At 40.8% G+C, this 288,358-nt stretch overlaps 8 protein-coding genes across 19 annotated transcripts; 4 read left to right on the top strand and 4 right to left on the bottom strand.

Moving 5' to 3' along the window:
* Nucleotides 1–304: 304 nt before the first annotated feature.
* Nucleotides 305–28,614, top strand: Pgls (6-phosphogluconolactonase). 2 transcript variants are annotated; one of them, XM_070100741.1, is made up of 6 exons: nucleotides 305–518; nucleotides 4,555–4,755; nucleotides 11,814–11,939; nucleotides 12,949–13,106; nucleotides 26,660–26,698; nucleotides 27,307–28,614. In XM_070100741.1, the coding sequence occupies exons 1-6, from the start codon at nucleotides 380–382 to the stop codon at nucleotides 27,406–27,408; spliced, it is 765 nt and encodes a 254-aa protein (XP_069956842.1). In that variant the 5' UTR covers nucleotides 305–379; the 3' UTR covers nucleotides 27,409–28,614. The 2 variants fall into 2 exon arrangements, with proteins under 2 accessions (XP_069956842.1, XP_053649237.2); XM_053793262.2 differs by lacking the exon at nucleotides 26,660–26,698 and having other exon boundaries at nucleotides 306–518.
* A 3,659-nt stretch (nucleotides 28,615–32,273) lies between these two features.
* On the bottom strand, nucleotides 32,274–42,630 carry LOC128700204 (DNA-directed primase/polymerase protein). 4 transcript variants are annotated; one of them, XM_070100742.1, is made up of 5 exons: nucleotides 42,461–42,630; nucleotides 41,930–42,085; nucleotides 41,759–41,797; nucleotides 41,703–41,726; nucleotides 32,274–37,477 (listed from the first exon to the last, which is right to left on the bottom strand). In XM_070100742.1, exon 5 carries the CDS (start codon nucleotides 37,402–37,404, stop codon nucleotides 35,668–35,670), a length of 1,737 nt encoding a protein of 578 aa, XP_069956843.1. In that variant the 5' UTR covers nucleotides 37,405–37,477; nucleotides 41,703–41,726; nucleotides 41,759–41,797; nucleotides 41,930–42,085; nucleotides 42,461–42,630; the 3' UTR covers nucleotides 32,274–35,667. The 4 variants fall into 4 exon arrangements, with proteins under 4 accessions (XP_069956843.1, XP_053649234.2, XP_053649235.2 ...); XM_053793259.2 differs by having other exon boundaries at nucleotides 41,703–41,797; XM_053793260.2 differs by lacking the exon at nucleotides 41,930–42,085 and having other exon boundaries at nucleotides 41,703–41,797.
* A 245-nt stretch (nucleotides 42,631–42,875) lies between these two features.
* On the top strand, nucleotides 42,876–45,509 carry LOC128700203 (filaggrin-2-like). The gene has a single exon (XM_053793258.2). It carries the CDS (start codon nucleotides 42,973–42,975, stop codon nucleotides 43,834–43,836), a length of 864 nt encoding a protein of 287 aa, XP_053649233.2. The 5' UTR covers nucleotides 42,876–42,972; the 3' UTR covers nucleotides 43,837–45,509.
* An 18,665-nt stretch (nucleotides 45,510–64,174) lies between these two features.
* On the top strand, nucleotides 64,175–163,134 carry LOC128700201 (sodium/hydrogen exchanger 9B2). Of its 6 annotated transcripts, none has more exons than XM_070100750.1 (17): nucleotides 64,178–64,242; nucleotides 94,546–94,643; nucleotides 95,322–95,517; nucleotides 98,036–98,161; nucleotides 99,187–99,339; nucleotides 100,970–101,089; nucleotides 101,563–101,780; nucleotides 116,988–117,253; nucleotides 119,650–119,832; nucleotides 120,809–120,984; nucleotides 124,406–124,584; nucleotides 129,496–129,579; nucleotides 143,200–143,283; nucleotides 143,890–144,054; nucleotides 145,910–145,987; nucleotides 146,265–151,748; nucleotides 158,369–163,134. In XM_070100750.1, the coding sequence occupies exons 3-16, from the start codon at nucleotides 95,385–95,387 to the stop codon at nucleotides 146,400–146,402; spliced, it is 2,103 nt and encodes a 700-aa protein (XP_069956851.1). In that variant the 5' UTR covers nucleotides 64,178–64,242; nucleotides 94,546–94,643; nucleotides 95,322–95,384; the 3' UTR covers nucleotides 146,403–151,748; nucleotides 158,369–163,134. The 6 variants fall into 6 exon arrangements, with proteins under 6 accessions (XP_069956850.1, XP_069956851.1, XP_069956848.1 ...); XM_070100751.1 differs by lacking the exon at nucleotides 64,178–64,242 and adding an exon at nucleotides 92,245–92,404; XM_070100749.1 differs by lacking the exon at nucleotides 94,546–94,643 and having other exon boundaries at nucleotides 64,175–64,242.
* Nucleotides 163,135–167,258: 4,124 nt separating this feature from the next.
* LOC128700200 (uncharacterized) lies at nucleotides 167,259–180,226 on the bottom strand. Of its 2 annotated transcripts, none has more exons than XM_053793251.2 (2): nucleotides 180,074–180,226; nucleotides 167,259–170,716 (listed from the first exon to the last, which is right to left on the bottom strand). In XM_053793251.2, the coding sequence occupies exon 2, from the start codon at nucleotides 170,695–170,697 to the stop codon at nucleotides 170,020–170,022; it is 678 nt and encodes a 225-aa protein (XP_053649226.2). In that variant the 5' UTR covers nucleotides 170,698–170,716; nucleotides 180,074–180,226; the 3' UTR covers nucleotides 167,259–170,019. The 2 variants fall into 2 exon arrangements, with proteins under 2 accessions (XP_053649226.2, XP_069956854.1); XM_070100753.1 differs by lacking the exon at nucleotides 180,074–180,226 and adding an exon at nucleotides 175,590–175,666.
* Nucleotides 180,227–183,788: 3,562 nt separating this feature from the next.
* LOC128700199 (sialin-like) lies at nucleotides 183,789–209,017 on the bottom strand. The gene is made up of 12 exons (XM_070100743.1): nucleotides 208,908–209,017; nucleotides 207,513–207,583; nucleotides 206,294–206,481; nucleotides 204,051–204,135; nucleotides 191,727–191,875; nucleotides 190,674–190,761; nucleotides 189,900–190,117; nucleotides 189,412–189,561; nucleotides 187,823–187,955; nucleotides 186,741–186,982; nucleotides 185,212–185,362; nucleotides 183,789–184,182 (listed from the first exon to the last, which is right to left on the bottom strand). Exons 2-11 carry the CDS (start codon nucleotides 207,538–207,540, stop codon nucleotides 185,222–185,224), a joined length of 1,422 nt encoding a protein of 473 aa, XP_069956844.1. The 5' UTR covers nucleotides 207,541–207,583; nucleotides 208,908–209,017; the 3' UTR covers nucleotides 183,789–184,182; nucleotides 185,212–185,221.
* Nucleotides 209,018–238,658: 29,641 nt separating this feature from the next.
* Nucleotides 238,659–263,594, bottom strand: LOC128700198 (tubulin beta-1 chain). The gene is made up of 4 exons (XM_053793250.2): nucleotides 263,435–263,594; nucleotides 241,934–242,168; nucleotides 240,938–241,182; nucleotides 238,659–240,119 (listed from the first exon to the last, which is right to left on the bottom strand). The coding sequence occupies exons 1-4, from the start codon at nucleotides 263,489–263,491 to the stop codon at nucleotides 239,301–239,303; spliced, it is 1,356 nt and encodes a 451-aa protein (XP_053649225.1). The 5' UTR covers nucleotides 263,492–263,594; the 3' UTR covers nucleotides 238,659–239,300.
* A 16,772-nt stretch (nucleotides 263,595–280,366) lies between these two features.
* Nucleotides 280,367–286,307, top strand: LOC128700197 (uncharacterized). Of its 2 annotated transcripts, none has more exons than XM_053793248.1 (2): nucleotides 280,367–280,494; nucleotides 283,787–286,307. In XM_053793248.1, the coding sequence occupies exons 1-2, from the start codon at nucleotides 280,371–280,373 to the stop codon at nucleotides 284,551–284,553; spliced, it is 891 nt and encodes a 296-aa protein (XP_053649223.1). In that variant the 5' UTR covers nucleotides 280,367–280,370; the 3' UTR covers nucleotides 284,554–286,307. The 2 variants fall into 2 exon arrangements, with proteins under 2 accessions (XP_053649223.1, XP_053649224.1); XM_053793249.2 differs by lacking the exon at nucleotides 280,367–280,494 and adding an exon at nucleotides 280,537–280,724.
* The last annotated feature ends 2,051 nt before the right edge of the window (nucleotides 286,308–288,358 follow it).

Below are 288,358 nucleotides of genomic sequence, written 5' to 3' on the forward strand. Positions count from 1 at the left end.
CGGCTTTGGACAGCATCTTCTCCTTAAGCCTTAGCGCTCCCCCATGATTATAATAATAATAATAATTCTCCTTAAGACACCTGCTGTCCCTGTTCACCTAGCAGTAAATAGGTACCTGGGTGTTAGGCAACTGGTGTGAGTCGCATCCTGGGGACAAAATTAACCTAATGCACCCGAAGTGTCCTTGCATAGCAGGGGGCTTTCTATATAGTACGGCATTGATGTCAGTTATGGTCTGTATAAGTTATACCATGCAATTGTAGAAATAAAGATTTATTATTATTATTATTACTATTAGTGTTACACGGTGTAAACTGTCAGTAGCCCTTACAAACCCAACAACAAGACGGAGAAGAAAAAAAGTTTCACTTGAACAACAATGTCACCTCCTGTGTCCAAGATCGTTCGAAAAGTTGTTGAAAACGAGGAGGAAGTGATTAGAGAGCTGGGTGCTTTAATTGAAAAACTTTCCAATGAATATATTAATGAGAGAGGAAGATTCAACATTGGGTTATCTGGTGAGCTCAATTTGTTATCAGTACAATTACCGCTCCAGGGAGGTTCCTTGATGCTGATGAGGGGCTCTTGATCTAGGGAATTGGAACTGTGCTCCAATATTTTCTGAATTAAGCCTGAATGCCTTCCATACCCCACGTTCCCCCCACAGGCGCTGTATAATCCCTACGGGTTTAGCGCTCCCGATAATAATATATATACGATAAAATTATTTTGTTTCAAGAAACTAATGAACACCTCCTCAAACAGCTCCTGCCTCAGCCACCACAAGAAGTGTAAGGTTCTCTTGACACTCCGAGAACCCCAGTAGAAATAAGTTACTTTGACCTTTTTTTATGGTTATTCTACTGTATATCCCTCGTGGGTTTAGCGCTTAGTTTTGAATGCAATAATAATGATAATTGGGTTATCCTGGGTAATTTACACATTACTTGGTATGATAATTGTACTTATGTAATTGTGTATCTGTACCTAAATTAACTTATAACATCTTTCCATAGATTTTCTATTTCATACAAAGCATACAAGTGGATTTCATTTTTGACCTCTCCTTCAAAACTCTGTTCTCTCTAGGGAGGTGCCTCACTGCAGGTGAGGAAGCTCTTGATCCAAGGAACTGGACTTAGCCTTCCCTTCCATGAATCCAACGTGAATGGCTCCCAGGTGTTGTATGACCCCAATGGGTTTAGCGCTTTCCTGTGATTTAAACGAAAATTCTGAACCCTGACATATTTACTGCACGCAACTTTCTGACACTCCTACTATAATGAGAATTTTCCTTGAATTTTTTGTTTATGATCTTTGATTGGCAAAGCACATTATGTGAATAAATATATAGTATACTGACTGCTTGTTGTTTAGTCCAAGGTACATACGCATGAATTCCGAGTTCTCCTTAAAATAATTTTATGCTTAAAATATCCTAAAATAACAATTTAATAATTTGCACAATATCTGATTCTGCCATGCTATAGATAGCATTTTTAATATAATATAACTCAGTTCTGACATAGGAATAAACTAAATATTTACTGATTTTTATATAAAATGAAGTTACATACATCAGCTGTAATTTGCTTCTTTTGCCCTTACTGGATCATTACGACAAGGTCCTAAATGCACTAGAAGACAAAAAGAATGCAGATGTAATATATACAGACTTTGCAAAAGCCTTCGACAAGTGTGACCATGGCGTAATAGCGCACAAAATGCGCGCTAAAGGAATAACAGGAAAAGTCGGTCGATGGATCTATAATTTCCTCACTAACAGAACACAGAGAGTAGTCGTCAACAGAGTAAAGTCCGAGGCAGCTACGGTGAAAAGCTCTGTTCCACAAGGCACAGTACTAGCTCCCATCTTGTTCCTCATCCTCATATCCGACATAGACAAGGATGTCAGCCACAGCACCGTGGAAATTAAATCTTCATCAGAGTACAAAACAAATTCTGGCCACAAAATAGAGCGAAACACCAACGTCAAAGACCTGGGAGTGATTATGTCGGAGGATCTCAACTTCAAGGACCATAACATTGTATCAATCGCATCTGCTAGAAAAATGACAGGATGGATAATGAGAACCTTCAAAACTAGGGAGGCCAAGCCCATGATGACACTCTTCAGGTCACTTGTTCTATCTAGGCTGGAATATTGCTGCACTCTAACAGCACCTTTCAAGGCAGGTGAAATTGCCGACCTAGAAAATGTACAGAGAACTTTCACGGCGCGCATAACGGAGATAAAACACCTCAATTACTGGGAGCGCTTGAGGTTTCTAAACCTGTATTCCCTGGAACGCAGGAGGGAGAGATACATGATTATATACACCTGGAAAATCCTAGAGGGACTAGTACCGAACTTACACACGAAAATCACTCACTACGAAAGCAAAAGACTTGGCAGACGATGCACCATCCCCCCAATGAAAAGCAGGGGTGTCACTAGCACGTTAAGAGACCATGCAATAAGTGTCAGGGGCCCGAGACTGTTCAACTGCCTCCCAGCACACATAAGGGGGATTACCAACAGACCCCTGGCAGTCTTCAAGCTGGCACTGGACAAGCACCTAAAGTCAGTTCCTGATCAGCCGGGCTGTGGCTCGTACGTTGGTTTGTGTGCAGCCAGCAGCAACAGCCTGGTTGATCAGGCGCTGATCCACCAGGAGGCCTGGTCACAGACCGGGCCGCGGGGGCGTTGACCCCCGAAACTCTCTCCAGGTAAACTCCAGGTTAGGTACACACTTAGTATAATACTTCTTTTTTTACCTTCAAGGGGAATGGGAAGAGAGGGTTTGCCTTGATGAAGGCAAAGGGCTCTAGGCCTAGCATTCCTCTTCCTAGAATTAAACCTGATTGCCCCCACCCTTCTAATTCCTCAAGTGCTCTGTGATTGTTACAGGTTTAGCTCTTCCTTGTGAATGTAATGCTACCTCTTTACCCTCTATTTGGGTTTAACACTTTCCATTAATGTAATAATAACATTAACCCTTTCAGGGTTTTCGTCGTACTAGTACGTCTTACGCGTAGGGGTTTTTGACGTACTAGTACTCATAAATTCTAGCGGCCTCAAATCTAGTGGGAGAAAGCTGGTAGGCCTTCATATGAAAGAATGGGTCTATGTGGTCAGTGTGCACAGTCTAAAAAAATTCCTGAAGCACACAGTGCATAATGAGAAAAAAAAAAACTTTTACCATTTTTTTTTAATAAATCAGCGACTTTGCAGTGTATTTTCGTATGGTATTTATTGTTGTATTCTAGTTTTCTTGGTCTCATTTTATAGAATGGAAGACATATTACAGAAATTGAGATGATTTTGACTGGTTTTACAAAGAAAGGTGCCTTGAAATTGAGCTCAAAGTAGCAGAAATGTTCGATTTTTACCAAACTTCAAAAGTAAACAAATCGTGCCAAGCGTGCAATACACGTCAACTGGTGAGTCTAATATTCTTTCACAAGTGCACCAATAATATTTATACCATTTTTTACACTAATGCAGTAGTCTGCATAACAGTAAATCTTATATTTTTTGTGAAAATAAAAATTCAAAGTGGAAAGCAAAAGAATATAAGAGGGGCCTTGAGACATGACTAATGACTAGAGGAAATGTCATTTTAGTGCCAGGAATGTCTTTCTTGTTTATTCTGGACCCTATTCGGAAATTGGCATCTTTTGAAATTTGTGTGAAATTGGCAAAATTGCTAAATTCTGACCACTGTACTGGATAGTTGAATTTCATAAATGAGTGGTTTCTTGCACCCATTCGATAGAAAAAATGGAGTTCTAGCGAAATATTCATGTTTTTTGTCGACTAGTACAGTGAAATTGGCCGAAAATGGGGCTCAAAGTAGGCAAAATCGCCGATGCGTAAACATCGCCGAGACCGCTAACTTTGCGAGAGCATAATTCCGTAAGTTTTCTATCAAATTTCAAACTTTTGGTGTCTTTATGATCGGGAAAAGATTCTCTATCTTTTCATAAGGGAAAATAATTTTTTTTTTTTAAATTTGGCCGACCCTGAGAACGAGTTTCGGAGAGGGCCTGTCGACCCTCAAAGGGTTAACTAGGGTGCCTAGACATCAGTATACTGTTGGCTTTCTGATCTCAGTAATCAGAGCTAATTTTCTCTCTCTCTCACAACAAAGCTAACAATGCTCCTCCCCATCCTGTCATCATGTAAGTTGACTGATTTGAAGCCTTGCATATCAAGAGGCTTTCTGTAAAGTAATAATATAATATGTTAATCACCTTATTTGTGTGATATACCATATGCTACTTTATAGATACAAAGTGAATTTGAGTATGTGGTTAGTGAAATATATGTCCTACACTTTATGCAATCACCATTTTCCATGAAATTTCACCAATTGTGGCATTTTATATAGAAAAAATGTGGAATAAAGATTGTGGCATATGGCTTTATTTTACAGAATTGCAAATTTTGACATTGAGTGAATTGTGGACTATGGTTTGAGAATGATGAACTAGTGTACTGCCACATCTCACATTGACTAAAATCATTTACAATAATATGCAATATTTCAGGAGGGTCCATGATAAAATTTGTTTGCAGTGGCCTGCCTTCTATCAAGACCACCTGGGAAAAATGGTCACTTTTCTTCTGTGACGAGCGGCATGTGTCCTTCACAGATGACGACTCTACGTATAGACTTTACCGTGAAGGACTGGTTGGCAACACTCCCTTAACAGAGGAACAGTTTGTGATTATTAACCCTGACTTAGATGGTAATGGAGTATTTTATATTTAAAAAATAAATGTTTTTCTATGTAGTTTGAGACTTATTCACAGTATGTGTGTGATCTGTATACTAATGCAATATGTGGGTGTAATCACTATATGCTGTACTAGTACAGTATGTAGGTGTGTCATCTCCATAGATACTAGTACAGTATGTGGGTGTCATCTCCACAGATACTAGTACAGTATGTGGGTGTCTTAAATCCTAACATTAATTTACAAAAGCCAGTCAGATCATCAATTGACCATGGACTGCCCATGATATAATGGATTAGTTATAATGATAATGTTGAAGCAGTAGTAGTTTTAACTGTAAAATTAAACTGTTGCCACCAGTTCAACTAAATATCTGAATACAGTCTTTGAATACATCATGGAAATTGCTTACCCACTTTTTCAAGCCAGCAGTGTGGACAGAGAACAGGGAAAGAATCTTTTGCCATACTATCCTTATCTCAACTACTTAGACAGAATTAGAGGTAGCAAGACTGTAGATATTTCTTCTTGATAGTCTTGATATAGACCATAAGGTCTATATCAAGACTATATTTGTTTTTTCATATACAGTGGAACCCCGCCTAACGTTGGCATCACATAATGTTAAATCCGCCTAGCGATACATTTTATCGCTAAAATTTTGCCTCGCCTAGCGCTAAAAACTCACTCAACGCGATTCATCCGAGACGCGTCCATGTGCGGCCTGAGCCAGCCTCACTTGTTCCGCCGGTGGCATTGTTTACAAGCCAGCCTCCGTGGTAACATCCAAGCATACAATCGGAACATTTCGTATTATTACAGCGTTTTTAGTGATTTCACCTGCAAAATAAGTGACCATGGGCCCCAAGAAAGCTTCTAGTGCCAACCCTACAGGAATAAGGGTGAGAATTACTATGGATATGAAGAAAGAGATCATTGCTAAGTATGAAAGTGGAGTGCGTGTCTCCGAGCTGGCCAGGTTGTATAGTAAACCCCAATCAACCATCGCTACTATTGTGTCCAAGAAAACGGCAATCGAGGAAGCTGTTCTTGCCAAAGGTGCAACTTTGTTTTCGAAACAGAGATTGCAAGTGATAGAAGATGTTGAGAGACTGTTATTGGTGTGGATAAACGAAAAACAGATAGCAGGAGATAGCATCTCTCAAGCAATCATAAGTGAAAAGGCTAGGAAGTTGCATGAGGATTTAATTAGAAAAATGCCTGCAACTAGTGATGATGTGAGTGAATTTAAGGCCAGCAAAGGTTGGTTTGAGAGATTTAAGAAGCATAGTGGCATACATAGTGTGATAAGGCATGGTGAGGCTGCCAGTTCGGACCACAAAGCAGCTGAAAAATATGTGCAGGAATTCAAGGAGTACATAGACAGTGAAGGACTAAAACCTGAACAAGTGTTTAATTGTGACGAAACAGGCCTGTTTTGGAAGAAAATGCCAAGCAGGACCTACATTACTCAGGAGGAAAAGGCACTCCCAGGACATAAGCCTATGAAAGACAGGCTTACTCTGTTAATGTGTGCCACTGCTAGTGGTGATTGCAAAGTGAAGCCTTTATTGGTGTATCACTCTGAAACTCCCAGAGCGTTCAGGCAAAAGAATATCCTCAAGGCTAATTTGTGTGTGCTGTGGAGGGCAAACAGTAAGGCATGGGTCACTAGGGACTTTTTCTATGACTGGTTACACCATGCATTTGCCCCCACTGTGAAAAATTACCTAATTGAAAATAAATTAGACCTTAAGTGCCTCCTGGTGTTAGACAATGCCCCTGGTCATCCTACAGACTTGGCAGAGCGACTTTGTGGGGACATGAGCTTCATTAAGGTCAAGTTTTTGCCTCCTAATACCACTCCTCTCCTGCAGCCCATGGACCAGCAGGTCATTGCAAACTTCAAAAAACTGTACACAAAAACTCTGTTTGAAAGGTGCTTTGTAGTGACCTCAGAAACTCAATTGACTCTAAGAGCAGCTAAAAGAGGTCAATATATTTGAAATGCGTAGGGAGACACTGGTCAGAGAAATAGCAAGCATCGAACTTAAGCTAAAAGAATCCTTTAGGAGTCAGGAATCGCAGGAGGGAGAGATACATGATTATATACACCTGGAAAATTCTAGAGGGACTAGTACCGAACTTGCACATGAAAATCACTCACTACGAAAGCAAAAGACTTGGCAGACGATGCACCATCCCCCCAATGAAAAGCAGGGGTGTCACTAGCACGTTAAAGAGACCATACAATAAGTGTCAGGGGCCCGAGACTGTTCAACTGCCTCCCAGCACACATAAGGGGGATTACCAACAGACCCCTGGCAGTCTTCAAGCTGGCACTGGGCAAGCACCTAAAGTCAGTTCCTGATCAGCCAGGCTGTGGCTCGTACGTTGGTTTGCATGCAGCCAGCAGCAACAGCCTGGTTGATCAGGCTCTGATCCACCAGGAGGCCTGGTCACAGACCGGGACGCGGGGGCGTTGACCCCCGGAACTCTCTCCAGGTAAACTCCAGGTAAGAGAGTTTTGGAGAGATCACTTTAATATCCTCAATTGTGTAAACCTTATAGGTAAGGCTTGGGAGGGAGTGACTAAGAGGACCTTGAACTCTGCTTGGAAGAAACTGTGGCCAGAATGTGTAGACAAAAGGGATTTTGAAGGATTTGAGGCTAACCCTGAGAGGCGTATGCCAGTTGAGGAATCAATTGTGGCATTGGGGAAAGTCCTTGGGGTTGGAGGTTAGTGGGGTGGATGTGGAAGAGTTGGTGGAGGAGGACAATGAAGAACTAACCACTGATGAGCTGCTAGATCATCTTCAACAGCAAGAGGCCACACCTGAGGAAACTGCTTCGAAGGAGGGGAGTGAGAAATTGAAGAAGTTGCCTACTTCAAAGATTAAGGAAATCTGTGCAAAGTGGCTTGAAGTACAAACCTTTATGGATGAAAATCACCCTCAGACAGCTGTTGCAAGCCGTGTTGGCAACCTGTACACTGACAATGTTGTGAACCACTTTAGGAAAGTCATAAAGGAACGAGAGGTACAGACCTCTATGGACAGATATGTTGTGCGACAGAAGTCCAGTGACCCTGAAGCTGGTCCTAGTGGCATTAAAAGAAGAAGGGAAGTAACCCCAGAAAAGGACTTGACACCTCAAGTCCTAATGGAAGGGGATTCCCCTTCTAAACACTAAGACCAACACTCTCCCCTCCTCCCATCCCATCAATCATCACCAGATCTTCAATAAAGGTAAGTGTCATGTAACTGTGCATGTCTTCAGTTTGTGTGTATTAAAATTAATATTTCATGTGGTTAAAATTTTTTTTTTTCATACTTTTGGGTGTCTTGCACGGATTAATTTGATTTCCATTATTTCTTATGGGGAAAACTAATTCGCCTAACGATAATTTCGCCTAACATTCTCTCAGGAACGGATTAATAGCGTTATGCGAGGGTCCACTGTACCTGTATTCCCATGTTTGCTCTTATGTTTTTAATTATTTATAAGTTACTTGGATTTAGTTATTGTACACTGGTAGGTCTTGATATATATAATGTATGGAGAGCTGTCAAGTTTTTCTGGTACGAAAGTACAGTGGACCCCCGGTTAACGATTTTAATCCGTGCAAGAGGGATAATTGTTATGCGAAATAATCGTTATGTGAATGAATTTTCCCCATAAGAAATAATGGAAATAAAATTAATCCGTGCAAGACGCCCAAAAGTATGAAAAAAATTTTTTTTTACCACATGAAATGTTAATTTTAATACACACAAACTGAAAAAGGCATGCACAATTACATGACACTTACTTTTATTGAAGATCTGGTGATGATTGATGGGATGGGAGGAGGGGAGAGCATTATCTTCTTACTGTTTAGAAGGGGAATCCCCTTCCATTAGGACTTGAGGTAGTAAGTCCTTTTCTGGGGTTACTTCCCTTCTTTTTTTAATGCCACTAGGGCCAGCTTCAGAGTCACTGGACTTCTTTCGCACAAGATATCTGTCCATAGTGGCCTGTACCTCTCGTTCCTTTATGACTTGCCTAAAGTGTTTCACAACATTGTCAGTGTAATAATCACCAGCACGGCTTGCAATAGCTGTGTGAGGGTGATTTTCATCCATGAAGGTTTGCACTTCAAGCCACTTTGCACAGATTTCCTTTATCTTTGTAGTAGGCAACTTCTTCAATTTCTCTCTCCCCTCCTCTGAACCAGTTTCCCCAGGTCTGGCCTCTTGCTCTTGAAGTTGATCTATCAGCTCATCAGTGGTTAGTTCTTCATTGTCCTCCTCCACCAACTCTTCCACATCCTCCCCACTAACCTCCAACCCCAAGGACTTTCCCAATGCCACAATGGATTCCTCAACTGGCACAGGATTCTCAGGGTTAGCCTCAAACCCTTCAAAATCCCTTTTGTCTACACATTCTGGCCACAGTTTCTTCCAAGCAGAGTTCAAGGTCCTCTTAGTCACTTCCTCCCAAGCCTTACCTATAAGGTTTACACAATTGAGGATATTAAAGTGATCTCTCCAAAACTCTCTTAGAGTCAGTTGAGTTTCTGAGGTCATTACAAAGCACCTTTCAAACAGAGCTTTTGTGTACAGTTTCTTGAAGTTGGAAATAACCTGCTGGTCCATGGGCTGCAGGAGAGGAGTGGTATTAGGAGGCAAAAACTTCACCTTAATGAAGCTCATGTCCCCATAAAGTCGCTCTGCCACGTCTGTAGGATGACCAGGGGCATTGTCTAACACCAGGAGGCACTTAAGTTCTAATTTCTTTTCAGTTAGGTAATTTTTCACATTGGGGGCAAATGCATGGTGTAACCAGTTATAGAAAAATTCCCTAGTGACCCATGCCTTACTGTTTGCCCTCCACAGCACACACAAATTATCCTTGAGGACATTCTTTTGCCTGAACGCTCTGGGAGTTTCAGAGTGATACACTAATAAAGGCTTCACTTTGCAATCACCAGTAGCATTGGCACACATCAACAAAGTAAGCCTGTCTTTCATAGGCTTATGTCCTGGGAGTGCCTTTTCCTCCTGAGTAATGTAGGTCCTGCTTGGCATTTTCTTCCAGAACAGGCCTGTTTCATCACAATTAAACACTTGTTCAGGTTTCAGTCCTTCAGTTTCTATGTACTCCTTGAATTCCTGCACATATTTTTCAGCCGCTTTGTGGTCCGAACTGGCAGCCTCACCATGCCTTATCACACTATGGATGCCACTACGCTTCTTAAATCTCTCAAACCAACCTTTGCTGGCCTTAAATTCACTCACATCATCACTAGTTGCAGGCATTTTTTTAATTAAATCCTCATGCAACTTCCTAGCCTTTTCACATATGATCGCTTGAGAGATGCTATCTCCTGCTAGCTGTTTTTCATTTATCCACACCAATAAGAGTCTCTCAACATCTTCCATCACTTGCGATCTTTGTTTCGAAAACACAGTTGAACCTTTGGCAAGAACAGCTTCCTTGATTGTCTTTCTGGTGCCCACAATAGTAGCGATGGTTGATTGGGGTTTCTTGTACAGCTTGACTAGGTCGGCTATATGCACTCCACTTTCATACTTATCAATTATCTCTTTCTTCATTTCTATAGTAATTCTTACCCTTTGAGGTGTAGGGTTGGCACTAGAAGCTTTCTTGGGGCCCATGGTCACTTATTTTCCAGAAACAGCACCGAAAATACTGTAATAATACGAAATATTCCGAGTGTATGCTTGGATGTTACCGCGGAGGCTGGCTGGTAAACAATGGGACGGGCGGCACATGTGAGGCTGGCTGAGGGCACATTGGACGCGTCTCGGACGAAAATCGGTGAGCGGGTTTTTAATCGGTATGCGCGGCAAAAATTTTGCGATAAAAGTACAGTGGACCCCCGGTTAACGATTTTAATCCGTGCAAGAGGGATAATTGTTATGCGAAATAATCGTTATGCGAATGAATTTTCCCCATAAGAAATAATGGAAATAAAATTAATCCGTGCAAGACGCCCAAAAGTATGAAAAAATTTTTTTTTTACCACATGAAATGTTAATTTTAATACACACAAACTGAAAAAGGCATGCACAATTACATGACACTTACTTTTATTGAAGATCTGGTGATGATTGATGGGATGGGAGGAGGGGAGAGCATTATCTTCTTACTGTTTAGAAGGGGAATCCCCTTCCATTACGACTTGAGGTAGCAAGTCCTTTTCCGGGGTTACTTCCCTTCTTCTTTTAATGCCACTAGGACCAGCTTGAGAGTCACTGGACCTCTGTCGCACAACAAATCTGTCCATAGAGCTCTGTACCTCCCGTTCCTTTACGATTTGTCTAAAATGGGCCACAACATTGTCATTGAAATAGTCACCAGCACGGCTTGCAACAGCTGTGTCAGGGTGATTTTCATCTATAAAGGTTTGCAGTTCAACCCACTGTGCACACATTTCCTTAATCTTTGAAGTAGGCACAATGGATTCCACAACTGGCATAGGCTTCTCAGGGTTAGCCCCAAACCCTTCAAAATCTTTCTTAATTTCCATACTAATTCTCACCCTTTTTACCACAGGGTTGGCACTAGAAGCTTTCTTGGGGCCCATGGTCACTTATTTTCCAGAAACAGCACCGAAAACACTGTAATAATACGAAATATTCCGAGTGTATGCTTGGATGTTACCGCGGAGGCTGGCTGGTAAACAATGGGACGGGCGGCACATGTGAGGGCACATTGGACGCGTCTCGGACGAAAATCGGTGAGCGGGTTTTTAATCGGTATGCGCGGCAAAAATTTTGCGATAAAAGTAAGCGGTATGCGGAAAAATCGCTATGTGATGCCATCGTTATGCGGGGGTCCACTGTAATCGGTATGCGGAAAAATTGCTATGTGATGCCATCGTTATGCGGGGGTCCACTGTATACAGTATATGTATTGACGAAAAGATAAAGGTGGAAAATTTGCTTTATTGTGATATTTTGCTGTACACAGCTTTATCAGAAAGCTCTACACAGAATAAAACAGTGTACAGTGTTGTATAGTGAATGCTGTTAAGAATTTCAGAAACGTGTATTTATTGCAGTGGCAGCTGCAGCTAAAGACTATGAGGAAAAGTTACGAGGCAGCTTCCCAGATTCTGAATGGCCATCATTTGACCTTCTGTTGCTTGGCATGGGACCAGATGGACATACTGCATCACTTTTCCCAGGTAAAACTTTCAAGGGAGTTTTCCTTGATATTAGTGAAGGTCTCCTGTTCGAAGGAATTGGAAATATCCTCCCCTTTGTGGGATCAAAACAGATTACTCCCCATTTCTAAGGTAGTGTTTAATCCCTACAGGTTTAGAGCTTTGTTATGATTGTTGTAATTATGATATTCTTTATTAAAGTAGAATGTGTATGGATAATGTTACTAAGCAACATTAAAATCTGCTTACCTTTTACTGCATTAAATGCTCTGTGACATTCATGATATTCCTTTCCTTTCTAAACACACATTAGCTACATATATGCCTACACTCCCATTGAAAGGGTCCCAGTCCCTGGACCCATTATGTTCATGTGTATTTTTTTTTTTTTTTAACTGTTGCCAGTAGGATGGGTATGGAGTGGACAGTGAAAAATGTGTGTGTAGAGGGTTGTGGAGGGTGAAAAGGGTTTAGGAGATTATGCAAAGACCATGATTGGAGATCAAATGACACATTGCATCTGGTAGCTTCACATTGAGGGCATATGTTTATGGCAGTGAGCCCCTCAAGGAAGGTTCCTTGATGTTGGTGAGGGGCTCTTGATTTATGGAATTGGATCTGTGCTCCAGTTCCCCGAATTAAGCCTGAATGCCTTCCACATCCCCCCCCCAGGCGCTGTATAATCCTCCGGGTTTAGCGCTTCCCCCTTGATTATAATAATAATAATATGGCAGTGAGCATGCTTCTGTTGGTAGATATAGGTTTCTTTGGTTGATCTACCACCTTTTTAGATCTTGTTTATCCACATATACTGCTGTTTACCCTCATGTATGCCCTCAATTCGTGGTGAACGGTTAATTCCGATAATTTGTAGAGCTTATACACGTGCTTTTGCTAGTGTATATTGTAAATTTAAGCCATATTAATATTATTTGTCATTGATATGCCTAAGGCTACAGAGGTACAATATGGTATTACAAAATATTGAGAAATTAGATTTACATTATTTATTTTTGCTTGTGTTTTATAGGTCATGAGCTGCTTGAAGAGAAGAGCATCTGGATAGCTGCAATCAGTGACTCCCCAAAGCCCCCTCCATGTCGTGTGACTATGACTTTCCCTGTGATAAATAATGCCAAGTGTTGTGTATTTGCAATGGCTGGACAAGGAAAGGCTGATATGGTGAAGGTGGGAATTATGTATCCTTTCTAATTTGTGCAAAAATAAAATACACATGAATACTTGAGACATTTATTGGATATGCTTTACCACTGGTAATTTTCTTCCATTATAGTACAGACAGCTAAAAACATGGTATATATTGTACACAGAGGTCAAGTGCAACCCAGAAAGACAGGTACAGTATTGGTTAAGTCACTATTTAAGAGACAAGTGGGAAAGGCCATATGCTGCATGAGCAAGAAGGGCTGGATTTTATAAGGACATGCCAGGGGTAAACGAAAATGGGGAGCCTTTAATTGAGCTATGTGTAGAAAGAGGTTTGGTAATAATACATATTTTTTGAAGAAGAGGATAAATAAATATACAAGGTATGATATAGCACGTAATGAAAGTAGTTTGTTAGATTATGTATTGGTGGATAAAAGGTTGATGGGTAGGCTCCAGGATGTACATGTTTATAGAGGGGCAACTGATCTATCGGATCATTATTTAGTTGTAGCTACAGTTAAAGTAAGAGGTAGATGGGAAAAGAGGAAGGTGGCAACAACAAGCAAGAGGGAGGTGAAAGTGTATAAACTAAGGGAGGAGGAAGTTAGGGTGAGATATAAGCAACTATTGGCAGAAAGTTGGGCTGGTGCAAGTATGAGTAGGGAGGGGGTTGAAGAGGGTTGGAATAGTTTTAAAAATGCAATATTAGAATGTGGGGCAGAAGTTTGTGGTTATAGGAGGGTGGGTGCAGGAGGAAAGAGGAGTAATTGGTGGAATGATGAAGTAAAGGGTGTGATAAAAGAGAAAAAGTTAACTTTGAGAGGTTTTTACAAAGCAGAAGTGTTATAAGAAGAGTAGAGTATATGAAGAGTAAAAGAAAGGGGAAAAGAGTGGTGAGAGAGTGCAAAAGGAGAGCAGATGATAGAGTGGGAGAGGCACTGTCAAGAAATTTTAATGAAAATAAGAAAAAATTTTGGGGTGAGTTAAAGAAGTTAAGAAAGCCTAGAGAACAAATGGATTTGTCAGTTAAACACAGAGTAGGGGAGTTAGTAGATGGGGAGATGGAGGTTTTGGGTAGATGGCGAGAATATTTTGAGGAACTTTTAAATGTCGACGAAGAAAGGGAAGCGCTAATTTCATGCACAGACCAGGGAGGTATACCATCTTTTAGGAGTGAAGAAGAACAGGATGTGAGTGTGGGGGAGGTGCGTGAGGCATTATGTAGAATGAAAGGGGGTAAAGCATCTGGAACTGATGGGATCATGACAGAAATGTTAAAATCCGGGGGTTGGGGATATAGTGTTGGAGTGGTTGGTATTTTTGTTTAATAAATGTATGAAAGAGGGGAAGGTACCTAGGGATTGGCAGAGAGCATGTATAGTCCCTTTATATAAAGGGAAGGAGGACAAAAAGAGATTGTAAAAATTATAGAGGAATAAGTTTACTGAGTATACCAGGAAAAGTCTACAGTAGGGTTATAATTGAAAGAATTAGAGGTAAGACAGAATGTAGGATTGCGGATGAGCAAGGAGGTTTCAGAGTGGGTAGGGGATGTGTAGATCAAGTGTTTACATTGAAGCATATATGTGAACAGTATTTAGATAAAGGTAGGGAAGTTTTTATTGCATTTATGGATTTAGAAAAGGCATATGATAGTGGATAGGGGAGCAATGTGGCAGATGTTGCAAGTATATGGAATAGGTGGCAAGTTACTAAATGCTGTAAAGAGTTTTTATGAGGATAGTGAGGCTCAGGTTAGGATGTGTAGAAGAGAGGGAGACTACTTCCCAGTAAAAGTAGGTCTTAGACAGGGATGTGTAATGTCACCATGGTTGTTTAATATATTTATAGATGGGGTTGTAAAAGAAGTAAATGCTAGGGTGTTCAGGAGAGGGGTGGAATTAAATTATGGGGAATTAAATACAAAATGGGAATTGACAGTTGCTTTTTGCTGATGATACTGTGCTTATGGGAGATTCTAAAGAAAAATTTCAAAGGTTAGTGGATGAGTTTGGGAATGTGTGTAAAGGTAGAAAGTTGAAAGTGAACATAGAAAAGAGTAAGGTGATGAGGGTATCAAATGATTTAGATAAAGAAAAATTGGATATCAAATTGGGGAGGAGGAGTATGGAAGAAGTGAATGTTTTCAGATACTTGGGAGTCGATGTGTCGGCGGATGGATTTATGAACGATGAGGTTAATCATAGAATTGATGAGGGAAAAAAGGTGAGTGGTGCGTTGAGGTATATGTGGAGACAAAAAACGTTATCTGTGGAGGCAAAGAAGGGAATGTATGAAAGTATAGTAATACCAACACTCTTATGTGGGTGTGAAGCTTGTGTTGTGAATGCAGCAGCGAGGCGGTGGTTGGAGGCATTGGAGATGTCCTGTCTAAGGGCAATGTGCGGTGTAAATATTATGCAGAAAATTCGGAGTATGGAAATTAGGAGGTGTGGAGTTACTGAAAGTATTAAGAAGGCTGAAGAGGGGTTGTTGAGGTGGTTTGGTCATTTAGAGAGAATGGATCAAAGTAGAATGACATGGAGAGTGTATAAATCTGTAGGGGAAGGAAGGCGGGGTAGGGGTTGTCCTCGAAAAGGTTGGAAGGAAGGGGTAAGGGAGGTTTAGTGGGTGAGGGGCTTGGACTTACAGCAGGTGTGCATAAGCGTGTTCGATAGGAGTGAATGGAGACGAATGGCATTTGGGACCTGACAATCTGTTGGAGTGTGAGCAGGGTAATATTTAGTGAAGGGATTCAGGGAAACCGGTTATTTTTATATAGCTGGACTTGAGTCCTGGAAATGGAGGTACAATGCCTGTACTCTAAAGGAGGGGTTTCGGGATATTAGCAGTTTGGAGGGATATGTTGTGTATCTTTATACGTATATGCTTCTGAACTGTTGTGTTCTGAGCACCTCTACAAAAACAGTGATTATGTGTGAGTGAGGTGAAAGTGTTAAATGATGATGAAAGTATTTTCTTTATGGGGATTTTCTTTCTTTTTGGGTCACCCTGCCTTGGTGAAAGACGGCCAACTTGTTAAAAAAAAAAAAATGCCTAGCATGGGCCAGTAGGCCATTATGTCACCTGATGACAGTGTTATGGTTGAGTAGGATCATTTTTATTAGAATTTTGAAGATGCTAAAGCTCCCTGAGTTTTTTTTTTGTTTGAGTGTTTGAAGTCAAAATCATTGAGGCTTCCAGGCACTGACATGTAAATAAATTACTCTCTTAATTTTCCAGTGCCCACTAGAAAACTGTTTATAATAGTGGGAAAGGGAGCAAGGGGCTAGTAACCCCTTCTCTTTTATAAATTACTGAATTTAAACAAAAACTTTTGTTTTTCTCTTTGAATCACCCTGCCTTGGTGGGATAAGACTAGTTCATTGGGTAAAAAAAATAGTGGGAAGGAGTGCTAATACAGTAAGCAGGTTTAGTAAGAGACAGGTGGAGTTCCATGCCAGCCTCCTAATCTTGTCACTAGCCAACCATATCCCTTCATCCCATTTCCTTTCCTGCCACCATCCAGTAATAGATATGGATAACTGCCAACAAACAGAAGATAAATAATAAATCTACATTACTTTAAAAAGCTATACCAAACAAATGTGTTTGGAAGTGAATAGGGTCTACCTAGCATGGGCCAATGGGTTTGCTGCAGTACACCTCTATGCTTATGTAATTGTTGGGTGTAAGTAGGACTTGCCAAGCATGGGCTATTAGATCTACTGCACTACTCCTTTCTTATTTACTGGTAATGATTGGGTTCACTTATTATTATAATCAAAAAGAAGCGTTGAACCCACAAGTCATACAGCGACTGGGTTCAAGCACGACTTGCCTAGCATGACCAGTAGTGCTACTGTAGTGTTCATCTATTTTGTGCATTTATGCATTAATTCCTTCTCATTTGTTTTTGACAAATTGCCTGTCTGGTATACTCATAAATTTTTCATACAATACATAATGTGGATAATTTTCTCCTATTTTTTAATTTTAGATTTTATTCTTCTTAGCTTTTTTTTTTTTTAACCAAAATTACTTTCTTTTATTTTAAATGACCATTTGGTGAAAGTGGGGTAAACCCATATCTTTTGGTGAACATTAGTCAAGAAATGTGAAATTTGCATCTCAGAATGAATCTTTATGAATTTACTTTATTCTCCATCAGCAACGAACACATTTGTCACATAAAATGAGGGACCCTTGGTACTTTGTTTTTAGCTCTTTGCCACCAGTGTCAAAACATCTTCATTAACCCTTAAATGGTCCAAACGTATATATACGTTTTTTCAACATTTGAAAGTATGTAAAAAAATGTAGATCTTCTTTCTTGTTTTACATTTGAAAATGTGTAAAAAAACTTTTATCTACATTTTTTTTTGTTATATTTGAAAATATGTAAAAAAAAAAGTAGATCTACTTTTGGAGCACTTCGGATTTGAACGTCGATCTGTTTGAACCGTTTAAGGGTTAAATAGCTTGGCTGTGCATGTGTCTTACTCCTAATATGTCAGCATATGCATCCTTGCACATGTACACTTTCTAATTTAAGATGCCTAGTCTCTGACTGGGCACCTATGATGGTGATTCCAGAACCATTAACAGATCCATTATAATCTCTCACAGATGTAGTATTAAGAGTGTACACTGTAGAGTAATGGAGGATTTAATAGGAAAATGTGCATCCTAAACATTTCTCCATGCTATGTTCGGGTTTCTACTACTGGGTATTGTTCAGCAACGTTTACTTGTAGTTTCCCCAGTTTTTTTTTTAGTTTTTTCTTGTAAATAATAAGTACCTAACAGTCAGCAGTATCTTAAAAGAAAAAATTTAAATGATTCTGCTCTTCATTTGTGTATCACAAAAATGAAACCCAGCTATATGCAGGTTCCATGAACTGTCATGAGAATAGCAATTTGTCTGTTGACTTTCTATAACAGTACGACCTCTTCAAGGGGGGCTCCTTGGCGTGGTGAAGAGGCTCTTGGTCTGAGGAATTAGACCTGTCAGTCTCCTTCCTCAGACCGAACCTAATTACCCCCCAATCCCCCATTCCCTATCCCATCCTCCCCTTTTCCTTTCCTCCTCCTCATCCCCACCCCTCCCTTTTGCCCTTCATTTTTGGCCTTTGGGAATTTTTTTTTTCTTTCCCACAGGCACGCTAGTTCCTAAGTAGGGGAAAGGGTACCGGGGTCCATCCTATCCGTTGAGGTTCTTGGCGGTGGCGTAGTTTGCCGTGGAATCTGGATTGCCTGGGGATTTCCCAATCCCTCTCCGGTATCCCTGAGGGTGGCTTTGGGTGTGTCTCGGGCGACGGGTGTATCTCTGGAAGCCACATTTCGGATTCCGGGGGTGGTGGCCGAAGGAGGTATGCTTTGTGGCGGATTTCTGGCCGCCCTCTCTTTTGTCCACCGAGGTAGCTCGGCAGATGTGAGGTTGCTATCCCGGATTGCCGGTTTACTGGCATGATGGGTAGGGTATGGCACGGGTTCCATACTGCATCTCCGCTACTTGCAGTGCTGAGGTCCTCTTGGGCGCGGAGGGAGATTTCTGGCCCTTTCATTCCTCCTAGGAACTATCCCTCCCCCGGTCCCCCCTTTTTTTATTCTTTTTTTTTTATTTTTATTTTCTTTTCTTCTTTCTTTTTTTTTCTTAAAAATAAAAAGAAAGAAGTAACCTAATCATGGCAGCCCTAGTCCATGAACCTGCTACCCCCGGGCCCCTTCTTGATACCGCACCCCGTTCTGACCCCGCCTCGTCTTTGGACCACTCTTCGGACACTCCTCATGCCTCTGTACCTCTTGCCGGTGCTGTTTCCTCACCCGCTTCAGGTACTGAGGCCTCGACTGACTCCTTCGATTTATCTGACCTTCGCTCTCCTCTGACTATGCTTCCGGCCTCTCCCTCTACGGTGCGGCAATTTTCGAATCGCCGGCCCGTTCCACGTCGGACCACCTCTGGTCCCACGCCTAAACGCCAACGACAATTACCTGCTGATGATACTTCTCCACCTTCTTGTTCTTCTCAGAAAAGATCGACACGTCCTTCACTACCTTTCCACGCTCAGTTTCAGACTGCACAATGGACTAAATTCTTCACTTTACGACCGACTTCCTCTACTGCCTATCTTTCTGACCACAGTATTGGCAAGGCACTCCTACGCCATGTTGGTAAAGATATTTCTTTTCATGCTCTTAAGAGCGGTACGCGCATCATCACCGTACAGAATGCTACCAGGCTCATGAGCTTTCTCGTCTTTCCCATATCGATACTGTTCCTGTCACTATTGAAAAACATCATTCCCTCAATTCTTGTAGTGGTACCGTCATTCTGCCCTATACCATAGTTCAACAAAATTTCCAGACATGTGGCACTGACATTCTTGAACAGCTGGAACTCCAAGATCTCCTAATCCTCAAGGTTGACACTTATGTTCTTCCCGCCCACGGGAGGAGACGATACCCTAGCAATGTGGCTCGTTTAACTTTTGACAGCCGTGAACTCCCATCCTCAGTTTATGTAGCAGGACATCGGTTACAAGTTCGAAAGGTGATCCCTACACCGCAACAGTGTAGAAATTGCTGGCGATTTGGCCATCCAGCGAAATACAGTGGACCCCCGCATAGCGACTTTAATCCGTGCAAGAGGGCTCATTGTTATGCGAAATGATAGGTATGCGAATGAATTTTCCCCATAAGAAATAATGGAAATCAAATTAATCCGTGCAAGACACCCAAAAGTATGAAAAAAAAAATTTTACCACATGAAATATACATTTTCCTACACACAAAGAGAAGGATACATGCACAATAGTAGAGTAGTACATGCACAATATATATTGTGCATGTACTACTCTACTAAATGAAGAATAAATGACACTTACCTTTATTGAAGATGCAGCAATGACTGATGAGACACTGTGTCCTGGGAGTGCCTTTTCCTCCTGAGTACTGTAGGTCCTGTTTGGCATTTTCTTCCAGAACAGGCCTTATCACACTGTGTATGCCACTACGATTCTTAAATCTCTCAAACCAACCTTTGCTGGCTTTAAATTCACCAATATGAGCACTAGTTCCAGGCATTTTTCCCTGTTCACCTGGGTGCTAGTCGACTGGTGTGGGTTGCATCCTGGGAGACAAGATTAAGGACTCCAATGGAAATAAGTTAGACAGTCTTCGATGACACTGACTTTTTTGGGTTATCCTGGGTGGCAAATCCTCTGGGGTTAATTGTTTCTTGGTATTCTCAATAAGCCACACCAACAACGGTGCTACAGCAGCAGCAGCAGCACCTGACAGTGCTACAGCAGCAGCAGCAGCTGACAGTGCTACAGCAGCAGCAGACGATGCTACAGCAGCAGCAGACGATGCTACAGCAGCAGCTGACGGTGGTACAGCAGCAGCAGCAGCAGACGATGCTACAGCAGCAGCAGACGGTACTACAGCAGCAGCAGCAGCTGATGGTGGTACAGCAGCAGCAGCAGCTGACAGTGCTACAGCAGCAGACGGTACTACAGCAGCAGCTGACGGTGGTACAGCAGCAGCAGCAGCTGACAGTGCAGCAGCAGCAGCAGCAGCTGACGGTGGTACAGCAGCAGCAGCAGCTGACAGTGCAGCAGCAGCAGCAGCAGCTGACGGTGGTACAGCAGCAGCAGCAGCTGTACCACCAATAGTAGCGATGGTTGATTGGGGTTTATTATACAACCTGGCCAGCTCGGAGACACGCACTCCACTTTCATACTTATCAATGATCTTTTTCTTCATCTCTATAGTAATTCTCACCCTTATTGCTGTAGGGTTGGCACTAGAAGCTTTCTTGGGGCCCATGGTCACTTATTTTGCAGATAAAATCACCAAAAACACTGTAATAATACGAAATGTTCCGATTGTATGCTTGGATGTTACCGCGGAGGCTGGCTGGTAAACAATGCCACCGGTGGCACATGTGAGGCTGGCTAAGGGCGCACATTGGACGCGTCTCGGACGAAGAGCGGTGAGCGGGTTTTTGAGCGGTATGCGAGGCAAAAGTTTTGCGATAAAAGCGAGCGGTATGCGGATTGAACGTTATGTGATGCCGACGGTATGCGGGGGTCCACTGTATTGCAGATTTATCACCGAATGCCCAGTCTGTGGTGCCGATGACCATTCTAATATGTCTTGCAATCGACCTCCCTCTTGCCTTAATTGTCATGAGGCTCACCCTTCGTACTCTCACCGTTGTCAAGTCTACTTAAACGAGCGGGAAATCCGTTACCTCAAAGAGGCGGAAGGTCTCCCTTATGCCATGGCAGTTTCTCATCTCCGCCTCCAAGGGAGACTACCTCGTGTTTCTTATTCCCATGTTTCAAAACGTCCCCCCACTTCTGGGATCCCATCTTCTGCAACCACCTCTATGGTTACCTCTCCCATAGTCACTCCTGTATCTAATTATTTTGCTGTCCTAGGCTCAGACGTCCCTACTTCAACGCCTCAGTCTGATCTCGCTTCTTCGTGTTCTCCCTCACAAGCCTCAGTAGCGATGAGATCTCATATGACACCTCCTCCTAATCGTCCCTCTACTTCTCAAAAGTCAAAAAAAGGTCCGTTAACACCTCCTACCCATCTTCCACCTCCTCATTTTACCTTCCCTGTCTCTGTACCTGGTTCTTCCCCTCTCACTGGCTCTGTTACAAGTGTAGAGGTTCACCCTCCTCCTCATACTGTACCTTCCTCCCCTGTTCCCTCCCAAGTTTCTTCCTCTTCTGCCACCTCCCAGGTTTCTGCCTCTTCTGTCCCCTTCCACGCTTCTCCAGTTCCCTCCACCCTTTCGCCCCCATCCCTACCTTGGTACAGCCCATTACAGTTCCAATCTTTCCTCATCCTCCCCCTACCATTTCCAGTATTGTCTCCCATACGACGTCTCTGAATTCAGAAACACTTGAAGCAATCTCTGAATATATTGCAGAGACCAAACCATCAATGGACACTGATCCACCCTCCGTTCCTTCTCTCTCCTCTGCTCCATCTGCGCAACTCCTTTCTTCACAGCGCACCATTCCTTCGCTGCTTGAACGTTTTCCACTGCCTCCGCATGTGGACTTTTCTAACCCCTCTAGTCCATAGGAACCCTTACCTGCGGATTTCAGGTATCTTTATCATTGCCAATCATGGCCTATTTACAGTGGAATATACGCGGCCTCAGGGGTAATTGGGGTGAGCTTCAGATGTTACTCTCCCAGTTTTTCCCTGTTGGTGTTTGCTTACAGGAACCAAAATTACACTCTGCTGTTATCTCTCCCATCTCAGGCTATAATTTATTGTATTCTTCAGATCCTTTTCCTGATGGGACCTTTAATGAAAGTGCCCTTCTTCTACGCACTGATATTCTGTACCATCAGCTATTTGAAGATTGAGACACTTATGCAGCATATGGGAATCTTTATTCAGGAAACGTTTCGCCACACAGTGGCTTCATCAGTCCAATACAAAGAGGAAGGCGTAAGGAGAGGAGGAGAATGAGGTAATCAGTCCCTCAGCCTGGAGTCGATGTGTTCAGTCCATCAAGATTGATGGACTGAACACATCGACTCCAGGCTGAGGGACTGATTACCTCATTCTCCTCCTCTCCTTACGCCTTCCTCTTTGTATTGGACTGATGAAGCCACTGTGTGGCGAAACGTTTCCTGAATAAAGATTCCCATATGCTGCATAAGTGTCTCAATCTTCAACTTGTCGGTTTTTCAAACCATTCATCACATCAGCTATTTGTTCGTACTTCGCTGCATTACACAGCAGCCCGCATCCACTTGCATAGGTGGTATACGCTCTGTTCTTTATATCTCTCTCCTTCTCGGGCATTATCTATTCCAGATATTGCCTTTCTTGTTACGTCATTACCGCCACCAATTCTGTTACTTTGCGATTTTAATGCCCACCATTTCCTCTGGGGGGGTCTTACTGTGATTCCCGTGGCATTCAGTTAGAGGCTTTTCTTGCCACCCACCCCCTCCATGTTTTAAATACAGGTACTCACACCCATTTTGATCCTCGGACTCACAATCTCTCTTGCATCGATATCTCAGTCTGCTCTTCCTCCGCCGCATTAGACTTCACTTGGTCTGTTCTCCCGGACTTACATGACAGCGATCATTTCCCAATCATTCTTACTTCCCCTCCATATTCACCACCTCTTCGCATCCCATGCTGGCAATTTGATCAGGCAAATTGGAACCTTTACTCACACCTAACTGTTTTTAGAGAGGTTCCTTCTTCGTCCTCCATCGATGAGCTTTTACACCTCTTCTCGTCCTCTGTTTTAACCGCAGCTTCTAATTGTATACCCCAAACTTCGGGCAGGCATTCTCAGAAATGTGTGCCTTGGTGGTCTCCTGCTTGTGCTCGTGCAGTACGTTTGAAACGCGCTGCATGGGGCAGGTACCGGTACAATAGAACCACAGAGAGACTTCTTGATTTTAAGCAGAAGCGTGCGATCGCTCGCTGTGTCATCCGTGACGCTAAACGCACTTGCTGGCGAGATTATGTCTCCACCATCACCTCTGCTTCCTCTATGAGTGCAGTCTGGAAAAAAGTACGAAAACTGAGTGGTAAATATTCTCCTGACCCGGCTCCTGTTCTGCGGGTGGCCGGTGTTTATATAGCAAACCCACTAGATGTTGCCAATGAAATTGGCAATCATCTGGTCCGTATTTCTCAGGGACTCCATCTATGCCCCTCATTTCTTTCCTCAAAGTCTGCCAGAGAGTTAGCACCCTTGGACTTTTCTTCTCTCAGAGAAGAACAGTATAATGTGCCTTTTACACTTCAAGAACTGGAGGCAACACTCTCAGCTTGCCGATCATTGGCAGCTAGGCCCGACGACATTCGTATTCATATGCTACAGCATTTACATCAGTCAGCCCTTGCAGTCCTATTACGCCTTTACAATCTTATTTGGTCACAAGGAGTTGTTCCACAGCTGTGGAAATCCGCCATTGTTCTCCCTTTCCGCAAACCAGGCACTACGGGACATGAAGCCTCCCACTATCGTCCCATTGCACTTACCAGTGCAGTTTGCAATGTGATGGAACGCCTAGTAAATAGACGTTTAGTGTGGTATTTAGAGACACATAACAGTCTCTCCACTCGTCAATATGGCTTTCGTAAGGGACGTTCTACCATAGACCCCTTACTACGCTTGGATACGTATGTTCGTAATGCCTTTGCGAATAACCACTCAGTTATTGCCATATTTTTTGACCTTGAGAAGGCATATGACACAACTTGGAGGTATAATATTTTAGCCCAAGCCCACTCCTTACGCCTTCGAGGCAATCTACCATCCTTCCTTAAGAACTTTTTAACCGACAGGCATTTCCGTGTTCGGGTTAATAATGTGCTCTCCCCGGACTTTATCCAAACTGAAGGTGTCCCCCAGGGATGTGTTCTGAGCACAACACTTTTTCTCCTTGCTATTAATGATTTGGCCTCTAGTCTTCCATCAAATATTTGGTCATCACTCTATGTTGATGACTTCGCTATTTCCTGTGCAGGCGCTGACTGTCACCTCATTACAGTTTCTCTCCAGCATGCACTCAACCGTGTTTCCAATTGGGCCACCACACATGGGTTTAAATTTTCCAGCACTAAAACCCACCAAATTACTTTCACTAGACGCTCTGTCGTCTCTGATCATCCTTTGTACCTCTATGGCTCCCGTATCCCTGAACGTGATACAGTCAAGTTTCTGGGCCTCCTCTTTGACTGTAGGTTATCCTGGAAACCTCACATTACCTCTCTGAAGGCAACCTGTCACAGCCGGCTGAACCTTCTTAAAACCCTTCCTCATCTTTCATGGGGAGCTGATCGTCGAACCCTCCTTCGCCTACATTCCACCCTCATTTTATCGAAACTTGATTATGGTGACCAGATCTATTCAGCGGCATCTCCTGCTACTCTCTCTAGCCTTAACCCCATTCATCACCAAGGATTACGTTTATGCCTTGGTGCTTTTCGCTCTTCCCGTCAAGAGCCTCTATGCAGAAGCGAACGTTCCCTCCTTATCCGATCGCCGTGATGTCCATTGCCTTCGCTACTATGTACGCTCTCATGATCTCCGCAATCCTTCCATTTATAGAATGGTCACTGATATTAGTAGACATTCTTTATTTGTTCACCGCCCCTGTTTACTCCGTCCCTTCTCTCTTCGCCTTCATTCGCTCTTGTCTTCTCTTCAATTACCACCTTTCTATGTACATGTAGCATCTCACTTTTCCCTACCCCCTGGGAAGTTCCAGCTGTTCGAGTCTGTTCTTTCTCTCTCCCTTGCTCGAAAGCCCAACTGTCTACGGTTGCTTCCCGCTCTCTTTTTCTTGACCACTTTCACTCTCATTCTCATGCCATTGCTGTGTACACAGATGGCTCTAAGTCTTCTGACGGCGTAGGATTCGCAGCAGTGTTTCCGGACAGCGTCGTACGAGGGCATTTACTATCTTCGGCTAGTATTTTTACTGCTGAATTGTATGCCATCCTTACAGTACTTATCCATATTGCATCTATGCCTGTGTCATCATTTGTGGTTGTCTCAGACTCCCTTAGTGCTTTACAGAAATTTGATACACCTCACCCCATAGTCCTCCGTATCCAACTTTGGCTATGCCGCATCTTTACCAAACGTAAAGATATTGTTTTTTGTTGGGCCCCTGGTCATGTTGACGTACAGGGCAATGAACAGGCAGATACTGCTGCGCGGTCAGCAGTACATGACCTACCAGTTTCATATAGAGGTATTCCATTTACGGACTATTTTGTTGCAATATCTTCCCACCTTCACACTCGTTGGCAACAACGTTGGTCTGCTATGCTCAGCAACAAACTTCAATCTATTAAACCGAGTATAGGTTACTGGCCGTCTTCTTATCACCAGTGTCGAGGTTGGGAGACTACTTTCTCCCGTCTTCGCATTGGCCATACTCATCTTACTCATGGATATCTCATGGAGAGGTGCCCTGCTCCTCTCTCTGAGAATTGCCAAGCTCCATTATCAGTCAGCCACATTCTGTTGGACTGCCCACTTTATCAACGAGCACGCAGAATTTACCTCCATTGTCGTCTTCGCTCCGCTGCTCTCTTTACCTTCCCTTCTCGCTGATGGACCCACCTTTCATCCAGACTCTCGCATTGATTTTTTGACAACAACTGACTTACTTGACAAATTCTGATACCTTCAGCCCTTTCTACTTCAATCTCTTGCTACCCTCTACCCCCGTACTATCCCCTGCCCCCACGGTTTTCTGTAACCTACTGATCATCCCTCCTCCCTTCTGCCATCCAATACCCTCGCTTCCTTCCCTACCATGCAGCGCTGTATAGCCCTTGTGGCTTAGCGCTTCTTTTTGATTATAATAATAATAACAGTACGAGATTCATTAACCACTTTTACACAAAGTTTGACATCTTTACCTTGATCCAGGGAACTGGCCCCAATCTGTCCTTGGATCAGATGTGAATACCTCCCATTCCCAAGGTATATGACCCCTACAGGTTTAGTGTTTCCCAATGATTAAAAATAAATCTAATATTTTTTCCTCAAGGGCCAGCAGGCTGGCAGCAGCAACAGTCTGGTTGACCAGGTAAGAACTAGCCACGTTTGGCCTAGTGCTGTGCTGCAGTAGGAAAACTCTCAAAACCCATCAAAGGGGAGGGGGTTTTGATCCAAGAAACTAGACTCTCTCTCTCTTGAATCAAATCTCAGTACTTCCCATTCCCCAGAAGCTACATGACCCCTATGGTTTAGCACTTTCTTGATTGAAATAAACTCACTGTACAGGATCACAGCCTCATTTGGTTATCTGTTTTTGCTTGAATAAAACCTCACCATGGAGAATTACACTAAATGGTGCTGGGAACTTTTACTGTCTAAGAGTCGATACTAGAGGGAGAGCAAGTATACCTATACATAGAAGATAAGCAAGATATCAGACAGGGTATGAATGATTGAGGAATCTGTTTTGTGTTAGACTCTCAAGAGACAGGTTACTAATTTTATCTTACAGAAAGTTTTTTTTAAACATGAAAAGTATATTATATATACTCCTTCATAATTATTATAATCAAATAAAGTGCTAAACTGACAAGGGTCATGTACCTACTACTCCATGAATATGGCCTGAGCAATAACCAGTAGTGTAGGTGGAAAATTTAATTTCCATGGTACTAATTCGTATATTTTTCTCCCCAGCGCATCCTTGGAGATGGTGAAGCTTTGCCTTCTGGTATGGTAAAGCCTGTCAGAGGAGAACTTATCTGGATATTAGATAAAGCAGCAGCATCAAAGCTTTAACTGTGTACAAATTATTTGTAATGAGCAGAGAGGAGACCAATAAAAATCAGTCTTACAAGACATATTGTCTCTAGTATTATATAAATTGTATCCGAATTTACCAGTAAATAATTTATGGGAAAGGTCCATTTGGCTAATAAATGAATATTGACTTATCTAAAGAAAATAATAATTGTGATTGCCAGATTTTACTATACATACTTTATTAACTGACTTAGAGTAGGAAAATATGTACTTGTCTGTGTTTTGGTGACAGTCATAGTATTATAGTATAGTATGACAGTATAGTATAGTTAAGCTTAAAGCAGAATGGTTGCAATTGCATACAAGGTTAAGCATATGGGACCAAGGTTTTGCATCAAAGAAATAACGCCTGCCATTCTGTATTGGGTTTCACTATGCTGTAATGCAGTAGGCACATCTCATGACTGGTTATAAATATATGATCTGACAAAATTAAATGCAGTACAGTAGATAATACAATGTAATAAAATCAAGCACTAAACTCAAAAGGGCCATACAGTGCTGCAATGTGCAAAGGTGATGAAGTGAAGGGCAGAAGTGCATGAAAGCAAGGGTTAGTAGGGGTAGGGGAGGGAGCAAGAAGAAAACCAAAATCACATTTAGTGCAATAAATTAGTTTCAAGTCAGAGTGAGTGCATCAAAGGCAGAACTTTCTGCAAGTTCATTTAGATATGGTGTTTCAAGTCCAGTAGAATGTCATAATTTGGGAGATTGGGAATCTTTTTGGTGTCTAGTATTAAGAGTTTCTAGATTTAATAATGCGAGTCTTGGGGTGCTTGGTAATGTTAAGAGCTTCTATATTTAAGTCATGGTGATGGTGAAAATGTTGAGCTCATATCTATTGCAACTCATTACTAGCAAGCTACAGGCTGAAGCAGTAATCTAAATGTTTCACATTGATGTGAAAATAAGTGATAGACAACCACTTTTTAACAAAGACAAAAAACCAATATGTTATTTCACGTGGACTCTTCAACTAGAAGAGGTCATATCACATGTCCTCTTCCAGCTGATAAAAACCATGTGATATATCACAATAAAACCAACTCTTTAGCCTTGTTAAATAGTGACTCACAATTATCTTTTACTTCAGTACTTAGAGATAAATGTGCCTTATTGTGTTCTTTCACTAAGCAATCACTTATGTATAACGTCAGATACGTGAAATAAAACGTATAAATATTATGATTATTATTGCAGACTAACTTAAAATAAAGGTTCATCATCCATTAGCTATTTTTTTTTTAGGGGGAAAGCACTAAACCCTTGGAGGCTTTGTAGCACCTGGAGAATGAGAGGCATTTAGGTTCAGTCCAAGGAAGGGGAGGATGTCCAATAGCCCTCACCAGCATCACAGAGCCTCCCTCTATGGGTTGAGTTCAGAATAGAAGCATGATGCCAAGAAACATGTCAGGAGTGGATAAATAGGTAGGAGTGTAAGAACTCTGCATAAGTGGAGTGAAAAAGGACAAAGGACATACAGTACAGTGGAACCCCGAATAGCGGCCGTAATCCACTCCAGAAGGTCAGCCTAAAGTCGAGCAATATTTCCCATAAGAATTAATGTAAATACAATTAATCCGTTCCAGACATCCAAAAATATTAACAAAAAATACATTTTTTAAAGATTAATTATAGTTTTACATACACAAAACAATGAGAACCAAGTAAAAAAATAAATGAACATTTAAATCACTATTACATACCTTTACTGAAGATTCTTGTTGGCTTATGGAAGACAGGGAGGAGGAGAGAGGGAGGACTAATTATTATTTGAAAGGGGAATCCCCCTCCATAAGGACTTCAGGTATCAAAAGCCCTCTCTGGGGCTACTTTCCTCCCTGGCTGCTACACTCCCTGCCTTCTATCCACACTCCTTGTTTCCCTGCTACACTCCCTGCCTGCTACACTCCCTGCCTCCCTTCCACACTCCCTGTTTCCCTGCTACCCCTTTTGCCACATCAGCTTCCTTGATTTGTTCTTTCTTTGCCAGGATAGAAGTGATTGTTGATTTGAATTTCTCATACATCCTGGCAAGTTCTAGCACTCGAACACCACTCACATATTTTTCAATAACTTCTTTCTTAAATTCTATCGTGTTTCTCACTTTCTTTACCAAAGTGCTGGCACTCTGAACTTTGGTGGCTTATTTCACAGTCACACTTAATAAACAAGCACAAAAACCAATGGATTTTAAGGAAATGTTTGGATGAATGGACGAAGTATATGCTCATTCACCAAGAGACACAGGCTCACCTACGCAGTGGCGTCCTGGCGGGAGGTGGGCTGATGTTTATAATACAGCTGATTTATGAGGCATTGGACGAAATACGGAGCAAAATTTCGGCCAAAAATCCAACCTAAATACGAATCGGCCGATAAACGCAGCGGCCGATATTCGGGGTTCCACTGTGCAGGGATCATTTACAGCACACAGAGCTCATAAAGCATTTAAATTACTGGGAACGCCTTAAATTCTTGAACATGTACTCACTGGAGTGGACGAGAGATACATGATAATATATACCTGGAAAGTACTCGAGGGCCTGGTCTCAAATCTGCACACTACCATAGCAATATACTGGAGTGAGAGATGTGGGAGGAAGCACAAAATAAACCTAGTGAGGAGCAGGGGTGCGGTGGGCACAATAAGGGAACACTGTATCAATATTCGTCGCCCTAGACTATTCAACATCTTACCAGAAGATATCAGAAGCACGGCTGGAACAAGTGTAGCAGTCTTCAAGAGAAAACTGGAGAAGTATCTTAACCAGGTGCAAGATCAACCAGGCTGTGATGAATATGTAAGGCAGCAGGCCAACAGCAGCAACAGCCTGGTTGACCAGGCAAGCATAGCCCATGGGTGGGCTCCACGAGTAGTGAGACTTGAAACTCGTCAAAGGTAAAGGTACATATCCCCTGCCCATCCACTAAATTGCATGGCTATCTGATCCTATCATGCATTCAATAAAATGGACCGACTCCACTTAAGTGCAAGTTTGTATGGTCCAAGGTTCATCCTGGACCTGTCCACTCTGATCCTTAGCAATGGGGCCTGCCAGTGACCGTCCACATCAGTGTGTTATTGTCAACATTATTATTATTATTATAATCATAACTAAGCGCTAAACTTACAAGGGTCATACAGTTTGTCAACAAGCACACACACATCATTTCATCTCCAATTTACTTACACAGTGGACCCCCGGTATTCGATGGCATCGGTATTCGATAAATCCGGTATTCGATGCATTATATCGCAAAAAATTTGCCTCGGTATTCGATTGAAAACCCGGTATTCGATACGATTCGTACGAGACGTGTCCACGTGTGGCCTGAACTGCCCCATGTGTGCCAGTGTTTACAAGCCAGCCAGTGTGTGCGCATCTAATGATACATTCGGTACATTCCATATTATCCATATTATCACTGTGTTTGGTGCTTCTTTCTGCAAAATAAGTCACCATGGGCCCCAAAAAAGCTTCTAGTGCCAACCCTTCGAGAAAAAAGCGAAATAATCGTTATGTGAATGAATTTTCCCCATAAGAAATAATGGAAATAAAATTAATTCGTGCGCTAATGACTTACGAAATGAAGAAAGAGATAATTGCAAAGTACGAAAGTGGAGTGCGTGTGTCGGAGCTGGTCAGGTTGTATAATAAACCCCAATCAACCATCTCTACTATAGTGACCAGGAAAATGGCAATCAAGGAAGCTGTTTTTGCAAAAGGTGCAACTGTGATTACGAAACAGCGACCGCAAGTGTTAGAAAATGTTGAGAGACTGTTATTGGTGTGGATAAATGTATGTGAAAAACAGATAGCAGGAGATAGCAAAGTACTCTCAAGCTATCTACTTTGACCAGGAAAATGCAAAAGGCTGTTTTTAGTGCAGATTGCATGACGATTGGTGTGGATTGGTAAAGAAATTGCCTGCTAGGCACATAGTAAAGAAATTGCCTGCAACTAGTGGTGATGTGAGTGAATTTAAGGCCAGCAAAGGTTGGTTTGAAAGATTTAAGAATCGTAGTGGCATACATAGTGTGATTAGGCAGGGTGAGGCTGCCAGTTATGTTGTGCAACAGAAGTCCAGTGACTCTCAAGCTGGTCCTAGTGGCATTAAAAGAAGAAGGGAAGTAACCCCGGAAAAGGACTTGCTACCTCAAGTCCTAATGGAAGGGGATTCCCCTTCTAAACACTAACACCTCTCCCCTCCTCCCATCCCATCAATCATCACCAGATCTTCATTAAAGGTAAGTGTCAATTATTTTATTGTTATTGTAATTATTCTATTGCATTAAACTTAATATCTCATGTAGTAAAATTTTTTTTTTCATACTTTTGAGTGTCTTGCATGGATTAATTTGATTTCCATTATTTCTTATGAGGAAAATTGATTCAGTTTTCGATATTTTCGGTATTCGATGAGCTCTCAGGAACAGATTAATATCGAATACCGGGGGTCCACTGTATTTACTGTGTAGTGTTATTAACAATGGTTTCTAAAGCAAGTGATGGTGCCAAGAAGAAGCATGTAACCTTAACTGTTAAGCAGAAACCTGAATCAATAAGGAAGCTGGAGGCTGGTGTTTCAGTGGTCTGCATGTGTAAGAAGTATGGTGTAGCAAAACAAAATCAGAAAAGGGTAAGAAAAATTACTGTTCTGTACTCTATCGTATTGTACTGTGCTGTACTTTTAACCCATTTTCTTTTCAGGTAATACTGTATTGTATACTCTAGTTTATTCATGGTATGTCTGGCAGTCCATCAATACAGCAGACTTAAGTATGTTTTACTGGGCATTTGTTTATGTCCAGTAGTTAAGTGAGTAAGCAAACTACATTAGTTAATTGAATCATTCATTATCTCATCCATACAATTGTCTATGTACAGAAAAATGCACAATACATGTATTTTGCATGTGGCATCATGCTTGTTCATAAAACAATTTATATTGTACATTTAAAAGGTCTTATACTATTTTAATTAAAAATTACCCATTTGAAAATGAAAACTATCTTTCAATGATAAACCTCTCCAATTTCACCCATTAAATAGTTTTTTATAAATACTTACATGTGGCTTATTTCAAAACTACAATTAAGACCAGTTTAATGAAATACCTCTCCAGAAAAATATAAACACTTTTTTTCATTTATATGAAAATATACAGTTGCAACTTGTAAGCACAAAATGCCATTCATAATACAGTACAGTATATGAATAATAAAGCAAAGGGCTAAATGCAAACCAAAATGCAAGTGCAGAAAAAAATTCCAAAGAATGCCTCGTAAAAGAAACGATATGTTCACAGCTTGAGTTACAAGCAGCAATGGTAATATGTTTTAGAAAGCAGGTACACATATTTTAGGAACTGTGAATATACTTGGAGAAATGAGTAAGGGAGGGAGTAAGGTGAGGGAGTAAATAGAAATGAAAAAGGAATTCAAATAAAATAATGTGCATTTGGCAATCTAGATGTATGGCATGTATGCACTTTGTTCCTCATTCCCCCTCCTTACGTATTTACAAATTATTATTACAATCAAAACTAAGCACTAGACCCACAATGGATATACAGCACTGCAGGGCAGGATGTGACAGACATGTAATATGCTATATAAGAGACCAGTGAGGGTTAAGAGTATGCAAGAGGCAGGGTAGGTAAGGGTAATGAGGAGTACTACAGGGAAAGTATAATCACAGTTGGTATAATAAAGCCCACATTTCCAAAAAATCAACAAGCAGACAAAATCTGGCCAGCACTTAAGTTTTTGCCCTGCTATTATAGTATCATAAACTGGTATTCTTCTGAAAAACCAATCTTTACAATTCCTAACATATTGATCTAGAATATAATATAATATAATATATATTAGTCACCCTGCCTCGGTGGGAGACGGCCGACTTGTTGAAAAAAAAAAAATAGGAAGTGTATGGAATAGGTAGTAAGTTACTAAATGCTGTAAAGAGTTTTTATGAAGGTGAGAGTGAGATTACTTCCCAGTAAAAGTAGATCTTAGACAGGGATGTGTAATGTCACCATGGTTGTTTAATATATTTATAATGGGGTTGTAAAAGAAGTACGTAAATTCTAGGGTGTTGGGGAAAGGGTGGAATTAAATTATGGGGATCAAATATATAATGGGAGTTGACACAGTTACAACTTTTTTGCTGATGATACTGTGCTTATGGGAGATTCTAAAGAAAAGTTGCAAAGGTTAGTGGATGAGTTTGGGAGGGTGTGTAAAGGTAGAAAGTTGAAAGTGAACATAGATAAAAGGTGATGAGGGTATCAAACAAGTTAGATAAAGAAAAACTGGATATCACATTAGAGAGAGGGAGTATGGAAGAGTAAATGTTTTCACATATTTGGGAGTTGACTTGTCAGTGGATGGGTTTATGAAGGATGAGGTTAACCATAGAACTGATGAAGGAAAAAAGGTGAGTGGCACATTGAGGTATCAGTGGAAACAAAATATGTTATCCATGGAGGCAAAGAAGGGAATGTACAAAAGCATAGTGCTACCAACACTCTTATATGGGTGTGAAGCTTGGGTTGTAAATGCTGCAGCAAAGAGGTGGCTGGAGGCAGTGATGTCCTGTCTAGGGGCAATGTGTGGTGTAAATATTATGCAGAGAATTTGGAGTATGGAAATTAGGAGGTGTGGAGTTACTAAAAGTATTAAGAGGGCTGAAGAGGGGTTGTTGAGGTGGTTTGGTCATTTAGAGAGAATGGATCGAAGTAGAATGACTTGGAGAGCATATAAATCTGGAGGGGAAGGAAGGTGGGGTAGGGGTCGTCCTCGAAAAGGCTGGAGGGAGGGGGTGAAGGAGGTTTTGTGGGCGAGGGGCCTGAACTTCCAGCAAGCATGCATGAGCATGTTAGATAGAAGTGAATGGAGACGAATGGTTTTTGGGACCTGACAACCTGTTGGAGTGTTAGCAGGGTAATATATTGTGAAGGGATTCAGGGAAACTGGTTAGCCAGACTTGAGCCCTGGAAATGGGAAGTACAATGCCTGCACTTTAAAGGAGGGGGTTGGGATATTGGCAGTTTGGAGGGACTTCTCAACTGTTGTATGAGTACCTCTGCGAAGACTGTGGTTATGTATGAGTGAGGTGAAAGTGTTGAATGATGAAAGTATGTTCTTTCTTTTTGGGTCACCCTGCCTCGGTAAGAGACGGCCGAAGTGTTAAAAAAAAAATCAGGAAGCTTACCTTTGTGATGTGATACTCCTAGAAAATTATAGTAACATGTTACAGCAAACATTCAGTTTAACAAATTTCAGATACAGGACAAAATCTGCTGGATCAACTGATTTGGAAGAATTGGACCAAGTCTATTGGTTACAGAATTGTCCATTACACCTGGAAAATACCTGGAGGGTGTTTCAGGGGTAAACGCCCCCGTGGCTTAGTCTATGGCCAGGCCTCGTAGTGGATAAGGACCTGATCACTGAGGCTGTTACTGCTGGTCACACACAATCCAATGTACGAACCACAGCCCAGTTCATTAGGTACTGACTTTAGGTGTCTGTCCCGCTCCCTCTTGAAGACAGCTAGGGGTCTATTGTTAATCCTCCTTATGTATGTTAAGACAATCTCTACTGAATCCGCCACAATCACCATTATCTGCTCCTCCCTACTAATCATTAAATCGAGGGTTTACAGGATTGTCTTTATTGAGTTAACAATTTACTTTAAAAATTTCCTATACCAAATCCGCTGTTAACCTGTGAAGCAAAGAGTTTTGACATTCAAAAGTAACTCATGCACTGTACTGCATTACACAGATACTATAAAAGACCTGTACTTAAAAATTGCATCTCTAATAAAATAATACAGTAACAAATTCAAGAAAATGGCAAAATTCATTAATAAATTTATGTAGAAAATAACATCTTAATACTTTGGACATGCTTCATGTCTAACATGCAGATGTGTAATTATAGATCTACTTATTGCACTATTCTTAAGGAAGGGTTTAGAACTTAGTTTGGAGGGACATCTGAACTGTCATATCTACATACCTCTGGCAAGGCAATGATAGTGTGAATGATGGGGAAAGTGTTTCTTTTTTGGGTCACCCTGCCTCAGTGGGAGACAGCCAGTGTGTTAAAAACAAAAATAACAATAGTATTGTTAAGGAAGTCTCCATCCCCCACTTTTCTGCTTATTTTCAATTACACTTCATAATCATTTTTCAAACATATTCCTCTACAGGGGGTACTATTTAGGAAAATTCTTCATCCCAGTCAATCTCACATAAGCTGGGGTCCTCCACCTCGGGTATACTGGCATGGTTTTGAGACGACTGAATGTCTGGTATAAACCTCTGTGATAACTTGTCAAAATAGGAATTGTCAGGTTTTGAAATCTGAGAAAGTTTATTCCATGGATTACTTTTTTGTGAAAGGTTACTTTTTGAACTTTCTTGAGATTCTTTAATACTAGATAAACTAGATATCTGGTCAATCTTATCCCACATTTCATAAGCTTCTGCAGCACTCACAAGCAGTTCATCTGAGATATCCTCCATCTCTGCTTGATGTGTGGTTGTCAGTAGCAATCTGTCACACTCACTGCTATTGTCATCCACACACTCAACCCATTTCATTATTTCATCATCTGTCATAGATTGCCAGAAAACTGTACTTTCAGGTAATGACCATAAACGAGATCTAAACCCCTTGCAGTCTGGGTCGTGACACTTTTGATAATATGTAGCATTCTTTAGGTTTACAACATACATAACTCTGTTACTTTTATGCTCACGTCCAATGTTATAACAAAACCTGTTTTGAGCTATTTCATAAACCAACACTTCACCTTGAGAAAAGTAATACCAACACCGGATGTAGCCTGGAGCTACAACCCCCTGAATGTAGCTGTCAATTTCTGGGTATGGTGAGCTACTGAAGCCTTCAATTTCAGAGTCACATTGCTCTCTACTGCAATGGGTATTTACTCCTGATCTCGTCACTTTGTGTTCATGTTCCCCAAAGCTCAAAACTTCACAGTTATTATCCACTAAGGTAACAAGAGAATCTAGAAACAGCTGCTCATTCTCTAGAGCTTCAGCAGCATATTTAGGTACATATTCATTTTCTTGGGCAATCACTAAAGGAGAATTCTTTCCAAGCTTTGTAGATTTATATATTCTAAAATTTCTGTTTTTAGTATAGACACCTTCATCACAAAAAAGAATTTTATTATTCTTAGCATCTAAAACAAAAAGGTTTCTAACATCATCAACCTTAACATGAGGTATGTCCATCATGTTGCCTTCTTTATCCCAGTCTCTGATTTTATTACATATCATCACAACAAAATTACCAACGTGAATATTATTAGTAAAAGCAACACCTGGAAGATTAAAAATCAAATGACGACTAAATTTGTGAATGGAAGTGCTACTTAAATCTAAAACGTTTTTTCTGCTGCACTCAATGTTAAACTCTTTACATAGAAAATAGCAAATAATATTAATAAAAGTATTAGTCATGGAAATTCCATTACTATCAGGATTGATAGCAACCAAAAACTCAAGATCAAAATAAAGCTTACATACACAAAGTTCTCGTATAACTTCATATGTGCACCTTTGATTTGGATGCCGTGCACAGAGTTGAACCCACATCAAAGACGGATGAGTGACAACATAATTCCTTTTACCACTTTCACCAACTGCATCACCTTCAAAGGAGAACACCATAAGCCCTTCACCTTGCACTTGTGCAAACCTAATTGCTTCTGCCTGGCGAGGAAATATTTTCCAGGTGGTTGGTGGGCCAAGAATTCCAGGGTAATATTCACAGGGCAAAGGCCTCTGTTCCATATGCTTAGTAGCTTTTGCCACATGAAAAATCTGATTCCGAATTTTGCTGTTATATGTTGGTTGTGCTTTGCCATAGAAGCCAGCAATGCTGAATGTGGTGGCTACAGCTTCCTCTCTTGTGCTAGTCTTCATTCCTCAGAGGGTTCTAAAAATAATCTCTGATGTACAAGTACTCTTCTAGCACAGTAACTATTTCCATTATTACCTGTAAGAAAGATTAAATGTTTACAACTAGAAAATGTCTTTAAGAGCTCTGATTTCACAAGACGTATCCCTACAATGAAATTTACACATCATTTCTAAATACAGTGGACCCCCGCTTTATGATCAGCTCCCAATGTGACCAATTATGTAAGTGTATTTATGTAAGTGCGTTTGTACGTGTATGTTTGGGGGTCTGAAATGGACTAATCAATTCACAATATTCCTCATGGGAACAAATTCGTTCAGTAATGGCACCTGAACATACTTCTGGAATGAAATAATATCATAAGCCGGGGATCCACTGTACTGTATTCTGATTATCAGAAAAAAAATTACCTTGGTATACATAATATTGAATGGGTACTAATACTAACTCAGCAACATGACATAAGCTTGCTAAATTTATCTAACAAAAATGAGGAAAGGCCAATGGAGGGGGTAAAGGAGGTTTTGTGGGCAAGGGGCTTGGACTTCCAGCAAGCGTGTGTGAGCGTGTTAGATAGGAGTGAATGGAGACGAATGGTACTTGGGACCTGACGATCTGTTGGAGTGTGAGCAGGGTAATATTTAGTGAAGGGATTCAGGGAAACCGGTTATTTTCATATAGTCAGACTTGAGTCCTGGAAATGGGAAGTACAATGCCTGCACTTTAAAGGAGGGGTTTGGGATATTGGCAGTTTGGAGGGATATGTTGTGTATCTTTATATGTGTATGCTTCTAAACTGTTGTATTCTGAGCACCTCTGCAAAAACAGTGATAATGTGCGAGTGTGGTGAAAGTGTTGAATGATGATGAAAGTATTTTCTTTTTGGGGATTTTCTTTCTTTTTTGGGTCACCCTGCCTCGGTGGGAGACGGCCGACTTGTTGAAAAAAAAAAAAAAATATATATATATATATATATATATATATATATATATATATATATATATATATATACAAATATATATATATATATATATATAAAAAAATATATATATATATATATATATATATATATATATATATATATATATATATATAAACATATATATATATATATATAAAAACATATATATATATATATATAAACATATATATATATATATATATATATATATATATATATACATACATCTAGGTAGTAGGCTGGTAGACAGCAACCACCCAGGGAGGTACTACCGTCCTGCCAAGTGAGTGTAAAACGGAAGCCAGTAATTGTTTTACATGATGATAGGATTGCTGGTGTCCTTTTTTTCTATCTCATAAACAGGCAAGATTTCAGGTACGTCTTGCTCCTTCTACTTACACTTAGGTCACACTACACATACATGTACAAGCACATATACACGCCCCTCTGGGTTTTCTTTTATTTTCTTTCTAGTTCTTGTTCTTGTTTATTTCCTCTTACCTCCATGGGGAAGTGGAACAGAATTCTTCCTCCGTAAGCCAGGAGTGTTGTAAGAGGCGACTAAAATGCCGGGAGCAAGGGGCTAGTAACCTCTTCTCCTGTATATATTACTAAATGTAAAAGGAGAAACTTTCGTTTTTCCTTTTGGGCCACCCTGCCTCGGTGGGATACGGCCGGTGTATTGAAAGAAAGATATATATATACATCTAGGTAGTAGGCTGGTAGACAGCAACCACCCAGGAAGGTACTACCGTCCTGCCAAGTGAGTGTAAAACGAAAGCCTGTAATTGTTTTACACAATGGTCCAATTTTCTGTCTCATGAACATGCAAGGTTTCGGGTACGTCTTGCTACTTCTACTTACACTTGGGTCACACTACACATACATGTACAAGCATATATATACATACATACCCCTCTGGGTTTTCTTCTATTTTCTTTCTAGTTCTTGTTCTTGTTTATTTCCTCTTATCTCCATGGGGAAGTGGAACAGAATTCTTCCTCCGTAAGCCATGCGTGTTGTAAGAGGCGACTAAAATGCCGGGAGCAAGGGGCTAGTAACCCCTTCTCCTGTATATATTACTAAATGTAAAAGGAGAAACTTTCGTTTTTCCTTTTGGGCCACCCTGCCTCGGTGGGATATGGCTGGGAATTAATCTATCAAGTTTCACCTGAGAAGGAGGGCAACTCATCAAGGCCCTCTCCCTTGAAAATGACACACATGTATGTAATATATTTATAACATTGTAAGATTATGTATTTAACCTGAATAAGGCTATTTTATTCTGCTGCCTTAAGTTCGCCTGGCAATAAATCGGTACAGTACATATAATAATACAGTATCTAGGAGATGGTGGTAACTTTTAAGTTTTATTTAGGAAATCTACAGTATCATAAATTTGTACAATAGTTCTGAGTATGCATATACATATACATGTACATGTACAGTAGGCTCCCTGTATCCACAGGGACCTGCCAAGGATGTTGAAATCATGAATAGTAGCAAACCCTATATATAAGTCCTATACATACCTATTACAAAGTTTAATTGAGAAATTATGCACAAGTGAATAATTATCACTTCTTTACTGATGGGAAGCACTTCACAGCTTCTCTTAGGCTTTGAAGAACTGCCAGCTTCTCTACTTTTGTGCTTTGGGGCCATTATTATGCAAAATTAAGATGTAATTTTGGGCCACAGTAAACCATGGATAACTGAAACTGTGGATATCAAATCAGTGGATACAGAGGTTCTACTATATATGAAAGCATGTCAATTTAACCTATGGGGGGACCCCAATGAAAATACCCTATTCAACAGTACTCCATTTTAAAGAAACTATTTGGATTAGTTTAGTAATCCAGGATAATAAAAGAAAAATAAGCAGTGACTTATTTCCAGTGGAGATTTTTTTTATGTGCTCCCAAGATGTGACCCACAACAACTGAATAACTCAAAGGAATCTATTTACTGCTATAGTAGATAACAACAGGTAACAGGTGGTCAGTCCCTCACCCCTGGTGTGTATTCAGCTCCACAGCTTTGATCAGTGTGAAGAAGATATGGAGCTGAATACACATCAAGGCTGAGGGACCACCTCATACCTACATCACTACTACTGTTGTTTCCTCTGTACCTCGAATGAAGCCTAATGAACAGGCAAAACGTCGCATCAGTAGATACCTAACTGTTGCATACCCGTCTTACTCACCAAAGGCTAAACTTGTTAAGGGTCATAGGGGATGTGGGGAACAGGAGGAAATCTGGTTTCGTCCAAAGATGAGAAGGATGGCTTCAATTGTTTAACACGATTACTGGTAATGCTGCTGCAGAGCGGGGTTCAATGATACGTCTTCGGAGGCTTCTTACTTTATTTGTAATGTCGTAGTGGGTACACAGGCTTGTGTGTTGTGCCCATGGCCCAGGAGGGCCATCCTACGAGAGGAGAGCTAGTAAGGCCTTCTGTCTTGCTGCTTGGCCGCTGAGTGAGTGAGTGTGGGCCCAGCATCCCACAGACTTGGGCAGGCCCAGAGGGCAGCACTTCAGTGGTGCGAAATATGGACTAAGCTGGCAGACAGCATAGGCTGTCTGTGCAGACAGTACAGGCTATCTACACAATTCCTAGGACAAAAAGCACTTCACCAGCTCCCAGCAAATTTCCCCTTGAATGGTGAGGAATGGGAATTACGTAGAGAGGGGTGGGTGTCTTAATACCCTGGATCAACTGCCTTTCATCAGCATCAAGGGTTTATTTGGAATAAAATATCTAACAAAAAATGGAGTGCACAGTCAGCTTGTAAAATCCAAGCTTCACTTGGCTATCGATAGCAACTTTCAATTCTCTAAATACAGTATACATGTACTACGCACAAACTATTAGTATTACATTTATGGGGAAGTGCGAAGCCCACAGGGACCATGTAGTGTCTGGGAAAAATGTAGGCAATCAGGTTAAGTAAATTTATTTAGGTACAATTACACCCGAGTACAGTTACATAGATTTTGGGTAATTGCAGCTATCTTAAATAGTAACATATGTATAAATTACCCGAGACAACCCAAAACGAGTCAAAGATCTTATTTTCACTGAGGTCCTTGTAATATAATAATAATAATATTATTATTATTATTATTTATTTCTAAAAGTACATGTAGAAGGTATACGGGTTTACTGTATCTAACAATTAGGCTGCTATACGTAAGGTATTACAAGACCCCTAATAAAAATAAGTCATTTTTTTGGGGGGGAGGGGGGTTATCCTGGATAATTTACTCATTTGTTAATTTGTATGGCAATTGTAATCATCCAAAACTGTGTAAAATTATACCTAAACTTACTTATATTGATTATCCTGCAATGCTCTGTACGTTGCCCTTGTTCACCTAGCAGCACGCTGGTACCTGGGTGTTAGGCAACTACTGTGGGTCTCAGTCTGGAAAAAGAGGAAATAAGTCACTTTGTCTGAATTTTTGGGTTATTCTAGGTAATTACACATGTTACTATGCATGACCTTAATAGAAATAAACCAGACAGCTGCCTTACTGGGTTATCCTAATAAAATCACCTTCATAAGCCCCTAATCGGCATCAGGGCAGCTCACTTGAGAGGCCTGGGTTCCTAGCACACTCAGCTCACACACTGAGGTCAGTGGTTCAATCCCCGGTACAGATGGAAACATTTGGGCGTTTCCTTATGACATCTGCTGTCCCTCTTGAAGCACCTATCAATAATTTTATAATTATAATCATGACACCTATCAGTACAATAGTTACCTGGGTGTTAGTCGACTGGTGTGGGTCGCATCCTGGGGGAAAAATTGTCACTGATGTCAGCTATGGTCCCTATAAGATGTATTATGTATTTGTAGAAATAAATATTAGTAGTAGTAGTAGTATTATTACTTTTATAACAGTACATTATTATTATAAAAAAGAAGCGCTAAACCACAAGGGCTATACAGCTATAACAGTACAGCTGTGTCCCAAGTACAAAGTTGCTGCTGGTCAAGGATCCAGATGGAAATAAATCACTTTTTTTGGGGTTATCCTAGGTAATTTTCACTATGTATGATAATTGTACGTATGTGTACCTGTACCTAAATAATACTATAGTGGAGGTGCAGGAGGCGTGATGTGTGATACAGACGAGATTCTTCACACCAGACAGTGTCAGCCATAACCAAAAATTCCGCCAAAGCATCTTGCTGGCTCTATATACTTGGTACAGACATTGATATCTTATTATTACAAACTTCAATATGCTGTTCATTTATAGATCCATCTTTGACATTAGCTTATTTAAAATATAAATGTTTTATATTTATTTTTATATGGTATGTGGCGTTCGCAATGGATGTTCTCACGTAGTTAATATTATTAAGCTAATCATTGCAGGTATTATGTAGAAATTAATTTGTATAAAATGAAGATTATTATGATTTGATCAATTAAGAAAAGTGTGTCAATTTTAAGGGAAACACATATATTTAATTTATTATTTTTCTCATTGTCAAACGCTACCTCGTAAACAGACGCATGTCCATGTTGGTGCGTTGCCAAAATTTTAAAAACTTTGGGTTGCAAGGCTATATATCTTGCAAAGTGAGCCATGAGCCGTATTCCCAACCCGTTTGGCAGTGGTGAAGGTCAACAACAACACAGTGGTGGGTACAGCAGCAGTCCTGGGCATCAGAGCTCTGGGAGCACAGCTACCCCAGGCTTCCTCATCATGACCAGGCCACCCTCGGGTTCTAATAGATACGGTGGCCGGGGGTACAAGACCCAAGTTTCACCCTCACATCCAGGCCCCAGCGAGCAGAAGAACAGTTTCATACCCTTCTCGTCAAGTGGCGGTGGTAATAGCAGTCAAGAAAGTACCAAGAGTAGTAGTGGTGGACGTGGGAGGTATAATCGTGGAGGTGGAGGAAGACATTTTTCCACTCCAGGAAGTCCTAGGTTTGCGTATCCATACCAACAGTCTCCAGGAAGAATAAATAACTACGGGCAAAATCAGGATTTCCCAAACACTCCCAGATGTAGACCAAATCAAGGTGGGAGGAGGTTTAGTGATATGCAAGATAGATCATTTGGCGATCAGAAGAAGTTTAACTCCAATGATAATTCAAGACGAGGAAGAGATAGAGGTCCACTAAGTGATGTTCCGATTGATAAGTTTATCTCTCATAATATGGTGAAAGATCCTTGGGCTGATTTTGATGATGAAGTAGAGGATAATGTGGATAGTGTGCCAGTACACCCACAAGAAAATCCAGTTATTGTAACTTTAGACGACTCAGAAATAATAATCGACTCTGATGCCAGTGTTATTATTGAGAATTCCTACGAGGAAGGAATAAGTGGTACAGAGGGTGACAGTTCACCCGTGCATGACACAGGAAGTGACTCGCCATATGTTGCTACACCTTCTACCTCAGAGAAAGATACAGGAAGTGATTCCACTAGTGATGCATAGTGGTTTTCAAATAGAGAATAATAATGTCTGTCCTGTGGTTAGACTGTATTGCAAGGTGTTAGAATGTTGTTTCCTTGAATGTCTGCCATGGTGAAATTGATTTGACTTTATTTATTAAATTAAATAACAGTATATTGTGAGAAATTATTTTGAAACAAAACTTGTATATAAATTCTATTTGTAGCTATTGGTGTAGCTAGCTGTTAACTTAGCTAGTTAATAGTTGTTATAAATCCACACCTGCAAAAAAATCTAAAAAGTTAAACATCAGTAGGCAGAGAACTCTAACAAAACACAACATGTGATTATTAATTTAATTTGAACAAGGACAGGGTTTAATTTATAGTTATTTGAGAAAATTTATAATAGTTATTTTTTATGGTCAAGGAAACTGATTGCTTCTAGGGCTCCTACTAGCCTCCTCAAAATATTTAAGTACAAAAATATGAACAGAATGTACAAATTTATCAATCAGTTAATAAAATCTAGATTTCTATACCATTTTGCAGATTTCTAGTTAAAAAAGATTCTTTGCTTTTAATGGACATGCTGTATTAAGTTATACTGCAATACACAGTGTTCACATTGTCATACACTTATATGAATTATTTTATTACATCTCTGGCATTTATGTCTTATGGAACTCGTAAACATTAGTACTGAAAACTCCTTTATTTGTACCTGCTATTTGATGAATGTTGCTTATACATTTTTGCTAATTTATCGTGCGATAGTGTTGAGATTATGACTAGACTGCAATGAGATATTTTGAATAAAATATGACATTAGTAATTATGAAAATTTAATATAATGTTCTACCACCCATGGTATTTATTACGTTATGAAAAATAGTGCTTTTAATTTATTATTTTCACTGTTGGTATATTAAGCATAATGCTATACTATACTGTATAATGGTATTCTATATCTTTCTCTTTATTGTTTAATTCTGCATTAACTATTTATTGTTTTACACTGATTTTACCTCTTTATTGTTTTCCTTAAAGGAATTAGCTTAAGTTCATTCTGTATGCATACAAGTAGGTATTTAATACTCTAAAAATAATGATGGTACAGTAGCTGCAACTTAAATTCATAGCCTTCAGAATGTGTATAGTTAATTTCACTTAAATTTATATTGAGATTTTGCTAAGAAAGAATGAATTTTATTTTTTTTTATATTGAACATATAATTTATTACTGGCTGTAGAAAATATCCATCACATAGTTTTAAACCTGAGTGAGCATGTGATTTTGACAAACAATATGCACACTGAGCAAGAGACTTGTGTATGTTTCAAATGGCATCTACATAAAAAGTCATAATTGGAAAAAATATTAAGAATAAAATATTTCATGATATTTTATAAATATATAGCATAAATACAATATATATGTATAGCGTATAATAATAGTACAGTATTCAATATTGTACAGAATATCAAAATGTTCATTCACTCTATAGCCAGAATTAGTTTTTGAAGCTACATATTCGCATCAATTTTGTCGTAGACCTGTGCAGCCTAAAACGATTAATCAGTTTTAACCTCCAGGAGAGGTAAATACTCGTCATAGTTTTTAAATATTTTGACAAATTTGAATAGTTTTATAAATACTGTACTTTACTGCTTGTCTAAGACATGTTTTTAATTATTAAATGTAAAATTTAAACATTCATAATTTTAATTTTGCTAATCCTTAGTAATTTGCAAAAAGTTAGTGTTGCTGGTGAAAGGTCCCTGATACAAAGAACTGCAGTCACCCTCCCCTTCCTTGGACCAAACCTGATTATCTCCCATTTCCCAACTGCTATAATACATACAACTCTTACAGGTTTGTAGTTGATAAAGACAAAGAAGCAGTAAGTGGAAACTAAGCGGCCTGCACAGCAGCTTTGTAATAGTTTCCAGTTACTGCTTGTGTGTCTTTATCAGATATGATTTGTTGGTATTCCCATGCCATTTATTACTGTCCTACAGGTTTAAGGCTTACCATGATTCTACTGTACAGTATAATACCATACAGGAGGGCTCCGCTTTACCATGCTTCACTTTAAGGCATTTCACAAATACACCAGTTTTCAATTATAACCATTCTTCATTTATTCAGACTTCCTACAATATATTCACCACCATACCATACCACTGATGTGTTCTGAGAGTCTTTCCACTCCCAGAGCTCGGCCATAGGCTAGGCTCGTCTGGTGCTAGCTTTTTCAACCAGGCTGTTGCTGCTATTGGCCATCTGCCCCACATATCCATCACAGCCTGATTGATCTGGCACCTAATGAAGATACTTGTCCAGTTTCCTCTTGAAGGCTTCTACACTTGTTCCAGCCATGTTTCTGACATCTTCTGGTAAGATGTTGAATAGTCTGGGGCCCTGGATATTGATACAGTGTTCTATTATTATCCCCACTGCACCCCTGCTCCTCACTGGGTTTATTTTGCACTTCCTTCCATATCTCTCACTCCAGTATGTTGTTATGGCAGTGTGCAGATTTGGGACCCGGTCCTCGAGTACTTTCCAGGTATATATTATCATGTATCTATCTCTTCTCCACTCCAATGAGTACATGTTCAAGACTTGAAGGCATTCCTAGTAATTTAGGTGCTTTACTGCCTCAGTGTGAGCCGTAAACAATCCCTGTATTTCTCCTGCTTTGAACGGGGCCATCAGCACTGAGCAATATTCTAAATGAGGGAACACTAGCGATTTGAAGAGTGTCACCATGGGCATTATTTTCCTTGTTTTGAAAGTTCTCAATACCCACCCCGTCATCTTCCTGGCTGTCGTGATCTTTGTCTTGTTATGGTCTTTAAAAGAAAAGTCAGCTGGCATGATTATTCCTAGGTCTTTTACGTGTTTCTTTCATTCTATTTGGTGACCCACTTGAGTTTTGTATACAGTATAGTGTTCCTTTTGAGTTCTTCATTTTTTCCATTCCCTATGAGGATAGACTAAGGGCCCTGAATCTGCACTCTCTAGAAAGACGTAGAATTTGGGGGGATATGATTGAGGTGTATAAATGGAAGACAGGAATAAATAAAGGGGATGTAAATAGTGTGCTGAAAATATCTAGCCTAGACAGGACTCGCAGCAATGGTTTTAAGTTGGAAAAATTCAGATTCAGGAAGGATATAGGAAAGTACTGGTTTGGTAATAGAGTTGTGGATGAGTGGAACAAACTCCCGAGTACAGTTATAGAGGCCAGAACGTTGTGTAGCTTTAAAAATAGGTTGGATAAATACATGAGTGGATGTGGGTGGGTGTGAGTTGGGCCTGATAGCTTGTGCTACCAGGTCGGTTGCCGTGTTCCTCCCTTAAGTCAATGTGACCTGACCTGACTAGGTTGGGTGCATTGGCTTAAGCCGGTAGGAGACTTGGACCTGCCTCGCATGGGCCAGTAGGCCTTCTGCAGTGTTCCTTCGTTCTTATGTTCTTATCACCATTTAACGTCATGCTGTTCTCCACTGCCCACTGGAAAACCCTGCTTATGTCTTCCTGTAATTTTTCAGTGTCCTCTACCATAGTGACTTTCATGCTTATTTTAATGTCATCTGTAAATGATGATACAATTTTTAGCTAGTGCTCTACTACCTCCCTTATGCCAAGGAGCTATGTCTGCACTCTTTAAGGCCTCCAGTATTTCACCTAGATCTAAGCATTCAAAAAATATTTTAAAGTAAGTAATGTATGTATGCACTGTATATGCATTTTTTTGGCATAGCTCTATTGCTCACTTTATGTATGATATTGTAAACATGTTAATCAGGCTTTGGTATGCATATGATTAAGTTAGAATACAACAAATTGTTTTCTGTCAATTTATGATTGGAATTCTAACCATCATCCTACTACTGTCTGGTTTGTGTAGTTGCACTTTCAAGCTTATGATTCGAACACGTGCGATATACAGAGATACCACATGGAGAAATGACTGGCACCGTTCTGAGGACTGCCAGGTTGCACCGTCAGTTCCCCAGGTTGTCCTGTATGCAGGGATGCAGGATTCACTTCCAATATCTACACTGCCCTAATACACACACTAGCTGACCTTGCTGAAAATCCCACCTTTGACACAATTTTTAATGGAAACTTAACATATTACTCCAACTATGATATCAGTTTTACATCCACGCTAATCCCCAACCTCCATTAACTCCTACCCATTGCACACCCTTACCCTTCACACTCCAACCCTTCACACACTGCTACCCTTTGCACACTTCTGTCCTCATACACTACACACAGCACTGTATGACTCATGCAGGTCTAGTGCATAGAATGAATATGTTATCTATTCTCATAAGTAAAATACTGTAGGTAAAATTCCTCTCAAGGTGAGCAGTTCTTGACCAAGGAATTAGGTATATCCTCCCCTTCCTTGAACTGACCCTGAAACTCTCTTAATTTTTCAGCTTGATAGTACAATTTCTTAGTGGTCCAGAAGAGTAAATATGATGTTTCACAATTTTAATAATGAAATTAACAAATTAGAGGCTACAGATTGCACTAAAAATAAATCTAAGATACACTTAACAACAGGAAATTTGAAGTTGACCAATCAAGGTATTCTCCACCTATCATACTGGATACAATGATTCCAAGTATTATTAAAAATTGTAGTATACGTATTAGCAAAGTTGCACTTACATTAAATAAACTTACAGGGGTATCATAAAGATACACTGTGGTAACATTACATTGGATGGTTTTACAATTTGGTTACAATTTTAGGAAAATATATTACATTTCTAAGGAATGCCCAGTGTTATGCAAAGCATTTTGGGCAAACTTATTCTGGACCTTAAAAATTAATTACTGTACTAGCATATATAATTAACCTTTGTGACAAATTAGGATGGATATTTTCATACATACTGTAAAAGCTAGGGAATTGCTTAAAAATAACTACGTAATTGTATAGTATGACCAAGAATTATAATAATTAGGTGTATTGTACCAGTCATGGTATTGTGCCTTTTTGTTCTTTAGGCGTAAGGTTAGTCTGAAGATGAATTACAGTGCTGAATGACCCTTGTGGGTTTAGCACTTAGTTTTGATTATAATAAATACATAATAGGAAGGAATATGACATGATGGTTTCTTGAAGCATCAGTAATTTATTTGCAAAAGCAGTTTAAAGGAGAGGTGGTAGAAGATTGAAGAAATAATGAGTAGCTTATAACTGCAAGTTGGCAGCTAGACACACAGGTGAATTACTTTAGATTAAGGAGGTAATTTTGACAATGTTCTTTAAGGAGTAGACAGATAGAGGAGTTTAAGAAACTGACAAGGAGTTCCTGGTCAGGTTAAGTCAAACACATGGGATGTCAGAAAGGCACTTGTTTCTTGTACTGTGGAAATGTTTTCCTTTACAACATTTGATGAAAAGTTTTAGGTCAGGGTTTGAATTTGTGTTCAGTGTCTTGTATACATGGTATGCACAACAGAAGGTATTAATGATTTGTATATCGAGTAAATTTCAACCTAGGACCTGATTGATTATTCTGATAGCAGATTTTACTTATGACAGGATGAGGTGATTAGCCATTGTAAATCCCCATGCAAATGTACTATAGGGGAAGTAAGGATTATTATTTTATCAAAAAAGAAGCGCTAAACTACAAGGGTTATACAGCATGGTGAAGTAAGGATACTGATGCTTTGAAGCCAGTCAGCTGAGACATTCATTGTTGTTGAATGGAAATCAATATTACAATTTGATTAATAAAATCGACAAATTTGAACTTATGGGACCAAAAAACAAAATTGAGAACCTTTCATAAAGGAAAAAACACAAACCGTAATGGAATGAGTTTTATATAACATGAACTACAGGGCACCCGCACATTCCAATAATTACATGAACTGTTTCCCCATGACAGTAAACCAGCAATGACAATTTGAAGCCAATCGGACGAGTTTGAGTTCACAAACATCCTAGTATTTCAGCGAGTCTCTTACATTGGTTCAAATGTGGTGCAGAGTGGAGGTGGATATATACGGGTAATGAAAAGGTTAGATTCTGTAACTGGGGTATTTCCAGTATTTCTTCACACAAAGCAAATAAAAATAAAACATTCGCCTCAACTCGGGGATAAAAAAAAAAAACTGAACATTGTACAAGGCAACACAGGATATGCACTGAGGTGTATGTCAGCGTATATACAATGAGTATACTTTAATGACAATTTTAAGGATTGAAGTATTATTGACTGGTGGTGTGCAACGAAAGTACAACCTTAACTAGATGTGTGCAAGTCGCTGAGCGATCTGAGAGGTATCCCCTATATGCCATATCTCCACCCCTCTGTACCTGAACCCACAGAAGACGTCTATTAGAGCTGGACCCCAAATCTTCAAGAGGCAAAGGACCCCAAGGATATAACTCACCACCTTAAGAGGTCGTTAGCTGAAGAACACCCGTTCGATTATTATTATAAAAAAGAAGCGCTAAACCACAAGGGCTATACAGCAACACCTGTTCGAGATCCAGGAGCTTTAACTCAACATTCAAGAAATCTAGTAGTTGTGCCTTAACACCCTCAAAAGGTCCAGAGCTGTAGCTCAACATCTTTAAAAGGCCCAAAATCTGGAACCTAACCGAACCACAAGAAAATTTTGCGACATTAAACATTACTTCAAGAGTCCCTAAAGGGTCCCAAGAGTTGTAGCTCAACACCCTCGAGAGGCTAAGAAGCCAGGTAAAGACAGAGGCAATAATAGTCGTAATGGGAGGTTACCCGCTCTACATCTTCAGTGCTGTATGACCCCTGTGGGCTTAGCTCTTAATTATGATTATAATAATAATGTGGGGGTACAAGATAAAAAAAAATCTTGAACGGCTAAAGATATTTGCGTAAAAAAAAATTATGTAGCCTTGAGGCCCAATAACGTTCTGTTTAGTTTTTCATTTTTTTAATTAAACAACGAAAATGAAAAGTTATTAACGTATTTTTATTTTACGTATTGTCACAGGCGAAGAAAATAATCAGAAAAACTTAATATTGGTTGTACATGATTAATACATAAACATTTGGAAAACTTGTATATATCCCTTTGACTGTCGCGGCCGTATATATACGTTTTACGAGGTGCCGTGTTTGACGTATATATACTCATAAATTCTAGCGGCTTCAAATCAAGCAGGAGAAAGCTGGTAGGCCCACATGTGAGAGAATGGGTCTGTGTGGTCAGTGTGCACCATATAAAAAAAATCCTGGAGCACGCAGTGCATAATGAGAAAAAAAAAACTCCGACCGTTTTTTTTAATTAAAATGCCGACTTTGTGGTCTATTTTCGTATAGTATTTATGGTTGTATTCTCGTTTTCTTGGTCTCATTTGATAGAATGGAAAACATATTACAGAAATAGTGGTGTTTTTGATTGATTTTACTATAAAAAGAACCTAGAAATGGAGCTCAAAGTAGGGGAAATGTTTGATTTTTGCCAATGTTCAAAAGTAAACAAATGATGCCATTTTCCAATAAATGTCCAACTAGCCATTCTAATATGCAGTCATGAATGGGTTGATGTTATTTATACAATTATTACAGCATTGCAGTAGTCTGCATAATAGTAAGTCTAATATTTTTTGTTTGAATAAAAATTCAAAATAGAAAGCAAGAGTAATATCAGAGAGGCCTGGAGACGTGACTGATGAACAAAGAAAACGTTATTTTAGAGCCTGGAATGTCTGCATTGTTCATTCTGGACCTTATTTTGAAATTGTCATATTTTTTAGTTTTCGTGAAATTGGCCAAATTGCAAATTTCTGACCACATTATTCCCCTTTTTGAGTTTTCGTGAAATCTTGCTCCAGTTCCCCGAATTAAGCCTGAATGCCTTCCACATCCCCCCCCCAGGCGCTGTATAATCCTCCGGGTTTAGCGCTTCCCCCTTGATTATTATAATTATATTATGACCACATTATTAGGTAGTTGAAATCAGTAAATGGGCAGTTTCTTGTACTCAATCGATAGAAAAAATGAAGTTCTAAAGAAATAGCTATGAGTTTGGGCGACTGGAACAATGGAATTAGCCGAAAATAGGGCTCAAAGTGGGCGAAATCGCCGATTTGTAAACAGCGCCGAGGTCGCTAACTTCGCGAGAGCATAATTCCGTCAGTTTTCCATCAAATTTCGTTTTTTTTGGTGTCATTACAATCGGGAAAAGATTCTCTATCATTTCATAAGAAAAAATAATTTTTTTTTTTAAATTTTGCGACACCAGGAGACGCCTCAGGATTGGGGGTTGCGACAGTCAAAGGGTTAAATACTGAAGTGTTTTCTGATATATGGAACAAAAATACTCATATGAAAGCAAAAATTAATATACAACCTTAAATTTGACATTCTTTTCATATTAGTGTCCACAGGTTAGTCATAAGGCTACAAATATACAAACACTGCACGATGCAGCAGGTTGTAACATGATGTACTGTAGCGCTGAGATAAATGTGAAAATAAATTAAACCAAATTTTTAATTCTGGATACTTATGTCCGCATCTTCCCATGAAAACTGGGGGGAACCAGGAAAAAGTTCGTAAAAAAATGTTATAGCATTTTAGTAATTTTGTTAAAAAGAAATGCTTGCATTAATAGGAAAGACATATTACCTGGAGAGAGTTCCGGGGGTCAACGCCCCCGCGGCCCGGTCTGTGACTGCTTTAATAATAATAATAATAATGAATCATTCAAATAATTATAAGTTCGTATCTTAAGGTATTTACGAGTTATGAAATTCGCCCAGTAACAATCCCATCCAACTATTATTATAAAATGGTTATAAAAGACCATAATTTTTAAAGGGGTGGACCGGTAAGCCAGCGGAAGCCCTCGGTCAGATGACTAAAAGCTCCAAAGGCGGGTCATCATCTGTCTAAGACCCACGTCAGGAAAACATTTGTTCTGTCTTCTGACGAACCTTACCTAACCTAACCTAATCCCATCCTTAATTTAAATAAGATACTCCAACTCTTAAGAAGTCAGGACCCATTTGAATTTATCACACTGAAGCTTCAAGTAAGATACAAAAACACACCAGAGGAGCACTACATATAGGTATCGCTTTTCGGGGCATATATAATAATATATAATATAATGTAACATAATTAATATAATTTAATCGTACAGAATATATACACCGAGAGGTTTATTAGTCTCTACGTATATATATGCTGAGAGTTGGCTTTAATCCCTGGGGTTTTAAATATTCTTCGATGGTGGTGTAAACTTTACGCCATTGAGTAAGAATGCTTAAATCTCTAGGATCATTAAGACAGCACATAATCTTTACTCTGTAACGATTATGTGCGGCTTTAATGACCCTAGTACAATGAATAGGCTTTAAACCCCGTTAACAAAGAATACAAATTAATAAGAATAACAACAATAATAATAAGGAAGTGGAAGGACATATTTGTACAGGGAGGGGGGGCAATTTCAGCAGGGGAAGGAGAGGGAAGTCGTAGTTTCAGCAGGGGGAGCGAAGGGAAATTGTAGTTTCAGGAGGGGGAGGGGAGGGAAGTCGTTTTTTCAGCAGGGGAGGGGATGGAGACTTTTTTTCAGCGGGGAAAAGTCTATAGCCAATGGAAAAAAATAAAACTGGTTTGTGTTACTGGATCTGAAGTTTTATTATTTGTATTTTTTTGTCTGTTTGGTATAAAAAAATATCAAAAGAAACCGAAACAAAAGGAAAATAATTTAAATAAACAAAAACTCAAGTATATTTAAATCATTAAGACGGTAAATAATTCTCTAATTTGAGCCAAACTTCACCGGTGCTCCCATCAACATACAGAAGTTTGTCTTCATACTGAATGCGCAGCCCTTCCTTGCTTTTTGTTCCACCCTCTGAACTTAGCCCCTCAGGGGCTGTAGGAAGACAAGCTTTGGCCAATTCCTTTCTCTCTAAGTGCTTGTGTATCTTGTCCAGTTCCTGCTTTCTGAGCTCGAGCAACATCGTGACTTCCTCAAGCTTAGGCAACTTGGCTTTGACGTCGAGCTCGGAGCTCTCATGCTTAAGCTTGTCGTTATCAGCCACCTGTATCAGTTCATCAGCAATCTTCTCCAGCTGGCTGTGCTGCCACTTCAGCTGGCTGACCCCAATGGAAATAAGTCACTCTGTCTGACTTTCTTGGGTTATCCGAGTTCTCTACACATATGCTGCTATGTATGCTAATTCTATGTAACTGTATTTGTGTATACCTGAATAAACTTACTTACATCTTCAGGTTCTCCCTCTGCAGCACCATCTTCCTGCTCTCTAGATCACACTCCCGCTCGTACAGGGACGACTGTCTTGTACTCTCAACACTGAGAGCTTCTCTTAGTAAGGCCTTAGCGGCTGTGAGCTCAGCTTCTAAGCCTTTTCGTTCTTTGCCGTTAACAATAAGCCTGGCAGTAGCTTTTTCCACGGCGTCCATCGCGTCCCATACCTGGATGTTTTCCCGCGGGTGGTCACAGCGGGCACTGGCATCAGCCTTGTCCTGCTCCTTTGAGCCCTTCGTCGTCTCGCACACCTCAGTATTCATTACTGACAAATAGATAAATGAAAATTATAACTAAAATTGTTAGCAAATAAAACTTCAGCATTTGCATGTGTTCCATATGCAGAGGCGTGAATAATCAAGGCAATAATAAGATATTGTATTTATAGAATGTGCTCAATGTGTTCACCATTATTAATGAAACACGAATGTGAGACTTGTAGAGCACCCACCTCCCCGTGGTTCAGATATCAAAACTTTGGGCCCTAGTGCCTGGATCCATTATATAAGTACCTCTGTAATCTTTTGACTACCGCCCACAGGATGGGCATGGGATGCATAATTAAGACATTAAACTAACTAAACTCCCCGTGGTGAGTCCTTGGTATCTTGCAAGACTACACTACCAGTTACACAAAATATCTGAGAGCTGCTCACACTGTACATATTGTCTGTGGACTATATAGAGACATGCCAGGGGCAAAATTAGAATCCCATTCTACAGGCACTGTATGATCCCTGAGGATTTAGCGCTTTCCCTGAAAAAAGTATGCAAACGATACATCCAGACAAGTGCACAGTGAATGGCATTAATGAAAAAAATAATGCTTATTTTACCCTATGGTTCCAGATTTATATATTCTCCTGGCTGCGTGCTATATGACCTGTGGTTTAGCATGCGACTTTTTTTTTATAATATCAACAATAATAATCCCGGCTGCTAGTGTTTCTTATTATGGATGGTATACAATACTGACAAGTTAATTAGCTGACTGAGGCTCAAGTCTCCACCACATGTGCCTTTCGATGTTTATGAACAAATGTTTCCATTAAACTTACCTTTCTACAACAGAAAAGTAAAAAATATAAAATACCTTCATTCTTTTATAAAACTGCCAAGCTGGTTCTAACACATTTGAGTAACAATCAGAAAGTGTTTTATGGTAGGATATGCTAGCATTTTCAAGTCATCACACGGAAACTAAGCTAAAAAAATCCAATAACCATTAAGGTATACTAATGAACCTCGTCCATTTTATAAGCTTAAAACCTAATACATTAACCCAGGTACTAAAATAGCCTGCTACAATGAGCAGCTTACTCAGGAAGTGTATAGTGTGGAATATAGTCGCTCCAAAATTTAATTTAAAATCTACAGCATGTCGTTTAGGTTTGTACATTATGCAGTGTAGAGCAGAGTCTATAACAGGTAGTCAAGATGCAACATTCACCTTCAGGATGCCTTAAGTGTTACACAGGGCCTAGGAAATGGAAGGCAATCAAGTTATGATTCTGAAAGTGGGGAAAGTAAACTTAAATTTCCTTGGATAAAGAGTCCCACACCAACATCAAGGTACCGCGAGATGCCAGAGAATCCACACACACGGCAGTGAAGTCTGAACAGGCAGCAACCCAGCCTCGGAAATTTAATGTGATTTTTTACATACGGTTAGCAGCAAATTTCTCAATTTACTTTGTTTTGCTTACCGTCTCCTTTCAATAAAAATGAATTAATTGTAACATACCATAACGCTAATAAATGATAAAAAAGATAAAATCGTTAAAAAGTCTGCTGCGAGAACATAAAACAGGGCCCCCAAGACACTAGACAAGCCGTGGCGCCTCAACACTTTATGCAGATGGTGTACGTGAGTGATCATCCTCTCAAGGTAAGTGTTCCTTGATGCTTGTGTGAGGGGCTCTTGATCAAATTGTCTTCCCCTTGAAACGAACCTGACTGACTCCCAATTCCCCAAGGAGCTGTATGACGCCTACGAATCTAGATCTCCCTAAACATAACGATAATAATCACATCCCCACCAGGCTCTTAAAATTCACCATCTCGCTCACACAACCCTCCACCACGCCCATAAGATAGATAAGATTTTTGGGATTTTTAACCCGGAGGATTACCACCCAGGATAACCCATCCGATTACAGCCACACCCCACACTCACGCCACCATAACTACACCCACAATAAACGATACTACATTGTATCAAACACTCACTTGGCTATGTATATTAAGAAACTCGTGCAAGAGTAAAGTTTAAAGCCACTTTAAGTTATTATTGCTGAACAAAAGGCAGCTATGTTATCCTTATCGAGCACCAGTTTCTGACGACGCTCAGGAGAAAGGAGCCTTGTGGATGGCATCACACCAAACCTCCTATCTACCTTTTCCACTTCTGCCTTTCCCCTTCTTTCCTTCTTCACTATCCCCTCCTTTCATCCTCTTCTTACCATTTTCCCGCCTAACTTCACCTACCCAATACTACAAGGTCAGTAATTCACAAATAACCCGCACTTATAAGAGTAATTATGACGACGATTGTAACCTGACGATGACTCAGGACAGACGGAAACGTCATCATAAAGTTCCTTCTAAGTCCTGGTTATTGCGAATTGTTCCAGCCAGGCTACTGTTAGATATTTTATTCTTTAAGTTTGTAATCCTGGATTATAATCCTAAAATAAAAGTCATTTACAATACATTCAAACTAAGAAACTATATTTTTTTCACAAATAGTAAAATTATTTTTGAGTTACTACCGACCACTGAACACGGTGGCATTAATGAACACTGCCCCCACTGCAATAAAAAAAAAGGCCTACAATTGTCATCCTTAAATGCCAACAAAACCTTGAACTACGAACACCAGGTGGCCGATCACGTTCTCTAGCTCAGTAGACTCGGTAACAACAACAATATAATAATAATAATAATAATAATAATAATAATAATAATAATAATAATAATAATAATAATAATAATAATAATAATAATAATAATAATAATAATAATTTATAGACCACCAGCAGATTTTTAAACAGGAAGGACAGCTAGTGGTAAAACTTTCAACTCGCAACAGGAAGAGCCCGGATTTAATCTTGGGAGGAGTAAGATGAATAAGTATTGTAATACCTTCTACCTAGCAGTAAATGTATGTCTAGAAGTTAGCTGTTTTGAAGAGCCTAGGGACGCAAATGAAAATAAGATACAATGGATTCCTTGGGTTTTCCTGGGTTATTAACGCTTCAGAGTTTTTAACCCGCCGGGGATAATTCCAGGTAGCGTCACTGAGGCAAGAAGTTCGGTGTAGCTTGAAATATTGGTCGGACGGGTACATTGGTAGGCGTGGGTGGTAATGATTTAGACCTGTCTATAGCATGAGCCAGAAGGCCTGCCGCTGTGTTCCTTCTGTATTCTTGTTTAAGACAAATGCGTAACTGTTTGGTATGTGGTACCGACAGGTTGTAGGAAAACAAATTTCAAACATTGGGATTGGAATGTTTAGATTTTGTGACTGAAGTTTCCCCAAATGTGGCATGACCAAGGTCCCAGGACTGAAATGTTTCCAATAAATTGTCCTAGTTTTGCAATTTGTGTTTAGTATTTTTTTTCGACGAGACATTTCTTTTGTTCAACAGGCTTCTTCAATCGAAATACAGAGGAGACAATAATAGTGAACATATCTCTGTATGTCGACTGAAGAAACTTGCTGAGCAGGCGAGACGTAATGATAATCAAGAAATCAAAATGTGTGTTACTCATCTACTTTCTACTTGTCCGTATTATACCGACAATATGATGAGAGGACATCAGCTTCACGGTGAATAAGCCACAATAGCAAATGACATCCAAAGGTAAACATGAAATTTGTTGTTAAAAAGAAATGGCTGACAATTATGTGGGAAAACTGTTTATAAACAGTTGGAATTACGACTGTTGCTTAGAAGATGGGCTGGGGTTAGCAATTAGCCCATACTTTGGCGAGGAAACCCTAGATGTTTCAATCCGTTCTTCTGGAACATTATCATATCACAGATGAGCGAGAAAATGGGTAGACCTGAAGACAGATCAGTGCAGTGATGAACTAGGAGGGAGATAAAAGTTGGAAGGCAGATCAGATGACGAAAATACCAGAAAACAAGTTAGGTGAGTAGTAGTAGTAGTAGTAACCATTAACCCTGGATGTATGCAATCTTGCAGCCTTGGGAGTGCAAGAACACTCGCCTCTGTCATTCTGAATCTCCAGAGGCTGGTCTTTTTTTTTTTTTTTTTTTTTTTTGCCGCTGCATCTAGTCCATTGTGCACCCGCAGTTCATCCTGTGAATGGTAGTGTATTGTGATGCCTTCGTTTATTTCGACTCTCATTTCATGCGCTCTAACTATTCTTTAGAGACTAGTCTATCTTAATCACCAACTCAGAAGTCTATGTTATCGTGAGTCTGATTCTGCGTATTCTACATTAGCTACAGATATATTTATTTATTTATTTATTTATTTATTTATTTATTTATTTATAAACTTTAGCATACATACAGAGGTACAAAAAAATACAGGTAAGAGCAGCATGCCAAAGCCACTATATGCATAGCATTACGGGCTGGCTTAAAATTAACTTAAGATTAACTAAGCAATGATGAAATCAGTGATAAGACATTATTGTAAACAGATAACTATAAAATACAAATGAGTATTTCAAAGACAGGTCATGTGGTTGCATGCACTGCTGTTCATTCAGGTAGTGTATTTAAAAAAAAAATAACAAAGTTAGGTTTAACATTTGTGTGATATAATTGTGAGTAACATTTAGGATATACAGTTTATATGGTTCAGTTATTCAGTATTTATATGGTTTTGAGTGAGTAAGTGAACTTTGAGAAGAGACTTGAATTTATAAACAGGTAGTGTTTCTTTTATATTTACAGGTAATGAATTCCAGATTTTAGGGCCTTTTATGTGCATTGAGTTTTTGCATAGCGTGAGATGGACACGAGGAACATCAAAGAGTGATCTGTGCCTTGTATTATGGTCATGTGTTTTGTTGAGGTTGGCAAGATGTTTGAGGGGAGGGTTAATATCAGAGTTAAGTGTTCTATGTATGTAATAGGTGCAATAATAAGTATGGATGTTTTGTATGGTGAGTAGGTTGAGTGTTTTGAATATTGGTGGAGTGTGCTGCCTGTAGTGAGAATTTGTTATCATTCTAACTGCAGCCTTTTGTTGGGTAATTAGTGGTCTGAGATGGTTAGTTGTTGTTGAGCCCCATGCACAAATTCCATAGGTGAGATAAGGGTAAATAAGAGAGTGATAAAGGGCCAGGAGGGCTGACTGTGGAACATAGTACCGTATCTTCGATAGTATGCCTACAGTCTTGGAAATTTTCTTAGAAATTTGTTGTATATGTGTATGAAATTTGAGTCTATTATCGAGGTGGATTCCTAAGAATTTTCCCTCTGTTAGCTTTGTGATAGGTGATCCGTTTATCGTTATGTTAAGAGGTACATCTGTAGCTCTGCTACCAAACTGAATGAAGTAGGTTTTGTCAATGTTTAGTGTAAGTTTGTTAGTTTTCATCCAGGTAGATATTTACTGTAATTCGGTGTTTACAGTATTGGCTAGCGTGACTGGGCTCGGGTGAGAGAAGACGTATGTGGTGTCATCTGCAAAAAGTGTGGGTTTGAGTAATTGCGAAGCATTTGGTAGGTCATTTATGTATAGGAGAAAGAGAAGAGGGCCAAGGACACTTCCTTGTGGGACACCAACTGTAATTGGTTGTGCGGAAGAGCTTGCCCCATTTGCGTACACATATTGGCTTCTGTTGCTGAGGTAAGACTTCAGGTAGTTGAGGGAGTGCCCTCTAATACCATAGTGTGACAATTTTACGTGGAGCAAGTCATGGTCAACTGTATCAAAAGCTTTACGTAAGTCAATGAAGATCCCCAGTGGGACTTCTTTTTTCTCTATTGCAGTGTATATATGTTCTAGCATGTGTATAATAGCATCATTAGTATTTTTATTAGGCCTGAATCCAAATTGGCAGGGGTTGAGAATGTTATGGGAGATGAGGTAGGAGTAGATTCGTTTATGAATTAATTTTTCGAAGATTTTTGAGAGAGGGTGTAAATTGGATATTGGCCTATAGTTATTCAACTCTGTTTGGTCTCCTCCTTTATGGATCAGGGTGACCCTTGCTATTTTGAGAACTGTAGGGAAGGTGGAGGATTCAATGGATTTGTTAAAGAGTGTTGCAATGATTGGTGATAGTACTTGTGACGCTTTTTTGTATATAAAGGGTGGTAAGGTATTTAAATCTCCTGCCTTGTTTTTCAGTGAATTGATAATAAGGGAGACTTCATATGGGTTAGTCGGAGCTAGGAACAGTGTGTTCGGGTAGTTGCCAGTGAGGTAGTCATTTGGTGGGGTATCTGAGCTTGGGATATTATTGGCAAGGTTTTGACCTATAGTGGAGAAGAAATCATTGAGTCTGTTTGCTGTTTCTGTTGGTGGGAGTTGGGGTTCATCTGATTTTGCTAATTTTATTTCGCTATGTCGTGATATCTTTTTTGTTCCCAGAATTTCTGTTGGCCCACCCTGCAATCATCTGTGTGTGATGAATAAAACTAAACTAAGTGTGACTTGCATCTTTGTTTTCTCTGCAGCATTTGAACTATTCACCCCCCTTTCTCGGTAACCTTCCTCATTCACCCGTTTCTCGCAATCTATAAGGACCTGTCGGCCCTCATTGAGGAAACTGAACTGTAATCACATAAACTGCTGCCCGTTTGGTAAGCCAGCGCTCGCTCTGCCATAGCCCGTTTTATTGCTAACAATATATACAAAATTTTATTTGAATTATTAACCCGGAGGGTTGGTAACCCAGAATAACCCAATAGCCACTATATCTGGTTAATTTCTATTGGGGTCCTTTAATCCTCTTCCCCAGAATGCAGCCAGCTAACAGCCAGTTACCTAATTACTGCTAGGTAAATAGGTGCAAGGAAACATGCCCAACATTTCAGCTTGTGCCGGGGTCGAACCAAGGTCCTCCAATTGTGAGAAGAAGGCATTACCACCTGAGCCAAGAGCTATAATATTCTTCTGTTAGTAAACACCACTGTCTTACAACACACGCAGCGGTTGCTTCTCAATGCACCCATTTTGTTTTGATAGCTAAGAAGTCACAATAGTACTGAACTATTTACAAATTTATGATCTGGTAACATTCGTAAAGAACTGTTTATGCAGACCTAGGCAAGATTACATCAATGAAATAGTTATGTGACAAATGCCAATGTTGCAATGTAATATCTCCAGAACGAATGACAAAATATAGCACCAACCAAGAACTATAACAACGTTGTGAACGAAAACTGGAGAAATAAGTTTACGGTAACAACATTGATGTGGTCCGTGATAGTGAGGATGAAAGTGATATCGACGGTGAGGACTCACCCACCACTAATCCAGTCCATGACTTCCTCTCATCCCATCCCCCCACTTCACAAGGACACCATTCGCCTCCAGGGAAATGCTGGACAGCACCAGCCCTGCTGGAATGTAATATCCTATGTAGGAAAATACTGGTACTCTGTAAAACACTCCAATCCCTGGTGAAAGTATTCAGGTGTTGAATAAACGCCGTATATTCACAGAAAAAAAAATGTTTTTGAGATACCAAAACAAAGGTGAATGGAGAAGGAACCTCAGATAAAGTCACACTTAAATAACAAAAAAAAAAGGCATAATACCGCTACTGGAACGTTACACTTCCCCTTCACATGTAATTTAAAATGCATTTCGTCTCAATACTAAGTAATCCTGGCTGAATCTTTGCTTCCCTCAGAAAAACTATGACTACTGTGAACAAAGCTCTGCTCCTGTGGTTACAAATAGGTAATAAGAAAATAACCACTGAACCCATTGCTATTGTGTGCCTGAGTACAAAACAAATTCTGGCCACAAAATAGAGCGAAACACCAACGTCAAAGACCTGGGAGTGATCATGTCGGAGGATCTCACCTTCAAGGACCATAACATTGTATCAATCGCATCTGCTAGAAAAATGACAGGATGGATAATGAGAACCTTCAAAACTAGGGAGGCCAAGCCCATGATGACACTCTTCAGGTCACTTGTTCTATCTAGGCTGGAATATTGCTGCACACTAACAGCACCTTTCAAGGCAGGTGAAATTGCCGACCTAGAAAATGTACAGAGAACTTTCACGGCGCGCATAACGGAGATAAAACACCTCAATTATTGGGAGCGCTTGAGGTTCCTAAACCTGTATTCCCTGGAACGCAGGAGGGAGAGATACATGATTATATACACCTGGAAAATCCTAGAGGGACTAGTACCGAACTTGCACACGAAAATCACTCACTATGAAAGCAAAAGACTTGGCAGACGATGCACCATCCCCCCAATGAAAAGCAGGGGTGTCACTAGCACGTTAAGAGACCATACAATAAGTGTCAGGGGCCCGAGACTGTTCAACTGCCTCCCAGCACACATAAGGGGGATTACCAACAGACCCCTGGCAGTCTTCAAGCTGGCACTGGACAAGCACCTAAAGTCAGTTCCGCATCAGCCGGGCTGTGGCTCGTATGTTGGTTTGCGTGCAGCCAGCAGCAACAGCCTGGTTGATCAGGCTCTGATCCACCAGGAGGCCTGGTCTCAGACCGGGCCGCGGGGGCGTTGACCCCCGGAACTCTCTCCAGGTAAACTCCAGGTAAACAGGAGTGCAGAGTTCATGAGACTATCCCATAAATTAGACTCTTGTTTCGTATAAACTCCTGTATTTTATAAATGTTGAAAAGTCTCTTTCCATCAACCTCTCACAAATACTAAATACATTTCGGCCGTTGTGCAACTGAATGGTACTTCATTCCCACCCCTGATAATCCTAGTCCCTTCCCCTTGCCAGGAGCTGGAGGCCAACTCTCAGACACATGTGAAGCTGTTGTATATTCCAATTTCGACCTAATATATGCTGTAGTTTTTTTAACATTTTTCCATCCATATATTTGAAAACTATTTTGTAGTTTGCCAGTGTAGCATATCATATGAGTTCCCCAATTTCATTTACTTTATGCTCCGGTGACTCAAAATTTCATTACAGTCTACATGTACCCTGTGCCCTAAATTTGCTTTTTCCCATTTCCAGTTCATGACATTAATTTACATTAAATTCTATCATCCATCTATCATTCCATTTGCTCAAATTATCCAAGGCATTTTGTAGTGACTTACATTCATTCTCATCGTTTATATTACCTAAAAATTTGGCAGCATCCAGAAACAAATTCGTATAATTTTCTATTCCTCATAGTAAATCATTTATATAAATTACAAATACTGCCGGAGCAAGTATAAATCACTGTCACCCCACTGGTGACATCTCACGTTCGTATTTTCTTTTCCAACAGCAAGATTCTTATTCAGTATTGAAGTTTTTGTTCAGATTATTAACCCAGAGGGTTCCTGTCTGGTAACGCCAGTTATCAGACTGACTTATTGCCAATGGGATCCTTAATCCTCTTTCCCAGGATGCGACTCACAACAGTTAACTAACACCCAGGGAATAAGAACCCCAATCCCTCAGTGTGTGAGCTAAAATCGCTGCCAATCATATGCCTTTCATTTCTTCTATAATTAAGTAACGTAACGTAAGTATTCATATACATTACACAAGTTCAGGTTTTAAGTGTCTTGCATATAAATGTGTAAATGACCTAGGATAAACCACCTAGTAGTATGTGTGCGTGTGATTACCTAGTGAATTTTGCCAGAGTGATTACCTAGTGAGTTTTGCGCGCGTGATTACCTAGCGAGTTTTGCAAGAGTGTGATTACCTAGTGAATTTTGCCTGAGTGTGATTACCTAGTGAGTTTTGCGTGAGTGTGATTGCCTAGTGAGTTTTGCGTGAGTGTGATTACCTAGTGAGTTTTGCGTGAGTGTGATTGCCTGGTGACTTTTGCGTGTATGATGGTGTGTGTGGGTTGGTAGTAGTAGGTAGAGCACCAGCACCACGCCAGCACCTTCAGTTGAGCTTTGGCATCCTTGTGAAACGCGCGGCTCTCTCACACCCCCACAGCTTAGCCACTGTTTCTTATACTGGTGGGTCGGCGCTCGTAGTGAAGGTAGTGGTGGTGTGCATGCGAGGTCGATGGTGTTGTTAATTAAGGGACACATTGAGGTGTTGATTGTGAAAGTATAGTGATAAGTTCAGCCTAACCTAACTTAATCATATGAGTGTAGCTTAATCTAACTTAATAACCTAACGTAACTTAACCCATCTACCCTATCCTGATTTAACAAAATTTTTACCAACCTAACCTCAGCCAAACCCAATTAACCTACCCTAAAATCTGCTGGGGGGCTTCTGGGGTCGAAATATGAGATCTCTTTGACAGTGCATATTTTTCTATCAAAGTGGTTTCTCAGTGTTAATACATGACTGTTCTCGATTGTATATCCAAACGAGAACCTCAGCCCACACACCCTGTTGTGTCTCACGCTTAGCTGATGGCGTTTTAATATAATAATAGTAAGATAATAATGAGTTTAGGATATTCATTGAGTTTGGCGAAATTTTTTAATGGAAATCCTGTAACGTTGATTCGTTTCTGCAAAGGAGATAATTCTGTCTTGTGCAAATTGAAAAAAAAATAATGATTGGGTATTTTATTTTCTCGGTGAAAAAAATATTAAAAAAGTACCTTTATTGCAGCCAACCTAACGTAACCCACTCTAACCTAACCTAAGCTGAAAACTTAATCATTGTAAGCAGCGTAAAAGCAAAGTCTAAGGAAAAAACATCCCATTTGGAGCTACTAATAACAATCTTGAAATCATAATGTTTTGGTGCGTTTATTTTATAGTAAAAGACTTCCACCATAGCCTTGGATGGAAATAGCTCTCTATTTATACTCCTATAACTCATTTTGCTGGCAAATGTGGGAAAATCAAAGGCACGGGAAGTTTCTAAAATAGAGAAAATTAAGATATTTGGCTGAGTTTCAAAGTCATGTGTCATTATGTGGGAAATATTTAAACGTTTATGGAGCGATGGTACCTATAAATTCTGGAATTATCTCGTTACTTTTTCTTCTGACTGATTTATGTCAAGCCGCTTGAGGACAGCCCAGATATATTTTTCTATGTTATAATTAGCTCGACAGTTAATGCTGGTAAGATTTTCATCGGGCTATTAACCCTGAAGGTTAAAATATCCAGAAGGGTTAATAAGCCAGATTAACCCAGCAGCCAAGCAGTGGCAGTTGAACGCCTCGTGTTCTCCCCAAGGATGCAACCCAGGAATGGCGGCTAGCTCCTGGTGAGCTGTAGAGGGTGTAGGAACAGATTATAAGAGCATGGAAGTGAATTTGAAGGGTGTGGTGTGAGTCGAGGCATGTGGGAGTCTTAGCAATGAACTGTCTCCTCATACCATTCTCCTGACCATTACCGATGTTGCTGAGTAATGTTCCGCTGACTGTGGAACATATTTTAACAATTTGCCCTAGGCTTAGATCTTTCTACCCTCGTCATGTTTTTTTTTTAAATTACCGAGGTGCCTGTAGGGACTTCTGGAAATTTTTAGAAGTCTTTGGACATAAATAATTTGATGTAGTTTTATTGACGCTGGCTGTTTTAACTTGCAATGATAGTATTTATTTGCGCTGAGCGTTTATATTCGTTGCTTTTATTGTTGGTTAATTTTATCCATGTTTCTGTTGTGTGTATATTTTTTTATGGTTGTGAGCACTGAGTGACCTATGCGGGAAAAATGCTTCGTATATATCACAATTGCTACTACTGCTTATGTTACTATGGCAGTTGTAACAGTGTTGAAACTCACCCTGTGCAGGGAAACCCCTTCAGTTTTTTGAAGTATCATAACCAGACTCCTGACTCACTAGTACAGGCAGTTCAGCCCCTCAAGGGAGGTAGGTGCCTTAATTCCGGTGAAGGCCTCTTGACCCAAGAAGCTGAACTTATCCTTCCCTTCCATGGATCGAATCTGAATGCTCCTGACATTATATGACCCCTACGGGCTTAGCGCTTATCCCTAATTTAAATAAATAGTACATCGAATTTGTTGTTACGAGTGCTGGACTCGCTGAACATGCACTGAATCCATTTTCTTTCCTTCGTCACTTGGTTTTTAATTCTAAAACGTACCACCTATCCTCCTGATGCAAGAGATTTTTTGGCACGCATTACAATTCATTGTTTTTTGACCTACCTAAACCTAGACACAAATTTTTGTTACACCAGGTTAGGTTACGTTTGATAACTGTTAATGCAAGTTAACCTATATTTACGCACAGTTAGCCAGCAGTGGCAAAATGCCATAAACGGGAAGGAAGAGGGGCCTACGCCTGGCAGCGAAGAACGTATCGGTCCTTTAGAACGTTAATATAGCCACGCACGTTACTAACGTTGGAGGGTAGACTGAACAAAGGCTTCTCGTCACCAGGCTAAATTCCGTTAGCCTGCATACACAGTATCTCCAGAGTAAAATTTTCACTACAGGCGTCATGTAAAAACATGGAATAGTGGACTCTGATAACACAAACCCATCTTCATTTTGCGACATGTTTTTTTATGCTGTTCCTTTAAATATGGTTACGCTAGGTTAGATTAGGTAGCATGAAGAGAGAAAACCGTACACTATCACAAGCAAGCATTGTAAAATAATGACTGCAAGTGTTACATCTAGCATCGTAGAGTCTGAGAAGCTGCAGGAAACGTTCACATTACACCTTTGATATACCTTTGATGAGTTTCAAGAGTCTTTCTATTCCTGGAGCCTGGCCATGGGCCAGGCTTGTCTGGTAATAAGCAAGTTTTGATGGTGTTGAGTGAAACATCGTTATTAAGTAGTTGATAATGTGACTTCACCAGTAAGAAGTTGGTTGGTTAATTGACTACACTAGGGTCATCAAGGCTCCATGTAACCTTTTCTCCAAAATAGACAAAAAAAGTAAATTCTCCCTAAAACAGACAAAAAAGTAAATTCGCCCTAAAACAGACAAAAAAGTAAATTCTCAACATATAGACGCTAAGAGGCATACACTTCTCGGTATATTCATCCTATCGTCAGTAAGTTTAGTTTAACTTCATTAGTAAGCCATTTCTGTGAGGCCCTTATAGCATGCCATTGATGTTTATGCTCTGCCAGTGGACCATTAATAGTGACATAGTGACATTGTATTGTTTAGGTTAGGAAGGTGTGAGGGTAAAATAATGGTGGGAAATACCTAATACCAAGATGTAGCATTACTCAAAATTAATAATAATACACAGAAGCACACCAGTGATCGTACGTCTGGCATACCAGCTCTCAAACATCTGGCACTCCGGCTTTCGTATATGTGAGACATCAGCTTACACTTGTCCTGTTTCCAGATAATAATAATAATAATAATAATAATAATAATAATAATAATAATAATAATAATAATAATAATAATAATAATAATAATAATTTTTATTTAATACAAGTACAAGGTATACAGCCTTAGCTGACATCAGTGACATACTATACAGAAAGCCCCTTGTTATGCTGAGCATTTCGGGGAAATTAGGTCAGTTTTGTCCCAGGATGCGACCCACACCAGTCAACTAACACCCAGGTACCCATTTTACTGATGGGTGAAAATAGACAACCGGTGTAGGGAAACACGTCCAATGTTTCCACCCTTTCGCCGGGAATCGAACCCAGACTTCACCATGTAAAGCGAAATTATTATTATAATCAAAAAGAAGCGCTAAGCCACAAGGACTATACAGCTGTAAAGCGAAAGCTTTTGCCACCAGGTCACGAGGCACCGTGGCCTGATGGCACCTAACCTTACCTAACATTTGACACAGAAGTTCACATAGCTGGCATGTAAGCACTAATACCCCTGGCACAACAACTCTCGTACATAACACAGCAACTCTCTTGCATGTCACAACAGCTCTCTTACATCTGACGCAACACCTCTCCTACATCTGTCATAACTGTCATACACTTGGCACAACAGCTCTCATACATCTGATTCATCAGCACTCATACATCTGACACAAAAGCTCTTACACATCTGCCACAACAGTTCTCGTAATTCCCGCCTCGTGACGAGGCATCTTAAAGGTCATGGCTACAGGTGACAATTTCTATATTAAAATCCTCTATAAAGCTGCACTGTTCATATAATCAAAGCTGAGTATTGTAGTATGCAGCGATACTTTAATTAAAATATATTAAAAAATAAACTCCTAGTTTTATATAGGGCATTATTATAGCAGCGGAAGCGCTAAATCTGTAAGGGTTACAAAGAGAGTTGGGGGATAGGAGGCAATCAGCACTGACCCATGGAAGGCAAGGGAAGGTCAAATTTTTTTATACTAAGAGCTGTGATTTACCTGTGTCCTGTTTCGTGAGTTTTCCTACTCCCACGGTCCAACACTGGGTCAGGCCTTCCTACTGACTACATAGTCAACCAGCCTCTTTTTTTTTTTTTTTTTTTTTATACACAGATGAATTTTACAGGCTAAGAGCTGTTATCCTACCATAGCTGATTTCAAAGCCCAGCCCTATCTAAGGTATACAACCACTCTCAGGATGCGACCCACAACAGTCCGCTAACATCTGTTAGCGGAGTGTTCGGGATCGATCCACGGACACTCAGTATGTGAGCTGAATGCGCTACCTACTTACCCACGAGACATCGGCGTCCTACCGTCCCACACATCAATCACAGCCTGGCTGATCTGCCACACCTCAGAGCTAGTTATCTAGTTTTCTCTTGAAGCCTATCTTGAGGGATAATATTTTATTACGCCTCTGACAGGTAATCCGACTTTTTACTGATTTTTTTAAATGTCACTGGACACAAGGCAGTGTGTGTAGATAACTTCCCCTCAACGCTCGAATACTTCCAGCAGGTCTGGAGTTTTCTTACAAACTGCCATTTATATCCATAATGTGACAATGGTCCAGATTGCAGGTTATTGTGAATTGTTCCAGCCACGGTATTGCGACTTATTCTTCATCCATTATGTATGTCAGTAGTTCGTTCTAATAAATATGTCCTAGTGTTTGCTTACGTGTTTTTCTAAACCAACTTGTCGGTATTTATTACCAAGGTTTACACCATATATATATATATATATATATATATATATATATATATATATATATATATATATATATATATATATATATATATATATATATATATATATATCCTCCATTCTTATGTGTATGTGTGTACTCACCTAGTTGAGGTTGCAGGGGTCGAGTCCAAGCTCCTGGCCCCGTTCCTGTGTGTATGTGTGTGTGTGTGTGTTTCAATGAAATTGGCAAACTGGCACCTATACAGCCCAAAATCAATAAAAAAACTAAAACATAATTGGATATATTAACATTTAAGGTTTGAAGCCGATCAAGGCATTCAATAGTTACTGAAAACCCATGGAAACCATTTAATTTAATAAAACTGACAGCTAAAATATACACAGCTCAGAGTGATTGCTAAACTTTCTTTTAATAAAATCTATCAGAAAAGGCATTCTCCAGTTATTCGGAATCTAAGGAATCCAAGTTTTTTAACTATATTAGTGAAAACAAGCACTAACCCAGGATGAGTAGTGTGACAACAGATAATTATCAGTTGTCACACTGCTCACCCAGGGTTAGTGCTTGTCAATTATTTATTATATATATATATATATATATATATATATATATATATATATATATATATATATATATGTATATATATATATATATATATATATATATATATATATATATATATATATATATATATATATATATATATATATATATATATATATATATATATATATATATATATATATATATATATATATATATATATATATATATATATTGCAGACACTGCAAGGCTCCAGGCGGACATCAACCAAATCTTTCAGTGGGCTGCAGAAAACAATATGAAGTTCAGCGATGAGAAATTTCAATTACTCATATTGTAAACATGAGGAAATTAAATCTTCATCAGAGTACAAAACAAATTCTGGCCACAAAATAGAGCGAAACACCAACGTCAAAGACCTGGGAGTGATTATGTCGGAGGATCTCACCTTCAAGGACCATAACATTGTATCAATCGCATCTGCTAGAAAAATGACAGGATGGATAATGAGAACCTTCAAAACTAGGGAGGCCAAGCCCATGATGACACTCTTCAGGTCACTTGTTCTATCTAGGCTGGAATATTGCTGCACTCTAACAGCACCTTTCAAGGCAGGTGAAATTGCCGACCTAGAAAATGTACAGAGAACTTTCACGGCGCGCATAACGGAGATAAAACACCTCAATTACTGGGAGCGCTTGAGGTTTCTAAACCTGTATTCCCTGGAACGCAGGAGGGAGAGATACATGATTATATACACCTGGAAAATCCTAGAGGGACTAGTACCGAACTTGCACACGAAAATCACTCACTACGAAAGCAAAAGACTTGGCAGACGATGCACCATCCCCCCAATGAAAAGCAGGGGTGTCACTAGCACGTTAAGAGACCATACAATAAGTGTCAGGGGCCCGAGACTGTTCAACTGCCTCCCAGCACACATAAGGGGGATTACCAACAGACCCCTGGCAGTCTTCAAGCTGGCACTGGACAAGCACCTAAAGTCAGTTCCTGATCAGCCGGGCTGTGGCTCGTACGTTGGGTTGCGTGCAGCTAGCAGCAACAGCCTGGTTGATCAGGCGCTGATCCACCAGGAGGCCTGGTCACAGACCGGGCCGCGGGGGCATTGACCCCCGAAACTCTCTCCAGGTAAACTCCAGGTATATAATATATATATATATATATATAATGTGCCGAATATGTAAAATTGGTCAATTAGCAAGAACTCATTTAAAATTAAGTTCTTTCTAAAATTTTCTCTTATACGTTTAAAGATATATTTTTTTCATTAATGTTGATGTAAAAAGTTTTAATTTTGCACCAAAAGGAACTTAGAAAACTTACCTAACCTTATTATAACAAGAACAATTTATTTTAGCCTAACCCAACTAAATATATTTTAGATATGTTTACAGTAATTTAATACTGAACAAACACAGTGAAATATATTTTGTTCGTTAGGTTCAGAATGATTTTGGCGAAATTATTGCATACACAAATTTTCACTTGTCCTATATGGCAAGATGAGCGTTGCTATTTAAGCCAAGATCGCAAGTTCTGCCTATTCGGCACGACATATATATTATATATATATATAACTGACAAAAGTTTCCCAGAGTGATTTCATAAAATTCAAGATTACTCACTGCAGTGGTTTTCAGCAGTACAGATGTACTATTTTATGTATCGCAAGGCCAGTCTTATAAACAGCTATTATGTATATGCTAGACCTTTTTTATGTAATGGTAGATATATTTTGTAATGCTAGGCCTATTTCATGCATACCAGGCCTATTTTGCATATCTTAAGCTTGTTTTTTTTATTCTAAGTCTATTATAGCATTACGTTTCAGAAGTCGAAGTTTATGGTCATTATATTAGGTATGATCATTTTTATGGTTAGTCAGGACCCCAATGGAAACATGTCATTGACTTTTTTGGGTTATCCTAAGTAACCTCCACATATGCTGCTATGTATGACAATTTATGCAACTCTATTTATGTGCACCTGTTTCTGAATAAACTTACTGTAAGGCACCCTAAGTGGTTAATTAGGTCTCAGTGTCATCGTCATCATCAATAATTAAAAAAACCGCTAAATTCTCATGGGATGTATTGTACTCACGTACTAGGTGGCCCCTTGGACCATTCAAATAACTTGTTAGTTCTTCATGTGGTATAGATAGTCAACAACTGTCCTTATATCTCATTAGTTTTACATAATCGAAAATTTAGGTTTTATTTTTACGGTTAGGTTGTTTGAATATATCAGATACTGAATGGGTCCGAGCATTGAGACTTGTGGGACGCCTCTTTCTGTTCGCGTAGTTTATCGATTGTTGTGAGTTGAATCCTGGAGGACCTATGTACCCCAGTGAATACAAGTTATGTTACTTTTCTTTCTTGAGCTATTTCATTTTCTTAGTCTCCCTTCAAAGCAGGTGCATTGATGTTGGTGAAGAGCTCTAGATTCAAAGAACCGGAGTTACCTTCATTTTTCCCCGGACCGAGTCTCGTTGCCTCCCATTTCTCTGGTTCAGTATATTGTTTTTAATAATTTGTAAGACGTTTCATTTTTTCCTGCCACAGTTGTGTTGTGTGGCAAGATTTCCTTTCTTTAGTTGCCATGTTTTAAATGTAGATGATTTTTTTTATTCCTTTGCCTATTTCACAGAATTTCACTCACATCTGTGATTTCCAGGGCCCCATTATATCTACTTTGTAAAGTGTGTGTTTGTGAGAATGCGTGCGTGCGTGCGTGCGAGGGGAAGGTGATGGTGACCTTGATGATTATCAGGTGAAGGTTAACTTCTCATGTATATGTCTTCACGTGTATATTGCATGTACTCGTTTAATTTTCTTCACATGTTGATCTGCAGACAGTGGCGGGGCATGCCGACCCATCACCCAGGTTGCCCAACATTTTAAGTTTGACAGACGTGGCAAGTCGCCCACCCCACGCCAATTCATAAATTATTAAAGACAGGTATAAATTAGAACAAAACGTGTGATATACAAATAACCCGCACATAGCAGAATGAAACTTATGACGACGTTTCTGTCTTAGACCATTAATTAGTCACGGTATTGCACCTTTTTATTCTTTAATACATAAGTGAAATATATGGTAAGCTGCCATCATCTGGTCTAAAATGCTGCAGAGTCCAGACACGAGAAATGTGAAAAAAAAAAAGAGATTACTCAAGCAAATATCGGACATTTATGAATTATGAGGCGAAGGAAAAGAAGGCTAATTTGGGAGTGTACAAGCAGTAGGCTATACATAGTTTCCCTGTTGGTGAGGGGCTCTTGATTTAGGGAATTGGATCTGTGCTCCAGTTCCCCGAATTAAGCCTGAATGCCTTCCACATATCCCCCCCCCAGGCGCTGTATAATCCTCCGGGTTTAGCGCTTCCCCCTTGATTATAATAATAATAATATACATAGTTTCCTACTCTCATTTTCTAACTGAGAGCATCAAAAGAGTAAAGTAAGATTAATTAGGTAAAATTTCCCTGTGGATATTTTAAGATTTTTCACTCTATTGTCCTCTCAAGTTCCACTAATACAAACGTTGTGGAAATACTACTATAATTAAAAAACCAACATGAATCGACAAAACATTACAGATTTGCATCAAGAGTTCAATAAAGACTTCAAACCCCCATTAACCATATACATAATTATGCAAAACATAATTTTGTAGTCAACTCTAGTTACATATCAGTTTTATCTCATAACACCTGATAGTCCTTTAAACCATCAATCTGCAATAGGTGAACCAGACACTTTAGTTACTGGTATAAACCTTGGTAATAAATACCGACAAGTTGGTTTAGAAAGACACGTAAGCAAACACTATAACATATTTATTAGAAAACGTTTCGGTCCTGGGACCTTGATCACTTCTGATCAAGGTCCCAGGACCGAAACGTTTTCTAATAAATATGTTATAGTGTTCGCTTACGTGTCTTTCTAAACCAACTTTAGTTACTCATCGTTGCTGACTTGAGCCGTTTTCTTTGAAGGAACATGTTGCCATCATGGCTGGTTAATGGGAGTGAAAAAATAATTTTAATTCTATAAAATGCAATACAGGATACAACTGATATTGGAGTAACTGACATGTATAAACTAATTTACTGAAAGTCCCTTGTTATGCAAAGTATTTCAAGCAGGTTAAGATTAACTTATAATTACTTTTAACTTAAATAGTCATTAAAGGCTACACGTAATCTTTTCACCACCAGACCAGAATACGTTAATACCTAAACCAGGGATTAATGCTGAGAAATATACCTCTTGTTGTTTATATCCTGTTAGAGATAAAAGTAATCTTGACTGGTGACCAGATTACATGTAGTCTTAGTGACCCTCATATAGTCTACAGAGGGATATACATATTGACCAACCAATATACTGTATATATATATATCCCTCTTGTTGTAGTACAGCTTATCCATTGCAAAAACTTTAGACATAATGCAGACTTTAATATAGTGCATGTGACATATTATATTGATTCCTGGGTCGACATGTATCAAATATGGCAATCCCAAAATAACTGCACATGATAAAAAGAAAATTTCACATATGCCAACTTTTTCTCACTGAACATCTATATAGGTTTTATAAACTATAAGATAATATCAGATATTTAAAAATAAACTGATATAGACGCTCTACAGAAACTGGGAAAATGATGGTAATTTTAATGAATTGCATACCTGGAGTTTACCTGGAGAGAGTTCCGGGGGTCAACGCCCCCGCGGCCCGGTCTGAGACCAGGCCTCCTGGTGGATCAGAGCCTGATCAACCAGGCTGTTGCTGCTGGCTGCACGCAAACCAACATACGAGCCACAGCCCGGCTGATCCGGAACTGACTTTAGGTGCTTGTCCAGTGCCAGCTTGAAGACTGCCAGGGGTCTGTTGGTAATCCCCCTTATGTGTGCTGGGAGGCAGTTGAACAGTCTCGGGCCCCTGACACTTATTGTATGGTCTCTTAACGTGCTAGTGACACCCCTGCTTTTCATTGGGGGGATGGTGCATCGTCTGCCAAGTCTTTTGCTTTCGTAATGAGTGATTTTCGTGTGCAAGTTCGGTACTAGTCCCTCTAGGATTTTCCAGGTGTATATAATCATGTATCTCTCCCTCCTGCGTTCCAGGGAATACAGGTTTAGGAACCTCAAGCGCTCCCAGTAATTGAGGTGTTTTATCTCCGTTATGCGCGCCGTGAAAGTTCTCTGTACATTTTCTAGGTCGGCAATTTCACCTGCCTTGAAAGGTGCTGTTAGTGTGCAGCAATATTCCAGCCTAGATAGAACAAGTGACCTGAAGAGTGTCATCATGGGCTTGGCCTCCCTAGTTTTGAAGGTTCTCATTATCCATCCTGTCATTTTTCTAGCAGATGCGATTGATACAATGTTATGGTCCTTGAAGGTGAGATCCTCCGACATGATCACTCCCAGGTCTTTGACGTTGGTGTTTCGCTCTATATTGTGGCCAGAATTTGTTTTGTACTCTGATGAAGATTTAATTTCCTCATGTTTACCATATCTGAGTAATTGAAATTTCTCATCGTTGAACTTCATAGATGTATGTTTGTCAGGATATTTTCAACACATTACGCTCGTGCAACCAGAGTGGCCAAATTTTTTACTATGTGAGGGTTCAACACCGAAACTGCATACTCAAGGACTGGTGCTGGGTATATGTGGTGCAAATGTGAATGTTACGTGCGGTGCAATGTGACACGTGACTATAGTTTATGGTACACAATTAAATATGGTGTATACTTCAGATGTGACTGATATGGTGTACACATGACTTACACGTAAGGAGGTGTGAGTTGTATCTACCAATGGAAATAAGTTAGACAGTCCTCGATGACGCACTGACTTTCTTGGGTTATCCTGGGTGGCTAACCCTCCGGGGTTAAAAATCCGAACGAAATCTTATCTCTTATCTTAAATCTTATCACAGGCGGTACTGCAGTTCCCCACAGAGTAAAGTCCGAGGCAGCTACGGTGAAAAGCTCTGTTCCACAAGGCACAGTACTAGCTCCCATCTTGTTCCTCATCCTCATATCCGACATAGACAAGGATGTCAGCCACAGCACCGTGTCTTCCTTTGCAGATGACACCCGAATCTGCATGACAGTGTCTTCCATTGCAGACACTGCAAGGCTCCAGGCGGACATCAACCAAATCTTTCAGTGGGCTGCAGAAAACAATATGAAGTTCAACGATGAGAAATTTCAATTACTCAGATATGGTAAACATGAGGAAATTAAATCTTCATCAGAGTACAAAACAAATTCTGGCCACAAAATAGAGCGAAACACCAACGTCAAAGACCTGGGAGTGATTATGTCGGAGGATCTCACCTTCAAGGACCATAACATTGTATCAATCGCATCTGCTAGAAAAATGACAGGATGGATAATGAGAACCTTCAAAACTAGGGAGGCCAAGCCCATGATGACACTCTTCAGGTCACTTGTTCTATCTAGGCTGGAATATTGCTGCACTCTAACAGCACCTTTCAAGGCAGGTGAAATTGCCGACCTAGAAAATGTACAGAGAACTTTCACGGCGCGCATAACGGAGATAAAACACCTCAATTACTGGGAGCGCTTGAGGTTTCTAAACCTGTATTCCCTGGAACGCAGGAGGGAGAGATACATGATTATATACACCTGGAAAATCCTAGAGGGACTAGTACCGAACTTGCACACGAAAATCACTCACTACGAAAGCAAAAGACTTGGCAGACGATGCACCATCCCCCCAATGAAAAGCAGGGGTGTCACTAACACGTTAAGAGACCATACAATAAGTGTCAGGGGCCCGAGACTGTTCAACTGCCTCCCAGCACACATAAGGGGGATTACCAACAGACCCCTGGCAGTCTTCAAGCTGGCACTGGACAAGCACCTAAAGTCATTTCCTGATCAGCCGGGCTGTGGCTCGTACGTTGGTTTGCGTGCAGCCGGCAGCAACAGCCTGGTTGATCAGGCGCTGATCCACCAGGAGGCCTGGTCACAGACCGGGCCGCGGGGGCGTTGACCCCCGAAACTCTCTCCAGGTAAACTCCAGGTATTGTTCTGTTCTTATATGAATAGTATCTGGTACACATGTGATTGTGTTGTGGTGCACATGTGATTGTGTTGTGGTGCACATGTGATTGTGTTGTGGTGCACATGTGATTGTGTTGTGGTGCACATGTGATTGTGTTGTGGTGCACATGTGATTGTGTTGTGGTGCACATGTGATTGTGTTGTGGTGCACATGTGATTGTGTTGTGGTGCACATGTGATTGTGTTGTGGTGCACATGTGATTGTGTTGTGGTGCACATGTGATTGTGTTGTGGTGCACATGTGATTGTGTTGTGGTGCACATGTTATTGTGGTGCGCGGTGAACCTGTTCCTGGTGTGTAGTGAACATGTATCTTTATGTGGTGAATGTGACTGGTGTGCACGTGATTATGGTGTGGTGCACACATGATTGTTAGGATAATGTCAGTAATCACAGGTGGCTGAGATATAATTTACTCCTTATTGGGGTAGGCCCCACCAAGCCTGTCAAAGATACTTGATTGTAAATAACTCGTGATGCCAGCTTCTTTCGCCACATCTTTTGTGTTATGCAACCTCGTAGTAGGCCATCTATTTAGGTATAAAATTCTACCTATAGTCTATTCTATATGATACTTATATAGTGGGGGACAAAAGCTAGTTATGTTCCCCATGTTATATTACACCACAAAGGGTAGAATTCATAGTGCTGAAATCTGTCCGACTGACCAAGGAGACTTCAGTAGGGCAAAAGGAATAGTAAACATTTTATTAAAGGTTCAGCAGCTGCATGAGCTTCAAAGATTTTTTTCGTTCTAGCAGCGCTGGAGTTACTATATAGTGCTTGGGATATTCCATCTCTCAGGATGGCCTATGGTGAAATGAAATGTTTATGAAGATATTTCCATTATCATAGAGCGAGAAAGAAAAGAAAGGGAAAGTGAGTGTTGGGACACAATATATATTTAAAAGAAAACACACACACACACACACACACACACACACACACACACACACACACACACACACACACACACACACACATCGTGAATACATCGTGGAGCTAAAAGTGGAGAGGGTAACAGGAGTAGAAAGGAAAAAACTAAACTATAAAAGGGGGGACTACACAAGAATGAGGACCTTCCTGCAGGAGGTTCAGTGGGAACAGGAGTTAGTAGGAAAATCAGTAAACGAAATGATGGACTTTGTAACAACAAAATGCAAAGAGGCAGAGGAAAGGTTTGTTCCCAAGGGTAACAGAAATAATGGGAAGGACAGAATGAGCCCTTGGTTTACCCGAAGGTGCAGGGAGGAAAAAACTAAGTGCTCTAGAGAATGGAAAAAGTAGAGAAGGCAAAGGACTCACGAGAATAAAGAGATTAGTCGGAGCCAGAAACGAGTATGCACAGATAAGGAGGGAGGCGCAAAGGCAGTATGAAAATGACATAGCATCTAAAGTCAAGTCTGACCCGAAACTACTCTACAGCCACATCAGCAGGAATACAACGGTCAAGGACCAGGTAATCAGGCTGAGGAAAGAGGGTGGGGAGCTCACAAGAAAGGACCAGGAGGTATGTGAGGAGCTCAACATGAGATTTCAGGAAGTATTTACAGTGGAGGATGAAGGGACAATGGGAAGACAAAACAGTGGCGTACATCAACAAGGGATATACCAACAAGTGTTGGATGAACTACACACAACTGAGGAGGAGGTGGAGAAGCTCCTAAGTGACCTTGATACCTCAAAGGCGGTGGGACCGGACATCTCTCCATGGGTCCTTCGAGAGGGAGCAGGGGCACTAACCAAAATCTTCAACACTTCCCTTGAAACTGGGCAACTACCTGAAGTATGGAAGAAGGCAAATGTAGTCCCCATCTTTAAGAAGGGAGACAGAAATGAAGCTCTAAATTATAGAACAGTGTCACTGACGTGTATAGTATGCAAAGTATTGGAAAAGATTATCAGGAGGAGAGTGGTGGAGCACCTGGAGCGGAACAAGATTATAAATGACAGCCAGCACGGATTCATGGAAGGCAAATCCTGTGTCACAAACCTACTAGAGTTTTATGACAAGGTAACTGAAGTAAGAAATGAGAGGGAGGGGTGGGTTGATTGCATTTTCTTGGAGTGCAAGAAGGACTTCGACATAGTTCCTCACAAGAGATAAGTGCAGAAGCTAGAGGAACAGGCATGTATAACAGGAAGGGCACTCCAATGGATCAGAGAATACCTAACAGGGAGGCAACAGCGAGTCATGGTCCGTGATGAGGTATCACAGTGGGCGCCGGTGACGAGCGGGGTCCCACAGGGGTCAGTCCTGAAACCAGTGTTATTCTTGGTATATGTGAACAACATGACGGAAGGGATAGACTCAGAAGTGTCCCTGTTTGCAGGTGACGTGAAATTAAATCAGACGCGGACCAGACAGGTCTACAAAGAGACCTGGACAGGCTGGACGCGTGGTCCAGAAACTGGCTCCTAGAATTTAACCCCGCCAAATGCAAAGTCATGAAGATCGGAGGAGGGCAAAGAAGACCCCAGACAGAGTATAGGCTAGGAGGACAAAGGCTGCAAACCTCACTCAAGGAGAAAGACCTAGGAGTGAGTATAATACCGAGTACATCGCCAGAAGCACACATTAACCAGATAACTGCTGCGGCATATGGGCGCTTGGCAAACCTGAGAAAAGAGTTCCGGAGCCTCAGTAAGGAATCGTTCAAAACTTTATACACTGTGTACGTCAGGCCCATGCTGGAGTATCCAGCACCAGTTTGGAACCCACACCTGGTCAAACACGTCAAGAAATTAGAGAAAGTGCATAGGTTTGCAACAAGGCTAGTTCCAGAGCTAAGGGGAGTGTCCTATGAAGAAAGGTTAAGGGAAATCGGTCTGACAACACTGGAGGACAGGAGGGTCAGGGGAGACATGATAACGACATACAAAATACTGCGTGGAATAGACAAGGTGGACAGAGACAGGATGTTCTAGAGATGGGGCACAGAAACAAGGGGTCACAATTGGAAGCTGAAGACTCAGATGAGTCAAAGGGATGTTAGGAAGCATTTCTTCAGTCATAGAGTAGTTAGGAAGTGGAATAGTCTGGCAAGCGATGTAGTGGAGGCAGGAACTATACATAGTTTTAAGACGAGGTATGATGAAGCTCATGAAGCAGGGAGAGAGAGGACCTAGTGGCGATCAGTGAAGAGGCGGGGCCAGGAGCTGAGTCTCGACCCCTGCAACCACAATTAGGTGAGTACACACACACTAATCCCTCCCTCCCTCCCTCCCTCCCACCCTCCCTTCTTGAGTTCCTCCATCCTTCCTCTCCTCCCTACTTCTCTGTTCCTCCCGATAATTTTGGTCTTAAATGTATTTCTCAGCCCTAAATAAACATTGAAATATAGCTCAAAACTGACATGAATTTTATAAACACATATACTTACAATTCACCTTACTGATGAGCTCCCATATTCCATTTAGTATCACCATCTTCACATTAAGTGGTGCCCCGTGGATTGGTGGCAAAAGGTCTCGCTTCACACAGTGAGGATCCGGGTTCGATTCCCGGCGAAGGGGTGGAAACATTGGACGTGTTTCCCTACACCGGTTGTCTATGTTCAGCCATCAGTAAAATGGGTACCTGGATCTTAGTTGACTGGTGTGGGTCGCATTCTGGGACAAAACTGACCTAATTTGCCCGAAATGTTCAGCATAACAAGCGGCTTTATAGTAGTATGTCATTGATGTCAGCTATGGTCTGTATACCTTGTACATGTACTTGTACTAAATAAAGATATTATTATTATTATTATTATTATTATTATTATTATTATTATTATTATTATTATTATTATTATTATGTACCCCATACTCATCCTGTGGGCGGTAGTCAAAAGATTAGAGACATGTAATGGATTCTAAGACTGGGCCGCAAAGTTTTGATAACTAAACAAGTTATATAGGTAAATAATTGGACACACCTTGCGTCATTATGTACTTGAATGCGATAAAATTAATGAATTTAGAGACAACTCACTCAGAAATGGTCCGTGACTCAGGATATATACACAGAAAAGTGGATTTCTCTCAGCGTATATATGCTGAGAGTTTACCTTAATCTCTGTTTTCGGGATTAAAGAATTTTTGTCTGGTGATGAACTAGTGATATGCAGCGTTAATACAATTTTTGGCATTGTGTATATTCTCAGTTAGCTGAGCCTAAAATTACAACTGTTATCATGTATAGGTGGGTCGTCTCACACGAAAAAAAAGTTTAGAACAAATGTTATAGAAGACTGTCTAGAACTCGAGAAAAAGTTAATGCTGGAAACACATGGATGTCCCCTGCAGACGTCATTAGGACCAGCGCCAAATAGGTATAAATAGTTCACTATTACAGAGCAAGGTTTTTATAGTAAACAACAAATCAAATATATAACTATGACATAGGAGCGAAGGAATGCCTTCATACATATGCATATGTGCTACGTGGATAGAAACACGACCTACAGATACGCAGTTCTGATGCCTGCCCGAGGTACGTGCGGACAGTAAGCAAACATGCTCATTTCCATGCTTGGATACACCTGCCTGTGGAAGACGGGCATGCTGGTATTTCCCATAATTTGTAAAACTGCTGAAAAAGATCTTTGCGAAATGAAAACAAATTCAAGAGTGCCGTTTCCCATCTATGGCCAGAGTGCCAGAATGATCAGCCGGGCTGTGGTTACCTGGAGGTTATTCCGGGGATCAACGCCCCCGCGGCCCGGTCCATGACCAGGCCTCCCGATGGATCAGGGCCTGATCAACTAGGCTGTTACTGCTGGCCGCATGCAGTCTAACGTACGAGCCACAGCCCGGCTGATCCGGCACTGACTTTAGGTATCTGTCCAGCTCTCTCTTGAAGGCAGCCAGGGGTTTATTGGTAATTCCCCTAATGCTTGATGGGAGGCTGTTGAACAGTTTTGGGCCCCGGACACTTATGGTGTTTTCCCTTAGTGAACCAATGGCGCCCCTACTTTTTATTGGGGGCATTTTGCATCGCCTGCCCAGTCTTTTACTTTCGTAGGGAGTGATTTCTGTGTGCAGATTTGGGACCATTCCTTCCAAGATTTTCCAAGTGTAGATTATGATATATCTCTCCCTCCTGCGTTCCAACGAGTACAAGTCAAGTGCTTCCAAGCGTTCCCAGTAGTTAAGGATCGTGAGTCGGTTTACGTGCAGCCAGCAGTAACAGCCTGGTTGATCAGACACTGAGCCATCATGAGGCCTGGTCTCAGACCGGGCCACGGGAGCGCTGGTCCCCGAAACCCTCTCCAGGTATAGGCGGTGGCATCCACTAACAGCTGTGTATGTGGTAGCCGTTGGCACTATGCCGGGCCACAGCAAAACAACTGATGGCTTACCTCTCGGACTAAGTGGTCTGAGTGTGATGGACATCCAGGTGCCTGAACATTATAGAACTGCCCCCACTGCCACATATTAGGCTGAATACCTCTGCTAAAGTGCCAGGCAACAGAAAACTACTTCTCTCACTACTTCACTCCATCTCCATTTGACACAGCCAGGGCCGTTGCAGCCGCCTTTACGTGACGCCTCACTATCATTAAATCATATTAAACACACCTCTCACCGAGATATCCATATATCTGCCATCCGCTGTAGCAGCGTTCTTCCTCCCAGGTGTGAGTCAAACACATGGTTATTAATTCTCGGAATTAATACTGAAGAGTTAATAACCAAGGATAAGCCACCTAGAAAGCAAGTCGCGCAACTTAATTCCGCGGGGAGTAATGAAATTCACTTTCTTGGGATGCGACCCACAAGTCTTTCAAATTTGTACACATATCACTCTTGGTGCGAGATTGTTGTAGTGATGTGGTGGTCCAAGTGCGTCAATAATGTTACTCGTAATTGTTGGCACCTTACTCACTTTGCTACACTTATACACCAGCAGCTCCTGTTCTTGTCTCAGACACAAGGACCAGTTGAGTACCCACATCTGTGCTGTATTCCCAGGTTCGATCTCCGAACGAGGCACGACGAATGACCAAGTTTTTGTACCAATGTTCCTGTTCATCTAGCAGTGAATTGAGACCTGTGAGATTATTCGGTTGTTGTGGGTTGCTCCCTAGGAGGGAGGAATTAAGGATCCCATGGAAGTAAATAACACTGCTTGATTTTCTTGGGTTATTAACGTTCCACGGTTAATACCATGAAGAAAGCCTTTTGTATTCTGTATATCACCATGAGAAGGAAGCCTTTTTATATTACAAAACTATTCTCATTACCTACAGTATATTTATTATGGAAAATAACAAATTTGTGAATATACATAAAGTCCTGAGTTACTTAACAGCATTTCGAAAATGACTACTGGCGGGGTCCCACTGATTTGAACCACACTGTGGCTAAGCAACTACTGGTGGACATGTGCTGAGGATCCATCACATTAAGACAACAGTACGTCTTATTATGTCTTGCCTGGTTCAAATACAGATTGTCATGTTAAAGCTCTATCTATTTGGAAGTTTGTGTTAATACAGTGTGTGTGCCTGAAATAAATTGTAGCTGTAGTAGTGATAAGAATAGTATTAACACTGTGTTGATATATATGGAAGTACCACATTTAGTGATAATTGAGACCCCCCTTCCATCATTCCCAGAGAAGGGAATAAACGTGGTCCCAGACAGATACACCAAAATCATTTCATTTGAAAACAAGAGACTTGGCAAAAAGTGCAGAGTTCCTCCAATAAAAAGCAAGGGCGCGACGACTACACTAAGAGAAAGCTCGATGAGTGTTAGAAGTTCCCGATTTTTCAACGCCCTCCCTTTGTGCATAAGAAGAATTACATCAAACCTGTAGCTGTCTCCAAGAGGGAACCTGACGAATTCCTGACCAGTCAAACAGTGGTTCGTACGGTGGACTACGTTTAGCAAGCAGTAACAGCCTGGTTGATCAGGTTTTGATCCACCGGTAGGTCTGGTCCGCGACGACGTTGACCCTCAGAAGCGTCCTTCAGGTACTTCGGGGGAAAACTAGATTTCACGGAGCTGTGTGGGTAAGTCAACGCAAGTAGTACAAACTCGAGCCACCTGCTACTCTGGAAGCCAGGCTTCCCTCACGTTGATATATAGAACACAGCGAATAGGAACAATAAGTATAAATATTGAAACATTTTAGAATTTTAATAAGACTACGGGGCTTCGAGTTTAATTATAAGGAGACTTGCCTTATACGCCATGCCTTGCAATCATACCGGTGTTCCTGTGATTGTAAACTTGTAAGCCAAGCGCTCACTGGCATTAGAGAGTTTAGAGCTTTTAATGCTGAGATTATTGCAGGTTTCTCAGGTGCCGCGGCCCCCATAGGGATCTTGAACAGGATAAATCATAAACGACGTGTGGGTCGTCCAGCAAGCTGGATTCATATATTACTGCAGACAATGCTGAAGAATAGGCACACCACACAGAACATGCTGTTATTGAGACGATGTTTCGCTCTTTTAAGAACTTTATCAAATCTTTACGTTAAACAACTCCGACAGATTTTGTTCAGCAACATGTATTTTCTTGTCAGTTATCTAACATTGTCTTTGAAGCCCGGCATAAGATAAGATTTGTTAGGATTTTTAACCCAGAGGGTTAGCCACCCAGGATAACTAAAGAAAATCAGTTCGTCATCGAGGACTGTCTGTCTTATTTCCATTGGGGTCCTTTAATCCTGGTTCACAGGATGCGACCCACAACAGTCGACTAACACCCAGGTACCTATTTACTACTCGGTGAACAGGGACAGGTGTAAGGAAATATGCCCAACGTTTCCACTCATTCCGAGGATTGAACCACGGACACTTAAGTGTCCGTTTGTAGTGTGTAATTTTGCAACCTTACCTCCAGCCACGTCCCTGCTTGAGGAATTTACCTATGTTAAAGTCCATTCGAGTTGCTCATTGCAGTGATAAATGTATATTTGGGGGGTGGGGGAGTGTCTAGGTCAGAAGGCAGGGGGTAAGGTAAACCCTGGGGGTCTAAGTAGGGGACGGGAGGAGGTAAGGTCAACCAGGCCAGTTTCGGAACACGAGTGAAAGTAAATAAATATATGCTTACAGGGTGGCTGGGAGCTGGGTGTGACACTGACCTGATAGGCCGACCTTGGCTGCGGACCCACACTTATATGAACATTTTATTTTAATTTTATTTTATTATTATAATCAAAAAGAAGCGCTAAGCCACAAGGGCTATACAGCTTTTTTTTTTTTAATTTAAAATAGCTTTCCTACTGCAGTGCTTCTTTCTACCTCCTGTCTACCGGGTGAGAGATGAATCCGGAGGCCATCACCTGGCCTTCTGTATCGATAGCTTAGTTACTCAGGCTGTTGGTGTTACCTTCATGCAGTGAAACCTTAGAACTTGATTGATATTATATTCATTGGGGGAACGATAAACACGCAGTGGTCATACAGCGCCTGAGGGAATGGGAGGCAAACGGGTCTGATTCAAAGAAGGCGAGGTCAGGTCCAAGAACCTCTCATGGGCGTCAAAAAACCTCCTTTGAGGTGCCTTGACGCCCGGCTGATCATGAATTACTTGAAGTAACTTGTCAAATTCCCCCTTGAAGACAGCTAGTGCCGTGTTGGTAATTCTCTTTATAAATGAACATAAGAACATAAGAACGAAGGAACACTGCAGCAGGCCTACTGGCCCATGCGAGGCAGGTCCAAGTCTCCTACCGGCTTAAGCCAATGCACCCAACCTAGTCAGGTCAGGTCACATTGACTTAAGGGAGGAACACGGCAACCGACCTGTTAGCACAAGCTATCAGGTCTAACTCACACCCACCCACATCTACTCATGTATTTATCCAACCTATTTTTAAAGCTACACAACGTTCTGGCCTCTATAACGGTACTTGGGAGTTTGTTCCACTCATCCACAACTCTATTACCAAACCAGTACTTTCCTATAAATGCAGGAAGAGTGCTGAAAAGTCTTGGACTCTTTATGCTTATTATCTCTCAGTGTACTTACTGCACCCTTTCTTCTCGGTGAAGATCGTTTGCACCATATGCCTTGCCTTCCGCTTTTCGAAAGTATTAATATCAGTGTGCAGATTTGAAAACCTTTCCAATGATTTCCAGAGCTATCAAATTAAAGTCTTCGCCTGCATTCCAAGGAGTGCAGTCTTGTTTTAATACAGTGCGGCGAGATATTCAGTTATAGTTCAGTCAATGCTGAGATGAACGCGGAAGACTAAACAGGTTTCCTGGCGTTGAAGGACGGTGTTAAGACCTCGAGAAGATGATCCCGGACATCAAATAACAGTTCAGATTCAAATATTTACAAAAATCAGACAGGGAGGGGTTTTTAATGAGACAGTTCATCTGCAGAGTAGGCCTACAATACTTTTGGCAAGCCATGTAACTATGTTGAGCATGTAAGCAGATGGTTCACCCGCAGAGCAGGCCTCTACGATGAATACATTTAACTGTTGGGCATTCAAACAGATGAGTCACCTGCAAAATAGGCCTACTTGTTAACTAATACATCCAGATAGGATTGCAACAAGTCGGAAAAACTTGAGGGGAATGATCACGTGGGAGGGTGACTAGTTTTACCCTGAAGGACGCCTTCCATCTGTCAACCATTATCAGCCTTAGCTTCTTGAAACAATATACAAATAGTGTCATGCTTCTTGAAACAATATACAAATAGTGTCATGCTTCTTGAAACAATATACAAATAGTGTCATGCTTCTTGAAACAATATACAAATAGTGTCATGCTTCTTGAAACAATATACAAATAGTGTCATGCTTCTTGAAACAATATACAAATAGTGTCATGCTTCTTGAAACAATATACAAATAGTGTCATGCTTCTTGAAACAATATACAAATAGTGTCATACTCCACCACACAGGATTGTTTTCCTGTCATACTCCATCACACATTATGGTTTTCCTGTCACACTCCATCACACAGAATGGTTTCCCTGTCACATTGTATATCACACAGTATGATTTTCTGGTCACATTCCATCACACAGGATGATTTTCCTCTCATTCTCCATCACTGAGGATGGTTTTCCTATGATAACATCACACAGAATGACTTTTCTACGTTATGAAGTCTGTCTGCCAGAGCTGAGATATCAGAAGTATAATGAAGGTACAGAAATGTACTATGGGTCAAGAAGCTACGGTAGCTTCAAAGATTTTCTTTCGAAAGAAATTAGAATTACTATGACACGAGGCTTACCATTTTGAATGACATATCATTCACAGATTTAGTAGAAATGAAGAAACAGTAATCATTCAAAATAAAAGATAGTCAGAATAATGAACCTAATTCAATACTTGAGGTAACTTTGTAAAACGCAAGGCAAGATAGCAATTTGTAGGTAACCTGGAGTTTACCTGGAGAGAGTTCCGGGGGTCAACGCCCCCGCGGCCCGGTCTGTGACCAGGCCTCCTGGTGGATCAGAGCCTGATCAACCAGGCTGTTGCTGCTGGCTGCACGCAAACCAACGTACGAGCCACAGCCCGGCTGGTCAGGAACCGACTTTAGGTGCTTGTCCAGTGCCAGCTTGAAGACTGCCAGGGGTCTGTTGGTAATCCCCCTTATGTATGCTGGGAGGCAGTTGAACAGTCTCGGGCCCCTGACACTTATTGTACGTCTCTTAACGTGCTAGTGACACCCCTGCTTTTCATTGGGGGGATGTTGCACAAGTAATACAAGCAACACAATTTTCAGTTTAAAATTCCTGCCATACATCAATAGGTTAGTTAATGGGAGTTGAAGCCCATCACCTGTACAAGGGTTATTAAGGCTGTACAATATGTAACCTCTGCACCACCAGTCAAGAATACTTTAATTACTAAAATTAAATTAAAACCTCGGTGTATACACCAAGACATATACCTCTAGGTGTATATAGCCTGTGTGAATTCTGTATAATATAGCACAGCAATATTAATACAATAATGTATACCTCAAGCGACCAACTGGCATAGACAAAAAAAAAGATACAATCGTTGAGGAGAGGCTGAGTTCATGATCACAACACTCGCAAGAAACACTAACCTACATATACATTGACATGGCATTCCTGTTGACAAGGAGGCTGGGGAAAGCTGCAGACAAGTTGCAAAAACAAAACATTTAACAGAAGCATAACCTTATTTAGGCTCAACAAGGAAAGACAGGGATACTTACATGAGAAGTGAAGGACGTGGGCTTCTGACCCGACATGCACAGTAGTGGGTTAAACTAGAAGTGCACTTTGCAGGGCTGTAGTAGTTTCTGAGGGAACAGAAAGATGGACAGCTGCGTCCTCTCTTAGAATTTTACAAGCAAAAAGTAATATATGTAAATTATTTGAAAATTTTACATAATAAAAGTTAAAATAAGCTTACAGCACCATTAAACAACGATCTTCAGCATGAGCCCTAAGACAGGGTTCCGTAGAATCAAGAATGAATCCCAGATGAGTAGATCAGAGAGCTAGGTGCCTAGTGTGGTAGCCAGAATTAATGACAAGCCCGCCCTATTACTGGGAGCCCATTCATTTATATCCAATATCAGATTTTCCAGACCCGGCTGAGAATGAGTAATGTTTACAGCTCGGTCAACGATCTCATTTCCAAGGATACCAGCACGAGAAAGGAGCCATTGTGGAATATTGAGCCAGTCCAGCGCCGATATGAGAAAGTAAAATCAAAGTATGTCTCCTATCAGCGCACAATGAGATACTGGTCTTTTAGTGGGAACAAGTGAGGATGGAGTCTAGAATAACATGTAGTTAAATAACCACTTGTTCAAATAAGAGTGACTTGCATATGGCAAAAGGTTCGCCTGGAGGGAACGTATATATGTTTAGTCTAACCCTCAGACTTGGCATAGGAATAACTCAGAAGAGAACAGCACAGGTAGACTGAGGAGTGTTATTTCATAATCCATCTGAAGTATACTTGGAGAGAGTTCCGGGGGTCAACGCCCCCGTGGCCCGGTCTGTGACAGGCCTAATGGTGGATCAGGGCCTGATCAACCAGGCTGTTACTGCTGGCCGCACGTAATCCAACGTACGAACCACAACCCAGCTGGTCAGGTACTGACTCTAGGTCACTTGTTCTATCTAGGCTGGAATATTGCTGCACTCTAACAGCACCTTTCAAGGCAGGTGAAATTGCCGACCTAGAAAATGTACAGAGAACTTTCACGGCGCGCATAACGGAGATAAAACACCTCAATTACTGGGAGCGCTTGAGGTTTCTAAACCTGTATTCCCTGGAACGCAGGAGGGAGAGATACATGATTATATACACCTGGAAAATCCTAGAGGGACTAGTACCGAACTTGCACACGAAAATCACTCACTACGAAAGGAAAAGACTTGGCAGACGATGCACCATCCCCCCAATGAAAAGCAGGGGTGTCACTAGCACGTTAAGAGACCATACAATAAGTGTCAGGGGCCCGAGACTGTTCAACTGCCTCCCAGCACACATAAGGGGGATTACCAACAGACCCCTGGCAGTCTTCAAGCTGGCACTGGACAAGCACCTAAAGTCAGTTCCTGATCAGCCGGGCTGTGGCTCGTACGTTGGTTTGCGTGCAGCCAGCAACAACAGCCTGGTTGATCAGGCGCTGATCCACCAGGAGGCCTGGTCACAGACCGGGCCGCGGGGGCGTTGACCCCCGAAACTCTCTCCAGGTAAACTCCAGGTGGCTGTCCAGCGCCTGCTTGAAGACAACCAGAGGTCTATTGGTAATCCCCCTAATGTATGCTGGGAGGCAGTTGAACAGTCTGTTTAACAGGAGTAGTTTAATGTACTTTATATTTATTTGCATTAGAGATTATGTTATATGATAACCCTAATATGTTAACAGCTTTATTTGTATAACTCGCAGATATTAAGTGATATGTCACCACAACCGTGGACTACTGCACACAAAAATGGGTGTATATTAGCAGCACTGTACCTTAAAATGGTATAAAATACCGACAGGTTGTTAGGTAAGACACATATGCAAGTTAGGTATCTTTATTTCGAAACTTTTCGCCTACACATTAGGCTTCTTCAGTCGAGTACAGAAAAGTTGATAGAAGCAGAAGAGACTTGAAGACGATGTAATCAGTCCATCACCCTTGTTTCAGACTATGAAACAATACTCTTCTCCAGACTGAGGGACTGACCACCTCAAAACTTCAAGGGTGATGGACTGATTACATCATCTTCAAGTCTCTTCTGCTTCTATCAACTTTTCTGTACTCGACTGAAGAAGCCTACTGTGTAGGCGAAACGTTTCGAAATAAAGATACCTAACTGTTGCATATGTGTCTTACCTAACAGCACTGTACCTGCATGAACGCTCACTAATATTAAATATACTAAAATATACAGGTCTTACCTGATATAAGTGTACTGAACACTTTTTTCTGCAGACGTAACAACCACGCCTGTTTTTCTCTCTTAATAAATTTTCACACACATCATCTTGGTTTTTGATCACTAGGCAGTTTATTATACTTTAAATGTGACTCACGATCAGATCTATTTTGCGACAACCAATAACCAATTTTCTATAAATTATTAAAATAATTTGTAAAAACCTCGCACTTTTAAACATATTTATCAGATGTGACTAACATGGCCGACTCAGAAACAAACTTCACATACCTTATACCTTTGATATACCTTTGAAGAGTTTCGAGAGTTTATCTGCTCTCTGAGCCCGGCCATGGCCCAGGCTCGTCTGGTGCTTGCCTGGTCAACCAGGCTGTTGATGCTGGAGGCCCGCTGCCCCACATGTCCATCACAGCCTGGTTGATCTGGCACCTGGTGAAGATACTTGTCACATGAAAACAATTTGAAAACGAGAGGAACAGAACTCAGGGCAGGTAGCAGCTTTTGTTAAGAAGCTGCATCATGACGGAGAGTCTGTGTGATGCTGTAATATTTGGACGCTACCGCCCACATGATGAATATAAGATGCATAATAATGATATTAAACTACCTCTTATGGTACTCTTAATAATATAGTCATTCTAGTCTACGAAGGTGAACTGCTAGTTTGCCTTCCGACCACCAAGGTACTGATATGCCAGTGCTGGTATAAGTTAAGATTGCTTACCTGCTGCTGATACTGTCGATTCTATGTATGAAACTTATACGACATATGCTCAGACTATGGGAAGCTAAATGGAGGAAGGAATTTCTCAAATTGTTGAACGGTGAGACTCGAACCCACGGCAAGTGAGTCCTGAAAGTCACAGGCCAGTGTGTTACTCACTGGTCCATACCAACCTGACAAGATTCGTCCAACTAGGTATATTTCTTTACACCATAGGGAGGTTAGTTTGGGCCCTACTGTGACCACAAATGCGGATTTTTACAGTAATTTCACACCAATGTGACGGACGTGCTCTAGCTCAGGTCCCCTCAAAACCACGAGTTTTAGACTCTTCCTGTCATGGGTTCGAGCCCCACCCGTTCTGTGAGTTTGCCAAAAAAAAATGCACTCTGGGTTAATAGGGAAACAGCTGATGCATTAAAAACATGGCTAATATTTACTTTATGGCTGGGTCTGTGCTCGGCCATTATTTGTTTTTTTTAATACAAGCAAACTTTTCATACCCCTATAAAATAATTGTTCCTTAGGTAAGTTTAGGTATATTCCAGGTAATATTTTGAGAGAGTATTAGCCATAATAATATGTTTAATTACATTAAGATTCTTCCAGTTTTGCACAAAATAGCTATCTCGGCACGACATATATATGTCATGCCGAATAGGTAAAACGAAAATTTGTGTATGCAAAATTTCGCAAAAAAAGTCATTCTGAACCTAACGAAAAATATATATAGTTCATTGTGTTTGTTTATTGTTAAATTATTGTAAATTTACCTAAAATATATTTAGTTGGATTAGGCTAAATTAAATTGCACTTGTTATAATAAGGTTAGGTAAGTTTTCTAAAGTTCTTTTGGTGCAAAACTATTAATTTTTACTTTAACATTAATGAAAAAAAACATCCTTAAACGTATAAGAGAAAATTTTAGAAAGGACTTAATTTTATATGAGTTATTGCTAATTGGCCAGTTTTACCTATTCGGCACGACATATATATATTACGGTATGTACAAAATATAATTAACTATATAGATTGTGCTATGTAATTACACTTGGTAAAAAAAAAAAGTTCAGGACATTTATTAATGAAAACGTTTCTCCACGAATGGCTTCTTAAACGTTTCCTTCAATATATATCTTGTACTGTACACAGGTGTCTTTTCCCACATCTTGTCTTATCACCATACAATTTTACTTACAATTACTTGATATAATAAGAAATTCCAGGTCAGGATAAAAATAAAGGCGTGAGTGAGGCGGCCATCAAGTCTTATCGACCACCACCTCTTAGTCATTTATCTTTGCTCTCATTTCTTGTGCTACATATCCTCTGCTGCAGACATTTCCACCATTCTTCTTGTGCAATAACCATGAGGTTCAGGGGTCACCTGTGGAAGGTGTGTGTCAATGTAAGCTCCTTTCTAATAAATAAGGTTAATAACCTTTGTTTTCAGTGAGTCTTTGACCTTGTACAGAGGTGACCAGACTTAAAATATACAGTATTTGAAATTTATTTATGTTCTTCATTTAAGATTTGTTTGGAATTATTGTATGGTATTTGTATTAAGTATATTATTATAGGCACATGATCGTTTGTGGATGGTTAGGATAACCCTATATTTTTTATAAAAATCTTCAATGAAGGTTTCTTGATGGCAAAGGGCTCTTGATCACAGGAATTAAATTTTAACTCCTCTTTCTTTAATAGTACCTGATAGCTTAAGTAAGTTTATTCAGGTATACACATATACAGTTATATATAGTATTATACATAGCAGTATATATGTAGAGAACCTAGGATAACACATTCCATTCCCCAGGTGTTGTATAAACCCTGTGGGTTTAGTGCTTCCATCTCTGTAATCATTTTAAAAATTTAAAATAGTTGATCAACTGCACATATTGGTCTAGTTGAAGTGTATTTAGGTATTGCAGTATATGTTAATAATTGTATTTTGATTTGAAAAAATAAGTTATTGTATATAGATAGATAAATAGATAGTTTATTAAGACATGATACATAGTTGTACAAGGAATTATAGTAGTTGGGTGTACATGCCAAAAGCCCCTTGTATGCAGAGCATTATGGGCAGGCTTAAAATTAACTAAGATTAACTTCAAATTAACCTAAGTCATCAAAATGTTTAATGTGATATTTAATAATGACCTAACCTAGGATATCATTAATAGTGAACAGAGTAGTAAATAATGAAAAGCAAATGCCAGGTTAAAGTTCCTCTGTAGACAGGCACTGTGCCTTCCTACTGAGGCTTGAAGTACCCTATGTCTAGTTCTTATACAATGTATAAGTGGCTTTGGCATGCTGCTCTTACCTGTATTTTTTGTACCTCTGTTTGTATGCTAAAATTTCTAAATAAATAAATAAATAAATGTCATGTAGATTATTCTTGTTCTTCAACAACAACAACAAAACAATAGGCTAAAAATCACCCAGGACAAAATAGTGAGATTAATCCTGGACCTGAGTCCAAGAGAGCATGTTGGCCAAGATGAATTACAACTAAATAGGTTGAATGATGCAGATAGCATTCAGCTGATGAAATTAAATCATGTTTATAAAATTGCTCACAAGTAATGTACGGAATATCTTTCAGCAAATTTTGTCTAGGATAGGAACCAAAACCAGTGTGGTACTAGAGAAAGTGAACACAGTTTTGTAGTACCTACAGGTGGTGATCCGGCTTCAAATACCATGTATTATACAGTAATAAAGGAATTGAAAAGATTGCCTGAACATGTCAAACCTAGTCTTAGCATGAACCAGTTCAAGAAGAGAGCTAAAAATGTTCCTAACAAATGAAGCTACAGAAAGGAAGAAAAGTGATTTTTATGTATATAGTTAACATTTGTGTACCTGTTACATTTGATTTATCCTAGATAATTTATCTTGTGTATGATAATTGTACTAGTGTGTATCTGTGCCTAAATAAACTAACTTACTAAGCTGTTTTCTTTACTTAATGTTTATGTAAATTACTCAGTTCACTTTATTTGTATTGCACCTCCTTTTATTGTAACTGATTTACATGCCGTTGAGTTACTTAGGTGTTTTAATTTTTATGGTTATAATCATGACTGATTTCAACTGAATCTAATGACTAAGCAACTAATTATAAGATATTACAAGGACTGCAATGGAAATAAATAAGTAACTTTTTTGGGGGGGTTATCCCAAGTATTTTACACATATGTTACTATGCATGACAAGTGTAACTGTAAAACTTGTTTGATTGTACTTATGTGTAATTACACCTAAATTAACTTATTGACTTGCTAATGCCAGTGATCTCACTGACATTACCAAGTTGCCAACTTGGGAGGAAAAGTTCTGACATTATGAGCAACTGAATAAATGGAAATGTGTATAGATAGGATAAGCACTTGAGCATATGTACACTATTTCTCGTGTCATGACACTTTAAGAATTTGTTAATATCATTAGTGTTTCTAACAGCATATGTATGTCATTCAAGTTATAGTGATAAAATACATAATATCCATAATACTGTATTTTCAGGGATCTACATTCCCCAGGCTGGTTTATTCCACAAGCTCATCCCATTGCCAAAAATGTTTTTCAATGCTCAGATTCCCACTTCCATCCACATACCCTAGGTAATTTACACACACGTTACTATGCAAGAAAATTGTAATTACCCAAAACTTGTGTATTTAAATTTATGTGTAAATGTACCCAAATTAACTTATTGTTGAAAGGACTGAATAATTTTATATTTAACCCTTAAACTGTCCAAACGTAGATCTATGTTCACGTGCGTAGCGCTGTGACGTTGATTTTCCCCATTTGAAAGCATGTAAAAAAAGTAGATCTACGTTTGGAGCCCCCCGCACATGGACGCAGATCTACGTTTGGACACTTTAACCTGTAAATGGTCCAAACGTATATATACGTTTTTTCAACATTTGAAAGTATGTAAAAAAAGTAGATCTTCTTTTTGTTTTTCTACATTTGAAAATGTGTTAAAAACTTTGATCTACTTTTTTTTTGTTATATGTGAAAATATGTAAAAAAGCTTAGATCTACTTTTGTAGCACTACACATGTGAACGTAAATCTGCTTGGACCGTTTACGGGTTAAGGGTTAAATCCTAACTTTTAATTCCTTCCTTAGCTTATCCAATTACTGTACATACCTTCTACTACCAGAAAAAAAATATTTTTTGGGGGTCCCCAAGTCAATTTTTTTAAACAGATTTCATAAACGAGCTATTTATTATCTAAAGGATCTTTTACAGTACTGTACTCATTCCTCAATTTTGGTGATTTTTTCAGATGACTTTGAAATTGTAAATTACTTCGCCACCAAAGAAGCCATAGCAAGCAGTTAGATATAAGATGGAGGGAAGTTGTGACTCTCAGAACCCACTGTTTTCCCGTGATATGTCCAACACCGTTCATGCTAATGTTAATCATGCGCTGGAGCTTGATGAATCTCAGGACATCAGTGAGCCCTCGTCATTGAACACAGGTTAGTGATTCGTATTTATTTTCAACAGAGCATTTTTTATCGCTTATCATTGACATGTCTAAAAAATTATCAATTAGTCTTGTTGCTTTATTATCTATTAGATGAAAGTTTGTTAGGTCATTAAGGATTGTAAGATTTTTTTATTGAGCTTTACAAATGCAGTAAGTTTTAGTTTTAATTTTTCTTGCTGTGTTTAGATTAATTCATTATTGTCTTAAAAATTTATATTATATTTGACTTAGTGTACTTGTAATATTAAAAGCTGATGCATATACATTGCACAAGGTATAAACTGAATATTATTTAAACTTTCTGAAATACCTGTACTCAGGTTCATACACTAGATTATCAGTAGCTTGTTTTTTTAATTGTACATTACCCAGTATGTACTGAACAATAAAAAAAAATGATTGAATAGTGAAGGAACACTTGTATCTTCAGGAGATAGTGATATTATTATTGCAAGAATAAACATACTCAGTGATATATGAAAGTAGGCATTGCTTGCAAAATTGTAAATGGTAGTGGTGTAATAAATTAGTGTGATAGGTATGCACATGTTATAGCAGATTAAAGATGTTGATCAGATATATTTTCACTCATTTTTATGATTTGAATGATGAATTTGTAGTTTAGTACTGTGGTAGGAATGTAGTGAGTCAGAGTTTTCCCCTTAAAATATTGTTGTCATTATTTGATTAATAGCTCCATGACCTTGCCATCTATCTCCAGTTAATGAACTTCACTGAGTCTTGGCCTCCAGTGCCCTATCACACCTGTACTTTTAAAATTATGTATGGTATTTGCCTCCACTTCTAAATCTGGATTGCTCTACTTGTTCCTTATTCTCTGCCTTATTTGTTCTAGTATCTTTGATAATTCATTTGTTCGTAAGTCTGCCTGAAATGCACCACATGCTAGTGGTTTTCTTTAGTGCCTAACAATATTTTATTACATGTAAACTACATTACCTGTATACTGCAGAAATGAAATAAATTAGTTGTATTTTGCATAGTTCAATACTTCCTCCATCACGGTGCCCCGTGGCCTGGTGGCAAATGTTCTCACTTCACACGGTGAGGGTCCAGGTTCGATTCCTGGTGAAGGGGTGGAAACATCAGTCGTGTTTCCTTACACTGGTTGTCTATGTTCACCCATCAGTAAAATGGGTACCTGAGTGTTAGACGACTGGTCTGGGTCGCATCCTGGGACGAAACTGGCCTAATTTACCTGAAGTGCTCTGCATAACAAGGGGCTTTCTATATAGTAGTATGTCATTGATATCAGCTAGGCCTGTATACCTTGTACATGTACTTATACTAAATAAAGAAATTATTATTATTATTATTCTTTCTTCTTTCAACACACCGGCCGTATCCCACCGAGGCAGGGTGGCCCAAAAGGAAAAACGAAAGTTTCTCCTTTTACATTTAGTAATATATACAGGAGAAGAGGTTACTAGCCCCTTGCTCCCGGCATTTTAGTCGCCTCTTACAACACGCATGGCTTACGGAGGAAGAATTCTGTTCCACTTCCCCATGGAGATAAGAGGAAATAAACAAGAATAAGAACTAGAAAGAAAATAGAAGAAAACCCAGAGGGGTGTGTATATATGTGCTTGTACATGTATGTGTAGTGTGACCTAAATGTAAGTAGAAGTAGCAAGACGTACCTGAAATCTTGCATGTTCATGAGACAGAAAAAAGGACACCAGCAATCCTACCATCATGTAAAACAATTACAGGCTTTCGTTTTACACTCACTTGGCAGGACGGTAGTACCTCCCTGGGCGGTTGCTGTCTACCAACCTACTACCTTTTACCAACCTACTACCTTTTATTATTATTATTATTATTATTAATGTTTCACAACAACCTTCCTTCACTTGATGTTTGGGCATCTTGCATGTGTTACCTGATAAACACCCTTACTGCCTGCAAACATGTTCTCTCTGCTTTTACTATATCTCAACTGCCTCCTCTTTGTGTCTCCTTACACTCTTCCCTCCTACGTACACTTCTGCTCTGGTTGGTAGGCAAAATTCTGACAAATGTGGTAATACAAAGATGGTTATAAGAGAATAAGCATTTTTTAAGCAAAATTTTTCTTAATGGAGAGCTTTCTGAAATGGCTTGAAGCTAATCTTTGAGCAGAATGTTGTCAGTTCTGTCTTTATATTACTTCACTCCTGTTCTTCTCTGCTTTGATCATAACTCATCTGTTTCCCTTTCCATTCATCCAATTTGTGTATTTTATTAACCACATTAACTGTTTTCTTGAATGAAAATCAGTTTTGTTATTATTACTTAGTCATTCTGTTTGCCACCATCAAACAGACCTCAGTGGAAATAAGTCACTCTGTCTGACTTTCTTGGGTTATACTAGTTAATATACACTATGTATGATTATTGTACTTGTGTATACCTGTACCTAAATAAACTTTCTTACTATTTACAGTACAGTACTATATAAAATATTTTGTTAATAAAAGTTCTGATAATTTAATAATTCTTTTCAGTTCCTGTTGCTGTCGACACTGAGCCGTCCCACACACCTGGGCCACACGTGCCTGATGTCCCTTTGTCATCTCCAGTGCATAATGTTGAGGAAGACTCCCAAGTGCAGAATAATGTAACAGAGAAAGGTGATAATTATTACAATGATTTTATATGTGCATTTATATAATGTTTGCTATAGTTGTGATATTTTTTTTATATTTTAAAACAGTTGGTCGATGTAGTACTATACTATGTAGTACTATAATGCATGTTTTTTTCTTAAGTGTGGACTCTACACTACTATTACTTTACTTTAGCATTTTGTAATCCATGTACAGTGGACCCCTGGTTAACGATATTTTTTCATTCCAGAAGTATGTTCAGGTGCCAGTACTGACCGAATTTGTTCCCATACGGAATATTGTGAAGTAGATTAGTCCATTTCAGACCCCCAAACATACACGTACAAACGCACTTACATAAATACACTTACATAATTGGTCGCATTGGGAGGTGATCGTTAAGCGGGGGTCCACTGTATCTGAAGACTATTTTGAATTTTGCTAGTGCTGCATGCGAGTCTTTCACTATTAAGTTAATGTGATCTAAATGTAAAAAAAAAAAAACTGATCTATAACAGCACTTTCTACTAAATTCTTCTTGTAAACATTTTCATATATACATGTATAGTTTATTACTTTTAGTATCGAGGCATGTTCTGAGCCTTTTGTATACCATTTGATTTTGGTGGTTAGTAGTAGATACAAAAGGAGTGCTACGCTTGTGGTCCTTTCAGGAAATAATTCAACCAATGTTTTGTACATGGAATCAAGGCTTACCTGAAATAAAATAATTTTTCCCATTAAAGCCCTTCTGGGCAGTGCTTCTGTCCACCAAACTGATTCATTTTTACTGGTACCCCAAAATTATGATAATTGTTCTCATGTGCCCTCTTGATTTCTATTTTGAAGCCCTTTGATCAAGGAGTCACTGCTGCCTTTTAAAGATATTATACAATGTGAACTGCCATAATTTTACTAGCATTAATGGTGATCAAGATGTAGATTTGGAAAATAGGGAATTATAACAAATATTTTAATATTTTATTACTGAGCAATAAAATCTTGTATCTTAAACAACTGCAGCTTTTTATGGTGATTATTGTGTACAGGTGAGGGATCAGATACTAAGCCTGCATCTGTTAATGTTGGAGATGGCACTTCTGTGACCCAAAGCAGTTCTACAGCTGCAGGACCTCGCATGAGCCACAGTCGAGGAGCCAGTCAGATCTCATCATGTGAAGCATCTGTTGGCCGTATGTCTAGTATGTAGATTTCTAGTTTCATTTGGTTCCCTGTAAGTTATGAGTATGACCTTGAGATGAAATAGATAAAAGTGAGATCACTGATAAGACTGTCATACCGGTTCCCATTTGTTCACCACATTGCTGTGTTAGTTGTCAAAAGAAAGCTTGGTGCTGTACTAGGCTTAAGTAGACCTGTGTGAAGTATATCAGTATCAACTCAGAGGTTTGGTTTAGTCATTACTTTTAGTATTCCATTCTAGTAAATTCAGTACTGTCTTTAACATGATTGGTATAATATATATCTTCCCAGAGAATTGGATTGTGTAGTTTTTTATTATATTAGCAATCTCCCTTTAAAGGAGGGTGACCCACAAAAGAAAATGTCTATCATCATTCATTCAATAACTCCATTGCTAGAAATGCACAGGCATCACACTTGAAATCACCCTACTGACTACAAAATTCCCATCACTCCTTCAGAGCACAGGCACTGTATATCCCACCTAAGTCCAGATAAGCTGGTCTCACTAAATCTCTTGATGTGCAATCAACGTTAAATATTAATACATATAGATATTCTCTTATTGTGGAATCTTTTCACATTTTCATTTAACAGTAGTTAATGTTTAACCTTCCCTGATAAAGGTTGCTACTGTAGGCAAAATTGTGAGGTAGGTAGATGTTAAACAAAATATATTTTCTCTGTTACAGAACACTGTTCAGCATTGATAACTAAATACTGATCAACTTCTCCATTATGGAACTCTCAGTATGCTATTGTTATTTTCACTCAGTAATTGATATTATATATAATTCTGGAAATGGTATTGTTGCTTCCCTTATCTCTATTTTTTTAACACACTGGCCATCTCCCACTTAATTGGTAGTGCAGGCACTGTACATTCCAACTCCAGGACTCAAGTCTGGCTAACCGGTTTCCCTTAATTCCTTCACACTCCACTGTTCACACTCCAACAGCATGTCAGGTCATATAAAACATTTCTCATATCTAACATGCTCACACATGCCTGCTGGATGTCCAAGTATACAAAACCTCCTTTACTTTCCCCTTCTCTCCAAGCATTCCTAGGGTGACCCCCCCCTTACCCCCACCTTCCTTTCACCACAGATTTATACATCCTTCAAGTTATCCTATTTTACTCCATTCTCTCTTAATGTCCAAACAACCTCAGTAACCCCTCCTCAACCTCTGGATAATACTTTTGGTAACCCCACACCTCCTAATCTCCAAACTACAAATTCTCTGCACAATATTTAGACATTTTAAATAATGGAATTTACAGGCAAAGAGCTGTTATCCTACCTCCATGCATTTCAAATCCTGGCCCCTCTCCAAGGTATACTAACCCTGGATATGACCCACACCATTTTCCTGCAACAGTCGCCTTATACCACTGTACCTACTTACTGCTTAGTGAACAGGGGCAACAAGTGTGAGGAAATGTACCTTCTATCCATACTGGGACTCAAACCATGGACCTCTCAGTACATGAGCTACCGTACCATACTTTGCAATACATACCTTGTCAAGGCCTCCTCACAGAATTGCCTTTTTAACCAGAATAAAATGTTCAGAGATAGTTTTAGGAGTTTTCCTCCTCATTACCTGTTTACCAAATACTTATAGGCCGGGACTTGTGTCACAGTCGTGGAGCCAGCACAGATGGGTCGTTAATGGATGCTTATGGATCTTCAGCTACAGACAGCCGCAGAGGAACTTACAGTGAAGCTGGAACACTGCCTATTGGTAATATTGCTTAAAATTTTGGGGAAATCTTAAGATTATTTATTGTAGAAAGAAATGTACAATAAAAAGGCTAATGAGAGTTTTAACTGTCAGATAGAATTAGTAAGTGATCTAAACGAAATTTTGCCAGAAAATATTAGTCAATTTAGAATATGTTTTACTGTGTCAGTTTTAATTAATAGCTATCCAGTAGGTAGAAACTGCCTCACTTATGTAGTAGATCAATATGTTGAATTTGTTTTGCTTCTGTTTTACATCTTCCAAATATTTTTTAATGCATGAAGGCAGTTTTAATATTTAGGGAGATTATACATAAGTTATCCTCCCAAAAATGGAAAGTTACTAGAGAAAACATCAGTTTTTCCAGCAGGGTGACCTAAAAAAGAAAAAAATTTGACCATCACTTCCCTAAATGTCTATCCAGATACAGTATACTAAAATTTTATATTATGCTATAATTTGTTTCCTGTCAGGTTCAACAATAATAGAAGAAAACCCTCAAGGCATGGACAAGGCACCTGACGAGAAGAAGCTCTCTAACAGTGAGGATGCTGATACAAAATATTCTCACAAGCTGATCTCATCATGTTATTGTTGCAAGTCCTTCTTAAGGAGCCATCATGAACTACCAGAGCATCCAACAGTTTCGGAGCTCATGAAGTATTCCTTCACTTGCCCTCCCCATGGAAAAGTAAGTCTGTATGTTAATTGCTTTTGATCACAGCTGCAGGGAAGGTTAATGGCAGAGGCATATATTTTTTGCTAGAAAAAGACACTTAACGTACATTACAGGACATTTATTAGAGGAAACGTTTCACCACAAGTGGCTTCTTGAGTCCTAAGGATTGAAGAAGCCACTCATGGCAAAACATTCAGTCCTAAGGACTGAGTAAGCCACTCATGGCAAAACATTCAGTCCTAAGGACTGAAGAAGTCACTCATGGCAAAATGTTTCCTCTAATAAATGTCCTGAACTGTACATAAGTGTCTTTTTCCACATCTTGTCAGTATCACCATACCATTTTTCATATTTTTTTTGTTATTGTTTGTTCAGTAGTTCTTTGCTTAGCTACTGTTCACTTAGTGTAATTTTGTTTATAAATGAAGCATATATTAGAAAATCATTTAGTTTGAAGCAACTCTCATTTCTAACCTCAAAAAAGTGAAAATAAAACTTTCAAATTTTATGACCAATTGAAAAAATAAACCCACAAAACATGAGCCATATCATAAAAAAAATTTAATATAATGAGAAAGAAATCATCTTTCAACAAATCGGCTGTATCCCGCTGAAGCGGGATGGCCCAAAAAGAAAAATGAAAGTTTCTCTGTTTAACTTTAGTAATGTATACAGGAAAAGGGGTTACTAGTATGTTAGTTACCTCTTACAACACACATGTCTTATGGAGGAAGAATTCAGTGCCACTTCCCCATGGAGATGAGAGAAAATAAACAAGAACTAGTAAGAAAATAGAAGAAAACCCATAGGGGTGTGTATGTATATGTATATGCTTGTTCATGCAAGTGTAGTGTAACCTGAGTGTAAGTAGAAGTAGCAAGATGTACCTGAAATCTTGCATGTTTATGAGACAGAAAAAAGATACCAGAACTCAACTAGGGATGCCAAGCCCATGATGACACTCTTCAGGTTACTTGTTCTATCTAGGCTGGAATATTGCTGCACACTAACAGCACTTTTCAAGGCAGATGAAATTGCTGATCTAGAAAATGTACAGAGAACCTTTGTGACACATGAAAATCACTCCCTATGAAAGCAAAAGACTCGGCAGACGATGCAACATCCCCCCAATGAAAAGAAGGGGTGCCACTAGCACGAAAAGAGACAACACAATAAGTGTTGGACCCAAGACTGTTCAGTGCCTCCCAGCATACATAAGGGGGATTACCAATAGACCCCTGGCTATCTGCAAGAAGGCACTGGACAGGCACCTAAAGTCAGTACCTGACCAGCCAAGCTGTGGTTCGTACGTTGGGTTGTGTGTGCCCAACAGTAACAGCCTGGTTGATCAGGCCCTGATCCACCATAAGGCCTGGTCACAGACTGGGCCGTGGGGGCGTTGACCATTGAAACCCTCTCCAGGTATACTCCTACCATTATGTAAAGCAATTACAGGCTTCTGTTTTACACTCACTTGGCAGGATGGTAGTACCTCCCTGGGTGGTTGCTGTCTATCAACCTACTATCTACATGAGAAAGAATTTTTTTTTTTTTTAACATGTCAGACATTTCCCACCGAGGCAGGGACACCCAAACAGAAAGAAAAACCCAAACAGAAAGAAAAAACTTCCATCCTCATTCAACACTTTCACCATCACTCGTACATAATCACTGTCTTTGCAGAGGCACTCGGATATGACAGTTTAGAAGTCCCTCCAAACTGCCAATATCCCAAACACTTCCTTTAAAGTGTAGGCATTGTACTATAATAATAAAAAAATACAATCTTTTTTTACAAACAAATCAAACAAATATTTACAAAAAAAAAAACTTATTTTTGGCATAAAATAGCAAATAGTACTGTAAATTAAATCATAAATAGTATTAACTTCCCTGTATTTTGTACTGTTTGCTTAATCATATGAATTCCATATTTCCTGCCCATTGGCTCCTATTTGATACTTTATCAACACTTAGATTTGATGGGAAACATGCACTATAGTTTGTTTTCAGACACACCTCTGAGAATAATGTCGGCATCTATGAATAATTTTTGTATAGAATTCGCTGAAAAAAAACTCTGGAAAATATCTAGGTCACTAAAGGAAAATTAATGTCTGATATTATCCACTTATACTGAAGGACTGGTTGTGTGTTGCATTTCAGAGGATCATTTGAATTGTAATAAGTGCACTTCTGGAAAGACAGCTAGAAAATGAGTGATGGTGAATGCATTTACATCTATGGGTTACCCATCCTTGGAGAGAAATGGCCAGTGTGGTTAAATATTTTTATTGGTGTTGATATATAAAGTGGCACAGACATGTGTGAGAAGGATTAGTGTCATGTTATGTCTCCAGTGACTTGCTGACTTGGTTGTAAAAGCATATAATGACTTCAGTTAGAATGCTTAATAACACATGTCTTGGAGTGTGAGCAAGGTAACTTTCATGAAGGTATTCGGGGAAACTGGTTAGCTGGACTCGAGTCCAGGAGGTGGGAAGTACAGTGCCTACACTCTGAAGGAGGGATGGGGATATTTGCGGTTTTAAATTGTTGTATCAGTGCCCCTCTAGCAAGACAGTGATGGAAAAAGCATTTCTTCTTTTTTGGGTCATCCTACATTGGTGGGAGACAGCTAGTTTTGTTACAATAACCAAAGGACAGTTTTTAGAAACCATATTAAAGTTTCCTAAAACTGCACTGTGTCATTTTGACATACAATTTGTTGATAATCACGTACCATTTACTGTCATGCTACAGGTTTAGCTTGCTTAGCTCATTGTGATACTCATACTTGTGACATACCGTGCACTGGCTTTGAAAGTCTGGCCGTGGGTCAGAGTTCATTGTTGACCACCTGGCCAACCAGGGTCTTCCTGCCAGCACCCTACAGGACTAAATTGCCCAGTAGCAAGAGGAGAAGCAGGCAGACTAGCAGCAGGAAGAGAATCTGCTTGTATGAGAAATCATAGTCTGCATAACTTTGACAAAATTGCAGCTGATTTGCTTAAATCTCATGCTGACTTTAATAGAGTCCCCAAGCTAAAGTGGGGATTTGAACAACTTGCACTGCCATATCATGAGCTGTATGCCATAGTACAGACACATTACCGAATACTTTGTCCTACAAACACAATTACCAGCAGCTTAATGCACTTTCCCCAAAATGCATAGAAGTACAATCTCCACCTTGGCCCAATAGGTAGACATTTCTGTTACAAATCTATGTCTGGTTTTGAGGGTTTTTTACCCTTTCAGTCAAGCTGAAAGTCAGGGCCAGGTTTTCTTGTTGACTGCCTGGCCAACCAAGCTATTGCTGCTAGTGGCCTGGCACTTACAGGAGGTGGTGATCCTGTTTCCTCTTGAGAACTTCTACCTTTGTTCTAGCAGTGTTTCTGGTACAGGTCCGCCATCACAAATCCGGCAATCAGTTATTTGGTTCCTACAGTTATTTGGCACTGATTTCAGCTAGCATAAGTTCAAATTTCCAGGGTCGCCACACCAACCTGCTGCTACTGTTTGGTGGCGCTACTTGTTGCATAAGTCATTCCAATTTCTTTTTCTCCACTTATTGTTATAACCTGCTTGCTTTTAGCCCTAGCCATACCTGGAGTATACTTGGAGAGAGTTCCGGGGATCAATGCTCCCGCGGCCTGGTCTGTGACCAGGCCTCATGGCCTCATGGTTCCAACAAATAAAAGAAATGCTTCTCATTGTGTAAAGCACATACACAGTACATTGTCCATAAAAGGTGGCTTTCAAGCCACTGTCTGTTGCCATGAGCTCAGTCTGGTGATGCAGGGAAATATGCTTTATTATTACGCTAATATCAGCACTGCGGCTTATTTACCTATCACAGTTGATCTAATATGACATAAACAATATAAATAACAAAAACATTGTAAATTTTCCAGAATGAATAATATTTGGCATAATACCGAGCTGTTCGACGGAGGTATGAAGAGGATATGGGATACAAGTACCATCCTCCTATTCGTCTTGGTGGCTTACATTAGAGAAAATGGAGTATAGCACAGGGCTAACTGTGATATACACTCATAATGCACCTTAAAACTGAAGCAAAAAAGCTATTTTCTCTACATAGATTATCATACATAGCAGCATATGTGTAGAGAACCTAGAATAATCCAAAAAAGTCACACAATGACTTATTTCTAGTACCTGGCTTGGGCTTGCCATATATGATTTTTGGTAAATATTTTTTTTTCTCTCAGTTGTTTGTTGGGCTATCTTATTGAAACTTGGGCAATGTATGATGGAAAGATGCTTTGTAAAGTACACCAAAAATGAAAGAAATTGGACCATACATAACAGAGTTCACTTCTCAGCCATTAGCTGCCTCTTAAGGGGGGCCTGGAGCCGTGATTAATGAACAGAGTGGTGTGCCACTTTCAGAAACTAGTTTTTAATCTCCAGGAGGAGTTGCAGTATACCCATTGGATGGCACATTTGCTGTACACCTTCAAGATTTTCGTATGTATTCAGACAAAAACAGAGCTGGGGAAGTTGTTCAAGATCACACAAAAGTTGTGTAATTTCATTGTTTCAGGATTGCTGAAAGCTACAACAAAATATGGCTTTCCAATCTTGAAGCTGCTACTTTTCTAATGAAGGATAGGTTTATTCACAAGCTGCAAAACCATTCTACTGTTGACAAAAGCCATTGCAGCCAATGGGAAACAAAAGTTTCTCAATACTCGTAAAGTTAAATATATTTTCTGAATGCACATTTGGTATGACTAAATCATAATCAACTCCCATAGAAAATTAGAACATAAGAAAGAACACTGCAGCAAGCCTGCTGGCCCATGGGAGGCAGTTCCAAGTCACCTCCCGGCTTAAACCAATGACCCACCTAGTCAGGTCAGCACACATCCACTTAAGGAAGGGGCATGGCATCAGACCTAGTAGCACAAGCTAGTCAGGTCCAACTCACACCCACCCACACCCACTTATGTATTTATCTAGCCTATTTTGAAAACTACACAAAATTTTGACTTCTATGACAGTACTTAAGAGTTTTTTCCATTCATCTACAACTCTATTACCAAACCAGTGCATTCCTATAACTTTCCTGAGTCAGAATTTTTCCAACTTAAAACCATTGCTGCGAGTCCTGTTTTGGCTGGATATTTTTAGCACCCTATTTATATTCCTTTTATTCCTGTTTTCCATTTATACACCTCGATCATATCACCCCTAATTCTACGCCTTTCTAGAGAATGCATATTCAGGACCCTAAGTCTATCCTCATAGGGAAGATTTCTGATATATGGGATCAGCTTTGTCATCCTCCTTTGTATGTTTTCCAGTGCATTTATATCCATTCTGTAATACGGTGACCAGAACTGCGCAGCATAATCTAAATGAGGCCTAACCAAAGATATATAGAGTTGAAGAACAACCTGAGGACTCCTATTATTTATGCTCCTTGATATGAAGCCAAGGATTCTGTTCGCTTTATTGCGAATAATTATGCAATGTTATCTTGGTTTTAGATTACTGCTAACCAGAACTCCCAAATCCTTTTTGCAGTCAGTAATATTAAGATCTACATTATTTGGCTTATATGTGCCATGGTTATTTTCTTGTCCAGTGTTTAGAACATTGCATTTGTCTATATTAAATTGCAAATTAGTAACATATCTTGTCCCACTGTATTTCAGTTGTAACTAAGTAGCCTCCTGTATCTTCACCATCTCTATTCATTCACTCCACAAAACCGAAGATCACTGAATCAGTTTGAAGTAATAAGTCATACTTTTTAAAACTACCATTTGTTTACTAGCTACCTCTCTTATTGTGCACATTAGGATTAGTTTACCCAAAATGTTTGTTTTTTTTTTACATGTAAACTACATTATTCATACTGCATAAAGAAATAAAATTTGTATTTTTTTTTATTATTAACACACTGGCCGATTCCCACCAAGGCAGGGTGGCCCGAAAAAGAAAAACTCACCATCATTCACTCCATCACTGTCTTGCCAGAAGGGTGTTTTACACTACAGTTTTTAAACTGCAACATTAACACCCCTCCTTCAGAGTGCAGGCACTGTACTTCCCATCTCCAAGTCCTTGTAAGGGTGGTGGGGGGAGGCAAGAAATAGAAATTGTTTAATTATGTTCACTGGAGAATGGGAGGTAATCAGTTTTGATGAAAGTAAACTGAGGGCAGCTGAAGCTTCGTTTCTGCCAATGAGGGGCTCTTGATCCAAGGAAGCAGACCTATCCTTCCCTTCCTTGGGTCATATCTGGTTGCCACCCATTCCCTTTGTGCTCTATAACCCCAGTGGGTTTAGTGCTTTTCCCTTTCATCAGCAGCAAGACCTCCTTGAAGGAGGGAATACAGTGGCAATGGAGGAAATCTGGAGCTGCAGGAGGCTGAATACCTTTTTTATTAACAGAGTAAACTGTTCTTGTTTATGTGAATTACTAAACCCTTATGGGTCACTCAGTGCAAGAGGTGGAGGTTCATTCTTTCATTTGCTGATTGCAAGATCTAAATGCTACTCATGCAGCCAGACTTTTAGTCAACTGGTAAGTCAGTGGAAATCCTGTCATGTGATCAGGAGTTTCACTCACCCATGTCTTGAGAAACTTTGACATAAAATCTCTCTTCTCCCCCGCCTCACCCAACTTTCCTCCCCAACCTATCACTTTCCCCTGCACATGCAAAACTTTCCACCTCTCTTCCACAAAACTATTTTCCTCTCACCATTAAGCTTTTTTCCTCGCCAAACTCTAGCCTCCCTCTTGCTCCCACCAGGCTTGTCTTATTCACCTAAGCTCTGTTGATAACTTCTTCCTTTCCCTCCCACCACAACCATTAATGTCAACCAATTTTAAAACCTTCACCACAAAGATGATCCCATGTATCAGGAATCTTTCCTATGAGGATAGACTAAGGGCCCTGAATTTGCACTCTCTCGAAAGGCGTAGAATTAGGGGGGGATATGATCGAGGTGTATAAATGGAAAACAGGAATAAATAAAGGGGATTTGAATAGCATGCTGAAAATTTCCTGCCAAGACAAGACTCTCAGCAAGGGTTTCAAGTTGGAAAAATTCAGATTCAGGAAGGATATAGGAAAGCACTGGTTTGGTAATAGAGTTGTGGATGAGTGGAACAAACCCCCTAGTACAGTTATTGAGGCTAAAACGTTGTGTAGCTTTAAAAATGGGTTAGATAAATACGTGAGTGGGTGTGGGTGGGTGGGAGTTGGACCTGACTAGCTTGTGCTTCTAGGTCTGATGCAGCACTCCTTCCTTAAGTGGAAGTGACCTGATTAGGTGGGTCATTGGGCTAATCCGGGAGGGAAGACATGGACCTGCTTCGCATGGGTCAGTAGGCCTGCTGCAATGTTCCTTCTTTCTTATGTTTCTCGATATCTCTCCACTTAAGAATTTTCTCTTATTTTTCAACCAAAACCTTTCTGTACCACTTTTCCTATTCCCCACCACTTGCTGTTAATCCCTCACCACTTGTTCTTAATCCCCCACCACTTGCTCTTAATCCCCAACCACTTGCTCTTAATCCCCCACCACTTGCTCTTAATCCCCCACCACTTGCTCTTAATCCCCCACCACTTGCTCTTAATCTCCCACCACTTGCTCTTAATCCCCCATCACCACTTGCTCTTAATCCCCCACCACTTGCTCTTAATCCCCCACCACTTGCTCTTAATCCCCCACCACTTGCTCTTAATCCTCCACCACTTGCTCTTAACCCCCCACCACTTGCTCTTAATCCCCCACCACTTGCTCGTAATCCCCCACCACTTGCTCTTAATCCCCCACCACTTGCTCTTAATCCCCTGCCACTTGCTCTTAACCCCCCGCCACTTGCTCTTAATCCCCTGCCACTTGCTCTTAATCCCCCACCACTTGCTCTTAACCCCCACCACTTGTTCTTAATCCCCCACCACTTGCTCTTAATCCCCCACCACTTGCTCTTAATCCCCAGCCACTTGCTCTTAATCCCCAGCCACTTGCTCTTAATCCCCTGCCACTTGCTCTTAATCCCCTGCCACTTGCTCTTAATCCCCTGCCACTTGCTCTTAATCCCCCACCACTTGCTCTTAATTCCCCCGCCACTTGCTCTTAATTCCCCCGCCACTTGCTCTTAACCCCCCGCCACTTGCTCTTAACCCCCCGCTACTTGCTCTTAATCCCCGACCAATTGCTCTTAATCCCCCACCACTTGCTCTTAATCCCCCACCGCTTGCTCTTAATCCCCCACCACTTGCTCTTAATCCCCCACCACTTGCTCTTAATCCCCACCACTTGCTCTTAATCCCCCACCACTTGCTCTTAATCCCCACCACTTGCTTTTAATCCCCCGCCACTTGCTCTTAATCCCCCACCACTTGCTCTCCAACTACTCTTTCTTAATGTGCCCATACCCTTATTTCCCCATCACTTTCCCCAGTTCCCCCATCACCTTAATCCATTATTCTTGATTCTTGCCCCCATTCCCCAACCGCTTTCCCTCGTCCTACCACTCACTTGACCTGCTTTACCCCTCCTTCCCCAACAGATACTATCCCCCACCAAATCCCTCCCTTTCCCCCTACTACTTGTCCCCACTCTACTTCCACACCAGAGACCTTTCCTCCCTCCATCTACTTTCCCTTTCAACTTTACCAAACACTTCTCCCTGTCGTCCTCACATCAATAATAATAATAATTTATTATCATTCCTGATGATTATTGTAGCAGTATTGCTTTATTGGTGATGTATTATTATTAGTAGTACTATATTATTATTATTATTAGTAGTAGTAGTAGTACTATATTATTATTATTATTATTATTATTATTATTATTATTATTATTATTATTATTACTGGTAAGCACTAAGAGCGAAGGGGCCATCGGGAGGTAGTCAGGTTTGATCCAGAGAAGAGTTGCGCCAGTTCATTGGATTAAGTCTTTCACCACATTCTTCCTTTAACAAAATTTTCTCCTCTTAAAACTTTCTTCACTCAACAAATCTTTCTCCCCTCAGTAAAACTTTCCCCTCTTCCCTTCGTCACAATAATCTTTTTTTCGTCTAATCAGGGGCGGTGCCTTGATGCTAGCGAAGGGCTCTTGATCCAAGGAACGGGAGCTGTCCCCTTGGGACTTGATCATCGCCTTTTATCCTACCGTTTCCACCTAAATATAATAATTAATAATAAAATTATAATGTTTTAAGGGCTACGACGGCTTGTGCATATTATTATTATTATTATTATTATTATTAAGGGGAAGCGCTAAACCCATAGGATTATACAGCGCCTATGGGGGATATGAAAGGTATCCAGGTTTAATTCAGGGAACTGGAGCATAGATCCAATTTCCTAGATCAAGAGCCCCTCACCAGCATCAAGAAACCTTCCTTGAGGGGTTCTGCAATACGAGCTCTGCTAACAGCAATAATATTAATATATTAGGTGCCCCGTGGCCTGGTGGCAAATGCTCTCACTTCATACGGTGAAGTCCGGGTTCGATTCCCTGCGAAGGGGTGGAAACATTGGCCGTATTTCTTTACACCGGTTGTCTGTTCTTTTTTTTTATCCGGCTATTATTATTATTATTATTATTATTATTATTATTATTATTATTATTATTATTATTGTGTAAACAATGTAACTGAAACGAATGGTCTTTGAGATGCATGGTGATAATCTTGGGGCTGGAGATTATTTTTGTCTTCCAGGATAAGTGTAACAAAATAACTTGGGTTGGTCAGCAATATTCGTTTTGGAGATTATTTTTCTAAGGGCAGTATTTGGTAATTATATTAACGAGGGAAGGCGAGGACAGTTGGGGACGTCCGAACGCGGGAGAGTATGCAGATAAGATAAGGGCTTCCGTAACTCAACATCGACTTCCGGTGACACTGATGAATTAAAGTGCGGGTAGATACACTTTATAAAGCTTTTCCCACGGAGGAGATGTAGTAGTTACGTGTTGTTGATGAGATGCGAGTCATTGTGGGATCACGTGGTAAAGCTCATGTTTCTGACTCCTGAGAGCAGCAGCAGCAGGTTGAGTCAGTGCGCCCGTCAACCTTGCCTAGTGCATACGCTCGAAGTTCTTGTCTTTCATAAACTTCTTATGGTCTCGTATCGCCCATTTTGTTGTTATATAATACGTTCAGCAGTTATCATAACTGCATCTAGTACAACTTTAGTTGATAGCTTCACCTGTTGCTAAGGTACAATGAAGGTTGCGTCTAGTGACGCAAATATGAGTAAGGTAAAAACATTTAACGTTTTATTTATAATTTTATGAAGCAGGAGTACTCTTGGCAGATATTGTATGAGTTATTTTTACTGGTATAAATATAGAAAGAATCTAAAATTAATACAGTAATTGTCTTTGTCTCATGATTTAATTAATTCTGTTCTCGTCTCACCTGTAACAGGTAAGCATCAGAAATATTACTGTAATATAAAGTGTGTAGTGTACGACAAAAAATAGAATTAACGTTATATACGGTACCAGTTGTTTGCTACAAGATTTTGGTGCAAAGTATAGTGCAGCTAATATGATTATGTTTAATATTTTTAACAACCAACGAAGATATAACTCAGTAAGACCTCATGCAGGCTGGTCATTTAATTTACTCATGATGACTTTAGGATATAAGACGACACATTCAACACTCCTATATACGTAGATGCTTTATTACCTGGAGTTTACCTGGAGAGAGTTTCGGGGGTCAACGCCCCCGCGGCCCGGTCTGTGACCAGGCCTCCTGGTGGATCAGCGCCTGATCAACCAGGCTGTTGCTGCTGGCTGCAACATAGTTACTACATAACAGGTTGGCAATTACGACTACTTAATTGCCAACCTGTTATGTAGTATATATATATATATATATATATATATATATATATATATATATATATATATATATATATATATATATATATATATATGTATATATAAATATATATATATATATATATATATATATATATATATATATATATATATATATGTATATATAAATATATATATATATATATATATATATATATATATATATATATATATATATATATACATATGTATATATAATTGTAACCACGAACGAGTGGTATTGATCAATAGCCAAGGTGGGCCAGTACAACATGGGTTCGAGTCCTTGGCTAGTGCAGTGTTATTGATATATATATATATATATATATATATATATATATATATATATATATATATATATATATATATATATATATATATATATATATATATATATATATGTCGTGCTGAATATGTAAAACTGGTCAGTTAGCAAGAACTCATTTAAAATTAAGTCCTTTCTAAAATTTTCTCTTAAAAGTTTAAAGATATATTTTTTTGATTAATGTTAATGTAAAGATTTTTAATTTTGCACCAAAAGGAACTTTGAAAACTTACCTAACCTTATTATAACAAGAACAATTTATTTTAGCCTAACCCAACTAAATATATTTTAGATTTGTTTACAATAATTTAATACTAAACAAACACAGTGAAATATATTTTTTTCGTTAGGTTCAGAATGATTTTGGCGAAATTATTGCATACACAAATTTTTGCTTGTCCTATATGGCAAGATGAGCGTTGCTATTTAAGCCAAGATCGCAAGTTCTGACTATTCGGCACGACATATATATATATATATATATATATATATATATATATATATATATATATATATATATATATATATATATTCTAGGTAGTAGGTTGGTAGACAGCAACCGCCCAGGGAGGTACTACCGTCCTGCCAAGTGAGTGTAAAACTGAAGCCTGTAATTGTTTTACATGATGGTAAGATTGCTGGTCTTTTTTTTATCTGTCTCATACACATGCAAGATTTCAGGTATGTCTTGCTACTTCTACTTACACTTAGGTCACACTACACATACATGTACAAGCATATATATGTATACACACCCCTTTGGGTTTTCTTCTATTTTCTTTCTAGTTCTTGTTCTTGTTTATTTCTTCTTACCTCCATGGGGAAGTGGAACAGAATTCTTCCTCCGTAAGCCATGCGTGTTGTAAGAGGCGACTAAAATGCCGGGAGCAAGGAGCTAGTAACCTCTTCTCCTGTATATATTACTAAATGTAAAAGGAGAAACTTTCGTTTTTCCTTTTGGGCCACCCCGCCTCGGTGGGATACGGCCGGTGTGTTGAAAGAATGTATATATATATATATATATATATCTATATATATATATATATATATATATATATATATATATATATATATATATATATATATATATATATATATATATATATATATATGCATGCTTCTAAACTGTTATATCTGGGCGCCTCTGCAAGGACTGATTATGTGTGAGTGAGGTGAAAGTGATGAAAGTATTTTAAAACTTTTTGGGGATTTTCTTTTTGGGTCACCCTGCCTCGATGGGAGACAGCTGACCTGTTTAAAAAAAATTATATATATATATATATATATATATATATATATATATATATATATATATATATATTATATAATATGTGTGTGTGTGTGTACATGCATGCATGCATTTGCTAGACAAGCTACGGGGGATAGAACTCTTGAGCTGAGGATTTCCATCCCTCGTAGCTTGTCTTGCATTACGATCGCAGGTCTGCGATAGTATTGCATATACGTGTATATATATTTATATTGTGTGTGTATATGGTAAAGTAAAAGTGATGTACAGTTCGTCTTAGGAAAGGAGGTAGGTTGTAAAGGAGGTTTGGAGTGGTAGGGGCTTGCACACCCACGCTCGTTCACCCACCCTTGCTAGACTGGGCCCCGGACTAGCAAGGGTGGGTGTGTATGCGCGCGTTTACTCACTTGTTTGTGGTTACAGGGGTCGATTCACAACTTCTAGCCCCAGTATTGTGACTCAGTTTTTGTAGTCAGGATGTCATCAAACTCTCTTATTTCATTTAGAGTCTTTTTCCCAGTCAGGGCCGGCCTTAAGCCGATTGGACGATTGATCCCAGTTGGGCCCCACGCCTAAGGCGGCCTCGCGCTATAAGAATAAGAAATTTATTTTGACATGATACATAGTTGTACAAAGGAATATAATAGTTGGGTGTATATGCCAAAAGCCTTTTTGTATGAAGAGCATTTCAGGCAAACTTAATATTAACCTGTGAGTACAAGAGATTTAAGTTGTTGTAGGTAGTGCTAACAGGCTTTAATAAGTTTAGTAGAGAAGTTCAGTAGTGAATAATTACAGTTTTAAAATTAGTTTTTGAAAATTAAATTATTACAAACAATGGTACAATTTGAATTAATTTACAATATGGAAATATTACAATGGAACAATTTACAATATGAAAGCGCTGTATAGCCCTTGTGGCTTAGCGCTTCTTTTTGATTATAATAATAATACAATATGAAATTATCACAAAATAGTATTAAGACAATGAAATTTGAGCATCCTAATTTTGAAGTATTGAGTATATGGTTGAGCAATCCTTAGCACAATATACAGTAATGGAGTTGAATTAAGTTTAAGTTGAACAGTCTTAACATATAAGTTTTTTGCATAGCTTTTGAGTAACTGGTAGGTATTGAGTATGATTTGTCTAGTTAATTTTTGGTGATGAGGTGATTTCTAAGTAGAGCCTTAAATATATTTACAGGCAGGAGTCCTTGAATAATTAATAAATAACAAAAAGGCACAATACCGTGACTGGAACGATACACAAACAACCCGCACATAAAAGAGAGAAGCTTACGACGACGTTTCGGTCCGACTTGGACCATTGACAAAGTCAGTGCGACTTTGTCAATGGTCCAAGTCGGACCGAAACGTCGTCGTAAGCTTCTCTCTTTTATGTGCGGGTTGTTTGTGTATAGGAGTCCTTGAGTGTGTTCTGGCAATGAATTCCAGATCTTAGGGCCCTTTACTTTCATAGCATTTTTGCTTAGGGAGAGATGAATACGAGGGATATCGAAGAGTGATTTGTGTCTTGTATTATGACAGCTGTTTTGCTGTTATGACTATTATGGCTGGCTAGTGTAATCTACTCTCGGCTTGTCAAGTACACACAACAGCACGAAATAAAAATAAAGTGGCTTTGGATATAATATGTTGTGTGCAGTTTTATATTAAAATGTAGCTTACGTCTGTTTGGTCCATTAATTCGCATGTATTTTTTAAACGCACAGTTTGATTGCTTTCCATACATGGACCCCTCCAAAATTGTTCCTATTTGGGCCCTGCATCTCCTAAGGCTGGCTCTTGTTCTCAGTTCCCATTATACCCAGGTAGCTGCTTCTAGATGAATAAGAGCAACAGGTTTAAGGAAACATTCCCATAGCAAGTGAGCAGAGGCTGCTACACAGTGCACCACAAGCACCCTAGCAGATGATTTCAACAATAAGCAGTGATGGGAGGGATTAGATGAACCAATGACATTTGGCCTGGAGCTTCATCCCTCTTTTATCTCTATCAGCCTTTATCAAAGCTACCCCAAATGAAAATAATAATACTGTAGGTTCAAGACTAAGTTACCCTAGCCTCCCCTATTCCTAGCCAAATTGCCACCCCTGATTCCCTCCTTTACTGTATAAAAATTCTTTATCTGCCACTAGTGGAAGCACAGGCAGACTTAATTAGGAAAACCTCTCATGGGAGGTGCCCTGAGACTGGGGAGGGGCTCATGATCCAAGGAACTGGATCTAATTCCCCTAGGCACTGTATGACCTCAGCATTAGCTCCATGAATCAAATAATAATATAATAGGAAAAAATCTGTCTGGGAACATACACATGTGCTCAATCCTCTGAGGCAGGACATGCACTGACTGCATAAAGAATCTGCATAAAGAATGGACACTGATGCACATGCGCTCAGACATGTAGGCAGTTGTATTAACTATGACCTTCATGATGTTGGAGGATGTGACATAATTTTTCTTTGAATGCTGAAAATACCAAATATAATATGAGGTATCCAGATGGTTTCATAAATAATCTGTTTATTATCTGTATTTTGACAGGAATATAATAAGCTGTTGTAAATAGGAATAAAATTCACAATATTATGGCTTGAATAATATACAGCTCATAGTTTGGAGAGGAAACATTAAACAACGTTTTGGTCCATTAAAGATGACTGAAACATCCTCTGAAGTTTCCTCTCCAGATTGTGAATTAATTGTGAATACTGCAGTGTATAAATTTTCTATATTTTAACAGGTGGGGGACTGTCTAATATGGATAGTGGTTGGTTTGTCATTCTGGGGCATCCTTGTTGCCATTACTGGAGAATTGGCTCTTCCTGGTGGTAACTTCTTCAATCTACTGGTTCTCTATGTGGTGGCATTGGTTGCTGGTTTCATGGCCAACTTCATAGGCTTACCCCCATTGCTCGGTAGCCTTGTGGTGGGCATACTTTTCAGCAGTGTGCCAGTAATAAATGTTGTTGGACATAACATTGATACCTATTGGTCATCTGCTTTAAGGTAAGTTTTTTTTATGGTACAGAATGCCCTTAAATATATGAAACTATTAAGCCATGACTCACGAAATCATAATGACATGATTGCAAACAAACCATACCACAGGTGGGGATAGAACCCAGGGTCAGAGAGTCATAAAACTCCCGATCAGTCAGTCTGGAGTTTTATGACTCTGACTGTGAGGACTATCCCTGCCTGTGGTATGGTCGATTAACCCTTTCAGGGTCCACAGGCCCTCTCAGAGACTTGTTCTCAGGGTCCCTCAAATTTAAAAAAAAAAATTATTTTTTCTTATGAAACTATAGAGAATCTTTTCCCAATCATAATGACACCAAAAGTATGAAATTTGATGGAAAACTTATGGAATTATGCTCTCGCGAAGTTAGCAGTCTGAACGATGTTTACACATCGGCGATTTTGCCCACTTTGAGCCCTATTTTCAGCTAATTCCAATGTACTAGTCAACAAAAATCATAATTATTTCGCTAGAACTCCATTTTTTCCATCGACTGAGTACAAGAAACCACCCATTTACCAGTTTCAACTATCCAATAAAGTGGTCAGAATTTAGCAATTTTGCCAATTTCACACAAATTCAAAAGATGCCAATTTCCGAATAGAGTCCAGAATAAACAAGAAAGACATTCCTGGCACTAAAATAACAAGTTCTCTGTTCGTTAGTCACATCCCCAGGCCCCTCTTATATTTCTTTGGCTTTCCACTTTGAATTTTTATTCTTACAAAAAATAGAAGATTTACTGTTATGCAGACTACTGTATTAGTGTACAAATGGTATAAATAATATCAGCGCAATTTTGAAAGAATATTAGACTCACCAGTTGATGTGTATTGGACGCTTGGCATGATTTGTTTACTTTTGAACTTTGGTAAAAATCGAACATTTCTGCTACTTTGAGCTCAATTTCAAGGTACTATTCATTGTAAAACCAGTCAAAATCATCTCAATTTCTGTAATATGTCTTCCATTCTATAAAATGAGACCAGGAAAACTAGAATACAACAATAAATACCATACGAAAATACAGTGCAAAGTCGCTATTTTAATCCAAAAAACAATCAGTTTTTTTTCTCATTATGCAATGTGTGCTGGAGGATTTTTTTTATACTGTGCACACTGACCACATAGACCCATTCTTTCATATGTAGGCCTACCAGCTTTTTCTCACTAGATTTGAGGGCGCTAGAATTTAGGCGTACTAGTACGTCAGAAACCCTGGGGTGTAAGCCGTACTAGTACGGCCGAAACCCTGAAAGGGTTAAGCTGTTATTACGAACTTAAAAATGTATCATAAATTGTACTACCTCATGTTAATAATAGAGTAAAGTATTGAATATTTGTAATCTACCACTCTTCACCTGTCTAGATTTAAGTAGTCTTTAAGTATTAGGTTAAGTCTGCCCGAAATGCCTAGGCAAGACAGTGGCTTTCTTTGTACCAATCAAATTATGAAATGTAAGCACACATTGTAACCTTTACAAAGAAATAAAAGTTTGATTTTTTTTTGTATGTAGAGTTTTTTTTGTTATTTGCAACTCCTCATGTGAAACATTAGTAAATATTAAACTTTGCATAAATAATCATTGCATTTTGTGTGATCAAACTGAAACAAGTTTATCTTATCATACAAATAACATTGTACCTCAGCATGTGTGTAGTTATTACCTATTTGCAATAACCTTACCTAATTGTAGTTACAAGACAAGAAACCCAGCTTTTTTTTTTTTTTTTTTTTTTTTTTTTTTTTTTTTTTTTTTTTTTTTTTTTTTTTTTTTTTTTTTTGTCATTTTATCATAAAAAGTTTTTAATTTTCAGCGGTATTTGGTACATGCTATATCATGTGACCTTTAGAGACCAAGTAACTTACTGAGTCAAGGGATAATCAAGTACTTTCATTTTTCCTGTTTTCATGTAATAAATAAATAATTAATTAAGACTGTTTATCTAATGTAAGTTATTTTAACTTGGTATGATATTGTTTGTGTGTTTGTCACTGTGAATACCTTTAATTTTTATTTGAAATTTGTAATTTGAGTTTTGGTGTCTATGATTGTACAGTATATGACTGTGAGAAGCTTTGAATGACCTTTATGAATCTTATGGGTTACTTCCAGTTTTATGATTAAGTTGAATCCCCTTTAATGCATAAGCTTCCTTGAAAAGGAAAGGCCTTTATTGATTGCCTTCACTTATTTGCAAGTTTTACCCTCCCTCCCATATAGAATGAATCTTACAAGCATGTCAAAACATATTAGGAGTGGTAAAAATTAGAATTTTTTTTTAATCCTTTTTTATTATTTAATTCTACAAAGCTTCAGTTACTTCAACTAATTGCTAATATTATATTAAATTGCATACATGTACGTATTTATTTTTGCAGGAACATTGCACTTGTAATTATATTAATACGTGCTGGATTAGGACTGGACCCTGTGGCCTTAAAAAAGTTAAGCTGTACTGTAATACGCTTGGCATTCCTTCCTTGTTTAATAGAAGCCACAACGATGGGCATCGTATCTACGTTCTTCCTCGGTCTTCCATGGAGTTGGGGTTTTATGCTTGGGTAAGCTTTTTGTGCAGTTATTAATATAAATGTTCATTAATTTATTCTTTTCCTTACTTTTTGTAGTAAAACTGGATGATTTATCAAATATTTCCAAATAATTGCATGTATGCATACACTTTAGGCTACTGTATTTTTGTAACTATTTAAAATATCTTTGAAATGGAAATGGGAAGTACAATTCCTGCAGTTTAAAGGAGGGGTTTGGGATATTGGCAGTTTGGAGGGACATCTGAACTGTCGCATCTGAGCGCCTCTGCAAAGACAATGATTATCTGTGAGTGATGGTGAAAGTGTTGAATGATGAAAGTTTTTACTTTCTTTTTGGGTTTTTCTTTCTTTTTGGGTCACCCTGCCTCGGTGGGAAATGGCCGACATGTTAAAAAAAAATCTTTGAAATATTTATTTTATACATTTTAACTAGGATTCGAGGATTGTGCGCCTAGGCCACTAAAATGAAAGGGGATGTGCAAGCTTAACTACAGTATTGTCATTTATGCATGTATTGCAAAGTTTGGTACATTGCTAATGATATCAAATGCCAGCGTAGAACTGAAAGGAAACAAAAGTTGTTGATTCAGGGGAAAGTTTGTGCTTACACTGTATTTGAAGATTTATGCATGGAAGCACTGTATTTAGCAGTGTTTATGAATTTGTATTAATTCACTGTAACATGTATTTTATGAGTATTAGGAAGATATTCATAAACTTAATGAGTGGCCTGGTGAATAGTTTTAATGATGAAGACTTCAATGCCAGTGTTGATTGTTTAGAGTAGAGAGGTGATGGGAATTGCTGTCTTGTCTGGTAGGTAGAATCAGTTAGCAATCAATGGTGGTGTTCTCTCTGGGAATGGCAAAGATGCTTAATGTTTTGATTTATAAAAATTATATGATTTCCATTGGCTAAACGGGCTTTTTATAAATACTTGTTGACTCACAACCCTATTCCAAACCAACAGTGACGTATATTCCAGGTTTATTGTTGCCGCAGTATCTCCAGCAGTGGTAGTTCCAAGCTTGTTAAAGTTAAGTGAACAAGGTTATGGGGTGGACCAGGGCATCCCTACTCTGATCATTGCAGCAGCAAGCATTGATGATGTGTTGGCCATTACTGGCTTCAGTGTTTTGTTGGGATTAACATTTGCTGAAGGTTAGTTTCTGTGCCCATAAACAATATTGCAAACACCCTGTGATGTTAGGTAAGACACAAATGCAACAGTAGGTATCTTTATTTCGAAACGTTTCGCCTACACAGTAGGCTTCTTCAGTCGAGTACAGTTCTGTACTCGACTGAAGAAGCCTACTGTGTAGGCGAAACGTTTCGAAATAAAGATACCTACTGTTGCATATGTGTCTTACCTAACAACCTGTTGGTATTTTATACCATTTTAATGTTCACCCTGTGATGTATAAAAATATCCTTTAATTAAATTTACCACTAACCCACAAATTGGTGACATAACCAAGAAAGTGTTTAAATTCATCCTGGACCATTTTTAAAACCAAAATGTCATCTCAAGTTTTCCTCTTCATTTTGTGAGTGAGGAGTTAGTTGTTACAGCAGTGCAAATTATAATTTTAGTTGATGCAGTAATTATCTTGAGCATTAATGATTGTGTATAAAGCTATTTAATCATTATTTTAGGCCATCATTTTAGGCTTCATAGCCATCAAAATATATTATGTATTTTGATGGATATGAAGATATTTATTGTGACAGCTGAAAGTGCCTCACTTCTTAGACATTTAAAGCCAAGAATAAGAAAGACAAATACGTAATTGATTATGGTGGCGTAGGTATAATCTGGACATATTTTTTTTTGAGTTGGTGTGTTGTGAGTGGGAGAAGTTTGAGAAAGGCTAGACAGGTCATAATGGACAATGGGCCAGTCAGTTCTTGGTTTTTTGGGCCCTGACAATCTGTTGGATTGTGGACAAAGTGACATTTGTGAAGGGATTAAGGGAAACTGGTTAGCCAGAGGTAAAAATTAGGGCTTGCACTCGAAAGGAGAGGTGGGGACATTTGCAGTTTGGAGAGGCATCTTAACTAAAGTATTGGTGCACCTGTGCTTTAGTGATAGAGTGAATGACGTTGAAAGTGTTTCTTCTTTTTCGGGTTACCCTACCTCAGTGGGAGATGGCTGGGGCATGTCATAAGGGGCAACTAAAATGCAAGGAGCAAGGGTCTAGTAACCCCTTCTGTATAAATTACTAAATGTAAAAAAAAAAAAAAAAAAAAAAAACGGAAAACTCTCTGGAAGCGTTTCTTCTTTTTCAGTCACCCTTTCTTGGTGGAAGGTGGGCGGCGTGTTAAAAAATATTTATACATATATATATGAATAATATATGGGACGAAATCTGCAAGCGACCCTACAAGTACCTTCACATAGTATATAACATGAAATACTTGTACATAACTTGCCCTAGGATTATAACCCACCCTAGGATTATAACCCACCCTCTTAGTTGCATCATAAAACAATGTATAACAGCAGTACAAAACAGAAGTAGTTTTAATCCTTAAGTGCAGTCTGTAAAAGAATAATGTTCTTCATGCTGTTTGGCTTTCAATGCAAAAAGCAGTAAGTACTGTATGTGCATTTAAAAAGAGTTGTAGGGTTCAGACATGAACTTACACAATAAATAAAAGTTAAGTTCCAAGTGAGAATGTACTGAAGATTGATAGGCACAGAACTTTCTACAGATTTGGAAGAGAGCCATTATACTGCAGTGATGAACCATCAAAATATAGGTCCCAACAGCACAAGCCAAGCACATAATCTAAAAAAGTTTCCCACCCACAAGTAGTGTTTTTTCTCTTGCAGTGCTTAAGAAAATTTTCCAGTTTCATCAATGTTGAACACCTGTGGTATGTAATGTACATGTATGATGCACAGAATGTAGGTTAGAATGATGCATGTCAAGGCTTTATGGGAAAATGTATGAGAGGTTTTGTGCTTGGTGCATGATGCACGCCAGGTGGTGACAGACATACAAGTATTTAATCTCTTACCCTGCTTATACAAATACAAAAAGTTTGTAGTATTTACAGATATTTCCAGCAAAATAATAATGCTTCGTGTTTTCGCTTTGTCGACAAGTATGCGTATGTTGGTGGTTATGGCAAGACAAGGACAGCACATGGCTGCATCCTACTTTCATATATATCCAGTACCTTGTTTTCTCTCATAATACTAAATGAAATACTCCAGTCTCATCATTAAGTCAGCACCATCACCAATTATTCCCAGTAAAACGAAGTACACAGATGCTTGCTTAGTTAATATGTGATCTGCTTAATTACCCACAACCATTGCTTATATTTGCTATAACAAACTTGGTACAAGTACAACCAAGTAATTATAGGCAGAGCACAGTGAGTCTTGCCTGCAGACTGGAATAAATTTACAATTTTGAAGAGATCCAGAACTTTTTTTTATGTTTTTATGTACATAGGGCCATGGAATTATATCCTATCTTGGCAGTGTTTATTAGGACTACTTGAACAGAGACTTCTCTTTCCCCAGATATAGGTCCATACTAACATTTGTTTTTTTAATTTATTTCACCTAGTAGGAACATGCCTTCTAGCAAATTCTTCAGGTGTTTGATATCATTCATTTGTTTGATGCATCTTATTAAAAAATATTTGCCAAATTAATTCATTGAGGCAGTGATGGGCATCAGTTGGTTAGTGCACTTGAACCATCGAACATTTTAATGGGGTTGGTTGTGATTCCATTGTCATATTCATCAAGATAAATATAATATGAAACCCTAATATATCTTGAAGATCTGGATTGTCCCTTGTTACCTTGAAGCATAGGTTACCTCTCACCATGTTCTATTGGGCATAGTTAATTCTCTTCTGTAGGAGTTGTGGCAATTGGAATAGGTGTAGAAACCAACAGCTACATCATGGGTGACCATGTACTGGTAGTGTCATATTAATTAAGTGTCATTGTCACTGATTCATTGTTGGACTATTAGGGGGATTGTCTGAGTGTCTGTTAAATCAGAGCAATGTTAAAAAATAGCAATAAAATTCATTAAACTACTCTACTGTATTTCTAATTTACAGATATAGTGCAATAAACAATGAAAATAAAGGAGTTAAAAAACTCTACTGTATTTCTAATATACTCCTAAACACACAATTTACAGATATAGTGCAATAAACAAAGAAAATAAAGGAGTTAAAAATACAATTTAACCAGTGGATTTTGCCCATAATTTTAAAAGTCCATTATATCAAGGTTTAACCGTAGTTGAGAAGCTAATTGGGAACCAGATCAGTTCTAAACTTGCTGCAGGCCCTGCTGTTGGAGACTAGCAATTGAACCTTAATGACATAAGTACAAAAGTGGAGCTGTGCCTTGAGTTTTAATTCTGGAGAATGTATGAAGGTATTATGCCTTTATGGGTTTAAGGATTTTTACAAAGATGCTGCATACCTTAATTTAAATGGAAACAAATTAAAGCAATATTTTAAAGCTTTTTTTAAATCATAAATAATTATGTAAACTGATCTATCACATTCATTTGTTGATTTATTTTATATTTTATTGCAGGTTCTTTAATTTGGACAATACTAAAGGGTCCTGTTGAGATCCTTTTGGGGATCATATATGGCATTTTCTTTGGGTTGTTGTGTTGGTTTGTGCCTTATAAGGAAAAAAGGAATCGAGCAGTATACAAGTTTATAATCGTCTTCTGTCTTGGTGCTTTGGGTATGTTTGGGAGCCATAAGGTAATGTTTTTCATATCATTCTTTGTACATTGCATGATATCTCTTTTGCTCTGAAGTTAAAATCCTTAGTGTATTTTCAATATGTAACTGGCTACAGTACTTAGAGAGCATTGCACTTCAGTTATATGGTACTAAATCACTTGAAACTTTAATTTAAATCATTGTCTAAATTTGGATGTAATTTTCTGAATACTGTACATTATAATATTTTATTTTATTATGCTAGGCTGTAGCTTCTAGAAAATTTTTATCACATTGACCAAACTTCAGTAGATATGTTAGTAGTGATGATGGACTGAATAGCTGATGTAAAATAATATTTTGTATGTTACTTGTATTCATAAGATAAATTGGCTGTTGTGCTAGGGTTTTACAGTAGTCAGACACAACTAAAGCAGTGTAAATAAAAATAATTAAGAATAATAGGCTATCATGGCTGTACTTAGGCCACAAGATAAAACAAACCATGACCGACTAGCAGCTCAAAGTGTTAAATAAAAAGCAAATAAATTGGGTATCAAAAGTAAACTATAATAACACAATTACAGGTAAGCTAACACAATACAGTGGTACCACGAGTTACAAACTTAATTCGTTCCAGAAGGTTGTTCGAATGCCAATACCGAACGAATTTGTTCCCATAAGGAATAATGTAAATTAGATTAGTCCATTTCAGACCTCCAAAAATACACTTACATAATTGTTCGAGTTGGGAGTTGTTCGAAACTCAAGGTACCACTGCCTTAATAACTGGATATGCAAACATAGCTTGGCTGAAGTTATAAACTGTGCATACAACTCTCTTGAACCCATCACATACCCAGAAAATCTTATACAGTGGACCCCCGCATAACAATTACCTCCGAATGCGACCAATTATGTAAGTGTATTTATGTAAGTGCGTTTGTACGTGTATGTTTGGGGGTCTGAAATGGACTAAACTACTTCACAATATTTCTTATGGGAACAAATTCAGTCAGTACTGGCACCTGAACATACTTCTGGAGTGAAAAAATATCGTTAACCGGGGGTCCACTGTATATGATTAGAGTGGGCATTATTTAACTCAAAAATACATAGATAAATAAAATACAAATTTAAAAATGGCAGCTCTTGATGCTTACAGAATTACAGTGACTCACATTGCATTACATTGTTTAATCTGGGCCGCTGTCATATCTGCATGCCTCTGATGGTTAAAGTCCTTTTTCGGGTCACTCTGCCTCGGTGGAAGACAGCTAGCATGTTGAAAAAAAATCAGTTGGCAGTTTCAGAGTGATCAGATCTGATACTAAACTGCTAAATGTGTTACAGTGCTTTTATAATTTCCTCCCCTAACATAAATCAACTTCAATTACTTAGGATAGCTACAGTTAGAGTAAGAGGTAGATGGGACAAAAGGAAAATGGCATCAAGAAGTAAGAGAGAGGTGAAAGTGTATAAACTAAGGGAGGAAGAAGTTTGGGTGAGATATGAGGAACTATTGGCAGAATGGTGGGCTAGTGCAAGTATGAGTAGTGAGGGGGTTGAAGAGGGTTGGAATAGTTTTAAAAATGCAGTATTAGAATGTGGGGCAGAAGTTTGTGGCTATAGGAGGATGGGTGCAAGAGGAAAGAGGAATGATTGGTGGAATGAAGTAAAGGGTGTGATTAATGAGAAAAAGGTAGCTTATGAGAGGTTTTTACAAAGCAGAAGTGTTATAAGAAGAGCAGAGTATATAGAGAGTAAAAGAAAGGTGAAGAGTGGTGAGAGAGTGTAAAAGGAGAGCAGATAGAGTGGGAGAGGCACTGTCAAGAAATTTTGATGAGAATAAGAAAAAATTTTGGAGTGAGATAAACAAGTTAAGAAAGCCTAGGAAACAAATGGATTTGTCAGTTAAAAACAGAGTAGGGGAAATAGTAGATGGGGAGATGGTGGTATTGGGTAGATGGCGGGAATATTTTGAGGAACTTTTAAATGTCGATGAAGAAAGGGAGGCGGTAATTTCATGCACTGGCCAGGGAAGTATACCAACTTTTATGAGTGAAGAAGAGCAAGATGTGAGTGTGGGGGAGGTGCACGAGGCATTACGTAGAATGAAAGGGGGTAAAGCAGCTGGAACTGATGGGATCATGACAGAAATGTTAAAATCAGGGGGAGGAGGGGTTAAAGTGTTGGAGTAGTTGGTATTTTTGTTTAATAAATGTATGAAAAACGAGAAGGTACCTACGGATGGGCAGAGAGCATGTATAATTCCTTTATGTAAAGGGAAGGGGGATAAAAGAGATTGTAAAAATTATAGAGGAATAAGTTTACTGAGTATACCAGGAAAAGTGTATGGTAGGGTTATTATTGAAAGAATTAGAGGTAAGATAGAATGTAGGATTGCGGATGAGCAAGGAGGTTTTAGAGTGGATAGGGGATGTGTAGATGAAGTGTTTACATTGAAGCATATATGTGAACAGTATTTAGATAAAGGTAGGGAAGATTTCATTTCATTTATGGATTTAGAAAAGACATATATGCTTCTAAGCTGTTGTATTCTGAGCACCTCTGCAAAAGCAGTGATAATGTGTGAGTGTGGTGAAAGTGTTGAATGATGATGAAAGTATTTTCTTTTTGGGGATTTTCTTTCTTTTTTTGGGTCACCCTGCCTCGGTGGGAGACGACCGACTTGTTGAAAAAAAAAAAAATATGATAAGGGAGCATTGTGGCAGGTGTTGCAAGTACGTATATGGAACAGGTTGTAAGTTATTAAATGCTGTAAAGAGTTTTTATGAGGATAGTGAGGCTCAGGTTAGGTTGTGTAGAAGAGAGGGAGACTACTTCTCGTAAAAGTAGGTCTTAGACAGGGATGTGTAATGTCACCATGGTTGTTTAATATATTTATAAATGGGGTTGTAAAAGAAGTAAATGCTAGGGTGTTGGGGAGAGGGGTGGGATTAAATTATGGGGAATCAAATACAAAATGGGAATGGACACAGTTACTTTTTGTTGATGATACTGTGTTTATGGGAGATTCTAAAGAAAAGTTGCACAGGTTAGTGGATGAGCTTGGGAGAGTGTGTAAAGGTAGAAAGTTGAAAGTGAACATAGAAAAGAGTAAGGTGATGAGGGTATCAAATGATATAGATAAAGAAAAATTGGATATCAAATTGGAGAGGAGTATGGAAGAAGTGAATGTTTTCAGATATTTGGGAACTGACATGTCAGCAGATGAATTTATGAAGGATGAGGTTAACCATAGAATTGATGAAGGAAAAAAGATCAGTGGTGCATTGAAGTATATGTGGAGACAAAAAACATTATCTGTGGAGGCAAAGAAGGGAATGTATGAAAGTATAGTGGTACCAATACTCTAACATGGGTGTGAAGCTTGGGTTATAAATGCTGCAGCAAGGAGGCGATGGAGATGTCCTGTCTAAGGACAATGTGTGGTGTAAATATTATGCAGAGAATTTGGAGTGTGGAAATTAGAAGGTGTGGAGTTAATAAAAGTATTAGTCAAAGGGCTGAAGAGGGGTTGTTGAGGTGGTTTAGTCATTTAAAGAGAATGGATCAAAGTAGAATGACATGGAGAGTGTATAAATCTGTAGGGAAAGGAAGGCGGGGTAGGGGTCGTCCTCGAAAAGGTTTGAGGGAGGGGGTAAGAGGTTTTGTGGGCGAGGGGCTTGGACTTCCAGCAAGCATGCGTGAGTATGTTAGATAGGAGTGAATGGAGATGAATGGTATTTGGGACCTGACGAGCTGTTGGAGTGTGAGCAGGGTAATATTTTGTGAAGGGATTCAGGGAAACTGGTTATTTTTATATAGCCGGACTTGAGTACGTACTGGAAATGGGAAGTACAATGTCTGCACTTTAAAGGAAGGGTTTGGGATATTGGCAGTTTGGAGGGATATGTTGTACATCTTTATACGTACAGGTACCATCTGACTTACGACCGAGTTTGGTTCCGACAAACCGATCATAAGTTGAAATGGACGTAAGTCGAACCTTACTACTGAATATCAACATCACATTTTTGTAATGATTTTATTTTATTGTTTTATTTTGATATTTCACTTTTTACTTTACTTTTTATGCTGTTAATACTGTATTTTATACTGAAAGGTTTAGGATAAATACTGTGTACAACACAAACAGTTGTTTATTTCCCAGAAATTTGGCATAGAAAACACGGTCGTAAGTCGAATGGTCGTATGTTGAGCAGGTCGTAAGTCAGATGGTAGGTGTATATGCTTCTAAACTGTTGTGTTCTGGGCACCTCTGCAAAAACAGTGATCATGTATGAGTGAGGTGAAAGTGTTGAATGATGATGAAAGTATTTTCTTTTTGGGGATTTTCTTTCTTTTTGGGTCACCCTGACTCGGTGGGAGACGGCCAACTTGTTAAAAAAAAAAAAAACATACAAATACAGTAATAAAGAGTGTTACCAAAAAGTTACTAATAACCTTACAGAGCTCGCAGACTGGTGATCTTGATAGCCCAACTAATAGCTGATTACCCATTAATGATGCTTCATACATATGCAATAAACATTTAAAAAAAAATTTAAGGAAACTTGTTTTATGTAATTTGCATAATTTTTTTTCATTGGTGCCGTTTGTTATGTTCATTTATAATTACGTATGCTGTTTCTTAATGCTTTCTTCACAAGAAATGAAATTGTTTGAGAAAAAATCTAGCTAGTTTATCCTTAAAGATAAAGTATTCTAGATTTAAAATTCCAGAATTCACATACACTAATTTTATGCTAAAATTTGGGATGTGACATTAATTTTGTTTTGTATGGCAACCAGCTTGCAAGCTACTACAGGAATAAAATTGAATACTTGTATTATTCTTGTTATTTACTATCTTGTGTAGTTTGTAAAGTCTCTGAATTTTACTTTTTCAGAATTTATCTTTTCATATTAAGGTTATCATTCCAGGTTGGATTGGAAAGTTCTGGGCCAATAGCAGTATTGGCTTTTGCTTTCGTTGCTGGTTTAGGCTGGCGTAGACCAGGCAAGGAGGTAGGTGCAGGATTGGGTTTGTATATTATGTTATCTGTGCTTGCTGGAGATATACATTATGGCAGCTTGTGCAGTCCATCCTTCTTCTGTTCCTCTTACCTTTTGCCTTTCTCTTTAGTTCAATTCACATCATATCAAAACATTTTTACAATATCCATAAAAATCTTAGTAAGACATCAGTAAAGTAGCAGTTTGTGTAAGGAGTATTAGTCTTTACCAGCTTGACAAAGCTCTTGGAGAGTGAAACTTTACCACAGTATTAGTTTTGTTAATATGTATTGAGATTCATAAGAAAGAATACACAGTTCATTAAATAGAAACAGAGAGATTGGACAGGGGAAAATTCAATAAACACATTTTCAGTACAGTTTTGTGGTTTTCAATTTTAGAATTTGTGCTATCACAAAAGAAATGTAAAAACAAATTTTAAAAGCTATTACGATGTACCACATAGTAAACACATTTGCAAAATTCTCTAATATAGATATGTAATTTGTAAAGATTACTGTATACTTGCCTGATTCACACAGACATGCCCACTGCTATTTGTCACTAGTCTACATAGGTCTTCGTAGGGCTTGTGGTGACATGTCTATTTTTGTAAATAATCCAGGTCAACTAATGAGTCCCCTCTGAAATATTTGCAATATATTGCTGGGATTAAATGCTTAGTGAGCCTTCAGATACTTTTCGGTGTGAGCCAGATCTAAATAAATGCAGCCGCTTTTCTGTACCCAGGTCTTGAACACAAATTCCCTGCAAAATTTACCCACATCTAAATTCACTTATGATTAATACTCATGATGAGTAAAACACATTTGCATCACTAGAAATCTTTATTGATGATATGTTTTCCTTGCACTGCAGGCTTGATCAATTGATTGCAGGGATGAATCAATCCTGGAGACATAGCACAAATACGTATGTTGTAGGGAAATATAATAATACTGTATTGTAGCATTTACGAATGTTTTAATGCGCAAATATATTAAAGGGAAATGTAATAATAGCACTTACTTAGCCTAACAATACTGCTTCCTTAACCCATTGAACCACGAACAATCATAAAAAACATGAAAACATGGTAAAATATTGTGTATACAAATTCTTTCAACACACCGGCCATATTCCACTGAGGCGGGGTGGCCCAAAAGAAAAAACAGAAGTTTCTCCTTTTACAATTAGTAATATATACAGGAGAAAGGGTTACTAGCCCCTTGCTCCCGGCATTTTAGTTGCCTCTTATGACACACATGGCTTACGGAGGAAGAATTCTGTTCCACTTCCCCATGGAAATAAGAGGAAATAAACAAGAACAAGAACTAGAAAGAAAATAGCAGAAAACCCAGAGGGGTGTGTATATATACATGCTTGTACATGTATGTGTAGTGTGACCTAAGTGTAGGTAGAAGTAGCAAGACGTACCTGAAATCTTGCATGGTTCTTTCTTTCTTTCAACGTACCAGCCATATCCCACTGAGGTGGGGTGGCCCAAAAGGAAAAACGAAAGTTTCGCCTTTTAAATTTAGTAATATATACAGGAGAAGGGGTTGCAAGCCCCTTGCTCCCGACATTTTAGTCGCCTCTTACGACACACATGGCTTACGGAGGAAGAATTCTGTTCCACTTCCCCATGGAGATGAGAGGAAATAGACAAAAACAAGAACTAGAAAGAAAATAGAAGAAAACCCAGAGGGGTATGTATATATATATGCTTGTACATGTATGTGCAGTGTGACCTAAGTGTAAGTAGAAGTAGCAAGACGTACCTGAAATCTTGCATGGTTATGAGACAAAAAAAGACCAGCAATCCTACCATCATGTAAAACAATTACAGATTTCCGTTTTACACTCGCTTGGCAGGACAGTAGTACCTCCCTGGGCGGTTGCTGTCTACCAACCTACTACCTAGGTTATATATACAAGTTATGGTTTAATAACAAATAATGAACAAACAAAACACTGACCACTCATAAGGTTAGGCAGACAAACTCAGACGACTTGTAATGATGATGACAATGACGATGATTATGGTGATGATAGCCATGCAGTTACTGATGGCAGTTGAATGGAGGTGATTATATGGAGTGTAACTACATGGCATGATGAGTAGTATGTGGATTCTAACTTCACTGCCAACATCACTGGAGTCAGAGTTAGCAACAGGGTCAGATTCTGCCACGGGTTGAGGTTCGGTGAGGCCGTAGGGGTAGTGGCAGGCTTCCTTGTGGAGAACATTGTGATGGGCAACTGAGACTGTTTCCTCTTCGTATCTACTAACAGAGTTTTGTAGGGAATTATGCTCGTATCAATGTTGCTCATTACCTTCAAAGCCCTCAGCATCGATGGGTCTGTGTCGTAAAAAAATTGTTTGAGCCATGCAGTCATTCTCATCGCCTGCCCTAGTTTTTCAAGGGTGAGGGCTTGAGGTTGATTGGCCTCAGCAACACTTCTCTTCTTCATCCTCACCCTCTGCCTGCACAATCTCCAGCAGTTCTTTCATCATTTAGGCCCAGTGCATAGTCTTCAACCAGGTTCTCTCGCCTCACCCTCCTGCATGTCCTCGAACCCTTCACCACCAACTAGCCTTTCTAACTCCACAGTCTTCCTCACGGCTTTGTTAACCTCATCCTGAGAACCAAATCCAACAAAATCACACACACACACACACTCTGGCACTCTCTTCTCCTCCTCGGTGATGTAGGTCCTGGCAGGCATCTACTTCCAATACAGGGCTGTTTCATCCATATTCCACACCTGCTCAGGCCTGTATCCCTTCTCATCAATGATTTTTTTCAAAGTACCAGGGAATGCAGCTGCTGAAACATGATCTGCCAAACCTGATTCTCCACTCATTGTCAGGTTGTGCAGGGAGAATCAACTCTTAAATTTATCAAACCATCCTTTACTTGCTAGAAAGTCAGGATGGGTGATGGTAGGACATCCTGGTTCTGCACTGGTGCTAGCCTCATCACTAGCCAACATATCATACAAAGTCTTTCCCTTAGCATCAATTGCATTGCTGTCCATGGGATTTCCTTTTCTATTTTGGTCTGAAATCCACTCAGATAATGCTGGTTCCGTCTTAGACATCGCACTGTTTCTTACTTACGACACTTCCTTGGCTGAGGGAGGAGCAGTAGATGCTAGTGCCACCCTTATCTTCACCTCATTTTTCTTGACAGAGCACACTGTACTTTTGTTTACATTAAATAATTTTCCAATGGCAGAATTGCTCAAATAACCTGCTCTACACTTGTCTAGCAATTTCACCTTCTTCAGATTCATGACTTTCTTTGAATGCTTAGGGGTTGGCTCATCAATAGTGCTTTGCTGCTCACTTGGGGGCCATACTTGCACCACCACACAAACACACGTGTATGGTAGGACACGAACAGTAACTGGACATGACCGACGCGAACAGTAACTGGACAATGACAGAGTGAGTGGCGGGCTGCCGGTTGAGGGGATAAGAGGGAGGGTAGTAGGGTAGTACTGTTTTCTCACATTTGTTTGGTAAATATGATTGGGCGGCTGGGCATTCGTGAGTGTTCAAAGCTCGTGAAAGTGGAGGGCTAGCTGTATACCATTTAATGTATAATATGAAAATATTGTGAATACATTAAGTTTCCATCTTACATCATCCAATGGGTGCACTTTGAAATCAGTTAATTACTCACAAACATGGGCTTGCTCTTTCTAATGATAAGACTACTAATGATCATGGAAACATCACTTCTGGTGATCAATATTGTATACCTGGAGAGGGTTTTGGGGGTCAACACCCCCACAGCCCGGTCTGTGACCAGGCCTCATGATAGATTAGGCCTGATCAACCAGGCTGTTACTGTTGGCCGCATGCAACCCAATGTACAAACCGCAGCCCAGCTGGTGCCTATCCAGCGCCTTCTTGAAGACTGCCAGGGGTCTATTGATAATCCCCCTTATGTATGCTGGGAGGCAGTTGAACAGTTTTGGGCCCGTGACACTTATTGTATTGTCTCTTATCATGCTAGTGGCACCCCTGCTTTTCATTGGAGGGATGTTGCATCATCTGCCAAGCCGCACCCCTGCTTTTCATTGGAGGGATGTTGCATCGTCTGCCAAGTCGCACTCCTGCTTTTCATTGGAGGGATGCTGCATCGTCTGCCAAGTCGCACTGCTGCTTTTCATTGGAGGGATGTTGCATCATCTGCCAAGTCTTTTGCTTTCATAGGGAGTGATTTTTGTATGCAAGTTTAGTATTAATCCCTCTAGGATTTTCCAAGTGTATAAAATCATGTATCTCTCCCGCCTGCCTTCTTGGGAGTACAGGTTCAGGAACTTCAAGCGTTCCCAGTAATTGAGGTGTTTTACCGCGGTTATGTATGCTGTAAAGGTTCTCTGTACATTTTCTAGGTCAGCAATTTCACCTGCCTTGAAAAGTGCTGTTAGTGTGCAGCAATATTCTAGCCTAGATAAAACAAGCGACCTGGTCAGTCGTCAGTGTTCAGTGGTCAGTCGTCAGTGTTCAGTGGTCAGTCGTCAGTGTTCAGTGGTCAGTCGTCACGTGAGGTCACAGACCCTGAGCTGCTTTGGGGATTAGCGTGGACGGTTACAAAGCATGGCTTGCTTCTGCAGTGTTTTAAAAACTGAGTTTGGAGAGTTGAAGGAGGAGGTCTTGCTTCTCCAGGAGGAGATTAGGAGGCTGAAGGTCCACCTCAATGGGCCTGGGAGAGAGTGTGAGGTGGTTGGAGATGTGGGGAATGAGGCTTCTAGCAGTGAGGTGCAGTCTGTCTCTCACTGTGAGGAGGCTGTAGGTGGGGAGGTAGCAACGGGTACCAGCAGTGAGGTGCAGCCCAGCACCTGCTACAAGTGGCGAGTTGTTCACAGTAATGGGAGGCGCATCAGAGTAAGGAAAGTTAAGAGTGAAGATCTGAAGGTAGGAAATCGCTTCTCTGTTCTCCAGGATGAATGTACTTCAGTGGCCAGTGAAGGTAAGGGTACTACTGCCCCTGCTAATGAAGGTAAGCGCATTCTTGTGGTTGGTGACTCTCAGGTAAGATATGTTGACCGTGCTTTTTGTAATAGGAATAAGAAGATGAGAGATAGAGTGTGCTTCCCTGGAGCTGGTGTTGGGGACATTGTCAACAGACTGGATAATATCATGTCAGGTAATGGGAACAAGCCCATTATCTGTCTCAGTGCTGGTGGAAATGATATTGGGAAGGGTAGGAGAGAAGAGCTGCTAGATAAGTACAGGTCAGCTATAGATTTCATTAAGTCTAAGGGAGGGATCCCAATCATATGTAGCATCTTGCCTAGAAGGGGAGTAGGAAATGAATGGTTGTCTAGGGCAATTGGTGTAAATTGCTGGCTAGACAGATACTGCAAGGAACTTGCAATCCCATTCATTGACAACTGGAACAACTTTTATGGCAAACATGATATGTATGCAAGGGATGGGGTTCATCTCTCTGGGGCAGGGGTGGTAGCACTTGCAGACTCGATTGAGAAGGCCATTGGTGAAATGCCTATGATTTTAAACTGATGGAAGATAGAGGTATGGGTGTGTGTGGGAAACAAGCAGGTTGCAACACTAGGGTTGGAAACAGTAAATGTATAAAAGGCATTCAGCATGAAGTTATAAATAAAGACAATAGAACAGGTCAGAAAACAAAGGGGGACAGCAGAGGGCAGCAAGGGACTAGCTCCCTTAAGGTTTACTATACTAATAGCAGGAGTGTTAGAAATAAGATAGATGAGCTAAGATTAATTGCAAGTGCAGGAAACATAGATATTATTGCTATAACAGAGACCTGGCTCAATCTGAAAGATAGAGAGATGCCATCTGAATGTCACATACAAGGCTATAAATTATTCCACACTGACAGGGTCAACAGGAAAGGTGGTGGAGTAGCGATGTATGTCAGAGACAATTTAAATTGTTGTGTTAGACAAGATATTAAATTAGAAGCGTCAGCCACTGAATCTGTTTGGTTACAGCTTCTCGAGGGCCGAGAAAAACTAATTTTGGGTGTGATTTACAGGGCCCCAAATCTTGATAGGGAGTGCAGTAAACTTCTATGGGACGAAATTCGTAAGGCATCTACATACGAAAATGTTGTGCTAATGGGAGATTTCAACTATAGACAGATTGACTGGAGCAATTTGACAGGAAATTTAGAGTCGGGTGACTTTCTTGATACGATCCAGGATTGTTTTTTAAAACAGTTTGTGACAGAGCCAACTAGGGGAAATAACCTCCTTGACTTGGTTCTTGCCAGTAGGGAAACACTAATTAATAATCTTGAGGTTAATGATGAGCTTGGGGAGAGTGATCACAAATCACTCAGTTTTAACATATCATGGAATTCCCCTAATAATGGCAATCAAGTCTCCGTCCCTGACTTTCGCTTGGCTGATTTCATAGGACTGAAAAATTACTTAGGTGGGCTGAACTGGAATGACCTGACTAGGGGTCAGGTAGGTGGTGATGGTTGCCGATATGATGCTTTCCAGGGCATAGTTCTAGCTGCTCAGTCAAATTATGTTCCAAATAGGGAAATCAGATCAAACAAAAATGATCCTAAATGGATGAACAATAGATTAAAATATCTGATTGGTCAAAAGAGAGGCATATATAGGCAAATCAAAAGAGGAGAGGGGCAATTAAGAAATCGATATATTCAGTTAAAGAGAGAAATAAAAAAGGGAATTAGAAAAGCAAAAAGAGATTATGAGGTTAAAGTTGCAAGAGAATCGAAGACTAACCCAAAAGGATTCTTTCAGGTATACAGAAGTAAGATCAGGGACAAGATAGGCCCACTCAAAAGTTCCTCGGGTCAGCTCACTGACAGTGATAAGGAAATGTGTAGAATTTTTAACACATACTTCCTCTCAGTTTTTACACAGGAGGATACCAGTGATATTCCAGTAATGATAAATTATGTAGAACAGGACGATAATAAACTGTGCACTATTAGGGTCACAAGTGACATGGTCCTTAGGCAAATAGATAAATTAAAACCTAACAAATCCCCAGGCCCTGATGAACTGTATGCAAGGGTTCTAAAGGAATGTAAAGAGGAGCTTAGCACACCTTTGGCTAATCTTTTCAACATATCACTACAAACTGGCATGGTGCCAGATAAGTGGAAAATGGCAAATGTGATACCTATTTTCAAAACAGGTGACAGGTCCTTAGCTTCGAACTATAGACCAATAAGCCTAACCTCCATAGTGGGAAAATTTATGGAATCAATAATTGCCGAGGCAGTTCGTAGCCACCTTGAAAAGCATAAATTAATCAACGAATCTCAGCATGGTTTTACAAAGGGACGTTCCTGCCTTACGAATTTATTAACTTTTTTCACTAAGGTATTTGAGGAGGTAGATCATGGTAACGAATATGATATTGTGTATATGGACTTCAGTAAGGCTTTTGACAGGGTCCCACATCAGAGACTATTGAGGAAAATTAAAGCACATGGAATAGGAGGAGAAATTTTTTCCTGGATAGAGGCATGGTTGACAAATAGGCAGCAGAGAGTTTGCATAAATGGGGAGAAATCAGAGTGGGGAAGCGTCACGAGCGGTGTTCCACAGGGGTCAGTGTTGGGCCCCCTGCTGTTCACAATCTACATAAACGACATAGATGAGGGCATAAAGAGCGACATCGGCAAGTTTGCCGATGACACCAAAATAGGCCGTCGAATTCATTCTGACGAGGACATTCGAGCACTCCAGGAAGATTTGAATAGACTGATGCAGTGGTCGGAGAAGTGGCAGATGCAGTTTAATATAGACAAATGCAAAGTTCTAAATGTTGGACAGGACAATAACCATGCCACATATAAACTAAATAATGTAGATCTTAATATTACGGATTGCGAAAAAGATTTAGGAGTTCTGGTTAGCAGTAATCTGAAACCAAGACAACAGTGCATAAGTGTTCGCAATAAAGCTAATAGAATCCTTGGCTTCATATCAAGAAGCATAAATAATAGGAGTCCTCAGGTTGTTCTTCAACTCTATACATCCTTGGTTAGGCCTCATTTAGATTATGCTGCACAGTTTTGGTCACCGTATTACAGAATGGATATAAATTCTCTGGAAAATGTACAAAGGAGGATGACAAAGATGATCCCATGTATCAGAAACCTTCCCTATGAGGATAGACTAAGGGCCCTGAAACTGCACTCTCTAGAAAGACGTAGAATTAGGGGGGATATGATTGAGGTTTATAAGTGGAAGACAGGAATAAATAAAGGGGATGTAAATAGTGTGCTGATAATATCTAGCCTAGACAGGACTCGCAGCAATGGTTTTAAGTTGGAAAAATTCAGATTCAGGAGGGATATAGGAAAGTACTGGTTTGGTAATAGAGTTGTGGATGAGTGGAACAAACTCCCAAGTACCGTTATAGAGGCCAGAACGTTGTGTAGCTTTAAAAATAGGTTGGATAAATACATGAGTAGATGTGGGTGGGTGTGAGTTAGACCTGATAGCTTGTGCTAACGGGTCGGTTGCCGTGTTCCTCCCTTGAGTCAATGTGACCTGACCTGACTAGGTTGGGTGCATTGGCTTAAGCCGGTAGGGACTTGGACCTGCCTCGCATGGGCCAGTAGGCCTTCTGCAGTGTTCCTTCGTTCTTATGTTCTTATGTTCTTAAGAGTGTCATCATGGGTTTGGCATCCCTAGTTTTGAAGGCTCTCATTATCCATCCTGTCATTTTTCTAGCAGATGCGATTGATACAATGTTATGGTCTTTGAAGGTGAGATCCTCTGATATGATCACTCCCAGGTCTTTTACATTAGTTTTTTGCTCTATTGTGTGGTTGGAATTTGTTTTATACTCCGATATATTTTTTATGTCCTCACGTTTTCCATATCGGAGTAATTGAAATTTCTCATCATTGAACTTCATATTGTTTTCTGCAGCCCATTTGCAGATTTGGTTGATGTCCGCCTGGAGTCTGGCGGTGTCTTCAATGGAGAACACTGTCATGCAAATTCGGGTGTCATCTGCAAAGGAAGACACGGTGCTGTGGCTTATATCCCTGTTTATGTCAGATATGAGGATGAGGAACAGGATGGGAGCAAGTACTGTGCCTTGTGGAACAGAGCTTTTCACCGTAGCCACCTTTACTCTGTTTACTACTTTACTCTGTTTACTACTACTCTTTGTGTTCTATTTGTTAGAAAATTATAGATCCATCTACCAACTTTTCCTGTTATTCCTTTATCATGCATTTTGTGTGCTATTACTCCATAGTGACACTTGTCAAAGGCTTTTGCAAAGTGCATATATTACATCTGCATTCTGTTTGCCTTCTTGAGCTTCCAGGACCTTGTCATAGTGGTCCAGTAGTTAAGACAGACAGGAGTGACCTGCTCTAAACCCATGTTGCCCTGGGTTGTGTAACTGATGGGTATCTCGATGGGTGGCAGTCTTGCTTCTGAGAACCCTTTCAAAGATTTTTAAATAAGACGTTAGTGCTATCAGTCTATAGTTCTTTGCTATTACTTAACTGCTCCCTTTGTGGAGTGGGGCTATGTCTGTTGTTTTTAGCAGCTGTGGGATGGCCCCTGTGTCCATGCTCCCTCTCCATAGGATGGTAAAAGCACATGATAGGGGCTTCTTGCAGTTCTTGATGAACACAGAGTTCCATGAGTCTGGGCCTGGGGCAGAGTGCATGGGCATTCATTTATTGTCTTTTCAAATTCTGTCTCTCTCATAAAAAATTCATTTAGGTCTTCAACTCTCAGTCTAGTTAGCAGCTTGCTAAAAACTGAGCCATATTGGGACTTAAGTAGCTCACTCATTTCCTTGCTGTCATCTGTGTAGGACTCATCTTGTTTAAGTAGGGGCCCAATGCTGGATGTTGTTCTCAACTTTGATTTTTGTTTTTTTTCAACAAGTCGGCCATCTCCCACCGAGGCAGGGTGACCCAAAAAAGAAAGAAAATCCCCAAAAAGAAAATGCTTTCATCATCATTCAGCACTTTCACCACACTCACACATAATCACTGTTTTTGCAGAGGTGCTCAGAATACAAGTTTAGAAGCATATACGTATAAAGATACACAACATATCCCTCCAAACTGCCAATATCCCAAACTCCTCCTTTAAAGTGCAGGCATTGTACTTCCCATTTCCAGGACTCAAGTCCGACTATATGAAAATAACCGGTTTCCCTGAATCCCTTCACTAAATATTACCCTGCTCACACTCCAACAGATCGTCAGGTCCCAAGTACTATTCGTCTCCATTCACTCCTATCTAACACGCTCACGCACGCTTGCTGGAAGTCCAAGCCCCTTGCCCACAAAACCTCCTTTACCCCCTCTCTCCAACCCTTTCGAGGACGACCCCTACTTCGCCTTCCTTCCCCTATAGATTTATATGCTTTCCATATCATTCTACTTTGATCCATTCTCTCTAAATGACCAAACCACCTCAACAACCCCTCTTCTGCCCTCTGACTAATACTTTTATTAACTCCACACCTTTTCCTAATTTCCACACTCCGAATGATATGGCAAAGAAAAGAAATATTTTGGGTTTCTTTCATTTTCATTTATGGCTTTTAGTTCTTCCTGCATTTCTTGGCTCCTGTAAGATTCCTTTAACTTTAGTTACACGTTTGCTGTTTCTCTGACCAGTGTCTCCCTATGTATTACAGATAGTATATTGGTCTCTAACCCTTAAACTGTCCAAACAGATATATGTTCAAATGCGTAGTGCTCCAAAAGTAGATCTATGTTTATTTACATATTTTCAAATATAACAAAAAAAACCTAGATCAAAGTTTTTTACACGTTTTCAAATGTAAAAAAAAACAAAAAGAAGATCTACGCTTTTTTACATACTTTCAAATGTTGAAAATACGTAGGTCTACGTTTGGACAGTTTAAGGGTTAAGCTGCTCTGTTATTCTTTGCCTTCGCCTGTATAGGGAGTGCCTTTCTCTTTCTAGTTTACATCTTCTCCTTCTTTTCCTTCAAGGAATATGCCTTGAGCATACGTCGAGTGCCACAGAGTATGTATACAAATACTCAACTTTTTTTTTTTTTTTTTTTTTTTTTTTTTTTTTTTTTTTTTTTTTTTTTTATGAATATGCACACAAACTTTTCAGTACAATTTTTACATGTGAAAAGGAACAATGTCAAGGAACAAGGAATTAAACATCTAGATAGTTATAATAACAGGAGTGCATAAACATATAGTCAATGTGATCTAATACCCACATGGAGAAAGGTCTCAGTTACAGGTCTAATTTTTTTTTTTTTTTTTTTTTTTTTTACACTGTGCTGGTTTCAGATGACATACAGATAAATGTACTATTGATCTCTTTCTGAAACAGAAGTGCACTTATCTTTTATCTTTTTTTTTTTTTTTTTTTTTTTTGTTAATCTCACTTACCATCATCCATCCACCGAGATAGGGTGACTCAACAAAGGGAAACACATTCATCATCATTCATTCAGTAGTCCCGTGGCTCGGTTGGTAGCACCCTCAGCTCACAAACTGAGCCCAGGTACAGGTGGAAATGTTGGACGTGTTTCCTTACACCTGTTGCCTGTGTTCACTTAGCAGTAAGTTTGTACCTGGGTGTTAGTTGAAGACCTCAACACTTGGGCCAAGATTGACTCTGTTGTGAAGATCCCCAACGCTTCCTCGATGCTCAAGGTCACGTTTCTAGACGTTACCATGGCGACCAGAGCACTCTGATGGCCTGGCCATCTCTTACTACTACATCAACCCTTGTCAGATTGAGCCTGAACGCTTCACTTACATAACACCATATTGGACATGCTACTCGTACAGTCACTCTACTGCCGACTGCCACGTGAAGAACAAGATATGTTCCACCTGTGGGTCTGCAGGTCATGATTTTCATTCTTGCACTTCCACTGCTGCTCCCACTTGCATCAACTGTAAGAGTGACCACCATACTCTTGCAGCCAAATGTCCAGTGTGTAAGGATATCCTCTCTAAGAAACTGAAGGAAGAAACTAAGAAGTCATCTGGAACCTCTCCTTCATATGCTGCAAATGTAAAGATTCAATCAACAACATCCAAGATTATACAAGCCACTCAACAGTTGTCTCCACCACCTCTCACTACCAAACCTCCACCTGATGATATCTCTACCAAATTCTATTACTGCATGATGTTTGCTCACATGCAAAATGCTGCAAAACCTTGCTCTTTCAACACGACTATTAATGAACTTCTTGCACTTAACATGCCATCATTTAACTTCCCTGCAAGTCCACCATCAGCTGAGATTTTGAAAATAATCCCGAAGATCGTCAGTTTTGAAGCGCCAGATGACATGACGGAATTAATAATTGATAACGACGATGCATCCTCTTCTGAATCCTCCAGTCAGCATTCACCTGACAACATCCAAGACAGCACCACGCCTGCTATTCGTCGATTGGCTTGTCACACCATGACCAACCAAGATCCTACCCTACCTCTGCCATCAACACCACCTTCGTCAACTCCACCACCGCCTTCTCCACCTCCCTCACGTCCACTACCTGGATCACTAAGCATTAAACACAAAGGACTCTCGTTCTTCACCGTGACGCAATACCCCAGATCAATGACTCGCCTAGAACTCATCCAACATCTCCAAAACAACACTGCAAAGTACAGCAGCGACGAAAAGCCATTCCCTACCATCAACCAGATAATCCACCAACTCCAAACCAATGAACTTTTCTACAGCTCTCCCATACTTGTGATACAACTCTCTAGAACAAAATTCAATGCAATGAAAAGCGGATCAAGAGAATAACCAACTCATCCTGCTTGCTGCCTTCTGACACTCTCAGCTCCTGCCACTGCCTTCGCCATCCTCTCCTAGTGAGCCAAGTAACGACATCATTCAAGCCTCTCCATCTGCGCCTTCAGTAATTCGGTACCACATGTCCCAAAGTGGTTGGGCCACTTGCCTCGATTCCTCCTCTTCCCCTCCTTCCCATCCTTTTCCAGTTATTTCCATCCTTCCTTATCCTTCTTCCTTCTCATCTCACGACAGCTCTCGTCATCTTCGATTCGATTTGATTCGATAGGGCTGTGCTTTGAAATGAGCTGAGATAGGTATAATAATCAAATAACCCACACATAGGAGAGAGAAGCTTCTCTCTCCTTTGAGCTTAGGTAGAATAATGGCTAATAGCCTGTAAATTCAATTGTGTAAAAAAAAAAAAAAAGCTGTCTTGTCAGAAGTACACAGACATTACAATTCAGATGACCGTCCTGCAGAGTGCAGGCACAGGATTTCCCACTTCCAGTACTCAAGTGTATCTAATAAGTTTCCCTGAATCCCTTCATAAATGTTACCTTATTTATACTCCCATAAGATGTCAAATACTAAAAATCACTTTTAGTGTATTTCCTCCAGTCTAAGCATATGCTTTCTGTATTTTCAAGCTCCTGCCATATAAAACTTTCAACCTCCATCCATTCCTGCAATGACCCCTACCCCTTCTCCTTTCCCTTCCAGATTTATAACCCAGTAATTTTAGTCATTTCATTGACAATTGTAGCATTTCATTAACTTCTAGTGAATGTTTATTATATATAAAATTATGAAAATATTCATGTTTTCCTCATTCTACAGGACCCTGATGTAGGTGTTTACTACCGGTTTGTGTGGAAGATCTTCCAGCCAATGCTCTTTGCTTTAATTGGAACGGAAATTGATGTAAGATACCTTAAAATATTTGATACATTTAGGTTCTGGTACTGTATTTTGTAAATGAAATTCCTAGAATTAAAAGTTAGCATTCCTTTGCTTAGCTGCTACAGTTTAAATATATGCACAAAAAATGTATCATATACAGTAATTAAGCAATAGTGTATTTAATGGGTGTATTGCGGGGAGCTTGTAATGTTTGCTGATGCTTCATCTTCGTTTTGCTAGTTCATTAGTAATGGCATGTATTCAATGATATAAATTTTGCAACTGTGAAGAGTGTTGTAATTTTTTATTTTGTAAAAACGTAAATTATCATAATTTTTGATCAGATTCATTCTTTAAACTGCATTTTAAGGAAAAAATTGCCCAAAATCTCAATATTTCATGTTATTTTATTTAACTGTAAGTGTCAAATGCATCGATCTGGAGTTTTTTACAGTGATTATGTATGGGTGAGGTGAAAGTGCTGAATGATGATGAAAGTATTTTCTTTTTGGGGATTTTCTTTCTTTTTGGGTCACCTTGCCTCGGTGGGTGACGGCTGACTTGTTGAGAAAAAAAAAAGTTTTAATTATTGGCATATTGCACTTAGAATGCCTGTCTTTCCCGCAGGTTGCAGCAATAGACCCTGATACTATTGGCTGGGGTCTATTGGCTGTTGTAATCAGCCTTTCCTTCAGAATTCTTACCTCATTTGTTGTAGTGATGGGAGCTGCTTTCACCATATGGGAGCGTTTGTTCATTGCCATTGCATGGCTTCCCAAGGCTACTGTTCAGGTAGGTGTATTGGAAAGGTTGTTTATAATATGGCTCATATTCAAAGTTATTATATTCTGAATTCTAGAAAATTTAGATATTAAGGTATTGGGATTAATCTCTCAAATTCCGAATTTCTGTTTGTATGGTAAAATGCCTTGACCTCTCCTGGACAATACAATCATCATCTTCATAAACAAATACTCTCAAGTAGTCTGATTCGTTTATGCTACCAGTTCTTCACGAGAGTAGTGATTGCTGCGGTCTAGTCACAATTCAGTACTTAGAAATGTCAGAGATGTTGTAAAGCATAACTCGGCTGAGAAGTAATTAAGTAATACCATGAATAATGGGTTTTACTCAGTGTGATATGCAGTTGCAGTTTATGCAAGAATGATCTTCCACTGGTGTGGCCTGAAACCATTTCAAAGAATGTATCAATAAATTTAGGATCCCAAACAAATCTTAATCACACTGCTTGGCTTTGTTGAGTTATTAACCCTTTGTGGTTAGTAATCTGAATAACTGTTGTATCTGTGTGCTTCTGGCAACACAGTGGTAGTGTGAATGATGGTGAAAGTGTTTCCTTTTCAGGTCACCCTTCCTCGGTGGGAGGCAGCCAGCATGTTAAAAAAAAAAAATTAGATGGTATGGGAATGTCAGCAAATTTTAGTTGATAAAGACACACAAGCAGCAGTTAAAAGCTTTATTTAGTTAATATTTCTCTTGTTTAGCAGTTTTTTTTCAGGTTTGATCAGACTTAGAAAATCTGCTGCACAGGGAAAACATCATCTAAATAAAATCTCCGATTACAGCTTTTGTCTATGGATAAAGACTACCAAATTTCAATGGGTGCCTCTGCAAAGATGATGGTGAAAGTGTTTCTTTCTTTTTTTGGGTCACCCTGCATTAGTGAGAGATAACTAACATATTGAAAAACAAACATTGTGTCTGGCAGGATTATAGCAATTGCCTTAGTTTTTTCTTGTAAACTTTCTCTTGACACTTTTTGTTGCATATTCCTTAACATAATATTCATTGTATGTGTGATGGATGGTGCATGGGTGATGAGTGTTGCAGCGAGGAGAAGGCTGGAGGCAGTGGAGTTGTCATGTCTGAGGGCAATGTGTGGTGTGAATATAATGCAGAGAATTCGTAGTTTGGAAGTTAGGAGGAGGTGCGGGATTACCAAAACTGTTGTCCAGAGGGCTGAGGAAGGGTTGTTGAGGTGGTTCGGACATGTAGAGAGAATGGAGCGAAACAGAGTGACTTCAAGAGTGTATCAGTCTGTAGTGGAAGGAAGGCGGGGTAGGGGTCGGCCTAGGAAAGGTTGGAGGGAGGGGGTAAAGGAGGTTTTGTGTGCGAGGGGCTTGGACTTCCAGCAGGCATGCGTGAGCGTGTTTGATAGGAGTGAATGGAGACAAATGGTTTTTAATACTTGACGTGCTGTTGGAGTGTGAGCAAAGTAACATTTATGAAGGGGTTCAGGGAAACCGGCAGGCCAGACTTGAGTCCTGGAGATGGGAAGTACAGTGCCTGCACTCTGAAGGAGGGGTGTTAATGTTGCAGTTTAAAAACTGTAGTGTAAAGCACCCTTCTGGCAAAACAGTGATGGAGTGAATGATGGTGAAAGTTTTTCTTTTTCGGGCCACCCTGCCTTGGTGGGAATCGGCCGGTGTGATAATAATAAAAAATAATAATGTGTGAAATTCTGTGAGACAAACATGAAATGTAAGTAGCTATATATTTTAATGTCCAACTGAGATCCTCTTATACTTCAAAAGTTTCCAGTCATAGCATTCATTGTTTATAGTTTTTCTTTTGCTGCTGTCTAGTTAAGGATACAAAATAAGTTTTTTCACTTTGCTATTTTTAGGCTGCCATTGGATCTCAAGCTCTAGATTATGTACGACTTCATAATGGCGAGGATGAAGATATAATACGAGGCGAGAAGGTAAATAAAAATGTTTACAACTGCCTTGAAATATTTTTGTTTCCAAATAAACATAGTATAAAAAGGTTTTTAATGTACAGATGGGCTTCAGCTTAAACTCCCTAAATTACACAACCACATTTACAAGAGTGACAGTTAGGATCCAGTTAAAGGTTTGCATCCTCCGAGCCCACAATATGAATGTAGCTCTTGTTATTGCTCTCTCATAGATGAAACTTGACTAGAGTAAGGATAGTACTGTATACAGAAAGTGTTGTTCAGTAGTTATATTTTACAGATTGTTACTATAGCTGTCATGGTGATACTAGTGACTGCACCTTTGGGAGCCGCAGCAATCAAACTCACAGGTCCAAGGTTCCTCGCCAAAAAATTGCCAAATCTATCATTAATGAGTGATCCTGAAGCTACTGTGTAAGAATTTTTTGGGAAAGTAATTTTAATATTTTTTTTTTAAACATGTTTATCGTTGAGGGGTTAAGATGGAAATGAGACTTTTGTATGTTCTTACCACTATCTTTTATTGGACTAACAATATATTTACTAGTAAATTGTCTCTCTGTTAATTTATTTTTGGCTGTTGCTTTACATAGTTTTTATAGGCAATAAGTATCTTTTAAAAAAAAATTTTTGGAATGTAGTGCACTATTAAATTTCATAGAGATTAAAGTAGATTCTTTTATTGTGATAAAAGCTGATTTGATAAAAAAACTTATAAATACATTTTCATATGTATAACAGACTGCCATTTGTGTGTAATTGTGTGAATGATGTACATGTATATATATTATATACATAATTAACTGAAAGAAAATTCCTAATACTACACTGAAGAAAAGGCACATTGTGCAGAAGAAATGAAAAGTTGTCGAAACAAAAGCCCATTTTTCACTGTTGTAAGTGATACACTGTTTACATTCAGACTCCTAATAGAGTATCATCATTGCCTAAACAGTTCACAACAATCTGCATAGCTACAAACATTTCCGAACAGTAGTACAATTTTATAAATTTATTATCAATACTTTCTCAAAGGAGTTGAGAGTGCTTGCCCCCTTTTAAATATTTAATATGTAACAGCTAGATAATCAGTTTATTATTTAATGATTGATTAAGGGGTTAGGCAGTCCAAATCACAAAATAAAGTTGAAATAGATTGACCACTTTAACCTTTTCAAAATTCTAACCCTCTTTTATATATCTGTTTTACCAGTATGAGATGTCAAAATGCTCGTAATACTGTACTTTAACAATATATCTAGCACCATTTTCTATTATATGCTATGGAGACTAAACTTGAGCATTTTTATATTTTCGTAAGTTTTTATTCTGAATTTTATGCTGTAAAGAAATTTGCTGGATAAGGTTTACAGTGCTTTTGCAGGTAAACTGTCATAAAGTGTGAGGCAGCTTCCAGTGTGTCTTTGGACATCTTTTGAAATAATATTTTGCTCAGTAGATGCATACAACACTGCAATGCAATCTTTTTTAATTTTCTGTAAATTTTATGTAATTAATAATTTCTCCTAGACAATACAGTTAATCTGTATAATGTAAAGTTTAGCTTAGGAATACTGTACTTAATATTTATCAATATGTTTATGGCACCTATAAATTCAAGTACATTCTCTGAAATTTTGTCATGCATTATATGTAATGAAGCCTCTGCTTCATTTTCCAAAGAATCTGTGAAACATTAAAACATCAATTATGGCCATGTAGTATACATAAGGCCTTTCACTGTTATTTTCCAAAGATTCTGAATATTTTTTAAATCAGGCACTTTCAATGTCAACTGACATTTTACTCTTTTCTTTCTGTCATGAATATACTGTAAGGCTGTAGATAAATCTTACTAATTGCTACTTAAATTCAGTGTATGGTACTCAGAGTTTTGCTCTTCTGTGTTCCTTAATAGTTGTTGTTCCTATAATGTTTCCTCTACAATTCATGAGGCCTGGTCTAAAACCAGACTAGAGGCAATGATACCTAGGACCATTAACATAACATACCCCTAATAAAGTAATTCACTTTTCTTTATTTGGGTGATGGTTTCTACATTGCTTTGAAACAAATCAACATCAGCTTTTATGTCCAAGATTTCAGTGCCTGTAAAAGCTACAGAACTCCCAACACTGTACTACATTATTTCTTCACTAATTTCTTGGTGCACATGCCTGTGAGCATATGCTTACCAACACCAAACATTTTTAAATTCTTAATTCCACATACTATAGTACGTGTTATTCTTAAAGTTAGTCTTTTTTTTTTTTTACAATTAAAGCTTAATTATATATTTTTTCTAATGAACAGATATGTACCCTATTAATGTGTGGTTTTCTAGGTGGTTACCAAAATCTGTCCATCCTCTGTAAATCTGACCTAAACCAATCTTCATATGGCCATAGCAATACTTAAAACTTTAGCTGCTCTGCAGTGATACATTTAGCTTCTCTGCAGTTACTGGTGATGTTGTACATTAACTGTTCTATGGGGAAAAAGGATTATCTGGAGTCGCTCTTCAGAAATGATTATCCTAATACATAGAATGTCCAGACTAATACTTTTGGAATTTTCTGAGAGTTAATTTTATATTTGCCTTGATGCTGGTTACTCTTATTGCAACCATTAAGCTGATCAGAAACTTGCTCCACAGGGTTTTCTCTGCAGTTCCATAATTCATCCTTATGTCAAAATCCCTCCACTCATAGGAAACTCTATATCCACGTTTTTCCTGGCCTGCTCATTTTCTCAATGCAGCACCTAGGGTTTAACATGTTGTTAGTTTGCAATTTATTCATGCTAGTTTTGGCATTCTGTTTTATCAAAGTTGATTTTTTTTTTTTGTTATCAGTTCATTTTATCATTAATGATCATTATAAAATATTGTACTATCTAATGTAAAGGCAGAATTCTCATTTAAAGACACCATTTATATTTTTGTTTCTCTCCCCAACAAGCCGGCCGTCTCTTGTATGTACTACGTGTGTATATAATTAATGCATTACTGTACTAAACAACCCTTTATGATTATTGTAAATATTTGTACTTTATGCTGTGACTATCCACTGTTTATTTTTAATGTTTATTATAATTTTCATATAATTATAGGCTATTACAAGCTAATCTCTATTTATGTGTTTTGATAGCTATATACAATATGTACAAAGATTTATGATAACTGCAATTATTGATAGACTGTTATTTGTACTAACTTTGTATATACTCTAAATTACAGTGATATAAGTAGTCATTGTAATTTGCAGAATTTGTGTAGTTTTTCTAAAATTTGTTGGATCAAGTCTTTTATGTTGTGTAATTTTTGTCTGGAGATTTTTATGAAGATGATTATTCATGACATCAGCTGGCATACTGTACAGAAGATGCATGTAGGTTATTATCATAACTACAAGAAACTTTATACAGTCAGAGTACATGTATATGTATTTTGTTATACGTTGGACAATATTTAAGCGAGCTCAAAGCAGAATACCCTGTACTTGTGTTCTGTGAGCTTAGTAACTGGTTTATTGGAATCTGTTAATCTGTCCATCAGCCATACTTCATTCCTGGCTGTGTGTGTTGGTGCATATGCTGACTACGTGTAATACAAGAGGTCTCCAACTTGTAAAAATCCTTAGTTACACATTAGAACTTAAAAATGAGGCATTAAACCTTTAAACTGGGCATAACTTAATACATAATATGAGAGGCATTGCATGGCAGAAAAGAATAAGTGCCATGATGGCCAAAATCCAGATTAGTGACTGAATAGATTCCTTAATGTTTTGTCTGTTTGTGGGAATGTGTAGATAGTGTCTTTTTGTATCTGTAAGTTAGGCTCAGGGCTTCATAACAAAGTATGGTAACTTGAGCTTTGTAGTTCCAGTCTCCCCTACATTTCTGTTTTTCTTCATTCTTTGAATTTGGTGGTGCTGCTTCTCTGCTGTGCAGTGCCTCGTATACACTCAGTGGCTACTGTATTAGGTACACCCTTCTTATAATGGGCAGGGCATCCCTTCCCCTCATTGCCCCCAGAACAGCCTGAATTCCTATTGGCATGGATTCAAGGTACTGGAAACATTCTTAAGAGATCCTGATCCATGTTGGCATGATAGCCTCACGCAGTGGCTGCAGATTTGTTGGCTTCACACTCATGCTGCGAATCTCCCTTACCACTTTATGCCAAATTCTGACCCTACCATCTGTATGTTACAGCAAAAATCATGATTTGTCAGACCAAGCAATGTTTTTCTAATCTTCAGCCCTCCCGTTTTGGTGAGCTTGTGCCCTTTGTAGCCTCAGTTTCCTGTTCTTAGCTGACAGGAATGGAAAACGCGGTGTGGTCTGCTGCTGTACCCAATCCACTTCAAGATTCGATGTGTTGTGCATTGCAGAAGAGCATCTGCTCTTCTGCAAAGCACTATTATAATGCATAGTTAGTTTTGTACTGTTACCTGCCTGTCAACTTGAACCAGTCTAGCCATTCTCCTCTGACCTCTCTCTCATTAACAAGGCATTTTCACCCACAGAACTGCTGCTCATTGAATGTTTTGTATTCTTTTACACCATGTGTGTGTGAAAATCCCATGAGATCAGCAGTTGCTGAGATACTCAATCTGTGCCATCTGACACCAACAGTCATTCCATGGTCAAAGTCACTTAGATGACATTTCTTCCCCTTTCTGAAGTTCAGTCTGATTAACAACTGCTTGTTGACCAATACTGCATGCTTTCAGGCATTGAGGTGCTGCAACATTAACTAGCAGGTGTATCATATAAAGTGGCCTCAGAGTGCAGGCACTGCCCTTCCCACCTCCAGGACTCGGTTTCTCTTAACTGGTTTTTCTGAATCCCTTGTTCAGAGGTCCCTTGCTCACACTCCAAATCCTAGTAATACACTTAAATTTCCACAGCTTGATATTTTAGACTTTCAAACAACTTCTGGGGTTGTGCTTAACCTTGTATCCCCTAGAAAAGAATCCTGGCCCATGTGCATTATGATGGAGTATTGAACTATGGGACTACACAAGACCAGTACCCCATGTGATACCATGTTACCGAGACTCGGTAATGTGAGTCAGATTAAGAAGATTCCTGTGTATAGTGACATAGGTAGTAGCAATGAAAGTTACAGTCAACTAATGAATTTCACCAAAAATGCTGTGAAGAATTTCACAAATACACCTACCATCCGACTTACGACCGAGTTCGGTTCCGAGAAACCGGTCGTAAGTCGAAATGGTCGTAAGTCGAACTTTACTACTGAATATCAACAAAAAAATTTTGTAATAACTTTATTTTATTGTTTTATTTTGGTATTTCATGTTTTACTTTACTTTTTATGTTGTTAGTACTGTATTTTATACTGTAAGGTTTAGGATAAACACTGTGTACAACACAAATAGTTGTTTATTTCCCAGAAATTTGGCATAAAAAACACGGTCGTAAGTCGAGTGGTCGTAAGTCGGATGGTAGGTGTATAAAATTATATGAGAGAAGTGATGCAGATACTATCTGTCTACCACAAAATACTGTATAACGAGTCCCACAGCCTCCCTTACTATTTAATGTCTTCCCCCACTGAAAAAAAGGTAGTTACTTCATTATATGATAGTCTCCATGCAATAACTTGTGAATGCCTCATCTGATTGGCTTCAAATCTTCAATGCTGATTTTTTTAGCACACTTGCAGTCTCCCACCAAGGCAATGTGACCCAAAAAAGAAAATTTTATCATTCACAATATCACTATCTTGCCAGAGGTACCTCTTCAAGGGGGGCTCCTTGGTGTGGTGAAGAGGCTCTTGGTCTGAGGAATTAGCCCTGTCGGTCTTCATCCTCAGACCGAACCTAATTACCCCCCATTCTCCCCTCCCCTATCCCATCCTCCCCATCCTCCCCTTTTTCCATTCCTCCTCCTCCTCCTCATCCCTCCCTTTTGCCCTTCCTCTTTTTAGCCTTCGTGATTTCTCTCACAGGCGCGCTAGTTCCTAGGTAGGGGAAAGGACACCGGGGTCCATCCCATTCCGTTGAGGTTTCTTGGCGGTGGCGTAGTTTGCCGTGGAATCTGGATTGCCTGGGGATGTCCCGATCCCTCTCCGGTATCCCGGAGTAGCTTTGGGTGTCTTTTGGGCGACGGGTGTATCTCTGGAAGCCACCTTTCGGATTCCGGGGGTGGTGGCTGAAGGAGGTATGCTTTGTGGCGGATATCCGGCCGCCCTCTCTTTTGTCCACCGAGGTAGCTCGGCAGATGTGAGGTTGCTATCCCAGATTGCTGGTTTACTGGCATGAAGGGTAGGGTATGGCACGGGTTCCATGCTGCATCTGCGCTACTAGCGGTGTCGAGTCCTCTTGGGCGCGGAGGGAGATTTCTGGCCCTTTCATTCCTCCTAGGAACTATCCCTCCCCGGTCCCCCCTTTTTTTTTTCTTTTTTTTTATTTTTATTTTCTTTTCTTCTTTCTTTTTTTTTCTTAAAAACAAAAAGAAAGAAGTAACCTAACCATGGCAGCCCTAGTCCATGAACCTGGTACCCCCGGGCCCCTTCTTGATACCGCACCCCGTTCTGACCCCGCCTCGTCTTTGGACCACTCTTCAGACATTCCTCATGCCTCTGTACCTATTGCCGGTGCTGTTTCCTCACCCGCTTCAGGTACTGAGGCCTCGACTGACTCCTTCGATTTATCAGACCTTCGCTCTCCTCTGACTATGCTTCCGGCCTCTCCCTCTACGGTGCGGCAATTTTCAAATCGCCGACCCGTTCCACGTCGGACCAACTCTGGTCCCACGCCTAAACGTCAACGACAATTACCTGCTGATGATACTTCTCCACCTTCACCTTCTCGTTCTTCTCAGAAACGATCGACACGTCCTTCACTACCTTTCCACGCTCAGTTTCAGACTGAACAGTGGACTAAATTCTTCACTTTACGACCAACTTCCTCTACTGCCTATCTTTCTGACCATAGTATTGGCAAGGCACTCCTACGCCATGTTGGTAAAGATATTTCTTTTCATGCTCTTAAGAGCGGTACGCGCATCATTACCGTACAGAATGCTACCCAGGCTCGTGAGCTCTCTCGTCTTTCCCATATAGATACTGTTCCTGTCACCCTTGAAAAACATCATTCCCTCAATTCTTGTAGTGGTACCGTTATTCTGCCCCATACCATAGTTCAACAAAATTTCCAGACATGTGGCACCGACATTCTAGAACAGCTGGAACTCCAAGATCTCCCAATCCTCAAGGTAGACACTTACGTTCTTCCTGCCCGTGGGCGGAGACGATACCCTAGCAATGTGGCTCGTTTAACTTTTGACAGCCGAGAACTCCCATCCTCCGTTTATATAGCAGGACATCGGTTACAAGTTCGAAAGGTGATCCCTACACCACAACAGTGTAGAAATTGCTGGCGATTTGGCCATCCAGCGAAATATTGCAGATCTATCGCCGAATGCCCAGTCTGTGGTGCCGATGACCATTCTAATACGTCTTGCAATCGATCTCCCTCTTGCCTTAACTGTCATGAGGCTCACCCTTCGTACTCTCGCCGTTGTCAGGTCTATTTAAACGAGCGGGAAATCCGTTACCTCAAAGAGACAGAAGGTCTCCCTTATGCCATGGCAGTTTCTCATCTCCGCCTCCAAGGGAGACTCCCACGTGTTTCTTATTCCCGTGTTTCAAAACGTCCCCCCACTTCTGGTATCCCATCTTCTACACCCACCTCTGTGGTTACCTCTCCCATAATCACTCCTGTATCTAATCCTTTTGCTGTCCTCGGCTCAGACGTCCCTACCTCAACGCCTCAGTCTAATCTCGCTTCTTCGAGTTCTCTCTTACAAGCCTCAGTATCGACGAGACCTCGTACGACACCTCTTCCCAATCGTCCCTCTACTTCTCAAAAGTCAAAAAAAGGTCCGGTAACACCTCCTACCCATCTTCCACCTCCTCATTTTACCCTCCCTGTCTCTGTCCCTAGTTCTTCCCCTCTCACTGGCTCAGTTACAAGTGCAGAGGTTCACCCTCCTCCTCGTAATGTACCTTCCTCCCCTGTTCCCTCCCAAGTTTCTTCCTCTTCTGCCACCTCCCAGATTCCTGTCTCTTCTGTCCCCTGCCACGCTTCTCCAGTTCCCTCCACCCTTTCGCCCCCCCCCTACCTTGGTACAGTCCAATACAGTTCCAATCTTTACTCATCCTCCCCCTACCATTCCCAATATTGTCTCCCATACGACATCTCTGAATTCCGAAACACTTGAAGCAATCTCTGAATATATTGCAGAGACCAAACCATCAATGGACACTGATCCACCTTCCGCTCTTTCTCTCTCCTCTGCTCCATCTGCGCAACTCCTTTCTTCACAGCGCACCGTTCCTTCGCTGCTTGAACATTTTCCACTGCCTCCGCATGTGGACTTTTCTAACCCTTCTAGTCCGTAGGAACCCTTACCTGCGGATTTCAAGTATCTTTATCATTGCCAATCATGGCCTTTTTACAGTGGAATATACGCGGCCTCAGGGGTAATCGGGGTGAGCTTCAGATGTTACTCTCCCAGTTTGCCCCTGTTGGTGTTTGCTTACAGGAACCAAAATTACACTCTGCTGTTATTTCTCACATCTCAGGCTATAATTTATTGTATTCTTCAGATCCTTTTCCTGATGGGACCTTTAATGAAAGTGCCCTTCTTCTCCGCACTGATATTCCGTACCATCAGCTATTTATTCATACTTCGCTGCATTACACAGCAGCCCGTATCCACTTACATAGGTGGTATACGCTCTGTTCTTTATATCTCTCTCCTTCTCGGGCATTATCTATTCCGGATTTTGCCTTCCTTGTTTCGTCATTACCGCCACCGATTCTGTTACTTGGTGATTTTAATGCCCACCATTTCCTCTGGGGAGGGTCTCACTGTGATTCCCGTGGAATTCAGTTAGAGGCTTTTCTTGCCACCCACCCCCTCCATGTTTTAAATACAGGTACTCACACCCATTTTGATCCTCGGACTCATACTCTCTCTTGCATCGATCTCTCAGTTTGCTCTTCCTCCGCCGCATTAGACTTTACTTGGTCTGTTCTCCCGGACTTACATGACAGTGATCATTTCCCAATCATTCTTACTTCCCCTTCATATTCGCCACCTCTTCGCACCCCACGCTGGCAATTTAATCGGGCAAATTGGAACCTTTACTCACACCTGACTGTTTTTAAAGAGGTTCCTTCTTCGTCCTCCATCGATGAGCTTTTACACCTCTTCTCGTCCTCCGTTTTCACCGCAGCTTCTCATTCTATACCCCAAACTTCGGGCAGGCATTCTCAGAAATGCGTGCCTTGGTGGTCTCCTGCTTGTGCTCGTGCAGTACGTTTGAAACGCGCTGCATGGGGCAGGTACCGGTACAATAGAACCACAGAGCGACTCCTTGATTTTAAACAGAAGCGTGCGATCGCTCGCCGTGTCATCCGTGACGCTAAACGCACTTGCTGGCGAGATTATGTCTCCACCATCACCTCTGCTTCCTCTATGAGTGCAGTCTGGAAAAAAGTACGAAAACTGAGTGGTAAATATTCTCCTGACCCGGCTCCTGTTCTGCGGGTTGCCGGTGTTGATATAGCAAACCCACTAGATGTTGCCAATGAAATTGGCAATCATCTGGTCCGTATTTCTCAGGGACTCCATCTATGCCCCTCATTTCTTTCCTCAAAGTCTGCCAGAGAGTTAGCACCCTTGGACTTTTCTTCTCTCAGAGAAGAACAGTATAATGTCCCTTTTACACTTCAAGAACTGGAGGCAACACTCTCAGCTTGTCGATCATCGGCAGCTGGGCCCGACGACATTCATATTCGTATGCTACAACATTTACATCAGTCAGCCCTTGCAGTCCTATTACGCCTTTACAATCTTATTTGGTCACAAGGAGTTCTTCCACAGCTGTGGAAATCCGCCATTGTTCTCCCTTTCCGCAAACCAGGCACTACGGGACATGAAACCTCCCACTATCGTCCCATTGCTCTTACCAGTGCAGTTTGCAAAGTAATGGAACGTCTAGTAAATAGACGTTTAGTGTGGTATTTAGAGACACACAACAGTCTCTCCACTCGTCAATATGGCTTTCGTAAGGGACGTTCTACCATAGACCCCTTACTGCGCTTGGATACGTATGTTCGTAATGCCTTTGCGAATAACCACTCAGTTATTGCCATATTTTTTGACCTTGAGAAGGCATATGACACAACTTGGAGGTATAATATTTTAGCCCAAGCCCACTCCTTAGGCCTTCGAGGCAATCTACCATCCTTCCTTAAGAACTTTTTAACTGACAGGCATTTCCGTGTTCGGGTTAATAATGTGCTCTCCCCGGACTTTGTCCAAGCTGAAGGTGTCCCCCAGGGATGTGTTCTGAGCACAACACTTTTTCTCCTTGCTATTAATGATTTGGCCTCTAGTCTTCCATCAAATATTTGGTCATCACTCTATGTTGATGACTTCGCTATTGCCTGTGCAGGCGCTGACTGTCACCTCCTTACAGTTTCTCTCCAGCATGCAGTCGACCGTGTTTCCAATTGGGCCACCACACATGGGTTTAAATTTTCCAGCACTAAAACCCACCAAATCACTTTCACTAGACGCTCTGTCATCTCTGATCATCCTTTGTACCTCTATGGCTCACGTATCCCTGAACGTGATACAGTCAAGTTTCTGGGCCTCCTCTTTGATCGTAGGTTATCCTGGAAACCTCACATTACCTCTCTGAAGGCAACTTGTCACAGCCGGCTGAACCTTCTTAAAACCCTTGGTCATCTTTCGTGGGGAGCTGATCGTCGAACCCTCCTTCACCTACATTCCACCCTTATTTTATCGAAACTTGATTATGGTGACCAGATCTATTCAGCGGCATCTCCTGCTACTCTCTCTAGCCTTAACCCCATTCATCACCAAGGATTACGTTTATGCCTTGGTGCTTTTCGCTCTTCCCCTGTCGAAAGCCTCTATGCAGAAGCGAACGTTCCATCCTTATCCGATCGCCGTGATGCCCATTGCCTGCGCTACTATGTACGCTCTCATGATCTCCGCAATCCTTCCATTTATAGAATGGTCACTGATATTAGTAGACATTCTTTATTTGTTCGCCGCCCCTGCTTACTCCGTCCCTTCTCTCTTCGCCTTCATTCGCTCTTGTCTTCTCTTCAACTACCACCTTTCTATGTACATGTAGCATCTCACTTTTCCCTACCCCCCTGGGAAGTTCCAGCTGTTCGAGTCTGTTCTTTCTCCCTCCCTTGCTCGAAAGCCCAACTGTCTACGGTCGCTTCCCGCTCTCTTTTTCTTGACCACTTTCACTCTCATTCTCATGCCATTGCTGTGTACACAGATGGCTCTAAGTCTTCTGACGGCGTAGGATTCGCAGCAGTGTTTCCGGACAGCGTCGTACAAGGGCATTTACTATCTTCAGCTAGTATATTTACTGCTGAATTATATGCCATCCTTACAGCACTTATCCGTATTGCATCTATGCCTGTGTCATCATTTGTGGTTGTCTCAGACTCCCTTAGTGCTTTACAGGCTATACAAAAATTTGATACACCTCACCCCTTAGTCCTCCGTATCCAACTTTGGCTACGCCGCATCTTTACTAAGCATAAAGATATTGTTTTTTGTTGGGTCCCTGGTCATGTTGACGTACAGGGCAATGAACAGGCAGACACTGCTGCGCGGTCAGCAGTACATGACCTACCAGTTTCTTATAGAGGTATTCCATGTACGGACTATTTTGCTGTAATATCTTCCCACCTTCACACCCGTTGGCAACAACGTTGGTCTACTATGCTCGGCAACAAACTTCAGTCTATTAAACCGAGTATAGGTTACTGGCCGTCTTCTTATCACCAGTGTCGAGGTTGGGAGACTACTCTCTCCCGTCTTCGCATTGGCCATACTCGTCTTACTCATGGATATCTCATGGAGAGGCGTCTTGCTCCTCTCTGTGAGAATTGCCAAGCTCCATTATCAGTCAGCCACATTCTGTTGGACTGCCCACTTTATCAACGAGCACGCAGAATTTACCTCTGTCGTCGTCTTCGCCCCGCTGCTCTCTCTTTACCTTCCCTTCTCGCTGATGGACCCACCTTTCATCCGGACTCTCTCATTGACTTTTTGACAACGACTGACTTACTTCACAAATTCTGATACGTTCAGCCCTTTCTACTTGTATCTCTTGCTACCCTCTACCCCCGTACTATCCCCTGCCCCGCTGTTTTCTGTAACCTGCTGATCATCCCCCCTCCCTTCTGCCATCCAATTCCCTTGCTTCCTTCCCTACCCTGCAGCGCTGTATAGCCCTTGTGGCTTAGCGCTTCTTTTTGATTATAATAATAATAATTGCCAGAGGTGTGTAGATATGACAGTTTAGATGTCACTTCAAACAGCAAATATCTCAAACTCTTTTAAAATGCAGGCACTGTACTCCCACGTCCAGGACTCAAGTCCGGCTAACTGGTTTCCCTGAATCCCTTCACAAAATATTACCCCACACAGTGCTGATATTTAATTGTAATAAAAACCTATTTTGTAGGTAGTAGGTTGGTAGACAGCAACCGCCCAGGGAGGTACTACCGTCCTGCCAAGTGAGTGTAAAACGAAAGCCTGTAATTGTTTTACATGATGGTAGGATTGCTGGTGTCTTTTGTCTGTCTTATAAATATGCAAAATTACAGGTACGTCTTGCTACTTCTACTTACACTTAGGTCACACTACACATACGTGTACAAGCATATATATACACACCCCTCTGGGTTTTCTTCTGTTTTCTTTCTAATTCTTGTTCTTGTTTATTTCCTCTTATCTCCATGGGGAAGTGGAACAGAATTCTTCCTATGTAAGCCATGCGTGTCGTAAGAGGCGACTAAAATGCCGGGAGCAAGGGGCTAGTAACCCCTTCTCCTGTATATATTACTAAATTTAAAAGGAGAAACTTTAGTTTTTTCTTTTGGGCCACCCTGCCTCGGTGGGATATGGCTGGTATGTTGAAAGAAAGAAGGAGAAACCTATTTTGTACTATACTTTAGCTCTTGTGGTTTAGCGCTTCTTTTTTTATTATAATAATAATAATAATGTATACTATACTTTTGTTCCCTTAAAGGAGGTTCTGTATTGCAGTGATGGGCTTTTGATCCAAGGAATTTGATCTGACTTCTGTTTCCTTATATCTAACCTGAATGCCTTCTAGTCCCCCAGGTGCTGTATGACCCCAATGGGTTTCAGCACTCCTCCATTAATATAGGAACATTCATTTTTCATGCATTGAGGTAGAGGTGGGTCTGGGCTGGTGGGATCCTGGAATACCATTCTCAGATTGCATAGTGACCAAAATACTTCTAGTTCAAAATGCTACCCACAGCAAGCAAGACTGTCAAGCTCAGACCTGTGCACAGTTTAAGGGTTAAGAACCAACAACTGAGCTGCATTATATAACGTCCTATTGTTTCCTATACAGACTCTCGTAAATTGAAAAACCACGAATGCTGCATGTAAGTTGGGACTTCCTGTTTTACACTGAATTCAGTGCAGCAATTAGCATCAACTTATTGTTGCCTGTATCTCCCATGCATTTCAGTGCTATACATTGTAAACTTGATATTATGTACATTAACAATAATTGTATAATCAAATAAGCCGCTAAACCCAAAAGGGGCTTTTATGTGTATTAAAACGCTAGGTTGTGCTTTCTGCTCAGGATGTCAATTTTTTCATAACTGAATATTATTCTCTAGTTTTTGTACTTACATGTGTGTCTAGTAACCCAAATCAGTCTAATAGGCCAAACTGTAATTTTTTTTTAAATACATATTTGTTTTCCAGTAAATAAATATTTACAATTTTTAAATTTAGCATTATAGCTTGACAGTCTGACCTAGCAATACATAAATAACCTGCATGTGGGAGACAAACTTATTACGGTGTTTCAGTCCAACTTGGACCCGTCTTCTACATGCAGGTTATTTGTGAATTATTCTAGCCACGGTACTGTGACTTTTTATTCTTCAGTCAGACCTAATTTTGCATAAATTAATATACTTTTGTTACTGGTGATCCTACCCAACCTGTCAAAAGTCAGCCTAAATTTAGTGTTAAAATTAATGAAATAGTACACGTCAAATTTTAATATGATTTTCAAAGAACTACACCAAAAAATTTCTACACACTCGGCTAATTCAGCAAAGTGAATCTTTACTAAATTAGCAGAATCAGCAAGTTTCGCTTTAGTAACACGTACTTACAAACCTATAGTAGGTGTCATATATGTATGCTCATAAATACTCCTTAAGCAGACTATTTGCTGACAGTTTCAAGAAGTAACAGGGCAAATTTTGTATGATAATGCTCCTTGCCATACTGCCGAAGACATACAATACTGGCTACACGACTGTGATATCTCATTCTGTATTGATGGCCTGCTAACTCAGCAGACTTAAATCCAATGCAACATGTGGAACTTTATTAAGCCCAAGCTTCATGGCATGGACATGTCCATTATCTCCAAACTCTTGAGTGCCTTTTAGCAGGTATGGGAGGGTGCTGGCTCTTCTATCCTCCATAATGTAATCTTATGACATAAGGGGTTCATCCAGTGGCATGGTAAATCATGAGAAATACTTGGCAAGATGAATATCCCTTACATATTTCAGTATTTTAAAGCAGTTTATGGCAAGTGTTCTCATTATCTTTGTGATGAGTTTATACTCATGCATATGTATGACACCTACTGTATGTAGATGCATTTTATAGCAAGTTACTATATGTCAAAGGTTCTTGTTGATAGACATGTGGCCTAGTTTGTTTGTATGTGCATATTTGTTGAACTGTTATGAGCAGCAGAAAACTTATTGAATTACTTACTATGTTTCAAATGCTTCTCCTCGATTTTTAATAATAATAATAATGTAATCAGATTACATACTAGACCCATACCAAGTCATACAGTGCTTCAGTTAGGAATATATAATGGAAGGCATGTTTGAAGGTTAGGAGTGTACAAGGGAAGGGATCATTGTAGTAGGTGGGGGTTATTTTATCCATAGTTGGTATAATTTATTTATAAAAGCATTTACACAAATAACCCGCACGTAGAAAAGAGGAGTTTACGATGACGTTTCGGTCCAACTTGGACCGAAATGTCATTGTAAGCTTCTCTCTTCTATGTCGGGTTATTTGTGTATCGTTCCAGTCACAGTATTGTGCCTTGTTTTGTTATTTATAAAAGCATTTTGCATTCAGTCACTTTTTGTAACTTATTTCTTGGCTATTTATTGGAACAAGTTAAAAATTGGCCTTAATTAAAATGATTGTTAACCAAAAAATATTTATCTAATAAAATTTCTGGTAATCCTTTTTTTGAGTTATCTTTAAGCAGATTATAGCATTCATTGTTCATAATGTACATAGTATAAAAATAAGGTATTTTACTTAAGTCAAATACAGCATTTACAAGTACATTAATTAATTAATTAATAAAAAGCCTTGAAAGAAAAATTATGCTCTTATTTGTAATATGTGGTAATTATAATTAGTATGTTACAAAGTCTGCTTATTTTATGTACAATATAGTATCTGCAAAGCAGTACTTATAAGGAATAAATTTTAAGATGTGCAATATTCAGTTCCTTTTATATAATGGTAATTTTTTTTTATACACTTGCCATATCCCACCAAGATGGCCGGTGTTTTCTCACATACAGTGCGTTCATTAATCCTTGCCAGCTTTATGCTTTTTCAGACATCTCTCAGTTTTCAGTTTCATCAAAGTTTATATATTTCTCTTCACTGCTCATTCTTATGATAATGTTTGTGCTGTGACACTTGTTGAAACTCAAGAATGTCCAAAGGTGTGATAGTTAAAGTACAGAGCCACATTCCTTTATCCAAAACCCTTGGGGCCAGTAGTGTTTCGAATTTCGGAATTTTTCAAATTTCAGCAAAAACGTATGAATACTCACACTAAGTGGGGTAAATAAAGACTACAAATACTACTACAGTTTATTTATAGTAATATATTGATATGAAATATTGGGATAATTATAGACCAGGAACATGATTCTCAAGACGATTGACAGACTGTGTTTTTAAAGACAACTTCAAGTGTCATCTGTCTTATTAACATAGGTTTCTGTCTAAGCAATCTCTCTCAAACTAAGTAAATAGCCATAATCTCTTGCTCACTCATAAATGCATGTTGTTCAAGGCCAGCAATTGATTATTTGTACTTAACATCATTTCACCATCACTCAAAGAATGCACAACAGGTGCATCATTGTCAGTGTTCAGTATTTCTTCGATGTCAGCTTCCTGTAACTCCATTAGCACACAATCAAGATCTTCGTTTTTTGCCCCATGCAGTGTTTTCCTATTTTTCATTAGTTTTTGGTCATAGCTGTCACTGTAATACTTCGGTAACTTGTCTTTCCGTTTCTTTAAATAAACAGTGGTAGTTCCTACACCATATTCTTCAGTAAGAGGCCACACTGACATCACAATCAAGCTTCTGCAGCAACTCTACTTTCTGTGTTATTGATATCAGATGCTTCCTTTTCTTTTTCTCACTGTTACCCATAGGGGTATCTACAGCTTTTTTTGACATTCAGAGAAATTAAACACAGTCACAAAATAAAAAGCAAAAACAAAATATCAGTGAACAGCAGTCACACGTGTGAACACTACAAGCACTGAGACAACTGGCGGCATTGGAGTTGTGTAGAGATGACTGACGCCCCACACTCCACAAAAAAACTTTGGTTTTCGGAACTTTTCGAATTTCAGATAAAGGAATGTGGACCTGTAGTTTGATGTTATTATATATAAACTTGTGCACTACTAATTTTTATACTTTTGGTTTTCTTTAAGGTTTTATAGCATATACATGACAAATAAATAAGAATTACAAATAGAACAATACTATTGAATCCACAGGAACATCATTTTGGCACCAGTGATATAAACCTGTTGCAGTGTGTATTGGAGTACATTTATGATTGTAAATCCTAAGAGTAATAGGTAACATAGTGCAAGCTTGGTTCAATTGTTTTTTCACTCCACTTACTATGTTATATGTCATTAGTGTCTGGGACAACTCACATTGTATTTTAACTATCCTTATGTCTGCTTTTTGTGAAAAAATTCAACTTCCTTTAGATTTCATTTTCACTATTGCATACAAACCGAGATATTTGTAACTGTGATTAGTGTAAGTAGCAGTGCAATACATGGGTACAAACTCATTCTGTTGATAGAAAATACTATACATTTTGCAGTTATAAACAAGAAAACCAGAGGCTCGCTTATTTGGAAAAATGGTCTAAGAGTTTACCTACATTCTCCATGGTACTGTATGGTAATGCTCATATGAAACTTCCTGAAGTAGGGCCAAGTAAGTGCTATAGTCCTTGTTTGCCCAAATATTGGATCTTGTGTTTGTCCCCTTTGTAATTCAAGTTTGCACCAGTATATAAATAACAAAAAGGCACAATACCGTGACTGGAACGATACACAAATAACCCGCACATAAAAGACAGAAGCTTACGACGACGTTTCGGTCCGACTTGGACCATTGACAAAGTCACACTAACAGGGGAGGAGCAGGACGGCTATATATAGGCAGGAAGAGGTGGAGGTAGTAGTAGTGGTAGTAGTAGTAGTAGTAGTAGTACAAGAATTGTATATAATACCGACAGGATGAAATGACACACGCACAACACCCGGGCATCCTCACCGTAGACGTTTCGCCATCCAGCCAGCCACTGGATGGCGAAACGTCCACAACAAAGACAACCAGACGCCGCACATGTGTCTAATTTCATCAGTAGTTGTAGTAGAAGAAGAAGAGGTAGTAGTAGTGGTAGTGGTAGAAGTGGGAAATAAGGAAGACGAGCCAGTCAAATATAAAGGAAGGGGAGCACTGCAAGAGAGCTAGAAACCCACAGAGGGAGAGCAAGCGCACCGAGGTGCGTGAAAGGGGAAGTGGTGAAATAAAATAAAGAAGGAACAGAAACACGAGACAGGAGAGAGAAAGACAACCCAGAGGAGAAAAGGAGAGAGGAAAGGGGAAGAGGAAGAAGAAAAAGAAGAAGAAGAAGAAGAAATGAGGATTCAGGTTAAGTCACGGGTGTTCTGAAGTTTGGAGCATTTTACAATGTAGTGGGAGAGGAAGGCATCTACAGAGACGAAGCCAGGGCTAAGGTTCATACAAGGAAAGTTGTGTATAAGAGAGGATTCAACTAAACGGCGACTGTTCGAGTTGGAAGTAGGGAAGACAGTTTTAGCAGAAGACCAGTCAATAGGATGGCTATGATCTCTGACGTGACAGAAAAGAGCATTGTTAGTGTTGGCAAGCCTAACACTATTTTTGTGCTCCCTAAGTCTGTCAGAAAGAGATCGACCAGTTTCTCCAAAGTATTGAAGAGGACAGGAGGAGCAAGAAATAGAGTAGACACCAGGAACATCTGTAGAGGGAGGAGAGGTATGAACGAGATTAGTGCGAAGAGTGTTAGTCTGGCGGAAGGTAAGCTTGATGTCTAAGGGACGGAGAGAATTGTTGAGATTAGAAAGACCGGAAATGTAGGGAAGGCAGAGGATAGAAGAGTTCCCATGAGTAGAGAGTTTGGGAGAGAAGAAATTGCATTTAGCACGTGAGAGGGCAGAGTCTATGAAATGGGAAGGGTAGCCAAGACGGGAGAACAAATTATAAAGAGTGGAAATTTCTGCTGGAAGGAACTGAGGATCACAGATGCGGAGGGCACGGAGAAAGAGGGAGATAAGAACACTTTTCTTGACAGGGGAAGCATGATAGGAAAAGTAGTGAATGTACATGCCACTGTGCATAGGTTTACGGTAAACGGAAAAGGAAAAACCTGTATCTGAGCGGTGGACATGGACATCAAGGAAAGGAAGTAAGGAATTAGATTCCCATTCAGCTTTAAACTTAATGGAAGGGGCAAGATTGTTAAGAGCTTCAAGAAAAGGTTGGAAGAGACTGGAGTCTTGGCTACCCTTCCCATTTCATAGACTCTGCCCTCTCACGTGCTAAACGCAATTTCTTCTCTCCCAAACTCTCTACTCATGGGAACTCTTCTATCCTCTGCCTTCCCTACATTTCCGGTCTTTCTAATCTCAACAATTCTCTCCGTCCCTTAGACATCAAGCTTACCTTCCGCCAGACTAACACTCTTCGCACTAATCTCGTTCATACCTCTCCTCCCTCTACAGATGTTCCTGGTGTCTACTCTATTTCTTGCTCCTCCTGTCCTCTTCAATACTTTGGAGAAACTGGTCGATCTCTTTCTGACAGACTTAGGGAGCACAAAAATAGTGTTAGGCTTGCCGACACTAACAATGCTCTTTTCTGTCACGTCAGAGATCATAGCCATCCTATTGACTGGTCTTCTGCTAAAACTGTCTTCCCTACTTCCAACTCGAACAGTCGCCGTTTAGTTGAATCCTCTCTTATACACAACTTTCCTTGTATGAACCTTAGCCCTGGCTTCGTCTCTGTAGATGCCTTCCTCTCCCACTACATTGTAAAATGCTCCAAACTTCAGAACACCCGTGACTTAACCTGAATCCTCATTTCTTCTTCTTCTTCTTCTTTTTCTTCTTCCTCTTCCCCTTTCCTCTCTCCTTTTCTCCTCTGGGTTGTCTTTCTCTCTCCTGTCTCGTGTTTCTGTTCCTTCTTTATTTTATTTCACCACTTCCCCTTTCACGCACCTCGGTGCGCTTGCTCTCCCTCTGTGGGTTTCTAGCTCTCTTGCAGTGCTCCCCTTCCTTTATATTTGACTGGCTCGTCTTCCTTATTTCCCACTTCTACCACTACCACTACTACTACCTCTTCTTCTTCTACTACAACTACTGATGAAATTAGACACATGTGCGGCGTCTGGTTGTCTTTGTTGTGGACGTTTCGCCATCCAGTGGCTGGCTGGATGGCGAAACGTCTACGGTGAGGATGCCCGGGTGTTGTGCGTGTGTCATTTCATCCTGTCGGTATTATATACAATTCTTGTACTACTACTACTACTACTACTACCACTACTACTACCTCCACCTCTTCCTGCCTATATATAGCCGTCCTGCTCCTCCCCTGTTAGTGTGACTTTGTCAATGGTCCAAGTCGGACCGAAACGTCGTCGTAAGCTTCTGTCTTTTATGTGCGGGTTATTTGTGTATTGCACCAGTATTCAGGAATTAGCCACCAATTGAGTTTATTGTTTGGCTATTAAAATGAGTGCATATTTACATGAATTTCATGCTTTAGATATGGTGATGTGCTTATTAGCTGTTGTCTAAAAGATTCTTCCATAGATGCACTTTAGGACAAATGCTGTATGACCCTTTTAGGTTCATTGTTTATTATAATAATTAAGGACAAGTCATATTGCCAGTTTCAAGGGTTAAACCCTTGCAACAAGAATTCCCTAATGACTGCTCTGTTCAACTGGTAACCCTCTGACTTACATAGCCATTGCAGCTTGCCTTATTTGGCATTTTTAGGGGAAAGACAGATAGTAGTTTGCTCCACATTGACTATAGAGTGGAAAAGATGAGTTTAACATTCTATAATCAAATCAAATCAAAAGTTTATTTCTTTGCAAAGGTTACAGTGTATTTACATTTCATAATTTGATTGGTACAAAGAAAGCCACTTATGCCGAGGCATTTCGGGCAGACTTCACCTAGTACTTAAAGACTACTCAAGTCTAGACAGGTAAAGAGTGGAAGATTAGATATTCAATATTTTACTCTATAGTTTGTAATAATGGCTTAATAGTTAAGGGATAATAATATATTTGGGAGAGTCGCTTCAAATTTGGTTAGAGATTAGCATAGTGTGGGTATACTTGTTATTGAGAGAGGATTAACAACATACATTTGTGAAAAGTGCCAGGAGCAGGAGGCTAGTAACCCCTTCTGTATATATTACTAAATTTAAAAGGCAAAACTTTTTGTTTTTCTTTTGGGCCACCCCACCTCAATGGGATACAGCTGGTACGTTGAAAGATGATGATGATTTGTTAAAAGTGACTTATGAATCACATGACTATTTACAATATAAAAATAGGGTATACAAAACATTCCTGAGAACATTGACTACTGTAGCTGACAAGTTCCAATGTATGTACTGTATTTGGAAGCTAAAGTTAAAAGATTGCTTGTAAGGTTAGTAAATTGATGATAATAGTTTCTGGGTCCCATAAAGAATTTTAGTAGAGGGGAGCTTCCACAGATACAGCAGCAATGTCGACAAAGGTAAAAGATATGTAGAGCTGAAGTAACTGAATTAGTACTTAGTTTTGATTTAAATAACGAAGTGACTGAAGTTCAATCTAATGAACTTTTAAAGAACTTATTAAGATTGTCTTTATGGTTAAATGTTAATCTTCATTATACTTAAAAAAAAAATTGCACTAAATGGTTAAATGCAACCCAGGGTTATATAATAATAAAGTGCTAAATCCAAAAAGGTCATACAGTGCTGGAGGGAGGGATGTGCATAGGGAATGAGGGGCAGGAGTGTGCAAGGTTTGGGATTAGTTGGAGTAGGGGAGAGTGCAAGAGTAAAATCTACAAAGTTGGTGCATAGGGTTAGTTTCTGTTTAAAGTCAGAATGCCTGCATCCCAGGGTTATACAGTCCCTGAGGAATGGGAAGTAAGAATGTTCATTCAATGGAGAGGGTAGGTTGTATTCCTTTGATCAAGAGCCTCTTACCAATATGAAGATGACACCCTTGAAAGCACATCAGTAAGTATAGAAATATGTGGTGTCCACACTGAATCACTAAATGATCATATGCCTTAGTCTTAAACCTGTAACTGGTTCAATTCATAATTAAGTCAAAGTTCTCTGGTGTCGTTTTGGTTTAGGAGGAAGAGTGAACTGGGTAGTCTTCTCATACTTTGCCGTGCAAAATAAACTTTTGAACGTATTAGAATTTGACCTTTCCTCCCCATCCTATATGTCCAGTTCACAAGAAAAATCTAACGAGTCTCTGACGATTAAATGAAACGTGGTGTTGGATATATTTTTGAAGAAATGCACAGTTCTAAGTGTATAATTATATTTCAAACTACTGTATTGTACTTCATAAACAAACGTGTTTCACCACATTTAATTAGCAAAAGAACATATGGTAAGTTTTATATAAAAAATATATCAAAAGATATGTATTAATTTGTAAATAATGTTGCATATACTTGTTCAAATTTTAGACCTGTTGGTATTAGCACATTATAGAAACAGTTGTAAACATGTAACATGTTATAACTATTAAAATCTGATAAATTTCAATGCATTTTTAATTCCTAAGTAACAGTCTTCTATTGAAGATCTTTCATGTAATTCCTGGCTCTGACAGAACCAAGTTCTCCTCCAAAATAGTTTAAAGCTGTTCCCCTCAAGGAAGATTCCTTGATCAGAAAAAAAAAAAACACTTCTCCCCCTCTCCTTACTTGGGTGGAACATGAGTGCCTGTCATTTTCCATATGCTATATGAGCCTTACAGCTTTAGCTCTTCTCCATAAATATTGCATATATAGTGCTGAACTAGTAGGGATTATACAGCACCTGGAGGAATGGGAGGCAATTAGGTTCAGTCCAAGGAAAGGGAGGCTAGATGTAATTCCCATCAATGGCTTTATTACACCAACTTTGATTATACTTTCCCTTTGCCACCCCTCCTCCCCTGATTGACTCTACTTCTGGCATACTCTTCACCCTCACTGGTCTCTGATCTAGCATATTATATCTTAGCACATCTTATCCTGCAGTGCTGTATGACCCTTGTGGGTTTAGTGCTTGGTTTTGACTAATGATGATAGATGCAATTCCTCGGACCAAGAGGCCCTCACTAGCATCAAGGAGTCCCCAAATTTAATGCAAATAAATCTGTTATTATTTTTTTTTTTTTTTCAACAAGTCGGCCGTCTCCCACCGAGGCAGGGTGACCCAAAAAAAGAAAGAAAATCCCCAAAAAGAAAATACTTTCTTCATCATTCAACACTGTTATTATTATTATTATCGTAAAAAAGAAGCGCTAAACCACAAGGGCCATACAGTGCTGAATAAATCTGTTAAAATTAAGTTTAATCTTTCCCATCCTGTGTGGCACTGCCCGTAAGAAAAAAATTCAAATAAACTGGATGGATTAAAGTTGAACTAATAGTGCAGCAAAATCACCGTTTGAAATGCAATCCAATGTGATGGGTGTTAAGCAAACTGCTATTGCTGTATAGACTGACCCTTACAAGTTTAATGTATTTTTTTTTTTTAACAAGTCAGCCGTCTCCCACCGAGGCAGGGTGACCCAAAAAGAAAGAAAATCCCCAAAAAGAAAATACTTTCATCATCATTCAACACTTTCACCTCACTCACACATAATCACTCGGAACACAACAGTTTTGAAGCATATACGTATAAAGACAACGTGTATTTTTTTTGTGATCATGAAAATTAATTTCCATTAAAATTCATTCAGAGTAGCCACACCATATACTTAATCTAGTTTGTTAATCGAAATAATGCCCATTGGGTAAATAAAAAAAAATGCATGTTTACATTTATTGAATGCCCCAAACTTTACCTGAGAAGTTCAGGAAGGTGTTCCCCATTTGGTTCCTACTGAGAATGAAATACATAACGAAATAATGAAGATGAATTATAATGAAGACAATGACAGCAGTGATTAACATTAACCCCCTCAATCCATGGAAAAAAAATGAATGCACTCGACACTTAGATCCCAGTTTTGTTGATTAGGCGCTTAGGTTCTTAAGTTGAGATTTTCAGTCATGGAAGCTTGCACAACAGTTACACATTTTAAGAACTGTCTTTAAAATCAGGTTAAGCATAATCAAGGTTAAAATTGTTGATAAAATGGTTTCCCTTGAATGCTTGTAGTTTGCTTCCCAGTTTATCAATTTATGATGTGATTATAATTTGTTTGCATATGGAGAGAGAAAGGTCACTAAGTTCTAACACATGCTAGAGTACTATTCAATCAGTACCAGTAGTTCTTCCATTTCTTGTATGCAGTTCTAACAAGTTTATCAGCAGGGTTTGGATTTCCTGAATACTTGTCTAGTGCAAGATCAATCAGCAAGGGTAACAGTGGCTTGTTCTTCACCTTCTCCTGGGACCATTTCAAAAGATCCTTCAGGAGCTCACCTAGAGCATCATTCACCACTCCAGTCTCTTCTCTTAGGGGTGCTGTAGCATCTTTGTCAGTATCAGGTGTCGTCGTTGAGCTGTTGTGAATGTGGAAGAAGTCTGTGCCTGGGGAAGAGGTCATGATCCTCTTGTAGGTATATCCTGAGAAAAATGGCATGGTACTGAACTCTTCTGGAGATTGGGTGTAAGAAATGTATGATCTGAAGTCTGGATCATGGAGCTCCTGGTAAGGTCCTATTTGTCGCTTTTTCCTGACTCCAGCATTAACGTCATTCTCATTTCCGAGGAGAATTGGGATGGTGGATAACATAGCAGCAGCAAAGGCAAAAACCATCTCTTTCTGGAAGTTTCCATCGGAATTAAGATCTGAAATGTCAGCGAAATTTGTCCTACGCTTTCTACTGAGAATATTTTGACTTGCTGTGTCCTCAATTTCTGGGAGCATACTTATAAGTGGTGCCTCTGCAGATAGGGTCATGGCAGGTGCAGCAACAGCAATACTCTCCATTATGTTCTCTTGCTTCCACCTGAAAATGAACATTATAATTAATGGGTGATTGATTTTTTTAAACACACTGGCTGTCTCCTATCAAGGTAGGTAATTGGAAAGAGAAAATACATTTACTGTCATTCACTCAGTCCTTGTCTTGCCAAAAGCATTCTGATATCACAGTTCAAATAGCCTTCTGAACTGCCACATCCCCACCCCTCTTCCACAATGTAGGCACTGCACTTCCCACCTCCAGGACAAATACAGTTAACATGATTCTCTGAATCACTTCATGTTACCTTGCTCATGCTCCAACAGCATGTCAAAGTCATCAAACCCTTCACTTGCCTCCAGTCCTATTTAGTGAACTCACACAAGCGGACAGTGGTTCGACTACATTCACACAGGCCTCAAGTGGCACATTCTGAGTTAGATGACCCTAGCACAGAGTATAAGTTTATTAAAATGTTTACCGAAAGTTTGTGGGGATAGTGATTTCTGCAGCTGAGAGAAGAGATGCAGCAATGTGATAAATTTTTAATGAAGGAGACAGTGATGATTATAATTATTATAATCAAAAAGAAGCGCCAAGCCACAAGGACTATACAGCGCTGCAGGGCAGGAAGAAAGCGAGGGCATCAGGTGGCAAAAGGGAGATGGATGAGTAATAGGTTACGGACAACAGCGGGGCAGTGGATGGTGAAAGAGTAAAGGGCAGCAAGAGACTGAACTAGAAAGGGCTGAGGGGAGTGCGAAAAGTATCAGAGTTTGTGGAGTAAATCAGTCGTTGTCAAGAAGTCAATGAGAGAGTCAGGATTAAAGGAGGGTCCATCAGCAAGAAGGGAAGGTAAAGAGAGAGTAGTAGAACGAAGACTACGTTGGAGGTAAATTCTGCGTGCTCGTTGATAGAGAGGGCAGTCTAACAGAATGTGGCTAATCGATACTGGAACTTGACACTGCTCACAGAGAGGAACAGGGTGCCTCTCCATGAGTAAGACGAGTGTGGCCAATGCGAAGGCGGGAGAGAGTGGTCTCCCAACCTCGGCACTGATGACAAGAAGACGGCCAGTAACCTATGCTCGGTTTAATAGAATGAAGTTTGTTACCGAGCAGAGTTGACCAACGTTGTTGCCAACGGGTGCGAAGGTGGGTAGCTATTGCAGGAAAATAGTCCAGAAATGGAACACCTCGATAGGAAATTGGTAGGTCATGTACTGCTGACCGCGCAGCAGTGTCTGCCTGTTCATTGCCCCGTACGTCGAAATGTGTATCAAGTTGGATTTGCACAATGGAAAACAGGTCTTAGAATAGTTTTACGGATGCAAACAATACTGGAGAAGTGGTCACTATCATGAAATTTCGTATACTACTGTCCAACTAAAGTAACACTACACATATTTAGCAAATAGAGGTATCAATTTGCTCAATATCTATGGTCTAAGTCATGGTATTCAGGACAAAAGTAAAAAGAGGCAAGAAAAAGACTCCAAAAGAGTCTACCAGCTCACGTGAATTAATGAAGTCCCTGGTAGACTAAATGTCCCGCAATAAAATTACACAACCCACACCACGTCTTATATAAGTCCTCTCCCAGGATGCAGCCCACAATAATTACCCAACACTCACATAACCTGCTTACTAGTAAGTGAACAGGAATAACAGGTGTGGAAATATATGCAGCTTTCCAAGAATGCAGAGACCGGTCATAGAATCCTCTATTAGTGACTATAAAATTAATGAGTAGATCAGAAGTTGAAAACCTATAATTATGCTACTAAAACACCATTAAAACAAAGTGGAATGAAAACCAGTAGCTTAAGTTCTTAGAAGTTTATAAAATGGAAATAAGCTAAATAATTGTTAGAGGTGAAGGATGCTCTTCAGTGGAAATCATTCATTGTATAATTATATAATACAAGATTTCTATTTGTCGAAGTTACATATTCGGCATTTTTTTTTTTTTTGAGGGGAGGGGGATATTAGCGAAAAAATGTATTTCCTTATATTTCACAGAAGATATATGACCTATAAGGGTTTAAACGCCTAAATATTGAGCATAAAAATTATAGAAACAGGTCTCCACATGTGAGCAGGCACAAAGGAAGCCACAAACATCAGTTCATAAGAATCTCCCTTCAAAGGAGGTGCCTTGATGCCGACAATGGGCTCTTGATGGAAAGAACTGGAAATACTTTTCCTTCCATCGAATCTAATCGCTTCCCCATTTTCCCAGAGCTGTGACCCCTAACGGCTGATTTTAGTTCCCTCGATCTATCCCTTAGGCCAAACAAAAAATAATATCCAACAGGACTCAAATAATGTGTAACATTCATTGACTGCAGAATGCCTGGGTCAGATGTCAATTTGTTTTAATTTGTGTATAGTCTACGGCTGTGACACTATCACGCTGTTTGATCTTGGGAAAGCATTGCTTTGTTGAAGCTAAAGAGCAATACTCATTTCCAGAAGCAGGCTGAAGTAAGTTGCCGAGTAGCAACCACACGAGTTCACCTCAGCTGAAGAAGGGGTATGTAAAATACTAGAAGTGTATAGATAAATGGTTCAAAGAACCGACAAGTTGATAAAAATTAGACACGTGCAAGACTTCGGTGTCTTTATTGAGGAAACGTTTCGCCACGCCGTGGTTTCATCAGTCCATACAGGGGAGAATAGTGAAGAACAGGAGTAGTTTGAGGTAATCAGTCCATCAGCCTTGAGTGGATGTAATCAGTGTTGTACATGTGTCTAATTTATCAAGACTTCTAGAAGTGTTGGACGACTGGAGAAGAGGTGCTTGTCTGCCACTACAATGGTACCCCAAGGTGAAGGAGGTATGCCAGCGCCTCTACCTGTTGTCCAATTTGCCTCAGCAAGCGCTGGCTTTTTGGCCTTTCCAAGAAGGAAAGATGAAAATGATTGAAGCAATAATAAAGGGAAAAAACATTCGAATTTGTCAACTTCCTTTATAAAAATGTGCCACCACCAGTAATCATCTTTTTTTGTGTTCTAATTTGCAGGTTATAGCATAACTTAAAACAGATTTTCTTTTTTACAATTTTCTCAACATAGTCACAAATTGTGTGAACTGTTGCAGAGGAAGATGTGAATATTTTCCTCAGAATGAGTGGGTTATTATATGCACTGGTATGCACTAAACTCGCAAGGATCACAGTGTCTACGGAATATGAGGCTAGGAGGCAATCAGGTTTGATCGGAAGGGGAGCGTAGCTCCAGTTCCTTGAATCAGGAGGCATTCATTTGCATCAAGGGGTGGAAGTCAACTTGCTGCGTCACTGTGTGGTTGCTGTCAGTGGTATGGGCGGTAGCGGGGTCGAGAAAGGTTGGCCTGCTGTATTGGGTTGCCTTGTGCGTATGTAAACTTCTTACGGGAAGGACCGGTAAGCTAGCGGTTGGCCTCCGTCCAATAATGAGAAAAAAAAATCCACTGAACGGGTCATGTTTGATCTAATGAAAGGGAGAATAATTCCAATGCCTTGTAACAAGAATCCTTCACTATCATCAAGGCACCCGTCCATGATGCAAATGAGAATAATAAGTTCACCTAGGAACGATATTATTATAATCAGCGGAAGCGCGAAACCCGTAGGGGTCACAGAGCACCTGAAGAACGAAAGGCATTCAGGATTAATTCAAGGAAGGGGAGGATAAATTCACGTCCACAGATCAAGAGCCCTTCACCCCTTCGAGAGGTGGGAACACTACGGCACCTCCCTCGACAAGTGGGAAAGCTACGGTAACGGTATAGCATATTGGAGGGTCTTGAAACCGCTAGGTCACTGCTTGTGGCCAGTCCCGTTGACACCCCGGCCCAGTGTCTGCCTCCCGTGTTCTCGCTCAGGTATTAACATTTTAGACACTTGAATTTCATGCACCTGAGAGCGAGACTGGCATCAGTCAATCCGTTTATCATTCTTTCATTTAAGAAGGGTCACACATCAATGGCACATTCAACAAAATCAATACTCTTGAATGTTACTACCACACAACTTTGGCTGTACTACCACACCTTTTTGAGTTTGCAGTGCCAGCTGATGTAGACATAACCAAAGGTAAGTTGTGTAAATTATGTATGTGAAATAAAAGACAGTAAAGAAGGGGGAGGGGAAGAACCCCCATGGAAAGCAGTCACTGACTTTTTTAGGTTATCCTAAGTAATCTACACATGCTGCAATGTATGACAATTTATGTAACTATTTGTGTGTACTTGTACCAGAATAAATCTATTCTGGTACAATAAATCTAAATGCTTCATCCATACTGAAGGTCACCTTCAGTGACGTCAACATGGCAGCCAGAGCTCTCGCTGAGGGCCTGGCTGTTCACTACTTCCACATCAACCCAGCCTTCATCGAAGCAGAGAAATTCCAACATATCTCACAGTGCTATAATTGTTACTCATACTTATACACCACAAATGATTGTCCTACCAAGGACAAGAAGTTCTCCTCCACCTGTGGCCGTGAGGGTCATGACTTCAAGAATTGCACTACTGCTTCACCACCTAAATGCTTGAACTGCAAGAATGACCACCATACTCTTGCTGCCAGGTGCCCTACCAGAAGAGACATACTCAAGAAACAACAACAACAACAACAAAAGAAACCCAACCCACAAGTAACCACATATTCTGCTATCGCCAAGCTTCAAGCAGACACTACCAAGATACTACATGCCACGCAAGCTGCTCCCACCACTTCCCTGCCAGCACCTACTGCCGACTCCACCAAGATTCTTTATTGCATTATGTATGCTCATGTACAGAATGCAGCTGAGCCTGGTTCCTTCAACACCACCATCAATGAACTTTTCAAACTAAATAATATGCCTGGCCTCACATTCCCTGCATCACCACCTTCCACTGAGATCCTAAAATCTACTGCAAATATTACCAGCATCACCGCTGCTCCACCGCTGTCACAACCTCCACTAGACACAGAGATGGACCAATCAGAGACCACTGAGACGTCGGCAAACCCCACCAATGAGAGTCCACTACCGCTTGCATCCACTGCTAGAGCAACTGACCAGTCGGAAATCTCGCCTTCACCAGTTCAGCCACCAGCCAAGAAAGCAAAAACACAAGAAACTGCGGATGCACCTCACGGTGCCACTAACACTGCTGCACCACAACAAGTCCGATACCTGAAGAGTGTATACTTCTACACAACCAAGCAGTATAATAACACAATGCTGTCTTCAGAAATCCATCAGCACCTCCAGGACGGAACAGTCAAGTATACCTACGACCAAACTGTTACACCACTGCAGACATGACCAGACTACTCACTGCCAACACCCAACACCTTGTGGAAGTCGAGTACACCTCAAAGAGGAAATTCAGGACGCTTCAGAATGGGGACCTTGAAGACGGTACCCTCCTCTAGCACGACTATCCATGACCATTCACCATGAAGATAAGTTTCCCCAGCACTTTGCTGTCCGCTAAAGCTGGGGAGTGGCTCCAATCGACCCTGTAACTGCTGCCTCTGCCCGACTGCGCTTCTCTTCCGGGAAGTCAGCGCAAGATAGAAGACGACACCCTCCAACCGGAGGGCCAAGAAAGAAGAAAGATGATCGTCACCCCTCACCCGGGGGGCCACTGCCGGGTCACCATCTGGAGAAGACCTGGGCCGGAAGTACCGGCGAATCAACATGAATGAAGTCACTGGCTAGTTTGTCTAGAGCCTGTGGAGTGGCCGGTGAGGAACTCCGTTCTTCCTTCATTGGAATTTTCTCTGGGGTAACTTTGAAGGTGTTGAAAATTGTGTTGGACACTTGCGGAAGCCTATCAATACATAAGAACATAAAGAAGGAACACTGCAGCAGGCCTAGTGATCCATGCGAGGCAGGTCCAATTCTCCCACCGGCTTAAGCTAATGCCTTGACCAGGTCAGGTCAGTCACATTCGCTTAAGGGAGGAGCACGGCATCCGACCTAGTAGCACAAGCTAGTCAGGTCCAACTCACCCACCCACACATCACAATCTAATCTAAGTCCAGACTTGTATGCACAGGAGTCCTGATCGGCAAGATGCATACAGCTATGAGGGTACCTTTACCAAATTCATCTTCAACAACAAGAACATCATCTGGGATCAGGTAAACTATACCTAAATGAAACATGCTGGGAGGATATCTTAAATTACATGGACCCTAACTAATGCCTCGAAAAGATCACCCTCCTGGTAGCTGAAGTATGTTCAAGGTTAATTCCTATAATACAAAAGAAGAGAAGTAAACTGGAGAGAGAGAGACGCTCCCTCTACAGGAGAAGAATCATTGAACTCCAAGAATGCCAGATTATGATACACGGAAGGAAGTGCTAACCAGGCAAGTGGAAAACATTGAGCTAAAGTTAAAGGACTGATACAGGATCCAGGAGAGACAAGAGGAGCTAAAAGCGATTAATGAAATTGAAAGAAATTAAAAATATTTCTTTTCATATGCCAAAAACAAGTAAAAAAACTACTTCTGGTATAGGGCCCCTGCTCAGACAAGACGGATCCTACACAGACAACAAAAATGAGCGAGATACTGAAATCGCAATGTGACTCAAGTGTTCAGCGAGTCACTAACCAGTTTAAGATAGACAATCCAAACAATTTTTTCACGAATGAGCCTCAAAACCCTGCCAATGTAGGCCAGATATGACAACCCTAACTCCACTAGACTTTGAGAAAGCCATCGACGATATGGCCATGGACTCAGCCCCAGCCCCAGACTCGTGGAACTAGGTGTTCATTAAAAACCGCAAGAAACCCCCCTCACGGCCCTAAGTATGCTATGGAGAAGGAGCTTAGACACAGGCGAGATTCCAGTCACTAAAAATAACAGATATAGCCCCACTCCATAAAGGTGGCAGCAAAGCAGCAACTAAGAACTATAGACCAATAGCTTTAACGTCCCACATCATAAAAATCTTTGAAAGAGATCTAAGAAGCACGATAGCAAACCACCTGGACTCCCAAAAACTGCACAACCCAGGTCAACATGGTGTCAGAGCAGGTCGCTCCTGCCTTTCGCAACTTCTAGACCACTATGATATGGTCCTAGATGCACTGGAAAACAAACAATGCAGATGTAGTATACAAAGACTTTGCAAAAGCCTTTGACAAGTGCGACCATGGTGTCATAGCACACAAAATGCGTACTAAAGGGATAACCGGCAAAGTAAGCAGATGGATCTTCAACTTTCTAACCAATCGCACACACAGAGTAGTGGTCAACAGTTAAATTAGATGCTGCCATAGTGAAGAGCTCTGTCCCACAATGCACAGTACTCGCACCTATCCTGTTCCTTATTCTCATATCAGACAGAGATGTAAACCACAGCACTGTATCATACTAGGATCTGCACGAATGTCATCCATTGAGGACACGGCAAAGCTCCAAGAAGATATAAACCAAGTTTTCCAATGGGCAACAGAGAACAATATGATGTTCAATGAAGACAAATTCCAACTACTCCGTTATGGAAAACTGGAGGAAATAATAACCAGGACTGAGTATACTACAAACTCCAATCACACAATAGAGCGGAAAAATAATATGAAGGACCTGGGTGTGGTAATGTCCAAAGGCCTCACCTTCAAGGACCACAATGCCACTATCACATCTGCGAGAAAACTGATAGGATGGATAATGAGAACATTCAAGACAAGAGATGCTAAACCAATGATGATCCTTTTTAAATCACTTATTCTCTCTAGGCTGGAATACTGCTATACATTAACATCCCCATTTAAGGCAGGAGAAATTGCAGAACTAGAGAATGTACAGAGAACCTTTACTGCATGTATAAGTTCCTTCAAACACCTTAACTACTGGGAGGGCCAGGAAGCGGGCGATATATATCATAATCTACACTTGGAAGATTCTGGAGGGACTGGTCCCTAATATGCACACAGCAATCACTCCCTACGAAAGCAAAAGACTTGGCAGGTGATGCAACATACCCCCCAGTGAAAAGTAGGGGCGTCACTGGTACACTAAGAGAAAATTCAATAAGTGTCCGGGGCCCAAGACTGTTCAACAGCCTCCCACCAGCAATAAGGGGCATTACCGGAAGACTCCTGGTTGTCTTCAAGAGGGAGCTCGACAGATACCTAAAAACGGTACTGGATCAGCCGGGCTGTGGTTCGTACGTTGGATTGCGTGCGGCCAGTAGTAACAGCCTCGTTGATCAGGCCCTGATCCACCAGGAGGCCTGGTCGTGGACCTGGCCGCGGGGGGCGTTGATGCCCGGAATGCCCTCCAGGTAGACTTCAGGTAGGTAGTCACCCACTCATGTATTTATCCAACCTATTTTTAAAAACTACACAACGTATTAGCTTCTATGACGGTACTCGGGAGTTTGTTCCACTCATCCACAATTCTTACCAAACCAGTGCTTTCCTATATCCTTCCTGAACCTGAATTTTTCCAATTGAAAACCATTGTGACGAGTCCTGTCTATGCTAGATATTTTTAGCACGCTATTTACATCCCCTTTATTAATTCCTGTTTTCCACTTATACACCTCAATCATATCCCCCTAATTCTACGCCTTTTTAGAGTGCAGATTCAGGGCCCTCAGTCTATCCTCATAGGGAAGATTTCTGATCCATGGGATCAACTTGTCATCCAACGTGCAACATCACTAATAATTCCATTAACCATGTACTTTACTGGCTATCTAGTTTGTAAGTAAGTTTATTCAGGTATACACAAATACAGTTACAGAATTATCATACATAACAGCATATGTGTAAAGAACCTAGGATAACCCAAAAAAGTCAGACAGTGACTTATTTCCATTTCCATTCGTGTATCAACAATAATGGTAGATACACTGAATACGTTCCATAAAATCCTTTGTTGTTGCCTTATTTTCATTTTCCTCTATGGTTCTAGATTTATAGAACAGATATGTCCTACATAACACACAAGGAGGATTAGTTACTCGTTTCTAATTTTTTCTAGATAGATAAATTAGACCAATTCTTCACTGTCTTGTAGGGTGACGGGCGAGATAACAGGTGCACAAATAAATTAACGAAATTGATACAAATAAGGAAGAGGACCTCAGTGGGAGGTCGAAATAGCCAATCTCTTACCCATTTTGTTGTCAACATCAGTTTTCTCTCAATAAGGAACTGAATAAAGACAAAAAATCGCCCCCCTCCAAAAAAAAAAAAAACTTAAATAGACAAATACCGATTTAAAGCCTAGGAAAAGGAACACAATGTATGATCTAAACGAGAAAAAGAATTGTATAGGAGTAAAACAAGCTAACAATTACCATCAGTGAAGGAAGTTTGCAAAGAGTTAAAATAAATAGGACCGCCCTCGAGCGCGATAGTAGGTTTACAGCAATTATTTTTTGTATTAATTACCTTCTGAATAAGTGGGTAACAAGAGGAAGCTCCGTACAACCAACTCCCTCAGCGTCGCTAGCTGTACTGATGATGCTCCCAGAAAACACAAGAAATATCTGCGGTCAGCTTCACAGGCTGTCGTACAGGTAGCAGTTAGTGAATATATCGTTAAATTATCACCTAGAGTCTGCCACCAGAATGTTAAACTACCTTAGTCAGCACAACATCAAATCAATATTGACAGATTTATTAGAAATTGTAATATAAATGTGAGAATAAAGAGAATGTAAATAGGAATGGTATTTTTGGGTGTGTGAGCGAGCAACGGTACCGTTGACCTGCTTGGCTGCAGGTGTAGCGGTTTGTAACTGGCGCCATGAGGCTTTGTCAGCTGTTTATGACCGTCATCGCCGTTACCAGAAACAAACAAGTAGGGAAACTTGTTTACTGTTAATTGCATTTCTTGAATACCTGAGGAAGACATACCGAGAGGATCATCTTAGCTAGTTACAGGATAATTATTATTATAATCAAGGGGGAAGCGCTAAACCCGGAGGATTATACAGCGCCTGGGGGGGGGGATGTGGAAGGCATTCAGGCTTAATTCGGGGAACTGGAGCACAGATCCAATTCCCTAAATCAAGAGCCCCTCACCAACAAGTTACAGGATAAGCCTTGTTATATATTCTGAAGGGAGGTTCCTCGATGCTGTTGATGCGCAACGGATCCAAGGGATTAGAACTAGGCTTCCTTTCCTTGAATCGAGTTAAAAGTCTCCCATTCCCCTAGCATAATATGACCCCTTTCAGATTCATATTTATCATGAATGTAATAACAGTAATACAACACGGTGTATATACTGTTTAACACTAGGGGAGTCCGACTTGATGACAAGGCAACGCCTGTTTTATCAACAGTACCGTTTGACAAACTCTTGCAATTGACCGTTCTAGGCATAAATTTTAATAAGTCCTCTGAGGATTTGATTGCAATCTAGTTTTAGATTGCAATGATTTTTTTTAGATTGCGTGATTTTTTTTTTTGGGGGGAGAGGGGGCAATCAAGGGCGGCTCTAGAATTTCTATGCAGATACTAATTAAGGTTAGCAGTTTGGTTGGAAGGGGAGGATAGAAGATAAGGGGGAATACTAACAGACCCCTGGCAGTCTTCAAGCTGGCACTGGACAAGCACCTAAAGTCGGTACCTGACCAACCAGGCTGTGGCTCGTACGTTGGATTGCGTGCAGCCAGCAGTAACAGCCTGGTTGATCAGGCTCTGATCCACCAGGCGGCCTGGTCACAGACCGGGCCGCGGGGGCGTTGACCCCGGAACCCTCTCCAGGTAAACTCCATGTCCTGAAGATAGGCTATTTTTTTGTCTGGAGGGGGGGGGGAGGGAAACTTGAAGATTATTATTATTATAATCAAAAAGAAGCGCTAAGCCACAAGGGCTATACAGCGCTGGAAACTTGAAGAGGCGAATGGAGATTATAGGGAGCTTCAACCTCTCCTTGGCCTCCCCTCATGGTGCTGCCACTGAGGGCAATAGTTTGTCAAAATTAGTTCATTCAAACAATGGGCAATGATACCCGACTCCACTGTACAGCGATCGAAACATATGCTGTGGAAAATAATTTCCCAATATTATGCTGTGTAAATAAACCTGATTAAAAGTGTATTTTTAAAAGAATGAATGGAGCCGACAGGGAGGCTCTGCGCCTGCGCAGACAGGACTCGCTATTGTTTTAAATTGAGAGTAACAGACATTTGTTAATAATGTGAAGAATTTTCGTGCTCTAGAGGTAAAAATTGGGTTGACACCTCTCATACAGGAGGCGAAATTGTTGGATGTGCATTCCTGCATAACTTGAGATATCAGGCGACTGGACAAGACTGCTCCACGAACCTCAGACAAGTCTTATGTTGTAACCTGGCCAGTGTTATTTTCATAGATAGACAGTGAGGTTTTCTGATTATGATACACATTAATCTCCAGTCAAATTGGCGAGTGTTATGATTAAGATATATTCTCCTTCTGTTATGTAATTGTGTATATATATAATCATTTATTTTTTATATACAGTCCACAAATTTATATATTTACCAGCATTCCTGGTGATCCATATTTCGTTGTAATTAATGGGTCCAGAGCAACTTGTGGATATGACAGTGGTAGGTATCGAAGGGGGACATTTTTTGCGACCCAAATTCCTACTTGTCTAACTGATAAATAATAATTATCTTTGTTCATTTACTGTTATGTATATACTGATACATTCAGATAAATGTAATTTTCCACATATGCAGTCTATATAGATTTTGGGATATTAGAATGTTAACCTACATCAAAATTATATCTGTCATTATTATAACACAAATTATGATTATATCGCGATGGATGTCAAACCATTACTGACGGCCGAAATATTTTTTTATTTACCTCTGGTTATTAAAAACTCAGGATAGCCCAAAGCAAAGTAGTAGTCTATTTCTGTTTCTTACATCCTCTTCCCAAGATGGGGAAAAAAAATGCAGTATCATACGATCCTTTATTGGCAACGTTTCGCCCACTCAGCGAGTTTTATCAAGTCACAAACAGATCTACCTAGAGAGAGGTAGGTATAATGTTTGTCAGGAAACAGGAAAAGTGTTTCCAGATGCTGGTCTTTGCCATATGATGACAGCTGGAGCTTTTGGTCTTCTGACTAGGGAGAGGCTGTGCATACAGTATATGTATAGTGAGAGGAGTGACGTGAAGAGTCAGGAGAAATATGTTTAAGTTTACTTCTTAGGCAGGCTAATGATAGGCTGGACAAATGTGGTGAATAAATTAGATATGAGAAGAACTTGCCTAGCATGGGTCAGGAGACCTGCTGCAGTGTTTTTCAATACCATGACCTGTTACTATATGGAATAGCGACGAGTTTCCTGGCAAGGGGCTCAGCTATGTTGAAGAAGCCGTTGTTCTGGTTAAAATTGTTGGATATGTTGATTCCAAGATTCCGAGTCTCTGGGTGTCTTCTCCTTGGCGACGAGTCGTGGGTTTTCATAATTAAATGGTTGAGAGAGTTTGTGCAAAACACAGATCTTCAAGGCGTCCGTTCTGCTGGGGTATCGGTGTTCAGAAATGCGTGTTTGGAAGTTTCTCCTATGTATACTTGGTTGGAATCGTTGCAAGGGATGTGTATACCCCTGCAAAGGATTGAACCTGTTAGTGGTGTCCCTTACTGGTGATGTCCTTTATTGTAGTGGATGCAATGGTAGTTACTTGGAATTCATTATTTGATAGAATGCTGGAGAAGAGTTTGGCAGTGGAGTGGGTAGGTAGGGAGGCCTAGGGTCATACAGCGCTGCGAGGGCATGTAGGAAAATGACTACGATTACGCCACGTTTAGTTTTGTCATCGTGGTACGAGCAGATACTGTTGGTCAGTTTGCGGTAGATTTTTTAAGAATTAAACTGATCTAAGTATGCATTTTTTTTTCAATGCCACAATATTATTTCGGTCCAGATTTAAAAAAAAAAATCAATTTGAATATCTCAGCTTCACGTCACCACTTGTGACTGAACTTCTGCCTTTTCAAAATTAAAGGCAAATAAAATACATTACAACTAATGTTGGTGGACGGAAGCTTGATCCAAGGAATGAGAGCCACCCTCCCTAGGTGCTGAATGACCTTTGGAAAAAGATATTTTCACAAGTGTCGGTATTTGAAAGAAAGATATATACCGTATTATAATATAGAGACTTTTTATTCCTAGCATTTCCTTAATGACAAAACAAGAAGACTTGGTACATGAAAATAAGTTATTTATTTAATGTCAGAGGAATCATCACTGTTACCGACAGCTGAAGTTGGGTGTTGCTTGGTGTTAAGTCTTGCTAGCAGGATTTATTGAAGTGGGTGATCTGGATGGTGAAGTCTCTAAACTTTTTGGGTTTAAAGCCTTATCTGTATATGAGCCATTTAACACGAATACTTCGGTGCCTAAAAAGTATTAAAACGAACTCTATAGAGAAATATGCACCTTTTAGAGTATATAAATGTCAGTGCATGTACACCCCTTGGGTTATATAACCGAGGTGTCAAGTATATGGAAACAGCTCGAGGTAGACAAGAGGATGTCTTCATTATCATCTGGCTCTAAGTCTTCAGACGGCGTCGGATTCGCAGCAGTGTTTCCGGACAGCGTCGTACGAGGGCATTTACTATCTTCAGCTAGCATTTTTACTGCTGAACTGTATGCCATTCTTGCAGCACTTATTCGTATCGCATCTATGCCTGTGTCATCATTTGTAGTAGTCTCAGACTCCCTTAGTGCTCTACAGGCTATACGAAAATTTGATACATCTCATCCCCTAGTTCTCCGTATCCAACTTTGGCTACGCCGTATCTCTACCAAACATAAAGATATTGTTTTTTGTTGGGTCCCTGGTCATGTCGACGTACAGGGCAATGAACAGGCAGACACTGCTGCGCGGTCAGCAGTATATGACCTACCAATTTCCTATCGAGGTGTTCCATTTCTAGACTATTTTGCTGCAATAGCTACCCACCTTCGCACCCGTTGGCAACAACGTTGGTCAACTCTGCTCGGTAACAAACTTCATTCTATTAAACCGAGCATAGGTTACTGGCCGTCTTCTTGTCATCAGTGCCGAGGTTGGGAGACCACTCTCTCCCGCCTTCGCATTGGCCACACTCGTCTTACTCATGGGTATCTCATGGAGAGGCACCCTGTTCCTCTCTGTGAGCAGTGTCAAGTTCCAGTATCGATTAGCCACATTCTGTTAGACTGCCCTCTCTATCAACGAGCACGCAGAATTTACCTCCAACGTCGTCTTCGTTCTCCTACTCTCTCTTTACCTTCCCTTCTTGCTGATGGACCCTCCTTTAATCCTGACTCTCTCATTGACTTCTTGACAACGACTGATTTACTCCACAAACTCTGATGATACTTTTCGCACTCCCCTCAGCCCTTTCTGGTTCAGTCTCTTGCTGCCCTTTACCCTTTCACCATCCACTGCCCCGCTGTTATCCGTAACCTGTTGCTCATCCATCTCCCTTTTGCCACCTGATGCCCTCGCTTCCTTCCTGCCCTGCAGCGCTGTATAGTCCTTGTGGCTTAGCGCTTCTTTTTTGATTATAATAATAATTCATTATCATCACTTGTCAGGCGACCCAGGTAAGTCTACCTTATTCCAAACTTGCACCTTCCCCGAGCCGAAGACAAGAAAGACGGCAGCTGCTCCTAGATATATACCTGCTGAAATGTCGAACACTTTGCGCCACTGACCAAACGTTTGCTGTGAGGAGAGAAAAAACATTCAGAGTAGCTAGAGTACAGCTTAAGAAAGTTGCATAATGAGAAAACTATTGTGTTGAAACTTTAATTTGCAGTATTTAATATATAGGCTTCAATTTTTGTTGTAATTCATGAAAAGTTTAAGGATTTTTTAATTAAAAATTACAGACAGTAGCACTGTGTGATTACCTTGATCTATAAGACAAATTTAATAGGCAAGAATCAGCCGTGTATAACTTACACACTCTTAACGTAAGAAGATTTTACTATCACAAAACTGTTCTTTCAAAATAAGGAATAAAATGCGTCAGCCTGAGCTGGAAGACTTCATTAGTGATGAGAACATCTTAAGCATTGCACGATTACTTCATCAGCTACGGGAACTTTAAATTTTTCTCTCCCCCCAATGAACAGCAGGGGTGTCACTAGCACGTTAAGAGACCATACAATAAGTGTCAGGGGCCCGAGACTGTTCAACTGCCTCCCAGCACACATAAGGGGGATTACCAACAGACCCCTGGCAGTCTTCAAGCTGGCACTGGACAAGCACCTAAAGTCGGTTCCTGACCAGCCGGGCTGTGGCTCGTACGTTGGTTTGGGTGCAGCCAGCAGCAACAGCCTGGTTGATCAGGCTCTGATCCACCAGGAGGCCTGGTCACAGACCGGGCCGCGGGGGCGTTGACCCCCGGAACTCTCTCCAGTTTTTTTTTTACTCCAGGTAAACTCCAGCAGGGCTGGTGCTACTTTTACTGGTTTTTTTTCTAATGACATAACAGACTTAGAGGAAAGGGTGAGGACATACCAAAAAATAAAAACATACATTTATGTAAACACGAACATACAGGATCTCAACAACGAGATCCTCTCTAAGAGGAAAGGTGGCCGTGTCTTTATGCCAGGGAAGGGCTCTTGATAAATGAAATTTGAATACCGTCCTCTTCTTAGGGTCAAAACCGATTACCTCCCATTCCTCAGGTGCCGATTGATCCTTACTGGTTTAAGGGTTCCCCGTGAATATAACAAAGCGTTATTAAAACTTTGCAGGGTATATGGGTACAGATAACACTGCAGAATACATGGGTACAGATAATACTTTATACTAAGCGTTTATTTTACATTTACGGACAAACTTTCTACTGGGGGGGGGGGGGAGGTGTCATAGCGCCTGTTTAACGGTAAACAATCAGGTCTGATCCAAGGAAAGGATATCCATAATTCCTTAAATCAAGAGCACTTCACCAGCACCGAGACACCTCCCACCCCCTACTGACTTTTTAAAATGATAGAATATGACAAACTGCTATCTGTAGAAAGGGGGGTAACAGCACACTGCTGATGAGTTCAATTTTGCTAAATAAAATGTTTTACAGAATACGTACCCTGTTGTTGGTGAGAGCTCCTACCGTCATGGGAGCGATGAAGGCTGGGATGGTGGCAGCGGCGTTGGTGATACCGAAGAGGGTGCCGGCGAAGTTGGGGGCTATGTCGACGTGGTTGACCATAAAGCCTGTATATATGCCGCCCTGCAGAGTGACAGCAGTGAAGAGCAGAGCTATGGTCGCCCCCCGGTCACACTCTACCAAGCTGAGGCACAACAAACACACAGCTGGACCTACGTTTGCTGTGGGAGAGGTAAAGATATGAATAATCTTACACAGCTCTTACGTTGCCTTCTCTTTGTAACATATCTGAGGGAGGAAATGGTAGACTATTGTACATAGGATTAATCCACTACAATCACATTTATATTTGAAGGTAGTTAAAAAAATGATCTGACGCCTCTGAGAAGGAATATAAATTCGGCTTTGCTGGGAGAGTAACTTAGTCAGAAAAACATGCACAACTCCATTTTTACTAATTTTCCCACATTGTCAATTTAGCAAGGCAGGGTGAGCCATAGAAGGAAATTAATTCACCATCACTCAATATTTGTTTTGCCAGAACCGCAACATTCTCACCTCATTGGTATATAATACCAGTAAGTTGATGAATAAGACATGTGCAACACCTGGGTATCTAAACTGATGAGAAGTTTCGCCAATCAATGGCCTTTTCAATCCAATATAAACTGTAAATACTGGAGATGGTAGAATTGGAGAAGAAATTCTGAGACGTTCACTCCTTCAGCCTTTATAGGTGTTCAGCCCAATAGCCTTGATACATCTAAAGAAACGAGAATGGAGACTTGCATATTTGAGCCAAAGTTTAGCAATTGGAGATATCAGATCGCACAGTGACCAAAATACATCTAGTTTAATGCTAGTTTGGCCTAGGCAACCCACCCTCACTGCCTGTCCAAATTTCTCCGTACCCACCCTGTGGGTTTGTGCTGCATAATCATATCAAATCAAGTGGGATAAGTGTGTGTGCGTGTGTGTGTGTGTGTGTGTGTGTAAGGGAAGGTGTGACAGGGCAAAAAGTGTGAATATACGAGACAAGAGTAAGAGATTCATGTACTTACCGATGGTATTTGCGACCTTCCTGACAGTCTGGGTGGAGAAGGTACCGTTCTGCCGCAGTTTATCTCCCGCGACACTCACCATGAAGCTGAAGATAAACATCCCCAGGTAGGGCATCCCGCTCAACACCGCGTTCTGGCACCATAACAAGCATCTTACTTTTTTTCTGCGTTGTTAAGTTTTTACATCATCGTTGCCACGTTATCAGTGTGCGTGTGACTCATTTGAAAGACTTTAGCTAGTGGTCAATATACATGAAAATTTTTGATAAAGAATGGACAAATGTAGAAAATTTTAGCACCAAAGCTGCGCTCAGACAAGACCCTAACGAATGGAAAGTACAAAAATATCTCCACTTGGATAACAATTATCAAAATCTCTCTCACACACATTCCATATACAATAAAATCCCAGGAAATAGGTGATATCTTTTATAGAATATAACCACAGTGAAAAGTAACAGTATTCTAAGCGTTACATATCACCAGTTTCCTGTGATCACAGTGCAAACATTATGTGTATAAAATCTTACTACATATCCCTTGGAAATATAAAAATAGACCCAGTAAGACTCCAGATGACATCCCAAACAAAATATATTTCCTGGCCTTCACTTAGACAACACAGAATTAAATTCTCATATTCAACACAAAAATATAAATGTCAGATGTACTGACAAATAAGTACTGTTTGTTATGTAAGTCAGTGTTAAGTCAGAAAGACTTGGGTTTAGGTCCCCGTCGAATACTAAGACAAATGGACAAGCTTTGTGGCACCTGAGGTTTATCTTCACTTAACAGTAAATAGGTACCAAACAGTCGGCTGTTTTGGATGCCAGTTTTTTTCCTTCATATCTTGTAAAAAAAAATAGAGTGAAGGTTGTATTTTTTTTTCCTTTTTTTCAAAAATATGATCTAAATCAATGTACATTTTTCTTCAATAGATCTGTAATTCAAATTTTCTTTTATCTTAAAGTGGTGACCGAAAAAGTAACGAAATAAACAAGTCTAACTCTGGGACTAATTCATATCTGATCACAATATTAAATCCATTTATATTTACATTTTTTCCTCACTAGCTCCATAGTAAGTATACTAAATTGAAAAAAGTTTGCTGCTTAGACCAAGTCTCTTCAACACAGCTGCCCAGGTGTCGCTCGTGTCTTATTCACCAGACTTTTAGGTATTGAATACCTTTGATTTATCGATAAATTTATATTACCTTTAAATTTAATACACACGCTATTAGGTGCTGCCCATAAATTTCACTATAGTCAGCAGTGGAATCAATCGTTTTTAATCCACATCTAAACCTATGTTGAAAGCTTTTATATTAAAAGTTCTGTGCCCATTATCTCGTTATCCTACCACAGCTACAGTCCAGCCCTATGCGAGGCATACTATCACCTCACCTGGAACGTGATCCATAACAGTCGTCTAACACCCAGGTACCTACTTACTGCTAGCTAAATAGTTGTAAGGAAATATGCACCATGTCCCCACTATCCGGTATTAAACCCGAGTCCTTCAGTCGAGAACTGAAATCATTACAGCTGAGGTAAGAGCTAAAGCCAGGATTCATTGGGACTCACCAGATTGATGTCTAGCTGCAGCATTTGCTTCATGTAAAGAGGCAGGTCAGTGAGCAGTATGAAGAAGCCCCAGTTATTGAGCATCCCACTCACTAGGATCGCCCAGAACGGCACTGACACCACCACGGATCTCCATGGCACAGGTGGTGCCTAAAAAAAAAAAAAATACCAAGCTAAAAAAAAAAAAGACTAGTGAAATCCTGATTTTTAAAATGCATAAATAATCCGTACATTGGAAAGTCAAACTGTATTGTTCCAGTCACGGTATTGTGCCTTTTTAGAATTTAAAAGATTTCTAAAAGATTTTATTGGAATGAAAATTAATAGAAAACATTAAATCACATGCAGTACCTAGATTTTTTAAGTAATAAAAAATTTCAGCATCAGCGGGTTATCTTTGCATAACAGTAGCAATATTAACAAAGACAGTTGGTCAACATTTTTAAGCCGCTTCAGATGTTGGGAAAGAGGAGTGATGCCTTGTTCACCTTTTTGTCCTTGGTGTCCCCCAGAGTAGCAAAGATATAATCCCTCTCAATCTGAGTGATGCGAGTGTCTGTGAGAGGTGTGTCTGAGACGACCAGGAACCAGGCGATGCACCATACCAGCGTCATGCACGCCTCGACGTAAAACACTGCCTCCCACCCCAGCCAGTCTAGTATAGCCGCAGACAGAGGAAAGGCCACAATGGTGCCTGCCTGGGACCCTGAGTGGTGAAGATAGTCTTAGGATTATTAACCAAGGGTAACCCAAAGACATATTTCCATTGTGGTTTCCCTTAGGATGCGACCGACAACAGCCAATTAACTCCTAGTTACTGCTAGACGAATTAGAGGCAGCAGGTGCAAAGATGGTCCATGCATTTTGTTCAGTCCAAGAATTGAGCCTTAGTTTTTTCTAGTAGTGAGCCAAACGCTACAACATTGAGATACATTAGGAAAATTTACTGCAGTAAAGAAACATGCAGGAAGACGTGTATTATACTAAGAGAAAAACAGTAAATACTCAGTGGTGCAGAGACAGTTTAACGTGTCAAAGCAACCTTAGATTGCACTTTTTTCTGTAAATAATGAAAGGTAAACAAAAGATTACGAGTGCTCAAACCTGGGTTAAGGGACATTACCATGGACCACGAGTTAATAAGAAAAATGAAACAAGCATATGTTCTGTCAAAGTTTTACAGGTGTAGGAATATCACCTGTTTAACCTGGATTTGAAATCACAAAGCCATGTTTAATCATGAGTACTAAATGGTTTCTCACCAGCGTAGATGATGGTAGAAAGTGTGGAGCGCTCTAAAGGTGGTGCCCAGGCAGCTAAGAGAGCGTGCATGGCCGGGAAGGTCGCTCCCTGGAAAACAAGCAAGTTGCAGAGTTTCAAGCACTTAAATGCTGGGGGCGGTGGTTCAATGGTCTGGAAACGAGTGTCTCCTAGGAAGGGTATGTCAGTTGACCCGTCACTGGCTTACCGAAGCAAGGTAATACACAAAAGATGATAGTTAATTAGTATTTTAGAATATATTTTTAATGCCTGTATGGATATCATCTTATCTCAAGAGGCACCCTTCAATGATCTCAATCTATTGTAGATACTATATCCACTACATTGGTGCAGGCTCCAGCTCATTAATATTCACGAGAAAGTGCCGACTTCATTCATACAGCGATTGTGGAATAATCAGTTTTAATCCTAAGAAGAGGAGGGTAGCTCCATTCCTTGGATCGAGAGCCCTTCACCAGCACCGCGGCACTCCCCTTGAGGGGAGGCTCCAGTCGATTGTCATTGTACATTGTATAACGCAGTGATTAATAGTGAATTAGAAATTATAATTATTGCTGGAAATATTGCGGGAAATGTCCATTGAAGCCTGTGCCTTCATCTACATTGTAATATTCATGAAACTGAATTAATTATTCGTATAAGCATTTCATTACTTCAGTGGTCTGGTAAGTAGCCAGTATCATTGAAAACTTGCTACATCTTGTTCACAGTCTGTCTTCAACAAGTGTCGCAGCCAACAAGTCACCATACCGTGGATGTAATCGTTCGAAAAAACCCACTTAAGGCGACGTTTCAGTCTATCCTGAACCATTGTCGAGTTACTTCATAATAGTCCAGGACGGACCGAAACATAATATTCCTCTCTAAAATGCGGATTTTATGACTAAACATTTTATTTGTATTCTCTGACATCCCTTTCAAGCAAATTTGGTTAAATAGCTAGACTGAATTGATGGATGGTTGGAACAGGGCGTTGAGTCACGAAAATAAGTTTTGGCGTTACTTAAACTCGCGTCTGTACTACACGAACTCACCTCCGCAAAGCCCAGCATAAATCTAACGGAAATGAGGGCGATGTAGTTGAATTTGGCTGCGAGAGGAATGAAGAGAGAGAAGACTGCTGTAAAGAAGAGTGCTCCTCCGTACACCCAGCGAGGACCCCATACCTCCGCCAGACGACCTCCTGATCAGAGTGTAGAGAGATCAGTGATAAAGGTGAGCTAGAGTAGCTGAAGGTGAGCGGAGGAAGGAATGTGAAAGTGAGCAAAGGAAGAGATGAGGAAAGTAATCTGATAAGAGCGAAGATCGCAAGAGTAATTGCTGCAGGAACAGCAGAAGTAACAGTACTAATGCCAATATCACCAATTTTTTTTTATATTTTATTTAAAAAGCACAATACATATTCATATGTATACTATGCATACGTTACATAAACTAAGACATGTTATCCATTAAATATGAAACAACAATTCCACATTCCCTATCCCAGCTCTTAACCTATACTTAATAGTCACACTTCAATTTAACATGATTGCCATCCCCAAAAATTCAATCATACATGTGACTACACAAAAGGCAACCCACACCCAAACATACAGTAAGGTTTAATAAATTCAAATACAATTTCTTACTCACAAAAGACTATATAATCCAAAGAAAATCACACGTAGTACATTATACATAAAAGGCTATATACAAAGTCATACCCATATAATCGGTTCCTTACCCCCTCATTTTAACAACGAATACAAGAACGTATAAGTGATTAATAAAAAGAACTATACTGAATATTATCAAAATTCCTCTACCACACATTCCAGAACTTAAATAACACGTTACCCTTAGGTGAATTTTTTTTTTTTTTTTTTTTTATTTTATTTAAAAAACACAATACACAACATACATTTGTGCTATATTTAGATTACATAAACAAAGAAACATTATCCATTAAATAATAAAAACAAACAACTCCACATTCCTTATCCCAGCACACACTCAACTATAAATGCTTGATTCCCCCTCCAAAATGCCCAACCAGCACACACAACATACATGTAACTAAAACCAGCCCACACCTGAACATACAGGTGCGTTTATTATATCCATAAACTACAGCCAGTCTCTTATAACACAAAAGACAATATAATCCAAAGAATGTCACACTTATTTACATTATATATGAAACTTTATAAACAAAGACATTCTCATATAATCCAATGCGTTACACTCTCATTAGTATTGTATATTAAACGTTATACACAAGGACATAATTACAATATAATAAAATTACAATATAATAAAGGTGACAAAATAGCCATTTCCACACCTTACCACAGAGAAACTAAACACTATTAAAATAACAAATATACACACTCATGTTACATAGCACATTATTATCATTGTGTTAACAATGCTTTGAGTGTTCCTTCTTGTAGTTGTCTCACTGACAAAGATCATTTACCTTATTAAAACTATGATCATCAATGACCTCTTGTCTTTCAACACATGGTAAAACTAAAACATTCACACACAAGAAAACTCTCCAGTTTCACCACATCTGACATGTCATCCCCTCCCATACAACTCTCATGACAATCCTACCACAATTACATATCCTTCATTATGGTCATAACTCGCTCTAGACAAGGAAAATGGTCCCTTAGTACTTAAGTAGCCAAATTACTGAGTCCCCTTACCGTTATATTTCTATATGCCTCCGGGAACGCAGTCGCCCACCTGTTACCATAAATGAGTTTATTTCTGCATACTGTGCGATAAATTCCTGCCGCAATTGCCCTTACCCTAATCCCCCCTCCTTTTTCCTTCAAGCCCCAGGAATAAAACAAGAAATCTGTCACAATGTACAGAATGGCTCTTTTTACAACCTCAGACACCCCTCTTACCTCTAAAGTTAGGGCACGCAGGAGCTCTACATTGCCCCCACCCATTAACTTGAAAACTCTAGCCAGCCACACCCTTACCTGCCCCAACTCTCTACAAAAATATACTGCATGAAAAGCTGTTTCCGATTCCTCACAATGTTCGCATTTCGCCTCCTTTACCAAACCCATCACACACAAAGCCTGCTTTGACGCTAAAATCCCCATTACAAACCTATAAACTAACTCCCTTACCCTAGGCATTAATTTAAGTTTCTGGAAATCATGCCAAATCGTACCCCAATCATACAAAGGGTATACCGCCACCCCTTGCATCACTTCTGGTTTCCTACTCATCTCTACTAACCTTCCCACCTTGAGCTTTTTTACCTCACCTATTACTAACATGACCCTTAGCATATACTCACATTCCATCAAGTCCTTTCCTCCCCACCAACGACGTACATCCCTCATCACCCGCCCAACCCTCACCCCTTTTACCCCCCCCTCCCTTACGTACTTTTGTTTAACATACATTGCCTTAACCCTCGGCCCTAGCATCAAAAGCCCTACTCCCCCTCGGCGCACATTCGTCATAACCACCTCTTTACTTAGCCATGCTCGTCCAAAACCCCATATATAACGAAGCACCCTTCTCTGTATCTCCTTTATCTCCTGTTCCCGTAAAGGATACACCACTGCCACGTTCCACACCTTACTATAAACCAAAGAATTTATTATTATTGCCCTTTGCATTAGAGTAACATCCTTCGCTCTTAGATTCCTAATCCGTTGTACAACTTTCTCTCCCACTAATTCCGAATTCCTCCGTCTAGCCTCTTGCTCATCTGCCATATAGATAATCCCACAAATTTTCAGCTGTTCAGTCACATCCCATCCAAACTCCACCCCCATTCTACCCCCCACCCAATCTCCTATCTCTAATAATTTCGATTTAGCTCTGTTGACACGCATGCCTGACGCCTCTCCAAAAAACCTCATTACTCTCTCCACCTTTCGCAAACCTTCGACATCATAGATCAGTATTGTTGTGTCATCTACATAACCAACTACCTCTGTGAACCCCTTACCCTCCTCCTGTAACGTTGTTGCTTCCTCAACCATTCCATAAAACGGGTGTTGCATACATGCAAACAGAATTTGAGACATAGGACACCCTTGTCTCAAACCTTTCTCCATTTTCAACACGCTACCCAACCTACCATTAATTTGCACCTGAATCGTAGCTTCTGCATACAAGGTCTTCACCCATTTTACTATTCCCTCCCCAAAACCCATAAGCCTTAAAGTGTCAACCATGTACTCTCTATTCACACCGTCATAAGCATTCTCCCAATCAATGCCCAAAATTCCACCACTCTTACAACCCTGCAAAAATTCCCTAATACGACTATGTCCATCCCTCATACTACGACCCGGAATTCCCAACTGACCCTTGTGCACCATACCACCTATTACCTTCTTCATCCTGTTCCCTAAAATCTTCGCAAAAATCTTATAATCTGTACACATTAAAGATATGGCCCTGTACGTGCTCAGTGTTCTCCCCTCGCTTTTTTTCTTTACAAGCACGACCACACCCGTCCTCTGTGACGTTCCCAATTTCCCTTCCTTCAGCATACAATTCAATACCTGAACCAAACAAACATTTATGGTTTCCCAATGCACTCTGTAAAAATCATTGGAAAGCCCATCAATTCCCGGTGCTTTCCCCTTACTTAAATTGAACACTGCCTCTTTCACTTCTTCCATACTTATTATTCCCTCCAATCCCCCTCTGTCCTCCCCACCTTTCCCCAAGACCTTCACCCCTCCTCTTTCTTTATTAACTATCCCCACATTACCTTTTTCCCATTTCCTTTTAAACCAATAGTCCGCATAATTACTTATTCCCTCAGTTGTCACCAACATTTGCCCCTTAGTATAACCTTCCAAATCGTCACTAACCTCTAAAAGTATTATAGTGGACTCCTGTTGTCTAATGCGAAAACTTCTTAACACACTACCCGACGGTTTATCTCCCCATAGCACGGCATCCATACCTGCCCTTACCCTTAATTCATCAAATCTTTCATTATGTATGTCCCTTAGTCTCCCTCTTAGCCCTGATATTTCTTCAAAAGTCTTCCCCTCATCTCTTGCGTAACACTCATTGAGCTGCTGTTCCAAATAATTCTGTAAACCGTACCTCCACCTCGCCTCCTCCCTTCCTTTATATTTATAAAACCCCGCGATACCAGGTTTAGCCCTATTTTCCCACCAATCCAAAATACTCCCTACCCCATCCCTTGCCCTCCACAATTGTCCCCACCAGTCTCTAAACTCTGCATTCACCACCTCACTCCTCACCAACCTCGCATTTAACTTCCAGAAACTTGAATATACCTTTACCACTCCCTCCCAATCCAGTTCTACCAAAACTGCCCTATGATCCGAAAACCCTACATCTACTGTTTTTACCCCTCCTACCCTAACTGCCTCCGTTATATAAATCCTATCTAACCTCGCTGAATAATTTCTCCTAACAAAAGTATAATCCACTCTCCAAGCCCCACTCCCCTCCACGTCCCTCACCCCTGCATCCTGTAAAACATTGCGTAACGACCGTAATACACAACCCGCCCCCCTTGGCTCCACGTCCCCCCCCCTTATAACACAGTTCCAGTCCCCCCCTATTACAGTTACTAGAGGTAAACCCCTTAAAAAATACACTAAAACGTCTCTCACAAAATCCTCTTTTACTTTGATTATATTCTCTGCTGGCATATAAACCCCAATGAAACATACTCTAGATGCTCCCCACTCACCATCCACCCTCACTACCCTCCCCCCCGCTTCTTCCCACTTTATAATACGTAAGGGACCATTTTCCTTCACAGCCACTGCCACTCCCCCTTTTAACCTAACAGACCCACTTACATACAATTTATAACCCTTTAATGCCAAAGCACAGCCTATCTTATAATTATGTTCTTGTATAAAGCATACATCCACATTATATCTCCTCAAAAACCATTCCATCCATACTCGTTTCACTTCATTCTTCAATCCATTTACATTTACAGTTACTATCGTGAATTATTTTAAAAGTGGTGGTTTACCCTTTCTTCTTGGCACACACCCTCCTATACCGTCCTGTTGTATGGCATCTTTCTTGACAGCTTGCTTATTCACCCCCCCTATCCCTTCATTATCCCTAGAACCATTGAACCCTACATTACCCCTTCCCTCTTTCCCCTTATGACATACATCCTTTCTCCAAGATTTTACTCCTGTTCTTTGTCCTGGAGTAAGAACATCGTCCATCTCAGACGTTCCTGCAGTTCTCTTACGAGAACTCCCCTCCCCACACACCTCGTCACCTGTCTTTTCCGCCCTATGGACCTCTGCCACAACGTTGTGCACATTAACATTAGTGCACACAGTATTCCTAACCTCTTGATCCTGCTGCACAGTTGCCTGCACCAGGTTACACCCTTCATCCACCTGTCCCTCCTCAACGTCATGCAAAAAGGAACTAAGTACTTCCTCCAGCAAGCCATCCTGTTGGCCCGTACCTTCCTCATCAGACGTCGATGTCGTCTGTCCCTTATCAACTGTTAGTGGTACACTTTCCTCCATAGTCGCCTCAGCCCTATCCACTTCGTCACTCCATCGGCAAGGAATCTTGTTTGGCCTTACTCCTTCCTCCGACACCCCCAGATCATTCCTCTGATGTAAGATCACTGGTACCTGTTCCCTCCGTCCAGCTTTTTTATAGCATTGGGCCGCCATATGTTCAAAAGAACCACATAATCTGCAAGTCTTCCGCTGCCCTGAGTAGTACACGTAGACCTGCGTTCGGAAGACCTCCATAAATACGTATGATGGAATCGGCTGCCTCAACGTCATTTTAAGCGAAAATGATCCTTCAGGTAACCCCTCATAAGGTCCATTTTGCCACACCCCCATCACTGCTGAGTGGATTTTCCCATAGCTGTTAAACACCGCCGTCACATCATGCTCCGTTGCCTCAAAAGGCACGTTTCGTACCTTCACCCACGTCACATAACTGGACACATCATGTAAGCAGACTTCCACCATAGTGTTCACTGCCAGCCTCTTCTCTTGATATTTGTTGACTATGCTTGTGTAGAATCCTGCGTCTTTAAACTTGATGAAAATTCTCGACACACCATTTACTGCTACTCCATATAATTCTTCGGTCGGTATTCCATATACCTCACTGATGATGGAATGCAGTAACACGTGCATGGTTGTTCCTGTAAGCGTGCCACGCACCAGTTCCACACAAACAGTGCTCACCCGGCGTGCAAAGCGATCCGCCATGTTGTATGCACAAAACAGGAAAACTGCGCAGTAAACCAGCTGTATCAGGAGCTACTGCGCAGCCTGTCCGCACGGCACAATAGCGATGCGAACAATGACTTAGGTGAATTACCACCATTTACAAACCCCTTTTTAATAAATTAATAAACCAGTACATACAAAAAATATTTTCATGCACCGTTTTGACAAAAAACAAAAACCTCAAGTAACCTAACAATCAAAATACATAAGAACACAGATATGTACATTATGTTACTACACGGACACTTGTATAATTGGCAGAATATACATCCACAATATTCCATATCAATAATAAAAAACAACAACCATGAAAATCAGAAAATCATTGTATAACATGTGTTTTACACATAAATTAGAGGATACACTTCTTTAAACAACCTATGTACATATTTAATATAAACCATATCAAATGGGTTCTCACAAGGACGGGGCAAACTTGTTAATGACTAAACAAAATTCTAATCTCCCTATCTGAAACACAATTAAACCTCATTGACTAAGTCATATTCTTCACATTCTCTTGTGCCAAGGTATTACAATCCTTCTTTTATAAAGAAGTACCGTTATAAAGGAAATACTTGTATACTAATTATCTAAAGAAAAACTAATCAAGGGTAATATGGAAAGTACTTGCAGCTACACGTTAAAACTACTAAAAAAAAACTTGACTACAGTTTTTACTTGCTTTATTTTATATTTTAAAACCCCTTCTCAACGTTAATAAAAACACATACTATAATTCACTGGTAAATCATTTTTTCACGTGTTCAGTACTACTTAGCCTAAAAAGCATAACAGCCACTTAAACCACCTCTCCTCGATAGTGAGTGCAATAAATAATATACCCAACCAATATGTAATGCAAGGCATTCCAATTATGACAATGTGTCCAAGGTACTGATCGCCAATATCAAATATCTCTACAGGAACATAGCCATTTCATAAATATATGCCCTCACTATCTCACCCTCACACCACCTTCCACACTGCTATCCTAACCTTACACCCCCCCCCTCACAAAAAAGACCCTACCCTTGCCCCCCCCCCTGTTCCCTTAGAAGCTGTGCTACAGAAAAATTACGATAACCTATCGAAAAACTTGAATCCCATCTCCCCCCATATATTAACCTATTCCTACACCTTGTCCTATAAAACCTCGCTGCTAACGCTTTTATCCTCAACTGCCCTACAATCTGCCTCATACCCCAAGAAACATGCAAATAATCTGCCATGACATACATCAAAGCCCTACCCACCTCACTTGCTACCCCACTAACATCCATTGACAACGATCTAAGAAAAGACCAACTCCCCCCCCCCCAACAGCCTAATAACCCCCGCCATCCAGACTCTCACCACTTCCAAAGATGAACAAAAATATACCACATGATATGCCGTCTCCTCCTCCCCACAGAATAAACATGTTGCCTCTCTAACAAACCCCATCTTATGCAACATATACTTAGATGCCACCACACCCATTAGAAAACGATACACCAACTCCCTAACCCTTGCTGGTATCCGAAGCGTCCTGAACTCCCTCCATATAACCCTCCAGTTATACATGGGGTATACTGCGACCCCCTGCAATGCACCCCTTCCCCACACCACACCCACCACTGCTTTTACCTTCAACCTTTTTACCTGCCCCACTGCCAACATGAATCTTAATACATCTTCACACTTTCTCAAATCCCTACCACTCCACCAGTTTCTAGCATCCCTCATCACCCTATCCACCCTAACACCCCTCTCCCCCCCCACCCTTAAATACCTCTGCTTAATATATAAAACCATTACCCTAGACCCTAAGTCCAACAAACCTAGACCCCCCCTTTTCACCTCCGTCATGACCACATCTTTGGACAACCAGGCCCTCCCAAACCCCCACACAAACCTCAACACCCTCCTCTGTATTTCCTGTATATCCTGCACCCTCAAAGGGAACACCTCCGCTACACCCCAGACCTTGCTATACACCACCGAATTAATTACCAACACCCTCTGCTGTAACGCCACTTCACTGGCCCTCAAACCTTTTAACTTGCCTATAACCCTACTCGTGACTGCTTCTGAGTTAATCCTCCTACATTCCTGCAATTGCTTCATATACCATATCCCACACACCTTAATTCTATCACAAACCGTCCATCCCATCTCCTCCCCCAATCTCCCCCCAACCCATGTTCCTACTTCTAATAACCTAGACTTTGCTAAATTAACTACCATTCCTGAAACATACCCAAAGCTCCTAATGGCCTCTCCCACCCTACGTAAAGCCACCCCACTCGTAACTAACACAGTTGTAGCATCCACATAACCAACTATGCCCCCCATACTTCCCCCCCCCCCACCTCCCCCAATTCCTCGTCCACAGCCTCAAAGAAAGGATGTTGCACGCATGCAAAAAGCAACTGTGACAGCGGGCAACCCTGCCTTAATCCCTGTTCCATCATCACCGCCCCCCCCAGCTTACCATTAACTTGCACCCTCATTACAGCCCCCTCATACAGCGTGCGCACCCACCTCACTACCCCCCCTCCAAAACCCAATTTCTCCAAACATCCCCACAAAAAGTCCCTCTACACACAGTCATATGCCTGAGCCCAATCCAAGCCAAGGACGCCCCCTCCCTGACAGTTCTCTATAAAATCCCTTATCGCACTATGCCCATTCTTCATAGTCCTTCCCGGAATCCCATACTGTCCCTCATGTACTCTACTCCCAATTACCTTCTTTAACCTGTTCCCCAATACCTTCGCAAAAATTTTGTAATCCGTACACATTAACGACAACGGACGATAATCTCCCAAGCCCTTCTCCTCTCCTCCCTTCTTTGGCACCAAGACAACGACCCCAGTTCTCTGTGTTTGCGCCATTCTGCCCCATTTCAACATATAATTCAGAACCTCCACTAGGCACTCCCTCAGAACCTCCCAATGCGCTTTGTAAAAATCATTAGGTAACCCATCTATTCCCGGTGCCTTCCCCTGACTCAACCCATTCACCACTTCCCCCACCTCCTCCCCCGTAATGCCTCCCTCCAACTCCCTATTCCTCTTCCCCATACCCTGCGGTACCCTAATCCCACTAAATGTTTCTATCCCACCTACCCCTCCCCTTCTCTTCCATTTCTCCGTAAACCAATCATCAGCATACCTACTAATAGAATCTGTGTCCGTGAGACCCTGTCCCCTCACATAACCCTCCCCACCCTCCACAACAATATGCGCCACGGTAGTCCTCAACTGTCTGTCCTTGAATTTTCTGAGAACATACCCGGTTGGCTTATCACCCTTTAGTACGTCCTCCAATCCTGCCCTGACCCTGAGTGCATCAAAACGTTCATTATGCATCTCTACTAAACGACTCCTAAGTTCCCCCATAACTCCTTCCCCTCCCTCCCTACTCCCCCCCCGCATAACAATCATTCAACTGACCCTCTAAATAATTCTGCAATCCAAACCTCCAACGTGCCCTTTCCCTGCCCCTCTTCCTAAAAAATTCTACAATTTTCACCTTTGCCTGCAACTCCCACCAATCTAACAAATCCACCTCCTCATCCCTAGCCTCCCAAAAGCCCTTCCACCATGACTGAAAAGACCGACCTTGATCCTCCTCCTGTAAAAGCCTCACATTTAATTTCCAATAGCCCTGATATATTCTCGGAATACCATCCACCCTAAGATCAGCCAACACTGCTCTGTGGTCTGAAAAACCCACATCTACTGTTCTAACTCTCTCCACTCCTATCCCCTGCCTCACATAAATCCTATCCAACCTTGCCTCATAACTCCCCTGTACATAGGTATACTCAACCTGATACCCCCCCCTGCCAACCACATCTACCACCCCGACATCACCCAATGCATCCCTTAAAACACCCAACACACACCCCGCCCCCCTAGGAACTACGTCTACATGCCTAATCACACAATTCCAATCACCTCCAATTATCGCTATGGCAGGTAAACCCCTGAGATGATATAACAAAACGTCACGAACAAAATCTGATTTTATCCTTGCGTTACCAATCGCAGGCATATAAACTCCCACAAAACATACCCTACTCTCCCCCCACCACCCATCCACCCGAACAACCCTCCCCCCACCCCCCTCCTCCCACCCCATGACTCGCAAGGGACTGGTCTCCTTTACTAAAACAGCCACTCCGCCCTTTAAAAGCGTTGCCATGCTCACAAACAACTTATATCCTCTCAATCTCAACTCACTACCTGACTTATAGTTATGCTCCTGTAGGAAACCAACATCAACATCGTACCTTTTAAGGAACCACTCCAACCACACCCTTTTAACCTCAGTTTTTAAGCCATTAGCATTTATCGTTACACACCTGAATGGTCAAGGAGAGGCGGCTTACCCCTATGCCGCTGTGGCTTGCTCACACTTCCCTTCAGGCTGCTTACACTTTCCTTATTACTCTTTTTAATAGAACTTCCTACCCCCCCTTGTCTCTCCCCCGATTTTCCCTGGACTCCCCCCCCTGTAGGTGAATTGCGGACCACCTCCGCCCAAACCTTCTTACCTGGTCTTTGCCCAGGTGTTAAAACATCATCTAATTCAGTCAGCCCCGCTGGTCTCTTCCTAGAGCTGCCTCCCAAAGCCACCTCTTCCTCAGGTACATCCTCCCTGTGTACCTCTGCCACTACAAGTGTATCCTTTCCAGTGTTCGCTACTACTTCCGACTTCTCACTCAGGCCTTGCAATTGCTGCTTTTCACTGATCCGTTCATCCATGTCCCCTTCTACCAAGGCCTCCTCCAAGAATTCCTGGAGCACTGACTCCAAGGACACCTCCTGTGTCGTCTCCACCACTTCCTCCACCACCTCAGATGTTGGAGAAGGAACTTCCTCCTCCACCGGGAGTGTGACACACGTCCCCATCTGTTCACCCTCCTTCTCCACCTCCTCACTCCATAGAGTAGTCCCATTCTTCGCCGCCTCCACCACACTCGCCTGCTGGATGTCCTCCACCGGGACTGACACCCCCGGGTCAACTCTACGTGCACATTGTGCCGCTATATGGTCAAAAGAGCCACAAAGACGACACGTTCTCCTTTGCCCCACATACGACACATATACCTGGTTTCTGGTGCCTGGCAACATTACATACGAAGGTATAGGCGTCTTTAAAGTCATTTTGATATTGTATGACCCTTCCGGGAGGCCCACATATGGTCCATCCCGCCAAACCCCACCTCTGGCTTCATGAATGACACCATACTTGCGAAAAACTTCCTGTATACCAAACTGCGTTGCCTCGAAGGGTACATTCCTCACTCGTACCCACGTGTAGAATGTAGATACGTCATGCAAGCACACATCCATCGTCGAGTTGAGACACATTCGCCGTTCCTGAAACTCCTCCACCACACTGCTGTAGTAACTATTCCTCAGGAACTTTACAAATACTCGTTTCATCCCATTAAGGGCCACACCATACAGTTCCTCATTAGGGATACCATATAAATCCCTAATAATTGCAGGTAGAACGACGTTCATAGTAGCAGGGCTCAGAGAACCCCTCAACAGCTCAATGCAAACTGTATTTATCCTCCTGCCGGTGTACTCCGCCATGTCTGAACAGTGAAAACTGCGCAGAAACCAGTTGTAGTGGGAGCTACTGCACAGTGCGTCCGCACGGCCCAACAGCGATGCGAACAATGGAGGAAGGAATGTGAAAGTGAGCAAAGGAAGAGATGAGGAAAGTAATCTGATAAGAGCGAAGATCGCAAGAGTAATTGCTGCAGGAACAGCAGAAGTAACAGTACTAATGCCAATATCACCAATTGTACTTTTATACAGCAGATATATAAAATACCTAAATTTAGAGCTCGTCTTGTATAATCGATTTAGTTAGTTGACTAGACAAACACTAACTAATCTATAGCCGGAATATCTCAGACTAACTTTATACCATCTTGTCTAAGAACATTTATGCCTTTAACGAAACACTATTACACCTTACCTATTGTAATGAAATAAAGTCTAGCACAATACACCTTTATTCCCACACTGATATATTGATCTCATGGAAGTATCTATTAATTAATGCACAGTAATCATGCATGTTGAGTAGTGTACACACCAGGGATTTGTGTCCAAATATAACCCCAGAAGGAGGCGCTGGTGATGAGGCCTTGTGTCCACTCGTCCCACTCAAACTCTCCTTCCTATTTGAAGAAAAAAATGAGTAAACGGAAAATATAAATCACTAAGAAATGCTTACAATATGAAAATATTACTTAAATATACAAAGTATAATTTAGATAAACATGGCAACTCTGAAGGTTCGTCTCGTCGATATTTGAGTTTTATGTTAAGACGGTGTGGACTGATCTTGGTTAGGTAAGATTTGTCAGGAAACAGGACAAGTGTTTCCTAACGAGGGTCTTAGATGACCCGCCGTTGGAGCTTCTTGTCATCTGACCGAGGCCTTCTGCTAGCTTACCGGTCCACCCCTTTAAAAATTCTGATTATAGTTATAACCATTTAGTAGCGAGTACTGAGCTTGGAAAATGGGTTAGTAAGAATAGATTTGCTAGTGTCATTACGGGAAAGAAAATAGCAGGGCTTAACCTAGCTCGTGGGTAATATTACTTCAAGCAAGTTAAATCATGCCGTGGAAATTTTAAATCACACAAGAATATAGGGATTGCACTTTGAGATATCTGCTTGCAAAAGTTCTGACTCTCACAGCTGATGCTTATTAGAAAAACGTAGGTGGGCGAGCCTTACTGTTGTGTTTGTTGTTTGGTCTCTCCTCTGAACACGTGAACATTTCATTTGTGTGGGATAATGAACAAGCCATAGGCTTAAGTTTGTTCCACGAATGGTGCACTGTTTACTAGAGATAATTAAATAAAAGTTTGGAGCCGTAAATATAGCAGCAGATCCATGTTGTGGAAAGATTCCGGTGTTATATTATTTGTGGTTAGGATAAGCAGTTGAAAAATGGCACGAAGTACACTTATACTTTGGTCTTCCAAGACATTATATAACTGACGTTATATTCCTAGTGACAAGCCCTCCATGACAGATTAACTATATACAGAGATACACATTATATACGCATGTCGTGCCAAATAGGTAAAAAATCAGTCAATTAGCAAGAACTCATTTAAAGTTGTGATGAATGGTTTGAAAAACCGACCATTCATCACAACTGTCAGACACTGCAGCATCATGGGATCTTGTTACAAAGAATTCTTCAACACTTTTTCAACCTTTGGACGATGACCTACTTCGACTAGTGGATGGTACCACTATGACCCCGCCTCCGCCTGCTTCACCTCACTACAGTATATAAGCCACGTCTACGGCCCTATGCTGTACATTCTACAAGGTTGATGGACTGAACCCATCGACTCAGGCTGAGGGACTGATTACCTCATACTCCTCCTCTCCTTACGCCTTCCTCTTTGTATTAGACTGATGAAGCCACTGTGTGACGAAACGTTTCCTGAATAAAGATTCCCATATGCTACATAAGTGTCTCAATCTTCAACTCATTTAAAATTTAAGTCCTTTCTAAAATTTTCTCGTAGGTGCCTCAGAAGTAAATTGCAGTTTAGTGTCCATTGTATTTATGGTTTTGATAATTTGGGGACGATATCCTGTGAATGTTCATTCAAATCGCATATCATTTTTTAAATACTTAATATAAGCTAACCTTACTGAAAATTTACATAACTTATGGTTTACTGGTAGCGCCTTCGATGTGCAACCGAAGGAGCCGGGTTTAATCCTAGGACGGATGGAGATGTGGGCATGTCTGCTTTAAAGAATAAGTTTCAATAGGGAACTGTTGTGCGTCGCATCCTGGTAAAGATGATCTAAAAACCTAATGGAGATAGGCCACACTGATTGGTTTTCCACACTGATTGGTTTTCTTCTGTATCTGCCTGGCAAAACCATGGTGCATTTATAATCGAAGATAAACTCTGGCTACATGTAAAGAAGGATACTCTACGTAAGCTAAAATTCTTTAACTTTTCCTTCTCAAATCTAACATTGATGAAGGCTCCCTATCTATTATGGAAAGCTTTCGTTAATTTTTCCCCCTTGTTTTTGGAGTCTGCCATATTTATCACTACTTGCCATCCAATATATTGATGTAAATCAGTAGTATACAATACTGGCAAGTTGATAAGACATGTGCAGCATCTGGGTACCTACATTAACAGACGTTTCCCCAACTGGTTATGTCCCTGTGTTGTATTGATGAAATCGCTGGTTGGCAAAACGTCCACAAAATAAAGATACCCAGATGTTGCACATGTGTAATCCATCATGGCTATTTGTTAGTTGCAAAATAATCTCAATACTCACGTAATCATTGGCGTCTTCTTGATCTTGAAAGTTGCAAGCGTGTGCTGGGCTGGTGGTGTTGGTGGAGTTAGTGGGGTCTGTGCTCGCCATGGCCAGGATGGTAAGGTTCATGTTCACCCTTAGCATGTAGTTGAACACCATGCCCAAGAACGCCATCACTGCCACAAAGTACCGCTTGGGCAGGTAACCTAGGAAGAACATCTTACTCAGGTGATTAAACTGTGGCTCTTCGCTGAGCTGGTACCTTGATGCTGGTGCAAGACCCTCGATTCAATGAATGGGTGTTACCCACCCTTCCCTGTTAACCTTGCAGAAGTTTTACAAGCCCAACGTGTTTAAAATTTCCATGAATACATTACTACTACTAATAAAATTATGGCAGAAACAAACCTGGGGGAGAAGCAGAACATTAACAACTACATGTCTGGGTCTCACACTGACGTCCTCGACATAATGCGAGGCCAAAATTTACATTTCTGTGAAGCGCAGTTCCGTGTTAGTCATTCAGCGCAAGGAGCTGTGCAGGCTTGATCCTCTGTTTGCTGATCACTAAATACACTACATAACTGTATTTACCAAACCGCATTGTCTCAGTACGGGTTCGTTGGTTAACACGTTCGTGTTAATAACCGACTCACGAAATCATAAAAACACTATTGTAAACAAATCGCTGAACGGGTGGGGTTTGAACCCATGGAAAGAAGCCTGAAACACACAGGCCATGGATTCTCCTGCCATGGGATCTAACTCCACCAGTTACGCGATTCGATTTAATAACCTATGTTAAGAACTTATGAAAAAGATTCTTAAAGTTTCTACAAATTATTAGTACTAGATTATAAGTTACTAATCCTAGAATAAATTACATAAAGCGTTACTAATAAAAAACATCCAAGGGCTCTCACAGTCGCTGTACAAATTTATTTTCTGTAGAATTTGTAAATATTCCAGATATTAACATTATTGTAGTTAAGTGTGATATAAAAATGAGGACAAAACTTCTTAAAAGTACTTAAATAAATTATTAAATGCTTCACCTTCCCCCCCCCCCTCCCCACCTTCAAACAGAACACAGGAATTGATAATGAGAACCAACCGGAACTGTAGTTAAAATGATAAAGTCAAATAGGGAAATATTGCGAGGCATTATTCTGTTAATTGTATAACTTATAATGACCTCTATGTTGAAATTTGAAGGAATCACAGACGTAGAGCTTACCTTGTTGTTTCCATGATGGCGGCTCCATGATGTCAAGACCTCACTCAGTCAACCCAGGATAGACCAGGAACCTGGGATAGACCAGGATACATGACAAGGATATATATACTCCTGGGCGTTTAATCCCTATTTTATGGTATAACGTATTCTTGATTTCGCGAGTCATGGTGCTGAACAGGTTATGAGAAGTATTAATGACCTTCATGCAGGCTACAGGTCTTAAATCAAGAGAGGATAATGGAATACTGATTACCTTAACTAATGAAGATTTATTTATATTTGAACTTTAATTATGCTGTTCCTAATTAAAATGACTATACTCAAAATACTAAAAGTATGATTACATGATTATATACATGATTATATACACCTGGAAAATCCTAGAGGAACTAGTACCGAACTTGCACACGAAAATCACTCACTACGAAAGCAAAAGACTTGGCAGACGATGCACCATCCCCCCAATGAAAAGCAGGGGTGTCACTAGCACGTTAAGAGACCATACAATAAGTGTCAGGGGCCCGAGACTGTTCAACTGCCTCCCAGCACACATAAGGGGGATTACCAACAGACCCCTGGCAGTCTTCAAGCTGGCACTGGACAAGCACCTAAAGTCAGTTCCTGATCAGCCGGGCTGTGGCTCGTACGTTGGTTTGCGTGCAGCCAGCAGCAACAGCCTGGTTGATCAGGCTCTGATCCACCAGGAGGCCTGGTCACAGACCGGGCCGCGGGGGCGTTGACCCCCGGAACTCTCCAGGTAATACTCCAGGTAAGCGTATTCTTAACTGGGGGGTGAAAATGTTAGTATGTGTGGCATTAATGGCTCTTGTGTAGTAGATAGGCTTTAACTCCCATTAACCAACCATTACAAGAGAGTAGAGCTGTATATTTTATTGTACGTATATATTTTTCTAGTAAGGAGAGTTTTTATAAGATATTTGAGAATGAAATTAATGCATGTACTGACTTAATGACGAGAGAATTGAGCATTAATACAATCGCTTCCTGAAGGTCTGTACTTCACGAGAAGCTGACCCAATAAATACTTGCAAAGCAAGTAATTATTATTATAATAATCAAGAAGGAAGCACTAAACCCGTAGGATTATACAGTGCAAAGCAAGTAAAAAGTTGCCAGTTAAGAGGCGAGGATGAGCTACCAAGATAAATATTCATTCGTCAGTGAATATTAAGAAGCGTCTATCACACGCACAGACTTATATACAACGTTGATGACTGCCACCCAGAGCATTTTAGTAGTCAGTGCGGTGGCACCGACAACATAAAATTAGTTCGGATTTTTAACGCGGGGGAAGGTTAGCCACTGAGGACTTATTTCCATTGTGTCTTGTTCCCCAGGATGTCATCCATACCAGTTTAACAGCCGGGTACCTACCTGCTGCTAGGTGAACAGGGACAGTAGGTGTAAGGAAACACGCCCAGAATTTCCTCAAGTGTCGGGGATCGCACCATGGACACTGAGGCGAGAGAATTGCCAACCAAGAAATGTCTGCACTGCTTCGTCATTTGATTAGTGCATACGTGTCTTACCTACGACAAGACTAACGACTGTCACTCATACTACCGCTGTTACTGCGTGTCATGAAACAGCAAGATTAATATAACAGTTTCGCACTGGAGTGAATCGAAACTTGATAAAGTTTGATCACTAAAGAAACATCGTCTTAACGTACTTTTAATTTGTCACTTGTTCCAACCAAGTTAGTGTGACTTATTCTTCCTCATTTAAGATATTTTTGTTTTGTCTTTATACCCAGATGTGGGTTTGTCGCCCCAAAGTCACATCCTCAGCAGTAGTTGACTAGTTACCTAGTCAATCTGCCTCTGAAACAGCTCTTACCTTAACAACTGGAGCTCAGATAATCTGATATATAAAAATCTTAAGATAAGATAGGATAAGATAAGATTTCGTTCGGATTTTTAACCCCGGAGGGTTAGCCACCCAGGATAACCCAAGAAAGTCAGTGCGTCATCGAGGACTAACTTATTTCCATTGGGGTCCTTAATCTTGTCCCCCAGGATGCGACCCACACCAGTCGACTAACACCCAGGTACCTATTTGCTGCTAGGTGAACAGGACAACAGGTGTAAGGAAACGTGTCGAATGTTTCCACCCGCCGGGAATCGAACCCGGGCCCTCCGTGTGTGAAGCGGGAGCTTTAGCCACCAGGCCACCGGGCCACTTCAAATTTTTTCACAGCTGATCATTCCATCAGCTGTTCCTTTCAAGCTGCGAGTCCTGCAGCTACTGCTGTTGACTGTCGACGTATCAACACACGGAACAAACCACAGTTGACAGGCTTTTTTTTTTGTTTTTTTTTTTTTTTTTTGCAATTTCCATCAGTCGTTCAGTGGAGCGCTGTCGGTCCGTGGTGGTTCGCCAGGAAAGAAGTGTCTGCTGATCTGGCTTATCACTTTACCATGATTACACTATCACTAATGGGGGTGGCCCGGTGGCCTGGTGGCTAAAGCTCCCGCTTCACACACGGAGGGCCCGGGTTCGATTCCCGGCGGGTAGAAACATTTCGACACGTTTCCTTACACCTGTTGTCCTGTTCACCTAGCAGCAAATAGGTACCTGGGTGTTAGTCGACTGGTGTGGGTCGCATCCTGGGGGACAAGATTAAGGACCCCAATGGAAATAAGTTACAGTCCTCGATGACGCACTGACTTTCTTGGGTTATCCTGGGTGGCTAACCCCCCGGGGTTAAAAATCCGAACGAAATCTTATCTTATCACTGGCGTACCAGTGTTGGTGTTAGATAAACTATGGCTTCTTAAAAAGAACAAGGCACAATACCGTGACGAGCAATACACAAATAACCAGCATATTGGAGATAAACTTACGGTGTTTTGGTCTGACTTACATCGAAACTAAATAAGTATCTTTATCGTATGTTCAAGTTATTTGTAAACTGGATTCTCAGGGTTATATATACCCTCTAAGTATCCCTGGTTTACCCCGTACCTATATACCGGTGATTAACCATCCCGTTTCATTTAAATACAGCATCAGAGTATGCTAGATGGTTTGTGTATATCGTTGATATGCAGTACCAACAAGATAATGAATAAGACATGCAACAGCTGGGTATCTTTATTATGTAGAAGTTTCGTCTACAGGATAAAGATACCCAGATAGTGCACACTTGTATAATTCATTTTAGTTGCTCCGCGTTCTTTGCTAGGTTATGAATCTCCATTAAATTCCTCTTGCCTCTATAAGTGGAAGATAATAGGCTACTGGTCGATTAACCGCAAATATGAAAACGCCGGCTGTCGCCCATCGAGGTATGGGAGCCAGTTCGTGGAACGGGTTCGATTTCCCCATTCTTTGGGTTGTTTGCAAGTGTGTTTACCTGGAGAGAGTTCCGGGGGTCAACGCCCCCGCGGCCCAGTCTGTGACCAGGCTCCTGGTGGATTAGAGCCTGATCAACCAGGCTGTTACTTCTGGCTGCACGCAATCCAACGTACGAGCCACAGCCCGGCTGGTCAGGTACCGACTTTAGGTGCTTGTCCAGTGCCAGCTTGAAGACTGCCAGGGGTCTATTGGTGATCTCCCTTATGTATGCTGGGAGGCAGTTAACAGTCTCGGGCCTCTGACACTTATTGTATTGTCTCTTAACGTGCTAGTGACACACCTGCTTTTCATTGGGGGGATGTTGCATAGTCTGCCAAGTCTTTTGATTTCGTTGCGAGTGATTTTCGTGTGCAAGTTCGGTACTAGTCCCTCTAGGATTTTCCAGGTGTATATAATCATGTATTTCTCCCGCCTGCGTTCCAGGGAATACAGGTTCAGGAACTTCAAGCGCTCCCAGTAATTGAGGTGTTTTATCTCCGTTATGCGCGCCGTGAAGGTTCTCTGTACATTTTCTAGGTCAGCAATTTCACCTGCCTTGAAAGGTGCTGTTAGTGTGCAGCAATATTCCAGCCTAGATAGAGCAAGCGACCTGAAGAGTGTCATCACGGGTTTGGCATCCCTAGTTTTGAAGGTTCTCATTATCCATCCTGTCATTTTTCTAGCAGCTGCGATTGATACAATGTTATGGTCTTTGAAGGCGAGATCCTCCGACATGATCACTCCCAGGTCTTTGACGTTGGTTTTTCGCTCTATTTTGTGGCCGGAATTTGTTTTGTACTCTGATGAAGATTTAATTTCCTCGTGTTTACCATATCGGAGTAATTGAAATTTCTCATCGTTGAACTTCATATTGTTTTCTGCAGTCCATTGAAAGATTTGGTTGATGTCCGCCTGGAGCCTTGCAGTGTCTGCAATGGAAGACACTGTCATGCAGATTCGGGTGCCATCTGCAAAGGAAGACACGGTGCTGTGGCTGACATCCTTGTCTGTGTCAGATATGAGGATGAGAAACAAGATGGGAGCTAGTACTGTGCCTTGTGGAACAGAGCTTTTCACCGTAGCCACCTCAGACTTGACTCTGTTAACTACTACTCAGTGTTCTGTTTGTGAGGAAATTATAGAGCTATCTACCAACTTTTCCTGTTATTTCTTTAGCACGCATTTTGTGCGCTATTACGCCATGGTCACACTTGTCGAAGGCTTTTGCAAAGTCTGTATATATTACATCTGCATTCTTTTTGTCTTCTAGTGCATCTAGGACCTTGTAGTGATCCAATAGTTGAGAGACAGGAGCGACCTGCTCTAAACCCATGTTGCCCTGGGTTGTGTAATTGATGGGTTTCTAGATGGGTGGCGATCTTGTTTCTTAGGACCCTTTCAAAGATTTTTATGATATGGGATGTTAGTGCTATCGGTCTGTAGTTCTTTGCTATTGCTTTACTGCCCGCTTTGTGGAGTGGGGCTATGTCTGTTGTTTTTAGTAACTGTGGAACTTTCTAATGTAAAAATTATGCTCTTTACTATGGCTGGACACCACCTGTAAGAAGCCATTGTTTCGAACTTCTATAAACTGGCCAGAAAATTATTGCCTTCATTGTCGCATAAATATCCTTTGTGCAATCGCAAAAAAAAAAAAAAAAAAAAGCAATTGCAACTTGTATAATTACTACCAATTCAGAGTCATGTACTTATATATCTGTTATATCTATGTGACTCTGATGGGTTAGTCTTATACCCCTTAAATAATATCTTATCATTTCACGTACACTTTTAAATTACACCAAAGTGGTTGGGCCACTTACCTTTATATCCTACCTCTCACCCCCCTCCCACCCTTTTCCAATATTTCTATCCTTACCCATCCTTCTTCCTTACCCATCTTACCAAAGCTCTGGTCATAAGAAGCGAAGTAACTGTGGGACGACCCCCGTGTCCATGCTCCCTCTCCATAGGATGGTAAAAGCTCGTGATAGGGGCTTCTTGCAGTTTTTGATGAACACGGAGTCACACGAGTCTGGCCCTGGGGCAGAGTGCATGGGCATATCATTTATCGCCTGTTCGAAGTCATTTGGCGTCAGGATAACATCAGATAGGCTTGTGTTAACCAAATTCTGTGGCTCTCTCATAAAAAAATTAATTTTGATCTTCGACTCTCAGTCTGGTTAGCGGCTTGCTAAAAACTGAGTCATATTGGGACTTGAGTAGCTCACTCATTTCCTTGCTGTCATCTGTGTAGGGTTCTGTGAGTTATCTATCTTGATACAAGGAGGTGGAGAGCTACTCTTTTCCCCTGGATCAAACTTGATTGCTTCCCGTTCCCCAGGCGCTGCATAACCCACCAAGAGTTTTTTTTCCTCATAATTTATAATTATATGTAAATTATTATATATCGGTAAGCGCTAAATTCGCAATAGTCACAGCGCCTAGGGAAATGGGAGGCAAAGAGGACTGATCTCAGGTAGTGAAGGGTAGATCTATTTGGATCAGGTGATCACCTAGGTCTGCTGACCGTCACTTGTAGCGTCAAACACCTGCTGGTAGTGTTTGACTGTGTTGCGGTGTTCAGTAATCACAACGCCTGTTTGTCTTTAACATACTGACCTCATTAACTACCACCGTTAGTTTTTTCCGTTACACTTGCCAAAAGGTACACACACACACACACACACACACACACACACACACACACACACCAGGAGGTAGTGTTTACACTAGCTAGTAAGGTATATACACCCTAGAGCCAGCAGTTACATTACTTAATAGGATATAAACTTTAAAGACCCCATCTCACACTATATTAGACCTTTGTGTACCGACCTTTCCTTACATATAAGATCACTCACTCCAGTATAAGTAAGTTTATTTAGACACAGGTACACACAAGTACCATATTTTCCTCAACACACCAACTATATTCCACAGAAGTAGGGCGACCTAAAAAGAAAAACGAAAGTTTTTTCTTTATAAATTTAGCGATTTATACAGAAGGGGTTACTAGCCCCTTGCTCCCATAAGTACAATTATCATCCATAATGTACACTAGCTAGGATAACCCCAAAAAGTCAAACTGACTTACTTCCACTGGGATCCTGTCAACCCAACCCACCATACACCCCACCATACACCCCACCATACACCCTCTTACCTCTGGGGACGTCTCCGTTCTAACTTCACCACCACAAAACTCGACGTTATCATCTCTGAAGTCTTTTATATAAGAAGAATGAGGCCTCCACTGAACAGCTCCATTACATCAATACAGCTGTTCAGTCACTAATTTTAATTTAATGTTTATGCGTGAGTTCAGAAGTTCGCGTTAGTATATACGTAGATCATGTTGGTTATTGTCAGCGCTGTATAGCCCTTGTAGTTTAGCGCTTCTTTTTATAATAATAATAATGTTGATTATTGTAACATTGTTAGGTTAGAGTTGTGTACCGTATTTTTTTATTTCGTTTTTAATAGCACGTGTTTTTTTTTTTTTTTTTTTTTTTTTTTGTAAGTAACCAAGCTAACTTTGTGTTAAACATCAGTCATATGTATATGAAGATGGTCGGTTAATAGGGCTTGAAGCCTGCTAGTAATAGTAATAGAATAGTATTAGAATAAGCATGTTCTCTACACATATGCTGCTATGTATGATAATCTATGTAACTATTTGTGTATACCTGAATAAACTTACTAGTCGACAACACGAAGGCCATTAAGGTACATGTAATCTGCTCGCCTTTAGTTAAGAATACTCTTTAATACACTGAGAGATATAACACTAATTCATAGACTGTACGAGGGTCGTTAAGGCTGCATCTTAACTGTTCACCAAAAATACTTTAATTCATGAAATACGAATTAAACACAGCGTATGTTCACTGAAAGATGTACACCTCTCATAAGGAAGTTTTTTTTAGGCACAGGTACACAAAAACACAATTATGTCAGTTATCATACATTGTAAAATATGCAGAACAACCACTATGAAAAACAGTGAAATTCCAAGCGCTTTCGTGATTTCTCACATTATCAGGGAACTGTGATGATGTGAAAAATCAGGAAGATAAGATAAAATAAGATAAGATTTCGTTCGGATTTTTAACCCCGGAGGGTTAGCCACCCAGGATAACCCAAGAAAGTCAGTGCGTCATCGAGGACTGTCTAACTTATTTCCATTGGGGTCCTTAATCTTGTCCCCCAGGATGCGACCCACACCAGTCGACTAACACCCAGGTACCTATTTGCTGCTAGGTGAACAGGACAACAGGTGTAAGGAAACGTGTCGAAATGTTTCCACCCGCCGGGAATCGAACCCGGGCCCTCCGTGTGTGAAGCGGGAGCTTTAGCCACCAGGCCGCTTGGAATTTCACTACGTATTCTTTTCACAGTGGTTGTTTTGCATATTGTGATGTTGCCTGTTTACTGTGGCCACGGTGGCCCCGTAGCCAGGTGGCTAAAGCTCTCGCTTCACGCTTCACACAGCAAGTGTCCGGGTTCGATTCCCGGCGAGGGTAGAAACATTGGACATGTTTCCTTACACCTTACATCTGCCCGAAATGCCTAGCCATGCTAGGTGTTCTAGTGGTACACTGTAATCATTATTTTACTACATGTAAACCACACAATAACCAAATTCTGTAAACTCAGCATTGTAATACTTATAGAGAATAAACTTTGAATTTGAATTTGAATCAGTAAAATGGATATCTGGGTGTTAGTGGACTGGTGCGGATCGCATCCTGAGACAAAACTGACCTAATTTGCCCGAAATGCTCTGCATAACAAGCGACTTTCTATATAGTAGTATATATATAGTAGTATGTCACTGATGTCAGCTAGGACTGTATACCTTGTACATGTACTTGTAGAAGTAAAGATATTATTATTATTATTTTTAAAGAAGTCTATGTTATAATTATCATTTTCGTTTTCTTTCAGACAAATAGCACCACCTTTTCTATTACTAAATTATTTTCATTATTCATTCAAGAATGTGACTTATGTAAATGTTAAATAAATATCACAGATTTTGTTCGGATTTTTAACCCGTATAACTCATGTCATCAAACTGTCTGCCTTATTTACTTTGGGATTCTGGAATCCGCTTACCCAGAATGAGACCCACAAGTCTCCTAACACCCAGGTACATACTTTCTGCTAGGTGAACAGGGACAGCAGCTGTAAGGAACCATGCCCAGCGTTTCCCCTCAGTGTGAGTAGAAGCCGCTCCCAGCTGAGTCACTATGTACAGAACAGCATACAGCAAAAAAAAAAACTCGGTGTTAACACGCTGATAATTTACTCTAAACCTTATGGCGAATAAGACACATGTGCATCACTTTGATACCTTTGTTTAGGAAGTGTTTCACTGCGCAAAAGGCTTCTTGAGTAGAGTACAGAACTACAATACTGGAGACAGTTGACAGTTGAGATGTTGAGATGGCCCGGTGGTCTGGTGGCTAAAACTCCCGCTTCACACACGGAGGGCCCGGGTTCGATTCCCGGCGGGTGGAAATTCCGACACGTTTCCTTACACCTATTGTCCTGTTCACCTAGCAGCAAATAGGTACCTGGGTGTTAGTCGACTGGTGTGGGTCGCATCCTGGGGGACAAGATTAAGGACCCCAATGGAAATAAGTTAGACAGTCCTCGATGACGCACTGACTTTCTTGGGTTATCCTGGGTGGCTAACCCTCCGGGGTTAAAAATCCGAACGAAATCTTATCTCTTATCTCTAGTGTAGATAGTTCAGTTCTACAATGTTGATCAACTAGGAGTAGATGCTGACGATAAAATTCGTCAGAAGTGCTTCCTGACACGGGTCTTGAACAGATGACCCGTTCCTGAGTACAAAAGGCGTGTCAGTGGTTGTCCAGGGCAATGCTGGACATAGTCCGGGATCCACATTCTCAAAAGTGATGTCCTCAATGTGAGGAAGTGGGAGGTGGATTATGGAAGTGTTAGGTGGATTAGGGAAATTTTAGGTGGATTACGGAAGTGTGAAGCGGATTAGGCGTGCATATGCTAGCGGGGTGGAGAGTATTTCCCAAGGATCGGCAGAAGTGTGTCTTTTATCGCTAGGTGCACGAATATGGCTGCAGTCGTCTCAGGAGCTTGATTAACAGAGAAAGGTAGGAGAAGGTGTCGGTTCAGTGACAGGGTCATGTGGCATTCCAGCAGGTAATAGATCAACACATTCCTAACATCATGGTGGCAATGATCGCGATGCTCTTCATCAGCTCCTTTCTAGTGGGGTAATTGAGGCAAAGGCGATGGATGTAAGTCCCGTACCCAATGTTTGGCTGGGGTTTTGATGTGTTTACCTGGAGTTTACCTGGAGAGAGTTCCGGGGGTCAACGCCCCCGCGGCCCGGTCTGAGACCAGGCCTCCTGGTGGATCAGAGCCTGATCAACCAGGCTGTTGCTGCTGGCTGCACGCAAACCAACATACGAGCCACAGCCCGGCTGATCCGGAACTGACTTTAGGTGCTTGTCCAGTGCCAGCTTGAAGACTGCCAGGGGTCTGTTGGTAATCCCCCTTATGTGTGCTGGGAGGCAGTTGAACAGTCTCGGGCCCCTGACACTTATTGTATGGTCTCTTAACGTGCTAGTGACACCCCTGCTTTTCATTGGGGGGATGGTGCATCGTCTGCCAAGTCTTTTGCTTTCGTAGTGGGTGATTTTCGTGTGCAAGTTCGGTACTAGTCCCTCTAGGATTTTCCAGGTGTATATAATCATGTATCTCTCCCTCCTGCGTTCCAGGGAATACAGGTTTAGGAACCTCAAGCGCTCCCAATAATTGAGGTGTTTTATCTCCGTTATGCGCGCCGTGAAAGTTCTCTGTACATTTTCTAGGTCGGCAATTTCACCTGCCTTGAAAGGTGCTGTTAGTGTGCAGCAATATTCCAGCCTAGATAGAACAAGTGACCTGAAGAGTGTCATCATGGGCTTGGCCTCCCTAGTTTTGAAGGTTCTCATTATCCATCCTGTCATTTTTCTAGCAGATGCGATTGATACAATGTTATGGTCCTTGAAGGTGAGATCCTCCGACATGATCACTCCCAGGTCTTTGACGTTGGTGTTTCGCTCTATTTTGTGGCCAGAATTTGTTTTGTACTCTGATGAAGATTTAATTTCCTCATGTTTACCATATCTGAGTAATTGAAATTTCTCATCGTTGAACTTCATATTGTTTTCTGCAGCCCACTGAAAGATTTGGTTGATGTCTGCCTGGAGCTTTGCAGTGTCTGCAATGGAAGACACTGTCATGCAGATTCGGGTGTCATCTGCAAAGGAAGACACGGTGCTGTGGCTGACATCCTTGTCTATGTCGGCTATAAGGATGAGGAACAAGATGGGAGCGAGTACTGTGCCTTGTGGAACAGAGCTTTTCACCGTAGCTGCCTCGGACTTTACTCTGTTGACGACTACTCTCTGTGTTCTGTTAGTGAGGAAATTATAGATCCATCGACCGACTTTTCCTGTTATTCCTTTAGCACGCATTTTGTGCGCTATTACGCCATGGTCACACTTGTCGAAGGCTTTTGCAAAGTCTGTATATATTACATCTGCATTCTTTTTGTCTTCTAGTGCATTTAGGACCTTGTCGTAGTGATCCAATAGTTGAGACAGACAGGAGCGACCTGTTCTAAACCCATGTTGCCCTGGGTTGTGTAACTGATGGGTTTCTAGATGCGTGGTGATCTTGCTTCTTAGGACCCTTTCAAAGATTTTTATGATATGGGATGTTAGTGCTATTGGTCTGTAGTTCTTTGCTGTTGCTTTACTGCCCCCTTTGTGGAGTGGGGCTATGTCTGTTGTTTTTAGTAACTGTGGGACGACCCCCGTGTCCATGCTCCCTCTCCATAGGATGGAAAAGGCTCGTGATAGGGGCTTCTTGCAGTTCTTGATGAACACAGAGTTCCATGAGTCTGGCCCTGGGGCAGAGTGCATGGGCATGTCATTTATCGCCTGTTCGAAGTCATTTGGCGTCAGGATAACATCGGATAGGCTTGTGTTAATCAAATTTTGTGGCTCTCTCATAAAAAATTCATTTTGATCTTCGACTCTCAGTCTGGTTAGCGGCTTGCTAAAAACTGAGTCATATTGGGACTTGAGTAGCTCACTCATTTCCTTGTTGTCATCTGTGTAGGACCCATCTTGTTTAAGTAGGGGCCCAATACTGGACGTTGTTCTCGATTTTGATTTGGCATAGGAGAAGAAATACTTTGGGTTTCTTTCGATTTCATTTATGGCTTTTAGTTCTTCCCGCGATTCCTGACTCCTAAAGGATTCTTTTAGCTTAAGTTCGATGCTTGCTATTTCTCTGACCAGTGTCTCCCTACGCATTTCAGATATATTTCAGATATATTGTGTGGTTGTCACTTTGTTATGGTTTCGATGCGCCAAGTGCATTAAGTGGCTATGGAAGCTATCTGTTTACAATAGTTTACCGCAGGCTGGTGGGGATGTTGACCTGGACCTATGTGTCGCTGTTGGCCAGGCTGGCGGCCTCATCTGCCGTCTCGTCGCCTTGAAGGTGACTTCATCCCTGGGAGTCCAGTGCCTGAAGGGTGCGCAAGATCAACGTGACGAGCATGATGTCTGAAGGCGTGGATTGCGGCAGTGGAGTCGATGTGAATCACCGAGGGCCCTAGTGGAAGGGACTGGTGCTGTTATAGTGCATTAGTCAATGCCTGGAGAACAGCCACCATTTCAGCCTGCGTGATGATTCAGTGGTATGATGGTCTCCATTCATCTCTGTGTCCGTCATGGTACATCCCGCATGCCGCACGCTTAACATCAGGGTTCACCAAGCCATTTAAATTCAATTCAATTCAAGTTTATTCTCTGTAAGGGTTACAATGTGGGGTTTACAGGTTTTGGGTATTGTGTGGTTTACATGTTATAAAATACTAATTACAGAGGGGGCCACTAGGACACCTAGCATGGCTAGTCATTTCGAGCAGACTTAGATTAATTCTTAACATTAAATCCTTACAGATTATGGTATTAAGGCTAAGTGACTACATCATAATTTGTGAGTTTAGCAATGTGAATGCTTTTGTTTTGGCACAATACAAGGTGTCTATATTGGAGTATCATAGGCAAACTTATGACTAGTTAGCATTTATTATTTTAAGATTAAGATTAGTATTTCTGGGTTTATAGTCAGTGGGTGAGTGAGTGCAATTGTGAACCACCAGGTGGTTATCATGCAGTTAGTTGTCGGGGTGGATCAGGGAGATATGATGTTTTCTAACTGTAGTTTTGAAAGTGATGAATGTGTCTGCAGTTCTAGAGTTTTCAGGTAGGGTGTTCCAGATTTTAGGTCCTTTGAAATACATTGAATTTTTATAAAGGTTTAGTCGAACACGGGGAATGTCATAGAGATGTTTGTGTCTGGTGTTATTATGCCTGTGGATCCTGTCACAACTATCAAGAAAGCGTTTTAGGTTAAGGTTAATATTGGAATTTAAGGTCCTGTAGATATAGATTGCACAGTAGTAAGTGTGGATGTTCTGAACAGGGAGTAAGTTTAGATCTATGAAGAGTGGGGGGGGAGGGGTGTAGCCAGTGATGGGATTTAGTGATTATTCTTACTGCGGTTTTTTGTTGGGTTATTATTGGCTTTAGGTACATTCGTCGCTCAACCTCTGGGACGAGCGGACGTGAGCTGAGCCTGCCCTCTGCTGTCAGCCAGTGACAACTTGGTTTTCTCAAAATGGCACAGCAGGCAAGAAGAAGGGTAAACACTGTCGGCATAGAAGTGGTGCGTGGGGCTGTGCATGCCCACTCACCTCAAGTTTTATTACCTGCCATCATCAGGGACACATACGGCATTGCCAACGAAGAGCTGTATTGTGTAGCCTTGAACGGGGCATATAGAATTTTTGTGAAATTTCTCAATGCAAGTGTATACGAGGACATAGTCGCCAGGTTCCAAGATCTTTGTGTACCAGTGAATCCTGCAGTGACGGTAAGGCTACATGATGTGTCCCGCCATTATACGTGGGTGAAGATCAGAAATGTACCCTTTGAGGCTAATGAGGCAGACCTACGTGCCGTCTTCGAGAAGTTTGGGACTGTTCATATGGCGACATTGGGGAAATGGAAGGAAGGATCGTATTCTGGGATGCCTGAAGGAAGTTTTTCCTTAAAAATGACATTGAGGCATCCTATTCCTTCCTATATTTTCCTAGAAGACTTCAGGACTCAAGTAATGGTGACTTACGCAGGGCAACAACGTACCTGTCGATTATGCGGTGCCTATGATCACATTGCTGCACAGTGTGTTAAACAACAGGGTACACAGGCGAAGGAGCAGCATAAGGAGGCATCAGAGGACCTTGAGACGTTGAATTTGGCACGACCTGAGTCGGTTTCCTTGAACAAGGCTTGGAGTGTGGAGGTCGAGGAGGCCTTGAGGGAGGAAGAGTGTGTAACTCTTCCGAGAGAGACATGCACTGCCGGGCAGGCACCGGAGACCAAAGATGTGGTGTCACTGGGTGAGGACAGGGCCGTGGAGGCTACCATTGATTCAGTCATCCACGACCTGTTAGGGACCCCAGGAGAGGTCACAGTTGAGGGGCTTGTGGGTGCCCTGGATGCTGCTGGGGTTCCAGGTGGTGAGAGGGGTGAGGCATGTCAGAGACCCAGGTTGAGGCTGGGTTGCAAATTGGCACGGTGGTGGCGGAAGTGCACGGGGATGGCTTCCGGGTGGAGGCGGGGAGAAAGGCTCGAGTGTCAAGGAAGAGAGCGGCAGTGCCCTCGGACGTGGATGATGTGGATGTGCTCACTCCGGCACAGCGTTCGGGCAAAAAGGTTTGGGCTGAAGTGGTTGAGCATGGACCTGGGGGGTCCAGGGGCAAGGGGCATGTGAAAGCAGATCACAGAATGGTGATTGAAGATCAAGGGCGTATAAAGGGGAAGGGGGATAAAGGTGGTGCAATACGTAAAGGAAAACCTCCATTGACAAATTCAAGAGTCTCTCTATAAATGTTAATGGTCTGAAAAATTCTAGGAAGTGTGAATGGTTTCATGAGATGCTCATTAGGTATGGTGTAGATGTAGTGTTTGTGCAAGAGCACAACCACAAACCGGGTTGTATGTTGATGATTGAGGGGTATACTGTATATGCGGCACACTCAACGAGATTGAAAGGAGGAGTGGCTATTTTGGCGAGTGAGGCTAGCCCGTTTACTGTACATCATTGTGAGGAGGGGGGTGAGGGGAGGGTTATAAGAGTGGATGGGACATAGGGAAGAGATAAGATGTCTTTTGTGTGTGTTTATGGTCCGGCGGAGGGGTCCAGTCGAGTGAAGAATGAGTTTGTACGTGAAGTGTTGGTGTATCACTTAAGGTCGCTTCCAGCATTAGCTGTGGTGGGAGGGGACTGGAATTGCGTTATACGCCGCAAGGATGTGGAACCTAGGGGAGCAGGATATTGTTCTGACGTTCTGAGGGACCTGTTAACCGGGGTGGGGTTGGTGGATGTGGAGGGGGGGCGGCGTGGGAGGTGCAGCACACCTTTGTGAGGCAGGGGTATGCTGCACGGCTGGACAGGATATACGTGACAAGGAAAGCAGTGGTGCGGAGTGTAAGGGTTTTGGATGTCTTTTTTTCTGATCATAGAGGTGTTTTGGTGGATTTGGGATGGGAGGGTCGGCCGAACAGGTATAAGAGTTATTGGAAATTGAATGTTCGGTTGCTTCAAGATGTTGAGGGGAGGGTCCTATTTGCACAATGGTGGAAAAGCTTATGGGAAGGGATGGAAGTCAATGGGGATGTGTTGAGATGGTGGGATGTGACGGCGAAGACGAGGATTCGAGAGTTCTATGTCCGACAGGGAAGGCACGAGAATCAGTTGGCTTATGGGCTTATTAGGTATCTTGAGGGGCAGTTAAGGGAGTATTATGAGAGAGGAGGGGGGGATGGGAGCCCCTGTGGCTGACATAGAGGGAGTGAAGGAACGCCTAATGGAAGTGCAAAATGAGAGGTTTGATGCGGCAAGGGTTTTAGGGGGGTTGGAGGAGGTCATGTGGGGTGATAGACCATCGGCGTGTGTCCTGCGAGGGCAGGGGCGCCGGCGCGTTGCAATGGAAATGGTGGGTTTGAGAGTTCTTGAGGACATCGAGGGGTATAGGGAGGGACAAGATTTGGTGACGACGGAGGGGATGGGAGGGTATGTTGATGCTTGGCTTAGTGCACATATGAGGAGTGTGGGTGTGAGAGAGGGGGCTTTAAGAGAGACAGGGGGATGGGTGCGGAGTGTGCTGGACAGGGACGACAGGGAACAGTTACAGGGGCCTATTGTGGAGGAAGAGGTGTGGACGGCTTTAATGAGTATGAGCAGGGGTAAGGCACCGGGGATAGATGGGCTGCCTGTGGAGTTTTACATACAGCATTGGGGAGTATTAAAAGATTTTTTGGTGCAATTATTTAATATCATAAAAGAGAGGGGTGCGTTGGGACCTTTGCAGGCGACAGCACTAGTAGTTTTGGTGCCAAAGGGTGAAAGTCAGTGCACAGTGAGAGATTACTGGATAATATCACTCATGTGTGCAGACTACAAACTTTTTGCAAAAATTTTGGGAAATCGTATAAAAAAGGTCATTGGAAAGGTAATAGTGAGGGGTCAATATGGGATTCCAGGGAGATCAATGTATGAGGGGCATGGGGTTATTAGAAGGTTTATTGAGGGTCCGCAAGAGGGGGAACGAGGGGTATTGGCGTTGGATTGGAGAACGGCATATGACAGTGTCGAGAAGGAGGCTCTGTGGAGAATCATGGAGTGGCAGGGGTTCGGGGAGGACATTGTGAATTGGGCACATACTTTATATCGGGGAGCTGGGATGTGTGTACAGATAAATGGGAGGGTGGGGTTGCATGTGAAAATGGGCAGGGGATTGAGGCAAGGTTGCCCGTTGTCACAAATATTATTTGCATGTTTACAGAATCCGTTTTATAGGGCAGTGGAAAGGTGCATACAGGAGGGGGTAAGGGAGGACATATGAGGTGGGAGTCCCAGTATCATAGGTTATGTTGATGACACAACTGTCCTAGTGAGTGGGAGGGAGGGATTGGAGAGTCTGGAGAGAGTTATAGATGTTTTTGGGATGGCAACAGGTATGGCAGTGAATGTGCATAAATCAAAGCTCATGAGATTGGGTGAATGGGATGGGCAGGAGGGCGGGGGTGGGGGGATGAGGTGGAGTGTCGTGGACTGGGTGAAAATTTGTGGAGTTGTGTATGTGGGTAATGCTCAGATGGCGAGGGAGAATAATTCAAAGGGTGTGGTAGATAGGGTATTGGGAAGATTGTCAGGATTGAGGCCGACACATCTTACGCTACACCAGAGGGTCATTGTGGTCAATGTGCTTTTGTACAGTAAAATATGGCATGTGGCAGCTTTGTACCCTTTGGTGTATGGGGATGTCCGGAGATTGTTGAGCAGAGTTTTCTGTTTTGTCTGGGGTTCGGGATGCGATTGGTTGAAAAGGGAGGTGGTAACACTTCCGGTGGCCTTGGGAGGGCTGGGGTTAATTCATTTGGAAAGAAGGTTGAAATGTGTATATGTGAAACATGGGTTGCTAAGGGCTCGGGGGGAAGGGAGTGGAGGGTTGGGGATGCTGCAGGGAGATCTTCGGAGATGGTGGAAGGGACAAGATTTGAGAGATGGTGAGGAGTTGTTGCGTCTATTGATGATGGTCAGAGAGCCGAGAAACATGCGGGTAGGGTCCATGGAGAGGAAGATATGGCCTAGGGTGGTAGTGGCAACGGAAGGAGTGTACCCGATGTACGCATGGGAAGACATTTGGGGTCGATTAAAAGGGTTACGCATCCGGCCACGCGTGAGGGAGGTAATGTATAGGTTTCTTCACGGAATATTGCCGTCTGGGGTTGTTTTACGAAATAGGCGAATAAGGGAGGGTGGGGAGTGTCAGGTTTGTGGGGTAGATGAATCAGCTTTTCATGTAGTTTATTTTTGTGAAAGCCTAGGGATTGTGCGGGAATGGTTAGGGAAAGTAATCCGGTATGTGGGGGGGAAAGGGTTGTCGGTTTTGAGAGCGCTCAATTTAGATGTAGGTGGGGTTGGGGTAAAGGTTCAAAGGGCAGTGGCTTACTTAATGGTTGATTTTGTGTATATATCATGGGCAATGAGAGACAAAGGGGCGGAGGAACGTAGGATGGCCATAGCAGCATCCTTTTATAGAACAAAGTGTCGCAACAGGGAAATATATGGTAGGAGGTGGGAGAGGGATTTCTCGGAGGGCTACAGGGACTTTCTTTTGAGGGATTTATGGTCTTTATAAGCGGTCAGGGGCATGAACGGGCTGGCCTTCCCAGAGGGGGGGGGGTGTTGCAGAGGTCGATTGTGTGAGTGTGTGTGGAATTGTGTGAGGAAAGGATGTTGAGGTGATATTCAATGTGATATTCAATGTAATGTCTTGGTGTTATTGTGAACACCGATGATTATAATTTATCTAAGGATTCCTTCATGTTTTGTAAGGATGTACATAAGCATGTTAGTATATAAGAATATTTTAACCTGTAATTATACATGTCTACCTATATATGAGCAATGTAACTTGTCATAATAATGAGGTTCATTCGTCGCTCAACCTTTGGGACGAGCGGACGTGAGCTGAGCCTGCCCTCTGCTGTCAGCCGGTGACAACTTGGTTTTCTCAAAATGGCGCAGCCGGCAAGAAGAAGGGTAAACACTATCGGCATAGAAGTGGTGCGTGGGGCTGTGCATGCCCACTCAGCTCAAGTTTTATTACCTGCCATCATCAGGGACACATACGGCATTGCCAACGAAGAGCTGTATGGTGTAGCCTTGAACGGGGCATATAGAATTTTTGTGAAATTTCTCAATGCAAGTGTATATGAGGACATAGTCGCCAGGTTCCAAGATCTTTGTGTACCAGTGAATCCTGCAGTGACGGTAAGGCTACATGATGTGTCCCGCCATTATACATGGGTGAAGATAAGAAATGTACCCTTTGAGGCTAATGAGGCAGACCTACGTGCTGTCTTCGAGAAGTTTGGGACTGTTCATATGGCGACATTGGGGAAATGGACGGAAGGATCGTATTCTGGGATGCCTGAAGGAAGTTTTTCCTTAAAAATGACATTGAGGCATCCTATTCCTTCCTATATTTTCCTAGAAGACTTCAGGACTCAAGTAATGGTGACTTACGCAGGGCAACAACGTACCTGTCGATTATGTGGTGCATATGATCACATTGCTGCGCAGTGTGTTAAGCAACAGGGTACACAGGCGAAGGAGCAGCATAAGGAGGCATCAGAGGACCTTGAGACGTTGGATTTGGCACGACCTGAGTCGGTTTCTTTGAACAAGGCTTGGAGTGTGGAGGTCGAGGAGGCCTTGAGGGAGGAAGAGTGTGTAACTCTTCCGAGAGAGACATGCACTGCCAGGCAGGCACCGGAGACCAAAGATGTGGTGTCACTGGGTGAGGAGAGGGCCGTGGAGGCTACCATTGATTCAGTCCTCCACGACCTGTTAGGGACCCCAGGAGAGGTCACAGTTGAGGGGCTTGTGGGTGCCCTGGATGCTGCTGGGGTTCCAGGTGGTGAGAGGGGGGGAGGCATGTCAGAGACCCAGGTTGAGGCTGGGTTGCAAATTGGCACGGTGGTGGCGGAAGTGCACGGGGATGGCTTCCAGGTGGAGGCGGGGAGAAAGGCTCGAGTGTCACGGAAGAGAGCGGCAGTGCCCTCGGACGTGGACGATGTGGATGTGCTCACTCCGGCACAGCGTTCGGGCAAAAAGGTGTGGGCTGAAGTGGTTGAGCATGGACCTGGGGGGTCCAGGGGCAAGGGGCATGTGAAAGCAGATCACAGAATGGTGATTGAAGATCATGGGCGTATAAAGGGGAAGGGGGAAAAAGGTGGTGCAATACGTAAAGGCAAACCTCCATTGACAAATTCAAGAGTCTCTCTATAAATGTTAATGGTCTGAAAAATTCTAGGAAGTGTGAATGGTTTCATGAGATGCTCATTAGGTATGGTGTAGATGTAGTGTTTGTGCAAGAGCACAACCACAAGCCGGGTTGTATGTTGATGATTGAGGGGTATACTGTATATGCGGCACACTCAACGAGATTGAAAGGAGGAGTGGCTATTTTGGTGAGGGAGGCTAGCCCGTTTACTGTACATCATTGTGAGGAGGGGGGTGAGGGGAGGGTTATAAGAGTGGATGGAACATGGGGAAGAGATAAGATGTCTTTTGTGTGTGTTTATGGTCCGGCGGAGGGGGACAGTCGAGTGAAGAATGATTTTGTACGTGAAGTGTTGGTGTATCACTTAAGGTCGCTTCCAGCATTAGCTGTGGTGGGAGGGGACTGGAATTGCGTTATACGCTGCAAGGATGTGGAACCTAGGGGAGCAGGATATTGTTCTGGTGTTCTGAGGGACCTGTTAACCGGGGTGGGGTTGGTGGATGTAGAGGGGGGGGGCGGCGTGGGAGGTGCAGCACACCTTTGTGAGGCAGGGGTATGCTGCACGGCTGGACAGGATATACGTGACAAGGAAAGCTGTGGTGCAGAGTGTAAGGGTTTTGGATGTCTTTTTTTCTGATCATAGAGGTGTTTTGGTGGATTTGGGATGGGAGGGTCGGCCGAACAGGTATAAGAGTTATTGGAAATTGAATGTTCGGTTGCTTCAAGATGTTGAGGGGAGGGTCCTATTTGCACAATGGTGGAAAGGCTTATGGGAAGGGATGGAAGTCAATGGGGATGTGTTGAGATGGTGGGATGTGACGGCGAAGACGAGGATTCGAGAGTTCTATGTCCGACAGGGAAGGCACGAGAATCAGTTGGCTTATGGGCTTATTAGGTATCTTCAGGGGCAGTTAAGGGAGTATCATGAGAGAGGAAGGGGGGGGATGGGAGCCCCTGTGGCTGACATAGAAGGAGTGAAGGAACGCCTAATGGAAGTGCAAAATGAGAGGTTTGATGCGGCAAGGGTTTTAGGGGGGTTGGAGGAGGTCATGTGGGGTGATAGACCATCGGCGTGTGTCCTGCGAGGGCAGGGGCACCGGCGCGTTGCAATGGAAATGGTGGGTTTGAGAGTTCTTGAGGACATAGAGGGGTATAGGGAGGGACAAGATTTGGTGACAACGGAGGGGATGGGAGGGTATGTTGATTCTTGGCTTAGTACACATATGAGGAGTGTGGGTGTGAGAGAGGGGGCTTTAAGAGAGACAGGGGGATGGGTGCGGAGTGTGCTGGACAGGGACGACAGGGAACAGTTACAGGGGCCTATTGTGGAGGAAGAGGTGTGGACGGCTCTAATGAGTATGAGCAGGGGTAAAGCACCGGGGATAGATGGGCTGCCTGCGGAGTTTTACATACAGCATTGGGGAGTATTAAAAGATTTTTTGGTGCAATTATTTAATATCATAAAAGAGAGGGGTGCGTTGGGACCTTTGCAGGCGACAGCACTAGTAGTTTTGGTGCCAAAGGGTGAAAGTCAGTGCACAGTGAGAGATTACCGGATGATATCACTCATGTGTGCAGACTACAAACTTTTTGCAAAAATTTTGGGTAATCGTATAAAAAAGGTCATTGGAAAGGTAATAGTGAGGGGTCAATATGGGATTCCGGGGAGATCAATGTATGAGGGGCATGGGGTTATTAGAAGGTTTATTGAGGGTCCACAAGAGGGGGAACGTGGGGTATTGGCGTTGGATTGGAGAACGGCATATGACAGTGTCGAGAGGGAGGCTCTGTGGAGAATCATGGAGTGGCAAGGGTTCGGGGAGGACATTGTGAATTGGGCACGTACTTTATATCGGGGAGCTGGGATGTGTGTACAGATAAATGGGAGGGTGGGTTTGCATGTGAAAATGGGCAGGGGATTGAGGCAAGGTTGCCCGTTGTCACAAATATTATTTGCATGTTTACAGAATCCGTTTTATAGGGCAGTGGAAAGGTGCATACAGGAGGGGGTAAGGGAGGACTTACGAGGCGGGAGTCCCAGTATCATAGGTTACGTTGATGACACAACTGTCCTAGTGAGTGGGAGGGAGGGATTGGAGGGTCTGGAGAGAGTTATAGACGTTTTTGGGATGGCAACAGGTATGGCAGTGAATGTGCATAAATCTAAGCTCATGATATTGGGTGAATGGGATGGGCAGGAGGGCGGGGGTGGGGGGGTGAGGTGGAGTGTCGTGGACCGGGTGAAAATTTGTGGAGTTGTGTATATGGGTAATGCTCAGATGGCGAGGGAGAATAATTCAAAGGGTGTGGTAGATAGGGTATTGGGAAGATTGTCAGGATTGAGGCCGACACATCTTACGCTACACCAGAGGGTCATTGTGGTCAATGTGCTTTTGTACAGTAAAATATGGCATGTGGCAGCTTTGTACCCTTTGGTGTATGGGGATGTCCGGAGATTGTTGAGCAGAGTTTTCCGTTTTATCTGGGGTTCGGGATGCGATTGGTTGAAAAGAGAGGTGGTAACACTTCCGGTGGCCTTGGGAGGGCTGGGGTTAATTCATTTGGAAAGAAGGTTGAAGTGTGTATATGTGAAACATGGGTTGCTAAGGGCTCGGGGGGAAGGGAGTGGAGGGTTGGGGATGCTGCAGGGAGATCTTCGGAGATGGTGGAAGGGACAAGATTTGAGAGATGGTGAGGAGTTGTTGCGTCTATTGATGATGGTCAGAGAGCCGAGAAACATGCGGGTAGGGTCCATGGAGAGGAAGATATGGCCTAGGGTGGTAGTGGCAACGGAAGGAGTGTACCCGATGTACGCATGGGAAGACATTTGGGGCCGATTAAAAGGGTTACGCATCCGGCCACGCGTGAGGGAGGTAATGTATAGGTTTCTTCACGGAATATTGCCGTCTGGGGTTGTTTTACGAAATAGGCGAATAAGGGAGGGTGGGGTGTGTCAGGTTTGTGGGGTAGATGAATCAGCTTTTCATGTAGTTTATTTTTGTGAAAGCCTAGGGATTGTGCGGGAATGGTTAGGGAAAGTAATCCGGTATGTGGGGGGGAAAGGGTTGTCGGTTTTGAGAGCGCTTAGTTTAGATGTAGGTGGGGTTGGGGTAAAGGTTCAAAGGGCAGTGGCTTACTTAATGGTTGATTTTGTGTATATATCATGGGCAATGAGAGACAAAGGGGCGGAGGAACGTAGGATGGCCATAGCAGCATCCTTTTATAGAACAAAGTGTCGCAACAGGGAAATATATGGTAGGAGGTGGGAGAGGGATTTCTCGGAGGGCTACAGGGACTTTCTTTTGAGGGATTTATGGTCTTTATAAGCGGTCAGGGGCATGAACGGGCTGGCCTTCCCAGGGGGGGGGGCTGTTGCAGAGGACGATTGTGTGAGTGTGTGTGGAATTGTGTGAGGAAAGAATGTTGAGGTGATATTCAATGTTATTCAGTGTTATTGTGAACACCGATGATTATAATTTATCTAAGGATTCCTTCATGTTTTGTAAGGATGTACATAAACATGTTAGTTTATAAGAATATTTTAACCTGTAATTATACATGTCTACCTATATATGAGCAATGTAACTTGTCATAATAATGAGGTTTCATACCTGTTTTTTAACTAGTGGAACGTTCTGGTATTGTATATAATGTAAGATCTTGCCTGGGGTGTTTTTGCTTATATATTGTTACAGATGTTTTTTTTTTTCACATTTTCATTATATATGTTCAAGTGAATGAGTTTTTGATCTTGTGTATTGCCAGGTGAAACTGGTCAGTTTTTTTTTTTTTTTTTTTTTTTTTTAATTGGGGGGGAGGGGGGGTAGGAGTTTAAGTAATCTCTGCAATAGCAGGTCATGTGATACACATGTCATATTTTAGATGTCTAATGTTGTCCATTCTCTGTAGGATATGATGTATAGATTATCTCCGGCAGTGTAAATAATCTGTCTGCAGGAGGGAATAATGTGTAAATTTATTTATTATTGTGGTAGGTTTGTGTGTAGCGTGTTTTTAGGGTGATATATAAGATGCTAATTACTATCAAGGACTGTTGGTGGTTATGAGTGGTGACGGCAGACACAGTTACTAGGCATGTGGGGGGGGGGGGGGGGTGAAGTGTCATCGGTAGTGTCTTAAACCCACCACCGTGCACGATATTAATTATTACCATAGGGTATATTAGGGTAGGGTGGATTGTGTTCTATGGTGGATGTGAGCCATCAGGTTCAGACATTCCTTGTATTATAGTGTCAGCCGTTTGGCTGGCTGGATTGTGTTTATATATATATTGTCATTGAAGTTTTTAATGCTTTTGCAAATGTGTATGTATAAGAGTTTTGTCACCGTGTATTTAAGGTGAAAGTGGCACGTTTTTATGGGGGGGGAGTGTAAGCTTTACTGGGTGGGTTGTATGTGTATGTGTATATGTATGTATGTGTATATGTGTATATATATGTATATATATGTATATATATGTATATATATGTATATATATATATATATATGTATATGTGTGTGTATATATATAATATATATATATATATATGTATGACCACCTTTTCATGTGAAGCACAGTACGTACAAGCGGTGTTTGATTTGAGTGCAGCAGCCAGTTCTGTCATTATATATGTGCTTCTTCAGTACTGTGTAGTCAGTTGATTATTGTTCACTGCCTGTATCTTGTTACATATTGATTATGTACCCATATATTTTTGTACCTGAGTTTTAAATAAAATATAAAAAAAAAAAAAAATAATGAGGTTTCATACCTGATTTTTTTTTTAAATAGTGGAACGTTCTGGTATTGTATATAATGTAAGATCTTGCCTGGGGTGTTTTAGCTTATATATGTTACAGATGTTTTTTCACATTTTCATTATATATGTTCAAGTGAATGAGTTTTTGATCTTGTGTATAGCCAGGTGAAACTGGTCAGTTTTTCACTTGGGGGAGGGGGGGGTAGGAGTTTAAGTAATCTCTGCAATAGCAGGTCATGTGATACACATGTCATATTATTTTAGATGTCTAATGTTGTCCATGCTCTGTAGGATGTGATTTATAGATTATCTCCGACAGTGTAAATAATCTGTCTGCAGGAGGGAATAATGTGTAAATTTATTTATTATTGTTGTAGGTTTATGTGTGTAGCGTGTTTTTAGGGTGATATATTATAAGACGCTAATTACTATCAAGGACTGTTGGTGGTTATGAGTGGTGATGGCAGATACAGTTACTAGGCATGGGGGGGGGGGGGGGGGTTGAAGTGTCAGCGGTAGTGTCTTAAACCCACCACCGTGCACGATATTATTACCATAGGGTATATGAGGGTAGGGTGGATTGTGTTCTATGGTGGATGTGAGCCATCAGGTTCAGACATTCCTTGTATTATAGTGTCAGCCGTTTAGCTGGCTAGATTGTGTTTATATATATTGTCATTGAAGTTCTTAATGCTTTTACAAATGTATGAGTATAAGAGATTTGTCACTGTGTATCTAAGGTGAAAGTGGCACGTTTTCATGGGGGGGGGGAGTGTAAGCTTTACTGGGTAGGTTCTATCTATTTTTTTTTTTATATGACCACCTTTTCATGTGAAGCACAGTACGTACAAGCGGTGTTTGATTTGAGTGCAGCAGCCAGTTCTGTCATTATATATGTGCTTCTTCAGTACTGTGTAGTCACAGTTGATTATTGTTCACTGCCTGTATCTTGTTACATATTGATTATGTACCCATATATTTTTGTACCTGAGTTTTAAATAAAATATAAAAAAAAAAATATTGGAATTTAAGGTCCTGTAGATATAGATTGCACAGTAGTAAGTGTGGATGTTCTGAACAGGGAGTAAGTTTAGATCTATGAAGAGTGGGGGGGGGGGTGTTGCCAGTGATGGGATTTAGTGATTATTCTTACTGCGGTTTTTTGTTGGGTTATTATTGGCTTTAGGTGTGTTGCTGCAGTTGAACCCCAAGCACAGATAACATAGGTGAGGTATGGATATATAAGTGAATGGTATAGTGTGAGAAGGGCAGTTTGTGGCACGTAGTATCGTATCTTGGAGAGGATCCCCACCGTTTTGGATACTTTTTTTGTTATGTGTTGGATATGGGTGCTGAAATTTAGGCTGTTGTCGAGGTATAGGCCAAGGAATTTGCCCTCATTATGTCTGGCAATTAGAGTGTTGTCGATCTTAATGTTCAGTTGCGCAGCACCTGCTCTGCTACCAAACATAATATAGTAGGTTTTGCCAGTGTTAAGTGTAAGTTTATTGGCTGTCATCCTAGTCGATATTTTGAGCAGCTCCTCGTTAACAATGGTGTTGAGGGTGGCAAGATTAGGGTGGGAGATGACATAAGTCGTGTCGTCAGCAAAGAGAATGGGTTTCAGGTGTTGGGATATGTTTGGAAGATCATTGATGTAAATGAGGAAGAGCAGGGGTCCAAGGACACCTCCCTGCAGAACTCCAGTATCAAATGGCCGTATTGATGAGGCTGTGTCTTTAATGGTGACATACTGATACCTATTAGAAAGGTAGGATTTAAAATATGCAAGCGCATGGCCTCTTATACCATAGTGGTCAAGTTTGTGGGGTAGGATGCCGTGGTTTACTGTGTCAAACGCTTTTCTTAGGTCAATAAAAATTCCTAGCGTATATTCCTTATTTTCCAATGCTGTGTAAAGCAGGTCTAGCATTTTTATAATTGCATCATTAGTGCTTTTATTTTTCCTGAATCCAAATTGGCAGGGGTTGAGTATGTTTTGTGACGTTATAAATGAATATAGTCTCCTGTGCACGAGTTTCTCGAAGATTTTGGATAGCAATGGTAAGTTTGATATTGGCTTATAGTTGTTTACGTCTGTAGGGTCATCACCTTTATGTATTGGTGTAACCCTTGCTGTCTTGAGTAGTGTTGGGAAAGTGCTAGTTTCTAGTGACTTCTTAAAAAGTAATGTAATAGCATGCGAAAGGACATGGGCCGCTCGCTTGTACAATAATGGTGGGACGTGAGACAGATTCCCCGAGTTATTTTTAAGTGACCTTATGATCGCGGCGACTTCCGTGGGCTCAGTTGGTACAAGATAGAAGGAATTTGGGAAATTCCCATCTAGGTAGTCCCCGGCATGGGCATTGGTACGCGGGATTTTACTGGCGAGATTAGATCCTATGTTTGAGAAGAAGTCGTTTATCTTGTTAGCTGTATCAGTGGGATGCAGTGGTGTTTCATGAGGTTTAGTTAGAACAATATTCTTGGTTTTTTTTAGTTTGTGGGTCCCCAGAATCTGGGAAAGTGTTTTCCAGGTCTTTTTTTATATCTCCACTTGTGTCAGTGAATCTGCTGGAGTAGTACAGTTGTTTGGCTTTCTTTATTAATTTGGTGAGAACTGATGAATAGTGTTTAAGAATATCTTTGTGTATTAAGCCCTGTCTATATTGCTTTTCATATTGGTGTGTCTTATCAATGGATTTCAGAATGCTGCTGGTTAGCCATTGGCAACCAAGCCGTTTATTCGTGATCTGTTTCGTTTTTATAGGACAATGTTTGTTGTATAGTCTAAGTATTTTGTTAAGAAAAATGTCTGTCCAATCGTCAATACCATTGGCATTGGAGAATTCTGTAGGCCAGTCAACAGTCTCTAGGTCTGCTGTGAAATTCCATATTGAGGCCTCGTCATGGAGTCTAAATGAAACTTTGTTGTATTCGAGTGGTGGCTTACTAATGTTTGTTAAGAGGAAGGTTGGGTAGTGGTCAGTAGTGCTATCTGTGATTATCCCTGATTTAAGGGGGGCTAGTATATTGGTCCATATGTGGTCTATTATGGTTGCACTTGTCTCAGTCAGCCTGGTTGGTTTAGTTATTGTTGGTATGAGAAGTGTGTTGTTCATATTGTTGATGAAATCAGTTACAGTCTGATCATGTGGTAGGCCAAGGTTGATATTGAAGTCTCCAGCTAAGAGAAGGTGGTGCTTATTCATTTGTTAGATTCTCACTGAAGTTTGGGATGTTTGTGTGGGGTATCCGGTATATGGCACCGATTGTTATAGGCGTCTTGAGGTTTTTTACAGTAAAATTAGCAAAAATGTATTCCCCATATTCATCACTAAAGCAATTAGTGCTAATACAAGATAGTTAGTTAGAGTAATAGATTGCAGTACCACCCCCAACTTGGTATGGTCTGCAGTTGTGGATTGCTGTGTATCCTGGTAGTGGGTAGATATCAATTGTGTCCTGCTTAAGCCAGGTCTCAGTAAGAATAATGCAGGAGAAGGGTGTCTTTAGCGACTCAAGGAGTGCCAGGAGGTCATCATAGTGTTTGCTTAAGGACCTGATGTTGTAGTTAAGAATTGATAGACTTTGAGCAGTCAGAGCTCTCAGTTTGGGCCATGCTTGCCTCAGCAGAGCGTTTCAACACATCTGAGCCGCAGAACTGCTTGTTGACAAGGAAATGCATGGCACGGCTGTCCGCAGGCTCAGGAAGCCATGGAGAGGGGAAGAGTATTCCAGATTCGGAAGGTCGTTATCTTTCCAAGGAGAAATTACAGAGGTAGCAGTCACTATGTCGCATCAGGCATAAACCATAGCCAGGGAATTATCGGCGAAGGCAGTGCAATCTTGTGCTCTGGATGTGGAGAGTCGTATCTTTATCAAGGTATCCGATGGACGGTGGAGGATCTTGGTGATGTATTGTTGGTCCACTGGGATGCCCCAGTCATCAACCGTATAGTATGGTCTTGAATTCAAGCTCGAGTAATAGCTTCAGCACACCTCACCTGACTATTCCCCTCACTACACTCCCTATATATAGGATCATCCTCTCTTTGATAAAGCCCACTGTGTGAGAGAAACGTTGTCCACAAAGGACTGCATTGTATTGAATACATATAAGCATGACTGTCTGGCGTCCAGCAGACAGAGGATCAAGCCTCCTCCACGTCTTGCGCTGAATGACCCACATGGGTTTAGAGCGTAACATAAATTAAAACAACAACATTGCATTCGTGCCTCTATTTTTGTATCTTCTGGTAATCTGCCCCGGCATCAGTGGTATCCTACCACACCCTAGGATGCCGCCCACAACAATCGGCTAATTTCCAGGTACCTATTTAATGATAGGAGAATAAGGTTAAATATATAATGAGAATTGCCCTCACGTCAGGACTCTACACATGAGTCCAGGTCTTTCTCTTGTGAGCCGATGACGCACCCACTTAATTACATGTATCAAGATTATTATTTATACGAGCAGAATAAGTCGTAATGAACAATCGTCAATAAACAAGATAGACGAGGACACTGTGGGGTATAACAATAGATGTCTCACGAGAGCTTCTGGGGCTGTGGGATAAGACATTAGAATCACAGTTGGGGCTGCTGATACAACAGATCACAGGTGTGTTGGTTGTAAAAGTTGTCATATTGTAAGCTCCGTGGCTGAGTGGTTACAACGTTGGGCCTGGGATGTACAAGGACTACGGTTCGAGTCCCCTTCAAGTATCCTCTTTATCATTATTTTTCTTCAATATCTCACGTACCTAGTGATTAACTCCCTTTCCTGATCTTGTTTTGTCTGGGAGTTGAAGGTAATAAGCAACACTGTATAAGGCGCCTGAGAGAGAGCGACCCACATCTGTTACTCTTATATAGGTTCGCTGAGTAGATACCTGGCCACTTGTCCACACATATATGGTCAACACTTTAGTCAGATGTGTTAGTAATACAAACGCCTTTATGGTCACTACATGATCTTTAAGTATGCTTATTTTTTTTCACTTATATATGGATATTTTGTTCTCTCAACCTGTGTTGAGAGAACAATTTGGAATGTTAAACCTTTATTATTGTTAGTAAGCTCTACACTCGTAGGGGAATCATACAGTGCCTGGGGAAGGGGATGTAGTCAGATTTAATCCTAGGTTCGGGAGAACATCTCTGATTCCTTGAAGGTACAGTAGATGTTGCCTACACTGGTCAGCTTTACAAATGTTATGCTTATAATACGAAAAATTTTGGCTGACTGAGGTTAGCAGCTCTTGGCCAGTATAAACTCATTACGTAACTAACTTACTCATCGGGTATATACACTGTAAGGTGCAAGTCTCTTGGTATATATATACTGAGAGCTTATTTCCTACTTTACAGATTAAAGTATGTATTCTTAACTGATGGTGAATAATTTAAATGCAGCCTAAATGATCTTCGTAAGTCAAAAAGGCTCAAACACCATTAACCAAACTAACCCACTCAACCCCTGGAGGTGTGTGACTCAGTGCATATTCGTTGAGATCATTTTTTTTACTTTAGGGATTAAAGTATTCTTGAGTGATGGTGAGCAGTTAACATGGGGCCTTATTATCAATGACCTTCGTGCAGGCTATAGACTTTAAATTCCAGTTACCTGCTTAGAGAAAACACAAAAAGTGTCCGGGGCCCAAGACCGTTCGACTACCTCCCACCAGGCACGAAGGGGATTACCAATAGACCCTTGGCTGCCTTCAAGAGGTGAACTGGACAGGCACCTAAAGTCAGTACCCGATCAGCCGGGCTGTGGTTTGTACGTTGGATTACGTGCGGCCAGCAGTAACAGTCTGGTTGATCAGGCCTTGAACTATCGGAACGCCTGGTCAAAGAATGGATCTCAGGGGTGTTAACTCCCCATGTACACTGGGAGGGGTGTATATCAACATGTATAAAGAGATTACGTCAGGCACTTTTGTAAGGGATGAACTGGTGGTGAGCAGGTTACACGCAGCCTTAAACACCCCAATTAACCACCTTATCATTGTCACGTTTCTTAATACTACGATAATAAACAAGTGAAATCTTTGAAGCTGCCGTAGCTGATAGACCCGTGTTGGACTACCTGACGATATCCTCACCCGCCCGCAGATATCTTCCAGCTCAGACTGACAAGATTCCAACACTGTCACCATCCTGCATGATGAAATGTGACAGGGGGAACTTAGCTACCTTTGTTTCCACTGTGTAACTATCATGTAGAAAAACAAGAGAGGGTAGTTCTTCAATGTTTTATTCTGATATATGTGATTAATCTTCAATTATTTGACATGTTGTGGGTGGGCTGCCACATAACCGATTAGTAGAAAGCAATCTTGACACTCACCGCCTGACACCTGCCATGACACGTGACGTCTTATGACACATAGCATCACGGGTGACATGTAGAGCACCTTACATGACACGTGCCATCATTCATGATATGTTTGTCATCGTACATGACATGCGACATCATTCATGATATGTCTGTTATCTTACATGGCACGTGTTATCCTTTATGGCATCTTACAAGACACGTGTCATCACATATGTATGACACAGGATATTATGCATGACATGTCATCTTTTATGGCATCTGAAACCACGTGACATGTTACACAGGTGACACCATCTATGACATCTCGTACATGACACCTGACACCACATGTCATCCGTGACATCTGACTGACATCTGACACACGCACATCAACCGGGATGACAATGCTTGGACAATTGCTCCAACTGAGACTTTAAATACCACTATTATTACATTAAAGCATGGACAGAAATAGTCTAATTCTGAATATGAAATTCAATATAAATACATCTGTATCTCGATTTTGATATAGCACCAACAGTGAAATAATTTATTGGATAAATCTGATATAATATAGTCATTTTTATTTAATGATTATTCAGATTTAGGCGAGTCAATACTTTTTTCTCCCAATGATTCTTTTTTTACATTAATCTGCATATTACTGGGAAGTATTGACAACTATGTAAATCGTTGTTATTTCGTCCAAACAGGAACACTGTTATGGAGAGAGAGAGAGAGAGAGAGAGAGAGAGAGAGAGAGAGAGAGAGAGAGAGAGGGAGGAAAGGAATGAATGAGAAAGGAAAGTAGGAAAAAGTAATATGAAGGGTAAGTCGTAGACAGGAAAGAAAGGGGAAGCCCAGAGATAGTCACAGCTTCCACTTAAATGAAAGCGTATATGTAAGCTTCCCAGTAGGATATGTTTACCTTGATATTACATCATGATTGGATGAGGACCGAGGGAGCACCTTAAGGAACATCATATCCAAAAGATTCAAACAGGACATTTAAAGATCTCAAATGACTTATTAAGCTTAAGTTAATCATAATTTACTCTGTAAAACATAAACGTTTCAAATTATGCACGAGACCTAAATGAAATCTTACATACGCTGTCTCGTAGTCTCCGCTTGTTCTTTATATTTTAAGAAACTGACCTCTTACAAGACCTCCACTTGTCCACAGTATCTTTTGAATATTTTTTAAGACTTTAAAAAGTCCAGTAAGTGATCTCCAAATACCCAGTCACTTAAATCTTTTGGAAAGAACTGAACTTTAAGGTATTTCTAGTGATATTCAAGAGACACTAAGAAGCATTTTAAAGCCTTCCTTTCGACTTCCAGGGATGTCGTCATATGATTTAGTCTGTTTCTTCATGAGCATCTTCCTCTTCGAAGTCCTCTTCGTCATCGACAGTTGCTTCCTGGTACTGCTGGTACTCTGATACCAAATCATTCATGTTGGACTCTGCTTCGGTGAATTCCATTTCATCCATGCCCTCGCCCGTGTACCAATGAAGGAAAGCCTTACGTCTGAACATAGCGGTGAACTGCTCGGAGATGCGCTTGAAGATCTCTTGAATGGCAGTGGAATTGCCGATGAAAGTGGAAGACATCTTGAGACCTCGAGGTGGTATGTCGCACACGGCTGTCTTGACGTTGTTGGGGATCCATTCAACAAAGTAAGGAGTATTCTTGTTCTGGATGTTGAGCATCTGTTCGTCGACTTCCTTCATGGACATTTTACCTCTGAAGATGGCAGCGACAGTGAGATATCGTCCGTGGCGGGGGTCGCAGGCGGCCATCATATTCTTGGCGTCAAACATTTGTTGGGTGAGTTCGGGTACATTGAGAGTCCTGTAACTGACGGCTTTGCGGGCGGTAAGAGGCGCGAATCCTGGCATGAAGAAGTGGAGGCGAGGGAATGGTACCATGTTGACAGCTAGCTTTCTGAGATCAGCGTTCAGCTGGCCGGGGAACCTGAGGCAGGTGGTGACGCCGGACATGGTGAGAGAGACCAGATGATTTAAGTCGCCGTAGGTCGGGTTCTGCAGCTTGAGGGTTCTGAAGCAAATGTCGTAGAGAGCTTCGTTGTCGATACAGTAGGTCTCGTCAGTGTTCTCAACCAGTTGGTGGACGGAGAGAGTGGCGTTGTATGGTTCAACTACAGTGTCGGAGACCTGCAACAATAAAATATGAATTAGCCACGAACAGTGACTAACGCAATGGCCTGCTAGACCGGCTTGTTATGGGTTCATGCCCCCCGTGCAGTGAGTAGTCATATATATTTATGTGTACCAATATATTTAGTGCCTTTATCTTTGCTACCTTCATCTTTCGCTTCTTAAAAATATGGCCTTTTGTTTTCCTATCACTACCACAGCTATCTAGACAAAAGCAGAAGTAGCTGGCTTGTAAACTTATAAAATCTAGCGAGGCATTTTACACAAGGAGTGGTGGAGGCTCGATCCTCTCTCCTCTAATCGCAAAACAGACACGCTACCTAAAAGTACCCACCTAACCGTAAAAATGTTACCCTTAAGTGAAAAGGGATTTGGAATCATAATCCACGTCACGACGGTTGTGCCCTGATCAGGACCAATCAAAAAGTCGCCTAAACATTAGTAGTAAATTGTTGCAGCCGGTATATTACAAGAAAGCAGTTGCAAAAAAATATTAAAAGCTAATTATTATACTTAAAAAAAAAATTAAGCATATGTATTCAAATAGGTAATTTACATAAAGGAATGGAGAGAGGAGGTAAAGAGAAGAGGGAGCAGGGGAAATGGGTAGAGGAGGATGATATGATGAAAACGTAAGGATGAACACTGCAGCAGTCCTTCCGGCCCATGCTTGGCAAGTCTTTCTCAAACCCAAACCCACTAAAATAAGGAAGAGGTGTAGAGGGAGGGAGGGAAGAAGATAGTTTGAACGAGGGAGAGAGAATAAGAGGAAAAATAAGACAAATACTGAGACGGTTACACCTGCCAAGACTAACCTTGGGTGAGGGCACAACGGAATAAGTGTTCATGATTCTGTCTGGGTACTCCTCGCGGATCTTAGAGATGAGGAGAGTGCCCATGCCCGAGCCAGTACCACCACCCAGGGAGTGTGCCAGTTGGAATCCTTGAAGACAGTCGCAGTTCTCAGCCTCCTTCCTCACCACGTCCATCACTGAGTCCACCAGCTCGGCACCTTCTGTGTAGTGACCCTTGGCCCAGTTGTTACCAGCGCCGCTCTGACCTGTAACAACCATCAACACCACGATCATAACACAACCACTGTTGCTACAACTACACCAAGTAGTTAATAAAGTAGCTACAGCTATTACTGGTACTACAAGTTCACTTACTATTACTACTAAAGAATAAAATGGCACAATACCATAACCGGAACAATACACAGATAACCTGCACATAGGAGAAACTTATGACGATGTTTCGGTCCAAGTCGGACCGAAACATCATAAGCTTCTTTCCCCTATGTGCGGATTATTAGTGTACTACTACAACTACTGCAACTACACCTATTACTCTTAAAACCACAACTACTATTGTTGCTACAAGAGCTACATAAATTACAATACTGTTACTTCAGTCACTAAAACTAATTAAAATTATTGTAAACTAGGAACTAAATCTGGCCGACGTTTCGGTCCTTCAGCACACTATCAACTCGTTATAATAGTACGTGAAGAACCAAAACATTGTCCGGTTTTCATTTCTGATTTGGGGGTTATTTGTGAATTGTTTCGCCCAGAGGTATCGGAAGAGCGAACCCGGATTCTTTCTGTTGTGGGTGAAGGGTTCTACATCTAAAATGCAACTTTCTCCATATCGTTTTGTATGAAACGCGGGAAGCTCAAGCGAGATTGTAGAGTACAGAGATTCAGCCATAGCGAATGGCTCTGTAGTGAACGGGTCAGTACGGACGTCTCCGCAACACCGAACTAACGTTGTTTTAATGTGAGCATCAGAACCTCACCAGAACTTACCAAAGACGAAGTTATCAGGCTTGAAGAGCTGGCCATAGGGTCCGGCTTTGACAGAGTCCATGGTGCCGGGTTCCAAGTCGACGAGGATGGCACGGGGAACATAGTGGTGGTAGCCGGAACCCTCGTTGAAGTAAACATTGATTCTCTCCAGCTGCAGCTCTTCGATGTCTCGGCTCACTCCCTGGTACACACCGTTGGGGTCGATGCCATGTTCGTCACTGATGATCTCCCAGAACTGTGGAGTACACGAACACATGGTTAATATCTCGTCATATCCAGACACGAAAGTGTAATCAGCACTGATCAGTGGCATAAAGTAGATATAAAAGTAGATGGTGTAGAAATGTCATGAATTATGCAGAAAAGCAAACTATCGTTGGCTTGTAATACTGAATACATTTCACTGGGTTTACTTCCTTTATAACTTGTTAGGTAAAAGTACACTTGTGTAACTATGCGAAACTTTATTGTGGCAACGTTTCGCTCTTAACAAAGCTCCTGGAGAGCGAAACATTGCCACGATAAAATGTCGCATTACTCACACATTTTCACCTAATATATTGTCGGTAATTCTACCAACATTATTACAGCATAGTTTGTGTTACTCCTACCGCCGGTCAAACCGAACCCTTACTGATAACCTATAACAGAATATAAGAGAAGTACTGTATATAACCTTACACTGAGACAGCTCAACAAGACCACTATAGATTAATGAAATATACATAATTTTTCTTAAAGTTTCTCTATTTTATTTTATTCAGTTTTATTATATAAAATTGTGAAGGGCTTATCTTGGCTAGTGTTACGATTACTCTGCTATATTTTGGTCATGTTTTTATTATACGATAACGCAACATGTTTCTTGCGTATGTGAGAGGGAGTTTGCGAGGCTGAGATAGAGGGAAGGTGACAGGGATTTTATGTGCTATCATTAAGAACACGGATATCTTTTACTAATGTTTTCTTACGCAGGCCTAATAAGGAGGAGGGAGGTGGAAATGAACTGGATATCATGAACCTCTGCATCTTACTTGTCTCTCTCTCTTTGCTAGTGTAACTTTCTCTTATGTTAAGTGTTCTCCCGACCTTCTCCCCCCTCTGCCTTGTTCCCCCAGGCCTCACCTCCCCGCTTGTGCCATGTAAGTCTCACCCCCACACCGTCGCCATGCTAGTTTTTGCTGTGTTCCACCACTGGCGTCTTTCAGTGTGTCCCGCCATAAGTACTCCCAACCTCCTGCCTTCTTACCAACTAAATATTTTCAAAAAATGCACTCGGACCAATGAGTTGACAGGTCGCTGCTAGCCTCGGTATGGTAGCTGCTAGCCTCGGAATGCTGGCTTCTGCTTATAGTTGCTGCTAGCCTCGGAATGCTGGCTTCTGCTTATAGTTGCTGCTAGCCTCGGAATGCTGGCTTCTGCTTTAGTTGCTGCTAGCCTCGGAATGCTGGCTTCTGCTTATAGTTGCTGCTAGCCTCGGAATGCTGGCTTCTGCTTTAGTTGCTGCTAGCCTCGGAATGCTGGCTTCTGCTTATAGTTGCTGCTAGCCTCGGAATGCTGGCTTCTGCTTATAGTTGCTGCTAGCCTCGGAATGCTGGCTTCTGCTTTAGTTGCTGCTAGCCTCGGAATGCTGGCTTCTGCTTTAGTTGCTGCTAGCCTCGGAATGCTGGCTTCTGCTTTAGTTGCTGCTAGCCTCGGAATGCTGGCTTCTGCTTTAGTTGCTGCTAGCCTCGGAATGCTGGCTTCTGCTTATAGTTGCTGCTAGCCTCGGAATGCTGGCTTCTGCTTATAGTTGCTGCTAGCCTCGGAATGCTGGCTTCTGCTTATAGTTGCTGCTAGCCTCGGAATGCTGACTTCTGCTTATAGTTGCTGCTAGCCTCGGAATGCTGGCTTCTGCTTATAGTTGCTGCTAGCCTCGGAATGCTGGCTTCTGCTTATAGTTGCTGCTAGCCTCGGAATGCTGGCTTCTGCTTATAGTTGCTGCTAGCCTCGGAATGCTGGCTTCTGCTTATAGTTGCTGCTAGCCTCGGAATGCTGGCTTCTGCTTTAGTTGCTGCTAGCCTCGGAATGCTGGCTTCTGCTTTAGTTGCTGCTAGCCTCGGAATGCTGGCTTCTGCTTTAGTTGCTGCTAGCCTCGGAATGCTGGCTTCTGCTTTAGTTGCTGCTAGCCTCTAACTCAAGAAGTCGTAATGACACGATTGCAAACAAACCATGGTACGGGTGGAGCTTGAAGTCGCAGCGAGTCGTGAAACTCCAGGCCAGCGTGTAAGCCACTCGGCCAGCTGGCTACAACAAGATTCGTCCAATTAGGTATATTTATACACCATAGGGAGGTTAGCATGAGTCCCACTGTGGCCACAAATGCAAGTTTTTGCAACTGAATCTCCAGCGTGTTCAAGCCCCACCCGTACCGTCTTATAACGATTTCGTGAGTCATGATGACGGCTTTGAGGGGACTTGAGCTAGAGTTCGTCATGGCTACGCTGTACAGTCGCTGCTGCCTATGGTCGCTGCTGTTATGTAGATACTAGCATCTGTATGGTCTCTGCTGCCTATAATAATAATAATATCTTTATTTACTACAAGTACATGTACAAGGTATACAGTCCTAGCTGACAACAATGACATACTACTATATAGAAAGTCCCTTGTTATGCTCCGCATTTCGGTACATTTCGGGCAAATTAGGTCAGTGTCCCAGGATGCGACCCACACCAGTCGACTAACACCCAGGTACCCATTTTACTGATGGGGAACATAGACAACAGGTGGAAAGAAACACGTCCAATGTTTCTACTCTGGCTGGGAATCGAACCCAGGCCCTCGCCGTGTGAAGCGAGAGCGTTAGCCACCAGGCCACCAGAGCTGCTGTTATGTGGATGCTAGCATCTGTATGGTAGCTACTACCGTGGTTCACCATACCACCATCACGTGTCCCTAGACACACTAGCAGGGTCCCACCCACCATACTGCCGACACCACTGAATGGGTCATATCGTGACAAAGATTCATGTCAGGATTTTTTCTCCGGACGAATAAACCATCGGCATTATGAAAGCTGCACTGTCGTAACGGTAAAATTCGTAGTGCTTTCATAACAAAGGACAAATAGGAGGTAATAAAATTTAATCCGAGGAAGAGAGGGTAGCCTCCATTATCTTGGATAAAGAGCCTTTCGCTACCACTGAGACACCTCTACAGTGGCACCAACAATAAACTACTTGATCAGGCCCTGATCCATCGGGAGGCCTGGTCATGGACCCGGCCGCGGGGGCGTTGATCCCCGGAATAACCTCCAGGTAACCTCCAGGTAATTAACTTTATTATATTTTAATTAATGTAACTACATTTAGTTAACAAAAATACTGCAGTATCTCATAAAAGAAGAATTCACTGTGAAATGTCAACGGTGGTGAGGAAAGTTGTAGATGTGTGTTACCAATACCACAGCTGAATACTTGTGATCCTTATTGGGAGGTGAAGGAGAGAAGTGGAGTGACAGAAAGTGGGAGAGAGAAAAAGTGTAGTGAGAGAGAGAGAGAGAAAGATGAAGGAAAGACGTAATAAAGCGAAACTGAGATAAGCAAGATTTATTCTAATTAATATCACTAGTTACATAAACAGAAAACGAACAATTTCTATGAAGTGGAGAACAATATATTATACAGTTAAGGTGAATGACATGTATAACTACTCTGATCTTTTTGGGATACCTTAGATAATATACACTATGTATGATATTTGTACTTATGTGTACCCGTGCTTAAACAAACTTACTAAAGCCCCTTGTTATGCACAGCATTTCGGAGATCATATCAAAAACTGCTTCACATTTTCTTTATAACCCTTTGGGCAATTTAAACTAGCCAGGCTTTTTGAGAGATGAGTTTCTTATTAAAGTTCCAGACTGGCTGGGGGATACTTAGCCATCCTGAGAGACAATTTCCCACACTCCAGGCAAACCACTAGCAAATCTTAGGACTTTCTACGCCAGAATTTGAGACACGAAACTGAAACAGAACATTGAGCCTGACAATACACAACCAGCATATAGGAGAGAGGAGCTTACAATGACGTAAATGGTCCAAGTCGGACCGTTACGTCGTCGTAAGCTCCTCTCTCCTATGTGCTGGTTATTTATATATTGTTCCAGTCACAGTACCTTTTTGTTCTTTGCATTAAGCTTCAACTGAAACTTTAATGAACTAGTTTGATAAACATTTGTCAGAGGAAATATTAATATGTAAACACAGTTTCGCCAGCGAAGATCACATACACAAGCTATGTGATGCTACCACCAGTAAAAATCACAAACCATGTGGTGTTATCCGATAAGATAACAAAGCCTTAAAGACAGTTATGATATATAAACAAGGATGGAGGAGGGGATGGAGGAGACCGTGGATGAGGAGGTGTAGGAGACTGTGAAGGAGACGGTACCACTGAGCTTGAGAAAGGTTCAGCCATGTAAGGCCGGAGCAACTTGGTACTGCACCTGTGGGCGTGTGCCCCACGCCCTCACGTGCCTGAAACTGTGGGCGTGTAGCAGCCTCGGGTGTCCACGTTGCATATTTGGATTTGTCCTTGGATGTGCAAGATGTGTGGGAGTGGGCGTGGGTTTAGGACGTTTCGGGGGTGGTTGTGGGTGTGTAAGGTGTGTGGGTGTGCGGTCTCTTGGAGGTGAAAGGCGAATGTTTTGGCGTGGGTGTAACATGTGGGTGTAGCATGTGGGCGTGGGTGGCACCCTGGTGGATGAACCATGACCAGGACGAAGGTGTGTGTGTTCAGAGTTTTATAGGTGTTCCAGGTGTGGTAGTGGTAGTAGTGATGATGGTAGTAGTGTTGTAGTATTGGAAGTTTTAGTAATGGTGGTAGTGGTGATAGTGTGGTGATGTGTGGTAGTGGTGGTAACGTGGTGATGTTAGTGGTAGTGGTGGTAACGTGATGTTGGTGGTAGTGGTGATAGTGTGGTGATGTTAGTGGTAGTGGTGGTAGCGTGGTGATGTTAGTGGTAGTGGTGGTAACGTGGTGATGTAGTAGTAGTGGTGGTAGTGTGGTGATGTTAGTGGTAGTGGTGGTAGCGTGGTGATGTTAGTGGTAGTGGTGGTAGCGTGGTGATGTTAGTGGTAGTGGTGGTAGCGTGGTGATGTTAGTGGTAGTGGTGGTAGCGTGGTGATGTTAGTGGTAGTGGTGGTAGCGTGGTGATGTTAGTGGTAGTGGTGGTAGCGTGGTGATGTTAGCGGTGGTGGTTCAGAAAATTTGTTTTAAATCTCCATATAGTGACCACGAAGCTTTGACCTTACACGAGATCACTATTTCACATTAGCGTGAAAATACAAAAAAAAAAAAAAACAGAAGTATTAACACAGAGCCAGAACCAATATGACATATGGCATTCTCTGGCACTCTGTTAGTTAAGAGCAAGAACAGAGGAGAAATGCGATAAGCCTACTAGCCTAAGATAAGTAATTGACCAACAGAAGACTAAATTGGAACAACAGACAGTGGAAAGTCATCGTCTTTTGTCAAGACAAACGTTTTAAGTACCCACGAAGTGCAGAAGTATATACAAGTGTCAGCTGATAAACAGTTAGTGAGAACAACTTTCTCTAAGATTTTCTACAGCATCCAGCAGACGGAGATGTGCTGGGTCCTTAAGTGTTTCCCATCGTCTTCAAATCATTATTATTCCGTCAGAGCAGCAGGAAGGACAGCAGGTTAATAACTAGCAATGATAGATGTAGCAAAAGTGTGGCCTGACGAGCAGATGGTCAGCAGGTGGCTATCATTGGTTCCTCACAGGTGGAGGGGGTTCAGTGCCCTGACCCAGGAGGTCGGTAGAATAAAACCCGTCTGGTGGAGACACCTCTGACTCAACACCTTCACCCTCACGTACACATCTACCTTTCTCTCGTTACCAACCATCTGCCTATATTATCTACCTGTCTCTTATATCCTTCACTCACACATCTCTTTCACCTTCCCCACCCACACGCCTACCTCTCTCTCACCTCCCCATTTATATAGCTACCTCTCTCTTAACCTCCACCGACATCTATTCTCTATTAACTTTTTTTTTGAGTAACAGCCCCTCTCAGTAAATGACCCCGATCTACGAACTTTCAGGTTACACTCTGGTCCCTCTTTATAAACTTTTGGCCGAATCATTTGTGGTTCTCTTTCCTTCAGCTAGTAACTTAGTGTCCCGCTACACACCATCACAAGCACAACCACAACAAACCAGTGGAACACGAGGCTCAAAAAAAAAAGTTATTAAATCCTTGGCGACGAGTCTAGCAAACTTCACTCAAGCTAAACTTTATTCCTAGATAGGGTCGAGCAATTTAGTCAGCTTCGGCTTACCACTGTACACCCGGTAATTTATTATTATACTCATGGAGAAGCTCTAAACCCTACCAAGGGAACTGGGAGGTAGTCAGATTTTCAAGGAAGGGTACCTTCATTCATCCTTCGTAATCTTTGTTTTATCTCAGGAGCGCAATCCTTCAGTCTACGTTCAAGTCCTTCATTAATACTGTTTACATCTTTAAAGGAAAGGTGCCTTGATGCTGGTGGGCTCTTGGGTCAAGAGCCCTGGGTATGTTGGTGCAACAGCGTAATGAATGCTGGGCAACGAGAGGTGAAAATCCCAAATGAGACAATGGTGCTCTGTACATTTCGACTTGCTGAACAAGGACCTCGGCTGGACTTCGTAATATCGACTATAAGTCTTCCTCCTTTTTTGTCTCCTGTGGGATTTTCTCTCCCAATACTAGGACATCTGTACTGTAGGGATGTTTCGTCAACTAGTGGTTTGATAAAACCACTGACTGGTGAAACGTCTTCACAATAAAGATACCCAAATGTTGCACATATATCTGATTCATCTGCTTGTGGGTTTTGTAAAATATTAATGTAATTCAACTGACTTTAAGGCGTTACAGAAGAAATTATTGAAGACTTCAGACACTGTGTCTCCTTTTTGTGTTAACAGACCTTGAGGAGATTCCCTCAAGCAGTGACACATATTATGACGCAGATAACATTATCAGGTTGAAGCAGAACTGCTTTTTGTCGTGCAGGAAGTGTGTGTGTGTGAGAGAGAGAGAGTGTGTGTGTGTGTATTCCTTAAACACACACACACACACACACACACATAAGGGAGATGCAGCAGGATATAAATTTATTCCATCACTTGCGGGTAATACCCTCATCCGGCGGTCACTGAGTGTGTAAACACAGAATAAACATCCCCATGAGAGGAACACGGGAGAGGGACATAAGGATTTTAAAAATGTATACGGCATGTAGAATACGTTAATCTTTAAGTGTATGTGTATGTGTGTGTGTGTGTGTGTGTGTGTGTGTGTGTGTGTGTGTGTGTGTGTGTGTGTGTGTGTGTGTGTGTGTGTGTGTGTGTGTGTGTGTGTTTGTGTGTGTGTGTGTGTTTGTGTGTGTGTGTGTGTGTGTGTGTGTTTCCTGGAAAACAAACGCCCACTAACAAGAGCTTTCTGTCTCCAATGCAGAAAACGAGTTTATCGGGACGCCCTCCCATACCCCCAAGAAGCCTGTGTGGGTTCATAGTGTGGAAAAACTTCAGTACAAGTGCCCAAAAGGGAAAACATGAGATGCTTGCTTGCTTGACTTGGGAGCAGGTGATTGTCCATTGCTCTGGTGAGAGCCCTGACAGCACTAAATAAGGCTCGAGGCTTAGCCAACTACACCTGTTGCTCGGGCACCTAGTCTGCCCACACTCCTTATTCCATGGTTACTCATCCACGCCCCCAAGACCTTGTTCACTCACCCACGCCCTCTGCTCCATGCTCACAAACACTGTTGTACAAAATTACTAGACAACACCATTGTGCCTGAAAAACTAGCTGCAAGTAACCTAGATCAATAAACACACCTAAGAGAACTCCACAGACTCGGTGCAAAGCTCGCCTTGAGCCAATGAGATATAAGATTTTTAACCAGGAGGGTTAACTACCCAGGATAACATAATAAAGTCAGTGCGTCATTGGGGACTGTCTGTCTTATTTCCATTGGGGGTCCCTTCTCCCCCAGGATGCCACCCACAACAGTCGACTAACATCCAGATACCTACTTACTGCTAGGTGAACAGAGGCAGCAGGAATACGGAAACATACCCAGCGTTTAATCCGTGCTGAGGCAAGATCCCCCGGTCCCTCAGTATGTGAGATTAGGACGCTACCAACCGAGCTAAGAGCACACAAAATAGGTACCAGAGTCTTCTGGCAGTAACTAAAATATTTACAACCAATGAGAAACTAATCGGAAGCATCGCAATCGGAATACGAATCAGAAATCATATACAAGCTCTTATTCATCCCTATTCCTTATGTCATGGTATATACACCGAAGGACGTGTATATATATATATATATACAGGAAAGAGTAAGGTTATGAGGATAACAAAAAGATTAGGTGGTGAAAGACTGGATATCAAATTGAAGGGAGAGAGTATGGAGGAGGTAAATGTATTCAGATATTTAGGAGTGGACGTGTCAGCAGATGGGTCTATGAAGGATGAGGTGAATCATAGAATTGATGAGGGGAAAAGGGTGAGTGGTGCACTTAGGAGTCTGTGGAGACAAAGAACTTTGTCCGTGGAAGCAAAGAGGGGAATGTATGAGAGTATAGTTGTACCAACACTCTTGTATGGGTGTGAAGCATGGGTGATGAATGTTGCAGCGAGGAGAAGGCTGGAGGCAGTGGAGATGTCATGTCTAAGGGCAATGTGTGGTGTGAATATAATGCGGAGAATTCGTAGTTTGGAAATTAGGAGAAGGTGTGGGATTACCAAAACTATTATCCAGAGGGCTGAGGAGGGGTTGTTGAGATGGTTCGGACATGTTGAGAGAATGGAATAAAACAGAATGACTTCGAGAGTGAATAAATCTGTAGTGGAGGGAAGGCGGGGTAGGGGTCGGCCTAGAAAGGGCTGGAGGGAGGGGGTAAAGGAGATTTTGTGTGCGAGGGGCTTGGACTTCCAGCAAGCGTGCCTGAGCGTATTTGATAGGAGTGAATGGAGACAAATGATTTTTAATACATGACGTGCTGTTGGAGTGTGAACAAAGTAACATTTATGAAGGGATTCAGGGAAGCCGGCAGGCCGGACTCGAGTCCTGGAGAGTTTACATGGAGTTTACCTGGAGAGAGTTCCGGGGGTCAACGCCCCCGCGGCCCGGTCTGTGACCAGGCCTCCTGGTGGATCAGAGCCTGATCAACCAGGCGGTTACTGCTGGCTGCACGCAAACCAACGTACGAGCCACAGCCCGGCTGGTCAGGAACCGACTTTAGGTGCTTGTCCAGTGCCAGCTTGAAGACTGCCAGGGGTCTGTTGGTAATCCCCCTTATGTATGCTGGGAGGCAGTTGAACAGTCTCGGGCCCCTGACACTTATTGTATGGTCTCTTAACGTGCTAGTGACACCCCTGCTTTTCATTGGGGGGATGTTGCATCGTCTGCCAAGTCTTTTGCTTTCGTAATGAGTGATTTTCGTGTGCAAGTTCGGTACTAGTCCCTCTAGGATTTTCCAGGTGTATATAATCATGTATCTCTCCCGCCTGCGTTCCAGGGAATACAGGTTTAGGAACCTCAAGCGCTCCCAGTAATTGAGGTGTTTTATCTCCGTTATGCGCGCCGTGAAGGTTCTCTGTACATTTTCTAGGTCAGCAATTTCACCTGCCTTGAAAGGTGCTGTTAGTGTGCAGCAATATTCCAGCCTAGATAGAACAAGTGACCTGAAGAGTGTCATCATGGGCTTGGCCTCCCTAGTTTTGAAGGTTCTCATTGTCCATCCTGTCATTTTTCTAGCAGATGCGATTGATACAATGTTATGGTCCTTGAAGGTGAGATCCTCCGACATAATCACTCCCAGGTCTTTGACGTTGGTGTTTCGCTCTATTTTGTGGCCAGAATTTTTGTACTCTGATGAAGATTTAATTTCCTCGTGTTTACCATATCTGAGTAATTGAAATTTCTCATCATTGAACTTCATATTGTTTTCTGCAGCCCACTGAAAGATGGAGATGGGAAGTACAGTTCCTGCACTCTGAAGGAGGGGTGTTAATGTTGCAGTTTTATAACTGTAGTGTAAAGCACCCCTCTGGCAAGACAGTGATGGAGTGAATGATGAAAGTTTTTTTTTCGGGCCACCCTGCCTTGGTGGGAATCGGCCGATCTGTTAATAAAAATAATATATATATATATATATATATATATATATATATATATATATATATATATATATATATATATATATATATATATATATATATATATATATATATATATATATAGTACTTAATCTCTATCTAAGGTTTTACAGTATCCTTGCTTGGTGTGAACAGGTAACAAGAGCCTCAATGATCCTCATGTGTTTGATGTTTTCTAAACCTAAACAAACAAGCAAATTCTCGATTGGAAAACTTCTGATATACTTTGTGTATAAACTTCAGAGATACACACTATATATGTCTTCGTTAGCAAGACTACGTTCGTTGTTGAATAACACTTACTGCCTTGTGACACATTAGTAATTGATCTGACGTGAATGAGCATATTGTGAAAGTAACTCATGCATATTATTATTATTATTATTATTATTATTATTATTATTATTATTATTATTATTATTATTATTATTATTACTATTATTATTATTATTTGGAAGCGCTAAATCCGTATTTTGAATCACGGAGCAGGGGCGGGTGGGAGATAAGATTTGATCCTAGGAAAGGAAGGGTAGCTCCAACTTTGGATCAAGAGCTTTTCATTAGCATAAAGGAGGACTAATGACAGGAGACTTAGTTTTAAGGGAAAGGGGTTAAGGTCCAAAGACCTCACCAGTCTTTAAGACATAATATACCAATACTTTAAACACCAAAAGGTCTTTACTCTTTAAAACAGGGAGGTTACCCCTCAGTGTATTTACACTGAAGAGAAAACTCCCTGTATATAAGCTTAAAAAATACCAGTGTATATACGTAAAAACATATCCCAATGTACTTATATACACAAGTATACGTCTCAGTGTATTTATATAGAGAAAAACCACCACGCTTGTATATACACTGGGGTACATACCTGTCAGTGTATATATTCTGATATAAAGCTTGAAAATAATAATGCTAGCCAACTACCTGTGTCAGATGTAGTAAATTTTCAACATCCACTGACAGCCTTACGAAATAAAATTACTGGTTTTAAGAATATATGCGCCAAGAAGGAATCTGTCTCTCACACACACACACACACACACAATACATATATATATATACATATATATATATATATATATATATATATATATATATATATATATATATATATATATATATATATATATATATATATATATATATATAAATCCCTATTTTAGAAATTAAAGTATATTTTGTTGGTATACAGACTACATGCAGCCTTAATGACCCTCGTGTGGTCGATAGGTTTTAAGTCCAATAAGCCTGTAAGGTAAATTAGGGCGTTACTCCTCCCTCCGGCAGGTGCCTGACCCCACTGTCAACATGGTAACTTATATGTCACAAGCTCCTAATGACCCTCACTAGGTTCCCCATTTGTTTTTTTTCATCTCAGTCCCCCGGGATAGGAAGAATGGAGAGAGAGAGAGAGAGAGAGAGAGAGAGAGAGAGAGAGAGAGAGAGAGAGAGAGAGAGAGAGATAAGAGGATTCAAAGGTCATAGTCACAGATGTTTATACCGGTCCCCTGACCCTCCTCCTCCTTCTCCTTCTCCTCCATCCCAGGAAATACTTTCACGACCACCTGTACCTAAAAATTACTTAATTGCTACTTATAAATTACGTTTAATTGAATACACGCACTCCACGGTGCACTAAAAGCAGTAGGATGAGAAATCCATACATGAATTCTTCCCCTGAATTACTAACCCCGAGGGTTGATACCCTGACATAACCCAAACACAGAGCCAAGCAGTGTGGTTTCTTTTCGTTGTGGTCAATGGGTCCTTTTCCCCACAAGTCTTATGTACCTATTTACAACTAGGTGAACAGGGACAGCAGGTGTTATGAGACTTACCCACCCGTCTCGCCTAGCCCAAGATTTAACCCGGGTCCTGTCGACTGTGAGCCGAAAGTTCTACCGATGAGCTTCAGGTGTTAAATTAGCTTATAAGAACGTTTATGTTTAAGCTATTTTTAAAGTTGCCCAAAAGCACAACACATCGTTAAGAGAAAAGATTTTAGACAATGTTTCAGTCAGACCTGGACCATTATAAAGCTACGACTGATCGTTAATTGTGTTCCAGTTACGGTATTGTAGGTTAGTTGTGAGCTGTTCCAGTCACGGTATTATAGGTTAGTTGTGAACTGTTCCGGTCACGGTATTGTGGGTTGTGAGCTGTTCCAGCCAGGGTATTGTAGGTTAGTTGTGAACTGTTCCGATCACGGTATTGTGGGTTGTGAGCTGTTCCAGCCAGGGTATTGTAGGTTAGTTGTGAACTGTTCCAGTCGCGGTATTGTAGGTTAGTTGTGAGCTGTTCCAGTAGCGGTATTGTGGGTTAGTTGTGAGCTGTTCCAGCCACGGTATTGTAGGTTAGTTGCGAACTGTTCCAGTCACGGTATTATAGGTTAGTTGTGAACTGTTCCAGTCACGGTATTGTGGGTTAGCTGTGAACCGATCCTGCCACGGTATAACTTGTCTGCCCAAAATATTTGATTCAAGTAAGAGAGTATTTATGTTTTTGATATATAACGTACATTTATTTACAATGGTCTTTATGACACACAGATGTTATAAGCACATAAAAAGTACATTGTGTAGATTTAGCCTAAGATAACCCAGCAACCCACTGTGGCTATTTCCACTGGGATCCCACTGGAAAACCCTAGGATACTCCACACATGAGCAATTAGTTACATGTGCAACATCTGGATATCTTTAATTGAAGACGTCTCGCTAACCAGTAGTTTTATCAGTTCAAAAAGAGATGATATACGAAGATAAGGTAATCAGTCCCTCAGCCCAGGAGCCGGAGTCTAAGCCCTTATTGTGTCGGTATTATATAGCATTATTGTAACGATACTCGACCCATGTTAAGTATGTCTTGTAACCTGGAACCAGTTCCCAGGTGCCCCGAACCCACCGGTCCATATATGGGGGTTCGGAGCTCGGGACATTTAAACCCGACTATTAAAACTGTTTAAAAACCAGTTTTGCCCGAGAGAACTAACGAAAGAGCCTTTGTTAGTGTAAGACCTGACTACCATGGGATAGTAGGCCTACTGTATTTAAATAAGATTCGTTAGGAAACAAGATAAACATTTCTTTATACGGGTCTTAGTCATACGATGACTTGCCACAGTAGCTTTTGGTCATCTGACTTACGATGACTTACCCATCCACCCCTTTAAATAATTTTTTATTGTAGTGTTTCTCTATTCTTATGTTATTAAGAGCATTTATTCATGAAATTGGAGCTACCCTTCCCATCTTTTTATTAAACCCCATTATTTTCTATTTTCCACATGCTGTATTGCTCCTGCGAGTATAACGCATCCATAATTATCATACAAACAATAATAATGCTGTTAGGTTTTTTCTGAGAAAATACGAAAATTTCTGCTGACGATGGTCTTCGGCCATGTGATGACATATTTATCCGCGCTTTTACTCATATGATCGAGGCCTTTTCCTGGTTTGCCGGGTCACTCCGTAAAGATCACATTTTAGGTCGTGGTGGCAGCTTTTCCAATCCATATGTATTACCTGGAGTGAGTTCATACAAAGGATCACCACATAGTTGTGTTCGACAGTTACATTACCAAGTGCATCAAGTTTCAGAAAGATCTCCAAACGATGTAAGCTGTTAGGGACCCTATAAACCACAATAAGAGCATCCGGGATCGGAAAGGGCTCGATACGGTGTAAACTGTTAGTGGCTCTATAAACCCACAACAAAAGCATCGAGCTTCAGAAGTCGGTAACGACTCGACGAGACTACACAGCCCCAGCAGCATTCTTCACGACCTTTACAGCCTAATTTCACACTTAACTCCCATAACAGCCGTCACATATTTCAAACAATTTAGATTACAGATGCGTTGTTTGCTACACGCAAGCCACAGATTAGTAAAAAGTAGTTTTATAGCCTCAACTCCACTGTACCTACAAAATACACATACACACAGCGAAGGGGTGGGGCCAGGAGCTGTGACTTGACCCCTGCAACCACAAATAGGTGAGTACACACACACACACACAAAAAAAAAACACGAACAGTTGAGGAAGTATGTGGAATTTTACGATGATTGCTGTAGTCTTCTACTTCGATCGTGGAAGTCATTTTCTCTCTCTCTCTCAGGGGCTAGGGAATTGGACCTGTGCTCCAGATTCTTGAATATTAACTTTGAATGTCTTCCATTTCCCCGGCGCGCTATATGACCCCTATCAATAAGTGTCAGGGGCCCAAGACTGTTCAACTGCCTCCCAGCATACATAAGGGTGATTACCAACAGACCCCTGGCTGTCTTCAAGCAGGCACTGGACAAGCGCCTAAAGTCGGTACCTGACCAGCCGGGCTGTGGCTCGTACGTTGGATTGTGTGCAGTCAGAGTAAGAGCCTGGTTGATCAGGCCCTGATCCACCATGAGGCCTGGTCACAGACCGGGCCGCTGGGGCGTTGACCCCCGGAACTCTCTCCAGGTCAACTCCAGCTATGGTTTAACACTGCCCATGTAAATTTATAAGCGTTATCACCAACATGATGGAGGTAATGAGAGAGAGCAAACTACTAGGTACAGTAAGGCAGCGAGGCCTAAGTTCAGCTGTTTTTAAGACAAGTTTTGCCAGCCTGGCCTCGTTGGCAAGAATTGTTTTGAAAAAAAAAAAGTTGATTTCGTATTATTTTTTTCTGTAATCGTAAATCAGTCGACACACCAAAAAATAAATATTTTTATTTAATGATTATTATAATCAAGCGTTAAACCCCTATGGGTCTTACAGCGCTGTATTTAATGATAAATAATACTAAACTATTATATTGCCTTAGTATTAAGCTATTTCAAGTTATTAGTTCTATTAATATTATTTAGTATTATTGTATTCAAGGGGAAGCTCTAAATTCGTAGGGACCGTACAACGCCTGGGAAATGGGAAATAATCAGGGCTGATCCAAGAAAGGGTAGAACAGGTCCAATACATTGGTTCAAGAGCCCTTCAACATCCTGTATTATTACTATTAGTGGAATGCAATGATCGCTTTGCCAATTGTCATATATTTTCATTTAATGTTCAATAAGTCTTTAATTACGTTAATAAACTAATTATTTAGAATGACTACGCTTGGCTCATTTTTTTCGGTGAACGTTAAGCAATAAACCAGTTTCATATAAGTAATTTAGTCTCAGGTGATTAGGCAAAGTGCCCAGGAATAGGTATTATGATCTTTAGTTACTAGAGTTATTCATGTAGTTAGCTTCGAGTGTAGACGGATCAATCACTGGAGCGAAGGCAGGACTGTTGCTCGACATGCTAGTAAGTTTATTCAGGTGCAGGTACACTTAAATACATTTTTTTTTATGATTATTTGCCGGTATTCTCCCGGCCCGGGTCTTTTCCAAGTAGTGGTGACCCGGCAGAACCTTTTATACCGACGGCTGGTGTCCCACAAGGTTCTTGTCTCAGTCCACTTCTGTTTAACATTTATGTGAATGACCTTCCTCAACCAGAGTTTAATGACACAATTGTGACACAGTTTGCAGATGATGTTATTCATGTCGTCTCATCAACTCCAGTAACAGGAAAATACAAGTATGAGAGAGTCATAGAAAAAATGAATATTGAACTTCGTCGAACATCTAATTGGGAGAAGAAATGGAGAATTATGACTAATCCTGACAAGGTCCTTGTTAGCACGATAGGATGTTTTGCATCAACCATCGAAGATAAAGGGGGTATCTCCATCAGAGGTACACCTGTAGCCATTAAAAACCCTAACAAGATCTTGGGATATGAAATAGACAGGCTGCTCCACTCAACATCTCATGTAACTAAAAAGATCAACACAGCCAAAGCCGGTCTTAGCAGACTCTTTCGATTCAATCAAGCCCCTCAACATGTCAAAAAACATCTGTATAAAATGATAATAAGACCTATACTTGAATACCCTTGTGTCCCAATGTCATTAACAACAAAGACCAACATGCTACGGTTACAAAGGGTCCAGAATAGAGCTCTTCGCTTTATTACAGATACCAGGAGGAGAGACAGAGTTAAAATGGCAGATTTACACACACAGCAAGACATTACTGCCATAAATGTACGCATTGACACTCTAAAAAAGAAACAACTTTATACAATGCAAGAACTATACATGCCAGATAGAGAACATCCTATACAAGTGATAAATACCACCGATTACACCATCAATACTCCGCCTCACAGGACTCAAAGAATGACTCTCCCACAGAGGGTTCGTCGTTTTATTCATAAAGATGATTACCCTCGACCCATGATTTTGAGTAACTTACCTGACGAAGAAGATTGGATACCACCAGAACCCTTCTATGTATACTGAGAAAATCATCGCCCCCAATTAGGGAGACATCTTAAATAACTTTCTAATGTAAAATTATGCTATTGACTATTGTTGGACACCACCATTAAGAAGCTATTGTCACGAACTTATAAACTGGCCAGAAAATCATTGCCTTTCCTGTCGTATAAATATCTGTTGTGCAACTGCAAAAAAAAAAAAAAAAAAAAAAAAAAAAAAAAATGCAATTGCAACTTGTATAATTACTACCAATTCAGAGTCATGTAGTTATATACCTATTATATCTATGTGACTCTGATGGGTTAGTATTATACCTCTTAAAGAATACCTTATTAAATCACATACACATTTTAATTTGCACCAAAGTGGTTGGGCCACTTACCTTTAATATCCTACCTCTCCCCCCCTCCCACCCTTTTCCAATATTTCCATCCTTACCCATCCTTCTTCCTTACCCATCTTACCAAAGCTCTGGTCATCAGATCAAGATCAAGAGGCCTTGGCTCCCTATCTGGGGAGTGTCTCGAGACTTAAGTCTCCCATGGGAGGAGGGACAAGTACCTCCTCATCTTTGGGACCAAGTGTCCCCAGGCCTAGCACTTAAATACAGTTACATAAATTATCATATATAGCAGCATATGTGTAGATTACCTACGATAACCCCCCAAAAAAAAGTCAGTGGCTTATTTCCATTGAGGTAGAAATGCCTAGCATCTCTACCCTCCTGTAACTCATACCTGCACGAACACGCACACACACAGTGTAGTGAAATCAGGATCCATACATAGCTTTAAGAAGAAGTACGATAAGGCTCTTTGAGCCGGGAATGGACCTAGCAGCGATCAGCGAAAAGGCGGAGCCAAGAGCTGTGAACTGACCCCTGCAGTCACATATACATAGGTGAGTACAGTCTCCTACTGTAACCAAACATATGGAGAGTACAGCTATTATCCTAAATCTGAATTAGTGTTCTTTCAGTTCAAGAGGATGTTTTTCTTGGATTATTTTTATTAATTTATTCACATAAAGCATTGAAGTTGTAGAGGTCACACTGTGCCTGAGGAACGGGGGGTAACAAAATACGATCAAAGGCACTCCCACTGGAGAGTTAATTTATGTAGAATTATTCACAAGGGGCAGCCGCCTATTTTCTGACTCCTGCTGTGCCATCACTATTATATATACATGAAAGTCCTAAATCCTAATGTGTCACACAGCGCTAAACGGCCTGTGGAAAATCGCATGCATTCATTTTTTTTTTTGTTAGTCTTTCTGTGAAAAAATATATAGACTTCATTAGAGGATCCCTGTTATGTATGTAAACACAAGAAGACACCTTCAACCTTGAAACTGTCTCTACGTTTCGCTCTCTGTGCAATTATACATTGAGAAATGTTTGCCTGACATGCATATGTCGTGCCATGATTACTGTGCATCATTTGTAAATCTGAGACATTTTCCTTATATAGCAGTCACTGCAGGCTTGAGAATTTTCGTCAAATAACCCTGATTATTTATAGAATACACTGTTTGTGTATATTCCACAATGTCCACGAAACAACAATTTTCGTAAAATTAGGATTCAAATGTATTTCTTGCAATATATGTGATTGTATGTATTAAGTCCATTTCGGTAAATGCATGTTGTGTGTATTATTAGTATTAATTACTACTACTAGTAGTATTAAATTCATGAGGAAAAACCACGCAAGATTTTGATCAAAGGAAGGGAAGTATATCTTAATTTCTTCGAATAAGAGCCCTTCACCGGCATCAGGCCCCTCCCTGCCCTTCACGGGAGGTACCCTTCCCTTTACGGGAGGTATCCTGCCCTTCGAGGGCGGTACCCTGCCCTTCAACGGAGGTACCCTGCCCTCAAGGGAAGTAGCCTACCCTTCACGGGAGGTACCCTGCCCTTCAAGTGAGGTACCATAGTCCTAATCGTTTCCTCTCCAGTAAGAAACAGACTTCTCTGTGTCTACTTTGTCGCTGCTCCAAAGTATGTGTCAGAATCATGTGTACTTAACCAGGTTGTTACCTTTATGCCAGTGAGGGGCTCTTGCTTCAAGGAAGTAAACCTATGCTTCCCATGGATCAAACATCATTGCCTTCCAAACCATGCGCTGTATGACCCCTAAGAGTTCAGGTTTTTCCTTTTGATAATAATAATAATAATAATAATAATAATAAAGCTGTGGCTGCAGATGAACCTCAAGTCTGCATCGATAAAGTGGTGTGTGAGACAGAGAGAGAAAGAAAGAGAAAGGAAGGGAAGCTACCATTAGTAGTTACAGGAAGAGAGGTATTTCGAGTCCATCTTCAGCATTTACTCTAGTCATGATTTTCTTAAGATTCCAGTGGTCGTAGCACATAATTCTTCTCTTTGAATCATATGAGCATAAGACCATGAGAATGAAGGACCACTGCAGTAGGCCTGTTGGCCCATGGTAAACAGGTTCAACTCTCACGTCCAACCTATAAAGCTATCCGAAGTTCTTGCCTCAATGACGTTACCTGGGAGTTTGTTTCACTCTATAACTAATACCAAACCAAGCCCACCGTAGCTATATCTCCTAGTTGTGACGAAATATTTTATAATTTTTTTTCTGTTTTTCTTTCTCAATAGTTTGGATGATGTTTTCTCATGTTCCTGTTTTGCATGCGTGTGAGCACAATAAACAGTAAACATCTCACTGTCCCTGAACCAAATCTCTTCTACCATGAAGGCAATATTTACCTGCTTAGATTTTATTATTGTTACCCTGCAATACACATGAATTATGGCTGCATTTACGTAAATCATGTAGATATCAGGCATAAATTACCAGCTGTGTATCGCTGCACAGCATTCCTTGGCGTTACAGAGACATTAATATATACGATGCAGGCATGCAGGCCCGGCACAACAAAGCCGTCAATATGCAGGTGTGTTGCACCTCTGTGTCGTGGAATAAAGTAGGTCTCAAGATTAAGGTATTCTGGAATACAGCTGAACTCAAGGAGTCATTGTCTTGCCGGATGGGTTCATTCTCTCGCCTATAGGGATTCGTTATGTCGCTTTTGGGTTAACTGTTTTAGTTTGAGGGGTTTATTGTGTCGTCTGCTGGGTTAATTACCTCACCTTTTAGCATTTCTTGTCAAACTTCCAGGGTTCATTTAAGCGCTTCCTGGGGTTCATTATCTCGCCTTCTGGGGTTCATTATATCGTTTTCCGGGTTCATTAGTGAAGGTAAACAAAACAAGCTGCCATCTAGTTCCGCTTGTCTGCACTCCCTCTCGTGAAGAAAAGAGCCACACACCAGAACGAGCTTTTATACGAATACAACACAAGAACGAAAGAGCGCTGCAGTAGGCCTAATGGCCCATGTTAGGCAGGTCCAGTTCACACTCACTCATGTACTCATCCAACCTACATTTCAAGCTACCCAAAAGGTTGGCATCAGTGGCGCTACCTAGAGTTTATCCCTCTTATCTACAACTTTGTTGCCAAACCAATACAGAACGAAAACAACTTAATGTGTTGTCTTCACTGTTTACGGCAAGAAATTCGAGTGACACTCTCACTGGTGTTATTGATGGTGTTATCGTGAGTCATAGTAAGCGAAGGTTGTGCTATATAAACACCAACGCACTCATATTTTTCCAGAGGGTGGTTTTATCGTGAATTAGTCTTTGTTGTGCTTCCGCCAGTGGTTGTGTAGAACTTCTGGGCTTCCCACAGCCAGCACCCACACCTCACCGCCCGCCCATGCTTCACCGCCCGCCCACACCTCATTATACGCCCATACTTACCCACACCTTCCTGCCTGTACACACCTCCCTTGACGCCCATACATGTTAAGATTCACTCCTATGTTGGGTAGGCTACCTAAAAGTAAGATTCATTCTTTGTACATTAGGATAAAATTTACTCCTTGTATTACGTTATGATTTATTCGTTGTATGTTAAGGAAATACTCCCCTTAAACGCTAATAAAACTCCCTTAACTCACAAAAATCTAAATCATGCACGTTGTGGCTGAACACTATTGATTACACTAGACACCGAGGCAGCAATTTCGGTAATATCCTAACGTAGTGTTCCCAGGGGCATAAACACTAACTAATAATACGAAGTTTGGCCCTTCACGGGAGGTGCCCAGATGCTGGTGAAGGGCTCTTGATCCTTGGAATCTGAGCTACTCTCCCCTTCTTGGGATCAAACATGATAACCTCTCATTCCCCCCAGCACTGTATGATCCACATAATTTTATATAATAATGCGAAGTTTGGAGAAAATACATCGAATACTTTAGGAGAATTGGAAGATATGGCTGCCGGTCTCCCAGATGCCATCTGGTCGAGTGCCACTAAGGTTGTGGTCGACAGGGAAAGCATCGAGAGCTCCGTCTCTTCAGGTCTGTATAACTAAGGCAGGGAGAAGGAAGTGCCATACCACGTAACCTTGTAATTTGTAATACCACTGAGGACTGCCCATGACTGAACGAAAGCTTATGGGAAATGAAACACGGGTGCGCATCTATAGACGCAACTGCTGCGTGCAGTTTAAGTGCAAAATATTTTTATGCCACGGTTGAGAGGATATAAGAATATTATATACTTAGCTATTTATAACTGCATGCAGAGAAAAGTATATCTAATTTATTAAACTTAAGTGTTTAAACTATAACTTTACGACTGTATCGAATTCAAAAAGGCAATACTAATTGTTTGCTCTCAAATATTCGACACACATTAAATAAATGACATTATTATTATAGTCATGGGGAAACCCTAAGCCGGTAGGGATTATAATCCCCTGGGAAATGAAAGGCAATCAAATTCGATTCAGGAACGTAGAGGGCAGATGCAATTCTTTCGACCAAGACCTCTTCACCGGCATCAAAGCTCCATGAAGGCATCATAAATGCAGATTTAAACTGACAGTAATGTGTTGTACTTACTTTGGATCCGATTTGGTTACCGCACTGGCCAGTCTGCAGGTGTAGGATCTCCCTCATGGTGCGTGTGTGTTGCTCTGCCTCGACTAGACTAAAATAACTAGGACCCGACCTCTGGTCTCGTGTTGACTGGAGGGAGTCGGGCGGTGAAGTGTAAGGCAGAGGGATCCCAGGCTACCACGATACACTCACTCCTGCCCACCCCTTCCCTCAACACACCCATGGAACCCACCCACGGTTCTCCCCCACCTGATACCTCCTCTCCTAACCCCCCACAATACCAATCCCTCCCCTTAAATCCTTTCCATAACCCCTCCTCTCTCCAAGGATTCTCCAACCTTTACCCTAACTCCTCTCCTAACCTCTCCAACCCCCTATCCTGACTCCTCCCTTACCATACCGAGTCTGCCCCAGTCCTCCCCACAACCCATCTAAATATGCCCCTCCCCATGTCTTCCTCCCACAGTCATGCACAAACATAATTTTCACTTTTAAACCCCACTTCAAGGGTGGGGGGGATACCTTGCTGTTAATGAACTGGAGACATCCCCCTCTTACATGAATCAAACCTGATTACTCCTATATTTAAATAATAATAATAATAATTAAACACCCTTGGTTAAGGATGCCTTAATCCCTAAAATATAGAACATGGTATTTTATTTGGGTTTAAAGGGATTTAGATAAGCTCTCAATGTATATTTATTGAGAGATGCACACTTCTGAGTACATTCGAGTATAACTTTTAGGAAAGTACGTATTTTAAGTCTCTCTGAGCTGTCTTTGTCGCTGATGTATGGCAATAATCTTATTGTACGATACAACAATGTAATTTCTTGATAAAAGATTTGTATTGACAATTAGAGCTTAAATAAACGTGCAGCAATGTATCTATCCATCAGGTGTGGGTGAGAGGATAGAAGCTGCTCTCTCACTGGCCCTGAGTCGCATCCCACACACCCAGTGCCTACCCTCTCACACACACTATAATTAATATTTACTGATAAAAGTAGTCAAGCCATCCTCTGGAAGAAATACCTACCAGAAATATTTGCACTACTCCACTCGATGACGAGCTTGGAGAGGTAGTGATAGCCCGAACAGTGAGAAAATGGAGAAAGATTCAGCAGGTTGCTGGTCCGTGTGGGTGTCGCTGTGCAGAGCCTTGTAGCTAACACGGGAAAACTTGATGCAAGAACATGAGCCATATTTGCCTCTCAAGGAGGGTACCTAGATACCAGCGAGGCCTTGATACTAGTGAATTAAGGTAAAATTTATCTTCCATAATACATTACATTATGCGGTAAGCTCCCTTATAAAACTCCTCTATATTGTGCAATATTTTGTAAATGCGATTGAAAAAGTACATACACCCAAAGTTGAAAAGAGCGTAGAAGGGCCTTCACAATACGCACTCTTCAATTTTGGATGCACATTTTCAGTCACATTTACAGAAAACTCAATACAGAAGAGCTTTATAAGAGCTTACTGTAAACAAGTCAGTCTAGGAAAAGCCCATGGTCATGTAATGCACTTCGGGCAGTGGTCAGAGAAATTGTAGCTACCTGTCCCTTCTCACCTGACTACCTCCAATACCCCAGTCTCTGTATGATCCCTACTGATTTGAAGATTCCACATGATTATAAAAATAATCACTCATCTTTTGTTCCTCAGTGCATGGGGGTTGATCTGGATATATCAAGGATCATCAAAACGAGAAGTGCGAGTTAAGCGCTTCACCTCAATAATAATCCGGAGAAAGTAGCGAGTTGGGGGGAATTAGGCCTTGGGAAAATGCCCTATATCACTTGTAATCTCTAGATTACGTGCAATTAAACATTTATTTAAGTAGAAAATGCAGGTGTAGGCTAGCTACACTGTTTTAAATTTTGTTCTACTCTAAAATTGACTTGATAAAGCTCTACACAGAACGAAATATAACTTAATAAACCTCTGCATAGAAGTGGAGGGGAGGAGTAGTTTGATGATGATGACGGGCTCTAGATTCAAGGAACTAGAGTTATCCTTCCCTCCCATAGACCAGATCTTGTTTGCATATCATTTTCCAGCTGCTGTATGAGCCCTACTGGTTAAGCGCTTTCCCACAAGTAACCCAGTAATATTTATATTAAAAAAGCTCTGAAAACTATTTTTTATATATAATATTTCTGAAGTTTCAGTACATCCTTCAAACAAGTATTTTACAACACTGGGTGTGTAGTGTGGGAATGTTTACCAATATTATTTCAACCTAAAATTAACGGGCCGGGAAAGGACAGAGAAATCATATATGAAGTGGGAATAAACAGGGAAGTACTGCCATATGGGTGTGAACCGGAAGCCTCGTAAACGTTTTGCACAAATTTATAATTTCAATAAATAGGCTTTTGCTCTTATGGTATTTTTTTTTCCTGTGTGTTTCTTATTGAGGCTGACGGGTTCTTCGTTCAAGGAGCTGGGATGGCTCTCTTCCTCGGATCTAACCTGATTACCACCCCATCTCCCAGGCGCTGCTTGACTCCTACTGATTTAACGCTTCTCAGTCCACAATATATAATAATAATTATTTCCTTCTCAGCTAAGTACATGGGAAAGGCAGATAAGAGGAGACCTAGAGATACAAATCCAGGGTACCTTCTGAGAAAGACAAGTTTTATTCTACCTACCTCTAAATTCCCTCAAGAATCTACATCAGGGATTCTCAACACTTCTTGTCATTTACTCCAATCCTGTAATAAGCCGTAACATAAACTTATGACATAAACTTTATGACAAAAGTTCAGTTCTAGTGAATAATTCGGAAATATTGCTTCTTTTTTTGGGATTGATGTATTTAATCCAAGACATGAAATTTTATTACTCTCTGGGGATAAATTTACCCCGGGTTGAGAACCACTGATCTAAATAATTGAGACGATGATAGTATAGCGCAAGGTTCTCTTATGCCTTGTCTAATACCACGACGCAATATAACCGCTTCGGGTTTAGTACTTCTAGAATATAACCCCTTTAAGAAAGGTGCCTTGACGTCGTGAGGGATCTTGATACAAGGAGCTGGACTTATCCTGCCCTCTCTTGGATCGAATTTGAATGCCTCTAATTTTCCAGATGTTATATGACTTCTACGAGTTTACTATTTTTTCCCCTAATTAAAATAAATAATCCATGAATATAATAATAAGTTGGGATATTTGGTATAATTATTATAGTCAAGAGGAAGAACTAAACCCGTAGGTAGTAATACAGCGCCGGGGAAATGTGAGGTAATATTAACTGGAATCTTTGAGAAATGTATGTATAGTGACAAAACATAGTATGTCTGAGGACAAGAAGAGTACTGCATGTATCTGCTTGCTGCTTAGACCCTCGTCAGTGGATTTTAAAAATCATTCATTGTATTAAACCTTCTAGTGTGAATAAGACGGCTCCAGTGTGAGGCTGAATTATACAGTACTTTGAGTTGAAATAACCCAAGTGGAGACAGTGTCCAGGAGACTTTCTAACGCAAGTGGACACAGTTTACCGGAGACTGTTTCTGTCTCCATGTGGGTTTTCTCAATTAACTGAGAAGTCCGCTACACAATGATATTTCATCATAGAATACTTATTATACTCTTACTCCATGTTAGTTCGTTAGTTCCATTGACCTTTGTTGAATCAGGGACATAAATTAAGTCTTTTATTTGTCAGTTTTCCCTATCTACTTTTCGGTTTCGATGTAGAATATATACAGTGTTACCGAACAACTGCCGCATATTTATGAGCTTATACTATACTGGGATTAGAAAAATTCCATTTCTAATATGAACTAAATCAATTTATTTTTGACAGTCTGGCTTGTCGCAGTCTGTAACCTATATTCACATCTAACCTATAAACAGGGTACACTGACATGAACACTCATGGGAATATATGTCAGTATATATACACTGAGTTTAATTTGTTTTAAGGATTAAAATATGCCTAACTGGTGGTGTACAAGTGAAATGTAGTCTTACAGCCCACGTGAAGTCGATAGGTACTAAACCTATCAAAACAATGTATATAGACCGAGAAGTTTATATCTTTGTGTGTATATATCAAGAGTTACTTAAATCATATTACGGATTAAGTAATATGAAGTCTCACAAATAAACCAATCCCTCGTCTATGGACATGAAAACTAGACGACCTTTCAGTAACTTCCGAACCATTATGTCTTGGGTGTTGTACACCATTGCGGCCACAGTATTGTGATTTTTATTCTTCGTAACCTGTATGTTTAACAAGTGTTGTTTAGTATGCATATCGCATTTCCATTCTCAGTCAAAGGGAGGAGCACCCTGCCCTACCTGGAGCAGAGCACCTCGCCTTGGACCGCCAGACAGCCTCTACTGCCGGGTCCTCCACCCACACTCCTGACTCATATACTCCCTTACTCTGCCTCTTCAGGAGGGGCGAGGAATGCCTTGATGCCGGCGAAAGGCTCTTCATCCAAGGAATTAGAACTACTCTGGTCGGGCGAGAAAGACACTGTGTCTGCAGTTAAAACTTTGTTATAACTTTTCGGCCATCACTGAACTTTACAAGCTTGGATCAGACCTGATCAACGTACCTCTCATCGCCAGGAGCTGTATGACCTCTACAGGTTCAGCGCTTCCCCGAGAATATAATAAAAATATTAATGAATAGGAGGTATCTTAAGCACTCATGTACATCTTGTCGGTAGTCTAGCACATCCAGTTCTATATTTTTTAAAGTACCTGAGGGATCCCTTGAAGGATCGTGTCCCTCGAGAATTTTTTCATTGATGTAAGTGAGGAGCTTTTGATCCAAGGAATTAAACATGTGAGAAACTGATATATTGGACAGTCAAGGACCCACTGAACAACCATTCTGTCAACAGTGACCTTGTCACTACCACCGCATAATGTAACACCACACCGATGTGTGGTGATAATGAAATCCAGAACCGCAATCAACCATACATTCTTAGTATTATTTTATTTTATTATTATTCTTATTATGGGGAATCGCTAAATCCGTAGGTTCATGTAGCACTTAGATCGGGTTTCCAAAGAGCGACCCGCCACAAGATTTATGTCGCCCGCAGCAACTTGAAATATTCATAAATAGTAAAACTAATAAACCGTCATTTTCAGTCACTTAAAGTTAAAAATTTTGTTGCTTGTAACATACGTCAAAATTTGTTCAAATTTTAGTTCTAATCTTTTTCATTTTTCAGATATACCCTTCGATTATGTAAGGAAAAGGGAAAAGAAGAGTGCAGAGTGAGTGCCGCCTGTTTAATGAAGAATGGGGCATAAATTATTTCTTTGTACAAACAGGTGATAAAGCCTTGTGTATCGTATGCTACGAAACTGTTGCAGTTTTGAAGGAGTACAATGTACGTCGGCACTATGAGACCAAACATAAACCAAGTTATTCCTAGTTCACAGGAACACAGCGTTCGAAAAAAAAATGTATCAATGCAACGCAGGTTGCTTTCCCAACAAGTTTTTTTTTAGCAGAAGAGAGCTAAAAATGAAGCTTTAACCAAGGTCAGTTACAAAGTAGCTTATGTGTTAGCTGAAAGGGAAAAGCCCAGTTCATTGATGGAGATCTAATCACAGAGTGTGATGGAAACAGTGGGAGAGTTATACCCAGAGAAACAATCTATTCCAAATCCCAAGTCTTGCACCAAATACTGCGGCTCGTAGAACTGAGGATACAGGAAGCAGTGTATTTCATCAAATTGCAGGCAAAGCACGAAATTTTCAATTTTATTCTCTTTCAATTGATAAATCGAATGGTGTGACACATCACAACTGCCGGTATTCATTCGTGGCGTCGACAGTGAATTTAATGTCGCACAAGAATTAGCATCAATGCATATCATCCCCAGAACAGCAACCAGAGAAGAGATCTTAAAATAACTGCAAAAAAAAAAACTAAAAATATAACCTGGAGCGGAATAAACTGCAGTGCGTGACAACTGATGGAAGAAAGAACATGTCTGGGGTGAAGAAAGGTTTGGTTAAATAAATAAATTGCAAAAGATTGTGGGGATAGTGGATTCTCAAAGTCCATATTTCTGCACTGCGTTATTCATCAGCAAGCATTGTGCAGAAAATATATGGATATGTCTTGTGTTCTAAAATCTGTTATTCCATCAGTGAATTTCACTCTATCTCACGGGCTTAATAATCGCCAGTTTCGTGATTTTCGTTAAATCAATCCAATCCAAGTAATAGCAATCCATTGTTCAGTAACACACATCAATTAGTTATAAGACTGCAACACAAGTATTGGGGTCGTGAAAATTGCCCAACTTCAGCACCCATTTATAAACCCCAACACCAGTTTGTTCGCCCTGATGCCCACTTGTCCACTCCCCACCCACTGTTATTACATTGATACTGTAACTACCTTGTATGAAGAATGTTTATTTTGTCGGATGCTCATTGTAATTATATTAATGGGGAGCGCTAAACCCGCAGGGGTCATACAGTGACTTAATGTGCTTTAGGTATGCCACGCATCATGCACTGTAGTCATATATATCTATGGCTCCAGAGAAAGGATTTTTGAGGTGCCATTCCTTTTCTCAAACTAAGCCTGATTACCTCGCATTCCCCGGGCGCTGTACAACTCCTACGGGTTCAACGCTTCCCCATGAAAATAATAACAATAGCTAGTTTTACCAATTGTCCAAGTTCTTATTAAGATATTACCCCTAAAGGAGGTGCTTGGATGCCTCTGAGGGGCTCTTGGTCCAAGGAACTGGACATGTTTCCATTCGTTAGATTGAACCTGGATGCCTCCCAGGTGCTGTATGACTCCTGAGTGATGAAAATTGAAAAAAAAAGGATTTTCATACATTGAGGAATGAGAGGTAATCAGCTTTGATCCGAATGAATGGATGGCAGCTCCAATTCAATGGATAAAGAGCCCTTAACCAACATCAAGATCCCCCTCTCGGATGGGTGTCATGTCAGGTGTAGCTCACCGGCACTGACAGAAGAGACTGCCTCTGATCCTCCATCTGTCTTCACTCCTCCATCGTACTACCTCCTACATTCACTCTACTCGATTCTGTATGTTGTACAAGCTCACAACACTTGCAAAAGCACTCATTGAGTTCTTTCATGTAATCATCATTCAAGGAATAACTTGATTTGTTTTCGTTTAGGCTCCTCAAGTGAGCGTTTACTGCCTTATTAGGTACAAGTGACTCACTATGTGTCCTTCGCTATCTCCAAGCTTCACATGGGTTTAACTACGCTACTTCCCACAGTCAGACCCTTCCACGGGGGGGATGGAAGAGGTTATGCTTGGATTCCTGTATATATATATTCCCTGGTGATTCATTACCTCTGTAACTTGCCATGATTGTGACCAGATCTACCTGGAGTTCATTACCTTTGTAACTAGTTCAGCTATCATAACTTTGGGGTCCAGTCACTGGACCCATTATGTACCTTTGTAATCTTTTGACTACCGCCCACAGGATGGGTATAGGGTGCATAATAAAGATATTAAACAACTGGTGAGCACTAAGCCCTTAAGGATCATCCAGCGCCTAAGGAAAGATTGAAACAGATTTGAATACATACAATTAATCAAATCTGATGACCTTCCATACTTCTTAGTTGACCGAAATGTTGTGCATACTACAGGTTTCCAATATATTGTACCATTTATCTATTATAAATTTATTATTATTAGTAGTAGTAGTAGTAATAGTAGTAGTAGCAGCAGCAGTAGCAGTAGAAGCAGTAGTATCCAGGTGCTGTATGACCTTAATTGTTTGAGCGTTTTCTCATGAATATAATTAAACCAGAGTCCAAGAAAAAATGAACGCTTTTAAAAGTTCACTGTCGATTTGGCGTACGTGATGTGTTTTGTTCGTCAGGAAACAGGACAATGACTCCTTACACGAGTCTTTATCAGATATCACCCGTTAACTGACATTTTTGGTTCATGCTAGGTAATTTATACATACATTACTATCTGTGATAATTTGTGTAACTGTATGTGTGCCGATACCTAAATAAACTTACTTATCTGGTGGTCTAACCCAGGTAGGTTTAATCCCATTTATAAAAGTAAATGATCACTATAGTGTATTCTACCGTAAGATTAGATGATGCCATAACAAGCATCATAATTAGTTCAGGGGTGTCCAAAGAGCTGCCCGCTACGAGATTTTATGCAGCCGTAGCTACTTGAAATATTTATAAATAGTAAAACTAATAAACCCTCATCCTTATTCATTTAAGGTTAAGGATTTTGCTGCTTGTAACAATGTCAAAATTTGTTCAAATTTTAGCTCTAATCTTTTTAATATAAAGATGATTTATGACAGTAGATGAGGTAATCAGTCCCCAACATTGTAGAACTATACACAAGTGGAAGATAAGGTAATCAGTTCCTCAACCTAAAAGCCGCTGTTAACTACCTTAGTCATAATCGTTAGTTTCCTTATCTTCTGACTTCGTATCTCATCTCTATATTGACTCCGAAAAAAAACACCAGATAACGAAATTCTTTAAATAAAGATACCCAGGGACCTGGGAGTAGTAATGTCTGAGGAACTCACTTTCAAGAATCACAACAGTGCCACGATCACAAGTGCAAAGAAAATGATAGGATGGATAATGAAAACGTTCAAAACGAGAGATGCCAAGCCAATAATGATCCTTTTCAAATAACTTGTTCTCTCTAGGCTGAAATACTGCTGTACATTAACATCTCCATTCAAAGCAGGTGAAATCGCAGATCTAGAGAGTGTACAGAGATCCTTTACTGCACGTATAAGTTCTGTCAAACGCCTTAACTACTGGGAACGTTTGGAAGCACTTGACTTGTACTTGTTGGAACGCAGGAGGGAGAGATGTATCATAATCTACACTTGGAAAATCCTGGAAGGAATGGTCCCGAATCTACACACAGAAATTACTCCCTACGAAAGTAAAAGACTGGGCAGGCGATGCATAATACCCCCAATTAAAAGTAGGGGCTCCATTGGTATACTAAGAGAAAACACCATAAGTGTCCGGGGCCCAAGACTATTCAACAGCTTCCCATCAAGCATTAGGGGAATTACCAATAAACCCCTGGCTGCCTTCAAGAGAGAGCTGGACAGATACCTCCCCTCAAGGAAGGTTCCTTGATGTTGGTGAGGGGCTCTTGATTTAGGGAATTGGATCTGTGCTCCAGTTCCCCGAATTAAGCCTGAATACCTTCCACATCCCCCCACAGGTTTTGTATAATCCTACGGGTTTAGCGCTTCCACCTTGATTATAATAATAATGGACAGATACCTAAAGTCAGTGCCAGATGAGCCGGGCTGTGGCTCGTACGTTGGACTGCGTGTGGCCAGCAGTAACAGCCTGGTTGACTAGGCCCTGATCCACCGGGAGGCCTGGTCATGGACCGGGCCGCGGGGGCGTTGATCCCCGGATTAACCTCCAGGTAATCAAGGTAACCAGGTGTTGCACGTGTGTCTAATTCTTCTTGTCAGTATTGTATATCATTTTCGTAATGATGCATATAATCTGTTCACCACCAGTCAAGAATATTGTAATCCCTAAAGGGATTAAAGTCAACTACCCATAAATATACACTGAAACATATACACCTCTCGATTATATGGTTGGTTAATAGGGCTTAAAGATTATGAACTACACAAGGGTCACTGTGCTACATATAACTCATTCATCACTAGTGAAGAATACTTTATTCCCTAAAAATAGGGATATCCTGTGACTGAGATATACACACCTCGAGGTGCATTTACCCTTAATATATATATATCAGTTTATGTAACCTTGCTCCCCTACGGAGTTTGCGGTTCCCCATAAATAATAATAATAATATATCAATATTAATAATTGAATTATTATTAGTAGTAGTAGTAGTAATAGTAGTAGTAGTAGTAGTAGTATTTTTATTATTAAAGTTTCCCCTTGTACCCTCGGAACCCATCTACACAGAAAACGGAACTATTAGGGGTAGCTCAGCCATGAGGGTGATACAGTAACTGGGGAATTGGAATACACATATAACACGCACATAGAAGAAAGAAGCTTATGCCGACGTTTCGGTCCGACTTGAACCATTGACTAGTCACACTAGGGAGAAAGGAAGCACCAGTTTCTTGGATCATGCACTCCTCATATGCCAGAATCCTCACTACCTGTAATCACAAGCCAACCTGTAATCCTTAAAACAAACTCGATAAAAGTGTTCATTGCAATTCCTAAATTTATTATTACAACCACTTAGAAACCGTATATACAAGCAATCAAATAATTATTGCCTTATTAGTCTTAAGATAGGTTTAAGTTTGCCCAAAATACTCTGCATAGAAACCCCTCAAGGGAGGCTTATTGACGCTGGTGAGGGACTTTTGATATAGGGAATTGGATCTGTGCTCCAGGTTCCTGAATTGAGCCTGAATGCCTTCCATTCCCCCTACAGGTTTAGTTCTCAACCATAATAATAATAATCTGCATATTAAGGGGCTTTCTGGATGCACACTTTAAATGTCACCCACCTCTGTACAAACATTGTATCATGCTGAAATAAAGAATCTTAATATTAATCTTAATTAAATCACTGGTTGCCTGGTCTGGAAGAGAGCGAAGAATTACAGATTGACTGAAGCTACAGAAAGGGTTTTCTTGTATAGTTAACAGTTATATAACTATTATATTAAGATAATTTTCTTTATTTGATGTTCATATAATTTACTCAGTTTATTTTATTCCTCCTGTATTTCTTTTTTGCTGTAACTTATTTTCATGCATTCAGTTTACTCAGTTTCTTTTCATTTTTAGTATTTTAGTATTATCTGGAGGTGCTGTCCTGGGAGACAGAAATGGTGAAGCTGGAGATACTGTCCTGGGAGACAGAAATGGTGAAGCTGGAGATATTGTCCAGGTAGTCGGGAATTATACGCAGGAAGGAATACATATAAATGATCTCATAGGGGACAGGAGCCATAGTAGGGAAACAAGTGTAGTCAAAGATAAGATAAAACCAATATTGCAAACTAGAAATACCGCAGGAAATAGCAAACAAGAGGACTCCAATAGCAATAGTGAGGATAAATTACCAAAAACAACTGGTGGGAGCTCCATTGTTGGTGCTAGGGAGGATAGAAGTAAGACAGGGAAACATGCACCAACAGGGAATACAGTCACAGAAACCCAAGGCAAGCGGAAACCAAGCCTGTGCACATACTATGCACTTGGTATCTGCTGGCATGGGAAATCTGGAAAAACAGATGGGACATGCAACTATGACCACCCTAGAAAATGCCATGCCCATATGAAAACAGGAAAATGCAAACTCCCTTCCTGTAAGCTTTTTCACCCTGAAATGTGTACCTCTTCAGTACAGGAAAGACTGTGCTATAACTTAAATTGCCAGGCATACCATCTAAAGGGGACAAAAAGATACAAAACATCCAGGCCATGGGAAAACCTGGGTAGCCACAGCCACTCAAGAGGGAGAGGTTTTTTAGTGCCAGGAAGGAAAAAAAACTGGCAGGAAATGGCAGAAATCGTACACCAAATCCAGTCATTCCTGGAGTGGAACCACAGTCGATGGCCTCCACTCCAAACCAACAGATACAGATACTAATGCCGGAAAAAAAATCCCCCCCCAGTACCAACAATACCACCAGTCCGATAACATTCTTCTTTGCAAATATACAGGGTCTAAAGCCAGCTACAAACAACAAAATACCTTTCATCCGTGGACTGCTTGCAGAGGCAAAGGCAATGTTCGCGGCTTTCACTGAGACCCACATAAAGGATCACTTGGACAACGAAGTATGGATCCCAGGTTACAACCTATACAGATGTGACAGAGTGAACAGGCAAAAGGGGGGGGTTGGCCTGTACATTGCAGAGTCACTTGTTTGCACAGAACTGCTTAATGCCTCAAATGACGTAGTGGAAGTTTTAGCAGTAAAGGTCGAGAACCAAAACCTAGTCATTGTGGTAGTCTACAAGCCTCCGGATGCAACATCCCAGCAATTCCAGGAACAGCTGTTAAAAATTGACCACTGTCTGGAAAATCTTCCAGCTCCTGCACCCAACATCTTGCTCCTGGGGGATTTCAACTTAAGGCACCTAAAATGGAGGAATATAGCAAATAATATTGTTGCAGTAATAACACCAGGAGGCAGCTCTGATGAAAACTCACACTCACACGAGCTTTTAAATCTCTGCACAAAATTCAATTTAAACCAGCAAATAATAGAGCCTACAAGACTGGAGAATACACTAGACCTCATCTTCACTAACAATGATGATCTGATAAGAAATGTCACCATATCAAAAACAATATACTCAGATCACAACATAATTGAGGTTCAGACATGTATGCATGGAGCCCCAGACCGACAAAATGAGACTAGTCACGAGGGAGCATTCACCAAATTCAACTTCAATAACAAAAACATAAAGTGGGACCAAGTAAACCAAGTCCTAACCGATATAAGCTGGGAAGATATACTAAGCAACACAGACCCAAACTTATGCCTAGAACAGATTAACTCGGTGGCACTCGATGTATGCACAAGGCTTATTCCTCTAAGAAAAAGGAGGAGTAGATGTAAAATAGAAAGAGACAGGCGCTCCCTTTACAGGCGACGGAAAAGAATAACAGAGCGGCTAAAAGAGGTCAATATATCTGAAATGCGCAGGGAGACACTGGTCAGAGAAATAGCAAGCATCGAACTTAAGCTAAAAGAATCCTTTAGGAGTCAGGAATCGCGGGAAGAACTAAAAGCCATAAATGAAATCGAAAGAAACCCAAAGTATTTCTTCTCCTATGCCAAATCAAAATCGAGAACAACGTCCAGTATTGGGCCCCTACTTAAACAAGATGGGTCCTACACAGATGACAGCAAGGAAATGAGTGAGCTACTCAAGTCCCAATATGACTCAGTTTTTAGCAAGCCGCTAACCAGACTGAGAGTCGAAGACCAAAATGAATTTTTTATGAGAGAGCCACAAAATTTGACTAACACAAGCCTATCCGATGTTATCCTGACGCCAAATGACTTCGAACAGGCGATAAATGACATGCCCATGCACTCTGCCCCAGGGCCAGACTCATGGAACTCTGTGTTCATCAAGAACTGCAAGAAGCCCCTATCACGAGCCTTTTCCATCCTATGGAGAGGGAGCATGGACACGGGGGTCGTCCCTCAGTTACTAAAAACAACAGACATAGCCCCACTCCACAAAGGGGGCAGTAAAGCAACAGCAAAGAACTACAGACCAATAGCACTAACATCCCATATCATAAAAATCTTTGAAAGGGTCCTAAGAAGCAAGATCACCACCCATCTAGAAACCCATCAGTTACACAACCCAGGGCAACATGGGTTTAGAACAGGTCGCTCCTGTCTGTCTCAACTACTGGATCACTACGACAAGGTCCTAAATGCACTAGAAGACAAAAAGAATGCAGATGTAATATATACAGACTTTGCAAAAGCCTTCGACAAGTGTGACCATGGCGTAATAGCGCACAAAATGCGCGCTAAAGGAATAACAGGAAAAGTCGGTCGATGGATCTATAATTTCCTCACTAACAGAACACAGAGAGTAGTCGTCAACAGAGTAAAGTCCGAGGCAGCTACGGTGAAAAGCTCTGTCCCACAAGGCACAGTACTAGCTCCCATCTTGTTCCTCATCCTCATATCCGACATAGACAAGGATGTCAGCCACAGCACCGTGTCTTCCTTTGCAGATGACACCCGAATCTGCATGACAGTGTCTTCCATTGCAGACACTGAAAGGCTCCAGGCGGACATCAACCAAATCTTTCAGTGGGCTGCAGAAAACAATATGAAGTTCAACGATGAGAAATTTCAATTACTCAGATATGGTAAACATGAGGAAATTAAATCTTCATCAGAGTACAAAACAAATTCTGGCCACAAAATAGAGCGAAACACCAACGTCAAAGACCTAGGAGTGATTATGTCGGAGGATCTCACCTTCAAGGACCATAACATTGTATCAATCGCATCTGCTAGAAAAATGACAGGATGGATAATGAGAACCTTCAAAACTAGGGAGGCCAAGCCCATGATGACACTCTTCAGGTCACTTGTTCTATCTAGGCTGGAATATTGCTGCACTCTAACAGCACCTTTCAAGGCAGGTGAAATTGCCGACCTAGAAAATGTACAGAGAACTTTCACGGCGCGCATAACGGAGATAAAACACCTCAATTACTGGGAGCGCTTGAGGTTTCTAAACCTGTATTCCCTGGAACGCAGGAGGGAGAGATACATGATTATATACACCTGGAAAATCCTAGAGGGACTAGTACCAAACTTGCACACGAAAATCACTCACTACGAAAGCAAAAGACTTGGCAGACGATGCACCATCCCCCCAATGAAAAGCAGGGGTGTCACTAGCACGTTAAGAGACCATACAATAAGTGTCAGGGGCCCGAGACTGTTCAACTGCCTCCCAGCACACATAAGGGGGATTACCAACAGACCCCTGGCAGTCTTCAAGCTGGCACTGGACAAGCAACTAAAGTCAGTTCCTGATCAGCCGGGCTGTGGCTCGTACGTTGGTTTGCGTGCAGCCAGCAGCAACAGCCTGGTTGATCAGGCGCTGATCCACCAGGAGGCCTGGTCACAGACCGGGCCGCGGGGGCGTTGACCCCCGAAACTCTCTCCAGGTAAACTCCAGGTATAACAAGGACCAAATGGAAATAAGTCACTTTGACTATTTTGGATTATCCTAGGTAATTTACACGTGTGTTAGTGTGTAAATCTATTGTAACCACCCAGAACTTGTGTAAATTGTACCGAAATATGTAAATTCTCCGGTATTAAGGCCTTGTCGAATTGCTGCATTCCATTATCATAATAGTTAATTCTTGACACTGGATTTATACATATATCTGAAAACATGGAAGCTTTAAAGCAAGCTTAGAAATATTTTTTTTCTGAATAATTTAAATTGATATGATTTACATAATTTCTCTTATAAGTAAGTAAAAATTTTGTATATTGATGATCATCTACTACTGTGCCTCATGAGGGTGTCAGGGTTCATTTGCTACGTTTTTTGAGTGTGGTGAGCTAAAGCTTTTGATCCTCTTGAAATCCGAGTGCTAGAATTGTTGGGAGGGTTGAATTATAGTCCCTAGGTCTCTTTTGTTTTTTGGATAGGTAGGTATAATGTTTGTCAGGAAACAGGACAAGTGTTTCCTGACGCAGGTTTTAGTCAGACGATGAACCACAGCTGGAGGTTTCGGTCACCTGACCGCGGACTTCCACTGGCTTATCGGTCCACCTCTTTAAAATTCATGGTTATCATTATGATTATATTATTATTATTATTATAATCAAGGGGGAAGCGCTAAACCCGGAGGATTATACAGCGCCTAGGGGGGGGGATGTGGAAGGCATTCAGGCTTAATTCGGGGAACTGGAGCACAGATCCAATTCCCTAAATCAAGAGCCCCTCACCAACATCAAGGAACCTTCCTTGAGGAGCATTATGATTATAACCATTAGTTAGTTAGGGTTTTCAGATTGTTGTTGTAGGTTCGCCGGTCTTGTCCCGGCCTGGGTCTTTTCCAGATGGTGACCCGGTGTTTTTTAGAGATACAGCAACAAGTTACGCCTACAATACCACGGGTGGGATTTGAACCCGCGGTTCAAATCGTGTCGTTACGATTTCGTGAGACAAGTTAGGCCTCTCTGCTTATGTCGACGTACAGTGAGCTGGGTTATGGGATAAGAGGGATACTTCTCGCAGATCGAGCAGTGACCGAAATACATATAGTGTTTTATATGGTAGATTCGTAAGCCAGTGGATGTTATGTTAATCAAGGGGAAGCGCTAAACCCGGAGGATTATACAGCGCCTGGGGGGGGGATGTGGAAGGCATTCAGGCTTAATTCGGGGAACTGGAGCACAGATCCAATTCCCTAAATCAAGAGCCCCTCACCAACATCAAGGAACCTTCCTTGAGGGGTAAGCCAGTGGAAGGCTTCGAACAAATTACCAAAGTACCACGTATTAAGTCATCATATAAAACAAGTCATGGTGTCTGAATTTATTGAATTATGGTAGATCAAATCCACTATTATTACTACTGCTCATAAGAATAATAATAACAAAGCGCTAAACCCAAAAGTGTTGTGTCCATAAAGTAGGGTTGTCATAAAGAACATTGTAGAACAGTTGTAGTTGTATATTTCGCAATCAAAGCTTAAATAAAAGCTTGCTAGCTTACACCTGTGTCAAGAGAAAGCTCCCCCCCTTTTTTTTTCAAGAAAAAATAAAATGCCACCGCCACCTTTTCCTGGGCTCTGATTAACTAAAGTTTTAAACCGGATACTTAGTGTATATGTGACGAAGTTCTTAGTAATGTCACGTCGACTTTACTTCAAGTCACTTAATCATTCTCTGGGAGATATTTTACCAGCCATTTCGTACTAAGTAGTAAGCAAAAGATATATATTTTTTCTAGACAGGTATATATATTACTGGCTACTTTATAAAACCTGTTTAATTAATGAATAGTTATAGTTTCTTGGTTTTGAGTAGTACAATTACGATTACATACCGGATCTCTTAAGTTGATTTTTATTTAATCATAATGTCTGGCAGTGATTAGATATTACTTTATTCGATTTTAGAACATATATAATACGTTTACTAATTTAATCTGTGTCATGGTAAAAATTATGACATTTTTCACACTTCTCCATCCTGTTTTACATACCACAACTCGTATAAATTTTTCACTCATGAAATATAACCATAGCAATTCCTTAGCAACTACAAAATTAAAAATAGCATCTGAGATTACGTAATTATATCTATATTATAGGCGTAAAAGTTTCATATGTAATATAGAAAATTCATAGTGTTTATTATTATGTTTGGATGAGGTGGATGAGTGTCAACATGGCAGACGAGGCCAGGAGGAGGGAGCTTCGTAGAAAAAGGATTCTAGAGAACGCTGAGGAGAGGAAAAGAAAGATCTTTGGTGTCAGCATCAATGCTAAGGACACTGCAGGTAAGCATGAGGTTTAAAATAAGTGAATCATCTCTTGCACCAGAAGTTACGTAATGAATTAAGTCATCCTGATACGGGGGTTCTTTTCTTATCGCTAAGGTTATTATGTCGTATGACCCGAATGGGTTTAGTGCATTTTTTCAGTTTAATAATAAATTACGTTACATGTAAGCGAGGTGGGCACCAACTATGCATAAGACGGGGAGGCTACAAAGGAAATATATCATTGAGTAAGTTTTTAATTAGGTTCCAAGACAAGTTCACATTTTTACATCTTACTTCATTAGTAATCTGTTTGTAAATTAACCAAAGATTATCCAGTAAATTCACACACTGTGGCTTATTTCTCTTGGCCTTGTTGCATTATCTTAAGATTTTATTCAGATTTTTAACCTCGGAGGGTTAGCCACCCAGGATAACCCAAGAAAATTAGTGCGTCATTGAGGACTGTCTGTCTCATTTCCATTGTGGTCCTTCAGTCTTGTCCCCCAGGATGCAACCCACACCAGTCGACTAACATCCAGGAACCTACTTGCTTGCTAGGTGAATAGGGACAATAGGTGTAAGGCAACACCCAGTGTTTCCACTCTTGTAATAAAGTTGGTAGAATTACCGACAATATGTAAAGTAAAAGGACACAAGTGCAACTAATGTGACATTTATTGTGGCAACGTTTCGCTCTCCAGGAGCTTTATCAAACGTTGCCACAATAAATGTCACATTAGTTGCACTTGTGTCCTTTTACTTTACGTTTCCACTCTTGCCGGGGATCAAACCACAGACACTATGTAAGGCGAGTGTGTTGCCTATCAGGCATTATTTTTCTCTATGTCATGCCTTTTGTAAAGATGTGATTAATAAAATTTTTTTTTTTTTTTATTATCACACCGGCCGAGTCCCACCAAGGCAGGGTGGCCCGAAAAAGAAAAACTTTCACCATCATTCACTCCATCACTGTCTTGCCAGAAGGGTGCTTTACACTACAGTTTTTAAACTGCAACATTAACACCCCTCCTTCAGAGTGCAGGCACTGTACTTCCCATCTCCAGGACTCAAGTCCGGCCTGCCGGTTTCCCTGAATCCCTTCATAAATGTTACTTTGCTCACACTCCAACAGCACGTCAAGTATTAAAAACCATTTGTCTCCATTCACTCCTATCAAACACGCTCACGCATGCCTGCTGGAAGTCCAAGCCCCTCGCACACAAAACCTCCTTTACCCCCTCCCTCCAACCCTTCCTAGGCCGACCCCTACCCCGCCTTCCTTCCACTACAGACTGATACACTCTTGAAGTCATTCTGTTTCGCTCCATTCTCTCTACATGTCCGAACCACCTCAACAACCCTTCCTCAGCCCTCTGGACAACAGTTTTGGTAATCCCGCACCTCCTCCTAACTTCCAAACTACGAATTCTCTGCATTATATTCACACCACACATTGCCCTCAGACATGACATCTCCACTGCCTCCAGCCTTCTCCTCGCTGCAACATTCATCACCCACGCTTCACACCCATATAAGAGCGTTGGTAAAACTATACTCTCATACATTCCCCTCTTTGCCTCCAAGGACAAAGTTCTTTGTCTCCACAGACTCCTAAGTGCACCACTCACTCTTTTTCCCTCATCAATTCTATGATTCACCTCATCTTTCATAGACCCATCCGCTGACACGTCCACTCCCAAATATCTGAATACGTTCACCTCCTCCATACTCTCTCCCTCCAATCTGATATTCAATCTTTCATCACCTAATCTTTTTGTTATCCTCATAACCTTACTCTTTCCTGTATTCACCTTTAATTTTCTTCTTTTGCACACCCTACCAAATTCATCCACCAATCTCTGCAACTTCTCTTCAGAATCTCCCAAGAGCACAGTGTCATCAGCAAAGAGCAGCTGTGACAACTCCCACTTTGTGTGTGATTCTTTATCTTTTAACTCCACGCCTCTTGCCAAGACCCTCGCATTTACTTCTCTTACAACCCCATCTATAAATATATTAAACAACCACGGTGACATCACACATCCTTGTCTAAGGCCTACTTTTACTGGGAAAAAATTTCCCTCTTTCCTACATACTCTAACTTGAGCCTCACTATCCTCGTAAAAACTCTTCACTGCTTTCAGTAACCTACCTCCTACACCATACACTTGCAACATCTGCCACATTGCCCCCCTATCCACCCTGTCATACGCCTTTTCCAAATCCATAAATGCCACAAAGACCTCTTTAGCCTTATCTAAATACTGTTCACTTATATGTTTCACTGTAAACACCTGGTCCACACACCCCCTACCTTTCCTAAAGCCTCCTTGTTCATCTGCTATCCTATTCTCCGTCTTACTCTTAATTCTTTCAATTATAACTCTACCATACACTTTACCAGGTACACTCAACAGACTTATCCCCCTATAATTTTTGCACTCTCTTTTATCCCCTTTGCCTTTATACAAAGGAACTATGCATGCTCTCTGCCAATAAAATATATAAAATATATAAAATATATAAAAAAAATCAAACTAAAAGTATCTGGATATTAAAATTAATTGAAGATTCTCTTGAATGAAGAGAAAGGCAAATGATGTTATTTTTTTTTTTTAGTACTAAAAAATATTATTATTCTTGCTCTTTTAGTTTCACTTCAGAAGCAGGTACTGTGTAGAGGTCTGTAGGGAAAGAAACTGCTAGGAATTTTGTATGTAATCTCTCAGCAAGTGGGGTGTCTTAATGCTTGTAAAAGGCTTTTTATCCAAGGAAGTGGAGTTACCCTCCTTTCCTCAGATTCAACTAGGTTGATTCCCTTTCCTCAGGTGCTGTATGATCCCTGTGGGTTTAGCTGTTTTCCAGAAACATATTGATGTGTACTGTACAAGTTTTAAAACACATGATATGTGTAGCAGACATTCACAAATATTTGCTGTGTCAAAACCTATAGTAGTGATGCCCTATGTAACATTCTCTTATATCACATTTTTTGTTAAATTTATACAAATATATTAATTTGTTGAAATATATTATTTTATCTATTTTTATAATGTACATTACTGTATAATATTTTTTAGCAAACTTGTAATGAATACATACAATACAAATTCATGTTAAAGTTTTAAGTCCTTTCAGTTAAATTTAATGTCAAATATAATACTGTAATTTAGGCCCTATGTAAATTTGGTATTATTGAAATAATTTCTACTTATGATTAAAAATAGTATTTAAAATAATTTGTGTTTTATGAAAATTTATATTTTTAATTATGTACCTGTATCTTTATATGATTGTTTCATTGCAGAACCAGTTGAAAATGCAATACCAACAATAAACAATGTCTTAGCATCTGATCCTCAGAAAAAAGATGAACCAGACTTTACAAGTAAAACTTTTAGTAATTCTACAATCAGTAGTGATTTAGGCAGTACATCATCAAGTAACAGCAGAAACAGAAGAGAATGCACAAATATAAATCAGTCAAGATTTGCCAATTTTACTAGAATTCAGAATGGTACAGTACCTGATTTATCTGAACAGCCAAACCACTTCAGTAGGTTAATGACAACTAATGGTGGCATTAGTTCTAATTCTGTACAGAATGGGAGAATCCAAGAAGACGTCCAACCTGTTGACTCAGTTGAGAGACAGAATTCCTCCATGGTACTTATTGTACTTGCCTTATCAGTGTGCTTTCTCTTGTCCAGCAATTTTGGTTACATTGTGTCAAATAGCATATCAATCCCATTTATGCTGTGGGAGGCTTCGCACCTATGGTGCCAAAGGAATGCCATTCAAGCCAGAGCTAGAAGTGGAGCTGGTCTCTTTGGAATTGCTCTTATGTTGTGTGGTGTCCAGCAAACTACAGTTACTATATATGCACATTTAATTACCATTGTTAAGTGTTTCTTAGAAGATTTTGCTTTGTATATTTTAACTGTTGTTTTCTGGTGCACTGTGATTGGGCTACCTGGTGTACTACAATCAGAGCCTTTGGAATCCCCCATCCCAACCCTGATGAATAATGATGTTACTGATGATGCAGACATATATTCTATGGAAGAATTTTAGCACTACAAGGTCATTGACCATCCTCTGTGCCAATGTCAGTACATATTCCTGCTTTCTATTTTTTATTTAATATTTACATACTATTATCATACTGCTAAATATCAACAGACCTTTAAAGTTCCATAAATTATTGTTCTAAGGTATAGGTCAAATGCTAAGTATTGCAGTTTGACTTATAACATTATTAAGAACTGTAAAAAAACTTCATCAAACTGCAAAGTTAGCTTTAACTCAGGAAACTTCTTACAGTATATTAAAAATATTTAAGTCCTAAATTTTATCGCTTTCATAAAACAAATACGTATCTGAATTAATAAAGGGATTTCATTAAAATGCTCGCCTCTCATTCTGCTCTATTTGACTGATATTATCTATATATTTATGCTGTCCCAGAACAATGCTTAGTGTATCTAAGTACACAGCAACTTAATAACTCTTGCATGAATTTTAAATTTTCTTAAAAACTTAACTAAAGGAACAATAATTTACAGAATCCTTACACATTCAAGGTCTCAGTGGCTCCCTGATTTGTACTTATGATTGGAAATCTTGATTGAAAGTGGATGGGTGTTATGACATTGAAAGATTCTGTAAATCACTATATAAACCTTGGTAATTGACACTGACAAATTGATTTAAAATGACATGAGCAAACATTAAGACATATTTATTAGAAAATATTTCGGTCCCAGGACTAAAACATTTTCTAACATGTCCTAGTGTTTGCTCAGGTTTTTTTTAATCAATTAAATCACTATATATATAAATAGATCCTTTCAGTTTTTCAAAACTCAAAATAATATATAATTTTCATTACTGTGATAACTGTTCCTGTGTGTTAAACACAGGGTTCACTGGTAAACTTAAAAGCTGGACAAATTCCTGCTAAGACATTTGGGCCATATAACTTTTTCAGCTTAACTAAGCTTGGGCAACATAAAGTTTTGACTTGTTGGAATTGCCATGTCACTTTCAAAGTTATACTCAAATATTTGCACCTACGTTCAGTTCTTAATAAAACTGAATATTAAAATACTATATGAAGCTAAAACAGCCTAAGGTTAAAAATAATAATTTCATGCAGTACTTTATTTAGTACTGATCTGACTTTAGCTTAGTTATGGACAAGCTGCATTAACATCATTTATGCTTAGGCCTTAATATTGAGTGTCAATCTCATGATTGTGGCTCATTTCTGAATGTTAGCACGAAGCTTTGCAAATTTACCTAGAACTGAGAGAGTCTATAATACATCAGTTACCTAATACACAATGTTTTCATTTTTTATACTTCTTATTCACAAAGGATTTAAAATAAAAGACTGCAAATCTAGATTACTAGAGGTTTTATATTTCACATGGCTTCTTACAAAAGATACTCATTATTTTTTCATGTATGTACTTCAGTAAATTTTTTAGTATATATTAACTGTTCTTTACTGACATGCAAACTCAGGCAGCTGGAAACTTGTATTCCACAAGATGACCTGATGCTATAAGAGGTTTCTTGATCCACTCTGCTCAGGAAGGTCTCATCCAGCAGTGGGTTAATAAAGGATGAAATGTAATTACATATGTAAATAACATTGTACAGTAAACCCTTGCTTGTTTTGTTTATTTACCATTTGAGGTTTAAATTTTTGCTATAAAAGCACAGCATATAGGAATATTTAGGAAAAATGTGGAACCTCTTACAACAGTTTTGCTATTTGCCCAAATGTTGTGCATATAAACTGCAATAAAAATACATGAAAATTATTTTTTCAATAGCCTAATGTAAGCACCATGTCTACTACATTACTACCAACAGCTTTTCCTTTACAATATCCTTTCTACCAATATCTTCCTCTCAGCAATTCCACCTCTTTTTCTCTAATATTCTTGCACTGTCCTGCACAATAGAGATCTCACCAGTTTCATCTCAGATGTCTTCACTAATTCCCTGACATACGTACTTTGCCTGCCCCTGACAGTATAAGCCTCATCTGCAGACTGACTTTGATTTCTTAATCAACAATTATTCCCTCAAGGGAAGTTTCTTTATGCTGATGAGGGGCTCTTGAACTAAGTAATTAGATATGTGCTCCAATTCTTTGAGTCAAGCCTGAATTTCAGCCTTCCAGTTACCTGGGTGTTATATGACCTGTGTGTTTAGCAACTCTCCAATGATTTTTTTTTTTTTTTTTTTTTTTTTCCCCAACAAGTCGGCCGTCTCCCACCGAGGCAGGGTGACCCAAAAAAGAAAGAAAATCCCCAAAAAGAAAATACTTTCATCATCATTCAACACTTTCACCACACTCGCACATTATCACTGTTTTTGCAGAGGTGCTCAGAATACAACAGTCTAGAAGCATACACATATAAAAATACACAACATATCCCTCCAAACTGCCAATATCCCAAACCCCTCCTTTAAAGTGCAGGCATTGTACTTCCCATTTCCAGGACTCAAGTCCGACTATATGAAAATAACCGGTTTCCCTGAATCCCTTCACTAAATATTACCCTGCTCACACTCCAACAGATCGTCAGGTTCCAAGCACCATTCGTCTCCATTCACTCCTATCTAACACGCTCACGCACGCTTGCTGGAAGTCCAAGCCCCTTGCCCACAAAACCTCCTTTACCCCCTCTCTCCAACCCTTTCGAGGACGACCCCTACCCCGCCTTCCTTCCCCTATAGATTTATATGCTTTCCATGTCATTCTACTTTGATCCATTCTCTCTAAATGACCAAACCACCTCAACAACCCCTCTTCTGCCCTCTGACTAATACTTTTATTAACTCCACACCTTCTCCTAATTTCCACACTCCGAATTTTCTGCATAATATTTACACCACACATTGCCCTTAAACAGGACATCTCCACTGCCTCCAACCGTCTCCTCGCTGCTGCATTTACCACCCAAGCTTCACACCCATATAAGAGTGTTGGTACTACTATACTTTCATACATTCCCTTCTTTGCCTCCATAGATAACGTTTTTTGACTCCACATATACCTCAACGCACCACTCACCTTTTTTCCCTCATCAATTCTATGATTAACCTCATCCTTCATAAATCCATCTGCCGACACGTCAACTCCCAAGTATCTGAAAACATTCACTTCTTCCATACTCCTCCCCAATTTGATATCCAATTTTTCTTTATCTAAATCATTTGACACCCTCATCACCTTACTCTTTTCTATGTTCACTTTCAACTTTCTACCTTTACACACATTCCCAAACTCATCCACTAACCTTTGCAATTTTTCTTTAGAATCTCCCATAAGCACAGTATCATCAGCAAAAAGTAACTGTGTCAATTCCCATTTTGAATTTGATTCCCCAAAATTTAATCCCACCCCTCTCCCGAACACCCTAGCATTTACTTCCTTTACAACCCCATCTATAAATATATTAAACAACCATGGTGACATTACACATCCCTGTCTAAGACCTACTTTTACCGGGAAGTAGTCTCCCTCTCTTCTACACACCCTAACCTGAGCCTCGCTATCCTCATAAAAACTCTTTACAGCATTTAATAACTTACCACCTATTCCATATACTTGCAACATCTGCCACATTGCTCCTCTATCCACTCTATCATATGCCTTTTCTAAATCCATAAATGCAATAAAAACTTCCCTACCTTTATCTAAATACTGTTCACATATATGCTTCAATGTAAACACTTGATCTACACATCCCCTACCCACTCTGAAACCTCCTTGCTCATCCGCAATCCTACATTCTGTCTTACCTCTAATTCTTTCAATTATAACCCTACTGTACACTTTTCCTGGTATACTCAGTAA

The sequence above is a fragment of the Cherax quadricarinatus genome, chromosome 74, assembly GCF_038502225.1.
Source record: "Cherax quadricarinatus isolate ZL_2023a chromosome 74, ASM3850222v1, whole genome shotgun sequence".
NCBI classification, from domain to species: Eukaryota; Metazoa; Arthropoda; class Malacostraca; order Decapoda; family Parastacidae; genus Cherax; species Cherax quadricarinatus.

Excerpts from the sequence above, each read along its gene's own strand:
- Pgls (XM_070100741.1), top strand. The coding sequence starts at position 380 with ATGTCACCTCCTGTGTCCAAGATCGTTCGAAAAGTTGTTGAAAACGAG. Across the intron at positions 519-4,554 it reads ATTCAACATTGGGTTATCTG|GAGGGTCCATGATAAAATTT; the intron begins GTGAGCTCAATT and ends GCAATATTTCAG. Across the intron at positions 11,940-12,948 it reads TACTGCATCACTTTTCCCAG|GTCATGAGCTGCTTGAAGAG; the intron begins GTAAAACTTTCA and ends TGTGTTTTATAG.
- LOC128700204 (XM_053793261.2), bottom strand. The coding sequence starts at position 37,404 with ATGAAGACTAGCACAAGAGAGGAAGCTGTAGCCACCACATTCAGCATT.
- LOC128700203 (XM_053793258.2), top strand. The coding sequence starts at position 42,973 with ATGAGCCGTATTCCCAACCCGTTTGGCAGTGGTGAAGGTCAACAACAA.
- LOC128700201 (XM_070100749.1), top strand. The coding sequence starts at position 95,385 with ATGGAGGGAAGTTGTGACTCTCAGAACCCACTGTTTTCCCGTGATATG. Across the intron at positions 117,254-119,649 it reads TATTGGTCATCTGCTTTAAG|GAACATTGCACTTGTAATTA; the intron begins GTAAGTTTTTTT and ends TTATTTTTGCAG. Across the intron at positions 145,988-146,264 it reads ATATAATACGAGGCGAGAAG|ATTGTTACTATAGCTGTCAT; the intron begins GTAAATAAAAAT and ends TATATTTTACAG.
- LOC128700200 (XM_053793251.2), bottom strand. The coding sequence starts at position 170,697 with ATGGAGAGTATTGCTGTTGCTGCACCTGCCATGACCCTATCTGCAGAG.
- LOC128700199 (XM_070100743.1), bottom strand. The coding sequence starts at position 207,540 with ATGGAGCCGCCATCATGGAAACAACAAG. Across the intron at positions 189,562-189,899 it reads GGGACACCAAGGACAAAAAG|GCACCACCTGTGCCATGGAG; the intron begins GTGAACAAGGCA and ends TTTTTTTTTTAG. Across the intron at positions 185,363-186,740 it reads GAGCTCTCACCAACAACAGG|CAAACGTTTGGTCAGTGGCG; the intron begins GTACGTATTCTG and ends CTCTCCTCACAG.
- LOC128700198 (XM_053793250.2), bottom strand. The coding sequence starts at position 263,491 with ATGAGGGAGATCCTACACCTGCAGACTGGCCAGTGCGGTAACCAAATC. Across the intron at positions 242,169-263,434 it reads GTAACCAAATCGGATCCAAA|TTCTGGGAGATCATCAGTGA; the intron begins GTAAGTACAACA and ends TGTACTCCACAG. Across the intron at positions 240,120-240,937 it reads CCGTTGTGCCCTCACCCAAG|GTCTCCGACACTGTAGTTGA; the intron begins GTTAGTCTTGGC and ends TTATTGTTGCAG.
- LOC128700197 (XM_053793248.1), top strand. The coding sequence starts at position 280,371 with ATGAGTGTCAACATGGCAGACGAGGCCAGGAGGAGGGAGCTTCGTAGA. Across the intron at positions 280,495-283,786 it reads CAATGCTAAGGACACTGCAG|AACCAGTTGAAAATGCAATA; the intron begins GTAAGCATGAGG and ends GTTTCATTGCAG.